Here is a 288,358-nt window from a genome sequence, read left to right as displayed (position 1 = left end):
TTTTTGACAGGGGTGGGCGTTGTTTTGTGTAATGTTTTTTTATTTCAACCACCAACCTCAAAAAGCAATTGTACACTTTACAAGCCAAAACGGTTTTTAATGACAGAGGAGCTGTCCATGGTGCTGATGCAGATTATCAATTTATATATTAAATTCCTTTAAATGAATAGATTCAAATTTAATGTGGAAGAAAGCATACTATATTTTTATTTTTTAAATCATTGTTATCTTTAATAATATTTGTTCATATAAGTGAAACTAAGAATGGTTCACATTCCACAGATTATTTTAACAGTGCACAATTTAAAACTAGCATGATAAGTCTATGTGATTTATAAAAAAAAAAAATGTAAATAGCAACATTAAAATATGAACTAAGGTGTAGCAGAATTTAGGAATTTCTGATGCTTCACAAGGAAGGTACAAGCAGGACATTTCTATATTTGGATTGCCTACTAGGTGCTCTTCTATACATGAATAGTCAAGAATTTGGCATAAAACAATCAGAAGAATTTTTCAGGGACTTAACGTATAGTTTCATAAATGTTTTGTAATATGTATACTATGTGTAAAATATTTTTACAAGTACATACACACATATGAACATATATAGAATACAGATAATTAAATGCCTGAAGGTGTGGCTATATTTTACTAATATAGAAAACAACTATAGGAAAAAAAAACTGGTTTTTTTTTAATTATATGATAGCTGTTTTCTATATCAGTAAAACATAGATTCAACTTCAGGTATTGTACAGAGTGGTTGCAAATGAAATTCATGTTCTTATAACTTCATAATCAGATATATCCAGCCTCCCTCTAAACCGACAAATATGCTTCTTTTCTTTTTTTTTATTTGCTCTTTCTTTTTAAATGTGTCTTGATCTTATGCATATCATCAGACCAGTATGCAGACCTATAATTTAATGTCACAATGTTTTATGTTAAAACATGGAAAAGGTCACTGTATCTCTGGTATGCATCAGGACATTAGCACTGAGTATGAGATAAATTCCAAACTAACAAACAGTGTAGAAGATCTAATCCATGGCCACTGTATTTAGTTGGGCAGGTTTTGCTCTAAATTATATTGGAGTAAATATAGGCCAAATTATATCTACTTAAATGAAGTTACTCCAAACTTGTAACAGTATACATGAGCATAGAGTAGACCTCAACAATTGTTTTCTTCAATTCATACCAAACACAGGCTTTCACTTTGCCTTGAAAGTACCCTGTTCCTGGGACGCCACAGACAAAATGACCATGTCGACATGAAATTTTTACTGTGCAGTAGCTCGTTCCTACTGCACAGTAACATTGCAGGGCATGAACTGTGACACGATGCTACTACACAGTGGAGCTACTGCACAGTAAGCATCACCAGGCAACCATGCAGGGAAGCTACTGTGCAGTAACTGGCACTACTGCACAGTCATTTAGTACTTGGTTATGCAGTAACAACTGAGCAGTCAGTGTTTTCTGTAGATGCACTCGATGAACAACTGTTTGCTGCTTTTAAAGATGTCAGTGATTTGGTCAAGCTTCTGACTGCTGATTACAGGAACATTTCCCAAAAGATTTGGCATCTGTCATTAATGCCTCCTAGTATGGCTGTTTTTACACAAACACACAAGACCTTTATTTTAGATACCCTTGTAAGAGTTGCTTAGCATTTCTTATTTTCAGACAGCAGCTGTTAACTCTACTTTGCTTTTCTCAGAAAACATAAGCAAGCTTGTTTGACTGACATTTTTTCATATACCTAAGGCAGCTGGAGACCATTTAGTGAGTGCCTTAAAAACGACAGGTTTCAGGTTTCAAAATATGTACCTACATTTGTTGGCAGGAGCCTTAAAGGAAAACTAAGTACTATATTGGTGTGGCTGAATGCTAATTACAATTTCTTACAGCACTTTAAATAAAATTTACCATCTGGGTAACATTATAAATGTAAGAAACAAAAGTCTAGAGTCATAATTCTCCTCTTAGTTTTACTAACATTGGTGTATGTTCAATGTTGAACATAGAGTTATTCCTCATGTATACTATAGCTTAAGGAGAAGATCAGGCCTCAGGCATCCCTCTGAGTTAAGAAATGCTGATGGAGTATAGGAAGTTTGTTTTCTATTAAATCTCAGCATGTACAATGAAAATCACTTTAAAAATGTGAAGTCAGTTCATCATTCACCTTATGTAATTTCATTAAGTGCTATATAATTAGGAGTTCAGCAAACTTAAGTATAGGCCTTTTTACTGTCTAACAAGTGTTAGTAACGTTGAGAGCAATTAAGACTTCTTTTCCATAGTCATAGTTTCATGCCCCTTGAGTTTTTTCTTCTTCAGCTGCCCACCACAGTCAAAAAGTGAAGATTTAAGCCTGCTTGTTTTACTTGCACACTAAAATTATTTAATTTTCACTTTACTTCTGTTCTTTAGAACTTCCAATATATTTGCCTCTATGTGGAGGAGAAAATATCACACTACAAACTAGCCAGAAGAAACCACTTTAATATTAGCATTCTGTTGCAGTAATTTCATTTGTTTCATTTACAACCAATTTTCTTGAAAGGGTCCAGTTCAGAAGAGGGAATTTTAATGTAATGAAACAACACATTATGTGGCTAAACAACAATTATATTCATTTTGATTTTCTCAGTAACATAATATTTTCTTGCAAAATCTATTGCTAAATCATATTAGAATAGAAAATGAGTCTTCAGCATTATTAAAGTTAAGTATTCAAATATAGAGCTGCCTCGTAAGCACAAGACCAATAACTATCTTATATGTATGTGTGTGTGTGTGTGTATGCGTATGTATGCATATTATATACAACACACACACATATGTATATCTTATATCTGTATGTATATATATTGACAGGTATATATATTAAAATGGAAAGGTATAAAATATCTTTATATACAGAATATAGATAATGTTCTGTTCTGCACAGATTTATCACTGAATAGCTTTAAAATTGTGGCTAATTTATCATTTTAATAATATCAATCTTGGATGTTACCTACATAAAAAGTTGCTGCATTTCAGCTAGTAGTACAAGGCCTCTTTTGTGGATGTGGTTTATATTACTACAAGGGCACTTCATGCTGCTAGAATTACATAGGTAAAGGAATAATTACATCTTATATTGGAATAACAGATGGGGAGGGGTGTATACACACACACACACACATATATATATACACACTATCTGTTATTCCAATACTATATATACACAGTAACAGTATTTTGCCAAAGGTTGTAATGGTGTAAGTTTCTGTAACCTGGAAAAATATCATCCACAATCAGATAGTTACACTGTGGGTGCATCTACACATGCAATTAATGCAAGACAAAAAACTCTGGAGCTGTTCAAGCTGGATTAATTATTTCCAGGCATAGAGTCTACACATGTACTCAGGACAACAGCAATTTCAGTTGGGGTGGAGTAGCCCCCCAACTGGCTAGACTGGGCATAATTTACAATTCCAGTCACTAGCTACATGTACGTTTCAGCACAGTAAAGTACTCTGCCATAAGATAGTACTGTCCCTGGAACAGATTGTAGTATTAGCCTTTATCTTTTTAAAGCTGAACATTAAATCAGGTGAATATACAAGCACTTTTCATACATAAAACAGTCAGATTCTATTGTCTGTTTCACTCTGCACATTATTACATAAAGCAAGATATTTACAATTATTCATAAAGGAGAGTCCTAAATTCAGGGCAAATACATATAGAAACATACTAAATTCTATGAAGAATTCAGCAAGTAGATATCATATGTTGCAGGTACAAATGTATTATTAAATAAAATATCTGTATTCACTGGATGACAAAAATGTGCTCTCATTTTCATTGTGAACTGATTTATGTGTTAATATACACAACGTACTTAAAAATATAATTATTGTTGCCCATACAAAAATGTGGTTGGGGTACTTTATTTATTTTACTGTGGCACTGTGTGACTGTTCTATGTCTCTGTTTCCAAAACTTTCCATATTTACCATCCCATAGGATGTTCCCCAACAGCAGTACTATATCCAGCATCAATGGGGTCTGCTATACCCTTGCATTTCACCACTGCAGCCCTGAGAAACAGCCAATGGAATGATCAACATCAGAGTGTTGTTCTGACACTAACACATCAACTCACTGCCAGCTCTGGTACTGTTATAACAAACTCATAGTTTCATAGTTTCTAGGGTGGGAAGGGACCTGAGTAGATCATCTAGTCTGACCCCCTGCCATGGAAGGAAAGAGTATTGGGGGCAAACGACCCCAGCAAGGTGCTCATCTAACCTCCTCTTAAAAACCCCCAGGGTAGGAGCCTGCACCACTTCTCTTGGAAGTTGCTTCCAGATCCTAGCCGCTGTGAAGTGGCGCCTCCTGATATCTAACCTAAATCTACCCTCTGCCAGCTTGTGACCATTACTCCTAGTCACTCCTGATAGTGCTTGGGGGAACTATTCTTATCCGCCCACCCTTGTAACCTGTCTAGGTCGGATTGTAACCTATTGCTTCCTTCTAGTGTGCCCACATCTCCCCACATCTTAGTGTCATCAGCAAATTTGAACAGGGTGCTTTTTACCCCCTCGTCCAAGTCACTGATGAAGATGTTGAACAGTGCGGGCCCAAGGACTGAGCCCTGTGGAACCCCACTGCCCACGTCCTTCCAGGTTGAGAAGGACCCATCCACTACCACCCTCTGGGTGTGGCCCTCCAGACAGTTGGTTACCCATTTGACTGTGTGGGTGTCGACACCACAGCCTCCCAGTTTCTTAATGAGAACGGGGTGAGAGACAGTGTCAAAAGCCTTCCAGAAGTCCAGGAAGACTATGTCCACTGCTACCCCTGCATCTAATGATTTAGTGATCTGATCATAAAAGGCCACCAGATTGGTCTGACAGGACCTGCCACTGATGAACCCGTGTTGGTTGCCCCTAAGCATGCAGTCCCTTGCTGGCCCCTCATGGGTGTATGCCAGAATAATTTTCTCAAACAGCTTGCCCAGGAACGAGGTAAGACTAACTGGCCTATAGTTTCCCGGGTCCTCCTTCTTTCCCTTTTTGAAGATGGGAACCATGTTGGCCCTCTTCCAGTCCTCCAGCACCACACCAGAGCACCACGAATGCTTATAAAGCTGTGCCAAGGGTCCTGCAATGACCTTGGCCAATTCCTTTAGTACTCTAGGGTGGAGATCGTCCGGACCAGCTGACTTGAATACGTCCAGTCCCTCCAGAAGCTCCCTAACCAGTTCCTCACTAACCCTTGGCCCAGGTCTGCCTCCCCTGGGACCTGAGGGGGGCCCTGCAGGGAGGTGGCTGTTCTGGTCCCTACTTAGGAAGAAGGAGGCAAAGAAATCGTTAAACATGTTGGCTTTGTCATCTGGTGTGATGACCAAATTTCCCAACACGTCCTGCAGGGGCCCCACATTACCCAGAACCTTCTTTTTACCCCCTATGTATTTAAAGAAGGACTTCTTATTGTCCTTTAATCTGGGAAGCTATTCCTAATTCCATCTCTGCCTTGGCCTTCCTGACTGCCCCCCTACATCCCCAAGCGACTGCAGTATAGTCATCCCTGGTGATGTCCCCTTCTTTCCATTGGGTGTATGCCTCCCTTTTAGCAAGGAGACATTCCCGGATGCTTTTGGTGACCCATGGAGGCTTGTGTGCCCTCCTGCTCCCTTTGATCCTCATTGGGATTACTTTCCTTTGGGCTTGGAGGATCATCTCCTTAAGGAGCGACCACTCTTCTTGGATACCTGGCTCCCCTCCCCTCTGGGACCTCAGCGCTTCCCCAACTATCCTCCTTAGCTCGTTGAAGTTTGCCCTCCTGAAATCTAGGGCTGCTGCCTTACTGCAGGCCTTTGCCACCTTGCGCTGGATGGTGAATTCCAGCAGGCAATGATTACTGTCACTCAGGTGGTCGAGCACCTGCAGCCCCCTCACCAGGTTATCTCCCATGGCCAGCACTAGGTCCAACATTTTCTCAAGATTGCTAATGTTCCTTCTAAGTCTGTTATGGGTCCAGTTACCATGGTCAGTTGTCTGCTGGGTACTTTCCAATGTCTGGTTCTCTTTAACATCTTTATCAATGATGTGGACACTGGTGTCAGAAGTGCATTGGCTAAGTTTGTTGATGACACAACATTTTGGGGCATAGCATCCACACCTGAGGACAGGCTAGTGATCCAGGCTGACTTGGATAAACTTGGTAAGTGGGCAGATACAAACCAATTGTTTAATACTGATAAATGTAAGGTATTACACCTCAGGGAAAAAAACCCTCAGCATACTTATAGGCTTGGCAGTGCTACACTTGGTAGCACCACTGCTGAAAGAAACTTGGGGGTCATGATTGATCACAAGATGAACATGAGACACCAATGCAATGTCACAGCTGGTAAAGCAAACCAAACTCTGGCTTGCATCCATAGATGCTTTTCAAGTAACCTCAGGATGTCATCCTCCTGCTGTACTCAGCCTTGGTGAGGCTACAGCTGGAGTACTGCATCCAATTCTGGGCTCCACAATTCAAGAAGGATGTTGATAAGCTTGAAAGAGTCCAGAGGAGAGCCACACACATGATCAGAGGGCAAGATAATAGGCCTTATGAAGAGAAAGCTGAGAGCCATGGGTATCTTCAGGCTTGAATAGCGCAGGCTCAGGGGGGACCTGGTGGCTGCCTATAAGTATCCAAGGGATGTACATCAGGATCTGGGAGAACATGTGTTCACCAGAGCGCCTCAAGGGTAAACTAGGACCAATGGTCACAGACTCCTCCAAGACTGTTTTAGGCTGGACATAAGAAAAAATGTCTTTACTGTCTCCCAAGAGCTGGAATAGACTCCCTCCAGAAGTGGTGCAGGCACCTACTCTGGACTCATTCAAGAAACATTTATCTTTCTGGGATCCTTTGACCCTAGCTGACTTCCTGCCCCTGGGGCAGGAGGCTGGACTTGATGATCTTTGAGGTCACTTCCAGCCCTAACATCTATTACAGGATCCACAAATGGAACAATTTAGCAATATCCTTGTGGGGCATGTTAATATTTTTAAAATGAATGTCTTACCTCACAATGTACTTATTGTGTAACCAACCCATTGTAAACGCCCAATTTTATTTTGTTAAAATCAACCAAATGTTCACCAGGTTTCTGTGGGAAGAGAATAAAAGGACTTGACTCTCATCAAAAAGATAAAACTACCAATTGAAAAGCAGGGGCTTTCGTTTTCCAAATCTTCAACAATACCTCCTTAGTAAGTCAGGCTTTGTACTGGATGACTGGTATAACTCATAAGTCTCCCGTATGGATGGAAATTGAACAGGGACTTATGTCTCCCTTTCTATTATCAACCATCAGAGGCTCTACTTACCACAATCCTTCTTACTCTCAAACCCCTACAATTTTTGCAGCCTGATACATGTGGAAAAAATTGGCAACTTACTAAAGGTTTATACTTTGTTACATCTTAAGGTCCCTATCTGGGGCAATGTCTTTTTAAAGTAAAGCTCCCACAAACTGATATAGAGAAAGTGGATGTATAAGGATATTGTGCATGTAGAAAAGCTTCTAGCAGGAAATCATATTAAATCCTTTTCTGGGTTATGTGATAATTTTGACCTTCCTAAAACAATTGAATGCCAATATATATGTGGTTGCATCAAATACTAGAAAATTGGTTTGGGCCTGATGCTTTAGATGTAGCTTATTCCCTAGATATATTATTTTTACCTTGAAATCTGCTTCGCATAGAGTGATATCATATGATATCACTCTATGAATATATAATTTCACATAACAGACTCAATGCAAACTATTTAAGACTGTAATGAAATGCAATACTATGGACATCTAGGTATCCAGATGACAGAATCCCAGTGAAATTCAATAATTCACAATAAACAAACATTTAACATTGATTTTAGATTCCATTTTATACAATAAAAATCATTTTTCATCTGCACTGCGCTCTCTCTAAACCTAAACAATTAAACCTACTGCCAATAGATCCATGCTGGCAATCTGGCCCATTGCTGGCAATGCTTAATCACATGTTTTGGTCATCTTTATTATCAATTCTTTTTGGAAAGAAATTATAACTAGATTTAACATGATTTTGAACACATCACTGATAACTTTGGCAAATATTCATGTTTTTGGGTGCATCCCTAAAGAGATCAAACTGAATCCTCACAAGTTGCACTTGTACGCTGGGCATTATTAGTAGCATGCAGGATTATACCACTGAACTGAAAAATGACATGTTCAAAGGTTAACGAGGTGGTACAACTGACTTCTATGGAGAAAGTCAGGTTTAGCTGACTTAAATACTTTGAAAAGTTTAATGTAATTTAGAAAGAATTTTTAGATTATTTTAGTAATTAAAATATTCCTTGCACATTTTTTTCTTCCTCCATCCCTCCTTCTTCTATTGTCTTTTCCCCCTTTATTACTTATTATGACAGACATGTACATAGTTCATAGTAGGGCTGTCAAATGATTACAAAATTTTATTATTAGTTGTGTGATTAAAAAAATTAGTCTCAATCGCAATTTTAATCACAGAGCTATAAATTCAAAATTATGTGCAAAACTCCACAAATTATGCAAAATTATGCAGGTACTTTGTATGGTCGGGTGGTGGGTATGTTGTGTGTGTGGGAATTTATGAAGGTGTGGGGGGCTGCAGTTGTGTGTGTGGGGTTTGGAGCCCAGGGAGAAGGGTCCCCATATGTTCTGGCAGGATGCATGGTACTGTAGGCCAGGAGTAAGGGGAGCCTTTGGTTTGGGAGTGAAAGTCAGACACACAGAGACACACACAGACACAGGCACACAGATACAGGCACACAGGCAATGCCCAGAAGGTAAGATTGTGGAGAGAAAGGGGCATGGAGTGGGGGAAGAGGCGGGGGGGCAGATCGAGGGCCACACAGTGAGGAAGTGAAGCAGGGATAGGGGCTGGGGTGAATGGGGCCCTGGGACTGGGGCAGATCATGAGACAGAGCTGCAGGTGCCTTGTCCAGGCATTGGGGGGGGGGGAGACATGGCTCCCACCACTGCGCACACCCCAAGAGAGGTCTGCATCTGCAACATATGATACCCCCAGGGGAGGCACAGGGGGCATGTGCCCCCTGGATTTGTGCATGGGGAGGAGGTGGGCTGGAGGCTCAGGGCTCTGCACCCTACTGCCATTGTCCTGGGAGCTGGGTGACACCATAATGTGCCTCCCACCACTGGGTGGGCAGGGGATGCACAGTGCAGCCAGCATGTAGCTCCCAGAGTAAAGGCAGCAGGGTACAGATCCCCAGTTTGCAGCCCACAGCCTGCCTTCACCCCATGCTCAAATCTGAGTGACATGTTCCCCCTGTGCCTCCCCCAGGGATGTGCGCAGTGGCAGGATCCAAGCCACCTATAGCTCTGTCCCATGACCTGGCCTAGCCTCAGGATCCCTTTCACCTCAGCCCTTGTCCTTGCCCCACTCCCTCCCTCAGCATGCGGGCCTCAATCTCCCCCCGCCCCCTCTCTCCCACATACCTCTCCTCCACCATGCCCTTTCTCCACCACAAACTTACCTCCTGGGTGGTGCTCTACACACTGCCAGCTGCATTCCTGACCATGTGCAGGCTTCAACTGCTCGTTTGTGTCTGTGTCTGTTCATGCCCCTCCCCCATCATTGCAGCAGCCCGGAGCCCACACCCGGCCTGCCCTGTGGTCCTCTGCATGGTCATCACTGCCCCATGGGGTAGCTTGGAGGAGGCAGTCATGGTAATGGAATGAAGCCCCGGCATGGGCTCCAAAACTATGTGCATGATTAACTTATTAAAAAATGTAGTGTAAACAACGATTAACAGGTTAATTGTGTACATTAACCATGATTAATTGACAGGTCTAGTTCATAGTTAATATATAATTGTTAAAAATATGCATTTAAAATAAATAAAAATGAATATAAAGTACTATTTAGAAGATGACTTTGTAGGAGGTTGTTCATTTTCACAACATGGTCTTTAATTCTTGGGGGCTAACTTGCCTCACAGGACACAGCGTACACCATAAATAATCAAAGAAACAGATATAACAACAGTAAAGGGTTAACTTGTACCCTGCGGTCCTTTTTCAGGCCCTGAGAGAGTACTCTAACTCTATGCTGCACGTCTGCCATGCAGCCTTCTTTCTCTCTCCTAGTTCTGTTTCCTGGGAGCTTTTAACTTAACCTAGGCCAGTCAGTTATCTGCTGGGCCAGTCTTCCTAGGTAAGCCTGCAATCACTTTTTATAGCCTACAGCAAGGCTCCCCAAGACATGAAGCCTGGTGCACACTTAAAATACCAAATATTGATTTCTAAAATAAAATATGATATAAATATAAAAATCAAAAAACAATTCCAATTTTTTTTGCTTTAATAAAGCTATTTTGTTAACTGACCTAGCATATTTTTTAAATTCTATATCAGGAGAAATTTCAGATTTTTCATTTTCTGTTCCAATTCAGTTTTAAAATATATTTCAAAATGTATTTTCCTAAAGACTAGAAATTCTGTATATTGATCACCTCTACAGTACATGTTTAGCTTTGTTATTTTTTCTGTGTAATAATCCCTTCCAGCTCCTGATCCCTCTTGTTATTTTCTGAACTCTATCCAAATTGCCACCTTGTTAGTATGCAGTAACTAGCAGTCCTCCCTTTCCATAACACTTTTCATTATTATTGGTTAATGCGTTACTAAAAACATGGCCAGAAACATAAAATGCACCATTATTGTACCGCACAAAATATGACCTGCTAATTAGAAAATAGTTTATAGAGCTCTTAAAAAATTCTGAGCTACTAACAATCACACGAATAGCACTTTGAATAAGAGGCATGAATCCATGGCATTAATGAAATTTTACATCTAAATAAATACATTTCTTATGTTCTTCACTGCAGAGGTACTGTGCAGTTTTCACTCCTTGTTTGTCAGGTTTCATTATAACATCATATTAGTGCTCTTTCAAACTAAACAGTTGAAATATTTTGGATGCTGCAATTTATACCCTTTTCTTACAGATGCCTGAAGTGATTTGTTTCATTTCTACTTTTCTCCAGGTCTTTCCCTCTTCTGTCACAGACTGCCAATACTTTCTGTTCCAGTTACCTTTTCTTCCTTTTTTCCCCTACAGCTATTCTACATGAATCCTCCTTAGGAGGACTTCAAGTTGTATTTCTATTTGTACTTTGACTCCACTCAGTTCTCCCCACAACTCATTTGTTTCCCTGTTCTCCTTTCCTCTACTCACTAAGCTATGTCCACTGCCATGGCTCACCTGACTTTTTAGTTCTCTCTCACACACACCAAATAATCAACCCTTTTCTCCAAGTGTTCAGTCTACCTAACTGACTCCCCCATTTTACCCACAATCTATTTCATTCTAAATCATATACCAATGTGCAGTCTCAGGTGAGATTTCATTCAGCTAAATTAATTCAGGAGTAAAGCTGTTAATAATGAGATGAACTTTTTGCATTGCATGCACCTCTCAGCTAAGCATATTTACTTTAGAAACAACACAGTGGGAAAGGCTACAGCAGACTAAAGTGAGATACCTATAGCATGTAATCGATCTTAGTAATTGTCCTACATAGTTGTGAATTATGCACCAAATTATTTTCCTTGAAAAGGAAAAGCACCGTAACTAATTTATCACCAATGTCTGAAATTTCCAAATGTCTGCGATATGCCTGGAAAACTCTCACCCTGAAGTAATTATTTCTTCTTTCTCTCTCAAGCTTCCTTCAAATGTTGTGCTCAAGCTGGCAAGAGAGAAAATTCAAAACAAACTGACTGGACAGAGCTGAACAGAGGCACATCAAAATTAAGTAACTCACCCTGGGAAGCCTACCCTGAGTCTGTGTTAGCAGGGATGCACAGAAATTTGTTATGGTTATTGAATGCAACAACTGGGACATAAGCCCTTGATGAAAGCACTTCTAGATATTCTAACTCTTATGTTCCCTCTACTCTTTACAGGTATCACACAATTAATTGGTTAATTGCACAATTACCTTGAAACCAGCTACACATGCAGTGTACCTATGATGCCATAAAAAGCTCCAGCCAGCTATAAAGTTAGACCTCAAAAATGTGTACTAACTTTCATTATAGCTGTTTTCCGTCCAGTTTTAAATTGCACATGTAGCAGCATCTCCCCTGTGGCTGGTAAATTCCCAGGGTACTCTCAGCCCCAGTAGCTGCTGATTCTGGGTCCCAGTGGCATGGATCCCAGCAGCTGCGGTACACGGCTGCCTTGGGGTACATGAAACCCCAGGACTGGGGGAATCTCAGCTGCCATGAGACCCTATGCACTCCTAGGGCTGGGTGACTGAGGGGACTCCCAGAAGTGGGAGCTTGCTTCCTGACAGTGCAGGGGAACCTAGTATCAGGCTCTCCCTGCATGAGCAATAAGGCACAATGGGATCTCATGTACAAATTCATGCATCCTGCCATATATGTATACCTTCACCTGATTATGTAGAGCAGCCCTTAGTGCTACATGGAAATCTGATGGATGGTGGATCCAAACAGGAATGAGCAACACAAACAAGAAAGAGAAGTCTGGCAAAAGTCAGACATGATTTAGAGGAAGGAAAAGGTGATTCAATTTAAGGATGTAAAATAAACACTAGATAATGGAAAGACATGCAATAAGCCTTAACCTGACAGTCTTCTTGGACAGGCTGTTACTACTTCTGGTTACTGGCTGGACTCCAGAACTGCATGAACTAGGGTCTTATGGCTGAGGCTTATCATGGTTTACTGTAGCTCATCGAACATTACCCAGCTTTCAGTCTATCTCTACCTTAGAGATAGACTGAAAGCTAGACTTGGTCCAATTTTCCCACTAGGAAATAAAACAAAAAGCCAAAACCTCTCCAGTGTGCCCTTTCATAAGACCAAACATTTATCCTGTAACTAACCATCTGCTGTAGCACTATTTGTAACATTCTAAAGGTGTGAGTGAATTTCCAAGAGCTTCCACAAAATAATAATAATTAGTGGTATTAATGTTAAAAGTCACTAAAAATGCATCCTCCTTTTCCCTAACTATGGATCAGCTACTTCCAAGACTTGAAAATTACTAGTATTGAATGTTGGACTATTGTAACAACTTCTCCTAGGACAGGCTCAGGTTTAGGGCCTATTTCGTATGCTGATCCATCAGGACAGTAATACCTGCTTTGCACCAGTGAGAAGTGACAGCTTAGCTTTCTAATAGAATGCATCATTAGTTTCTAGCTCTGGTGGTACATGAAATATTTGACGTTAAATTCATGACATGTTGATTTATATGAAAGTAATTCTAGGTCTTTTATAATGGGTTTAAAAATGTCACTTAGTCTCATACATGGTACTAACAACTTGACTTTATGAAAACTAACACTCATAAAAAGTTTACAATTCATAAATGTTTAGTGAATTAAAGAGAGCTAAGTGATAAACTTTCTTTGGATTGGAGCAGGGGTTGGGCAAAATATGGCTTGCAGGCTAGATCCAGCCCACCAGGCACTTTCATCCAGGTCTCAGCGCCCACCAACTAATTGTACCCCACCCAGCCTTTCTGTCTATGAGGGTGCGAGTGAGTTGCCCACATATATACACCCTTGCCAACATATTCTATTGCACCTCACTCCCACCCTCGTGGGTGGAAGGGCCCAGCCTGGCCAGCATGCAGCTTCCAGGTGGGACTGCTGCTGCCACTGCTGGAGCTGCCAGGGGACCTGCTTGGCTTCCACAGCATCCTGCTCACTCTGGGCAACAGGTAGGGAAGTGGCAGGGGTATGGACAGTGGTGGAGTTATAGCAATAATAAAATACTAATCAAGTTATCATGCACCATATTTAAAGCAAAGTACTTAAAACAGAATTTACTCAGTTATCTTGGCAATACCGTTTACACCATAATGACTGTGCAATGGTTAGCAATATACAAAAAATGGATAAATAGCTGTTGGCCTTCCGTGCTGAATACAAAGGTTTATTTAAGTAGAGTAAGAAATATAACACTGAGTACCAATGTCAACAGTGTTGCTCTTCTATGGTTCTTGATTAGTAGAGCAACACCTATTATTATTAACATTGGGCCATGTAGAGAGACTGCCACTATACCCCAGTGCTCTGCTCTCTCCCCTCCCCCGCTACTTTGGGGAGAAAGCAGTTGGATCCCCTATAGCCTGCTCAGAGGCGAACTATCAGAGCCCTGCAGGGACTGGCTTACAAACAGCTCTGTTCCCCATTCTCACTGGAAAGCAACAGGGACAGGACTGCAGTGGTGGCAGGGGATGACTGGGTGGCAAAGGCCAGGCAGTTAGTCCTTGTTGCACCGGGCTGCCTCTGAGTTGGAAACTTCAAAGGGCTGCTCATGCTGAAGCACCAGGAACCAGGACTGTTCCAGCACCAGCAGTCCTTTAAATTTCCCTCTACACACACCAGAGACCACACACTGGAGCTGTCTCCAGTCTGGATCTGCTGTTATTGTGGGCACCAGAGATAGACAAGGCAAGCCTGTCAGGAACTTAGGGGAACAAAAAAAAAAAGTCCTCTAGCATCCCCCTAGCTGGAAAGCTGCCTTTGTGACAACTCTGTTGTGCTCCAGTCAGGGGATGTGTGTGTGGGGCCACCTATAGCACTTGATTTTTTCTAGTGCTGCAAGCTTTACAGTGCTACAGAAATAACATCCATCAAAAGCCTTGGTGTTCAATCCAGCACTTAATAACCTTTTGGATAGGTATGTTCACTATATTTGGATAACTCAAGAGAATATTTAGAATTTCCTTTTTTGTCTGAAAACCATGGATGGGAATCTTTATATACACATACATACAATTTACAGCCTTACATAAAACAAGTTCTTAGAGGTACAAATTCTCATCACTACTTTAACCCAGCTACATTAAATCTGCATTATAATTATATTCAAGAGACAGACTAAAGAGCGTTTGTGGGGAGGCTACTTTTGCTTGGCTTTGTTTTGTTTTTGCAACCTTCCCTTGTTTTCCTTAATAGCAGCTGTAAATCAACTCCTTTGAAGCTTCAGTTGTTCTAGAGAGGTGTCCTGGTCCCCAGACCAATTACTCGCTGGTTTTTCCTTCCTAAAGATAGTAGGAAAACTTGCTTGTTTGTACAGATTGTGTGTTCATCATTAGTCAAGAATAGGTGGAGAACAGGAGATGTAAATCTGTTTGAGAGGTGTTAGTGTCTTTTGCATTATGCATCTTTTGAGGCAGCTTGCCTCCTTGAACACCTTCCTGGCTTAACACAGCAACTAATTAATTATGTTGTGCCATATCATATTAAACCTCATTAGGCCAATGCTGTATGATATCACGGCCAACTATCAACCTATAGAGCTTTTTTTATTCTTTTGTGCTCACATGTATACATACAAACATTAAGTTGTGTTTGTGATGACATTTAGAGTTACACACACACATTTTCTGGATTTAACTAGTAGAAATTCTGTTTTTCTTAGAAGTTACATGTTCACATTGCAAACAGAATCAGCTGACATTAGTAATATTTTATTGGTCTCAGTAGATACATAATGGATTGAGTGAGCATGAAGGAAAAATTATGATACATCCATTCACTGGTCTCTACATAGAAAAATCACCTCTTGTTGGCAATAGTTGTCAGCAACGGATTCCCCTGTCTTCATCTCAACTGGTGTTGAAATGATTCAAATGCTAGTTCAGATGAGAGAACGTTTTGTCTACATCATTCAACAGATTATGAGTGAGACCCAATGGAACAAATTAATGGTTCTGAAAACCATTGTTTCATCCACGATAGTACATCAGCTGTTCTGAACGCCAGATGAAAATGGGAGATGGAACTAAAAAAGAGCTGCAGTTGACAGCTGTCAGCAACAACATGTTATTTTCCTGATGTATCTGGAGTCCAATAAATGATCTCTCCAGATCAGCGTTGAGGAACATTGATAGAACAGAGTCTGGGAATCACTGCCATACCTCACTCTGTAACTTGCTCTATGAATAGACAGAGCAAGGTATTTGTACCTGTCGCATACTTCCTTTCTCTCTCTCTCTCTCACTCTTTCTCAGAAAATCCAAAAGAAAAACAAAACAAAAAACACGGTACTTCATGAATGTACTGTACAATGAGATAAATGAACATGTATTCATTTATAAATAGCCATACAGATCTAAATCCTGGACCGTCTTAATTCACTTTTAAAAGACCCTAGTCACAGACCCATAGGCTGCATCCAGATAAGCATGGATGTTTGGTTCCCTGGGGACAAGTAGTGGCAGCACACCTTGCACTGCAGCTACTTGTCCCTGGGGAATGCCAATGCCATGTGCACTTTGGTGCATGCCAAGTCACCCCAGGTAGGGTAGCATGGCTCTGGGTGGCCCAGCTTCGCTTTTGAGCAGTGTGCACTGCCCATGCACATGCTGCTCTGCTTCTTCTTTCTGTGGGTTTTTTTGACCCCTGGATTTCCAGGGGTCAAAAAAACCTGTGGGGCAAAAAAAAACCCCAGAGCAGCATACATATGAACAGTGCACCCTTGGAGTGCAGAGAACATCTAAATGTGCAGTACGTAGGCCGCAGACGTGTCTGCGGCACCACATACCAGCCACTCTAGTCTGGATGCAGCCATAGGGCATGTCCACACATGTAGGCATGTGAACTTTGAACAGCTCAAATAGCAGCAGCACCGATTTGTGCTGGAGATCTGTGCTTCAGCACATGTGTCTGAACACATGCCTGAACACTTAGGTATAGGGCAACTGACCCTGCCCAGTTCCTAGTATCAGCAAATACGCAAAACAGGGAACTTTTTTTTACATTCTTAGCATGCCTCTTGTGGCATCTCAAATTGCTTTGAGGTGCTGCAAAAGGCACATGCTCACTTGTCTGGACACAGCCATAGAGTATATACTAGCGTAAGAGACCTTAATAACATTTTCTTTCTATATAAATTTCCCCAGAACTGCATTTGCAGATTAATGTGATGGGGTTGGTTTGAAGGAGCGATAAGACAAGGAGAAGGGAATAGAGAGAGAAAGTAGTACATTAAACTAGGGGTCAAACCACCTGGGTTTCACTTTTTCCTAGCCATGCCAAAGATTGGCTGCAGGTATGCCTGCACAACACAGTACGATGTTTCACAGATAGCTCTACAGATGCAGATAGATGTAGATATATATACAATGAACGTAACTGCTCATGTACCAGAGTGTATGGACACAGCATACAGAGATATCTAAAGCTAGGGACCACATGCTCACTCTGGAACTGAAATCATTACCACCCCACTGAACACTAAGCTAGCTTAAGTATCTCTTCACAGGGCTGCCTTTCATCATATTAACAAGTTTGTGTGATCTTGGATAAGTCATTTTTGCTATGTTGCTCAATTTCCCCATTTAAAATACAGAAATAACAAACACCCAATTTTTTTCTGAAAAAGAAAACTATGTTGGAGTCCATAGGTGAAAAGTGTGCTGTAGGTAGTACTTTCATTCTTATTTTTATTTCTAAGAGTGGTATATGAAGACTGAAGTAGTTAAGTAAAACCTGCTAGCAATCTGTAATATTTAAGTTATGATAACTTCTATATTTGTTGGTGTATAAAATGATATTTACAGATAGTTACAAAGAAAACAATTTTTTAAAATTTATCTTATCAATATAAAAGTTTGAATAATGGCTAGACAGCACATTTGTTTTATACAGCCCTCAGCATGGGGAAAAAACTTATGTTGCTATTTCTGTTAATGTATTTGTTTTAGGGAAGCTTGCATTTTTCTTTGCTTTTAGTCTGATTCATGCATTCTCTGAGGCCCTTAATTCTTAATGCAGCACATATTGATATAGTGAGTTAATATTATAACCCATATTGAAATATGCTTCTCTAATGTCATGGGGCTCAACGAACCAACTAAAGGCTTACAATCTTAAAATCAATCAATATCTTAAAGATGTCAAATAACTATGCTAAAAAGAATAATTTAGCTGAAAGGCATGCAGGGAAGTTTGAGGAGGAAGGTTCCACTTTTCTTAAACATTTAGGGACAGGGCCTTAGTCTCATCCACAGAGGTTTAGTCAGTCTAAACTCTGGTTTCCAGAAGCCTACAAAAAAGTTTTCCTCTGTAATAATTTTTAGTTAGATTGGGAATTCTCTTGCAGTTAGGGCTAAAATCCTTCCCTGCCTCCACAACTGTGAAGTGTATCAATAGCAGCAAAAACATAGGGCACCCAATGGTGCAGATGTAATACAGGCAAATGGTATCCATTGATAGCATACAGCAGTGTGCTAAGGGCTTCACTAAGATTAATCTATTAAGTTGACACATTGATGAAAGGATTTGCAGGAACAAACACATCACTAGACAACAATCAAACATTCATGACACTTGCTGGCTAACTTATTACACTGCAAGCACTTTGCTACTGCAAAGAAAAACAACAGTAAAAAGTCTTCTGCAGTGTGGCATTTCTCACAGGCATGTGACATGTTACCTAACACTGGCAGCTTTTTTTCTCTATTGAACATAATTCACAAAAGATCTAGGTACCTGACTCTTACCTACTCCTAATCCATGCTGTTTGCCTATAATGAAAATGATTACATCCTTGTGTTTTAGCAATAAAAGTCACTGAAAATTACAGGTTATCTTTGAAATGTTTGGTGGACTGGAAAGAGATGCATTAACCAGCTGAAATTTCTTTGTTAACAGGAATAAAAAGAGATGGAGAATGCCAATAAGATTAAACCCTCAACTTCTACAGGCTTTCACCTTACAGGTTTGGATTACTTTATTTTTGGAAAAGAGAACAACTAACAGTCTCAATTTTCTTCACCCTTGATGGTTTTTGTATTCTCACTGGAAGAGGGATAGCTAACATCAACACTATAGTTTTCTGAGTATATAATGATATGGGTAGATGTAGCAGTTTAAAACCTTTCTGGCTAGGGACAGACATTACACATAAACTGGTTTAAGTGATTAGAAACTGGTTTAAAACCATAACAGAAGATAAGTTCAGTGCATATAAACCCCTTTCAAAATGGTTGAAACTGGTTTAAGATAACTAGTTGAATGTAGTCAGATAACTAATTGAATCAGACTTAACTGATTTGGGTCAAACCGGTTTATGCAATGCCTGTCCCAGTCCCCTTCCTGGTTTAGGTTAAACCAGAGTTCCCCAGCATCTGAGATCCTTTGCAGTCCTGGGCTGGGCTGGGCTGGACTGGGCTAGGTTGTGCTCTCTGCTCCAGAGAACAGACTGGCCCCATCCCTCTCCTCCCTAGCCAGAACTCAGGGCAGACTGCAGGCACAGCAGGGTCTGCCTGGCTTCCCTTGCTGCTCCCTGCTCAAGCAGGGATTCCCCCACCACTCCTCCTTCCCTTTCATCTCCTACAGCATGGACCCCAGCTCCATGGACCCTAGTCATATGGTATGCTAGCTAAAGCTGAGAGGTGTCTCTGTGTATATATATGACCAATTTCACTGGGACAGGCAAACAGGACAAAGGCAGACAGAACAGTGTCTACTTGGGGCTTTTTAGAGCAAATCAACAAGTCAGCTGGTAATGTCCTTCCGTTCCTTCCTTGGAAAAAAGATGGTTAAGAATAGCTTGAATTAAAGAGAGAGACTTTTGTTTTGGCATCCCTAGTTAAGCTTCGGTTTGTGATTTGATTTGGAGAAGATTCAGCCCGATTCAGAGGCTGAATTTCTGAATCTGAATCAAATTGCTAGAAGCTTAAAACTTTCTGAATCAATTTGGAGCCTCCGAATTGATATGGAAAAGATGTGGAAGTGATTCAGAGATTTGGAAGGTGGTCTTTATGGGGAAACAGAAACTTAGAAGAGGGAGGGGGAGCAGGGAGGGGAGGGGAGGGGGAGCAAGGGGGGAAGGACTAACATCTCTAGCTGGCCAGTAACTGTGATTTCTCCCTGACTGCTGTTCCAGTTACAGTGTCTGGGGGAAGGGACATAGAAACAGCATACAAGCCTCTGTGTGCAGGTTTTTCTGTCTCCTTCCTTATCTGTTTCTGCCTGAGTAACAGCATCTCAAATGTACTGTGGCTATTGGCCTGGCTTCCTAGTCCATGGCCTGCTACTTTTTACTGTTAGAAAGGATTGGATAGGATGTAGCTTAGCTTAACTTAGTTTAGCTTAGCCTCTATCTACTTTACTAACTATCCAATTCATTTATTTTAACTTATATTTGTTCTCTTTTTTTTTTTTTTGCAATACTTTTAAAAAAGAAAGTTCAGTGTTTTCCCTGGCAGTGTGATCCATCACTGTGCAGAGAAGCACACATTACATGCACTCACACATCATAGAAGAAGTCAGATATTCATAGAAGAAGAAGAGATTCAGAATCAGATTATATATAGTTATTAGTTATTAATATTATTATAGTTTCCATACAGACTAAAGACAAACAGAAGTCAGACAGAGATTCAGACTGAGATTAACACATGCAACACAGAACTCAGAGTTCTAGAAGAAGGAGATATATTTTTTTAGGTACAAATTACACCAGAGAAGAACACAAAGTATGCTAGTAGCCACACATTCACATTAATAGCACATCACAGAAGAAGACACCATATATAGTTATTAATAATCAAAGTAGAGTCCAGTGCACGCAACATAGAGGAAATAAAACACACAACACAAAAGGAGTTACACTTCACATTCATAATTCACAGTAAATAAATACATCACAGCCCAAAAGAAGACAGATAGCACACATTTTTTACATAGTTCTTAAGAATTATTAATCAATCAAACCTAATCAATCAAAGAAAAGTCCAGTGTATGCAACACAGAAGAAAGAAAACACACAACACAAAAGAAGTCACACACACACCTTTTGCAGCACAGCACATTAATATGAAGCATGCTGGAAAGGCAGGGGTCAGATCTTCTGGTAGGGGAGGGAGAAGGGGTAGGGAGAGAGCTAGAGCTGTAAGTACCCCGCTCCCAAACATAGACACATCCTCTTCCCAAGCAGCCATGAGACTTCTGCTGCCCGTGTAAGCAAGGAGGTGGCAGCAATACCTGTACCTGCCATCCCTGCACCTGCACCTGCACCTGCACCAGCTCCCCTAACTCAAGAAATAGGCAGCAGCAGCAGAATCACTGTCTCCTCCATCCCAATGTCATCTCCCAGTGTGAGTCTCCCCCTTCCAGAGGAGGAGCTGGAGCTGGAGCTGGAACCAGGGGACCTGAGCACCCTGGCTCAAGCAATTCTGGGGACCGAGGGGGAATCAGAGTTTGTGCTCCACACCCTTCAAAGTTCTCCTAAACTCAGGTCTCCTTCTCTGGAGGAGGTTGAGGTTGTGAAGGTTCAGGCAAGTGGCTCAGCTGAGGCAGCTCCTCCTACTGTTGTGCCTCAGCCTGCTGAGGAGGAGGATAAGGCAGCATCCCCACCCTCAACCCAGAAGCTGGTGAGTAGAGTAGGGTAGCAGCATTTTGAGCTGGTGGATGATCCCAGGTTTGCTATCTGCCAGCACTGCCAAAGGCAGTTGTGCCTGGGCAAAGAGGTGAAACACTTCCCCACCATGGCAATACTGCTGTATCTCAGGAGGCAGCACCCGCTTGCCCTTCTTCCTGCTTAGCCTGGCCCCAGTGTGAGCATGCCCAAAGGGAAGTCCCCTGCTCACTCCAAAGCCCCCGTCCCCACAAAGCAGAGGCAGGCCACCCTGGAACAGTGGGGAAAAGGTGGACAGAAATGGGGGGAGTTGCAAAGGCGAGCAGCATCACCCAGACCATTGGGGAGATACTTGCTCTGGATAGCTAGCCCTTCTCCATAGTTGAGCAGCCAGGGTTCAGGTGGCTTATGGCGCTCATGGCCCCATCTTACCAAGTGCCCACATGCACTACTTTTAGCAGGAGAGTGGTTCCCTCCCTATATGAGGCATGCAGGGAGCACTTGAGGGAGGACCTGCACAAGGCAGGGCCACAGGTAGCCTTGCACTTCACCTATGACATCTGGATCATCTGGGGTGGGGATCATGCCTATCTCTCTCTCACAGGGCACTGGTGTGATCAGTCAGACTATTGGTGGTCCATTGGTGGGCTCTCCTCCAAGCCGAGGTGCTAGATGAGTCCCACACGGCAAGGAAGATCATGGTGGCCATGAACCTCATGGTACAGGGGTGGCTTTTTGGGCAGGCTGAGCTTATCCGCAGGTTCATGATCACTTGCAACAGGGCCAATATGTTTAAGGCTGTCCATGATGCCAACTTTTTTGGCATCCGCTGTGTGGCATACAAGTTCCACCTTATAGTCAAAGACTCCTTGGAGGGTGACAGGGTTGCCAGTGACAGCACCACCACCACTATTCCTATGAGCCATCTGATTTCAAAATGCAGGAAGGTGGCGGGCTACTTCCACCACAGCTTCAAGAGGGGCAAGATTCTGTGAGAGAAATAGGCAGAGCTAAGCATCCCACAGCACAAAATGTGGAAAAACGGTGGAACTCCACATACCTGATGCTCAAAAGGCTGGTGGAACAACACAAGGCCATCCATGAGATGGCCTCGCTTGGGGAGATCGGGATCAGCAGTCCCCTTAACAGAGCTAAGTGGGGTACCATCTGCCAGATCTTGGTGGTCCTCAAGCCCTTCCTCAAGGCCACCAGGGCCCTCAGCACTGGCAATGCCCTCCTTAGCCAGGTGATCCCCATAGTGAGGGAACTTGATAACGAAATGGAGAAGTTCCAGGGGATACTTCCAGGGGAAGTTCCTGTCTGGGGCAGGCTGCTGTCACCAGACATGCATCAGGAGGGCATCAGGAGGGCATCAGGAGATGGATGGATCCCTTGCAGTCAAGTACAGTCCACATGGTGGGCATGTGCGACCTGAGGATGAATGGGAGCATGTGAACTGGTACCACCAAAACCCTCAATCACTGGACACAGGTGCTGGTCAACAAAGTCAGGGAGGCAGAAGGGCTGAGGCGAGGGGCTGCAGAAAAGGGGGATCCATTTTCCCATACCAGAACTCCCAGCACTGGCACCGGCACCAGTACCAGCCAGTCTTTTCCACATCAGCCACTGTCAATGGGGGCCAAGGGCATGGCTTCAATGCTGGGGTCCTAACACACCAGGTCCCAGCCTCAGGCAGGTAGCACTGAGGCTTTGGTGGCTACCTATCTCGCTGAGGATGTGGAGCCACTGGATTGCAACCTGTTAGCCGACCGGGCAAGCCGCAGCCAGATGTGGCAGGATCTGGCCATGGTTGCCCAGCAACACCTGACCTTTCCACCAATCAGTGTTCCAAGTGCAAGGATATTCAGCATTGCTGGGGATGCTGTGACACCCCACCACACCTGCTTGGATCCTGGTTTGGTGGAGCAGTTGGTATTCTTGAAGGTGAACCTCCTGCTGCTGGGGTTTCCCAAGCTCCACCTGCAGACAGACTGAGTGCCCCTCTCCTCATTCCATCTGCACCAATTTCTTTTTTTTTTAAAAAACAGTTAATGTTTCTAGCTCTCAGCTAGAGGGGGCACTCACTAATTACCAGCCAGCAGGGGAAGAACTTGCCCCTGCTGAGTTTGCTCCCCTGTCAGGATGAACTTGGAGGTATAGGCTGGGGCTATGACCACTAAACTGCACCCTGCCAGGGTAGGGAGGCCTGGTGGGACTGCTCGCAGAGTAGTAGCCCCATAAATGCCAGGACCAATGATTCCCTGGTGAAAGGTGGGTAGGAGGTGCAATAACCTCCAGCTAATGCATGCACATACACTGTCCTGGCTGGGGAAAGCACAGACTTGTCACTTCTTTGACAGGTCTGAGGCTTGCTGGTTGCAGTGGAGTTGTGAGGCTCCAGGTAAGCTCAGCTTAGCTGCCTGGGATGCCAGGTTTTAGGTTAGGCTGAGGAATCATCTGCAGTTTGTGTGTCTTATGGTCCTGGATTGAAGTAATAGTAAAGAAGCCAGAGGCTGGCCTGGATGCAATGCAGTCAAGAAAGCCAGTTAGTGACAATGGAAATGGAAGCATTAGGGGGTGAGGGACAGGATGCGGGGTGGGGAGGGAAGGGGGATGTAGCAGCACAGGCAAAAGTGCAGAGGTGCCTGGGGAGTCAGATGTCCAGCAGGTTGCCATGTGTCAGAATTCCACTGCCTAAATTGAGTCCATGAGTTTATGTACCTAGGAGGCTTAAGTAGTGAAGTTCATAGGCCCAGCTGTGAAAAGGGGTTTGTAAATTGTTCCCTCTCAGGATCAGACCTGAGAGACTAGAGGCAGAGTGTTTTTTTGGTGAGGAATGTGCCCCCACAGGTAGTTGGGTATTTTTGTCTTTGATAGATTCTGGTGTGCAGTTTGTGGGGGTACTGGAGATAGTTGGCAAGTTTTGTGTTTTGAGCTGAAGGAAGTTGGCTTCAGTTCTTGTGATGAGGTTAGGAGCTTGTTTCAATTTACAATTTACCCCAACCTTCTTGGGGAAGAGGGGAAATGTGGGGGATATTGAATCCCTAGATGCCCCTCCACTCCTGCTTACCTCTCTACAGTGATTCTCTATTCTCCACTCCCTTCTCCCTCTTGGAAAGATTTCAATTGTTATGTCTATGTACACATTAAGGCTAGGGACAGAAATTACACGTAAAACTGGATAAGTATCAAAAAACAGTTCAAATCTATAACACAACAAAAGTTCATTGCACATAAACCACTTTCAAAATGGCCTAAACCAGTTTAAGATAAGCTTGGATAGATGTAGTATCAGGCATAATGGATATAGGTTAAATTGGTTTGTTGAACTCCTATCCCAGATCCTCTCTAAATTCAAGTTAACTCACAATCCCAGGATGCTTTGCAGATCTCCCACAACCCCGCCCCCCCAGGGTGGGCAGTCCAAACTTGGCCCAAGCTGTCTGCTGCAACTAGGCAGGGAATCATGCTCTGGTGCCCCCCCTGGCTTCTGGCCTAGGCCACAGAAGGCATGTGACTGCAGTTCTGGAATCAAAAGTGAATGTCTGTCCACTAACTGGTTCAATATATGCAGCTGATAAACTGTTTAATTCAAACACTTTTGATTAGATTTTATTAGTATCTCAGCAAATATTTCAAATATATATTGGTGCTGCTTGAAAGCTTCTGAAACGATCAAAAAGAAATACATTTCATTCATTTTGAATGAAAAAGGGGGAAAATATTACCTCACTTTAAGGAGAGGGTAAACCGAAAGACGGCCACCATATTGAAACCACTCCTTAGTGAGGCCAGCATGCACAATAGAAGAATTGTGGGATTTATATTAGGGATCAAAAATGTGGTTCATTTGTGAATTAAGTTAAACATTTAGGCTAAGTACAGACAGTCAAAAAGCCTGAGGCTGAATTAATTCAATCTTCTCATTTTGTCAAAAAATGCTTTTCATAGATTTTTGTAAATGTATATAATTTTGTTTTATTTATAAAAACAATGGAAAACATTTTTAAAAATTAAAGTTTGACCCTTACAGACTGGAAATTTTCACTGCGTTTCAAAACGACCATTTGAAAAAATATTTTATAGAAAAACATTAAGATGATCAAATATAATTTTAAAAAAGAAAAACTTACCTAAAACAGTTTTTTTCAGAATTACATTTTTCAGGAAAAAAGACAGAAATTGCATACTTAATATTCCTTGTGAGAGTCAGAGATACTGTCAAATAGATGTGTCCTGAGAGTTTGATATATATGCATGTTGTTAATAGATTAGCTGACATTTCTTTTTGGACTAAGAATTGCATGTAAAAATGAAAAGTTCAGTTGGCTCAATACTAGTAGACCATTGTGTAACTTTTGGGGGCACATGAGAACAATAAGGATTTGTGTTGTAAAATTCTGGATGCTAGAATTAGAGACAATATATTTAAGACCTTTCAATGGAAAAAATACCAACTCGAACAACTTGTTATTTCCACTCACAACCATTTATGAAAGTTAACATACCCCTTTGTTGTTCTTTTTCAAGAAGCTTGAGCATGCTTCTCCTCTGCAATCTACACTAGATTCTGTAAGTGCATATCTTGAAGTCTGGATACAACTTCCAATGATATCAAAAGGGAGATACTTGCAAGATGATGGCCACATAGACATTAAGGAACAGAAGCTTTAGAAATAATCACAGATTCTTTTGTGCATCTATATTGATTAAATAAAATGGGCTCCAGAATATATTGATACTTTGTGAATTAAATAATTGTCTACTTATACTGTGGCTTATACCCTTATACTCTGGCTACTTACTGCAGAACTCAGTAGATGGATTATCTATATAACATCCATTATATTTTGCATAATTTTCAACCTTAGAATATTCATAATCTTTGGAAAATCTTAGATCTTCAGTCTTAGAATCATGTGTGAAAAGTCCCCAAATGAACTCCGTCGAAATTCCATAGACTTTAAAAAAAAACGTGTGTGGCAAAAAGCACTTTGGCTGGCAATGAAGAAGCATAACATCAGTCCCACACTGATAAATCTTCTAGAAGAACTCTACAACAATAAAAGTAGTAAAGTCCTTCTTGACAACAACGTGGTGGAGTGGTTTACAACATCAATAGGGGTACGCCAAGGCTGTCTTTTCTCACCATGCTTATTTAATTTATACATTAAACAAATTATGTCAGATGCCTTAGAGAACTTCACTGGAACAGTATCAGTTAGAGGATGAGAAAGTAACAATTGTTGTTTTGCTGATCTAATAGCTGGAACTGCAAAAGCAGTTAAGGAAATAACAGAAAGGCTGCATAAGCCTACAAAGAGATATGGAATAGAAATTAGTGCAGAGAGGAGCAAACTAATGATAACATCAGCCAATAGCAATGATGATGCATTAGTAAAACTTGACAATGAGAATTTAGAAAAAGTAACACACTTTACATACCTTGGAGGAACCATCACAGAAGATGCTACATCATAAAAAGAAGTAAAAACAAGAATAGTCACTGCCATTGGACAACTAGCAAAACTGAAGAAAATCTGTACTAGCAGCAACAACACAATGAAGATGAAACTCCACCTACTATATGATGTGGTTACTTCAACAACTCTCTATGTCTGCAAGACCTGGACACTCACTACAGCACTTGAAAAGTGAATAGATTCCTTTGAAATGTGGTGCTTCAGAAGACTTCTATGTATACCTTACACTGCACATAGAACAAATGATTTTGTGAAAGGTGAAATTAGATAAGAAGTCAGCAAATATGAACCATTATTTGAAATCATAAGACAAAAGATCCAGTGGTTTGAACATGTAACAAGAAAGCTTGGCGCCCTTGCCAACACCATCTTGCAGGGTACTGTGAATGGATGAAGAATAGAAAGACCTAGGACAACCTGGACCACCAACATCAAAAACTGGATGGGAATAAAGCTGACTGATTGCACAACGATTGCAAAAGTCTGGAAAGAATGGAGGAAAGTTATTGCTACTTCAAACATTCCCCAGTGGTCCGTGCAGCCTCAGGACTGACTGACACTTGGCTGACATTTGTTTTTATTTCCTGCATATTTTGTTTTATTTGGAGCACAATTCTGAACTTTTGCATCTACTAAATGTCTTTGCAGAATGAAGAAATCTATCTACCCCCCAGTGCTGAGCCGCTGCTGACTTCATTTTATGAGTTTCTACCTCTGAGAGGTGCAAGTAAATCCCAGGCTTTGTTACGTCTGTCTGCCTTTCTAATATATTTGTCTGTGCTGTGAAGAAATATATGAAAATGTCATATAGGAAATGCAAATACTGAAGTCACATCGTCCTGAAGATGACTAGATCTCACTGTTTTTCATGGCATTAAATCATACCGCCTCATTTTTTAGACAAATTTGTGTCCTCTTCTGCTAGAATTTTAGCAGAGGTAGTCAACTGTCCTTTACAGCTTCTGCTGTGCTATGAATATACTATATGATCATCTCCCCTGGAAGCTACAGTGTCCCCAAGCAAGGTTAGTCATCTAGAACAGAAATCTTACGCAGTCCTTGAACAGTATGAAAGAGAAAGCTGTTTTTCAATTCTAAGTTCTGAGTGTCGGAAAAAGTTCTAGACCTCTAGTCTACAACTGAGATCCAAAAGAACTGTGGGATCAGATTCTCTGAAAGGTTATGAAGGAAATATGAAATTGAAAGTGGATAATTTTTTTCCTAGGATCCCAAACTATATATTACAAATATAGAATCTCATCATATAATAAACTTATAAATGTAAAACAAAACACACAGTTCATACATGAGACGTGTCTGTAACAGTTTAGGTATCAGTTATAGTACTCAACAGTCAGAGGAACTACTTACATCTTACATGATCAAAGGCTTTTATCACAAGGAAATAAAGCTGTATTAATGCCCAACATATTTCATTTTAACTAAAATGAAGGGTCCAACTTAAATGGAAAAATCAAGGGAAATTAACATTAAAATCTCCCCTGACAATAGTGAAATGAGAGATCAGAGCCAAGAAACCTACGTTGAAAAGTATTTAAATTTACCAATCTAAGCCCTATCTAAACCAGAAGAAGCTATGGCTCAGCTTGTTGTATTATTACCCTTTAGAAACACTTAGAAAAGCAGTTAAATTTAGGTGGGACAGGGAAAACAGCAGCACATTGCAAACACACAACTCTAGAGAGGTCCTTGCCTAATTCAAAGATAAAGCAGACACGTTTGTGACATCATTTTATACCCTGACACTATCTAGTCTACTGTATCTTTCACTTTCCACATTAAATGTAGGGTTTCCATCTATATTACAAGGAGCAAAATCCTTTTCTGATGCCATAACCACTATTATTTTTGATTTGACAGTCAAACTACCATCCTCATGCTACAATGGTAGCATAGGGCCCATAAATTCTGATATCCTTACTATAACAAAGAGTTGTACATGAGCACTGCATATGTACATTGTACAGTGAATCTATTCAGATCAGGAGTACACAGAGGGCACATCTACATGTTCATTAATGCACTGTAATTACTGGTACTAAACTTAATATGCCATAATCAGCTCTACTGCATATTAGAAGAGGCACACACTTTTTCGTGATGCTAATACACAGTGGACTAATTCTACTATGCGTTAGTACAGGTTTTGACAACCATACTAATGCATTGTAGAATTAGTCTACTGTGCTCATAGCATCTCATATAGCTGTGACCCATCACCAAGGCTGCATACAGATGAGCATGGATGTTTGGTTCCCTGCAGACAACGAGTAGTGCTGCATCTTGTGCTACTGCCAGTTGTTCCTGGGGAATGCTCATGCTACATGCACTCCGGCACGTGGCAGGTAGGATAAAGGAGGCTGGGTTCAGCACTGGGCTGGCCCCAGCAGCCTTATTTGGGGTCCTGGGTGCCTCTCAGGTCTGAAGCAGCAGCAATCCTGATGGTTAGAGCCTAGCTGGCAGCTGTAGCCCCATGTGCTCCATTCTACATTTTTTTTGCACAGGTTGTTTTGACCCCTGGATATTTAGGGGTTAAAAAAACCAAACCCTGTGCTGCTCCCTTGCAGCATGGAGAACAACTGAATGTGCGGTATGTGGCACCGCAGACATGTCTGCAGTGCCATGTACTGCACGGCTACGTTCATCTGGACACAGACCAAGAGGTAAAACAAAATACTACTGTCACACCTTCTGAGAAGAATCCCCAGAGAGTCAAAGGAGCTACTGTTGTGCATAAGGCAAATATGTTTAAGCCCATGTGTTGTTTGGCTAATCTACAACATTGATCTTGATAGATGTATAACAGTAATTCACATTTCTGAGTAGTAGTATCAGTAGAGTTGGAGTGTTATAACCATGATGGCCTAGGAAAAAATACAACAAACATTTTTGGTCATATCCTTTGTGGATTCATTCTATAGTGGGCAGAGATGTTAGATATTAGATATTGACTTAGATTGTACCAGCTTGTTTCTCAGACTAGAAGAGTGTGCCTGAAAGCTTGTCTAACAACTGTCCCGGACGTACAATTGGTCTAACAAAAGATATCACAATATAAACCCCTTCCATTTCCAAAGTATTTTTTTTCTTATGAAGCTCCTTATCCAGTTTAATCCATTAAAAATTACAACCAGACCTGCCTGCTTGAATTCAAAGCAATGCCAATTAAAATGAATAATCAATACACTGAATCTACACTCATCCGCAAAAAAAGAGCTCACAGTAGTAGTAAGTGACTGCTCATATTTAACATGTAATGTTCCTGCATGCTGCATGACAAACTGCACGGTATTTCAAACAAAGCTGAATCTCTGCAATAATATGGGAATGGGCAATTCACTGAAGCATCCTGATGTGCGGGTGCTGGAAACATTTTGCATAAATATTGTGAGATGCTAGCTTATATGTTTACAGAAAATACATAAACATAGGCTTATTATGGAGACAATTGGCTGGGTAAATGAATCATGATGAATCCAGTTAGCATGCTGAAAATGATTACAGAGGATATGGGACTGTAGAAAACACTTGTACAGTTTAATAATGAAAACTAAAAGTCATTATCTTCTCATGAGAAACCTAACCCAAAGATACCTATTGCTTACTAAACAACAATTTGTTTACATTAGTACAGGATACAAGAGGTTCTACACACCAGACACTGGGGTTTTGCCTTCTGATCAGAAAGTATCTTACATTTGTCCAGGAGCTTCCCTACTAGCAAAATGGCTTATTTGTGTCATCCTTGCTATTTCTGTATAAAAATTAAAAGTGAATATAATCTTATGCAAAATTCTGGGCCTTGGCACATCTTTTCTTTCCTGATGTTTATTTTCTCCCCATTGAACAGGACCGCATTGTGCTGGGCCAGTAGCACTCAAGCTTTTGGTTTTGTGGACCAGCATGGGGCTGTTTGACAGGTTGGACTCAGTCCCACACACCAGAATCAGGCCCCATGAGGCCTAGACTGGTCCCTGCATCTATGATTGGACCCTGGAGCCTGGTGCTGCCCCTGCCTGGCTCTGCACACAGGAATTGTGTGCGTGATCTATGCACAGAGCCCAGATGGACATGTGGCAAGAGACTCATGAGGAGTCCTGGAGGCTAGATGACATGACACTGGATGCTGGATTTGGCCTGTGGGCTGAGGCTTGAGCATTCCTGTGCTTAGCCCTTAACAAAACACAGAACAAAAATATGGTTCCTTACACAACTTTGTATGTTAAATATAAAATAAGAAACGTCCCACCACAGGCATAACTGGGCAGTTCTGCATCCTGGGTAGCAATGGCAGAGGACCTGGCAGGAACTGGAGCCAGGTTCCTGGCAGGTGGGCCAGTACTATGCTTACTGCCGTTTCTGTGCACTACCCTCACCAAGCTGGTAATAACTGGCCAGAATGATGGGTGTTTTCAGTAAACTAGTCACTGTTGTGAGTATCAGTATAATAGTAGCACCACAAGACTAAATGGTAGTACAGCCTGTGTTGCAAATACACTGTAAGAAGACTCTGAAGACTTTCCAATTTGTATTATATACCAAACAAGCAAAAATATCAGCTTTCCCCATGAAAACAAGTATTAGATCTCATAATAAAGGTAAAAAAAGAATGAAAATTGTTAATCACCTTATATATAGCAGTTGCTACTGCTCTTGTTGTGGATAAGACAAGGGGTACAAGAAAGCAAGCATTCACATCTTTATTTTGCAAAGTGGAAGCTAAGCACAGAGAGGTTGATTTGTTGAGGAAGTCTATGGCAGAGTGAAGACCCAGGTTTTCTCGAGTCCCAGGACATGCTTCAAACATAAGACAAACAGTATGGTATATGACAGTCTACATTTAGACTTTCAGATATTTGGTGGGAATTTAATTAATTGCTGGAAATGTACATATGGCTTGCCTTAGAGCATGGGGGCACGTTTACATGTGCTCCAACATGGTCTGATTAGAACACATGGGCTGTCGCGTTCTAATCAGAATATTCCAGTATGCTGCAGCGTCTTATGTATTCAGCGTCCCATGTTTCAAAATGGTGGTGGGGGTGCTTTAACTAAAACTTGCTGAATGTCAAGTTCAGTGAACTAAAGCTCATTGAATTAAAATTCCCGCAGTGTTTCATATTCATAATAGCAGTGGGTGCACTCTAACTAAAGCTCATTTGCCAAGCTTTAGTTAAAATGCCCCTGGCTCCATTTTGAAATGTGGGACACTGAATACACAAGATACTGCAGGCATTTTAATTAGAGCAAATCCCCAGAGCCACTCTAATTAAAGTACACTACCCTGAAGCATGTGCATAGGCACCCTGGGTGTTCAACCCCTGGCCTGTGGGTTATATCTGGCCTATGGAGCCATGCAGTCCAGCCTGCAGGTCTCTCCATTGGTCCACAAATTTGGCAGTTGGAGAGCAGTGGAATTAATACTGTTACCTCTCCCCAGCCATCAAATTTCCTAGCTCCGAGCAGTTGGATTGAATCTGGCTGGGTTGGCCCCTCACAGAAGGGTCAGGTCTCATTCCTATGTGGTTGGATTGAAGAAGTCAGGCCATTCCCATGCAGCTGGGAAGAGCCTGGTGGGCTGTTCCTGCATGCTAGATATGAGCAAAGTAGGTCCATTTGTGGGCCCTATGGCCACAGACCAAAAAGTCCAAGCACCACTACTTTAGAGCAAGAATCAGAAAAAACACTTCTACAAATTATGTTTGGTGTTGTTTTCCATGTGCCAAAAGTATCATCATGAAGAGCAAAAAAACCCCCAAACATTTCCTTGGCTAGATGTTTTTGTTCAGTTTTGTTTACTTTCTTTCGTTTGCCAATTGTAACACTGTGGGCCATATACCTATTTTTCAAAACTTTCTGTCATTAACCTATAATAAATTATTAAAAATAAATAATTGTCTTTATCTGATCATGAGAGGTTAGGTTAGTTCTTGAAAAACAGGAGCTCTGGGGTAGTGTCCATCCCACTTTGTTATACAAAGTTTCCATGGCCAAATCCTCTATTGATTGGCCATACAGCATTGGAGTTCCATGGAAAAACAATTGTAAAATAAAAAGACAATTTATCCCATTTCCTCTTGTGCTGCTTTTCTGCAAAATATATATTTTTAAAAGGATGTGTATAATTTAATTACTTTCAGTAGGAAAGGCCCCTTTCATATTACACTTAGGGCACAATTACACTCATGGCACAATTGTAATCACACCTTAAGTTGTGACCCAGCTACACATTCAACCAATTCATGGCTTGATAGAACAAGGAATGTCACAAAGTTATTCCACAAAATATGTGGAATAACTGCATAGCTTGTTCTAATCACTCCACTAATTAAACATGTGGCCCAGTGTTCCCCCGTTGCTGGGAACCCCATCAGCTGACAGGCTCCTAGCCACAGAGATGTACCACCTGCTGCCAGCCCCCCAGTTGACAAGGTTCTCAGTGGAGGCAACATTTCCTACGTTGCCCACACCATGAGCCTTGACAGCTGCAGGGCTTGCAGCAGGGGCTGCTGGGAAAATGCTGACACCACCACAAGCCTCATAAGGTGGCTGACACCACCATGAGTCACAGGAGAGGCAGTGAGAGAACACTGCTACCCCTGCTGTGAGCCCTACACCACCAGTAGCTTCATCGCACTGCCTGCACTGTGAGCCCTGCAGCTGATGAGGTTTGCAGAGAGGGCAGCATAGGTAATGCTGACCCCACTGCAAGCCCCATCAACTGCAGGGCTTGTTGGGCTAGAACTTACTGACCCTCAGAGGTGGGACCGGGACAGAGAGGTTATACAGATTGCACTATGACACACCTGTTTAATTCAAATATCAAACGAAGATTTACTGGCTACACACACAGCTAAACAGCAGTGTTACACACATTAAAGTGAATCTCACATCACTGCAACAATCTTGGGTGGAATTCATAAGAGTTCTTCTCAATCACCTGGCCATGCTGAGGTGAGGTTCCTGGGTTCCTGTGTCTACAATGATCACTGGATGTTTCTGGAGATGCGGTCCAGCAGAGAGATAACTTGTTGTCCTTCACTGGTTTTTTTATGACTTGGTGTGATGTCATCATGCTAGGTGGTTGCTAGGCATCGTTGCTTTCTTATTTTATTTTTCTAAGCAGTTTTATCTTTCTAAGTAATATTTATAGTTAGTCCCCTACTTAGACACCACAAACCTGTTGCCCAAGGTTGGTTTCTTGTTGCTTACCGGGCCTTCTTGACCTGACATTTTCCCTGATTGTTGCTTGTTCTGCTAAGTTTGCTGAGTCAATCTGGGGTTCATCCAGAGGATTCTGGGAATTCTGCCTACACGTGTCAAGTAGCTACAGTGAGCCTGTATTTTCCTTTCTACAGGCTCATAGCCATGGAAGCGAGGGTGTGTGTAGGGGAGGGGGGGTGTAGAGGGGCGGCGGGGGCAGAATCATAAGGTACCTGGTGATGAGATGTGATGGGATCTAATGCATGATTGCAGCTTATGCCATACATGTTTGGCATGGCAGGAGGCCTGATGGTGTAGATCGCGCATTAGATCTCATTTCACTTTTATCTGCATGTTTAGAGGAGCCCAAAGAACAGATTTTTTTTTAAAGGCCACTGCCGCACATCACATGTAGCTGGTTAATTGTGCAATAACTTTAGACCAGCCACATGTGTAAAGTAATTACCATGCCACAGAAATGTCTATTCAGCTATGAAAAGCCAACTAGCTACAAAGTTAGTACTTGAAAATGTGCAACAACTCTATTTATCCAGCTTTAATTTGAACATGTGGCGTGGCCCAATAAGATACCCATGACCAGAACCAAGTCCCTCTGAAAGTAACAAAAGTTTATCTATTGGTTTTCCTATATGTTGATTTGGTCTCAAATGAAGAGGGGCTTTCATGTGCTAATGCGTGTTACTGAGCCATTATTTAGTACTTGCTTTAGAAAGTACTAAATTGTGTTGCAGTAACAGCCATTACTGCGCTGTCCTTGAGGTGCACAGTTATTTTTAGCTGCCAGTCTTCATTTAAGACCAAATCAACCTATAGGAAACAATTAAATAAAATTAAAAAGCAGTAAGAGGGGCATTTCCATTAAATAAGAAAGCATCTGTAATTATATAAGATAACAAGAACATGATATTACCCAGTCCTCTTTAGGAGCAGAGAAGATCACCAGCTGAGATCATTAAGAATTGCTCCTCCACGTAAAATAGGATTTATTTTAAAGTTCCTTCCCAACCTGCCCTTTAGCTTTACAACAGGGGGCATGTCTACATGCAACATTATGTCAGCCATAGCGATGCAATATGGTGATGTAGTTTGTTACTACGGTGACATAACAGTGACGGGCACAAATCATGACACCAACACTACATTGCCATAGCAATGAGTTACCTTGCTATAGTGCATTGCTACAGTGATGTACCTGCTAAAAATAACCATGGGGACAGTGTAGTAACAGCTGTTACTGAGCCATCATTTAGTACTTCCTAAAGCAAGTACTAAATGATGGCACCGTAATAACTGCCATGGGGGCCACGTGTAGATTTGCCCAGGGACACATAATGAGGTTGCATCATTATGTCTCCCTGGGCACAGCTACACATGCCATCCAACATCAGTGTAGTAATGATCTATAGTGAGGTAGCTCATCTGTACAGGAATGCAGCATCGGTGTCACAGTTTATGCCCACCAACACTATGTCACTACAGCGATGAGCTACATCACTGTAGCGAGTCACCACGGTGATGTAATGCCATGCATAGACAAGTCCCCTGTTGTGATTCTAAAGGGCAGGTTGGGAAGGAACTTTAAAATGAATCCTATTTTACATGGAGGAGCAATTCTTAATGATCTTAGCTGGTGAATTTCTCTCCTCCTAAAGAGGACTGAGTAATAACCATGTTGTTTTTATCTTATGTAACTACAGATGCTATTCTTATTTAACAGAAATGTCTCTCTTACTCTGTTTTTTAAATCTTATTAAATTATTTGGTCCAATACCATCCTATGCCAGGGAAGTTCATAGCTCATTTTAGATTAAAACATTTTTGACCATGCTGTGACCTGAAGAAGAAGAATAGTTTATAATAAACTATGATTTGAGTAATAAGAACTTGACTAAATGGAAGGGGAAGAGGAAAAATACTTCTTCCATACATTGTGTTCTAATGTCTCCTACTCAGTCATTTTTTTAATAAATAGGCCTTCAATAATCAACAGACATAAAAGATTGCTGCAGTCACACAGACTGAAGTTCCTGACTTTAGTTGGAAGGGAAGTTTGAGGAAAAAGGTCATTATCTTCATAGGCAGAGAAGCATGGTCAAATCAAAGGCACAAGTATTCTTGTTATAGGGGATTTTATATGTAGAAGAACCTCTGCATATATACTGTACATGGATTATCTTTCTACACCATTGAGGATTCAGTGTGCAAGAGGATCCAATTTACATTTTAAGTACTATTATTAAACCCCTCCAAATGCAAAAGAAGTGAAAGAACAGCAATTGTGACCCTCCTGGCCAAGACTAAATCCAAGGAATACATGAAATCCAAAGAAGAGGTTAAGAGTTCCAATTTTAAATTGCTCTTTTATCTACATTCAGAGCAGGAAGAAAGCTTTGCTGTGATAAAACAGGATATTTTGACAGAGAATATGCTGGTAGTTGTACCATATCCAGCCTAGTAGAATAACACATAATGACCAATACAAGGATAAAAAATAATCTACCAGTTTATTGGGAAAAAAAGTGAAGTTGAAACAGGTTTAATGAAGACAGAAAGCTAGTGCAGAAGTGATTCATAACTAATTCTCTAGTTTTCAGAGTGATGTCACCACACGATTGTATTGCAGATAGCAATTTTTAAACATTGTCTCTGGAATATCTTTTAACATTCTCAAAGAGAAAAGAATGTGCTTGCTATATTCATTCCTGGAATAAGTTAATGTGGTTGTTGTAACACCCTGGAGCGTGCAGTGTTGGAATTCAAATGATAATAGGTCTCCCCAGAAAAGCTGCCACAGCTGTCAGGCCTCTTAAACCAAGAAGTAAAGCGACAACAAGCAATTCTGGGTAATGGTAGACTAGACTGAACTGAACCTAAAAATGTCTGATCTATGGTTCAGATCATAAATCTGGGATACGTTTTGGATCAGAATGCATTCCAGTCAAATAGATTTACCATCCTCTGGTATACATTCAAAACATTCTGCTTCTCTGTCTATTTATACCATGCTGTATATACTGCAATAGCTTTTGACACTGAAAGGAGTAATGGTGTCTAAAGTCAGGTTAAAAACTACAACAAATAGGTAAAAAAAATCATCTAACAGATGAATTTCAAAGCACCAGGCAATACTTAACAGTTCCAGCTCTCCCGAATTGGAGATGATGAACTAAAAGGCCAGTATAGGTCTCTTATAGCTGGGGAACATTTTTCACAGTGAGTGTTTCCAACTCAAGAGCAAAGGATATAGAAAGAGAATTTCCTAACAAAGTAAACTACTCTGGCCTCTAAAAATAAAATGCAGAATGCCCTTCTGCTCCAGACTAATAATTCAGTACAGAGCCATTGTTTAAATTTTTAGGGTTATTTGGGTTTTCTTTAACAACCTTTTCCTCCCCCATTTGTGTAAAAAGCAAGCCTATTTCTCCCTGGATAAAACTGCTAGAATGATCTGTGATGCTGACTTTGGAAGTTTTACATATATGTAACTCTTCCATTACTTTTAATATTTGTATTGCCTCAGTCAGGATTGGGACCTAGTTGTTAGCTTCTCTACAACCAGTTAGATAAAGTCTTGACACAACATACTTTTTAATGAACTAACAGTAGAGAAAGGATGCTAGGGTATAACGGTACAATATCAGCTGCCTATCCTTTGTACCAGGACTTGTGTCTTAGTGTCTCTGAATAATAGGCTAGATATAAAAACATTTTAGACTCATACATCCACCAGGTTCAATACCGGAGTGCTAATTGTTATAAAAATGATTCCATTAAATACATGGTCTGACTTTGAAATGAAGTTGAAGGTTGCCATCAATTTGTATGCATGAAAGAAGTGATTTCACATGTTTCCTTATTAGAAGACAGCTATCTAGCCATGGTTGGCATGTACCTAATTTTCTAATTATGCTTCCACATACAAGTGAACATCAATTGAGAACATGAATTGCATACAGAAGAAGGCATAATATTCTGAAAAGTCAGGGGCCAATTTCCTGTGTATTCTTCATGTTATTGGTAGTAAAGTTTTCCTTTATATAATCATTATGGAATCTTTTTAGCATTTTCTATTTTTGTAGTCATCTTAGACACAGATCACAGCTTTTTACCTACACCAGAGAGAAGCCAAGCAGAAATTAAGCAGAGGAGACGCTTACTCATTTCTTCTTTAATTCATGCTACCTAAATGAGCTACTCAACAAACAACCTGACATCTGTCATGATACCAGGCCAAATACCAGTTCAAGAACAAGGTCAATACCCAACATTAGCATCTATTGGCTTAATTTATAAACATGCATAAGCATATGTGAGGAATCTGAGTGAAGAGACAATCACATACTGAGGTTTTCATTGATTCCTGATGAAATTAACTTTTTGGATGTGAAGAACTGACAGCACAACATTGTTATATTACTCAGCTTGCAAGTGCCAACGTTCTCTAGAAGTGCATTTTTGGTACTGATGCATCTTTTCCATTATAAGCAGTATAACTGTAAAGCAACCAGATGCAGAACACCAACTACATCAGAAAGAAAGATGTTTTAATATCAAATAGTGAGAAGTTGAGATAATGAAATTAAAGACAGTGCTACTAGAAAATGAGAATTCCATTTCTTAAAAAAGATCCAAAGTTCTGACAGTTGTATTTATGCTGTATTGTAATAAACCTGAGACCTTTCAAAAGTTTTCCAGACAAAAAAATACAGTCTTACCCTAGAGTACACAGAAACTCTGTGGTAAGGACTCTCACCCAGAATATGGAAAACAAATATCGAGCTCCCACTCTGATGGACTCAGACCTGGGTTTCCTACATTAGAGACAATTTCATTTTTTAACTTTTCTTTGAGCAATATGAACTTAGATTGTGTTATACTGCATAGGACATACCAGGCCATAAGAATACTATTCCATCCTTACAGAGCAAATTTTCTTTCTACTTTAATAAACTTTTTATGTATTTAGTAATCAAAAACTCAGAAGCCCAGTCTAAAGCCAGCTGAAATCAATGGGAACCTTTTAATTTTAGGATCAGGCCTTGAATGTCCAAGGAAAAGTTGTATATCAGAATTTGGGCTGGAGAGGGAAGCAAATCTCTCTCTCATTCATTATGTTTGCTTCTTAACTTACATTTTTGTTGTTATGTTCAACTTCAGAAAAGAAGTAGAATCTTTCATCTTGACAGCATATTCAGACAAAAATCAATTATCAGTTTATATGTGCTGGTTATACATACCAGTAGAGTGATTTAGCTTGCTGACTTGTATAACTATAGAAAAAAAAGAATGAAACCAAACAAGAACTGAACCAATAAGGATTGAGAATAAAAAGCAACTCAGAAGATCACTTAGAGTGAAAAATCCAACACAAAGACTAATAGACATCTGTTAAAATGTGCTTTAACTATGTGTTGAACTAAACTTCTGATGCTAGTATTATATGGGAATATGTTACATATAAAGGGGGAAGACGTGTAGGTACCTTTAAGACTATTTACATATAAGTTGTTGCATTTCTCCGGGGATTGCAGCAGGGAACAGCAGAACTGTAGGGAAGTTTTATCATTCTGTAAGCTTAACTCCTTAATCTTTTGAGAACAACACAATGTGAGTAGCATGAAAGCTGATTTAGTTTTAAAGTCTGTTGGAAACTAGGAATATAGTGAATCTTCTTCTTTCTTCTTTGCCATCTTTATTTTTGCCCTTGTCATATGCAGTAGTTTCTTTTAATCACTTTTCTTTGTATCAATTTTCCCTTCACTCCAGGCAAGTACAAAGCCTGGAACATCAGAAATACTCCATCATTAAACATATTTTATATGATAGTATATATCCTAATCAATCCTACATTATTTAAAGATTCCAGAACTACTATTTTTGGTATTTCTTTATGAAAATATGGTAAGAAGTATATGGAACAGCAGCAGGTGCATTTTTGCCCCTGTAGCAGTGGAGGGTTTAATACGATCTTTCTGTTGTTTTGTAATATCCTTGGTACATATACAGTGCTCTGTGAAAATACCCCTGAAAGTGTAAACTATGCACTCTGTCAAAGGTCTAATCTTTTAATCACGTTAGTTTACTCCAGGTTTTCTTCTAGTGTATTTAAATAAAAGCATGTCTGATAACCCTTTCTTTGCTATAGTTACCAAAGGTTTATGATCAGTTTCAGCTATCACAGGCTTCCAATGAAGGAATATATGAAATTTCTTACAGCCATATACCAGAGCTAAACTTTCTTTTTTCAATTTGTGCATATAGAAAATCTGAAATAGAGAGTGATTTAATGTGTTTGGTCTGTTCTGCTAAGCCAGGTAGATATTTCCCTACAAAACTGCTCATCCCCCTTAATTTTTGCATTTCTTCCTTATCCAAAGGGTGCACCATGTTTTTTATGGCTTTAACCTTTGCAAAATCAATTCACATGCCTTTCTCAGAGCTTTTCACCCAGACATATAATTTATTTGACCCTGAATTTTATGTTTGTTTGTTCAATTTCAAACCTGCTCTGCAAGCTCTTCCTTAGCCTCAAGTCATGTTCTTCCATAATATTTCCTCCAAACTAAAACATCATCAATATAAACCATAGTTCCATCAAGATCTTCAAAAAATTGTTGCGCCTTTCTATGAAATACTTCAGATGCAGAATGCCATCCAAAAAGAAGCCTACAAAAGCAATACCTTCCGAAGGGCTTATTGAAGGTACGTAGTGCTATTCTTTTCTAGGGGAACTTGCCAAAAACCAGACAAAGTATCCAAATTGGAGAAATATTTAGCTTCTGCCATGTTGAACAAAACCTCTTCCCTGGTGGGAATGGGAAAATACTCCCTTTGGCTGTACCTGTTCATTTGCTTAGGATCCAGACACAATCTCAAGCAACCATCATTTTTTTTTCTATTATGAACTGTGAATGAACCCAAACAGTTGGTTGCTCTACTTTTTATATTATGTCCATATTAACTAATCTAGCTAATTCCTTTTTTAGTTTTTCCCTTAGTACAAAGGGAACATTTCTTGGAGCGTGCATGGTGAGAGTATATGTTTCTCTTAATTCTATCTTGTACTCAGTAGACAGTTTCCCCGTGCACTGAAACACATCATAAAATTCTTCTTCTATGTTCTTGATGTCTAGTCCCTCAGTGAAATCCATTCTCTTTATCAAACCTAGAGTTTTACACATCACAACCAATAATGAGCACTAGCTTTCCTGGGACTGTTACAAACTGAATTTTTACTACATTACCCTTGTGTCTAACATGCAATGCACAAACACCCTTGCTTGCAATCATGCTCCCATTATATGCTCTAAGTCTCACTTTCTTATTCGCATAGTACACAGATATACATCATTTTTTGAATCATGTATTCTGGTATTACATTGACCTGTGCACCTGTATCTAATTTAAAAGTCACCATTAGTCCAGTGGTGTCCAGGGTGATTGTCCAGTCCTCAGAAGAATTACCACCTTCTTGCATTACCTCAGAAGAATTACCTTCTTGCATTGTGCCAATGAGGAATTCTTCCTTTTCCTCACCACATAGAGCATGCACCTGTTGTTTCTGTGTCGTGCATCCTGCTCCTTTCTTCAAACTCTTGAAAAGTGATAGAATCTTTCACATTTATTGCAGTGAGTACCAAATGCAGGACATTGCATGGACCTGTGGTAACCCCCACAGCATCTGCAGCTGGCCATTGTTTCTTCAAGCAATTCTCTTTGGCCTCCACTTGCCAGCTTCATAGTGAGGTCCTCCTGTGTGTATTGTTTGTGTGTTGCCTTAGGTTTTCGTAGTCTTGTACCCCTGTCTAGTTCAGCTTGTTCATTTTTTTCCTTCAGCTTTTGTTATCTCAGGCACTTGGCACGTTGCACTTGGCACATTCTAACTGGCTTTTCCAAATTAGTTCAGGATCCTCTAGCAGTCTTCTCTTATATCCAATAATATTTGACTCTTTTAGGTCTCCAAAGCTGCATGTCTGGCTGAGCAATCTGAGGTCTTTGACAAACTCTATTATCTCACATTCTATCTGCTGTCTCATGTGGAAATTATACCGTTCAAAAGTTTCATTTTGTTTGGGTATACAATATTTCTCAAACTTTTTTACTACTGTGCCATAGCTTTACTGTTCTGCTTCTGAGAGCTGTAGGCTATTATAAAGAGACAGAGCTTTTGGGCATGCTATATTTAAAAAAATACCTTGAGTGAATCTTCCTTCTCTGTAGCTCCACTGGCCATTATATATATGATGATGCTCTACTTAAATTTATTCCAGTTTTCTGCTGCATTGCAGTACAGCTTTAACTCCTCTGGAAGTCTGAGATGCTCCAATTTTTTTTGTCTTTCTTTGTAACCCCACTCCTGGTATCATGTGGTGTTCTCAAAGATGAAGGAGTTAAGCTTATAGAACGAGAAAGCTTGTTTATTCAGAGGACGGTACCCTGCCTACAGTTCTGCTGTTCACTCCTGCAATCCCTGGGAAATGTAACAATTTATACATAAAACTCTTAAAGGTATTCACACGCATGTATAGATAAAACATCTTGATGAAAACTCTGTATCCAGTGTACAAATAAAATGTCCTTATACACTTAGAATCAAAGAAGAAGCTGGGATAGAAATGTTTCAGGAGATAATTTAACTCAGAGTTTTTAGACTTTGGTGCAGCTGAGTCCACACATGTTGCTTGCATTTCATCCATGGCATTATGGGGACAGGGGGAGGGGGCAGCCTCCCCAGGATCTTTTGCCACAGCATAGCTACAGTAGCTGCATGTGACCCCACAGACACTAGTATGTAGACTGTGGTGGCCCCCACAGCCCAGAAGGTAGTGGTATTACCTGCCTCTTGGGCTACGCAGGTGGCACATCAATGCCTAGGTCATTCCTAAATGAGCAGCAGTGTGAAGTTGGTCACTGGGTCCCATAGAGTGTATATTAACTCTCAGTTGGGCAACCATGGTTTAGCTCAAGGAGGGCTAAACCTTTTTGGCAGAAATGCCAGAAATTAGACCCATATCCTCCCTGATTGCCACTCCAGTCCCTCTCAGCAGCCCAATCTGCTGCTGTACTTTTTGTTTCCTGTCTTGTGCTACTTCACCGTACTGCTGCTTTGCCCTCTCTTCCTATCCCTTTCTGCTGCTGTTCTGTTTGTTCTTGTCCCTGATCAGCCATGTTGCACACAGGAGGATGCTGATACCACTTGTGGCACTCATGATGCAGATTGTCCACCCCGATTTAGTTTATCCCCTAGCCCTAATATTTAAACTAAATCTGTCTAGTTTAAGACCATTACTTCTTGTACTAACTCCAGTGGACAGGATGCACAATATTTGGGATCAGGCAGAAAATTCCTCAGATCCTACTCATACAACTGCCAGCAGGTATGAGATCCAAGATTTGCTCCTGCCTACTCCCCATAATAAGATGGTGGGGCACAAGGCAACCTCAGGTTTTAAGACAAAGCTGCTCTCTGGCCAGTCCCCAAGATTATGGAGCAGCCCCAGGTCCTGAACCAGGACCTAGAAAGATCTTCTGTCTGATTTCGGAATTCAGTCAGGGACAGCTCTGTCCCTGACCTGGGGGGCTGTCCCATGGCCAATCCCAACCCTAACCATTCTTTTGATCCCAGTTGCACAATTGCCAGGGGTACCCTCCACTGTTTAGCAGGGGATTATAGCATTGTAGTGCAGGGAGTGAATGAGCTCTCTGTGCTCCAGCAAACTTCTTGTTATGCTCTGAAGCCCTGTGTGTCAGCTGCAGGGCAAAGCAGAAAATGTGCCAGGTGACTGCAGGGCTTCACAGAATGGCTGAGCATGCTACATGTTCTAATGGAAGAGCCATACAAACTAGTCACAAAAATGCTCCACATTAAATGTAGAATATCTTTGTGGCTGATCTGCCATTGTCTGGTACTGTAAATTGCTTGAACATGTACATGTTACAATGTATCACAAAATTAAATGTTAATCATGAAATAAATGTAACATCTACCAGGGACCTATGTTAGCTTCATTGTACCAATGACATACAAAATCAGATGCTAATTGTTTCTCAAAAGCATTCTTTATTAATATTCATTATTCTACCTGAACATATTCCGAATATAGCGGTAGCCTATAGACTTGGTAGTCTGTAAAATAACACTTATCAGTAATATAACATGACACAGTAATATGACATGGCTCAGGTGGCTGAGTGAAATTAAATGTCCATTACCTTAATTTGTCTGTTTGTAATCTCTTGAAGTAAAACTTAATTTGGATTTCCAAAATAAATAAAAAATATATAAAATACAGCACTCCTGTATTATAACCAACCTGTGTCATCCTGTGAGGTCTAAAGGTTGGATACAACACTGAAGTCTTGGAACTATCCATAAGGAAGGATTCACTCATAGTTATAACTATGTTCAACCAACTTGAGATGGCAATATGAATCATTACCCTCCATTGTGATTTAAAACGCAATTATTACATGGGCTCAGCACCCCTCAGTTGGATCTGAATAAATCTATTCATTCTGGCATCCTGAAAAAAATCACTTACGGATCTATATCACATAGAATAGAAATTGCAATCTCTTTACATCTTGTTAAAGAAAAAAAAATCAGCCAGCGCATACACATGGATAAGAATAATTGTTGATTTCTATCCGTCTTACTCTGTGTCTTGTGAGCCACCAGTAGACCAAGGCCAGAAGTATCTTCAGAATATGGCAGAATTCAAGAAAGCATGGAAATTTGTGTCAAATCCTTTCAGAGCATCTGAGAGAGAAGGGGAATCTTGTATGTATGGAGGTCACCTTCCTACCAATGTGCAAAAAGCAAGTTACTCTGTTCTCCATAACACTGTAAACCTATCAAGGATACATAGATTGCATAGATTTCATAGACATTAAGGCTGGAAGGGACCTCAGAAGATCATCGAGTCCAGCCCCCCGTGCAAAGGGCAGGAAGTCAACTGGGGTCATAGGTTCCCAGCAAGATAAGCATCCAATTTGCTCTTGAAGGTGTTCAATGTAGGTGCTTGAACCACCTCTGATGGCAGGATGTTCCAGACCTTGGGGGCTCGGACAGTGAAGAAATTCTTCCTTATGTCCAGCCTGAAACAGTCTCGCAGTAGTTTATAACCATTCAACCTCGTCATCCCTTGGGGCGCTCTGGTGAACAAACATTCCCCCAGATCCTGGTGGTCACCCCTGAAAAACTTATAGGTGGCCACCAGATCACCCCTGAGCCTACGCTTTTCCAGGCTAAAGAGCCCCATGGCTCTCAGCCTGTCATCATAAGGTCTGTTTTCCTGAACTCTGATCATGCTTGTGGCTCTTCTCTGGACTCTCTCAAGCTTCTCCACATCTTTTTTGAATTGTGAAGCCCAAAACTGGACACAGTACTCCAACTGCGGCCTCACTAAGGCTGAATACAAGGGAAGAATGATGTCCTGGGATTTGCTTGAGAAGCATCTATGGGCACAAGCCAGTGTTTTGAACACTTTAGTAGCCACAGCATTGCATTGCAGGCTCATGTTCATATTGTGGTCAATGATGACCCCCAAGTCTCTTTCTTCCATAGTGCTAGCCAGCATAGCACTGCTGAGCCTATAAGGATGCTGGTGGTTTTTCTTCCAAAGGTGGAGAACCTTGCATATCTCTGTGTTAAACACCATCAGGTTCTCGTCTGCCCATTAGTTGAGCCTGTCCAGGTCAGTCTGGATCATCCGCCTGTCTTCTGGCATGGATGCTTCGCCCAAAAGTTTGGTGTCATCATGGGATACCAGATGGAAGGATTTTTTTAAGACAAGATATATGACATCAATCTCTTTTCCCTTGTCCAGGTGATAGGTCACCTGGTTGTAGAAGGAAATGAGATTGGTCAAACAAGACTTACCCGCAACAAACCTGTGCTGGCTATCTCTTAGGATGTTGGTGTCAGCCAGTCCATTAAGGATGGCCTCTTTAATAAACTTTTCTAAGATCTTCCTGGGATAGAAGTCAGGCTGATGGGCCTATAGTTAGCCGGATCTACTTTCCTCCCTTTCTTGAAGATAGTCACCACATTGGCCTTGTTCCAGTCTTCCGGCACTACATCAGAGCGCCAGGAGTTTTCAAAGACCTGTGTCAGGGGTTGGACTATGATGCTCACCAGCTCCTTAAGTACCCTGGGGTGTAGATTGTCAGGGCTGGCTGACTTGAAGGTATCCAGCTTCTCAGCATGTTCCTTCATGAGGTCAGCATTAATTGAGGGCAGAGGATCTCCCTCACCCAGACTTCCCTGTTCCATAGCAGGCATGGGCATCCCATGGGACTGATGGGGTGCAAAGTACCTATTTAATAGGTTGGCTTTTTCCTGGGTGTCAGTTGTCAGTTGCCCCATCGGGTTCAGCAGGGGTCCAATGTTGCTCTTGCTTTTCCTCTGGCTCCCCACATATCTGAAAAAGGATTTTTTATTGTCCTTGATGCTCAAAGCTAGTTGGAGTTCAGTTGCAGCCTTGGCTTTCCTGGCTTGCTCCCGGCAGGACCAGACCAGTGCAGAATAATCCTCCTTGGAGATGAATCCCATCCTCCATCCTTTGTAGGCCTTTCTTTTTAGCCTTAGGAGGTCTTCAAGGTCCCTGGAGAGCCAGGGGGGGCTGCTGTGCCCTCTTGCTGCCTTTCCTCTGAGATGGAATAGACTTAGCTTGTGCATTGAGGATCGCTTCCTTGAGGAGCAACCACTCTTCTTGAACTCCCCTCCCCTGGGGTCATGGTCCCTGACGGCCTGACTGACAAGCCTCCTGAGCTTGTCAAAGTGGGCTTTTCTGAAGTCAAGGATTTCCATGTTGCTAACTGACTTGCCAGCTTTATGGTGGATGGTGAAGGTGATCAGCTCGTGGTCGCTGTCACCCAGCTTCCCATTGATCACTAGGTCGCCGATTAGGTCATCCCCTGTAGCCCATACCAGGTTGAGCAGCGCTTTGCATCTTGTTGGCCCATAGACTTCTTGAGTCAGGTAGAGGTCATCCACGCACAAGAGGAAGCTTTGTGACAGCTTGGATTTTGCTGAGTGATCCTCCCACGAGATGTCCGGGTAATTGAAGGCACCCATGACAACCATGATCCTGGAGCATGCTGCCTCAGCCAGTTCCTGGGTGAACTCCTGGTCAAGCTCAGGACTTTGGGTGGGAGATCTGCAGTAGACTCAAACTGTTGTGTCCCCTGTGCCACATTCCCCATGGATTTTAACCCAGAGGGTCTCCAGTCATCCACCCTGGTCACCAATATCAGCTTGCAGGGACATGTAGCTGTCCTTAACATAGAGAGCTACACCCTCACCCCTTTTATCTACATGATCCCTCCTGTACAGGGTACTGCCATCTATACCTAAGGTCCAGTCAAGAGTGGAGTCCCACCAGGTCTCCATTATCCCAATGATGTCATAATTATTTGCATTGAGCAGGAGGATGAGCTCCTCCTGCTTATTCCTCAAGCTCCTGGCATTTGTGTACAGGCAGGCAAGTGTCCCCTTGGGGGCTCTTGCCTTGCCCACAGATTGTGCCAGGGCTGGGGCAAAGGTGGGCTCCCTTAAGTGCCTTGGCCCACTGGTTTTGCAAGGGTTGCTTAGTGGGCCAGCAGTGGCAGTAGTCCCGCCATTCCCCAGCGGGCTTAGTTTAAAGCCTGGTGGAGCAGGTCAGCCAGTCTGGCTGAGAAGAGCCTCATCCCCAGGGGAGAGAGGTGGAGGCCATCTCTTCCCAGCAGCTCGCTGCCTCTCTCACCAAAGAGTGGGCTGTGGTCATGGAAGCCAAAGCCTTCCTGATGACACCAGCGCCGCAGTCTTTGTTTGACTACGTGGATCCTCCTCTCCCTCCTCAACCCATAACCCAAGACTGGGAGTATCGACGAGAACATGACCTGTGCCCCCAGACCCTTTAGCCCTGCTCCCAAATCCCTGTAGCGCATCATGACCCGGCTGGGAGCACTGCAAGTCATGTCATTGGTGCCCACATGAATAAGAAGCATAGGATAGTGGGCTGTGGGCTGGAGGAGCTTTGGGATTTTCTCTGCAATGTCCCAGATTTGGGTCCCCGGGAAGCAGCAGACTTCCCGGACTAAGGGGTCGGGGCGGTAGATTGCCCCCTCAGTCCCATTCAGGATGGAATCTCCCACAACAAACACCTTACATTTTGTCTTGGGGAGAGCAGGGACAGTTGAGCCTGTGTTGCCTGTGGGAGCTGGCAACTCAGCAGGCTCTGCTGGAGCAGCAAGATGTGTGTACCCATTGCTAAGCTCTGGTGGGACAGGGGCCTTGGTGTGGAAGGCCTTAGGGCCCTTGACCACCTTGGTCTATGCCCCTGACTGGACAGACTGGACAGAGTGGGAGGTCCCAGAGTCCTCCTTTGTCCTGGACGGAGATGGTGGTCCACCCTCCAGCTCCTGGGGGAGAAGGGCCTGGCAGTTGGAGTCAATCTCCTGCTCACAGTCCCTGATGGCACGCAGTCTCTGGACTGTGGCCTGGAGTTCCTCCAGCTGGTGTGCCAGAGACCCCCGCAAAAATCCGACCCCACACAGGGAGGTAGCCATGCTCCTGGACCCCAGAGCCTGAAAAAGGGACAGGCAGCCCCCGCAGCCAAGAGCCAGAGGCTCCGTCTGTGTGGAGCCCAAAACCACGGGCTCCATCTGGGTGGCGGTCTCTGAGGTGCCCGGGGGGAGGAGGGAACAGTGCCCAAAGGGACCCTCGGGGTGCGGCGCATGCCCATTGAAGTCATGCCTCTGGTAGGCTGGTTACGGCTTGGACAGTCTACCTTGGGGGGTTAGCAGGCAGGGACTCATGCTTTCCCATGCACCCTCCTGTGCGAACTCCGCTCTAACTCATGTGCCAGCAGACAAGTGTGCCTGTTTGCACAGCCTGTTCACATGGCTCCCTGGGGGGGCTGGACAAAGTAGGGGCCTGGGTGGGGCTTGATCCGGCCCAGCTTCATGCAGTCGCCTCCTTCCCACCACTGGCCCCGCTTGCCTCCGGCTGGGCTGGGGGCTGCTGGGGGGCTCCATGGCTGCTGGGGGGTGTCTGGGGAGCTTCGGGGGAGCGGTGGGCTTTCACCTGAGCATCTCTCGCCTCTCTGGAACCTAACTGGGGCTTTTTTTGCTGTTGATGGGCCCTTTTAAACTGCACGCATGCGCAGTGGGCCTGCCATCAGGGGAAGCTGCTCTCAGAGAAGAGGAGGCCCTGCCCGGGATTTGGGGGGCCCTGCCCTACTGGTGGGGGACTGGTGAGTACCCCCTCCCACCTTTATCTCTCCCTGGGGGCTGGACCAAGTAGGGGCCTGGGTGGGGCTTGACCCGGCCCGTCTTCACACAGCTGCCTCCTCCCAATCAGAGGGGGATTAACCCCTTCCCACCACGGGCCCTGCTTGCCTCCGGCTGTGCTGGGGGCCAGCGGGGGGCTCTGCAGCTGCTAGGAGGTCTCTGGAGGGCTTCAGGGGAGCAGGGGCATGGTGGGCTTTCACCTGCATGTCTCGCCACTCCGGAGCCTAACTGGGGCTTTTTTTGCTGTTGACGGGCCCTTTTAAACTGTTTAGAAACATTGTTTCTAACTTGATATATCACAGACTATAAGAAGTTTCCCTGTTTCCACTAAAACTTCTATCTTAATGGGGTATCAGAGCATCTCTCTGATATGACTTTATCCTTAACAGTATTGTTTACTATTATATTTGGTTAAAGGAAACACCTTTTCTTCCAAACAACACATCTGTACTGAACTGGCTAATTTCAACTTCTCCAAATAGCTTTAAGTGAATGTTTCTGACTGATCTCTTGAGTGAAATGCTTAGGCAGATGTTGGTCTGAGAATCAATCTTATGACCAGATAGGAAATCCTTCTAGAATAAATTAGATACATTAATGAAGAAAGAACTTGCAATAGCACAAATTTCACTTCTACACACTTGCTTTAGAGAAGTAATTACTTTAGAAATGTTACAAAACCCTATAACTAGTAAAGCTATGTCTATCTTCACTTTTATTTAGATTTTAGCAAGTAAAGCAGGCTTGTAAATGCATCTCCTAGCTTTGGTTTAGCTTTCAGTGTCAGTCCTAATCTCAGATAATTGGTTATTTGGACCATTAGTCATTGGCTATTAAAAAACATTTTTTTCTAAGCTATGGCTTCTTATATTTATCCTACCTTTTATTTTCCAAGATATTAAAAACAAATACTATTTGTGTCTCCTCATAGAGTAGCACATGAAGAAGATATTGGATGTCTACTTAAATATAAATCTAGAAGGACCCAGACTTGTCCCTTTTAATTTTGCACTGACTTGGCTTTATATACGATTCAGGAAAATCCAAACAACTGCGGAATACAAGGCACTGAAACTTCAGTGTTTGCTGAATGATAAGTGAAAATGATTATATAAAAAGGAGACCAAAGTTTTCCTCTCCCCTTCTCTCTCTCCTTCCCACTCCCCCTTTCTGACCTTGCTCAAACCTTTCTGGGAAGAAGCAGGGGCTCCTAAATTTACAAAAATAAATACATAAGTAGATAACAAATAAAAAAAAATCTGAACGAGGACAGATGTAGGAAAGACAGAATTATGAATATCTAGCATACTTGAGTACTATGAAATTTTAATTTTCTATCTAGAAGTTTGTTGTTTCCTTATGTCACATAAGTTTGTTTACCACAGGCCATTTTCTCAGGCGCATAATTATTTTGACTTTAAATATTGTAGCAGTCATTTATTATGAGGCATAGAAGCTGTCTGGAAATGTGACAGCTGTGGCATTGTATTACATTTTTCCAAATCACTTAAGTCTGCTGTTATACAACAAGGTGCATTTTCTTTACTGCAAATATAAATTATCTTCAAACTATGGTACTTGTCTATAAATCTGAAGAATTGTTGAAAACAAGTATAATGTGTGTAAAGCAGGTGAATTTAATGGCCACTAACTTGCCTCCTGAAAACCTCCAGAATAAATTTGTGAATCAAGGACACAAGCAAGCCTTTACTTAGATTCAAACATGAGATCTACAAAACACAAAAGCATTTGGTCTTACATGTAATGGGAACTGTAGTTTAGCATGCTGTTAATATTGCAAAAATCACCTTTCAGGCAATCTTATATTTCCAAGAAGGAAAATTATAAAAACATCCACTAGACTAGTGCTACCTTAACAGTGATGAGCACTTACTTCCACCACAGTCATAGCAACATGAACAAAGATTCAAAGGTAGCAGAATCTGGCCCATGTAAAGTTAACCCCTATCTTGAAATCAGCTGCATGGCTGTCATGTACATCACGAGAACATTATCTAACAAACTTTCCTCACTTTCATCTATGTGAATATATGTCCTTCTTAAATTACACAGTAGGTGCATCTATACATGCCCTTGACTGCACAGTTGGTACTGCACAGTCATTTAGTACATACAGCAAGTACTTAATGACTGTACAGTATCCACTGGTACTGCACAGTCCTGGTGGTACACGGATCATTTTTTGACCTACTGCACAGTAGCTTGTTGTTACTGTGCAGTACCTGCAGCATCATAGTTTGTGCCTGCTGATGCTACGTCACTGTAGCAATGAGCTATCATGACATAGTGTCTCCTGTAGAGGTGCCAAGTATGTATCAATTTACTTGGGAAGCAACTGTTAATAGTATGAGGGGTATAGGGAATTATTTTCCCTTCTTAAAAGTTCTACTGTACACATTTTAGCCTCTTATTAAGATCCCATGTTACCATGCAATAATTACCAAGAAGAGAGGTAGGATAATTCTACCTGTAGTTAACTATACTGTGTGTCCATGCTACACAAAAATATGAAATTAATTAATACTAAAGTTGGATTATTATGTAAAAAAAGAAATAATCAGACTACAGGGTCATCTTGACAAAGTCCAGATGTTGAATTTGTTTCCTTTTTTTGCCTGCTCGTCATTTTCCAGGAATGTTTTGCTGATTAAACAAATTAGGTTGACTTCAGCTTTGTAACAGGGTTTATTGTCTCTCTGTCGCCCTTTTTCCTTCCTGTTTTTTTCCATCCAGTGATACTTGTGGTGAGGAAAATAAACACATAAAATAATTCCTTATATTTGTGCATATATGAGCTCTGTGTGTATTTTGAGTCATGGTTGCTTATTGAGAAAAAAGCAAGGTTTTACTCCTGTTAGCACTGCCCTGCCCAACCAGAGTTAAGGAGGAGCAAACTGAGTCAGCGTCATCAAGAACATTCACAAGCTAAATCCCAATGACACTATCTCTGTTATTGTTGATAATCTTAGATTCAGAAAGAAGATAACCACAATGTTTAAAACTGGCAGTTAGAAAAATAATTAAACAGATCAGTTTGATATGTGTTCAAACTACACGTTAAGATCTTAAGGAACGGCTTCCAGCAGAGCCTTCATCACCTAGTTGCAAAAAACCCTGTGAAGGCTGCTCTTTTTGGGTAACACATTGTGAACTGAACCTCCAGAGGTAAAAACATGAGTGGCTATAGCAGCAGCTCAAATGGTCAACATATGTAGCTGAGGGCTATAATAATTAATTATTCACAGAGAATTAATTCATCAAAAGTTGGACCTGTAATACACACACCTCACTACTAGGTGCACCTGGTAAATACGGGCACATACAGACTTTTATATGAAGACTCTAAGCTAGTAAAACCATGCTAGGCTGTGGGAGTGGGTGGTCCATGTTGGGTGTGTTAACTCTATCCCAGTTTCCCCTCTCTCCATTTTTCTCCTACTGCGATGTATATTGCTTCAGGCTGAAATAATTTTCTGCATCACCCCAGACCTCCCTCTCAAAAGTTATCATCCAACAGAAGCTTTGTTTCACCAGTACATTTTCAACCCTGATTACAAACATTTAGATTTTATATGAGGTCAGTGCATCGGTCATGAGTATGTTTCCCTAATTTGGTTCATTAGGGTGGAACTAATCAGAGATTTGTTAGATGCACTACAAAGCATTGAACAAGTTATGGAAAAATTAGGACTTTTAACACCTGCCTTTAAGTTTTCCAAGAAGAGAAGGATATTCTGGTGTTGCATTAATAAAAGTCATCTTAGCCATTTTCTGATGTTGTTCAATTTTACTTTAGAAAATGTTTTAATTTATTTTAGAAATACTTTGAAGATGCTTAAAGCATGAGCCATCAGAAAAAAATTTAAGCATTCTTATAGAATTCAGCTCATATACTTAAAGCCAGAAAGGATCAGTAGTTCATCTATAATGACTTCCTCCTACATGATACAGGCTATAGAATTTCACCCAACAACCTCCACATTGGGGTCAAGCCCAATGTTTGCTTTGAGAGACTTATTTTATTATGTGCATTATGACTCTGGTGACTATTTTCCAAAGCATACACAGTATATATATATGCATGCATTAATTAATTAATTAAAAGCAATTTAAACATGCCACAGAACATCAGCCAAGAAGTCTTCCAACTTGACCCAATGGGCACATGTAAACTACAAAGGGCCTTTTCATTAGGAACACACAATTGCTAACCCCTGACTTGATAAACTACATTTCCCTTTGATCACCTTACAAATCCCATTTTATCAAAGCTCTTCCTGAAAGACGGGGGAAGGAGTGGAGTGGGGTACTGTTAGAACTTGTGTACCTGGGAAAAAGTGTTATAATGTATTACCAACATAATAAAAGTTAAACTCATACAGTTATAACTTACCTAGATACATATTTTTATTCTAGAACAAAAAAGGGCTTCTTCAATTTAATTTAAACACCATCAAAAGAAGCAAACTGAACTGGGGAGGGGAGGAAAGAAATATATGCTTCTTCTGGATTAAGAGTGTCCAAATGAAGATTTTCACCATTATAACTATATGTTATTAAAAAAGATATCTTAGTCTTTACCAGCTAGCTTTCAGTTATATGCAAATAAGCAACATTTGGGAAATTGGAGTAGATACCAAGATAGTCCCTCTCCATAGGTAAGGGGAAATTTGCAAGGCATTAACTCCTCCTTATTGCCCCAAGTGCATGTTTTTTTCTGTGGCAGATGAAAGCTAACCACAGTACCTGAGCTCTCAGTAAAAGAGGGCTAAAATTTCCAGAAGTTAAGCAAGGAGGGCTTTAATAGATTAAAATCAATTGCTTGAATGTGATAAAGAAATGAGTTGGAAGGCAATGCAGTTCCTGGAATACCGGGGATAATGCCTTGTAATACTTGTTTAATAGTTTTGCATAAAGTCAGACAATTGAGAACTAGGTTTGGAGTTTTCATACAGCTCTCACCAATAAAGACTTCTGATTTAAGTCCTCCCCACACACACATGCACATACACACTGGTAGATAGCCGGGGTATCAAAGATACAGTCCATGGGTTAGATCTGGCCGACTAAGCCATATCATCTGGCCCTTGATGCTGCCTAAGGGCCTCAGAATGGTCCACAGATAGCATACAGGACATGCCAGATGCCCCCTCATCACATGTGGTGCCCACTCCAGCTCACATCCCAGAGCAGTGGAACAGCAGCTATGTCGCTCTGGGGCTATACAGCATAGGCCCTCAGCAGTGGCTCCAGATCATGCATTGCAGAGAAACACAGAGCCCTGGAGCAGCCAGAGCAGGACCTGACCACACACAGTGCCCACTCTGACTGCTCCAGGACATGCACTGGATCTACAATGCAGGACCAGTCTTAGCTCTGGTCTGGCTGGCAGACCAGCCCTGAGCCATTCTTCTGACATGCAGGACTGGATAAGTTTGACACCCCTGATATATAGGTGTTCCATATGTATAAATCCTGAATTTGGGAGATTAATGCTATCATAAAAATCCATGTCTTAAGATAGAGCGGGTTAAATAAAATATTGGAAAAAAAATTGTACTTTATCACAAGGCTTTATAAGACTTTATTCCATCCCCTCCTCTATTTCTTGTGTCCTGTTACTGAAACACCAGGAATGCTCATTACTGAGATTTCAAAAGATCCTAGATTAGCCGAACACTCGAATTTTTAATAAGTTTTCTTAACAAATAACAAGCTAAAAAGACATATCCTGTGAATTTAGTTGACCCTGTGCCTTCAAGCAGAAACAAATAAATGATGCAGTTTAACATAATAATGGGGATGAGAGTAGCAATTGAGCATGCAAGACAGTTTGAATGGTACAATTACTTTTTTGACATATGGATCAGAAATTAATTGAATGCAAAATGTACGCAGGGTCACAGAATCACATTTCAGCTTTGCATTTGGCTGGCTAAAAACAGCTTTGTAAAATACATTTCTTAAAGAATTTGCTTTATTGGTGCCCTCTCCTACATGAGGGTTACTGACATGCAGGTATAGCTTTAATGCATTTCTCCTACACAATCAAGCCTTGGACTCTGGCAAACTGGTCCTGTCTAAGAAGTCTACCTAGAAAAAGAGAGAGCAGGAACACTGAGCACACCACACTGCTCAGTTCCCTTCCTGGGTACAGGTAAAGAATGCCAGTTAAACTCAGATGGTGCATCTACACATGTAATTAGTGTGCCTCAATAAACTCTGGTACAGTTCCCACTGGAGTCAGCTGCTCCTGGGCACAGTGTTTCCATGTGCATGCAAGACCACATCAGTTTGAGCTGGGGCAGAGAAGTACCAGGGTCTAAGTGGCGGTGTTGGGTGTTGTAGGGGCTAGCTGGGGCACGAGAATGCCCAAAGTGTGGAGCCATGTGGCTGACCCTCCAAATCTGCTGCCAGAAACAGACTATTCCTTTCAGATCTTGAACTAGTAAATCTCTCTCCTTTTCAAAATGCTGCCCAGTATTTCTTTTCTGTTTTTCAACCAATTCAAAGTTTGGATATGTTTTGAGAAATTTTATACAGGGGGGAAAGAGGGGAAGGGGCTGAGCATGTGTGTGTACACATGGGTGAAAATCATTCAGCATTTTTCAACCAGTTCATTTTCAGATAGAATCCAGTGCATCAGGAGTTTAAGGGCAAAAGATTGATTTTCTTGGTCATTTGTTTACTGGAGATTAGGAGAAGGTTTTACTTAATTAAGTTTACTTTTTAAATTTCCAGCCCCAAAGAATTAAGATCACAACCTTTCCTGTTCCTGCATTGATATGTGGCTGTTACTGAAGTGTAGCATAATTCAAAAGTAAAACTTTAAGTCATAGGGATAAGAGCAAAGGACAACAAGGACAACGCTCACCTGTACAGGAAATAGAATTTTCTCAGGAACTTATGTAAGATAGCAGAATGAACTTCCTCAGATAGAAACGACAATCACAAACCTCAATGCCCCAAGTACAAGGCACTTCTCTTTGGTCTTGCATTTCCTAGAGACATTTATAATATTATGTGATTATTTAAGCAAAACAAAACAAAACAAAACAGCTCCCTACCACCACCAACCCTACCAAAGGAAACACTCCATTGCATAATCCGCAGATACTTTTCCAAGGAGTTTGCAAACTCTGGTTATGAGTACAGTAAAAGAACCCACAAAAACTGACTAGAACTCAAAGCGATACTTCCTAGTTCCTATTCTTAGTTTGCCGTTCTTTTGGGAAGGGGCAAACCATTAGTGCCTTGCTTTACCAACATAGGAAAGAAGCATTTTGTCAATTAATATTTGTCAGTGAGATCTTTAGCCTTTTACTAAGTATCTAAAATACGTCTGGTTTTCGCATCAAAGCCTATGAACCTTAAAAACAGTTTTATATTTGGTTTACTGGATTGTAATTTTTTTAATATTGAAGTTTCTGTTTGCTAATATCCTTCAGAGTTTAGGGATGATACAAAATATCAAGTAGTCCACAGTCATCCAACCAAAAGTGAGAAAATTAAGAAAATGACCTGTATACAAATACAACTGGTATAAAGGTATAAAGTCTCAAAAGAAAATAAATATTCAAATTAAAATGATAATTTATTCAGGAATAAATGCAGTCATTAAAGACTAAGCAAAATATAACGTTGATTTTTAAAATAACCATTGAGAATGAAAGCATCTTTGGCATTAAGTATTAATGCATCAAAAAGTCTAAAATGGATATTTAAAGCTTCTCTGAGAAAAGCTATGCTGATCAAGCTTTAAGCCTGCAGGTTAGAAAATGGCAGCAACTTTCCTAAAGATCCTGTAGGCCCTATCACAAGTCATACTACTTTGTAAAATACTTTATTTATACTAGTTCATTTCCCTGGAGGCTGCTTCAAGTTTTCTAGGTCAAATCTTTGTAATTTCTAGACCTCCTGAAAAGTACAGATAAGGGCTACAGGGTTCAGACTATTAACATATCATATACATCTCATAGGCACAGATTAGGTGAATTGACTACATGCTACCTTTCTATATTTCTACATGAAGCTTCCTCTCTTTTATCACAAGCAAACAGAAGTGGTGAGAAAAAAAAATCCCATGCATTTGATACCTACAAAATAGCCAATCAGATCTTGTTAAGGCAACATAAAATATTACTTCTTTTAGTCCAAAGTGACAGCATTTTAATGGACTTGCAATTTGTTGCAGATATCCTATATCTTCTATAATAAGATGTTGAAAACGACAGTGTCCAGGTGCTCACTGTCCCTTGGAAAATCGAGTGAAACACAGTGTGCAGCAATACATTCCCCAAGTAAAACACAGAGAAAAAAGAGTGCAAATATAACCTCATTAAATAAGACAGCAAGTCTAAGAGGCATACACGGCTATTAAACAAACTAGATTGGTCCATAATAATAAGAAACATATTTCACATCTGTTGCACAGTACAGGGCTTTTAACAAGTAATAGGCATACCATGCTGGAAAATAGTTGCTATTTTCTATCAGTATATCATTGTCAATGGCTGTACTGTCTCAAAAGAAGCACTTATCTCATACACTTTATTGCTTGATAGCTTGCTGATTGCTTTTACAAAGCAATAAATTGATGGCCTGATTCAGCAGTGACATTAGGTTATGTTCATTTTCGGTGATTGATGCTTTGAATTAGAACTCTTACATTCTCTTCTGTTTGGAAATATGAAATTCCAGACAGGCAACCGTGAAGTCAGAAATAAACAACACAGCTAGTATCCGATGGTGATAGATTTATTCATTTAAATATCTAACAAGTTTTCCCTTTTAATAAGGTTTTCATACTTTATTATTGAATGCTTTCTTTTTTGATTAAAAGGATCTAATCAAATAAGAGGGGGGAAAGAAAAATTTAGCTTCTTGTATTACCATAGTAGAAGGAATGTATAAAGAGGTAAACAATAAGAACATATTAATTATTAAACTTTTAATTAAATAAATTGAATAATTTAGCCACTTCTCTGAGGACTTAAAGTAAAAGGGAATTGCATTATTTTCACTTTTTTTGGCTAAGAATCCCATATGTCATCTCCAGTAACACTTTATTATGTGTCATTTCCAAGCAATACTTCTAGCAACAAGGTAAAAAGCTGCACAAAAGAATAGTAAAGTCTGACTACTTCATCATTTCTCCACTTTAAGAAAATGAAATATGAAGTTGTGTGTGTCCAAACAAAATTCTAAAGAGGTGCTGGCAACACATGAGTTAAGTCTGATCATGCGCAGATAACACTAGCTCATGGAAAATTCCACAGCGTGCCCAGCATCTGCCCCCTGGGTGATCTGTTGGCTTGTCAATCACCGGTGACCTACTTTTCAGCCCTGCGCATGCCCAGTTACAACACAGAGCGCTAACTCACACATGCTCAGTTCAAAAAAGCATGATGTAATCGTACTAGAAAATTCTAATAGTCAAGCAGCCTGATTGGCTAAGGGGCTGCTATATTAGGGAGTAAACCCCCCACCTGGTGGGTTGTGCGGGCATCGTTGAGACAGTGAGAGACCGTGCGCTATCTGTAGCAGAGGCTGCCTTCAGCAGGGACTGCGAGGCAGAGAGCAATTTGGGATTCGATCTCCTGGTTCTCTTCGCAATCTCACACAGCGAATTCATACCTTCGATTTCGTTTTCTCTCGTGTTACCGAACTTATTGGCTTTGACCTCGACCTTGATTTTGATTACCTCTACGGCTTCAACACTGATTCTGGGTTTCACTTACCTGGCATCTGACTGACTTTGGCATCCATTATTGACCAGAATCCAGCTCATCCCTACTTACCTTGATCGTCTCTGCTGCATCACATTCCGGCTCTCGACCTCGGCTTTTCCTTCGACCACCCAGTGTCCATTGGACTGGCGTCACAACCACCTCGTTCTTCTCAATGAGTTACAGTTGTTGTTTGTTTGTATTGTTCGTATTGTTCGTTTAACCCTTTATGAGCTGTTGACCAGTCCTAAGACTAACCAACGGGCAGCCGCACCTAGCTTCGGCTAGACAGCAAGTGCTCGTTGGGGAACCTTGTGGACCAACAGACCCCTCTGTTAGTGTTTGTGTTCGTTCTGTTTATTACAACCTTACGCTGTAACTGAAGCAAGCATCACAACCTACGCCTTCAAAAGCGTAAGTTAAAATAAATCCCTCTTATTTGAAATCGTTCGCTTCTGTGCCTCAGAACTCCACGCCAAAAATCCCACCTGTTCCGTGTCCAATTGCCACCACCCAGCCATCTCACCGTGACCAATACCGTGAGCTTGGCTCGCCAGCTATGGTCAGACAGTGTGCTGAACAGTTTTGAGGGTATGATTAAAAATTTCACAAAAGCCAGGAATTTCACATTTATAGGTCAGTGGGCTATTTTGCTTTCTATGACTATATAGGGACACTGGCCAGTTTAGCTGTCCTGAAATAGCTCCTCTTGTGAACAATAATTCTGGAATTAGAGTATCTACATTGTGAGTTATTTAGGAATAGCTATACTGGCTTAAATGAACACCCTACCTTTCCAGGCAGAATAGCTCTTTCAGCTCCTTCCTGAAGGAAACTAAGAACATTAAGCAGTTGTGTCCAATGTGCTATAGTCATACTGCTATACCCATGCAAACTAAAGCAACTGAACAGGAATATTAAGCAGAGTTGTGCAATATCTTTCAACATTTAAATGGATTTTGAATATTTGCAGTACTGTTTATAGGACTATAGTGGGTTGGGGATTGCTTCGTTCAAACAGCCTTTACAAGCTCAGCACAGTTCTATATTTTCTGGGCATGCTCACCCCTGAGGCAACAGCATACAATATAAATCATAAGTCAGTACACAAACAAATACATAAATGGTTACTTCATGCTTATTCCCTCACTTAGTCTGCTGGTGCTTTTCCTAGAGCCTGAAAGGGATCTTTGGCTGCTTTTAGCCTCATGGCCTCTTCCTCAGAGTCTTCCCTCTCTCCCCCTGCTCCACCTTGCCCTACTGAGATCTTTTCCCAGGCCCTGGGAGCATTTCCTGGCTTGGTGCAGTCACTTATGTAGTAGCTCCCTCTCCCTGCTCTGTTCTCTCCCAACCCCCCACCCAAAGAACTTTTAACTTCCTCTTTCCAGCCAGTTACCTGTATCAGCTTGCCTAGTCCTCCAAGGCAGCCAGCAATCCCTTTTTGACTGCCTGTAGCTGGGCTGTAGTTTCTGGCACAAGCAGTTTGCTACAGCTTGGGATATGCAGCCTGCTTCATTGGACTAGAGCTCCTGAAAGCATGTAGCCTGCTACAAGAATGGTGTAGAATCTTATTTTTCCCATCTCTAGTTTGAGGAAAACAAGAGTCACTTGCCTCATATTGGAGCTGTAATCTTTCAACTGTAGGTTTTTATACTGGCCTTTTAAAATATAAAGTCCCATATAAGTGGTAAATATTTACTACAGGAGAGAAAGCATGATGTGCATCTGTTCACAGAATTATATTTTTGTCAGAAGAGACAAAACAGCTTTTGTAATTTTTCAGAGAAATAAATCAGCTTCTACTCTAGGGTACATTATTTTTACTTTGCAAAGTGAAATCAGTTGTACACGCCAGTCTTTGCAATGGGCCTTTGTGCCATATATACTATGTACAAACAGCTGTACTCTGGTAAGGTACACAAAGTTTTGATTTTTTGAACCATAATCACTGCCTTTTATGTTAGAAGTCACAAAAAGGAGGAGGACAAATCTAATGAGGTCTAAAATTTTGTGAAAATGTACTTGTACTAAATTCTTCCCCTTAATTATAAATAGTAGTTTTCAAAAAAAGGTAATTAAAGATCAGAATACATTTTTACCAAATGGACATCCAGCCTTGTATAATATTTTTGGTTGGAGCACTGAAAAACAAATTAAGAAAATTAGAGGAGTTTATGGCAGCATATCTGACAAAACCAAATAAAACCAAATAATAAAGTTGTTCCCCATCGAGTTTGGAATCCACAATTTATCACTTAAATCTAACATTTGAAAAAAAATAGACCTCTTGTGTTATTAAAAATCTACTGCATGTTATAAGCCTACAACCTTTGAATACTTTATATATGGAATTTCATTAATGACAATAGTCTTTCTGAAATCAATAAGGCAACTCAGATGTGTTAAGCACTTGTGTATTTGCACAATCAGGATCTAAAAATACTACTACATGTTCATAAGCTATTTTTGTGTCAAATTTCTTAGTATATTAAATGCTAAGAGGTGGCACTGTCATGCAGAGAGGCTTTTCCTCTTCAAAATACCTAGTACCTATCAATTAATGTGTTGTATTTAATACTTCTTGGGTCCTCCTCTTTTGTCCTTATAAGTTACCATTATTCAAGACATTAAATGATTTCCTATACTTAATTTTGGGGGTTTGTACTCATCTTAATGTGACAAGATACTTCAAAAACAGCTCAAGTAATAGCACATATAATAATCCTTCACTCAGGATGGAAACAGACATCTCTTATCCTTGCCTTTGTACGCCCATATTTTTTTTTATGCAGACACAAGGTGCAATCAAATAGATGTCCATACCTTGTGTCACACCACAAATGTCCAAATTTGTGGCCATGACAGAAGGTAGTAACAGATATCTGCTGCAATGAGGTAGCATAAATTATTTTCTTTATGGTGGGAAAGCACAGGCATCCTGGGCATGGGCTGGTGGGCTTGAAGAACTAGATCCTGTGCAAGTTGGGAATTCCTATGCAGGATAAGGACTCTCAAACCCTGGGAGAGCGTGACAATTTTCCCCACTTACCCAGATGTGCTTTGAAGATCCCAGGGACACATCTCAGTAAGTGGGGAAACCAACCTTCCCTGCTTACTCAGATGCACCCAGAGATCCTGTGGGCATGTCTTGGTAAGTGAGGAAAGCAAGACAGGTACTGTCAGAGCTTGAGGAGCTCAATCCTGTGTGGGAATCTCTTGGGCATGTAGTACTGAGCCTCTGAAGCCCTGGACAACAGGAGATACATACTCTTCACCTGTTGATGCTGAAGGACAATGAGCAGTGTGTGGATCAGTTGTGATGTGGATCAGTTGTGTCAAGACATCCCAGCTCAGCTGATCCTCTTCATTTGGTAATGTCTATTTCTCTCCTTGGTGAAAGTTACATTCGAGGTTCCAGAATACCTGGCCTACTCTTGCTGCAAGATGACATACATTAACAGGAAGAACGGACAAAAGTGAATAGTATGTGACCCCATTTGTCTTCTAATGAAAGATAAAGATTATGTATAAATGCCATGTAAGCCTAGGCTAAGCCTGGAGGGGGTAAATGGAGAATATTCTTCATTAATATCAAATAATTTGTCCCATTTAATTCTTTTTACATTGCCAAAATCATACATGATAGTTCGGGTCTAAGAAAGCAAGAAACTGCTAAAGAGAATCATGTAGAATGCCTGACAACTCTTTTACCTAACTCTGAGATGCATATCTCTGTGCTAGTGTAGTTCACACTTCCATTTGTGTCATTACATAACATGTAAGACCGGCTGTGGAAAATATACAGGCATACCTTGGAGATATTGCGGATTCGGTTCCAGACCACCGCAATAAAGCGAATATCGCAATAAAGCGAGTCACATGAATTTTTTGGTTTCCCAGTGCATATAAAAGTTATGTTTACACTATACTGTAGTCTATTAAGTCTGCAATAGCATTATGTCTAAAAAAAAAATGTACATACCTTAATTAAAAAATACTTTATTGCTAAAAAATGTGAAGTGAGCAAATGCTGTTGGAAAAATGGCGCCGATAGACTTGCTAGATTCAAGGTTGCCACAAACCTTCAATTTGTAAAAAATGCAGTATCTGCGAAGCACAATAAAGTGAAGCGCAATAAAACGAGGTATGCCTGTATTGCTACTCATATATTACATATAAAATATAAATTAAGTTTCTAACCCCTTCCACTTCCCTTGATAGCAGGCACAACAGTTTTAAAGGGAGCTGTTACACATGGGAATGATGAAAAAGGGAATGGTTCCTTGACAGTCCCTCCAGATTATAGCAAAGGTCCAGAGCACATAGTAAGTCTTTGCATTTGCCTGTTTCACCAGTGGACTACCCATTCTGCACTACTCTGTAGAAGCTGGACAAGGAAGCATTGTAAATGAGGGGAAACAGAGCAAAACCAAAAATAAATATCTAACTTTTTTTAACCTTCCCTATGCTAGCATAGATCACACCTCCATTGATATATCACACATCTTGTGTAAAACTGGATGTGGAAAACATGCTGCTACTTCTTGTAACATTACAAAAAGTAATCATACAGCTGCTCAAGCTATTTGTATTGCTACAACTCCTCAAGTGATGGAAGGAGTTCCCACACCTTACGCTTAGCCTGCCTGTTCCCACCCTGTCCCACCATCTGCCCGTTCTTCCAATCACCTAGGCATGGAGTGGGAAGTGAGCAGGAGATGTGGGGATTAGGGTTAAGACAAAAGAATCCCTCTTCCACTGCAAGAGCCCTGTTGAGAGCTGGGGCTCTGACAGTAACACCACAAGAGGTAGCAGGGGCAAAGGGAAGAGTTCCCTTTGCCCCTTCATCCCTCATGGGGCAAGGGGATGACTTTGGCAGCTACTGCTTTTCAGCAGCTGCCATCTGATCATTGAAAGCCTGCTCCCTACCTTCCCAGGGGGAAGGGCAGATGGTTAGTGATCAGGTTAGGGAGCTTGCCTTTGATTCAGTGATGTAGTTCTTTAGCCAGGGGGCTGCGATGCTCATACATCCCCAAGTACTGCATTTTTGTAGTGCTACAAAGTGCAAAGACACTTTGTAGCACTACAAATGAGCATCTGTCCATACACTAAGTGTACTAAAAGCACATCTAAATGAAACAAAATTAATAAGAAAAGAGCCAATTAGCTGTTATTTTTGGTCATCTGATGGCAAAGACAAAGACAAGAGCATACCTCTTCTAACCTTAACCTCTGAATATAGCTGTCATTTATGAAAAGAAGCTTACCCTCCAAAGCAGGACTTAAAGCACCTTCCTAAGAGCTGGTGATGAAGAGCAACACTAAACAAACTTGAAAATCTCCTCTGGAGCTGGCATGAAAAGAAGAGGAACTGAAACATGATGCATTGTTCAGAAGATCATTGTGCAGGGGGAGTTTCAGCTAAACTAATGACTCTGTCAAGGTGTCAGAAAGAGGAGATGGTGGGTACAGAGAGCAAGGTGAAGAAGTACAATACTGCTTTAAAGTTCTTTGATTTTCTGAGGTAGAGATAGACCCACATCCTCCCCTGCAGCTGAAGAAAGTGCAGCACAATTCAGGAAGGAGTGTAAGGGTGATTTAAATCATCTTTACAGTTTTCTGCTTGAAGGCAGGCTGTGTAGCAGTCTGGTACCCTAATAACATATAATAGGTTAAAGCCTCCTCTTAATTATGCCAGCTATGAGCTGCCCTAGGATGCTACAAAAACACAGAAGAAAGGGGCAAATGTCCATGCTCCAATGAGTCCATGCCCTCCCCCCCCGCATAATGAAGAGAAATCACTGGGAATGACAGGCTTGCACATGGACATGGTAACCTAACATCAGACACCCTGCCTCAGTATAAGACTTTCAAGTGAAAGAGACTTGTCAATAATCATATTGTCCATAAACATTGATAATCTTCATATGACTGCAGGTACTGAAACCAAACTTTGATTGAAATCAAAGCATAGAAAAAGTGTTAAGAGGATTCATCTAAGCAATCCTTTTTCTTTCTCTCTCAGCTTATAAGTGTTCTCCTCATTTGTGTGTCTGCTTCATCCTAATTAGGCTAAAATATATATTATGTTACAGAAATGTAGATGAGTGTGAAAACTGAAGATTAGATGAGTCTTCATTTTATAGATTTGCAAATGGTGCTCAATTTTCTCGAGTCAAAGATGTCTCTTCTAAAAGGATAACTCCTATTTACACAATGGTCTAAGTCAGTGGGGCCTGACCTTTTTCCTCTGTGGGTAAATGAGTGATGCCAGGTCTGTCCATGGGCTGGATCCAGTATGCAGTGCTGTCCTGGTTGGGGCCATATCCAGCCACGCAGAAGTGGCCCAGCTGAGGCCAGCACAGTTACATTGTGGCTTGATCCATCCAGGTGGGAATGGGGCCCGTTCCCTCTGTGTGTGGCTTGGAAATGTGGCAATGAGGGAGTGATGGCAGTGTTAATTGCCACCATTCTCCTACCACAAAATTTCCAAACCTGTGGGGAGACCAAGAGGCCATGTTACGTGGCTCCATGGGTAGGATTGGGTTGAGCACCCCATATCTAGGTAGAAAGAAAAAACAGGAATATTTATAGGAATAAGAGATTTATTTATTTTTTTACATGAATACCTATATTTTTTAGAATTAGGATTAGTAATGTTAAGAAAAGTTTGATTTGGCTGGAAGAGGAAAAGCTGGTTTCCTTTTGTCATGCTTCAGTTAATTAATGAAGGTTAGCTGATTATTTCAGACCTCATCAATGACCTCAGTTATAGATCTAGAGCCCTGCATGTAAATAGGTTCATTTTATTATTTACACACATAAAAATTAATTATAGAAAAGATAGTATTGTAACTTTTCATTCTGTAGAATTGCGCAACCTGCCAAGAGTCTCTTCAGTCCAGAATTTTTTGTCATAGAGAAAGAAAGCATGAAATGGAAATGTGCTAACTTTAAAATCAGCCCCATAAGAACAAAATAAAGAAAAACTAAACTAAACAAATGCAACATTAAATAAACACAGCATTGAGTAGCATCTTTTATATGTATGTACATTTTAATCTATGAAATGCCTAGTTCTATGAAATCTATGAAAACATTTTAATCTACCAATATTCAAATTAAAACAGAATGCCCAAAATGCAGTTGGTACAGATTTCTAGGTTTTGTTTGATTTTGATTGTTAATTTTATGCCCACTGTTCCCCCCAAACTGAGAACAGGACATCAGAAATTCAAATATAAATATTATTTAATATTTAGAAATAATAAAATGTAACACCCAAAACAACAGGTAGTCAATCTACTCATTGTCACAAATACAAGAGATTGTCAAATGAGAAGTACTGTGACTGGATTTTAAAAAAGGGTTGGATACATTTAATTACATCATAGCTTACAAGGTAAAATAATGCTTCCTATAATGAAAGATTATTCAATTAAAAATTGGTATTGTTTATACTAAAAAAACAGATAATTTAAAGTTACCCCAGAAAAGACTTTTGCAGTGCTTATGAATCTGCACAGATGGGAATAAAGATTGTTATATTATTCCTATGTGTAACTGAATGTACAGAAGGAGTCAATGAAAGAAAGCCTATGAGATCCACAACATACAATCAGCCCCAGTTAGCCAACTTTGAAGAGAGGAGCCAGAACAACAAGTAATTTAATGCATGTCTTGAGAATAAAGGCTAAATAAATAGCTCATATCATAATTTGAAGGGAGAAATTATTTTCTGGTGATTTAAAAGTGGCACCTATGTTTTCCAAGAAGATTAGGGGTATGTGCAGATGTTACATCTAGATCAACCTAACTAGGGTTAGGTTGATTAAAATGCTTATTTGAGCAGACATTCAGGGAGGTTAAATCAGGCAAAAAAATAGTGGGTCTGATCTAAATTAGTTCACCCAAATTGGCCAAATCTCCAAAGCAAATCTTAAAGATCTTCAGAAGAGTCGGGAAGACAGATACATTTGAAAGCCAGTACAGCATTCATCTTCCTCACCCAGTACCACTCCACCCCACAAAAAAATCAGCCAATCAAAGCAAATAACTAAGAACCTCCAACTGCTAGATTGTAAAAAAAAAGGTGGGGAAATTGCATTGCTCTAGGTTCGCAGATGTTATGGTTGTAAGGGACCTCAGTAGGTCACTGAGTCCAACCCCTTGCCCCTAATATTCTTCTTACCTGCATGATCATAACTAAACAAGATATCATAATCAATATGTACTCTGGTCATTTCTTGGAATACAAAACATTTCTGAAAAGTAAAAAGACAGAGCAGTCATTTCCTCAGAATAATGAAAGCACATAATATTAATAGTGAGCTAAAAGTTACTGAATTCAAATGATGAGCAATGATTTCCAAGTCCTGTAATAAAGGTTGCTATGTGACTTTGAACATATTATTTGATGTCGTACATGGCGGAAAAGGTTCACCACGTAAGGTGAAACAGAACTGAAAGAAAACTTCAGAGAAAGTAAAGAATGTTTTGGAGACATTGTACCGCTTCCCACTGACACACATCTTGTGCAAGTCAGTAAAACTCATAGATTCTTTCTCATTAATCCAAGAGGCAAATCCAAACAAAATTCACCTTCTTTGCTTAAGAATAAGTATGTGTCCCCACTTCAGCCCAGCAAAATTGTACAGCATTGCACCACTGTCTAGGTCCATGATAGTGTAACAGGGATTTCTTTCTTGTTCTGCTATCATCAATTCTGGCACTCATCTGATTTGGTACAACAATTTCAGTTTTGCTGTGAGATACTGGATGTATCCATCCTTTTGTTACTCCTTTTCCCCATTTTATTGGCAGGAAGAAGGGAAGGAATTTTACAATGCTGCAGTGAGTTCTGGGTTGATATAAGAATGGGTGACTTTCCAATATGACACAGAAAAAATAACAGTGGAATAATCTTGGGTACCTACCTGCCAGACAACCTTGAGATGGGAACCAAAAAGTGGTTGAGACTAGGTTAGCTGGCATCCATAAGCCTACAGGAAAAAAATGAAATGCATAAAAGGAGGAGAAAAGACAGAAAAAACACCCATTCCAAAAAGAAAGAAATTAAATATGAAGGCTGGTAGGAAACAGTGCTGGGACATCTTATTTCTGTCCCCTGGAAAAGAGGTTCAAGATATCCCAGTCAAATTATTTGTACATAGACTGTGATCAAGTCCAAGGAGTGAGAGGTTTGTTTGTTTGTTTGTTTTTAACCAAACCAGTTTGTCACTGTTAACCAAAAGCAAGATAGATCTCTTGATTTTCATTTTTTATGCTTTGTGGTGTTTGTTTTCACAAAGCGGCCTTTATGATTCTTCTGTTTTTCTTTATAAATCCATTTTATTCTATGTATTAATTCTAGGTTACTTATATTGGCTCTGGATTTAGGACCCTGAGGCCTTGTTTGGATTGACTGGGGGGCGGGGGAACAGACCCACCCTCAGACTGACCATGACCTCTCCATTTGATAATAGGCAAATGTATTGATGCACATGATAACAGAAAAGAAGCAATACAAATAATCAAGCAATTCAATATATCTACCAAATCCTAGGGCTGTCATCAGAGTCAAAGTACAGCTGGCCAGGATACAGTCTTTACTCTGAGGCTCTTTCTTAGGTGTCAGATGTCAGCATGGCATGTCAGCAGTCTGGAGTGGGATGCGGAGCTCCCCTGCCCTGCTTCAGTGGGGTGGATGAGACGGGCTGGTTGCATGCCTTCTGTCTATGGTGGCCTTGGGGACCCTTCCCAGGGGACTGGGATGGGGACCCCTCTTGCAGAAAAGGATGGGGAGGTATGAGAGTCTGCAAATCTTGGCTAGAATGGACAAAACCCGTGTTTCAGAACTGAAAAGAACCTGGACATTTAGACATTAAAAAATGACAAGTAACAGGAAGGGAGGTGGGAAAAAGGAAAGAAAGAAAGACAGATTATTTTCAGTTCAGTTGCACACTAACTGAAGAAAAATCAGCTATATAGACAAAGCTACAATAAACACTGGGCCCTTTGAGGAAGATCCAACCCTTTGCCATGAGTCTGCCTAAATTCCTGCCTGCACCTTTGTCCAGCCTGAACCTGTGCATTGCCCCTGCCTATGCCTTGCCTACAGCTTGCCTAGCCTGAACCTGTACTTTTGCCTGGATTCTTGCCTAATATATGCCTGTCTCTGTGCCTAGTACTGTACCTCTCTATTCCCATCCTGGATTGCTCTGTTCCTGAGTACTCCTGTCTCTCACAGGGATCTCCTTATATGATTGACCACTTGATCCCGGTTTCGTTGCAACCTCCAGCCTGAAACTTTGGACTCGGATACCTGGCTTGACCTTGGCACTGTCCAGAATAACCTGTGTTGAAGCATGCCCCCTTGGACTACTGCCTACTCCCCAGTCCACCAAGATTAAAATCCAAACTTTGTGGCTTTGGGCCTCTTGAGCTTTCAGAGGAAATATCTTTATTTTTCTTTTTTTCAAACACCCTTAGGTTTTTTTTTAGAAAAAAGCAGAATCAGACTAAGTAACAAATACTACATCTGTTCCATATTTTTAAGGGGGGAAAAGGGATGGAAAATAAAAAGCTAAGCCCTTCTGTGCCAGAGGTTGCAAATAAAATCAACCAATGAACCAGAAAAGCTTGATCATTGGGAGTTAATTTCAACTTTAGATTTTACTTTGGGTAGTCAATGGTGATGTATCTGGCTACCATTAAGCTGAGTTTTGTTGCCTTAAAGGAAGAAACTTGATTACAGTGGAGCAAGAGTCACCCAAAAGATGTTTATTTTATTATAATGAACAAATACTCAATATCAAGTTAATGATAGAATAAAATCTTATTTATTTAGCAATAAATATTACATGCAAAGCAATAGCACCTTTGTAAGATCCAGAACTTACGTAAGGCATAGCCCGTGATGATGAATGTGTCCCTTGTTCCAACTCTATATCCTGTTTTTCAGTAAGTGTAATAGCTCTCACTCCATAGACCTGAATGTTTTGAACAGATTAGATTAGTTAAATGCCAGCTCTCACTTAGGAACTAAAGGCTGCAGTAGTTGCTATTAAACTATTGATTGGAAAGTTGGAGTAAAATATCAAGGTTTGCAAACACTGTAGTGTGTTTTTTCTCCATTTATCTCAACTTGGGAAATTCAAAGGCTTAGACTTTTCTAGGCATGAAGTTCTGTCTCCTGATGTCTCCTAATTGACATATTTCTAAACATGCTAAGAAGTCAATTTAGGGGAAAAAAAGGCTTAATGGGGGGAGGGGGTTCTAGCTAATTAAACTGAACAATTTAGGGTTATCTTGGTTGGAAGCCTTGCACAAAATTAATTCTTCCAGATTTGCACATACATGCATCTCAACTGGTGCCTGTACAGAAAGAGAAATACTAGATGAAGAATTGCCATGAAGAAACTTGTTACTTCATTTTTTGGGAAAAGAGTGCTAATAAGAACGTTTCACTTTTTCTTCAGTAGTGTTGCTATTTTTTGTTTTTAATATTTGTAAAAAATGTTACCTTAACTGCTCTGAAAAATGTCAGAATGATAGCAGTGGAGGTTGAAATGCTTCTATATTGATCTTATTTATAAGACAATCTAATTGTGCCTTTTTCTGTTTAGAGACATGTTACTGTGGTTTTCTATTCTATTAAGGTTCTTGTGCCACTCACCACAATGGTATTGAGCACCTTCCAGAATTAAATATTCATCCCCTTGTTTAATTTCCTATAAAATGTGGTTCCTCACCATTCCTCTGACCTCCTGGGAAATAAAAATGTGTGTGTAAGGATTTTTAGTGTTCCATTTTGTTTGATCTTGGTGACTTAGCCTGCTAGAGCCTATATTTGAAAGAGGCAAGGTTGATTCCAAATCAGGATATCAATATGCAAACTATTTACAATGAGGTCAAAGGAGATGGGTTTTTACCATGCATCAACGGTGCAATGGCACATTTGCATACGGTTACAGCAATAAGTAGAAGCTATCTTGCAGAAAATTGCTCACTTTCACTGAGAAGTTCTTCCTTTTCTTCAGTCTTTTCAGTAATGGATAAGGCAGCGCAAAATGGAGTCTTTAAAAACTAACTCGTTTAGAAGGCATAAGTATTCATAAGCTACAATGTACTTTTTCAGATGCATGCCTATGATACATTTTTGAATAAGTTAGTTTTTAAAGTGTCATCCTACCTTGTTTTCTCTCTGACTTCAAAATAACATGACTAACTACCTCTCTCTACTGATGGACAAGGGAACTAAGTTTTTAGTTTTCACTTTCTACAGAGTAAGAGCATGCACATGAGCTGATCCCATGAAGCAGCTGGTACATGGTAAAGCCCTGCTCTCAATAAAGTCCTGCAGTAAATAGTTTATAAATGTATGCATCAATAAGGATGTTGGCATAAAGTATCTAGCCTCAAAACAGATGTGAAAGACACTTTTCTGTATCATAAGCAAATGTGAAGCTCAGCCTGTGAACTAGATTTGTAAACACAAATAAAAATGTAAACTTAACTATTTCTAACACACGCATGTACCATGCTGCTTCTTCTTCTTATTATTATTAGTATTTTATGAAGCTGGATCAGACAGACCAGGTCACACTGAGTTATTCTTATTTATTTTTCACAGCCACCTGACATTCATCTTTAAAACAAATTGAAAATGGTAAGAACAGTACCTAGCTCCTCTACATTGTCCTGCCAATATTCCTTAAACCTGACCTCCAGAGACATCTAGGGGTGAAAGGTGTATTTTGTCTCTTCAGTGTCCCTGCTGAGAATACCAACAAGGATTAGTCACTACCTGGTGAACTGCTAATTAATACCAGATAGTAGTTTTGGGGTGTACATACTTGGTCCCATTCCTTTCATATATGCCACGGAGTTGCCCGTTAGAAGGTAATACCTTCTAATCATTGCTGACCTCCACCTGACTGGCAATGTGAATATAAAAGTTGATGTATCACGTAGTTAAAGGAATATTTAAAGAAAATAATAATTCCATACTGTCAAGTTTATCATTAACACAACTACAACATTTAGAGCACTTTTGGTACAAAATTAAAACACAGTGGAGCTTATTAATAGCCACTTTCATTTCTCAGCAAAAATGAATTACCAAAACATTATATGAGGGGCTTCTAAAGCTAAAAACTTAGTTTTACAAAAAGATAATGTTACAGGTTCTCATTAGTAATCAAATGTAGCTAAAGTGTAATTGTTAAAGCACTTGTTTATATTAGGTCTGTTTTTAAGGGGTTTTTTGCTTATAAATAATTAATAAAGCCTAGAAATTCATAAAGGGTTCCCCAGAACCTCCTGTAAGCACATGCAAAGATTAAAATCTCTATTTATATTGAAATATGGATTATATTGAAATTTCTGTCTTGTGCATGCACAAATATAGACAGTACAGTAGCAAACTAAACAATAAACTGTATTCTCTCAAGAGACCACAACAAAATCATTTGTGCCTATCTACATCTCCCAGTCACTACATGAACAACCAGAAGCCTAAGGACTAATCAGAGGATCAATCTCTTAATGTTCATGTTGACCAAGACTGTGATACATTAGTATTCAACATGAGTTTATATGACTTGATTTTTTGCTGGAAGAAAAACTCTGAATGATTTTATGCATTCACTGTTTCTGTTTATAATTTTTGGCGGGTGGAATAAATACACCAGAGTAATACACCTAGATGTTGTTTCCATAAGTCACTGAGAAATAAAAATTATTTAAAATATTTGTGATCTATACTGTATCCAGTGGCTCCATTGTGCTCCTACTGTTACCCTTGTGGCAAGCAGCAGGGGATATTGAGGCCTGTGGGTCCATGGTGGGGAGTCTAGTAGGTTGTTTCATTTATACACTGAAATGAAAATGTTCACAAACAGCATTCAAGCAAAACCATCTTTCAGGCATCATAGATCAAACATCAGTGACCAGTTCCCGTGGAATGATTCTGCCTCAATAATTGATTCTTGCTCAAAATATTACGGCAGAAGGAAAACTCCTTTGCTGCCTACCTCCTCCCAACCCACACCAACCATCCATCTCATTAAGTGGAATAGTTCATTGAACTACAAGGGAGGAAGAGCCCATAGAGTGAGAGAGGAGAGGGGGAAGCATGCTGGAAAACGTAGGGGAAGTTCTTCCCCTTAAAAAGCATCTTTACCACCCAGTGACAAGGCATATTTTTTGTCACACTATTCCCAAGCACAATCTAAGGTAGTATAAATATGTCACTACCATCTGTGAGTGGCCCACCTCCCCTCCCTGCCATTGTAGCATAGTAACTGAATTTTTGCACTGGATTTCATTGGTGTATCTTGAACCTACAGAAAGCACATACAGAACTCTGCAAACCAAGCTCTCTCACCCTCAAGACACACATAGCCACTACCTTTTTTGGCTCTGTCACTAGAGGGATGGGAAGATTCAAAGACTAAGCTGAATCTTATGGGTAGGCTGACAAAAGTCTAGCTACTATTATAGATTATTTGGCAAGAGCCTGTTACAGGGCTTCTTCCCCTGGCTGTGAACCCACTTGAAAAAATACCTGCTAGATGAACATAAACATTTTGGTAGGTCATTTAAAACTTATCCGTGTGTATTTTTTAATCATCTGCATGCCTGAATTAATCATTTTAGCAATACACCACCATGACCACATTGTCTTTCAAGATCAGAACTTGCTCATGCTTTAAGAAAAAAGAATTAGTAACTATGCAATAATACCGTTTCTTTCTATAGTCATTTTATAGAGCTAAGATTTGTATTGACATTCTCTTTTATACTTACATAGCCTATAGATATAGAGCAGTGGGGAATTCTAAATATATTTGAAAACACACTTCCAATCTCAGAGAGATCACTTTGCCCCCTGGCAGACATTATTTCCATCAAACAATGAGTAACGCTGTTCAATGGAAACTGTCATTTCACATTCATATGCCAAGTCCTTCAGAGAAAAAAAGAAAACCATTTTGGGCACTGACAAACATGGGAGAGGGGGAAAAATCGCTTTACCAAAAGAAGCAGCACAGTACTTGGACCCGGCTTCACAATGTCTGTATAGATCGGGTGCTTCAGTGTTGCTTTTTGGTACTTTTATCTAAAGTGGATTCAATCAGCTACTTGGCTAAGTGGCAAAAAAGCCCCACTAAAGCACCTAATCTATATTGACATTGGGCAACTATATAGATGGGTCTACATGATGCAATACCTTTCTGGGCATGTGCTGGGCTTGGCATGGGGACACACAGAGTTTAAAGTAAAGGGCCATTTTGGGGGTGGGTTTTGCCTGCAAGCAGCCTCTGAGACAGCCTTTGTGACAAAATTCTAAGCCTACCACCTCTAAGCCTACTACAGGTGTACAATGAAACCATCCTCATCCTGGGTCACAGCTCACTGCAAGCCCTCAGCTTTTTGCTTCCATTTCCCAGGTGCAGCAAGATCTCAGGCATTAACTTCAGCCATAGCCCTCTCACTGCCAAGCTCTTCCCCCTGTGGCTTGCAGCACCAGAATGACTACCTTGCCTGGCTTGAGGCTTGGGTTAATATGCCTCACAAGCCTCATCTGCTTCTGGTCAGGTGTCATGCTAGTCTTGGCACAGCTGTCTCTCTTTCTTTCTGATGGGCTGATTACTGTTACTACCTTGGTTTCCGTAGCAGTGCCCACAGGTGACTGGTGGGGGGGCACATGCCCCCCTGAGATTGGCCCCGGAAAGTGAGACTTTTTTTGCCGCACAGTCTGGTGGTGTGCTAGAGGGGGGGCACTAAGCCGCAGCACAGAAGTATAGGAGTGGATATGGGACTTTTGGTCCGCCCTTGGGCTCGTCCCTGGGCTGACCCACAAATTATGCCCCCCTCCAGACTCAGGAGGCACCAGTCACCCCCAGCAGTGCCTTTATTGCATAGGCAGGGGTTTGCCCTATGGTACTATTTCTGGGCAGTGAACCCCACAATAGGCACTCACTGCTTACAAGTCCCTGGCAGTCCATTCCCCTGCAGCTGGCCTATAACATGTGGTCTCCACTCCCCTACCTGAAAATATCTCTGCTGTTACTTCTGTTTTCAACAGGAGACTGCAGATCCTTGTTACACATGGGTTTGTCCATATTTGACAGTTGATTCCTTAGGCTATTTTGCTCTTACACAGAACTTTACTGACTTAATTCCAATAGCACTTCTATGAATCAAGCTGTATTTCACCTGCTTTCCAGTTTTGTTTTGTTTTTAAAAATCACCTTGAATCATACAGATTTAGTGACTATCAAATGGCTGTAAAAGGAGCAACGTGTTGGAGCCAATATAAGAACTCAAGGGTTTCTGGCTCCCATCTCTCTGCTCAGTCTAAGCATCTGTCTTACTGACCTAGATTTTCTCTAAATAAAAACCAGGCATGGGTGGTAAAATGAAACATTCCTTATGGTAATAATTTCTAATTAAAATATCCTGTGTCCAAAAAAAAACCTCACAGGCTTCACCAATGCCATTTCAATAGATAACTGAGCTACCATGTCACAAGTCATGTCAAAACTTCTTTCTTTACAATCTGATCAGTATCATTCTTTGACAGCATCATGAAAGCTATCCATATCCAGTGAGAACTTCATAAAAGAAACGAGGCATAAATATATTAAGAAATTCCAAAATAGGAGTATAATTGAAGTTGCAAAGAAGACTGAAATTAATAAATGTTACTCCCTGTAGAGATAGCCTTCCTTATGTTTAAATAACCCGATTAGCCTGAGTGTTTTTGGCAGAAACATATCCAGTTTCATTGGCAGCATTTTTAACAATATATGCAGTACAATGCGTGTGGGGGGGTGTGAGAGAAGAGATCCCAACATTTATAGTACAGTTGCATCTTCACATTCCTATTAGGAATTAACTTTCTTTTCCTACATGCAGTCTTGATGGACTGTGCTGTGCTTGCTCTGAGGAGCATGTAACCCAGGGGCAGGCAATTATTTCAGGCGGAAGGCCACTTGATGAATTTTGGTGAGTTGTTGAGGGATGTATGGGTAGCCCTGCCCCTTCAATTGCCCTACCCCCAGGTTACCATCTTGGAACTGGAAGCCCCGCCCCCTGAACTTTGCCACCGAAAGCCCTGACCCCTGACCTTTGCCACTGGAAGTCCCTCCTCTTGCACAACTTACCAGGTAGCAAGGGGCTGTGACCACTTTAACATCCTGCCCTAGCAGTAGGGTTTCAGGAGTATCAGACCTCCCCCAGAACTTTCCCCCTACCTGTGCCAGCTGGTCCCAACTAAAGGAAGCTCCACCACTGCTTCTGCTGGCCAGTGCCAGCCCAGTTGGGCTCGCCTCATCCCCAGCAGCACCTGGGAAGCTGGCTTCAGCCGCATGCTGCTCTGGATGGGACAGACCCGGCCGGATCTGCACCAGCCAGGAAAAGTGGCATGCAACTGAAGTTGGCTCCTCACATGCTACTAGGGACAGGAGGAGTCAGGCTGGGTCTGCACCGGCCAGCAGAAGCAACGGTGGAGCTGTGTGCCACTTGGGATGGGACAGGATGGGATGGAATGGGACAGGATGCATGGCCTGAGCGACACAGCATGAGGAAAGCCTGCCCAGCAGCCACTTTCCTGAGCTTCAGGGAAGGGCCCTTTCCAGTCCTGTGCAGCAAAGCAGAACCCGGCCCAGACACTGTTTCCCCTCACCAGTGTCACGGGTTCTGACCCAGCCCCCCCGCACCTCTCAAGCTGCAAACATGGTCTGAGCTAGAGGCTGGGTGAAGCCAGCTGGGGCAGGCTGAGGTCAGGGTTGGTTGCCTCACAACCAGAACCCAAGGAAACAGCCTGAAGTACTACAGCTGGTGGCTGGTGCTGCCAGAGGCTTTCGGAGAGGCAGCTGCCATTATGTGGGTTTTGAAGGGGCTCCGCAGGCCAGAGGGAAGTACTTGGCAGGCCAGATCCGGCCTGTGGGCCATCTTTTGCCCACCCCTGATGTAACCTCTACTTCTAACCACCTATTACTATTTTCACATTTACATATTGAAATTATCTACCTACTAAGTATTTTGACTTCTTAGTACACAACGGGATAGTGATGTATTGATAACAGGTTTCCTGTTGCATTCAGGATTAAAATCCTCTGATAAGCATATTGTCCTGCATAAAACAGTCATATTTTTCCTACAAAATCACCCCAAATTCCCTACAAATTGCTGTGTCTGTTCTCAAAACTGGGATCCATGCAGTGCTCCCTCTAAGCTGTGTGGCATGTGCAGCCATGCAGTCGTGTCTGGCAGCGTGACATGTGCATGCCTGAGCAGCTGTGCATGATGCACAACTTAGAGGGAATGCTGGATATATTTATTAAGTAGGCAAGGTGCCCTGCTTTAATTTCTGTTCACAGGGAAGGAGCTGTTGTATTATTGTTCAAGCATCTGAGGCAGTCAATTGACTTAATGGCTCTTTGTTAACTCCAGAGGTGTGAAAGTTCATTTCTCCTTTACAATGGTTTTGCTGTTCCACTAATCAACCTAACCTTTCTTAGGGCAATTTTGCTCTCTTCTATCTGGTCCTGGTCTCTCTTCTCCCATTTCACAGCCTGGGAGACTTCTACCTCTTTTCAAAATCATAGATTCATCCATGCAGACCAGTCTTCAGCAGCAGCTATGGTTTAAACTTTAGTTAAACAGGGAAGGGAGGGTGAAAGCTGAAGATTAGACTCTATCCCAGATCTACGCAGCTATTACTCTGAATAAATAATTGTTTGGTTCCTTCATTCTGACTTTCAGAAACAATATGCATATTTTAGATTCTGAAATACGATGTAAGTGAGAAATACAGTCATTTACTAATAGTGCTATAGGGTTGGACAGATAAAAAGTAAATAGAAAAGGCAGTGAACACTTGAGCACAAGTTCCCCTGCCATTAGTTACATCTGTCCTCTTGTTCAGTGAGGACTGATTTTTTTCACACTCCAGAAAAGCTTGGTAATGTAGACCCTGCAAATGACATATATTTATCATATGGAAAGAAAGCATGGCATTGTAGATAAGATACCAAGAATCAGGAAACTTAAGTTTCATTCCAGAGTCTACCTCTTACCTGCTATTTGGCACTGAGTGAGTTGTTTTGTTTTTCTGTGTCTGTTTCCATTGTCATCTATTTGGCTTGTAATCTCTTCAGGGTTGATCATTTCATACAATGCATTTTTACAATGCCAAGAACAGTTAAGACCTTATGTCAGTCAGCATTAGCAGGTATAGGAAGGAAAGTAGTAAACTTCATAGGATTCAGTCTTGGGAATATATATGGGTTTTGTTCAAAAACATCTTTAATAAATCAAACACTCAAACAGGGGAATGCCAGAATTCAGGTCATCTTATTTTGGTCCCCTTATGCATAAGTATTATGCTAAAGCTTTTAATTATATGACAACATAGTATATTTTTCCTTGGACGCCCTACTTCACTCAGGGTACAAGGTAGTGTGTATACAAGCTTGTTTATTTATTAGAAAGCTGAAAGTGACTCAGATATACTAACAAACCACAAATACTTGGGTTTCTTATTATATACAGCAGTAGATTCAAATTCTTACAAACCAGAATTCTTACAAAACCAAAATATTCCTATGAAAACCTTCAATGAAGTGTCAGCCTAGCATTGTAGGCAGTGTATGTTGAAAGTAGAACATATTCAGAAATTAAGGGCTTTAGCTAACACTACTGGTGTGACTTCTGTATAGTTGTATCCAAATACCTTACAATCTTTGACAGATTTACTACAATTTTACCACAACCTTCCTATGAAATAAGTAGTACTCTTAGCTCCACTTTACAGGTAGGAAACTGAGGCTTAGAGAAGCTAGGTAACCATCTCAAGAGCAGATATTGAAAGCATGTGGCACACCAGAGAATTGACCCTGGGTCCTCCTGCATTCCAGATGATGCCCCTCTAAATCACCAAAAGTGATGCAGAATGACTCCACTCTAATGGTCACAAACATTTAAGCTTCCAGAACCATCAAGTTCTTTCATTGACCCTGAAAAAGATTTCCTAGATTCCTAGCTTAGGTTTGTTCCTATACTCAAGAAGTGACTGAGATCTCCTGCAACCTAGATCTGTTCTGAGATTCCTAACATTCACAATAGCCCCCAACATATTAGGAACTGGCAAATCATGCTTAAAGCCTCCTTGACATTGTATGCATTTTCAGTTCAGTGCAAAGAACAGTACTCTTTCTCAGACAGTAGGAATGGTGACAACCACCTTTAGCATAGTAGCCCAGCAGTTAAAGCATGTGATCAGGAAATGGAAGATCCAAGTTATCGTCTCTCCTCAGCCTGAGGGGACCAAAACTCATATCACCCACTTCACAGAAAACTGTCAATCCAGAATCCTCTTGTACAACAGTGCCCTTATATCTTGGTTACAAATTCAGGTCCCCTCTTTTTTATTGTTTTTCTGGTCCACTTTTAGCTGTCTAGAAGTCCAATTCAACAGAAAGCACCACCCAGGCTAGCCTTGGGGAGACCTGTGCACCATCCTGGGAAGTGTGAGCTGCATGTTCCTATCCTCTAATGCTGAGTAGGGTCTAGATCCCAGATCTCCTACTTCCTAGGCAAGTTTTCTGAGTACTAGACAATTATGCAAAAAGGTTCAAGAGTGATCAACTGTTAAAGAGCTGATATAGGGTGCTGCGTTTTACACGGATCTCCATGCTATCACTGTGATTCAGGCATCCTGGTGAAAGTAGGCACTTTCATTATAGGCACTCTGGATACTGAAATGATGGAGGTATCTAATCTGCATCATGCCTGTGCCTAAGCTCCAAGGAGGGAGAGTTCAGACACACCCTTATGAAGATTATTTCATGCATTGGCTGACTGTAGGTAGCCTTGTATAAAATGCTTTAGTATTAGCTAACTATCTCAACTGATTTATAAAGTTCCAAGGCACCTAATCTAATTTATCTATTTTTTATTGTAAGCAGCCATAAGCCTCTTTGGGGGATGGCAGCATATAAATCTAATGAATAAATAAACAAACAAAATCTGTCTATTTGAATAACGTTCCTGGGGCAAAGTGCCTAAGCACTGCAATACCTTAAGAGCAGACACCTATAAGAATTATTTGGATCTGGCCTACAGCCATTGAATTTTCTCTTATTCTTAGCAGAGAGAATTTAATAATGTAAAAAATACGTAGACAGTATTACAGTGTGATTTGGGGATTTTTCACTCCTGCATTTTTCCTCTTCTCTCAGGATATAGCCTGCTAACTATCTACCAACAAGTATATTTCCTGCCTATTGGATAGATAGATCTTTATTTCAGTTTGTTGACTGACTTGTTCAATGTCAGCTGAATGTCCTTTATCACAAATAATTGTCATCCACTTCACCTTTTAAAGACAGCAAGGAATTTTGGATGCTGATATACTAGAAAGTTCAAGTACTTGCCATTATTATTTTTTTAATAAATACTGAGTTAGAGGTTTCCTCTGACAGCAATAATTTCAATGGCATTATTATTAAATGTACTTCAGAGTAAACCCCATTGACAGGCACTACAAGTTTTCAACAACAGTTTAGCTAAAGCTTGCCACACAGGGATTGTCATTTCTCAGCAAATTAAAAAGTTGTCTCTATCACCTGCAAATGCTCTATCCAAGACTAGACATTTCCAGTTTTATGGAAATATATTGACTTTGTCATCATGTATTCATTCTTAGACTGAGAGAGCTGCAATCTGATCTATTAGAGGGCAGAAAAAAATCCTCTGAATTGGCTGGCATCTGTTATTTTTCAAGCCCCTGTGCTTAGATGAAAAATTTTGAGCAGCTCTCACTGGAGAAGGACATAGAATATATCTATAAGCTTTGTACTTTAACAACAGCCTTTCTCTCCTGTACCAAGGATGTGAAGGCTCCCAAATTCAATTGTAACCCCACTGTTCACAGTTTTGTTGTTAATAGAGGACTTAGTGGGCTTTAGCAAAGTTAGGCTCCTTTTCAGTCTTCAGAGTGAATAGAGTTTTTCAGGGAAAAAGGCATGCTGCTTATATTGACACCCAACATAATACAGACTACAGAAAATCTTATAATGCAGTTTATGACTGTCATGGTTTGAGCTTCAAAACACATTTTCCCTCCCTTACCATAAGGCAAGTACTTATATGCTTATTTTAGATTTTTGTAATATGACTTTTCAATATTATGCAGAATGTCACTAGCAGACAGCAATTAATGACTACAGGCTGCCAATTGTGGCCACAAACAGATATTCATTTCTAGCAATGGGAATTTTCCACCACTAGACATGTTTCCAGCTGAGGGAGCAGTACAGGCATGTAACCCTCCCCATCCCCTTGTTCCTCATACCTTTCCCAGTTTGGGGAAGGCATGGAGAGCAGTGGCTATTCCAGTTCTCCTGTTCCTAAGGGGACTGGAGCAGAGGGCAAAGCCCTCCATCTGCTCCTCAAACCAGGTACCCCAGTATGTGAAGCCAGGCAAGGAAAAAGTAGTGGCTGCTCCTGTGCTCAACTCTTGGTGCCTGTGAGGTGAGTGAACTGAGAAAAGAACCTGCCTGCTCCTCATACTAGAATCCCCACAGTGTGGGGAGTCCCTGGTATGAGTGGGCAGCTGTTCTTCCCCTCTCCTCACCTCCTGGTCTACAGGAGGGGAGGGAACAGCTGCCTACCATGCCTTCTCCAGAACTGGGAGGAGGGCAGAGAAGATGCTCCCCTCTGCCTTACTTAGACTGGGATGACCCTGGTCTCAAAAGGTGCAGGGATTATGTCCTTGCCTGCCACTCAACTCCTCTTGATCCCTGGGAAGAGTCAAGGGGAGGAAAGTATACAGGTATTTATTGTTCCAGACCTCTCCTGGAATTGTCTTCTACTGGATTGGAGATGGGTTATTTTTAGAGGTGCACTGATACATCAGTCCGATATCAGATCAGCACCAATATAAAGAAAATTGCCTATATCATAAATCGGCCTGAAGTAGCCAACAATGTGGCTGATACATGCTCGTACGTGTGCACAGCTGCAGCGCACCATGCAGGCAGTGAGGAGCAGGAGTCTGGCAGCTGGGAGACCTGCATCCAGCTGTTAAGTCTGGTATGGTGGAAGGGGAAGGGAGTGGGAAGGGGGGTAGGGGGCAGATCAACCCCCCCTACCGTGAGGGAGAGATTGGGACTGGGGTAGGTGCTACCCAGCTGGGTGGGCTGGGGTGGGGTAGGCGCAGGCACAGGATGGAACTGTGGCTCATCCGGGGGATGCAGGGAAAGGGGGGCGCGCCGCTGTGCACCGCTCATATGGCAGCTCGTCGCATTGATGCTCCCACCACTTGGTCCCAGCCCACAGCTGCAGCCCACCCTGCCCTGGCCTGCACAGATCTGTGGGCACATGCACCCCCCTGCCCATGCCCTCCCAGATAGATGGAGGGAGCCACCAAATGAGCTGCCAGATGAGCAGTGCACAGCAGCGGAAGCCATACACACTGGACGAGCTGCGGCTCCATCCCGCACCTGCCCCACCCTGCCCTCGCTGAGCAGTGACTACCTCAGCCCCAGCTCCACTCCCCCCCTCACTGCAGTGAGCATTGATCTGCACCCCCACACACCCCTTCCCATCCCCCTTCCCTTCCACCACAGCAGACTTATCAGCTGGACTCAGCTGTGTCAGAAATCAGATTGGCAGTGGCTGATATGTCTCCTTAATAATTGGCTATTGGTATCAGCCTCCAAAATGTCTATCGGTGCACCCCTAGTTATTTTTCTCCTTGAGCTGCCATTTTTGTTGTGAGAGAAACTGAACACCTGTACAGTTCTCATGGGTTCTACAAGAGAGTCACAGTTCTCCTGGTTGAAATGTAATGTCTTGTGCATAGCCTCTGTGCTTTAAATATTGGACAACACTGCAAGGATTTCTGAAGTAAAATACTCCACTTTAGGAATAAGCTATGTTTCACCAAGAATATTTTTAGAAGAGTTAAAATATAAGGTACTGCTATGCAGTAACTCTTGGCAAATATGGACTTCTTACAGATAGAAATTGGAAGAACAAATTAATGAATGCTATTGAAGAAACTGCTTTGTATTATAATGTTTACAGCACTTGAGAGAAGGTTATATATTTTCCTTAGAACTCATGAGGATGTCCTTAAGTATCTTTTTCTATAATGAGATAGCAAAGAGATGATCTTGTTTTTCTTTTTTCAGTTAGAATTTTTGCTGAACAGCCTCTCTTGTTAATGAGGGAGGAGATCAGTTCATATTATTCACTTGTCAAGTACATGTTTTATTTACCACATGAGGGTGGAGGGGTAGTCCTAATTAGTGTGGCTGATTGATACATATTCTATGGTAAAGTTCTGCTCCCATAGAGAAATTGTTGCATAACTATCAAAGAGGCCAACCTGAGCTTTCTAAGAAAAATGGAATGAAGGTGTTCTCCTTGAATACCAAGTAGATTTGGAAGGATACGTCTGTCCATCAGGCTCACAAATGTTTCAAAAGTCACATGTACAAATCCAGAAAGCTAAAAGAAATCACACACAAATATACCATTTGAAACAAATCACATAAACATATCTAGAACGTTGACACTTCACAGAGATCCTAATGTAAGGCTGAATTGGCAAATGTTGATACTTCGCAGGTCTGTTTTGCAAAACATCATATGGAATGCTCTAGAGGATGTGTTATTTTCATATTTTGTTAAATAAAAATTCTATCAATAGTCCTTTCGAAGATGTCAGAAAATTTCCAATTTCACTGGTTTACAGAGGTGAGGAAGCCCAACCATAGAATTTAGTTTCAAGTGGCTACAGAGTACATTGGCCTTTAAGTTTAGGAAAAAATATTTTAATTTCCATCTGGCATCAGTGAGGTGGTGATTGGCAGACTGGAACTGAGGGAAAAGATTCTTTTTCAAAGGGCTTCAGAAAACATGCTAGAATACTGTACTCCTGAGTTCAAGCCCTAACCAGTTCAAGCTAGTGTTATAATATAAATAATCCATGCTGAAAATAAAGGCACACTGTCCTTGACTAACAAAGACCTAAGTAATATGTTATGAATAATAAGTGTAGCACTTTGAGGTCCCAGAGGCAGCCATGATGCCCCTGCACCCATGCCGTACTCTGCCCATAGCATGCCATCCCTTTTATTTCACCCCTCACTCCTTGCTCTTTCTTATGGTTCTAAAAAAATGAGGCTGCCCTCCAGGCCTTCACATAGTTTCATAGTTTCATAGTAGCTAGAGTCGGAAGGGACCTAGGTAGATCATCTAGTCCGACCCCCTGCCTTAGCAGGAAAGAGCACCGGGGTCAGATGACCCCGGCAAGGTGCTCATCTAACTTCCTTTTAAAAATCCCCAGGCTAGGAGCCTGCACCACCTCCCCTGGAAGCTGTTTCCAGGCCCTAGCCGCCCTGACTGTGAAGTAGCGCCTCCTAATATCTAATCTAAACTTACCCTCCGCCAGTTTGTGACCGTTATTCCTGGTCACTCCTGGCAGCACACGGGGGAACAGGGACTCCCCCAATACCTGCTGATCCCCCCTGACCAGTTTGTAGCAGGCCACAAGGTCCCCCCTTAACCTTCTCTTGTGGAGGCTAAACAGGTTCAGGTCCCGTAGCCTCTCCTCATAAGGCCTGCCCTGCTGACCCCTGATCATACGAGTGGCCCTCCTCTGAACTCTTTCCATATTGTCCACGTCCCTCTTGAAGTGCGGCACCCAGAACTGGACGCAGTACTCCAGCTGCGGCCTGACCAGTGCCGCATAGAGGGGGAGGATCACCTCCCTGGACCTGCTCGAGATGCATCTGTGGATGCATGACAGGGTACGGTTGGCCTTCTTGACTGCCTCCCCACACTGCCGGCCCATGTTCATCGTGGAGTCAATGACGACTCCAAGATCCTTTTCCGTCTCCGTGCTGGCAAGAGGGGAGTTCCCCAACCTGTAAGTGTGGTGCCGGTTCTTCCTCCCCATGTGCAACACCTTGCACTTATCAGTGTTAAACCCCATCCTATTCTCATCCGCCCACCGTTGCAACCTGTCAAGGTCAGCTTGTAGCCTATTGCACCCTTCTAGTGCACCCACATCCCCCCACATCTTAGTGTCATCAGCAAACTTGAACAGGGTGCTTTCTACCCCGTCATCCAAGTCACTGATGAAGATGTTGAACAGTGCGGGCCCGAGGACCGAGCCCTGCGGAACCCCACTGCCCACGTCCTTCCAGGTCGAGAAGAACCCATCCACTACCACCCTCTGGGTGCGGCCCTCCAACCAGTTGGCGACCCATTTGACCGTGTGGGCATCGACACCACAGTCTCCCAGCTTTTTGATGAGGACAGGGTGAGAGACAGTGTCGAAAGCCTTCCAGAAGTCCAAAAAGACTACATCCACAGCAACCCCTGCGTCTAATGATTTGGTGACCTGATCGTAAAAGGCCACCAGGTTGGTCTGACAAGACCTGCCACTGATGAACCCATGTTGGTTGCCCCTGAGCATGCATTCCCCCGCAAGGCCCTCCTGGATGTGTGCCAGGATAATTTTTTCAAAGAGCTTACCCGGGATTGAGGTAAGACTAACTGGCCTGTAATTTCCCGGGTCCTCTTTTTTTCCCTTTTTGAAGATAGGGACCACATTGGCCCTCTTCCAGTCCTCCGGCACCTCACCAGAGCACCACAAGTGCTCATAGAGCCGCGCCAGGGGTCCCGCAATGACCTCGGCCAATTCCTGTAGAACCCTAGGGTGAAGATCGTCCGGACCAGCGGACTTGAACACGTCCAGCCTCTCCAGAAGTACCCTAACTAACTCCTCGCTAACCCCTGGCCCAGGCGTGTCTCTCCCAGGGCCCGAGGGGGGCCCAGCAGGGAGGTGGCTGAACTGGTCCCTACTTAGGAAGACAGAGGCAAAGAAATCGTTAAATATGTTAGCTTTGTCATCTGGCGTGATGACTAAGTTGCCCATCGTGTCCTGCAGGGGCCCCACATTACCCGGGACCCTCTTTTTACCCCCTATGTATTTGAAGAAGGACTTCATAGCCCCCAGTTTGACTGAACCTCCCACCCTACTGGTCCTCACTATTCCCCAGGCCCCTGAGCCTTGCTCTAGAACCATGCTGCTTCAAGGTACCTCAAGTCTTAGAGACTAATAGCATGACTCCAGTCCTTCCTTACACCATGTCCCAAGCCTTGGAAATGTTACTGGCATCACTCTATTGGGGCTTCAGCCTCCTCGACCTCCACCAATTTACTCTAGCTAGTCCTTCTAGCTCAAGCCCACTGTATTGGACCTGACTTTGAGGGTCTTGTTTGGCGGTAGCTCTGGTTCAGCCCTTTCGGGCATGAAGCCCCTGGCTCCTGTCTGGTCATACCCCTCTTGTGCACTGGGCCCCTTGCCCCTGTTTGGCTCTGTGGTCACTTTATGCCTGATTGGGACTCAATAATCACTCTAGCCTTGAGCCTGCCCTTACAGTCCCAACCCAAACCACCAGTTTAACTACAACATAAACGTAAGCCATTGGACTATGACATAAAGGGGAAGCATCCTTCTTCCCCTGTAAGAGGGCAAACTGTCTCTCACCTCTAGTGCCAGCATACCTTCTCGCTCTGGGCTATCTTTGAAAGCTCCCTAGGTCTCACTGAGGTTCCACAGTTCCACAGGCAAGAAAGCCATCCATTTAGAAGCCCTGCTGCCAGGATCTCCTCACCCTGTGGCTGCCAGGGACAGACTAGCAGCTAGCCCAAGCCTCAGGCTTATATCTTCCCAGGGTCCTGTCCCCTAGTAGTCAGCAAACTTCATGGGCTGTCTGCAGGTGCCTACTAATTGTCTCCTTGCCCAGTTACACACTGACCTGCAGCTGCTGCACCCTGCCTGGCCTTTTTAATAAAAAAGTTTATTAAAGAGGCCATCCTTAATGGACTGGTCGAGGCCAACATCCTAAGGGATAGCCAGCATGGGTTTGTTGTGGGTAGGTCTTGCTTGACCAATCTCATTTCCTTCTACGACCAGGTGACCTATCACCTGGACAAGGGAGAAGAGATTTATGTCATATATCTTGACTTCAAAAAAGCCTTCGATCTGGTATCCCATGATCACCTCTTGGCGAAACTAGCCAACTGTGCCTCCCCCGACCCCTCACCCCACTGGGCTATTTCTCCTTCAGACCCTCTGTTAGACAAGCCATAACAGATTCCAGTACATGGTTTCTGGAACATGTGCATGAATCCTCCTTTATGTTCCATTTTAACATGCCATTTTTAGAACTTTTAAAGATATTTTTAACATTTTTAGATTTTAGGTGCAAAATCTCCAAATGGCCCCAGTGTTATAAGCCTATTGTTTGACTACCCTTAATGCCAGAGGTCATTTTTTTATGCTGTAATGCATGTAAAAGTACCCTAACTTATGAAAATACAACTGTTTTACAACTACTCTATTTATATATTGCAGCATACAAAAATGGTAAATAAGAATTAAGTAGAGAAGCAGAGAGCCAGGTTTTCAGTCCCCATGATCTCAAACAAATAACTGTTTTTAAGTACTCATTGTAAGACATAAAACTACAATTAGATTTTCGGGAATAATTTCAAATGCTTCACAAAGGCAAAGAAACATACATACTCCAGGAATTGCAAGATGATGATTTAATTCTAGTACTACTGTTACAAATGTTTTTCATAGCAATACCATAATGTAAAGCTACTTAAAGGGGGAGCATTGCACAGCTACTTTCTATAATACAGATATTTTTCAATGTTAAAATCATGTGACGTAAATGATGATTCCTTAGAAATACATACACTTCTCATGATGCTGTTTGGAACACACATTGCATTAAAAATACATTTGTTACTTAATCATAGCTATCATCCTCAATGGATGATGGCTATGCTTGTTTAAACGTAACTGTCTTTCTAAACGACCTTAGTACAAAGAGAACAAACACATCCTTGAACACATGCATACGTTACATACTTCTGGAATTAAGATATCTTAAGGCTTCATTCATTTGATAACTGTTCTACTCTCCAGCCAGAGCCCTGGATGATGTCCTAATGAATGTAGCTCTTTGGAAGAAATATAGTAGCAGTCTGAAAGACCGTAAAATAAAGGACTTTTCTCCTTTTTCGAATAACAGACCCTGTGCCACAGTCTCTGCCAGGCAATTTAGCACAGAACCTGTTATATTAATATTTCTTTTCTATTCATCTAAATCACACACACTTTCAAATAATGCCTGGGAGCATTGTGCAAGTTATTCCTAAACAATAATTACTGAAACTGACACAAAATACTTGATTTGTAGGTAGGATTCTTTCTCAAATGGATCTTGTTAATGGAAATGACTCCTGATTCATGAGTGCAATTTAATGCAAAGCAATTTTACAGAGTGTTAAGTTACTGTCAAAACATAAAAAAAGGAATGACGCCATATTGTGCCTTTTATTAATCAAAAATATCTAGAAAGCTACTTGATTTATTATTTGAAACACAATTTGATAGAAATAAAAACATAATATAAAACATGAAGAATAAGCATTTCAGTATTGGCAAGTAAATACTGATGGCATATATTTCATAGGAAATTAAAGTCTGTAGATAACAACTAAGGGTAATCTAAATATTCTATAGAAGCTCCTGAGTGCTGAAAAGGATATACTTCAGTGACATTTCTGTTCACAAAAAGAAAAAAAAAAGAAAGAGACCCACTTCTACTCTTGATTTTATTGTAAGTAATTGTAACATTTGAAAACATAGCCAAAGCAAGACAAAATAAAACAAAGCGAAGCCAAATAAAACAAAAGAAGAAAATACTGCAATCATCAGTAATGCTGGTCAGGTAAGTCCATGTACTGTGAATTTTCATTCTCGTTTGTCTTTTATGTTATAGGTGCTTTTCTTCTGCCTTACATAGCAGATATTTTAGAAATACCCAGGATGATACCCCTTCTGGAGATGAGAGAGTACTATAATTTTCCAAAGCAGGTCCAAGCACCATGCTGTTTATCATACAATACAGAAAGAGAACATTAAATCATATGCACACAGGTAAAACCTGTGGAAGAACATACACATGATTAAAATTAAGCAAATATCTGGGTCTTTAAAGGATTAGTGTTAAAATGACTAGGAGGGTCTATTATATCACTTCTAAGAATTTCTCTCACACACTGAAACAAATCATGAAAAAGCAATGCCTCAGTGAAATTTTAAAATGAACATATTAGTGGGCTACCTCATATTTGCCTTCTTTGGATGCGTTCTTTTTTTTTTTTTTTGAATAATTGTTTTCCTTTTTTTCTTGCCTGATTCCCCTTTTTTCTCTTCTTCTCCAGTGACTAATAAGAAAAAGTGAAGGAAAAAACTACAAGGAGATAGGAGGAAAAGTAAAATAAACTCCCACCTTTCTCAACCCCCTCCCCACCAAAAAACTTTTGACAATGAAAATGAAAACCAAAAGATTCCCCAATATATATATATATATATATATATATATATATATATATATATAAAATTGCTCTTTCATGATTTCTGAAATGGAATTAAAACAAATGAACAAAAAAGCATTTTTTTATTAGGTTGCTAAAAAAACATGGACCTCATTATGATCACTCTGTTTGAATTTAGCATTAATTTTCTTTAATGTTCAATCTGTATTTACCAATTTAGATTATAATCCTCACATAATCCCCACTATGTGCGAACCACTGGCAGATATTCATTTCGGATCCAGGCAGATCTAGACAGGTTGGAAAAATGGGCAGAACGAAATAGGATGCAGTTCAACAGACAAGTGCAATGTGCTGCACCTGGACAAAAACAACCACCAACACACTTACAGGCTGGGAGATGACCTTCTCAGCAGCACAGCAGTGGAAAGGGAACTTGGAGTCATAGTTGACTCCCAGATGAATGTGGGTCATCAATGTGATGAAGTGATCAACAGGGCTAACCACACTTTATAATGCATTAGCAGGTGCATGCCAACCAGGTCCAGAGAGGTGATGCTTCCCCTCTATGCAGCACTGGGGTACTGCTTCCATTTTTAGTCACTGCACTTGAAGAGGGATGTGGAGAATCCTGAGAGGGTTCAGAGGAGGGCCACGCATGTGGTCAGAGGGAGCTGAAGATGGAAGTCTGTCCCTTTGGCTCCATGAGCGTGTCTTTGTGAGCTGTGTTGAGTAGCTCTTTGATGTGTTGATCAGGTAGAATTCCTTCCCTGGAGGTGTCAGATGGCAGGCAGAGAGGCAAAAAAACCTTCCTTCTTGTTCTGCAATGAAATTTAAAAACCAAAATCAGATACATGCATGGCTGCAGAGTGCTTGAAAACTGGCCAATCGCACAACAAATTAACCCTCATCAAATGAGGGATCAGATGAAGGAGCACCTTAGGAAACTTGTGTTCCCTATAATTAATTTGTGGAGTGATCGGGGATGGGCTGCATCAGCCCATCCCCATGCCTGGTGCTGTCTGCAGGAAGCAAGAGGGGGAGAGGGGATGGGACTTAGCTGTGGGCTGGGGTTTGTCTGGCTTTAGCTGGAGGGCAGGCAGGTAGATTGGAGTCTCCCCCCACCTCATGACTCCTGCTCAGCATCTGCTCCAGCTCAAGCTGGGCAAATCTTAGAAAACACCTCACTCTTCATCCCCTCTTCCCACTGACTTCCTACAGACATCACCAGAGCTCAGGGTAGGGGGCATGGGGCTAGGGGAGTGAGGGCTAGGGGAAAGCAGGCAGGTTCTTGGTCTCCTGTAACTAGGCTTGTTCCCCGACCCTGACCCAAAAGGTAAATGTCTGTTGGGTTGGGGGGTGCTCTAAGTCATGGCACTTTATATAAAACACCATAAGTTAAAATGGGGGCCTGTCAGTGCCCATGGGGACCCCAGAACTGGGGGGGAGGGGGCTTTTTCCAATATTGGAGTTGCGTCATGCTGGGATGTTTACAAATGGTGTGGCTAGCTAGGCTGCACAAGTGGTTTTCGGGTATCTCCAGTGTATGGTGTGATCTTCAGACGGAATTTGAGAACCAAGAAATGCTTGAAGTGTCTGTTCCACCAAAATTAAATACTCACAGCACAAGAATATCTAGATTTTGAATAGCAATTTCATAAGGAAATATAAAAAGATACAAATGACTAAACGGTACAGATAAGGCATATCAAGCTAATTATTACAATTTATAAAATGCACATTTATCTAAAGTCATAACAGATTTATCAGTATTTGAAAGCAATTTAATCTTAAAATTTCTAAGTATTAAAGTCTTTAAAATCCTCTAACAAGTGGCCACCCCATTAGTAGAAGGACCTTTTTACCTAGTTTTAAAAAACTAAAGCTATTAAATAGCACTAACCAAGTACACTTGCAAGTGGGCAATTCAACAAGAACTGTAGTTTAAGACTGAAGAGCAAAAATCCCGAAGTGGACTCCGTTTCTACCCTCTGTTATTTCCCCAAAATACCAAAAACTTCACTAAATAAGGCAAAAAAAAATACATATAGGGTCAAAATCAGATTCTATCTATATATCTATATATATTAGGCCTGTACAAATAGGGAAGTAGTCGATTTGGATTCTGACAGTTCAGAGAACACTGATTTCATTCAGTGATTTGAATCACTATGCCCATTCTATTTGGCCAAATCAGAATCAGAGATTTGGCACTGATTTGGCTCTGATTTGGAGATCTGGATTGGCCAGGGAGAGGCAGGCACTACCCTCCTGCTAGCTGACACCAACCCAGACATAGTGGGGCTCACTGAAACGTGGTGGGACTCAACGCATGACTGGGCGGTGAATATCAAGGGCTATAGGCTGTACAGGATAGGAAGGAAAGGTAGGGACGTGGCATTCTATATTAAGGAGGAATACTCATCCTCGACAATTAACAAAGAATCAGAGGAGGGGCACTCTGAAGTGCTTAGGGTTAGAATACAAGGCAGTCAAGGGGAAAGAGACTTAATGGTGGGGGCCTACTACAGACCTCCCAACCAAGGGGAAGAGCTGAACCAGGAATTCTTAAGTCAGCTCATGGAGGTAGCAAAGTCAAAGGATGTGGTAGTCATGGGGGATTTGAACTGCTTAAGGAGATGATCCTCCAAGCCCAAAGGGCCCAACATGGATCAAAGGGACCAGGAGGGCACAGAAACCCCTATGGCTCACCAAAAGCATCCGGGAGTGTCTCCTAGCAAAAAGGGAGGCGTACACCCAATGGAAAGGAGGGGCCATCACCAGGGATGACTATACTGCAGTTGCTCAGGGATATAGGGAGGCAGTCAGGAAGGCCAAGGCAGAGATGGAACTGAGACTAGCTTCCTGGATTAAGGAAAACAAAAAGTCCTTTTTTAAATACATAGGGGGTAAAAAGAAGGTTCCGGGTAATGTGGGGTCCCTGCAGGACACGTTAGGAAATTTGGTTGTCACACCAGACAACAAAGCCAACATATTTAACGATTTCTTTGCCTCCATTTTCCTAAGCAGGGACTGGAACAGTAACCCCCACTCTGGCCCACCTCAGGCCCCAGGGGAGGCACACCTGGGCCAAGGGTTAGTGAGGGAACTTCTGAGGGGACTGGATGTATTCAAGTCAGCCAGTCCAGACGATCTCCACCCTAGAGTACTGAGGGAATTGGCTGAGGTCATTGCAGGAGCCGTGGCACGGCCTTATGAGCACTCGTGTTGCTCTGGTGTGGTGACAGAGGACTGGAAGAGGGCTAACATGCTTCCCATCTTTAAAAAGGGGAAGAAGGAGGACCCGGGAAACTATAGGCCAGTTAGTCTTACCTCAATCCTGGGCAAGCTTTTTAAGAAAATTATTCTTAAAAATAATGGCCAGCAGGGGAGATCATGCTTAGGGCAACCAACATGGGTTCATTAGCGGCAGGTCCTGTCAGACCAACCTGGTGGCCTTCTATGATCAGATCACCAAATCCTTAGATGCAAGGGTAGCAGTGGACATAGTCTTCCTGGACTTTTGGAAGACCTTCGACACTGTCTCACACCCTGTTCTCATTAAGAAACTGGGGGACTGTGGTGTCAACACCAACACAATCAATTGGGTCGCCAGCTGGCTGGAGGGCCACACCCAGAGAGTGGTGGTGGATGGGTCGTTTTTGACCTGGAGGGATGTGGGCAGTGGGGTTCCACAGGGCTCGGTCCTTGGGTCCGCACTGTTCAACATCTTCATCAGTGACTCAGACAAGGGGGTAAAAAGCACCCTGTTCAAATTTGATGATGACATTAAGATGCGGGGGGATGTGGACATTCTATAAGAGAGGAATAGGCTGCAATTGGACCTAGGCAGGTTACAAGGGTGGGCGGATGAGAATAGGATGGGATTCAACACCGACAAGTGAAAAGTGATGCACCTGAGAAGGAACAACTGGCTCCATACCTACAGGTTGGGGAACTCCCCTCTTGTCAGCACAGAGGCGGAAAAGGATCTTGGAGTCATCATTGACTCCAAGATGAACATGGGCCGGCAGTGTGGGGAAGCAGTCAGGAAGGCCAACCGTACCTTGTCATGCATCCACAAATGCATCTCAAGCAGGTCCAAGGAGGATCCTCCCCCTCTATGCAGCACTGGTCAGGCCGCAGTTGGAGTACTGCATCCAATTCTGGGTGCCGCACTTCAAGAGGGATGTAGACAACATGGAGAGGGTCCAGAGGAGGGCCACTCGCATGATCAGGGGGCATCAGGGCAGGCCTTATGAGAAGAGGCTATGGGACCTGAAGCTGTTCAGTCTCCACAAGAGAAGGCTGAGGGGGGATCTAGTGGCCTGTTACAAAGTAGTCAGAGGGGACCAGCAGGCACTGGGGAAGTCCCTGTTCCCCCGAGCACTGCCAGGAGTGACCAGGAATAACGGTCACAAGCTGGCAGAGGGTAAATTTAGGCTAGATATTAGGAGGCGCTACTTCACGGTCAGGGCGGCTAGGATCTGGAACCAACTTCCAAGAGGAGTGGTGCTGGCTCCTACCCTGGGGATCTTTAAGAGGAGGCTGGATGTACACCTTGCTGGGGTCGTTTTCCCCCAGTACTCTTTCCTGCCATGGCAGGGGGTCGGAGTAGATGATCTACTCAGGTCCCTTCTGACCCTAGAAACTATGAAACTAGGTGGCTGCAGGTTTTCCCATAGCTCCTCCAGCTGTGCTTTGTCTCAGTCCCCTGCTGAGGGTTCGGGATTGAGAGAGTGGTCAAGGGTAAAAAGATAAGAAAGATTTCATAGATTTCATAGACATGAGGGCTGGAAGGGACCTTGAAAGATCATAGAGTCCAGCCTCCCACCCGAAGGGCAGGAAGTCAGCTGGGGTCAGAGCCCAGCAAGATAAGATAAGTATCCAATCTACTCTTGAAAGTGTTCTGTGTAGGTGCTCGAACCACCTCCGATGGCAGGCTGTTCCAAACCTTGGGGGCTCAGACAGTAAAGAAATTCTTCCTTGTGTCCTGCCTCAAACGGTCTTGCAGTAGTTTATAACCGTTCAACCTCGTCATCCCTTGGGTTGCTTTGGTAGATAAACGTTCCCCCAGATCCTGGTGGTCACCCTGATAAACTTATAGGTGGCCATCAGATCACCCCTGAACCTATGCTTTTCCAGGCTAAAGAACCCAATGGCTCTCAGCCTGTCGTTGTAAGGTCTGTTTTCCTGACCTCTGATCATGCACGTGGCTCTTCTCTGGACTCTCTCAAGCTTCTCCACATCCTTTTTGAATTGTGGAGACCAAAATTGGATGCAGTACTCCAGCTAGTGGCCTCACCAAGGCCGAGTACAAGGGGAGAATGACATCCCGGAATTTGCTTGAGAAGTATCTATGGATGCAAGCCAGAGTTTTGCTCACTTTACTAGCTGCAGCATCCCATTGCAGGCTCATGTTCATCTTGTGGTCAATGATGACCCCCAAGTCTCTTTCTTCCATACTACTAGCCAGCGTAGCACTGCTAAGCCTACAAGGGTGCTGCAGGTTTTGCCTCTCAATGTGGAGAAACTTGCATTTTTCACTATTAAACACCAGCAGGTTCTTGTCTGCTCATTTGCTGAGTCTGTGCAGGTCAGCCTGGATCACCTGCCTGTCTTCAGGTGTGGATGCTTTGCCCCAGTGTTTGTTGTCATTGGTGAATTTGGCCAGTCCACTTGTGACTCCAATGTCCACATCGTTAATGAAGATGTTGAACAATATGGGTCCAAGGACAGAGCCTTGGGGGACCCCACTGGTCACAGGGCACCACAACAATAGACTTCTGTCTATTACCACCCTCTGGGTCCGACCACAGAGCCAATTTCCCAGACAGCAGATCATGGTGGACCCAAGGCCACAATTGTCCAGTTTCACCAAGAGGTGATCATGGGATACCAGATCGAAGGCTTTTTTGAGGTCAAGATGTATGACTTAACAAACACACAACTACACAAAAAATAACAAAACAAGGACAGACAATAATAATTTGCATTGGCAACTTATCGGTAGTCCCCTCTGATGCTTGATGTATGACAAGTTTCTCTTCTGCAAAGCTCAGGTGTCCTCAGTCTGTGCTGTCTGAGGGGTACTGGGAAGGACTGGTATTCAGTCCTTGGGCTCCTTGAGATCCACGGGCCCATCAAATCCAGGCCAGCAGCTAATCTTAAATCAGGAGCTTCATTTACAGAGCTGCATCTTGCTTTTAAAGCCAATTTATAACTTTTGAGCTACGCTGATAACTTACCGGCATCCAGATTCTCCCACTAAAAACTTTCCTTAGGACTGACCAATAGCAGTACAAGCCTTGCATTCTTCTGATAAGGTTAATTTTAACTATGCCACAGGGCCTACTTCTACTACAAGGCTTTGTAAAATTTACTAGGTCCTACTACATCTTTGACTTTAATTAGGCTCTTAACAACAACATATAACTTAACATCTGAACAAATGACAGAAAAACACAGTCTAATCTTCTCAGCATTCAGCAAGCACCTTAGGCATAATTTTTAGCTGTCACATGCTTACCTCCCCAGGTGGGGGAGCTGCAGGAGAAGCCCCCATGGCTTCCCTGCCTGGGCCCATCCCGCACCTGGCCCCAGCCTGGTCACAGCACTTAAAAAAAAAAACAAAAAAAAGCCCCATACTCACTGGTTGCAGGAGTGGTGACTGGGGTCTCTAGGCACTTGTGGCAGAGCCTCCCCACGCAGCATGGGGCAGTAAGGGGCATCCTGGATTGCCTCTCCTCCCCCACTACCCAGTACCCACGCAGCAGCTGCCCCATTGCACGTGTGCAGCATGGTTTGGCAGGGTGCTGCACATTGCCTGGGAACTGGGGCTGTTGGGCCTGAGTACTGCCAGGGTCTGGCTGACAGCTGGAGCCACCCTAGTTCCCAGACAGTGTGTGGAGCCCTGCTAAGCCATGCTGCACCTACGCCATGGGGCAGGTGCTGCACAGGTGCCAAGTGGGGGGGGATCCCCACTGCCCCCCACTGCCCCATGCTTCATGGGAAGTCTCTGCCATGAGCCTTCAGATGTCCTGATCACTGATGTCAGAGACAGTGAATGCAGGGCTTGTTATTGATTGATTTTTTTAAGTGCTGGGCAGGTGATGGGGTCCATGGCTCCTCCAGCTATGCCTGTCTCTGCCTCAGCCAGGGGAGCCATGGGGGCTATTTCCTGCTGTCACTTGCCCAGTTGGTGTGGCGGTGGGGCACGATGCAGGCACAGCTTGCTCCCAGTGGCAGCAGGGCATAGGACCCACTCCCAGCGCTGCTGCACCCATATCAGTGCTGGGAGTGAGGACTCTGCCTTTCTGCCACTTGCCAGCTGGTATGTGGGGAGGGTGGGATGCGGGTGTGGCAGTGCTGGAAGCAGGGTCCGTGCCCTGCTTCCATTTGTCCCCTTCTGCCTAGAGTAAGCAGCACCTGCATCCCCCACCCCCGCTTCCCTAGCTGGGCAAGCAGCAGCAGGACAGAGCCCATGCTTCCAGTGCTACCATGCCCACATCCCACGCCCCATCACTCCCCTCTCCAAGTAATGTGCCTCCCTGCCCTGTCTGGGCAGCTTGTTCCATCCCCAATCCCTCCCTCCCCCACACCCCTTCCCTCCCTCCTCCTCCAACCACAACAGACTTGTCAGCTGCCTGTTTAGTCCATGGCCAAATCTCTGAATCAGCTGAATCTTTTCTGACTCAATTGATTTGGAGAGTTTACTTGGTCTCCTGATTCCATTTAGATTCAGAGATTCAGGCCCAATCTCCTCCAAATCAAATCAACTACCAAAGCTTTGCACAGCCCTGATGTGTGTGTGCGTACACGTGCGTGTGTATATATGTATATGCCTATTCTTATTTCCTAAATAAACTTAATCTTGTATAAAATTAACCTTGTGATACAAAAGCACGAACTGTACTTGAGGCAGGCTTGGAACCCTTACCCTAGTTTTGATTCAATCCATCCTTTTTGAGTTTTCTAAGACAGTATACAACTTGTGACTTCCCTGAGCATTTTCTTTGGCTGTTCTTCTTTTAGCCAAACTACAGCCAAGCAAATACAAACAACTCTATACTATCATATCATTAAACATCTTAAGGCCTACAGTGGAGACCTTGGGGTCAGGGACAGGCTCCTTGATCTTTGAGTCCCCAGGCACTGGGGATGTCCACATACTCACATGGGGCACTTTTACATGTGCTCTGGAACTGGGGGAGGGGGGGCAAGGAGGGAGCAGAGCTTTAATTAGAGCAGCTCCAAGATCCACTCTTGTTAAAGTGCCATAGCATCTCACATATTAGCATCCCTGAGCTTCAAACTGGTGGTGGGGGAACATGAACTAAAGCTCATTCAACAAGCTTTAGTTCAAGCACTCCCATCACCATTCTGAAGTGTGGGAATACTGATACACAAGATGTGGGAGGCTGCTGAATTACCATTCAGAAGACTTGATTAATTGAGTTTGCTCCAATGCACTGCAGTACAGCCACCTATTGTTTTTAAAGGCCTGGGGCACAGTAAGCCTGAGATCAGGGAGATATCCCCTGAAGTTAGACTCACAGCACACTCCCTCATTTGTTTCTGGGGATCAGCTGAAGGGCCAGGATCCTAGACCTGATTTTGCCCAAATGGGTAAAGTGTATTTGTGTCCCAGACCCTGGTCCTGCCCCATGCCAGATCCTGACTCTCAACTGAACATCAGGATCTGTCACAGGCCAACCCCAATGTGCCACTTGTTCAACTGAAGGTGTGATACAAACAAGCCCTGGATGTTTCACATTATATGTACAATATTTTTTGTGGCTCATTCAATATTTTTCACACCATAAATTGACTTGAACATGTGTCCAGGTTACTGTTTAAAGTGCCATTAATAGGTTAATGGAATCTTAAATGTAATGTGCCAGGGCTAGTTTTTCAAAGGCTAGGTATATGGTTAAACATCCAAAGCATTAGTCTTGACAAATTACAAACCTCTCCTCCAAAGCATGAGTTCACTAGAGTTCCTTAAAAAAAGGGCTGTCAGACTTCTGCTACAACTGGAACTATATGTTCTATTGCATCAGGTTAAATTCAAGCACTGAAAGCAGGAAGCCTGCCATTCCTATGATTTCAAGGTTCAGGCAGTATGGAGAAAGAAACTAGCTGGTTTATGTATAAAAGGGATGAGCTGGAATGAGTTTGGGACTTGCATGGGAGGGGAAACTGAAGCTAGAAAACAGTATAGGAAAGACACTGGAACTAGCTGGGTAAGGAGACCAAGAGAGTGACTCATGTTTATAACTTCTGATACAGACTTTAATTATATAACCATCCTTTACACAGGACCCCTGAGGCACTGAATGAAACAGTCACAGTATAAAGGAAAACTGTTGTTTATAGAGCATCCTGCCTGATTCATTGCAGTGTTGCCCTGTGGGGTCAGGCCAACTCTCAGGATCTCAATATTGCACTGTTAGACAGGAGGGCGTGATGCAATTGCACATATACAAACACACAAATCAAGTAGGTGCATATACACACACAATACCAACTCAGGAACAGACACATCCAAACTAGCCTAGGCACATGCATGCCTATCACCAATTCAAGCACATACACTATACACCCCAAAAGTTAGACACAAATCAATTGTCCGTACCCGCACACTCAGTACACACAATGACATATATATACACACACACACACACTCACCAGTTCACACATATACAATCCACCTACACATAGGTAAGTTCCTAACTTAGATGGTATGTATGTGTGTGCTTGGAGTACCTGGGATATTTGGGGGAAGGTTAAGGTGAGAGAGAATTAAAGTGTAGGGAGTGAAAGTTGCCAGAACTGGGATTAGAACCAGCGGACTAGAGAGAAGCTGGCTGAGGCTTGGGGTTACTCAAGGTACACTGGGGCTGGAAACTGAGGCAGATGGCTGAGATATTGGGGGGGCACAGATAAGTGGTGGCAAGGAGGAGACAGCCAGGAAAGAGAGAGAGGGGCAGAAACCTGGAAGCTTGGGGCTGGAAACAGGCTGACAGATTAGAGATTGGTGCAGATAAGTGTTAGCAAGGAGGAAACAGTAAGGAAACAAACAAAAACCCAACTCTGGGTTTCAAAATAATAGGTTTATTAAACAGATAACACACTATGCAGCCCCATGAAGTTACTGGTTCTCTCACACACACAGACACAAGCACTCACAATGGCAGCAGGAGAAAGAGGCTCAGTGGAAGGGCTGGAGTCCAGGTAGGGAAGAGAAGCACAGTCCAAGTCCTTGGTTGAAGAGGGGTAGGGGTGATAGCTACCTATCCAGGCTGGAACAGGGTCTTTGTCCAACAGGTGTTGTCCAGAGTGGGGTTACTGGCAGGGCTTCTGGGTGGATAGGTGGTGTGGCATGGTGCTGGTCCAGATGGAGAGGGCATCCCCAGGAGTAAGTCTTCACTACCCCTTTTTATGGGGCAGACTACCTCTGATCTCCTATGGGGACGGCCTGTCCAGGCAATGTCAGTCCTGTTCCAGAGGGCTTCAGGTGTTCTTAATGAGAATGTGCAGCTTGGCACAATGGTGGGTTGCCTCATGTTTTCTTTCTTAAATGCTGAGGGTGGTTCAAAGGGCTGGGTCATTGGTCCAGGTCTTGGTGTTGATAGTTCGGTCATTCAAAGGGACCTACTTTTAGACCTACCACCATTGTCTTTTAAGCACCCTCATTCATCCCCATCCATTCAGGAACCAAGTTACATAGGAGGGGTAGTATGAGTCATAGGTTATACAACTGGGCATGGGGATAGGATGGAGGCTTGACATTACAGGATGGAAACTTGACATGACTTATGCTAACTTACAGATATAGGCCTAAACCAGTAATCACACAATATAAAAGCAATAATCCAAAAAAAAAAAAAATCAATACAGACATCATAATTATCACTTATAATACAGTGGATAGCTATATCAAAATAGCAGGGCACTTATTTGCAGAGGGGAAAGAAATCAAACTTACTACCTAAAATAAAATGTTAAAGCGTATCCTACATCTTAGTTTACTTATAATTATCTATAAGGAACAGAGAAGAGGAAACAAAAAAAACTAATAAGCTGTGGGGGTTGCTACAGCATAAACTAGGTGCCAGGTGAAAGGATGAAGACATTCTCAGGTTTTGGACAGCTGAATGCTGTTCTTCCAAGTGCCTGTACAAGGCTGAACTTAAACTAAATTTTTCACATTTGGTAGCTCAGTGTGTGTCCCTTCCAAGTGCCTATCTGAAGACCCTTGGATCAGATTTGAAAAGGCACCAAGCACTCACACAACAGCTGGTGAAGGATTTTATGACAAAACAAATTTTCATCATAAAAATGTGGATTCATCAAAACTAGAGTTTTGTGGCAACATGAAGCTTTTGACAATTTTTTAACGAACTGCAGTCCAGGTTTTTATAGAAACTAGCCTGCACTCCTGCCAAATCACCTTGTGGACTAATTGAAGGCCAGGCTTCCAAGAAACTCCCAAGAGTTGAAGTTGGGGCAGGAGACTGCTCTGTCTACTTTTAGGGGAAAAAAATGAATGGTGCAGTTTTTCCAGCATGAATAATTATTTAAATTCTCATTCCAAGGGAAACATTTACAATTCTAGTTTTCATTCTAAATTGGAACAAAATCTTTTTGAAAATGTTTGATTTAATCATGGAACAGAAATCTCAGTTTTCAATCAGCTTTTTTCACAGTTCCAAGGAACATATAGATTCATATAGTCATAGATTGTAAGGGACTGGAAGCAACCTCACAAGATCATTAGGCCCAACCCCTCTGCACTAGGCAGGGAAGATAACTGGGGTTAAGTGACTCCAATGAGGAGACTGCCCAGTCTCCTCTTGAAGATTTCTAGGGTAGGTGATTGCACCATCTCTGGAGGGAGCTTGTTCCACAGTCTGGATACCCTAACTGTGAAGAAGTTTTTAGTTTTGTTAAGCCTGAAATGGTCTTCCAGGGGTTTATGGCCATTACCCCTGGTTTTCCCAAAAGGTGCCCTGGTGAACAGTTGTTCACTGAGCCCTTGATGTATTCCCCTGATATTGTGGTAAGGTGCTACCAAGTCCCCTCTCAGCCTTCTCTTTCTTTGACTGAAGATACCCAACTCTCTCAGCCTTTAGCTTGCCTTGCAAGTTTCTGATCATAAGGGTGGATCTTCTCTGGACTCTTTTAAGCTTTTCCATGCCCTTGTTAAAGTGCAGTGCCCAGAACTGGATGCAGTACCCTATCTATGGTCTCACCAATGCTGAGTAAGTGGAAGAATCACTTCCTTGGTTTTGCTTGAGATGCAACAGTTGATGCATGCCAGAGTATTGTTTGCCCTACTGGCTACAGCATAGCACTGATGGCTCATGTTCATACTATGGTCTGTTATTACCCCTAGGTCCCTTCCAGTAGTGGTGCTAGTCAGTTTGGTGCCACCAAGTGTGTAAGTATGCTGGGGATTCTTCATCCCCACATGGAATACTATTATACTTCTCAATGTTGAACTTCTTCTGGTACTGACCCACCCAACTTGCCAGCCTGTCTCGGTCTGCCTGTATCTGCAATCTATTTTCAAGTGTAAGCACACTCTCCCATAACCTGGTGTCATCCGTGAACCTGGGCAGTTAATTCTTCAGCCCCACATCCAAATCATTGATAAAGATGTTGAAAAGCACTTGACCAAAAGTGGACCCCTGAGGGACACCACCGGCCACTTCTGCCAGGATGATACAGATCCATTCATTAGAACTCTCTAGGTCCTACCCTGCTGCCAGTTTTCTACCTACCTAACTATCAAGCAGTTAAGCCCACGATCCTCCAATTTTCCTGTGAGAACATCATGGGATACCAGATCAAAGGCTTTTTGGAAGCCTAGGTATAAGATGTTGACCTTCTGTCTCTTATCCAGGTGGTAAGTTACCTGGTCATGAAAAGAAATAAGACTGGTAAGAGAAGATATGCTCACAACAAAGCCATGCTGGCTATCATTCAAAATCCTACCTTCTGCAAGCATATAAGCCATAGACTCTTTGATGATTTTTTCCAGTATTTTCCCTGGGATAGAAGTTAAGGTAATCGGCCTATAGCTGCCTGGGTCCTCTCTCCTCCCCTTCTTGAAAATGAGCACAGCATTACCCCTCTTCCAGTTGTCAGGGACCTCCCCCAAGCTCCATGAGTTTTGGAAGAGTTTTACCAGAGGTCCCACGATGACTTCTATCAGCTCCTTCAGCACTCTCAGATAAAATTCATCCAGTCTTGCTAACTTATATGTATTTAACTTTTCAAACTGATCATACACCAGCTCAAAGTCAACAGTAGAAAGGCAGTCATTCTCACCATGTCCATTTTGAACCTTACCTAGTATGATTTTGCCCTTAGTCCGGTGAAATACTGAAGCAAAGTAATCATTCAGAAGTTCAGTTTTCTCATGAATGCCAGTAACCAGCTGGCCTGCGTTGTTAAGCAATGGCCCTGCACGTCCATGTGTTTTCCTCCTGTTCCCTACATACCTAAAGACAGACTTCTTATTGTCCTTGATTTCTGTTGCTAGTTTAAATTCAGTCACCACCTTAGCCTTTCTAATCTACTCCCTACAAGTGCAGGCTGTATAGCCCTTCTTGGGGACTGTCTCAAGTTTCCATTGTTTGTATTCCTCTTTCTTCTTTTTCAAGAGGACCATGATGTCCCTATTAAGCCAAGAAGGCTTACCAGACCTTATGCTACCTTTCCTCTGCATGGGAATGGACTTCTTTTGTCCTTCAAGGATTGTGTCCTTGAGGAACAACCACTTTTCATGCACTCCTTTTACCTCCAGTCCCTAGCCCTGCAGTGCTTCTCTTACTATTGCCCTGAGCCTGTTGAAATTAATTTTTTAGAAGTCCAAAACTTCAACCCTGCTACCTGATTTACCTGCCTTGTGATAGACAGTGAACATGATGGTTTTGTGGTCACTGTCACCCAGGATACCCTCTAATAGATCATCTCCTTTGGCCAAGACCAAATCTAGGAGAGCATTAATCTGGTTGACCAGTGCACTTCCTGAGTCAGGTAGAGCTCTTAGATACAGGTCAGGAAGCAACACAACCATTCCAACTTAGCCAAGTGTTCCTCCCAAGAAATGTCTGGGTAATTGAAGTTGCCCATGATGACCATGTCCCATGTACATATAGCCTCTGCCAGTTCTCAAGAGAACTCCAGATTGAGCTCCTCTCCTTGATTTGGTGGTCTGTAGTATACATCTAACATTAGGTCTCTCTTACCATGCTCTCTCCACTGTAGTATGACTCAGATGGTTTTGAGATGTTCTTCTTTGGAGCTGATGGCAACCTCCAGGAGGTGTACTGCTCCCTCACAGAGAGCTACACCACCACCTTTCTTCCCTACTCAGTCCCTTCTGTGCAGGGTATAGTCCTCTATGGCTATGTTCCAATCATATGAGGAGTCCAACCAGGTCTCCATAATCCTGACTAGACCATAATGCCCACTGGACAGTAAGAGGGCTAGCTCTTCCTACTTGTTGCCAATATTCTTGGCATTAGTGTACAGGCACCTGAGTCCTCCAATTGAGATCCTTGATTTCTTGTCATGTTGAGGGAGAACCATTCGCTCAGTTCTTGAAAGAGTGACTCTCCTAGTGTCCCCAGCTTTGGAGCTTTCTTGTGTGCTGGTCCCTGGGCATGCTCCAGTAAGTGTTTCCCCATCCCCCTGCAATCTTAATTTAAAGCCCTATCTAAAAGATCAGCAAGCCTAGCTGAGAACATTGCCATCTATACTTGGACACCCCATATTAATGGATATGTTAATATTTTTGTTCTTCAGTTCCCCACTTTGAAAACATTGCTAATAATACACCATCAACATCACCAACCAGTGGAAATGCACTCCTAGATTTAGTTTTGGCATAGGGAGACAACCTAGTGAGTGATCTGATGATAGAGGATAACCTAGGCGACAGTGGCTACAACACTATCACTTTCACTGTCTGTTGTAGGGCTGGAAAATCTGTCAGTAAAGTACAAACTCTTGACTTTAAAAAAGCTGACTTCAATAAACTAAGGACTTTAGTGAGTAATGCCCTACAGGATCATGAACCACAAGGAAAGAGTGTGGATGAAGAGTTGCCATTCCTCAAGGACATGATCCTCTGTTGGTGGGGCACAAAATATGTTTATACCCATATGCAAAGAGATGGCACAGGGAGGCTTACCAATGATGAAAGCTAGGATTAGGCCCCAAGGAGAACTAGATAAGATTGGCCCACACCAGTAGGGGCAGATTAGAAAGGCAAAGGTGGTGACCAAATTCAGGTTAGCAACCGAAATCAAGGATAATAAGAAGTCCTGCTATAACTATGTAGGCAACAAGAGGAGAAGCAGTGGAAACATGGTGCCACTACCCAGTGCATCTGGACATCTGATCACTGACACCAAGGAGAAAACTTAACTCCTGAATGAGTGCTTTGCATCTGTATTCCACAGTCTAAGAGTAATAGCCTGCTGAATGCAAATATGACACAGAATAGTCACAGTAGGGATGATCACCTACCAACAGTCAATGTAGAGCTGGTAAAAGAACAGCTAGAGAGGCCGGATAGCTAAAAGTCAGAAGGACCAGATGAATTCCATTCAAGAGTGCTGAACAAATTAGCCAAAATCATTGTAGGACCCCAGGGAACCTCTTTGAGAATTCATAGTGCTTAGGAGAGGTCCCAGAAGACTGAAAAAAAGGCAACACTGTGCCCATCTTCAAGGGGAAGAGAAAGGCTGCAGGGAACTCCAGGCCAATCAGCCTGATCCGAATCCCAGGAAAAATCCTTGAAAATTTTCTCAAGGAGTCCAAATGTGTAAGCTAGTAGAAGGCAAAATTCTGAATGACAGCCAGAACAGTTTTGTCATGGGTAGGTCATGTCTGATTTACCTCATTTCCTTCTATGACCAGGTTACTTACCTCTTGGATAAAGGAGATGAGGTCAATGTCATTTATTTGGACATTAGAAAGGCCTTTCACTTGGTGCCCCATGAGGCTCTGAAGGTAAAAGTAGGGAACTAAGGGCTCAATAATTCGATGGTCAGATGGTTGGGAAAATGACTGTGGGGTCAGACCCAGAGAGTACTAATAGATCTGTGTTGACCTAATGGAAGGTAGCCAGGGTGTCCCCCAAGGTTCGGTACTTGGACCAGTGCTTTTCAACATCTTCATCAATGATCTGGATGTAGAGGTGAAAAGCACACTGGGAAAATCTGCCAACAACACTAAGCTCAAGGGAAGTGCAGCCATAAATCAGGGTAGGCTAATGATCCAGGTGGACCTAGACAGTTATATGGGCAGACCAGAACCAGATGCTCTTCAACACTGAGAAATATGAAGTGCTCCATCTGGGGAGGAAAAATCTGCAACAAAGTTACAGGGTTGGTGGGGCTACGCCAGCTAGCACCACATCCAAAAGGGACCTGGGAGTCATAACTGACCATAAAATGAATATGAGTCACTGGTGTGATGCTACAGTTAGAAGACCAAACAATACACTGGCATGCATCTCAAGCAAAATTAAGGAAATTATTTTCCTACTCTACTCGGCATTGGTGAGGCTGCAGCTGGAGCACTACGTCCAGGTCTGGGTGCCACACTTCAAGAAGGATGTGGAGAAGCTTGAGAGAGTCCAGAGAAGAGCCACTCATATGATTAGAGGCCTGAAGATCAAGCCATATTAGTAAAGTCTGATGGATATGGGACTGTTCAGCCTACAAAAGAGAAGACTTTGGGGGGATTTGGTGGCAGCTTACAAATGTATCAGGGGAGAGCATCGGGGGCTAGATGAACAACTATTCACCAAAGCGCCCCAGGGGAAAACCAGGTACAATGGTCATAAACTCCTAGAAGAAGGTTTCAGACTGGATACAAGGAAAAACTTCTTCATGGTTCATGTGACCAGACTCTGGAATACACTCCCAGCAGGGGTGATGGAGGCACCTACCCTGGACATATTCAAAAGGAGATTGGATGCACACCTTGCTGGGCTTATCTGACCCCAGCAGTCTTTTCTGCCTAGAGCAGGGGGGCTGGACCCAACGATCTCCCAAAGCCCCTTTCAGCCCTAAACTTTTGTGAATCTGTGTATATGTGCATGTGAATATTTAATTACAATTTTGTATCAGCAAGCTCCTAAAGCAATGTGTACCACAGAGAGGCACAGGATGAAACTGATAATTCTATTTCCAGGGCAAGGTTTGAATGATATGCAGCAAATATGGCATTAGGCCACAGATTGAAACATAGGCCCTTGATGCATGTTATATCTATTGTACAGGTAACTAGTTAATTGCACAATAAATTTAGATATGCTACATATGCAAAGTAATTATCAAACAATAAAAATGGCCAACTAACCAATGGGCCATGAAGTTGTTGCTTGAAAAGTATATAACATTTTTATAGCTGGTTTCTATCAAGCTTTAATTTGAACATGTGTCATGTCACACAGTGATAAAAGTATGGAATGATTGATTTTAATGAGAACTTTAAATGCTGTACACTAAAAGAAGGAGAAGTCCTATGGGAAAAAAAAGTGATCAAAATGCAGACACACAAAAGATCTGAATACATATGGGCAACTTTACCTCTGGGATTTCCTAAGTTTGTGAAGTCAATCAGTCAAACATTAAGCTTCTTTTAACCTTCTTTTGTGTGTGGGGAAAGCATTCTAAATCAAGGCTCATTTCTATTTCTTTTAAATTACACAGGGCCCCAGCAAGAGATGCACCTAAAAGTGAAGTCCTTTTTCTATACACTGGTCACCTGCCTCCTACTTTGAGAAAGTTTAGATCCAGTTTCAGGTCATTTATACACATGCTCCCGGAGGTGTGCGGGGGGTAGCACTTTAATTACAGTGGCTCTGAGAGCCCGGGCATCATGTATATCAGTGTTCCCACACTAAAAAATGATGGTGGGGGTGCTTTAACTAAAGCTCATTGAATTAACTTTAGTTAAAAGCCCCCACTGCCATTTTTCAGCATGGGGACACTGACACATGTGACAGTGGAGTCTGCTGAAGCACAGTAATTACCACACTCCAGAAGACTCAATTAATCAAGTCTGCTCTAATGCACTGTAATTACAATGCATCAGACCAGCTTCGATGTACGTGAATAGTCACCCTCAGTTTCAAACTTCATAGTTGAGCTCCATTTACTTTTACTTCAACTGGAAAGAAAGAGAAATCGCTTCTTTCTTTTCCTTCTATTAAATCCTAAGGAAGACTGATATAACATGATGACTAGCTAATATGTCTCACATTAAGAAGATTTTTCACTGTACTTTGTACTCTGTAAACAGATATATACCACACATAGCAGAATTCAAAGAAATGCACATTTCGTAAAGACAATGCAAATGCTAAGTAAGGAACAAAGTGCAAGAAAACAATCTGTTTCAGAATGGATAGATTGTTTTGTTGTACAAACTTTTTTTCAAAATAGCATGTTTGAAGCTTTTCCAACTATTTGTTAACACCACAATTGTGCAAAAAAAGGCACTGGTCCAGATTCTTAAACAAATGAGCAGGGTATCTAGAGTAGCATGGAATAGATGACATTTAGTCTGCCAACCTCATTTGAAAAGCTTTTTCACCTTCACTTATAAATTGCTTTTTCAATAATTAGTGACATTCTACAAAAATTAATTAATAGTAGTATTGGACTTTTTTTTTTCTTATAAAAAGGAAAATTTCATTTCCGATCCTCATCTCAAAACTACTTACTCTCTAAACAATCACTCTACAACACATGCATGGCATCAGAGAACCAACCCTCTTTGAAGAGAGTGTATTACAGCTGGTAAATACTTTTAACAAATCACGTATGCAGCACTTTAGTTTTAAAGCACTTTGCAAATGTTGGCTAGTAAATAAGCACAGCTCCTTACATGTGCATAAAGTATTTCCCTCATTTTCCAGGTCCAGCTTAAGGCAAAACTCTGACCATTCCGTAAAAAGAAGTGAAAGGATTGTATATAGCCATAGGTGGATCTAGGATTTTGAAAAGGGAGTGCAGATGGTGTGGTACATCATCGCAAATAGCACAAAACATTTTTCTTCAGTTAGACAGAAACTAGAATATAGTCCTATATTATTCTGTTTAAGATAAAAAACAAAATAAAACAAATCCAACTCTATTGGAATGTGCACTAATTTTCTAGTTCATATGTAAAGTTTTAAAAACACAGAAACCCAGGCAAACAGTCAAAAGAGATTGCTGCATTAGTCCTGTAGTCACTATAATTAAAACTACTACTCTTATTCCGATTTGTAAAAGAAATCTAGCCTTCTTGTGAACCCAATATTTCACTGTCAGTCATTTCTACACCTGAGTTAATACTACCACACCTGAACTGAGGATTTTAGCTAGACCTAAAAACAGTCTGCAGGACTCTGAAATAGAAGACAGACATTACCAGGAATGGCTAACAGGCAGAAAAATCACAGAAAAAGGTAGTTTGAATATTGGAACTTCAAGAATCTTAAAAAGGAGAGAGGGTCATTAACCCCTATGGAGGGAAGAGACATAAGAAGAAATCAGTTAGACTGCAATGAGCCATGAAGTCAATTGACTCTTTAGTGCTGCCTGAAAAGAAATGCTGTTGCCCCTTCTAAGCAGTTGGTTTCAAGTTTGGGAGAAGCACATATTAAAGGGGCGGGGGGGGGTGGAACTGCACCCTCCCCCTCCCCGATCCATCCCTGTATATGACTGATGACAGTTGGATGTGAAGTTAGCAGCATCTCTTCCAGTGGCTGAATTAATTTAACGTGTCTTGTATGCTGCTAAAGAGTACAACTTGGTATCTATAGTAACTTTATGATCTACAGGCAGATGAATTAAAAGAAAGTCTCCTCTAATGGCAAATCAAACCAATGGGATAGTGTAAGGATTGTTTTAGGTAAAGCACAAGTCTTACTTTTCAATTACTTGTTTACATGGGTCTAATATGCTTCGCTATTTATACCCAGGAAAAAGTGCATCTGGCTTTGAGGATGGCTTGGGAGTTGGGGTACATGACGTATAAGGAGAAGCTGAGGACACTGGGCTTATTTAGTCTGCAGAAGAGAAGACAGAGAGGATTTAATAACAGTCTTCAACTACCTGAAGGGAGGTTCGAAAGAGGATGGAGATAGACTGTTCTCAGGGGTAGCAGATGACAGAACAGGGACCAATGGTCTCAAGTTGCAGCAAGGGAAGTTTAGATTAGATATTAGAAAGAATTTTCTCACTAAGAGAGTAGTAAAACACTGGAAGAGGTTACCCAGAGAGGTGGTGGAATCTCCATCCTTGGAGGTTTTTAAGACCCGGCTAGACACAGCTTTGGCTGGATTGATCTAGTTGGAGATGCTCCTAATTTGAGTAGGGCATTGGACTAGATGATCTCCTGAGGTCCCTTCCAACCCTGACTTTCTGTGATTCTATACTTGCATACACTATTACTAAATGACTGAACAGTAACTGGAGTTACTGGGCCCCCAAATGTTTTTTGGTGACACTGTGCAGTAACTGTTACTACTGTGCAGTAGCGTCACATCATGTTTTGTGCTCTGCAATGCTACTGCACAGTAGAAACGAGCGATGCACAGTTAGCGTCTCACGTAGATGCAGCCTATGGGTTGGATTAATTAATAAATAAAGTTAAAAAAAAGAAAGAGAAAGAGATGTAGCTTAATTTATTCATACATTAAGGCCCCTACCCTGTAAGAGAATCTGATACATTTCTGGATAAAAATACAACTTTCTGTAATATACAGAGTAACTCAGGATAGGCATCCTCTTTTCTGGCTGTGGGCTAGAATGATCCACCCCAGATCGGGGGCAGGAAGGTGAGCGCTAAGACTCTACCATCACCACTGCTTGTCTCTACAGCTGCACAGGCAAAGCACCCACATTTAGGGCTTGTCAATTCTCTATCTCCTTCTCCTGGTCACTGAACCTTGTACCAGTAATAGTTGTTTCATCAGATATAATAAAAAAATCAATGAGAAGGACATCATAGTGGTCTGTTTCACTTATATCTATGTGCAACAGTAAAAAAAAAAAAGAAAAAAAAAGTGAGCCACCTCTTCAGGAGAGTACAACACCCAACATATTAATTTATTAATTTCTTCTGAAAATCTAGCCATAAGTGTCACAATGAAAAATGCTGGGATTTGGGGACTTGTAAAAATCTGGCCCAATTATACTACCCATGTAATGTGATTATCCAAGTGAGCATCCAAAGTACTAACTTTGGATCCCCAGTGTTTGCTTGATTTATCTTTTCTGGAAGATTAAGCTAACACATACACATACACGCATACTGAAATATGGTGATTACTTTTCACCAGACTTCCAATCAACTCTAATTTTACTTACTTAAAACAAACAATTCCAACATAAATAACAGAACAGACTAGGTTATTTTCACATTTACCTGAATCCAAAATGACCCTCACCAATAATTACATTCTATAAATGGAAAATTATAAATATTATCATTTCCCAATCATAGCATACAATTACTAGAAGGTCATCTTAAATGTGTCCCCAAACATGGGGAGGAGGAGGCAGGCAGCCTCACCCCCTCACCCTGTTCCCTCAGCACTTTCTTCCTGATGCCTGCAGCCCTTATGCCTGCCACACTAAACCAATTCCCAACCCATGTTGCTGCCCAGTCACCATCCTGCACCGCTGCTGCCCCAAACCCAGGCTTCTGTCTGATCAGCAGCATATGTGGCTGCCCCACCCCTACTGCTGCCTGATCCTGAACCCTAGTGATGGGTTCCTGCCCCACGCATAGAACAATGCAGTGGCAGTGGCAGCCCTGACAGCTCTGGCTCAGGCCTTTGGCCCAGGTACTCGTACTCAAATCGAAGACAGGCCTTGTTTTTCTCCATGCTGAATGTGAGGTGCAGGCATATCTCATCTTGGATTTGAGTAAATACAGTATGTTAATACCATTTTTACTTTCATCAGATTTAACTATGAATTTAAGATGAGCCCCCCCAGTAATTAGATTCTATATATGGAAAATTATAAATATATTCTACTATTCTATGTACAGAATTTAAGTACTGGAAAGTTAAAGTGCCTCACCCACCACCCCCAAAAAAGGAAAGCGGCAGCAGATGGCAGGCAAACTCAACTTTCAGAATACTTAACTATTAGTTGTCTCCCAAAAGTAACCTAAATGAGAAAAGAAAAGCTCATTCACTGAACAGCAGCCAGTAATGGAAATGTAATTTTTGGTTGCAGTGCAGGAAGACACTCACTCTTACCATTTTTAGGCACCTATTGTTATCAAGTGCAATATTATCAGACTACCTTTCACACAAAATTGGGTTCTTTTCCTCAGTTGCTTCCCCCCCCACCCTTGACTACAACAACTAAGGTTTGTTTCCATTCGATTATATATATCATCCATTATAAATAATTCAGAAAATTAATTGCACCTCCCCACACCCCACTCTCCACCCAGCACCATTCCACCTCCAGCCACTTCCCCCAACCCACTCTGTTCCTGGAAGACAAGTGTGACAAGAACGGCATTAATTCTTTAATAGCCTGTATGCACTCTGCCTCCCCCTCCTCCCTTTTACTACATGTATCATAGGCAACCATTGATCCTCTGTATGCATAAGAGATCTGGTCAGGTGCCCAATTAATCCACTTGTGGCTGACAAGCCCAATTCAAGCGTGACACAGCTTGTTACAAGTTTCACAGATCTATGTATTGTCTGAGTTGGTGTCCAAGTTTATAGCATGCTGCTTTCTTCTTTCTCGCTTTGCTTCCATCCTCTGGATCAAAGCAGCTTCATGTTGTGTTGCACCCAGCACCAGATGTTCCTCTCAGATCAGATGGGATTTTATGCACTCCTCCCAGCTTTCTACACTGCTTCATTTTTTTCTTAAACACACATTGTGATATCACTGTAAAGGACAACCCTGCTTTCTAAAACCACCTTGAATCTTGCTGTACAAAATATTCTTGGGGATATGGTCTCCCATTCTCCTGACATGGCCAAGTCATCACAACCTCCTCTTTTTGATAGTGGTTTCTAAGCATGACAGTCCTGCATGCTCAGCACCTCTGGGTTTTGTCTTCCCACTTCATTTTCCAGACCTTATGCAGGCATCTCATGTGGCAGCTATTCAATCTCCTGCTGTGCCTAGCATGTGCAGTCTATGTTTCTGAACCATAAAGCAGGGAAGACAGTATGAAAGTCTGGTAGATTCACATCTTCACCTTAGTTGATAATTTGCTGTTATTCCATGTGTTTATGTAATGATCTGAAATTCTTAGCTGCTTTTCCAATTCTGTTAGTTAGTTCAGTTTGAAAGTCAAGATTCCCACTGATTGTAGAAGACAAGTAAGAAAAGCTGCCAACAATCACACGTGTATACCAAAAGTAAAGGAAAATAAATTGTGTGTTTTTATTGTTCTCTGCTGAAGGCTGTACTGTCTTCATATAAGAAAAAATAGTTTACAGTGGGTGCTACTACCTGAGAAGTTTTGCACAGCACTGGGAGAATGATTAGTAAGCAAATACTCCCAATGTCACATAGGAAATAACAAATATTAGCCCACACAGGTATAATTGAGCACACATTTCACTGAATTGAAGCAGCATAATATTTGGAGCTTTGTGAGGTTGCACCCAAGACATACAGAATTTGTAATCTCACAAAGCTCCAAATATTACTGCTTCAGTTCAGTGAAATATGTACTTAGTTGCCCCTTATTCCCTTTCCCCCCCACAGGCGCCTCCTAATGCACACATTTTTAAACAGCTTTCTGTATCCTGTAAATAAGCATACTGCTACTCCCTCATCTCCCTCCCACAGTAATGGCACAAAATAACCCTTGCAATATTATTTAGTTTCATTATTATACCACATGTCTATGTACAGGATATTTTCAGCAGAACCGTGTGAAATGTTCTTCAGAAAAGTTTGACCAGGTTTTGGTTCTATTTCAAATCTGATGTCAGAGCAGGCTTGCAGATGTTTTTAAAAGGGGATCCAGTGTAACAAGTTATGTAAGGACTGGAAGTGGAGGAAGCTTACATATATGCTCTAAGGAGTCAATGTTGGAGCAAATTGCAAGGGAACGTGTGAGGATGCATGCATTAATTGAAACAGGACAGGGAACAGATATATGTAGAAGAGATTCTTGTGAGCAGAAAGAAACATGAAAGTTTAAGGGTAAGGTCTCTGAGGAAAGTTAAAGCAAGGAGTATACCAAGACAGTAAATGTAGGCCCAAGGGAGAGGGCAAGAGACTGAAGATTTTGGGGAAGGAAAAAGATGGAGGGAAAGCAAAAGAGAATGAGTGTATAATACAGAAAAAACATATTGAGAAGAGATACTGGAAAAAAGAGAAGAAAAGATCAAATACAAATTAAAGGAAAAGAAAAAATGCTGCAAGGAAACATGGGATAAGTCTGTGGCAGACATAATTAGTTATGCTGCCTCTCAACATTTTATTGACTTGTATTTGCCTATAATAATTTGGATCCCAATTTGCAATCTAATCCACCTTCCTGTGGATGTCACTGAAGTTTAGCCCAGGGATAGAGGAGACTTCCCAAATGTATCAGAGACAATTTTTCTGAGCAACTATTTTTATTCTTTTTAACATAATTGTTCATCAATTCCTTACAACAATTATATGCCCCTTAACTTAGTACTATAAGGCATCTTTACATATGCTCCAGGGGTAGAGGGCACTTTAATTAAGGTGCCCTTAGCATCTTGTGTATGCAGTGTCCCGTACTTCAAAATGGTGACGGGATTGCTGAAGCTCATTCAACAAGCTTTAGTTAAAGCACCCCTGCCACCATTTTAAAGCAGGGGTACACTGAATACATGAGATGCCAAGGCTACTGGAGCATGCTAAATTAGCACACTCAAGCAGACTCAGTTAATGGAGTCTGCTCCAACATGCTATACAGTACATGGGAACAGGTATCCCACACCTCTACAAGTACCCATAGTGTCAGTACCAAAAACATTACCAAGAATCACAATGGGGTCACTCCCAAAATCGATGGTCCATCATATACCAATATTTATTGAAGAAATAGGAATGCTTATTTTAATTCAGAACAGTAGTTTATTAAACCATGTAAAGGTCCTTTATTTTCCAGTGCTTGTGTCTGCATGTGCAAATGGGCTTTGCATTGCAAAATATTTGGAAGGACAGTTCTTTTGCATGGAAATACCTGTTCTTGCAGGAAAACAATGTCATACATTCAAAAGAAAGACTTTTGACTTCTAAGAGACATTTATTCTGGGGAGGGTGACAAATGGGGGCCAGTAGAGATCACGTACAGGTTGGTCCAAAGATCTGGGCCTCAAGGACAAGGCCTGGGCTCATGGCCTGCAAGGCCTGCCCACACACTCTAGACAAAAATAACAAAAAACACAAAGAACAAAAACAAGTATGTACATATAGTCAGATATACAGTTCTGCCAGTGGGGACACCCAGGGGGGCCTCAGGACGTCAGCCCGCATGGACAAAGCCCAAGGTCTCAACTCTCTGGATGTGCCTCTGCATCCTGAGCAGTTGGTGGCATCACAGGGCAAGGAGCAGGCGTCCCACCTTGACTCAGCACAGTGCCCCCTTGACAGTCCAATATTCCTCAAAGGTGGACACCATTTGCCAGAGGACTGCATGCTCAAACTCAAGTGAGAGGCGGGCCCTCATCAGCAGATGGAAGAGCTGCAGGGTGTTGTCCATCCTGGTCCCGGAGAGTTGGTTTGCCAGCTCTTCAGGGTGGCCATCTTGGCTTGGACCACCAGGAAGTTGGCCAGGCTGACTGCGGCCTGCTCGGCCACCTGGTACGGGAAGGAGTAGATGTAGGTGTCCTCTGAGAAGTCCCAGCCCAGTGCCCGAAGCAGCACCCCGAGGGTGGCAAAGAGCGGCCACAGCTGGGGACAGTTGAGGAAGGCATGGAAAACATCCTCCTCCAGCACCCCTGGGCAGAAGGGGCAGGCTGCCAAGGCCACCGGGTCCGGGTGGCACACAAAGGTGCCAGTGGCCAGGATGCTGTGCACCAATCTCCACTGGAGGTTGCCGGTCTTCTTGGTGGTGGGTGCCTTGTACAGTGTGAGCCACACTGGGCTCCTGGGCCACACCAGGGGCCACTGCCACACAGTGCTGGGGTGGCCAGCAGCGCCTGGGCATGCCGGATGCACACCGCCCATTCATAGAGTCCCTTCCAGGGCAGTATGCCAAAGGGGAAGCCTGTATTGTTGCTGGGGGGGGCACAGGGAGCCTAAGCAATGTGTTGGGCCAGTCAGCCAGCTCACTGGCCACCACTGGGATGACCTGCAGTGGTGGGAAGGCATCAGCCATGGTGTCCATGGTGGGGAGGGCCTGGTGAGGCTGGAAGTAGCTTCCTAGGGCAGTTGCTGCTTTCATTGGGAGGGCAGCCCTAACGGCCCGCAGAAGCCAGCCCGTGGTGCAGACAGAGCACAGTGCCAGCTGGGCAGCCAGGGCTTTGGCTAACAGCCAGCCCAACTCAGCAGGATCCAGGAGGTGCCCCAGATGTGATGTGCACCTTGATAAGGGCAGCCATGAGGCTGAAAGAGGCTAGACTTGGCATGACATGCTGCAAGGCCAGGTTGTGGACCTGGGGCTCCTGAAACAGTTGTGGGAAATGCAGGCACCTGGCTTGGGGAGAGAGATAGAAGACAGCCCGCCGGGCCCACACCATGCTGTGGTAGAACAGGGGAAGGACTGCTTCATTCAGGAAGGTGAGGTCCAGCACAAACAGCTCCTGGTCAAAGTCAAGGCCCCCCACTTGGTACAGGAACCGGCACACCAGCTGCCACCATGAGAGGTGGTCCTCGGCATACAGGAAGTCACTGGAGGGCTTGCAGGCAGTAGGCAGCCACCCACCCTGCTGGCCAGGTCGATCAGGCCCTGGACCCCCTCAGTGGTGGGCAGGTAAAGGGCAGCTCACGGGAGCCAGTGATGTCAATCCCAGAGGAAGTCTACTAGGAGCCACTGCAGTCTCTTGAGTAGCTCCAATGGAGGGTCTAGCATAGTGCAGCGGTACCACAGGGTCACCACTGCCAGGTTATGGACCTGGCCACGGTAGGAGAGGACAGGCAAGCACCAGTGCTGCAGGCGGGCCTCCACTCCCTCCGCCTTTGTGGGCCACAAAGGTCGGCAGCCTCAGGAACACTCCCAGGGCTTTGAGGCCTTTCTGGTGCCAGGCAGGGCCCCCCAGCAAGTCCAGAGGTGGTTTGCTGGCCCATGTCCTGAGCAGGAGTGTGTCACTCTTGCCCCAGTTGATGCAGGCCAATGCAGCGAGCTCATAGGTGTGTTAGCAGTCCACCAAGGCCCGCACATCCTCCTGGCTGCCCAGGAAGACTGTAACATCATCTGCGTACACCCTTAGCTGGATCAGGGGGCTGGTGGTCAGGCCCAGTGCCGGTGGCAAGGCTAAGCTGGTCAGGTGACATCACAGAGCATGCAGCAGAGGTTCGATGGCCAGGACATACAACATGCCTGAGAGGGGGCAGCCCTGGCATATGGTGCGATGCACCAGGAATGGGGAGCACAGCACGCTGTTCACCTTGAGCAGACTGGAGGTGTCATGGTACAGGACCCCAGAGCACCACAATGAAATGAGGCCCGAAGCCAAAAGCCTCAAAGGTGCCGAGTAGGTACTGATGGTCAACGCAACTGAAGGCCTTCTCCTGGTCCAGGGAGACCAAGCCGACGTCCAGGCTAAAAAGCTCTGCAGCTGTGAGCAGGTCATGCAGCAAAAACAGGTTGTCCTGGATGGTGCTGCCTGGGACACAGTAGCTCTGCTCAGGCCTGATGACAGAGGCCATGATGGTGGGGAGATGGTTCGCCAGCACCTTCACCAGGTTCTTATAGTCGGTGCACAGAAGGGAGACAGGTCACCAGTTCTTAAGGCAGCCAAGGTCCCCCTTCTTGGGCAGCAAGGTGAGCACTGCCTGGAGGTCAGCAGGGTCCCATCGGCAAGGCTCTCATGGAAGACACAGAGGAGGCTGGGCCCAAGGAGGAGCCAGAAGGCTTTGTAAAATTCCATGGGCAGTCCATCAAGGTGCAGGGCCCTGCCAGAGGCAAGCCCCCCCGCCACAGCAGCCTCGAGCTCTGCCAGGGAGAGTTCGCACTCCAGGGCCTCGACCTGTGAAGCGCCAAGGCATGGCAGGTCCTTATGCAGCTGCTGAGCAGCCTCCGGACAAATGGGGTCAGCTGAAAACAAGTCCCGATAGAAGGCAGCAGCATGCTCCTGCACTTCGCCTGGGTCCGTGAACAAGAAAGAAAGAAAGAAAAAGACGACATTTCCTCAAATCAGCAAGACGACTTCTTTTTTTAAATAAAATGTCTTGAACATGTAACAGCTTCACAGCATGCCTAGCTGCAAGCTAAATGGGCTCACCATGCTTAAGAACCTTTGCGAAAAGGGCTGCAAAATGCTTGCACAGGGTGCCCTGGCTTTTCCAGGCAAGAAAGTATGTTGTGCACCATGCATACTTTTTACTGGACCATTTGCACTGTGACCAGAGCCCCTGTTGCAAACTGAGGGCTCTGATTGGATGTGTTTGTGTCACAAAGCAGGCCAAAAAAAGTGGAAAAAAGAGAAGAGTTTCCAAGTCCAGTCTGGAGAGAGAAGGCAGAGATGCAACTCCCCACCCCACCACCACCACCAATAGATTGGGAACTGAAACTTGCTCAGGGAATAGAAACCAGGACAAGGAAGAGCCTGTGTTGCCTCCCGAGAAGCTGATTTCCCCACCAGGTGCAGAGCTGTGCAGCTTCAGGACACAGGTGCCCCGGGAAGTGTGGAAGGGAATGGTCAGCAGAAGCGGGTAGGCTGGCTGGGAGATGGGAGAAGCTGCTGGGTCAGAGACCTGTGGGAGGGAGCCTTGTCTGAGCAAGGACAGTTTGGGGCTGCAGGAACCAAGACCTGCCGGTGGGGAGGGGACCCCCTGTCTATGGGTGTAAGCACTAGGAGGGGAGACAGCCCCAAGGAAGGAGCAGGCTGAGAAGGCACAAACCACACGGAAAGGTGAGGGGACACCTAACCCCATAAAGCTTTCAGTGTGTATTTCAGGAGAAATAAAAGGAAGCCATTGCCTATATCAAAGGACCAGAGGCTTGCCTCACGGCTGCCAGTCTGAAGAAGGGAGTTTAGAGTTCTGGAGCAATAAGAGCCTCATCTCTGTCATCTAGTGGCCGATCATAGCAATAACTGTGTTGCCATTTAATTTTATTGCAATGGGAGTGAATTTTAACTCTAAGGGAAACTGTTTTCAAAAGGTTATAACTAGGTGAATGTAACTGATGAAGCTGTGTAACACAGGGGGACCCTCTCCCCCTTGTGTGTTGGAATTGTTTATTTAATGTTGCATTTGTAGATTATATTTCAGTTGTTGGTTTTATTGCTATCTATCTATCTATCTATCCCTTTTTGTTTAGTCATTGCTTTTCTGTATATAGTTGTGTATATTTGTTTATTGGGCTAAGAGTAAATTCTTGCGGGGTGTGAGGGTGAGAGGCACACGTCTCCATGGGGACATCTCGGTCAGCAGACATGCCTGAGGGGTTTCCCAGGTCTACCGGCACCCGAGGATCCAGAATCCAGCACATCCGGCCTAGCATGCCAGCGTGGGTTACGAACAGAATTATAGTAGGGCTAATTACAACATAAAACCAGGGGCTGCGAAAGCTACATGTTTCCTGGCTCTGGGGAAGTGTGTCTTGGGCCAGAAAATCTGGGAGTCTCCTTCAGCAGCTCAGTAAAATAACATCCTTGTAAATATCACTGCTCATATAAGCAGGAAGATGGAAATGAGTGTCTGTTTCTCAGAGAAGCTATAAGATCCAGGGAGATTCTAGTTCATGGTAGATTTGAAAAAAAAAAAAAGCATGGATCAAAAATGCACATATTGTAAAAAGCAAAACATAAACCCTGCTTTTCAACCAGATCTAGTTACAAGGATCTGAAGGAAATAGAGAAACTCTCTTGCAAAAGGAGTCTCCACTGGCTCTATGCACACCATGATCTAGAACTGAGGTAAACCAAGGAACCCTGGAAGCTCCCACACCATTACTTTCAAGATGCCAAGAGCTGTGCTGGAGTGTGATTTCAGGGCATATGGAGAGGAATTAGAGGTTATTTTCAGAATCAGCCAGGGTATTTAGCTAGTATAGGTTTAAGCTAAAAAGCCCCTGGCTTGTTTACAAAATAAAAATTTAGAGCAGACCCTCTATGAAAGAAACTGGCCAGGAAGTTGGAACGTTTAGACTGGAAGCTAAAAGGTTCTTGTGCATCAAAGGAATGACATTCTGAAATAGTCATCCAATAGAAGTTTTTTCAAGATTGACCTTAATCAGTTTATAGACACATTATATAAGATAGTTTCCTGTAGTAGCAAGGGACCGTACGCAATGACCTGGGAAGCCCTTCTAGTCCTTTATACCAATCTTTAGACAACAGACTTCTGACAAGCCAGAGTGAATGTAGAACATGCCTGACTCACAGCAGCCATGCATCCTGGCCAGAATGCCTGCAAGCCTCTCCCACCTACTTGCTCATGCATGCATGCCCTAAAGCTGGAAGTATGCCAGTGAGGCCATCATCTGGTGCTCCCCAGCACCTGGTCTCAAGCATACCAGAGCAGCCAAGAGCAACTGCAGACTGGACTGTCTTCATAGGCATATTTCTGTATTTGGATTATGCATCTGGGAGCACATAGACAGGGTAGGTCCAGGGATGCTCTGACCAGGATATGCCGTTGTAAGGGTACAGGCATGCCCCAAGTCAAGCAATCTCCAGGCAATCACCAATGTAGTTGCTTCAGCTAAAAGCTGTTGCATGCTGAAAAAGCAATACTTTACTCTCATGGAGATTACCTGAGTTTCAAGGAGAGCTATGTTTAACTGCAAGTTGTAGATTTCCTTAGCTATACTGGGGGGCTTACTCCACTGTAACTGCATTGGATCATCAACTACTGGAATAAAGGTAAACTCCTAACACAAAGAAACCTCTAAAACTCCTATTATTTATCGCTCAAATATTCCTATTGTACACTGCTGTTCTTTTGGGCTTGGTTTTTTGCTTAACTGTTTATATGAATTTCTTACAATTACTAACTCGATGAAAACAAAGTTCCTGCCTTGAATTAATATTCTATTATCCTAAGGAAGTCTCAAAAGAACTTCAAGGCTCTTTTATGATGATTTTACGGGAAAAGGGTATTTTCATTACATTCTATACACTTTCTTTGGTCTGGTTAGAAGAAAAGTAATATTGAAAATAGAACTAAGTTGCTCCCAGAAGTCCCCAGAAATGTTTCCATTGTGCTTTGTACAAATTAAATTTGGTAATCCAGACTGCTGTGGAAATTTTTAAGTGGTATTTAAAGTTTAGCAGAGCCTGGAATAATGTTTTTAATCACTTTTAGTGCAAGAGTGAGTTTTATGGCACTTGTATTAGGAATGTTTTCTATATCACTAAGATGGGGGCTCAGAGGCTACACCTAATTATATATATAACGCAACACTGGCAAAAATGCTTAGTTCAGAGAGGTCAATAGGATCAGTGGTAAAGGAATGTAGCTCCCTCCAAAATAGGAAATGGATCAAAAAGAAAAGGGTAGGACAATGCTCTTGGGGAACTGGAAAGAATTCTTCCTCCTTCCACTGGGTAGCCATGGAGGGGTCCCCAATATGCCAACCTCTTCATGGAGCTACTTGGAAGAAGAATTATTGGAAAACTACACCAAATCTACATTATATTGCATTACATAGATGACATCATCATGTGGACTGAAAACACCTGGCCTTACTTTTGAGTCCTACCACAGATTCAACAGCTATCACCCTTCCATCAAATTCCAATCAACTTTCTAGATATCACAATCTACATCTAGGATGGCACCCTAGGAAACCCCCAAGGAATAGAACAGCAGAGGCTTCCTTTGCCTGAAGAAGGGTGATTGTGCCGGAAAGCTTGCTAAGAACTTTTTTCCAACTACTCAGTTATTCTAATAAAAGATACCTATTTCTAATAAAATAAATAGTTCTAATGGTTCTATTTCTAATAAAAGATATCACATCTACTCAAAGAACCTTGACAGCTTATACATAACTCTGTTTCCTTTGGTGAATGTGTGGTTAGCTCCATTTCCTTTCCTAAATCTGGTGCTGCTGCTTCTTTCCTCCCCTTTACAAACCGCAAGTGTTATCTGTTCCTTCTTAATACCTGTCCTTTAAGTGCATCTATTTTATGGGATCTGGGAGCTACTTGTTGGGAAATTAGTGTTTTTTGTTTCCACACCCATCCATCTGAAATAAGCACCACATATTTGTTGTGTAGTTATGGTAACTCTCTTGCAGTTTTCTGCTGCATTTCTAGACATCTTTAATTCCGCTGGAATTCTGAGATCTGCTTTCTTTTTCCTTTCTTCACACCCTACTCCTCATACCATGTGCTTTTTCTCAAAACAACAAGGATTTAAACTTATAGAATGATAAAGCTTTTTTGTTCAGATAGCCTTCTTAGCCTACTGTTCTGCTGTTCCCTCCGGTTCCCTCCTGCAATCCCCGAGCCAATGTAACAACTTTTCCATAACACCCTTGAAGGTATCCACATAACTTCTACAGTACAGAAACCTAATATAGTACAAGAAAAAAGTCCTATTTTCACATACCATCCTATACATGAACCAATAAGAAGGATCAAACAATACCCTGTACTTTAAAAAGGAAAAGACCTTGACAGAAAGATTCCCCCATGCCTCTACTTCTGGCATTTAGAAAGCCCCTCAACCTCCCTCAGGAAACTCTCTCTGCTGATTAAGAGGCACCTAATGGAAGATAACTATGCTTTAAGAAAAAATGCAAAACCTTGCAACTCATCTCCACTGCCACAACAATCAACACCCTCACAATGAAACTATCAGTATCCTAGAATGTAATTTATGTGATCTAGCGTACCAAAAGTCTTCATGAAAACTTTGTCAATTAAGCTAGATAAAAAGTACACACCAGCATAAATGCTGATAGAGAAAAGACCAAGAATGGAAACACTAGAGCACAGGTAGGAAAACTGATTAATCATCAATTGATTGAATTCACTATCAGGTGAAGGGTGGGAATAGTAACCAGCTGGGCAGATGTGCTAGACTTCAAAAAAGCTGACTTCAGTGTGCTCAGGAAATTAGTTAGTGGGACATTAAAGCTCAAGAGCATTGACAAAATGGGGGGCCAGGATGGGTGGTAAGGAAGTGATCCTTCAGGCGCAGAAGGAGGTAATCCCAGTGCATAGAAAAGGGGGCACAGGGGCCAATAAGCCCTCTTGGATAAACAGGGAAATCCAGGAAAGCTTAAAGGCAAAAAACGGGGGTATACAGGCTGTAGAAGCAGGGAATAGGAGATGTTGTTTACCAGAACACCCCTTGCAATAACCAGAAACAATGACTACAAGCTGATAGAGGGTAGATTTAGGTTGAACACCAGAGAAAACTTCATGGTTAGGGTTACCAGAATCTGGAACGGGCTTCCAAGGGAGGTGGTGCTCTCCCCTACCTTGGGGAACTTCAAGAAGAGACTGGACAAGCACCTGGCTGGGTTCACATGACCCCAGCACTTTTTCCTGCCACATCAGGGGGTCGGACTGAATGATCCATTGAAGTCCTTTGCAACCTTAGCATCTATGAATCTGTGAAAATACCCTCCACAAAAATAACAAAAAACAACAACTCCCTTTTCATCTGACCTCCCAGTCCTTGTACTCAAGAGAAATTTAGGGTGGCATCACATGTTAAAAACACATTCAAGCAGTTTAGCATGTGTTAAGTGCCCTCCTAGCATTGCTAAGTTGTTCTCTTTCAGAAGAGAGTTGTCTCCTAACACATACAAATAGGTCACTACATTCCAATGAGTTGCAACTGCTGCAAGTGAATGTGTAACACCACACTTAGAAAATACCTTATAAAACAAGCCTGGGAACAAAAATTCATTACTTTACTGGAAACTAAGAAACATAGACACTGATACAGACATTGACTTCATAGCCCATTATAATCTATCAGATCCCAAATAATCTCTTTGCTCTCTGTCAGCAGGTCTGCGCAGAGTACCCCCCAAGCCTCTTGATTCTTGCCTGCCAAGACTTGGATCTTAATAGAAATAGGGAGGAAGGGGGTGTTCTTTGAGGCAGTACCCACAGGAAGTACCATGCTGGATTGGGTATAATGCAGGTGCTTTTATTCAGCTCTTTTGTTTCTATTATTTACAGGAACCCCCTTTGGAGGAGGAAGCAGGCCGACAGACTGATCTCGGGGCTCCCTCCTCCCCAAGTCTCCCGGCTGGTCCTGGTCTACTAATACATTCAGTAAGTACCACACAAAGGACTGGTATCCACTGCTAATTATCTCATTAATGGCTCGTTACAGTTGCCGCCTGCGTCTTTCTCTGGCAGCTGGCATGCAGGCTCCGTGGTTCTCCCATGGTCAGGACTTGCCCTCTCGACCCTTGGTGTCTCTCTCTCCTCGGAGGGGAAGAGGGTTCTGGATTCGCCCGGACTCTTTAGGGGTCTGGGCAGGGGTCGTCCCTCCCGCTGCCCTTTCGGATCAACATAGCCTCCCCGATCCTTAATGCTGGCTGCATCTCCAGCCCGCGGCGTGGCTCCGCTTCTCCCCACACTCACCAAAAAGCAGCCCAATTACCCAGTCAGTCATCCATCTTGCATCTGACCTGTCTTCTGGAGTCCCAACCTCATGGCTCTCTCTGGTATCACAGGTCAGAATCCTTTTCGCTTCTTCTCTTGTCTTGGGGTCTCGATTAACCCCGAGCTTGTCCTCTTGTGCCCAAAGGCAATTTCTCCTTCACCTTCTCTCCCTCTTATCCTTCAGGCCTCATTGGTTCTTCATGGGTGGGGCCCACCCCCGAGTTGTAATTGTCTTCAGTTGTCCACGTCCCTTTAGTAACAGGGTCTCAGTCAGGGCCCTGTTACACACATGCACTTAGTAGCCAGCAGCACGGTGGAGAGCAGCTCCTGCAGCTTCCTCCAGGTAAGTGTATGGGGGTGGGGAGGGCACGGGCAATGCAGCAGAGGGGATAGTTGGGGGGGCCACAGGGAATATAGCAGAAAAGGGCATATGCCCCCATCCCCCGATTTCTGCACCCACAGTAGGAATGCAGGGCATGGGGTTACAGCCAGGTTGGACCAGCTCTGAGCAGGAGCCACCTCCATAGCCCAGTGGGTGGGACTCAGCATGGGAGGGAGTGCCACACAGCCATGATCACCAAGGTGTGGCACACCTTGCCCACCCAGCAGCAGCAGGGGGCACAGCTTCACACTGCTGCCCCTCACTGTGGAACTCAAAAGAGATTCACCTCCATGAAGTGCCCATAATTCTAAAGGATTAGACATTAAGAGATATTCCATATGCTTTCAGCTTGATAGTCCAATCATCAGCTGTAATGCTGTCAACTGCTCCGATGAAGTCCACTGAGAAAGTGGTACTGTTGCCTTGCTCACCTACCACATGCATACTGCATTCTTGCAAGCTCTTGTAAAGAAGCATGGTTACATTTCTAGCATATTCTTTTATGTGCTGGACATAATTTTCTGCAATTTAGGGAGGCAGGAACAGAAAAAGGATGATTTCTGACTTCAATCTCCACATACCTTTCTTCCTCAGGCCTTTTAAAAATAATTTTGATTTTTTAAAAATGTCAACAGCAACAGAGCATTATGCACCCTTCAAAAGCTTCGTTCTTAAGTGGGTACCTTGTTGGCTTAGCAAATAACAAATGTTTTGCCCAACTGCTTTGTCCTGGGTCTTTCAGAAATCTGTACGTTTTTGCCCTAGATACCTATCACAGATCCAGTCCATTCCAAAAGTCATTTGCTTTTAAAATGGCATATTTTTTTCTTCAGCTTGCTGTACTTCCCTACTCAGGGTTTTTCTTTTCTCAGTTTACCTCTACATTATGTGTTGTTCAGTGGTCAGAGAAATAGAAAGTGACAAAAACCTGATTCGCTCAGTGTCCAAGTTCTAACCAATCAGTATGGTATGGTATCGGGAATTTTGCTTACACAGCTAACATATCCAGGGGGTCTTGTAAATGCCACTTAAGGTTTAGTTCCCCACAAGAATCATCTAGTGCAGGACTAGCCAACTTCTAAGTTGCTGTAGACCACACTGTCTGTTGCTGTCTTTCCTATGGGCTGCACTGTTGTGCTCCCATGGGGGTCTCAGGAAACAGAAGCTAAAGGAAAGAGAGAGAGCCTGGAAACTCCACAACATAGAGAAGTAGATAATAATGGCAGCAGCTGCAGGAGGAGTAGGCAATGAAGGGAGGCATCAACAGTAGGGAGAAGCAGGGGAATTGTCACCTGGAGTCATAGGGGAGCCAAGGACACAAGGAAGGTGGGAGCCCATAGGCCTCAAGTCAAACACTTATGGGCTGTATATGGTCTGTGGAACACCAGCTGGACACTCTTGATGTACTGTAATCTTGTGTGAGACACAGGCCTAAGGACTGGTTAATTAATTCTTCTTTAAATTGGATGATATATTTTAGAAAAAAATATTCCATCTTAATTTTAAAAATTGCCAGTTAGAGAGAACACATTTCATCAGAACCCATAGTAAATTGTCCCAATGGCTAGATATCTGTAGTTTTTGAAAGCTTACCTCTTTTTTTATCTTGAATTTTCTTCACCTTTCAGCCAACCAGTTTTGTTTCTATCTTTGTCTGAAATATTACAGAGTATTGTTAATGTTTTCTTCTCCTTTGTTCTACAAGAGACTTATAGACTGAGATCAAAATGCTTAACCCTTTAAGTATAATAAAGCCATCGTTCTTAAAACCTTTCACTATAAGGTATGTTTTCCAATCCTTTAAAACTTTCTTATGGAACTTGTCTGAACCAAGCCACTCAGCACATTATACCAGTGCTAAATACACAGGTGGAATAACCTTCTCACTCCTGCTCAAGATTTTTATGCTTATATAGGCATAAGAATCAAAGCAACTTTTTTGGACACATCCTCACACTGAGAGCTCATATTCATCTCATGATACAGCAGAACTCACAAGTGTATTATACTCACTTCTTCAGACGATAGAGACTCCCATGCTACAAGGTAAAGAAGAAAAAATGTAGGTCAGACTCTTAAATTTATATTTGGCCATATTAACATGGCCATATTAACATGCAAATTATTTGATGGAACTCTGCTTTTCAAACAGTTCAGATTGGTGACCTCCCTTATTCACTAGTCATGTCTTTTGGAAACTATCTGTAATAATTTTAATTTTCTCTTCCCTCAGGGTCATTGATAAAACTATAAAACAGCATGAGGCTGAAGGCCAATCTCCATAGGACCCTACTGGCAATGCATCTCTTTGATGATTTAAAAATACATTATGACAGCTGTTTGTCAGCTAGTTTGTAGTTCATTTAGTGTATGACATGCCAATGCGTATCATTCTGATTTCTTACTCAAATATAGTCCCCTACTAATTTAAACACCTTGCAGAAGTCTAATTATAGGACAGCAACATTATTATCTGCATCAGGTAAACCTACAATCTCCTGAAAAAACTTTGGTTCTGTGCTAAAACAGGAAAGAACCTGTTTTTTAATCCTTTCCAACCAGTTTCTACAGCGATAACATTTATTTAGCTATTAAACTCTTTCGATATTTGGTGTGCTAGGGGCTGCAAACAAGAGCCCTAGTCATGCAGTAGGGCACCAAGATGCTACAGTAATACAAATAAATATTCAATACAAAAATATAGAAAGTGATTCATTGGAAGACTGCCCCACTAACCCCAATTTACACAGGGAGCTTTTAAAAACAGCAGGCATTAGTATGGACTCTTATTGATGTGAGAAGCTCAATTTATATTAGAAAGAAATGCGCCTGGATTTTTTCAGTCTTTTGTAAAATATAGAAGTTTAGACTGGACAACCCTTACTCCCAAACAGGTCCTGACTCACAAAAGTAATCTCAAGGGGAAAAAAAATAACCACAACCTGAACCACTTCACACATGTTGAGAAGGACCACTGCCATTAAGTCAAGCTTGCTGTATCTGTCCTTAAGAATCATGCCCTCTCATGCTTTATGCTTCCTATACTTAAGATTTTTGCTTTTAAGAGGAGCAATCACTGATGATATCTTCTATGGAATATTTATAGATTACTTTGCCATGCATCATTTATTGGCATAACAACAGTTTAATTCCTTCAAATCTTTTAATTTACCCCCTAATTCCATGCTCCCCAAAATACTATTGCTGAACAACAATTAAGCTGAAAAATATAGTTCCCTGCAAATCTACTTTTATTGAAATAAGATGTTTATAACAACCCTTATTTTTAATAGCTAGCATTTTTTTGTGGACACTGTGCCTAATCCCTGCTGTAAAACTAATCCTAGTGTTGCATATGCAATAGTATAATAATATTTGTTTCTGTTAGCCCACAGTGCTTTCCTGTGTGCAATAACTTCAGCATTAACTATTTTAATGGCATGGGGAAAAAAGGTACAGAACCCTAAAAATAATGCTTTCAAGTTATCAATGCCACAAGGCGTAGGATACAGCAGGTATATAATGAGTTGTTATCTGCAGTAGTTTTATTTTAGGTAAACCCACATTACTGTTTTTCATAGTAAGCACACCCTTCCTAGAAAAAGCTGTTTTTAAATATTCAACTGGAAAGAACAACGAGATAAATCAGATCATCATCAGTTTTTGGAGGATCTCATTCCCAGCTCCCCCATGCCACACATAGGTGGTCTTTGATAAACAGTTCCCTTGTGTGAATTTTAAAGCAGTCCCTCTCACCCAATGCCATCACTATTTGAGAACCTACATAGAATGCTATGGAAACAACTACATGCCACAACCTGGAAGACGACATTTATAGGAAAAGATGTGTTTACAATAATTGAATTTTGTTGCAAAAGAGTGTTGAGATCCTATCCCAGTAACAAAATTCAGCAGGAAATGGAACTGCAACAGCTTTTATTTTTCTTCCATGTGATGTTAAGCAGACAGAAAACACTAAGACCTACTGATGTTACCTTATTAAGAGGTATAAATGGTCTTCATTCAAGGCATAAACTGACCAAATCATGAAGAAAATTTCCCTATGGAAATATTATTCCCCAATTGTGCATGAGTGCACACACGTATCTTTGGTACTGACTAGTAGTGGGGCAGAATACTGGATCAAATTCACTCTGATCTAATCCAATATTACAATTCCTAGGACCCAATTTTCTACACTTTTCAGAACATCTAGCACCTAAACATCATTTTAAAATGCTGCAGAGGTTTAATATATTCATTTCCTGTATGTCTCTCTAAATAAAACAAACAACCCTATCCACAGAGAGAACAGCAAAAAGATAAATGTAAGAAAGTGCTCACATAAAAGGTTGCTTACTGCAAGTGCATTAATAAAAGCCCTCAAAATAGTATTTCTATAAGGCAAAGTTATTTGAATAAAAATACTAATCTAACCTTTCTCACAAAAAAGCATTGCTATTTCAAAGCCATTTGGCATGCATTCTATTATGCAAATTAAATGTGATGATAATTGTCAATAATATACAATACCAGATTACACAGCCATATTGCCTTCTATTATACTGAAATACAATGCATTTTGCAATATTGTGTACTGCCCCAAGATACATGCCAACCATTTATTAAATTACAGATTGCAATCTTCAGGGAAAGACTAGAGCTTTATTAAGGACAAAGTTTAGTGAAACCATATAATTTACATATCCAACTCATTATCATTACACCACATAATCCACATTTCTTAGCAGGATGGCTTGATTGTTCCACAATTAAAAGCCTGTTAGTTGCATCATTCCCCTACCGGTTTTAATCATACTTCTCATTGTACTGTGCAAGGTACTTTAACTCTATGAGGATGGGTGAACACATAGCCTGGAATAATGTACAATGCAATCAAGTTTTCTGTCCCAGACAGAAAGGCAAAGGAGGCAATACTGCATTGCATTGACTGAGACCTCATACTATATATTCAGTAATGCACATTTTTAATATCCAGTGCATTTGTCCCCATCTAAAACAGGGTAGAAGTTAGCATTAAATCCCCTCCTCCTACAACATATTAACTATATTTTCCAAAATGCCAATCATTTCTCAGATCTGGTACAAACAAAACATCAGCCAGAGGGAACTGTTTGGTTGTCCTTTTAACAAGCTTGATTTATATAGGCCATTTTACATTACCTGAGATAAATCTCATGTGTCCACACACAATCCTCACTTCAGGGTGCCATTTCTTATCCCATAACTATATCAAAAGTACAAAGGAATCCCATATATACCATATTTCTGCCTATGAATTGTTTCAATTAAGGCAATTATTTGAGACCTACATTGAGATCAGATAATAAGATATGTCCTTTAATGGTGAAGGTATAAGGAAGAAACAATACCCTAAAACCAAACTGAGATTGAAGCATAAGTAAGATAACAGGTTAAGCATGATTCTTTTCTTTTCCCACTACGATCCTTTATTTTCACACTTAGAAAATCCAGCTGGCAATTTCTAGCCAAGCTCTACCAAATCCACCCCTTGATCATAAGGCCTTGATTATATCCCAGCTAGATATCTGCAACCAATGTCTCTTGCCTGCCAGACACTTAGCTCACCATCTTCTACCTGTCCAAAATGTTGCTGCCTTGTCTACACAGGCAAAGAATGTGAAATCTTTCCTTTTTCTTTCAGTAAAACTAGTCTGATGGAGGTCCCATTAATAAAGAGGGATGGGGGTTTCTTCAAAAGTTAAAAAAGGACAGTTTCTACACATTGATTGAACTGTTGTATGAAGTGATTTTCACAATGGTGGCTGCTCATTGAAAAAAATACGCATGTGAAAACCTTCAACAATGCTGTCATAACAGCTACTGTTCATTCTGTATTTAACTGTTAGACAGGAACAGGAATTTACAGATAAGAATGTAATAAAAAGTAAAAAGGAGGTGACTTAATTTCACACGGCCCAAGAAGAATTCTCTATACTTTAGAATCAAGTACACAGGTTTAGTTAAGTGTCTGTTGTGCACCCTGAGCATGTTAACTGTATTATAGAAACTGGTCAAACTTTGAACATAAAATTAAAATGTTCCTAACAGCTTAGTGTTACACCCATACAGCCATACTTCTTGAGTTTATTTGAATGCCAAAAAAGAATTGAATGTACTTTAGATATACAGCTGACCTGTTTTTCTGACTTAAATTTAATGTCAAAAGGTTTGCATTTTTTCATTCCTAGTTTTAGTTGAAACCAGATATATACAAGCTCAAAATAAAAGCATGATGCCTTTTAAAAGTTAACCAAGGAAACTTTGCAGTGGATTCTCCAGATCAAGAGTTGATATTTTAGTAAAAAAACATCCACTTTCATTCAAGGAAATTGTATAGCCTGTAGAATAAATGATGTACAGTAAAAGCTCTGTTATTCGGCATCCCCCAGGAATGGGGGATGCCGGTTAATCAAATATGCCAGTTAATCAAATGTGTACTGTCTGGTGCACTCCCCGGCATCAGTGTGTCGGGGGCCAGAGGCAGGCTGCTTTGCCCCACATGGCCACACAGGCTGCTTTGCCTTGGGCCATGAGCTGAAGAAGTGACAAAGAAAAACTCTTCTTGTCCCTGCAACATGTGGCCTGTGAAATGTGTAGCCCAGTGGGGGCTGGGAGGTGGCAGCCTTCCACAGCTGCCTGGCCATGCCACAGTTGGACAGCCTGGCGATGCCCTAATAGCTGTGAAGATGACCCTCATAATTTCTGCCAATAAAGGGCTAACTTTGAATCTGCATGCAGCTAAAAGAATGATAACGTGAAAAATTGTTTGGGTCAAGTAGTGCACTTAAGTGTATTCTATCAAATGAACACACTGTAGGCCATACATACCTCATAGTCAGTGTGCAGCATGAGCCATGGGTAACATAGGCTGCCATAACCTGACCTGAGTATAATCTATGTAGCAATGATGTGAGTTGACATGCACTGTAAGGTACATTAACATAATTCAGGGAAAAGACTGGTGCAGCACCAAAGCATAACCAAATGTGGAAAACCCTGTATTAAGTATGTAATCATGGTTAAGCCATACAACTTTGGATGTCACTGAAACTCTTAGAAAGAGAAACCAAACCAGTGAGAAACTCTAGAAACCTGGCCAGTGGACCTAGTTTCCCTTGAATCCAAGGTATATTGTTAATACCAGTAAGTCTTTGCTGTTGTGTATCCCAGTAAAGTTTTTGAGTTGTAAGTGAAATAGGTCTCACTGGTCATCATCCGTCTCACTGTCAACCCCAGTTAAAACTTGGAGTAAAAACATAACCAAAAACATGAATATAGGACACAAGATTACTATGTTAGTTCTGAGCCCCATATAACTTCCTGTATAAGATATTCTACAAACTGGTGTTGCCATACTTAAAAGGGGGCACCTATGGTAGTGGTTTGGATCTGACTCTTAGGGTTTTTACCCTTTGCTGGCACATGCTCACACTCCAATGTGTGCTTGCGCTAGCATACACACACACACATTTTCTACAAATAACTTTACTGAATTTAATTCTTTTCCATTTTTCTGGAAAACTGGAATTTATGGACAGTTATATTAGTGTCTTTTAAGCTTGCCTTATTATTCTGCTGCCTGTGAATTATTTACAATACAACTTAGTTCTGCTTTATACTGACATCATATTTGATTTGGGCCTTAGCTATGGACCTTTTGGAAACCCAATAATAAAAAAGGCAAATTAAGACAACTAACAGAAAAAGAAAGCTCAAATACATTAATACAACAGATGAAAGCATGAAATACATGAAAGCAAAAAACCAAATGATACAATATGCTTTTTTCATAAAACAGTTTTCCTGTGGGCAATATGCCCTTAGTCTTATCTTGAATCCTGTCTTGCCTTTTTGCTCATTCACCCATCAGGGTCTATTTTTATTATCTGTTGCTATCTAACTTAGATTGCAAGCTCCTTAGGGCAAGGACCTTGTCTTCTTGCATGTCTGTAATGTGCCATGCACACCTCTAGCACTAAATAAATAATAAGGTCTACAGACTCAACTTAGCATCCATATCAATTTGTAGTGAAGGCTCCCTATGTTTTTAGAGAGTGTGAAGCTCATTTCTTTCTCTTAATGGCTGATGCTGGACAAGAATAAATATAAATCCTTATTTCTCAGTGTTTCTGTGGGAGCAAACTGGCTCATTACAGTTCCTGCTGACAGTGACCTTAGGCCAGTCTAGTCAAATCCAACTCTTGGCAGTTAACTTTTTCTTGCAGTCAAATTTGTTGCACAGATTTCTTTAGATAACCATCTTGAGTCTTTACAATCATCTGTTACTAACACAGCTTTAGCTTTGAATAACCAGAAGTTCTCCTTCCAGCAATCTCTGTAGGTCCATAAAGCAGCTAAAAAGGACTGCTCAGAATGAGAAAATAAAACCTGTCAGTTTAAGTCATACTGTTTTCTAACATGCAATTCCATTCCCAAGAGTGAAATAACAACTCTCCTGACTTTGTCAATGTTTCACTTCTTAAGTGGCAACTTTCCCAATTTATTAGAGCAACTTGGTATTTTAAATGAGCTAAAAAGCTTGATAAAAGAAACCATGTTATTCTGTTTATGTCGCTGGAAAAAATACATATTATATAAGTGACATTTCTGTTGTTGATATCAAAGTATTCCCTTATCATTTCTCTAAATACAGAGTTTGAAACATGCAGAGCTACCATGATATCTGCAAGCAAAATAAATGAATACCATGACTTATCACTAGAACACCCAGTACCTTCTGACATTTGGGTGTGTGACAGGTTTGCAGGGGACAAAAAAAAACTTTAAAAAAATAAAAGAAACCACTATCTTCCAATTCTCCAGCTAAAATTAACTGTGTCACATTGGAGTTAATTTGATGTGGCAGCTCTTTCAAACTTTTTCTAAAAGAGGTTATAGTGTCTCAAGTGTCACTCTGATGCATGTACACCGCTTTTGCCTACAAGGTCTAGGCTTACATCTCCTATCACCATAGTCCAGAAATGGTGGGGCTGGGGGGGGTGAAGAGACCTCATGGAAAGTTATACTGGAATCTGCTGAGAGTTGCTCTCTGTGTTAAGTTAAATGCTGTATTCCTTACTCAAGCAATACTCTCAGTAAAGACAATGGAAGCTTTATTAGAAGTATATTAAGTCCAAACTGATTACCCTTTACTTCCATCCAAGACCTGCATAAATTGATTGTATATATGAGAAACTATAAATAAATGTTTGATGGCCTGTTGTAGAACAGCTGATATGCTACTCAGTGCTGTTCAACCACTGGCCCATGAAGTCTGGTGTCACAGGAACAGTGACTGCATTAATTACCACTCCCCTTCTGCCAAATTTCTGGACCCCTGGAAACCCTGTGGGGTGGTCAACATGGCCCCATGCACTAGCTGGCATTAGCACACAGTCAGATCAGTGCACAGGGTCACTCCATGGATGGATCTAGGTGTGCAGGGCCACTCCATAGGCAGATCCAGTCATGTAGGGCCAGGCTAGCACTCATATCACATTTGTGAACTGATGCTACATTGGATCTAGCCCAGGGACCAGCCTGGCACCACTCATCTGGCCCATGGGTCCAGACAGGGTGATCATCACTGCTCTACTTTATACAATCTCTGTGGCAAGTGCAAGGATTAGGCAACATTAACAGTATCCCCCTCCCCAACACATTGGTATGGAAAAGAAACATTAATAAACAGATACTAACACCCCAAAGAAGCAAAGTCTTTTTGTGCACTAGAACTGCAGCTTCATTCTGTGTTCAGGGCTTTTTTATAGTTCCATATCTCAGGTGAGCTGTCATTGCCATTTTCCCTTAATGATTTCCAAAACTGTCATCATAATAAAGTATACAGTCATTCTTTTGATATGTCAGGGTAGACTAGTTGTCAATATTTAAGAAATACTACAAAGAATCATAAAAGCTACCAGATAATATTCTTCAAATAGACTATGGTGCGTCAGATTTTTTTTTCAATAAATTTATGGATTTTTGAAGGGCAAGTTTCTAGGAAAAGCTTAAATTGTGCAATTGCTGAAATGAAAACATGAATACGTTACACATCATGGTAGGTTTTAATGAATGTGTTAGTGTCTGTCATTTCTGAAGAATGGGGCAGCAGGAGTCTGGTCTTAAATCCACAAGTCTCTTGAGGCAAAGAGTACTCAGTAAATTACTAGGCTTCAGCAATTTATTATTTTTGGAACTTACTCCATGGAGTGACAAGATTAAATTATTCAGGTAATATTCCAAAGTTGGATTTTTTCATTAATGCATTTCATGATATAAAAACACTCAGTGACCTATTTATCATACTACTTACCACTTAATACAGTGCAGCTATTGTCACTAACCCTTTTTTCTTAGCTCTAAGAATACTAATTAATGTAAAACTGTAATGTATTAACAGCAATAAACACACATAAGTTAGTAGACATATGTAAAAAGTAGTCAAGTGTGCAGTTGCTAATGATATTTTATTGTGTTTCTCAATCATTACAAGATGACATTTATTGATATAGGAATTACCATATTGGAACAGATGAATGTCCCATCGAGTTTAGCATCCTGTTCCTGAAGGCAGCTAATCCTCGATGCACAAAGGGAAGGGACAACACACCTCAAACTGCTATTTTGGCAGACAGGAGGGCCGAGAGGGTGTTTCTTTTCAGTCACCTAGCAATCCCATGAGTTTTTTTGATTAAAATACATACAGCTTATTATAAGTACTTTTGACAGAACTATGATACCATAAATTTAAAAGGAGTGGGGAGAAAAGCCCAGTCAAAGAAAAAGGGTCTCAGCACAGATGAGAGAATCTCCTGCCAGTGTTACAGTCCACATACATTTCTCACAAGATGTGTATTAGGGCTCACTGAAAATATACATTTCCCAAATGATAAACTTTGGATCAAATGAAATATTTTCATTTTCTGAAAATTTTCAATACATTTAAGCTTTCCATTTTTTTAAGCCAAAACTTTTCTGCAACTGAGAACCATTTGGAGAAAATATCCATTTAATCAACAACGCCTTTTAAAAAAAAAAAAAGGTATAATTAAAAATGGTCCACCAATCTCCGCTCATCAGGGAACAGGTTTCACACCAGGACATGCATGTCTGTTTCAAGTGGGCTACAGTTCACACTAAAATGATAATTTTTAAGTAAACCACCTACACACCCTCAAGAAAAAAAATACTGGATGAATCTTAGCAAAGCCTGCACAATGTATCTGCTCTTTTTAGCTGTTGTGCCTGTCTTTATACATAAAATCCACCTCTTCCTGCAGAGGAGAGTAGCAATTGCTACAGGGAAGAAGGGGAAGGAACATGTAGGTACTTTCTCCTACTGGAACAATAAAAGCAAAATATTAAGATTTTGGGTTAAAAAAAGGGAACAGGAAAAAAAAATGTAAAATGGCATGAAGTACTGTGACCAAAACACTGTTATCTATTTGTAACAGCTCTTTTTAAAGAAGAATTGATGCTACTGAAGATTAAGAATCCAGTCCTACAAACCATTCTATGAGGCTCAAGTTCTATATGCATTCAGAGATCTTTGAATTGAGTAGAATCCTGATTTCATAGGGATATACCCACGTAGGAAAACTTGTAGGATCAGAACATAAGCCTATATGAAGATGGTGTATAGTGTACCCTCAGCAAGTTTGCAGATGACACTAGGCTATGGGGAGTAGTAGATACACTGGAGGGTAGGGCTAGGGTTCAGAGTTACTTAGACAAATTGGAAGAATATTCTTACAAAAGAGTAGTAAAATACTGGAACAGGTGACCGAGAGAAGTGGTGGAATCTACCTCCTTGGAGGTTTTTAAGACCCAGCTAGACACATCTTTGACTGGGATGATCTAGCTGGGGCCAGTCCTGCCTTGAGCAGGCGGTTGGACTAAATGACATTCTGAGGTCCCTTCCAACCTTAATTTTCTGTGATTATTTGATACTATGATATGAAGTCTACATTGTCCAAGTGAACTTGGGTCTGAATTTTACTTATGCAAAGCATTTTCACTCTATCTTTTTAAAAACAAATACATCACTCAAGTATGTTGACACTTAGCCAGAAGTTATACTTTTGTCTGAAATGAAGCATGAAAAATTTTAGCTGAAAAGCAATTTTTTCTCTTCAATTAATTTTTTTTAATAAGCTTACGAGCAAATAAAAACAGAAGAATAACTGTTTCCAACTACTTCGATGTAGCTTCCTCGGCAGTTTGAAGAGGAAGTTTTCTCTTGAACTGCCCCACATTGGAAGGAAGTAATCATTTCAAGATTCATTAAAAGAACTTGCCAGATCCTGAAGTCTGCTAATTACATAAATACAGGTGATTTATATGGAGTACCTTCAGTGAGACTCCACACAGATATTACTGGACATATTCACTTAACTATATGCAGAGTCAGGTTATCAGCATGGGGTCATCATATTTTAGTCCTATTCAATTTCTCATTTTTAAAGCAAAGTACTTAATCTGTCATGTTTAATCTTATAGAAAGTCCATAATGCACTCTCCAAGTCTACATACATCTGTCTCATTATAAGTAAAGGCAAAGAATAAGCATATAATATTTATGCATTTTTAAATGAATAGTCTTTTTTTAAATGGTAAAAAATGTAAGAGGGCTGCTGAGGAATTTAAAAAAAAAATCAAACAAGCCTATCTGTCCTTATGAAAATAATACAGATTTTCATAATTTACATTAGATGCAGATATGTCTCCATATTATAATTACCAGATATAGAAAATCATTCTATTTTTAATAAATATTTAATACACAAGAACTACTTATGCTTTTTAAAAATACATGAAATAAAAAGATTATCTATTAATAGATTATCTATGAAAGGCCAAACCTTAAGTATTGATTTGGCAGCTTCTAGACAGAGCTATATTAAAAAAACCAAAACTATATTTAGCTACTGTCTGATAATGTGTTGCTGCAACCTCATACATAGGGGGATCCAGTAAAACTTTAGCTTGAACCTACACTCTTTAAACTTGCAGTAGGTATGAACAGTAAGAGGTGCTAGTAAAGGTCTGTGGAGATCCAGACAAAAGCCAAAGAAGGAATTTATGCTAAGCTTCACATCTTGATATTTTCTCCTTAAATATGCTAAATATGATGACAAAGTAAAGCATTTAGCTTGGAAGTGGAGTGATGAATCAGAGCCCCAATCTTGCAAATGTTTGTGAAGAGCTTTATGCTTACAAAGAGTTCTAGAGATAGCAATAAGGATATTTGCAGAAGTAAACTCACGTGCTTGAGTATTTGTGATACAGAGCATATGTGATTTTCCTCTTTCCCCAGAACATTTTGGTACAACATACATTCATTTAAAAGGAAATGAAAAGCCAGTTTCACAAATATTTTTAGAAGCGATTTCCAACAGGACATTTACACAGAATCCAGAGAAATCACTCCTTCAGTTGGGTGATATAGAATATTAACAAGGAAATCTTTCAATAGCTGAGTGCTAGTATCCAAGTATTAAAAACAGTTCTGCACTGAACAAATCTAAACAAAACAAGATTTTGGTTAATACATAACTGCATAATAACCATGGAACTCTGAATACCGTGATAATACATCTAGGGTTTACCCAAACACCAAATCAAACCTGCCCCAGTTTTGAGATTATCCACAAAATCAGAATAGATAGCTAAAAATAAATTCACATTTGAGAGCTTAAGAGACCATGGCCATCCAGACAGGCAAAATTTTCTGCTAATGCAAAGTGTATGCTACAGAAATTGAGAAAGCTAGTCCAAGTACCAGAAAATCCAGCAAGCACAGATTACGCATAAAAATGAAAAAAGAAAGATCAAGATAGTGGAAGCATGAATCATTAAAAAGAAAATTCTTTGGGGACAAGTAGTTACATATTGTATAATAAAATTGAAGTTCTAATCATATAAAATATTTTTAAATATAACAACGATCATCAATTTTTCATTATTTCTTAAATACATAAGACTACTTTTGCTTCCATTTTAAACAGAATTGTTTTAACACACTAATTTATGGTTTTATATTTTTAAAGAAATCAATGTCATGACAGATACAAAGTCAAACTGTTGAGCTGATAAGATATAACATTGTCCTTTTGCAGTGAATATCTAACATGTGGCATTAGGGTGGCCATCATAGAGGACAGCCTGGTTGTCCTCTATTGATACAAAACCAGACAACTTTATGTCCTCTATTTTTCTCTTGAAAAATAGAAAAGAGAAAGAGAAAAATAGAGGACATAAAGGCACCAGGTTTTGTATCAATAGAGAACAGAGTAGTAGAAACCAGAATGTCTTCCATGGTGGCAACCCAATATGGCATATAAAATGGACCATAAATGTTTTCTTGTATTATTTACATGGAGACAATTCTCTTTCCTCATATGCTCATACACCAGTGCACTGGGAAACAGGGGAAAGAATAAAAGAGTAAAAGTAAAATGCTAAGAGATATTGAGCAAAGAGTATTTATTGATTAAGAAAGGGAGGAAAAAGACATTTCCATAGATTTAACCTAGTGACTTAACCCCCTAGACTGGGTAGAAACATTCAAAAAGCCCAAGGCAGAATCAAGCTAAGTTCTGCAGTTTTCTGTAACTGGCCTAGTTTAGATTGCTAGTGACTGCTTTGGCATACTACACCAAAATGTTGTGACACAACATGCCAGTCTAAACTTTGTCATAATGTTTAGATTTGTGTGTAGGAAGTGTATACTCATTGACATTCAGAGTTTATCTGCATTTAGCTGAATGGCCTAGCCTTCCATACTATTACTTTGTTTACCCTTATTTTTACATGCATGTGTGATGCTCTTTCTGCCTGCATGCTGAATAATAAAATATTTCCTGGTGTAAGTTAATTTGCTGGAGAGCAATGTAACACTCATTACAACTTGTTCTACCACCGCGATGAGATATATCTGAGGAATCTGCATAAAGGGAATTAAGCCATCCCAAAATAAAACTCCCTTCCCAAAGTTGATTTATTTAAAATTGTTACAGTACAAACATCCCACCCCCTTTTGATCAGTGCAATAAATATTCCCTCTTCACTAGCAGTAAACATGGGGGAAATACAACTTATAAAATTTTACTGAATGTTTGGTGCTTGTTAATTTTTCTTCAGGTAATCCTTATCTATGGACTAATGAGGCTTTAAAATGGATATTGAAGTTGAATAATTGACTACAGAAGATTCAAAGAGCTCTGAAACAGGATGGGACTATTTGCCTGGCTAAGAAGGACAGAATTAGATTACATACACTGAAATAATATTAAAATACATTTGCATTAGTGTTAGATAATAATCAGAAAAAAGTGTAAAGATATACTTAACAAACATTAAAGGCTACTCCTGCAAGTGGATCAATGCATATTAATGTTGGCTCAAATACAGGGCTCTAATGAGAGAGACTATGACAGTACAGGAATAAATGCTCATTTCCACGTGGAGATATTTTGAATGAGCTATTCTGGAAAAACTCTAGGTGTTGACACCTTGATTCCAGAACAAAAATGCCCTTTTCTGTTTAATTAACCCACTAATTCATTAATCCATTCTGAAAATTACTGCATTTTAAGTTTACAGACCACCTTAATTTGAATTCATTTTCAAATGTAGACAAGCCCTGAAAACCTATTTGTCATTTTTTGTAGTGACACAAAAGCAAACAAAAATGGTTGAAGAACATCGTTAAAAGTGCAAGGAACCTTTGAGCTAGCAGTTTGACACATTTCACCTTATAATAGCTGACAGAAACTGTTAGCCTAGTTTCAATAGTTGAAAGTTATTAGAGGATGAACTGTGCATTTTCACTAATCCTACTGCCCCAGTAAAATGATATTTACTTCTTATACTACCTTTCTCCTATTACAAAATATGGGATTATATATTTATACCTTGAGAAAAAAAATTACTACCAGGGACAAAAGGATAGGACACTGGACCGAGAGTCAGGTCACTGGGATTCGCTTTCCCCTATGCTAGTTATCTGTTTCATTACAAGGTGGTTAACTTACACATGCCCCAGGAGCAGTTAAGTATGGATAAATGGTATCTTTCCTTGTAAAATTATGAGAACTAGAGACACAATGGAATATTGTTAACAGTGTATAATACAAATAGATTCAGAAATGATAAAAAATACAGTTCCCTACATTTGGATTTTAAAGGGAAGTTTTTAAATGATACCCCTTAATTCATTAAGCCTAGTATATTCAAAGAATGTGGGAATAGTCTAAAATAAGCTGACTTACATCCATTTTGAGTGCAATTAATCCTTTATATATTAAAAAATGAAAACAGAAAAAAATGAAAAAAGAATGCAATGCTTTCTTGTAATTGGCATAATCGAAAGAAGAAAAGTCATGTGACAAATGAATTATCAGAATTGGAAGTCTTAGGTGAGGGGAAGACGTAGAGACACACCTGTGCCTGCCTGGGTCTTGGGACATGTTCCTCATGTACAGCTGTGAAATGAAGGAATTTCAGTGCAGAAGAGACTTAGTTAGCATAGCAGTCATGACACCCAGTTGATGTTTAGTAGCCTCTTTTCATTTTAAAGCTTCTGGATCATATCCTTCTCTTTATTTTGCTTGTTCTTTTCTCCACCCTTGCATTAGAATTAAATTCTGGCCTCACTTCTCTCCTCTACTGCTCTGAAATTTGCCCAGAGGCAAAAGCAACCAGATGCTCTGTCACATTTTGGGAAAATCAAATGAAATATATTTTTTTCTCCTTGGGAGAAATAAAACTTTCCATGTTTTTTTTTTCTGGGAGAAACTTTCAATTTGTTATCTTTTATCTAATTTGAAATGAAAAACTTTTTTTTCAGAATAGAGAAGCTGCTGGCAGAACAATCCCCTCCTTCCTTCCTAATTTTATCAGTCCCTCTGCCCTTCTCTTTTTTCTGTAACATTTCTGTATGGCAACTTCAGCACCATTTTACCAATATTTGTGCATCTGGGTGTGAATATGTAAGTGCTGGTGGTGGGGGAAAGCAGGGAGGAGTGACAACACTCACCTAATAATATGCAGAAAAACACAGCTCCTTGTAGGAGCCACGACCCCTGAAATACTGTCCTCCATTTGGATTTTCTGCTACACAGAAACATCTTTAAATTGTTATTGGGTACCAAAAGACTCGAAAAACACCTGCTTGGAATATGCATCATTTGCAGGTGTTAGGCAACACATCTTCCAACATATCAACATGGGTCACTTGCTGAGAAAGATCATAAAGTTTCATAACTGAAGAGACTGGAAAGCTATTAAAAGGCAGGGTCATTTTTTACTAGGTGAAACTCAGGTATGATAGTACATGACAGAACAAGGTAATAAAACACTGGAACAAGTTACTCAGAGAGCTTGTGGAATCTTTATCCTTGGAGACCCAGCTAGACAAAGCTTTGGCAGGGATGATCTACTTAGAGATGGCCGTGCTTTGAGCAGGGCAATGAACTGACTAGATGACCTCCTGAGGTCCCTTCCAGCCCCAATTTTCTATTATTTCTGATTTCTTTGAGACTGAGGTTACCTGCCTCTGAATATAAATGGGATCTTTCACATCCCAGCAAAGGGTTACCTATAGGAAAAGCATTATTTTCATGATATTTGTTAGTACTGATTCTCTTTTGGTTTATCCATTAGGTAAAAAGTAATGGTATTTTAAGTACTCTTGTGCCAGGTATGTGTCTGTCCATCTACCATAATAAAACTGCCCAATGCCCAAATGAATGGCATACTGCCAGGGGATTTAAGATAGAGGGCAGTCTGAGAGTCAGAACTAGAGCCATGTATCAGTAACTGGATAGATGCATTACAGGCCCCAAAGCTCAAAAGAGCATATTACATAAAGATTTACGCACTGCAATTAAGGCTAGAGGTCCCATGCCAAGGAATAATTCTGTTTGGATTCTGGATGTTTAAAATACACCAAGCCTAGTGTCTTGGAACCTCACACGGCTGACCAGAACTAAGGGCCAGGTACAGACATTACACTAGTATAAGTGATCAGAAACAATTCATACCCATAACTGAACAGAAGTTTGGTACACATCGAGTGGTTTAAAAATGATGGAACCCAGTCTAAGACATGTCCTGCCACCAAAGGGTAAGTGTGTGTTCTGTTCACTACCAATCTTAACTATGTCACTTATAGTAAAATACATAATTTACATCAATTCTGCCTTGGGCTTTTTGAACATCTGTGCCTAGCCAAGATGACTGACCAGATCTGTAATAAAGGAGACTTCCACAGTGGTCTGTTAGCAGGAGCTGATGAAAGTGCTTAGGCAAGCATGGACTTGAACAGATAGAAGTTCAGAGAAGAGTTGTTCCATTGCATGAAATTATGGAAATGCACTTAATTTTTGTTCCAGCACAACCAATACTTCATTATTCTCCGATAGTGGCTTAATGGTGTTAGAGTGAAAATACTCCCAAACAATCAGGGATTATCACTGCTAATTTTGCACCCAATTCTTACAAATAAACTATGTAGCTATGGCGTGGCTTTTTCACAGTCAGGTGAGTGGGAAACTGGCTCAGGGGATGCACCCAGAAAGTGGTGGTGGATGGGTCGGTTTCTACCTGGAGAGGTGTGGGCAGTGGTGTCCCCCAAGGCTCTGTCCTTAGCCTAGTGCAGTTCAATATCTTCATGAGTGATTTGGATGAGGGTGTAGAAAGCACTCTGTTCAAATTCGCAGATGACACCAAACAATGGGGTATAATAAACACACTAGAGGGTAGGGAGCGAATTCAGGCAGATTTGGATAGACTGGCGAAGTGGGCAAAGCAGAATAGGATGCAATTTAACGAAGATAAGTGCAAGGTGCTGCACCTGAGGATAAAGAAACTCCAATACACTTATAGATTGGGAAGTACCATTCTAAGTAACACAAGTGGAAAAGGATCTTGGAGTCACAGCTGATGCAAAAATGAACATGAATCACCAATGTGACAAGCTAATAAGTAAGGGCAAGTGCACTCTTTCCTGCATTAGTAGGTGCATCACAAGCAGGTCTAGGGAGGTGATACTTCCCCTCTATGCGGCATTGGTGAGGCCACAGCTGGAATACTGCATCCAGTTTTGGGCACCCCACTTCAAGAGGGATGTGGAAAGGGTTCAGAGAAGGGCTGCTCATATGGCTGAAGGCCTGCGGGGAAGATGCTATGAAGACAGATTGAGGGACCTGAATCTCTTCAGCCTCTGCAAGAGAAGGCTGAGAGGTGATCTTGTGGATGACTCATCGGGGAGGTCAGCAGGGAATAGGGGATACTCTGTTTACCAGGGTACCCCTCAGGGTTACTACAAACAATGGCCAGAAGCCAAAGGAGAGCAGATTTAGATTGGATATCGGGAAGAAATTCTTTACAGTGAGGGTTGCCATAGAATTTTTTACTTCGGTAAAATTGCTATTTTAAAAAAAATATATTAACATAATATTTTGAAGCCTGTACTGCCACAGCCACACTCATGTAGGTATGACTATGCAAGCTGAATTTATGGTAGTGGCCACAATGTAAAGATATCAGAAATGGAGGCTTCTATCTCCTCTTACAAGAGCATTTACAGCATGCCTGAGTGCATCACGCTCCAAGATTTCCTTAGTTTTGCCAATATTATGCTATTAATTAGCTGCATTACCCCCTGTAATTCTAGATCATAATCCATTTGCTAGCAATATACCCACACGCATCATCAAATATCTCTTTAAAAAAAAAGGGCTGATTAATGCATACTATGGTGAAGTACATTTGGTTCTAGTTTGCTTCCTATAATCTACTTTGAAAGCTGCCTAAAAATGACCCAGGACTGTAATATAAAAAGTTCCAAAGAAACAGAGAGGTACTGTGATACACAAAAGGTTGCCTACGTCTACACTACCATAAAATTGTTCCAGTAAGAATTCTTGTTTCTTAAAAAATATCTAGATCACTCTAGAGGTTTACAATAAAGAAAGCAGCACCCAGTCACCACTTTCAATGGACATTTATAAAAAACTGTGCTATTAATTTAAAAAAAAAATTCTTGCTGTGGAGATAATGGGGTAGGGAGGAAGAAGTGTGGGACTTGGTCTAACCTAGTGGGTATGAAATTAATTTCTGTCATGGGAAAAGACGAATAAGAGGCCTTTTGATTGTGTAGGATGTTTCGACTGAGGTTCATGAATAATCATGGGTTGTAAATGAACAAGTTTTCTTGGAAGAGGCAATGGAAGAACAAGCAAACAGTAACCTTTTTTGACCACCAGGGAAGGACAACAGGCCCTGGGAATAACCACGAATCTAGAAGAATAGACTAAAGCATCAGATCACCATGTGAAGAACCAGTGCTCCTGTGCAGTAAGAGAAACAAAATCTCTCTAGGATGGAGAAGCAAGCAATGCTGCCAGTAAGGACATTTGTGTAAACTTTACTTTTCCTTTCTAATCTAACAGACCATAAAATACACCATTCTAGCTGACTGATAAGTCTTGGCTTATTTTAGAAAGGCTGTCTGGGAATACAGAAAATCTTCAGATACTTGCTGAGCTTCTGAAGAGTTCAAGTCTTTAGTAATTCAAGTTCTTTGGCACTCACCAGAAAACCCTGGTGTGAAATAGTGGTGCTGAAGCCCAGAGATCCAAACTCTAGGTAGGGAAGGTCATGGCATTAACCCTTTTAAAAAGTGATGGCTTCATTTTTCATACAGGGTTTTTGGGAGCCTTCCAAATGTCAGTGCCTTAACATATGCCTTAGGGAACAGTAACACTCACAATTCAATAACTTTCAAAATAAGAGTAGGAGATATTTTGATCCCTGTGTACATTTGAAACATTATAGGGGTAGTTTAAGAACAAATATTTCAAAGCAAGATACTCAGTTTACTAGGTTATGTGAAAAAAATGTGGCCAGTGTTCATCTCTTCAACACCAAAACACATAAAGGATAAGAGAGGATGAAGACAAATTTAGAAAAGTAAATGTATAAATCTATTCTAGGTTTTACCTGAAACAGTTGTGCCACCCTTCTAAATGTACTTTGGAGTGGTTGGGGGAGCGGCAAATGACCTGGGTTATCTCTTGTCCACTGGTGCTTTGAATGTTTTAAAGGCCAGCTGCATGGTTGATATCATGCTATCATCCAAATAGAAGATAGCATCCAGATTTTAGGTTTTCCAGTGGTGGTTTATGGCCTTAATCCTCTATATAAAAAAATCATGTTTGGAGAATAACTGTCACTTAACAAGCAAGAAGTTATTTGTGGGGATGACAGTTCATTATTGAAAAATTCCATTTCCCGAGTTTCCAGGCAGATACCACCTGTGCAATTGTAGTGATATTCGACAGGCAGAGAAGCTACTGAAGGCCGAGTAAGGGGGCCATCATTTTTGTCATGGTCATGCCAGCATTTCTGTGCTATTTTAAAAGGAGTCCTTTTTCCTCATGGACTTCATGCGTTTTCTTTTTTTTTTCACATTTTGATAGATATGTATTGATTCCATCTTGAAAGCACTTTTCCTTTTACTTACTGAAGACTAGAACTTTAGACTATTCATAAAAAGGTTTTAATGAGCCCCTTCCTGAATAAAGGGCAATCTTTCCACAGATGTTTCTGTTCCCTCAGTTTCTCTGAAAAGTGGAAGCATTTTCTGATTGTAAGTCTGAAATCTCCCACTAATGAGGTATGTTAATTAGTGGCCCATTTAAATACGCAAGTGGGAAAAAAAAGAGAGGGTGGGGGAGGGGGAGGTTTATGCGCAGAGTTATTTCTTTCCCATATTGTGCTCTTCGTTTTGTATTGCAGATACCACTAGCTTTTATTTCTTAGCAATTCTTAGCATAATCACTGCCAGTTGCCACAGTGATCATTGTATCTAAGTACTAAAAATGATAGGTGCAAAAGAAGCAGCTAAATGGAAAGATTTCAAATACAGTTGTTTAAATTAATTATATGCTGGTCTTTGGTCATCTCCGGTATAATAATGAATTTTCTTCTGTTGTAAGAATCATCCCAACGTATAGGTAGAGTCCAAAAATTACGAATTTACTTCACTTAGGAGAACAACTTTCTGGTTGCTCTAAGACAGTGATTCTCAACTGGGGCCCTGCAGCATGCTGGGGTGCCATGAGATTCTTAGTAGTAATCTGCCCAGTAGGATGGCAGGCAAGCTTCCACCCATCTGCTTCTGTGGCCTGAGTGACCAGTCTCCACCTTCGTTCTCTGGTTTTTGCTTCCTGCCTTTGCTCTTAAGGGTGGGAATAGGCAGGAAGGCTGACATGCAACAGGGCAAAATCTGGGCTGCCTATGCCAAAAGAGTGAATCTGGGCTGCTTGTATGGCAGAGATGAGCCAAGATGCCTGGGCTATGTGAAGAGTGGGGGAGGCTGCCCAGGCTGCATATGCAGGGAAAGCTGAGCTGAGCTACCTGATGCATGCACACAGAGGCTAGCGACAGAAGTTACGTATAAACTGGTTTAAGTGATCAGAAATGGGTTTAAACCTGTAATAGAACATAAGTTCATTGCACATAAACCAGTTTCAAAATGGCCAAAATGGGTTAAGATAAACCTGGTTGAATGTAGTATCAGACTTAACTGATTGAGTCAAACCAGTTTATGGAACTTCTGGTTTAAATTAAATCAGAGTCCCCCGGCATCCCAGTATGCTTTTCAGCCTTGGGCTGGGCTGGATTGTATGCTCCAGAGAACAGAGCTGGTCCCTCCCTTCTCTTCCCTAGCCAGAGCTCTGGCTAGAAGAGAAGGAGGTGGAGACTGCAGTCAGGAGACGCAGCATCTGTCTGACTTTGTCTTGCCCCACCCCTTCCTTGCTGCTCAAGCAGGGATCCCCTGCTTTCCCACAGCATGGACCCCAGTAGCACAGACCCCAGCCGACATCCAGTCATGGTCCCGCCACCCCATGCTAGCTAATGCTGAGCATAGGCTTATTAACACGCAGGCCAGCTGCTGCCTGGAGGGTGAGCATGGGGGGGGAGAAGAGACAGCTCAGCATGGATGACACCATTAGCTGGGCCAGGCTAGGTGTGCGCAATGCGGTGGGCTGTGGCTGCTGGGTACCAGATGGAATGTGAGGTCTAACTGCACTGGAACCCTAAGAGCGGCTGGAGCCACTGGAAGGAGGGAGCAGAGCTGGGCGCAACCAGGTCCTGGCCTGGCCAGCCCCAGCCACAATCCTGCACATTTGGTACTGTTGCAGCCAAACTGAGCAGCGAGTACTCTGAGTACTCACAGAGCTTAGTTTATGCTGCACATGCCTGACGGGTAGCAGCTTTGCACCCCCAGCACCACCCAGATGCAGGCTGAAGTTGTGCATGGTCCTGCGTGACCAGTCCCAGACTTTGTCTCCAGTGTGAAGCTGAGTGTGGGGTTAGCAGCAGCTCCTGCTTTAGACTTGCAGGGCAGTGCACCCCGCTTTGGCTTCTGCCCTTACTGTAGGGCAGGGAATGCGTTGGGGGAGGGGCCTGGCCATGGGGAAGGGTGGAGCGGGCCTGGGCCCCAATGAGCAATAATCTGCCTCTCATGCTGAGAGGTGTCCATGTGTGTGTGTCTCCAATTTCACTGGAACAAAGGCAGAAAGAACAGTGTCCACTTAGGGCTTTTTTTGAGCAAATCAACAGATCCACTGGTAATGACCAAGGCTCCTGATAAAAAAATTGCAAATTCTCTGGTTAATTCTCCATAAAAAAAAAATAATAATAACCCTCCCCCCACAGCCCCCTGACCCTGCTTATGCCCCTCACTCCCCCCACAACAGCCCCTCAGCCCTACTGGTAACCCTCACTCACCCTACAGCTCCCCCGGCCCTCCAGCCGTAGTGCCTCTCATTCCACCCCACAACCCTCCAGCCCTACTGGTGCCCCTCATTCCCTCCACAGCCCTCCCGGCCTTGCTTGTGCCCCCCACCCACAGCCCCTGCCCTGCACAGGCCAGCTGCAGGGGGCCCCCAGCTGCCAGAGCTATAGGGCCAGGGACCCAGGTCTGTAGCCCCCTGCCCCTGGCAGAAGGCAGTGGCTGCTGCAGGAGAAAGAGCACAGAGCTCTTTCGCACCTTTGCCCCCCGCCACCTGCCTTCTGAGGGCTCAGGAGGAGGTGGGGCCAGCTCCCTGCCACAGCACACACTCCCAGGAGGCAAGGGGGACCTGTTGCCCCCAGATCTGTGCAGGGGGTGGAGGTGCACCACAGGCTCCCCATCCTGTTGCCGTCCCCCAGGGCCTCCACAGTGCAGCTTGTGCAACCCCGCAAAGCAGAGCACAGTGAGGCCACACAGGAAAGATGCTTGCCTCTGTGAGTTCTGTGCTGACCTGGCAACACTTCCCTTGCTCGCAGGAGTAGCAGTGAGGGGCACAACCCCACAACACCACCTGCGCTACCACATCTGCTGGGAAAGTGTTTGCAGAGCAGCGTGAACCTCACAGGGACAAGCAGCTTTCCTGCATGGCCCTGCTATGCCCTGCCATGCCAGGTTACACGTGCTGTGCAGTGGAGGCCCCAGGGGAGGGCAGCAGGGTAGGAAGCATGAGCCCACGACATGCAGCCACACTGCCCCCACCCCACACACAGATCTGGGGGGTGTGGACCCCACCACCTACTCCCAAACAAGCCACCTACAGCCTTGTCATGCTCTCCGCTGGATTCTGAGGCCTCACATTGTGGCCCTAGGCCCCAAGCCCCACACACTACCCAGCAGGGCAGCAGCCCCAGCCCTGCCAACTACGTCCCTATGGTGGCCTCAATCCCCCACTCCTTTACCTGCAGGAGCTGCTCTCCAGGCTGTCTGGGGCCATGTGCATGTTTATGCACATGGTGCCCCCTATCTAACCACCCTCCTCCTGCTACCTCTCAGCCCCCTTCAGGCTGGAACTGTGCCAGTATGCAGAGGGCTCACTACAAAACTACAAAATCCATGGGTTTCACTACTAAAATGAGAAATCCATGTTTTCCCCAATAAAGGGGGAAACCCATGGTTTACTCCATTTTTCCATGGAAAATGGAAAACCTGGATCCTTGGTAATGACCCTCTGGTCTTCTAAAAATGCTTTGCAAAAAAACTGTTTAACAAGAGCTTGAATTAATGAGAGAGAGGCTTTGTTTTCTTGATGGGCTGACAAGCTTTGTGTTCTGATAAGCTCCCTACATTCTTGCTTTCAGTGTTCAACAGGGGACAGAGAAAGGTGTGAGAAATGACCTGGTTTGTAATGAATGCAGTGCCTGTCAGTTTGCTGCAGACATTTTGAAGAAGCAGGGAGTGGGAGATTGAAATGCTCAGTACAATCAACAGATGCATGAAATCCACACAAGCATTCTTCTCTCTTCCTGCTCTCCTCCTGCCCTTTGCCTCAGAGTACTAGGCCGGGGACAGGGTCTGGCAATACTCTGCACCCCTTGAGCAGTGGAGTGGGGAGGCAAAATCCTGGTGAGGGCTGCTTCCCCTTCCCCTTTGAGGCACACCCTGACTGGGGACTGTGCAGGCCAGGGTAGGGGTTCAAACCCCTCCCTAGTCATAGCGTCCTGCTGGGGCCTGGCCACACCTGCCCTCAGCTCAGCACTGTGGAAGGGAAGGGAGGGTTCGCACTAGTGTCCCCGGGCTTCTAGCCTTAGTCACTGAAGGCATGTGCCTGCATTCCCTGAATCAAAAGTGAATGTCTATCCACTTGTAAATCAGTTCAATCTCTGCAGGTTAAACTAACCTGCAAAGATTGAATAAAATCAGGCTCAGGCTTTTTGAATGTCTGTCCGTAGCCAGCAGGGGGAGCCCTGGGGGCCTGCAGTCTGTATGGCATTGGCTCCTCGCTATTCAGAAGTTGGACAACTCTGCTTTGAAGGGTGCTGTGAGGTGTCAAAAGGTAAGCAGAGGCTCAGACCCATCTCTGCCTGGCCATTCCCTTTCCACTATTGCCAAGTTCCTCTGCAATAATAAACACTGTAATTAATGATTTTTTGATATGGGGTGCTGCTCAAATCACAAAAGTTATGTATTCATGCCTTGAATCTAAAAAAGGTTGAGAACTACTGCCCTAAGATTGTACTTCTGGGTAAATAAGTCACCCTTTGCTTCTTCAAGGAAAAACATTTCCACTTTTAGTCTTATTCACTTATACTTTAGATGAAATGCATGTCTTTGATCTAATAGTACTTATGCACTTCTTAATAGAGTCAGCTGTTCTTTATTATAATCCAATGAGTTTTTTTTCTATTTTAAAACAGTACATATGCACACAGCATATGTTAAAATACATCCAACATTATGCCCAGTTGATTTTGAGCAATATTCAGGTCTCTATGATTAGAGTGGGGTTTATATACAACCAAAGTCTACCAAGTATTCCACCATGATTTGGGACAATTTGCAAACAAAATTGTTCCTGTTAGCACCACTTATCTACTTCAGAATTTCATTTTTGGATACTCAGTTTCTAGTCATATAAGTTCCTTACCACAGAGTTTAAATGCCCATGCTTTCCATCTGTTTTTCCATATTTGATTCCCTTTCCAAAGCAAAGTAAAATATTTAAATACATATTTGATTCTTTATCTACTCATCTTAAAAACAAATATTATTAGTTACTTACTGAGAAAATTTCACTGCTAGATCATTAAAAAAAAAAAAGAAAAACCCTGCAAAAAAGCATGATTGCCATAAACACAATCCATTATAATATTCCATGAGGCAGAATGTTTAAGCACATCATTTTAATTACCACAGAAATGGCAGGTGCTCTCTGGAGAGTTTAAGTGCACATCTTCTAGAGAGCTGTTACTGAAATACGTTAGTGTAGCTTTGACCACACAAAGCTTATTCCCTGAAGTATGTTAGTGTATCTTTGACCACATAAAGCTATCCCCTGAAGTATAAAACAAAAACAGTAGTAGCAATAACATTCACTGTATCGCTGTCAAGTTGAGGTTTGTTATAGATATTAGGTTTTCCAGTTCCATCAAATCAAAAGAAAATACAGTTTTCCAATAATAAAGCAATCAGCTGACAAAATACATGGCTAAATTCTCCTCTCAGTTGCAACTCTGAAATCCCATTCAATTCAACATTGAGACTATAGGGTATAAACTAGGGCTCATTCCTCTGACTGAGGAGAATGTCATTTATTATCTTTCACATCAGCAGAACAGTATTGGGTCCTCAAATCTTACAAAATTTGGGTAGTTAATCATAATTCAAAAAAACAAAGTTAATTTAAAGGTTCATTCTCCTCTACTTGATTAAGAGGGACTGGATTCAGTGCTTCAGTTTTAGCTCATCCTCTGACACTGACTCCTTTACCTTGGGCAAGTCATCTAAATTACCACTTTGTCACAGGTTTCCCAATAATAAAATGGAAACACACTCTCTAAAGTTATGAATACTAATCACAGATTTAACTTTGCATGCTAAAAGCAGAGGTTATGCTTGGCCATAAATCCTGGCACCAGTGCAGCTCAAGAAATTCATTAATATTTTATCTTAAATTTTCAGTACAATTTTGCCAGTAATATTAAATGGAGTAATAACATGGTCCTCATACTTCAAAAAGTACAAGAACTAGAAAAATATTTATTTAGAACAAAAAAGAAAGTGTGACTCTCCCGTGCATACACAAACATGGCATGTCTACATGTGATAGTAATGCAACACAATTAACTTCAGCACAGTTTAGCACCAGGGTTTATTGCCCCTAGGTGCAGCATTTACATGTGTATCTGGGACTGCAGCACGTTGAGCCATGGTGGCATGGCTCCCACTGGCAGGGGGCCCAGGGGGTCAGCCTGCTCTGCTCCCTTCTCCTCCAGCCTCAATGTGCTGTGAAGGGGATGGCTGAGGCATGAGGGCGCTACAGTGTGGGACTAGTCAGCAGGTAGCCCCTACATTATAGCACCCTCATGGCTCAGCCAGCCCTATCACCATCTACATGTGTGTTTCACTGTATATAAGCACTTCGCTGTAGGATAGTATTTGTGGCAGGTGGAGTTAATTAGTTTACTGCGGCCTTAGAGCACTGCACATTTAGATGGTGATGCTTTACTGCAGAGCTAACTAGGCAGTTAATAAAGCAATAAAGCATCTCATGTAAATCGACCCATACACAAGAAAACAACCCCCCACCCCCACCCTGAACTTAAACATTAGTTATATGTTCTCTCTGTGTATCCCATTTTGGTAAAATAAAATATTTAGTTGCACCAAAATTTTACTGAGAAACTTATAAAGAATAGACAACATTAAAATTATGGCTCAAGTTCAAACTAATAGAACCAATACAATGCCAATTACTAATTCATATTGTTATTTGAAAATATAAGTTATTTATTGCAGCTCTTACTGATAACAAATTTTCTACTTCATTTTTTTTCCTAACCATTCAAGCTTTGGTCTATCATATTACAGACAGACTCATCATTGGGAAAATGCGCTTGTACTAAGACAAATATTAAGTGTAAAATTCTCTTCATATCTACTACTGGGAGTTCAATCCATGTAGAGGAAACAAAGTATCAAAGTTCAAATCCACACTGTGGATCTGAAAAGTGAATCCTGCCCTAAGGATATACCAAAAGTAAAACACTCTCTAGCAAAGGTATGAAGCAACACTGGTTAGTGCCCTTACTCTGAAAGCAGAAGAAACACAGGTTAAAGTGAAAACAAGAAGAAGTAGTAGAGAAATGATTGGTCTGCCAATGTCTTTTTCTGCTGCTGCTTCTGATTATTCATTACAAAAGCTAAACTTATTACTGTCGAATAAATGGCACTTTTCAGCTTCAGGACTCTCAATTAGTCCTAAAAATACCTCAGTAAAATCAATAGTTTTTCCACATTTCCCACTAAGGCTTGGAAACAAGAGGAGGTAAGCAGGGTATGTTCAATGGTATTTTACAGGCACACTACAGATGCAATGTAGACCCACACTAAGGTGGAGAGGGGGAATGGAGAGGGTGCAACTTGTATGCCTAGGAAACAGAGGATACAATAGGGAAGCTTATTTAAAACCAACTCTTTCCTATACCTTTTTCTGGTTTCTTGAAGTAGGGTCATTTATTTTGTGATATGGCAGTGAAGTAGAAGTGGAAGCTCATTTTTAGGTGTGCACACAAGACATGCTCACTACAGAATAAATTGGACTTTATTCCACTGTAAAAAACAACATGAACATATGGCACACACAGTACACAGGCACAAATGATGCTACTCTAAGGCAAATTACTCCTCTGAAAACAAGGTAACCATGATCTGCTCATGCATCCATTCCCCATGTCATTTCCATCTTAGGATAGTCATTTCCTCCATCTAAACTGGCTCCCCCACCACCTAGTAGTCAGGCATGCTAAAAGCACCTATCATGATAGGTTTAACATAGACTGTCTCTATGCCTGTTGCTTATCAAACTGGAAAAAATAACTGCATTAAAAAAACTGGGGTAAATTACTCTGTAGTAATTTACTCAGACTACAGCAGTACACAGAAGTGAGAACTGGTTGAAAGGGGAAAAGAATAAAGAAATAAAACCAAACTCAGCAAGTACAAGATACATAGGGAGACAGCTTTCTCTCTGAATGGGAAATTGTGGAACAGGCAGTCATCCACAGACTAGACTGTGTTAAATACAGACTGAATAGGGACTAGAGATTCTTACCCCATTACATAGATTACTTTTTGTGACCCCTTTGTTCCTATGGGTTTACTGCTTGCTTATTCGCCTCTTTCAGCATTTCCCCCCTCCTTTTCTATGTTTGTACTCAAAATATTCTCTCCATTTTATGTATTGCTCTGTGTGTGTCCACTGTCCTTTCACAGCATCTGATGAAGTGAGCCCTAGCTCACGGAAGTTTGTGCCTTTTGTATCTAAATTAGCTAGTCTGCAAGGTCCAAAGCTATTCTGCCTATTCTTCCAACTTAAGGAAATAAATGGTTCCCTTCCAAATTCATCTGGAATCTGTATCACGAAATAGATGCCCTACATCAAGGGCATGTGTCGATGAAACGAGGGCCCTAAATTGAAGCGATGGGTGAAATAAACCCCCCCCCCCCCCCGTTGTGTGCACACTCTGCACTTACCTGCCTCTCCGGTGGTGGGGAGGGGAGGGCAAGCTGCCAGCAGGCAGAGCAGTCCCTGGGCTGCCAGAGTGTTTCCCTCCATGGCAGTGGTGGGCACCCCCGCCCCAGGTGTCACCTGCCCACAGGCACCCAGCTCACGTGGTCCCAGAGGGCACCACAGTCATGCAGGGAAAGACCGAGCCTCTGCGCAGGTCCGGCAGGCAGGCTCTGTGGGGGAGGGGAGGAAATCAGGATTGCTGCTTTTCTTGGTCACAGCCTGCCTTCTTGGGCTGCTGCAGGGATTCCTGCAATGCTGTGGAGCTACACAGAGCCCGGTGCTTTCCTCCACGGCTGTAGGTGAAGCAAACCCAAACTCCTTGAAGGAGTCTGAGTTTGCTGTGCCCCAAGTCATTTAAGGTGAACTTCCGCCAAATTTCCTACAGCTGAAATTAATGCACAAAACACAGCCAACGCATGCAAAGACCGACACCATTAAAGCGGTGCAAAAGCAGTTAGCCTGCTTTAAAGTGTCGTGCATTTTGTCTGGTGCACATGGCCCCAGATCCTACTTCAAGCCAAAGAACACTTGAAAAGAATTAATGAATTTAAAATAGTTTCCTGTTACCGGCACCTTCTCCTGGCTCCCCCGTGTGTATGTTCCAGCCACTTAAATTCTTTTCTTCCTCAGACCAGCAAGGGAATAAGGAAAATAAAGGGGGCACCAAGTAAGTGTATTTTGTACCACCTCACATATCACTTTTAAATCTGTCCCTCTCTTACCTTTTTTAATCCAAGCTCACATAATTCATGACATCTGGTACTTTCACGTCCTGAGAAACACGAAATCTCCAGAGAATCGCATGCACCCATGAACACAAATATTTTTCTTCATGAATTATGCATAGAATACCTTCCCTGACTCCTGTATAAAAGATTTATGAAAGATTGACTGACAAGATAAACTTTCACAAAAAGATCTGTTAGTTTATTAGAGGCAGGATTGAGGTCTCATTGTTTCCACAGGCTCCCCTTTGCTGCATTTTCCTTTTGTTGTAATGCTACTTTCTTCTTTTCAACCTTTTCCTACTAAGCCAAGAGGATAAAGCCAGTCACTTTGAACTAACATTAGTATAGTATAGTCCTATAGCCAACAGACATGTCACCAAATTCCGTAAGGAGCCAGAGCATGATGCCTGTCATGCATTGTATGTAGTCAACTTGGGCTTGGGAAGAATGACATCTCCTAGATCTATTCTAAAATATCGCATTAATATTTTATAACTTCTCTCTGGGGACAAAAAACTAAAGTGAGGCTATTTTATTGAATATTCCCAATGATTTGTAAAAAACAAAGTGAATATGTTGTTGCTCTTCACAACAAGGTCTAGATAAAGCTAGTCGTGCCCCCCCACCATTTTTTTTTTTAAACACACACATCTTTTCAGCATATTTTCACAAGGTTTCATATTTTATACAAAGGTTTCAGTTACAGTTAAATAAATAGGATGGGGAACCACATATACAATACAAAAACAGAGGGGGATTCAGGAGGGAACAATGATATGGTCATATACCTCTGCTCAGAGCTCACAGTGAGTTCTCTGACACCCTCCTTTTCATCATCCTGGTTACACTCCTATCCACAGCTGATAAAGACCAACAAATTTGTGCTAGAGTTCAAAGTTAACAGGGGTAGTAGCTTAACTCTGGAGGAGGGGAGGGCAAAAATAGCTGCTTACATTGACACTGTGGCAGCCAGCACTACCCCGAAAGACACTGCTACCCAGTATACAGCACTGCCTTGCTGTACCTTAGTAGTCTCATCTACAGTGAATTTTAGATCAGGTCTGCAGCATGAAGAAACTATAGATATTTCTGGAGTCCTCCAGAATAGAGGCTAAAGACGAAAATATAACAGCAGATTCTTCCAGCAGCATACTTTAAAATTGTGTCATAAAGAAAAAATGAAAGATGATATTAGTTTGGATAAAAGAAATTATATTTTCAACTACAGATTAAATGAGCAGAAGATATAAAGAGATTTGTTTGAAAATGAACCAAATTTCTTCAAGACAATTATATTAGAAATTCAGAAATTTAACATTCATTTTATAGAAAGTGAAAAGGAAAACTAAAATGTAATCACTTATTTACATTTACAAAAATGCAAATAAAGCTGCTGGCATTAGCAATGCTGTCAGTACAGTATGAGGAAGAAGTAATCTCTGTATTTGATATGATAAAATTGATCAAAAGAAGAATGAAGCAGCAAAAGATTTACAAAACTAAAACTATTGTGTGTATTTATATTCTCTACAGCCTTGTACAACTTTTCTTCAAACATATGTTTAGTGATAAACATCTAGCAGCCATCAAACATAGGATGCATATATTGCACGAAGGAAGAATAAAGCATTATGGACATAACTGAATTTCTAAAGCAATGCCTACTTAGATGCTACTTTTGTGGGTTTGATTTTGTGTACATGCACATACATCTATATTAGTTTTAGTACTTCAGGGAACTACATTTCTTAATGGGAATTAAAATGTCTGCATATGTAAAGTTAAAGGACTTGACGTAAGTTCTTCTTATGGGGAAGATACACTGGTGCAAGTGCCCGAATAAACTATGTAAAACAGAAAGGACAATGAAGTAAACATGTAACATTTAAATAATTATCTCTAAAAGGATGTCTTAATTTAAAAATGAAAAAGCAAACAAACAAGAAAAGTAACAATGTAGCCAATTGGATGTACCACTGGGTATCTCAGTGCTATCAGGATCACTTGTGAACTCAAACAGCTCAGGCCCAAATAATCTCTCATTCTACTTATGTATCTTTGTTTAAAAAAGACCAAAACACTCTTACTTTTTTACGTTGATGGTCACCTCTGGGTCACTCCAAGAATTATTTAGGATGCTTATACACTGCTGAATTTCTCTCCCCGCAGATATCCCAAACATTAAATCCCCCCATGAGACCCTGTCAGCGGTGCCTGTGGGTGATCGCCACTTGCCACACTGCCGCCACTCCACAATGATCTCTGGCCACCACCAACACTGCCAGCGGTGCCTGTGGGTGGTTGCTGACCCTTAGTTGGCATTCACACAGCCCCCTATCCCCACCCCTGCTGCCTCCAGGAACCAAATCCAGTGATTCAGCAGCTTTTGTTGTTTAAAAAAGACCTCATCCATCTTTACTTCCTGGCTTGGTGGCCTGTAGCATGCCTACAATGACATCCCCCAACTGCTGTCCCTTCTGACCTTTACCCTGAGGCTTTCAAGTGACCCATCTTCCACTTCTTGCTGCACTTTCAAGCATGTGCACATTGCCTTTATCTGTAGGGCAACATCTGTAGGGCAATTCCTTTTTTATTTTATTTTTTGCCTGTCCTTCCTGTCATACCCATCTATGGCAGCATTCCAGAACTATTCCAATTATATTACAATTCTGGTTTTGTACTTGTTTTGTTCTTCTATCTTAAGACGAAAATTTTTTTTTCACTTCGAGTAAGATTAGATGAGATTAACTATTTGCATTTTTTTAAATGGTTTTAAGACTATTCCTATGGTTTTAAAATCTTTTCTTTCTAATGCTTTGTTTAAATAATGTTTTTATGTAGTATTTGGAACAAGGTGGTTGGTCACTATTTCATTGCAACAGGAAAGAAATGTAGATGTCTGAAGTCTCAGTTAGACCTTCAAGGTAACAAATGGTTTATACATCAATATAGTTTCATAGTAGCTAGGGGTCAGGAGGGACCTGAACAGATCATCTATCCTGACCCCCTGCCACAGGCAGGAATGAATGCTGAGTTCACAAGACCCCAGGCAGGAGATCATCTAACCTCTTCTTGAATTTGCCCAAGGTAGGGGCAAGGACCACTTTCCTGGGAAGTTCGTTCCAGATTTTGGCCACCCTAACTGTAAAATATTGCCTTCTGATCTCTAACCTAAACCTATCCTCCAACAGCTTATTACCATTGTTCCTTGTCACCCCAGGTGGTGCTGGGGAGAATAGGGCTCTTCCTATGTCCTGATGATCTCCCCTGATGAGTCTGTAGGCAGCCACCAGGTCCCTCCCTCAGCCTCCTCTTGCTGAGGCTGAAGAGTTTCAGGTCCTTCAGTCTCTCCTCATAAGGTCGGTCCTGATGCCCTCTCACCAAGCAGGTGGCCCTCCTCTGAACCCTCTCCAGGCTGGCCACATCCCTTTTGAAGTGTGGCGCCCAGTACTGAATGCAGTACTCCAACTGCGGCCTGACCAATGTCGCATAGAGGGAGAGTATCACCTCTCTGGGCCGGCTTGAGATGCATCTGTGGATGCATGACAAGGTACAGCTGACCTTGCTGGCTGCGGTCTGGCATTGGTGGCTCATGTTCATCTTGAAGTCAATAATGACTCCAAGATCCCATTCCCCCTCTGTGCTTTCAAGAGGGGAACTCCCCAGCCTGTATGTTTACTGTGGATTCCTTCTCCCAAGATGCAGCACCCTGCATTTGCCTATGTTGAACCCCATCCTACTCTTATCTGCCCGCCTTTGTAGTCTGTCTAAATGTAGTTGCAGCCTCTCTCTCCCTTCAAGTGTGTCCACCTTGCACCACATCTTGGTGTCATCAGCAAACTTGGACAGCATGCTTTTCACTCCCTCATCCAAATCACTGATGAAGATGTTAAAGAATATGGGCCCAAGGACCAAGCCCTGGAGTACCTCACTGCTCACATCTCACCAGGTTGAGTATGACCTGTCCACCACTACTCTCTGGGTGCACCCCATCAGCCAATTTTTTTACCCATCCAACTGTGTAGGCATCAATGCCACAGTTGCCTAATTTATTGATGAGAATGGGGTAAGAGACAGTGTCAAAGGCCTTCTTAAAATCTAGAAAGACTATGTCCATGGTAACTCCATGAACCAAGGATTTAGTTACTTGGTCATAAAAGGCAATCAGGTTGGTCAGGCAGGACCTGCCTTTGATGAACCCATGCTGGTTGCCCCTGAGCATGATCTCCCCTGCAGGCCCCCCACAGATGTGCTTCTTGATGATTCTCTCCAAGATCTTCCTGAGCACCGAGGTGAGGCTTACAGGCCTATAGTTACTTGGGTCCTCCTTCCTCCCTTTCTTAAAAATTGGGACCACATTAGCTAGTTTCCAATCCTTCGGCACCTGGCCAGATGACCACAGATGCTCATACAGCCGGGCCAAGGGCTCCGCAATGACCCCTGCCGGCTCCCTCAACACTCTTGGATAGAGGGTATCTGGACCTGCAGATTTAAAAATGTCCAGCCCTTCCAGAAGATCCTAACTACATCTGCTCTGACCCAAGGCCTGAAAGAGCTATTGCCGAGATTGTCCCTACCTCTGGTGAGGCTAGATGTCCCAGTTCCTGTTCAAGAAAACAGAAGCAAAGAAACTGTTAAAAATACCAGCTTTCTCCTCTGGAGTAGTCACAAGATTACCATTTGAGTCTTGCAGGGGCCCTACATTGCCTGGTGCCCGCTTCTTGCTCCCAATGTACTTGAAAAAGGACTTTTTTTGCCCTTAATCCTAGACACTAGCCTGAGTTCCATCTCTGCCTTGGCCTTCCTAATAGCTCTCCTACACTCCCGGGCAGAGGAGGAGTACACCTCCTTGGTGATAACTCCTCCCTTTCACTGGTTGCATGCCTACCCTTTTAGTCCTCAGGCATTCCTGAATGCCTTTCCTGAGCCAAGGGGGTTTCTGAACACTCTAACCCCCTTGCTTCTCTTAGGGACTGTTACCCTTTGGGCTTGGAGGATCATCCCCTTAAGGTATAACCATCCCACATGGACTCCTACCTCCTATACCTTCTGGGCCCTCTGTGCCTCTCCCACTAATCTCTGAAGCTCATTGAAGTTGGCCCTTCTGAAGTCAAGGGCTTTATCCTTGCTGTAAGTCCTTGACACCCTGCGCTGGATAGTGAATTCCAGCAGATGATGATCACAATTGCCCAGGTGGTTAAGGACCTGAAGTCCCCTTACCAGGTCATCCCCAGTGGCCAGGACCAGGTCCAGCAAGGCATTATCCGTAGTGGGGCTGTGCACCTCCAGGATAAAGTGAAGGTCCTGTAATACAGCCACGAACCTACACAAGCGGTCAGACCTGGCTGTTTGCTCCTCCCAGCAAATGTCTGGGTAGTTTAGGTCACCCATGACAATGACATCCCTTGATCTGTCTCCATAAGCTGACCGGAGAATTCCTGGTCCAGCTCTTCCCCCTGGTTGGGTGGTCTGTAGTAGGCACCCACTGTAAGATCCCTTTTGCCACTTCCCCCTTGTAATTAGACCCATAGTGTCTCCACCTGATCCTCCTCTAACCCAAAGCTAATCACTTTGTGAGGTGCTCTTTGACATAGAGCATGACCCCCCCACACATCTTTCCTTTCTGTCCTGTCACTTCTATATAGGGTGTATCCCCGAATGCCCACCTCCCAGTTGTGGATGGGGTCCCACCAGGTTTCTGTGAGCCCTACTAAGTCTGTATTCTTGCTTTCAATCAGAGGGCACAGTTCCTCTTGCTTGTTCCCCATACTAGGAGCATTAGTGTAGAGACACTTGAGGCCTCCTGAGGGTGCACGCGCCTCCCCCCCACCCACAAGACAGTTGTGACCCCCTACTCCCAGGATGTTGTTGTTTACTTGGGCAGCCCTTTCTCTTGTCACCCTGTATGCTGGTGAAGTATCCTCTCTACTCGGAGCAGCCCCTTCCCCCGGCAAAGCTAGTTTAAAGCCTGTCGCATATGCAAGTGTAGCCTGACTTCAACCCTTATCTAAAATTGAAAAGACAGTGAGATTCCTTCCTGAGACAGGTAATGAGTCACAAATTGGCTGGAGAGCTGCACCCAGAGAGTGGTGGTGGATGGTTCTTTTTTGACCTGGAGGGTTGCGGGCAGTGCGGTTCCCCAGGGCTCAGTCCTCGGGCCCACACTGTTCAACATCTTCATCAGTGACTTGGACAAGGGGGTGAAAAGTACCTTGCTCAAATTCATGGATGACACTAAGATGTGGGGAGAAGTGGGCATGCTAGAGGAGATGGACAGGCTGCAACTAGATCTGGACAGGTTACAGGGGTGGGCAGATGAGAATAGGATGGGTTTCAACACTGAGAAGTCCAAAGTATTGCATCTGGGGAGGAAGAACCAGCAGCATACCTGCAGGCTGGGAAACTCCCTTCTTGTCAGCACACAGACAGAAAAGGATCTTGGAGTCATTATTGATTCCAAGATGAACATGGGCAACCAATCTGAGGATATGGTCAAGAAATTTAACCACACCTTGTCATGCATCCACAGATGCATCACGAACAGGTCCAAGGAGGTGATCCTCCCCCTCTATGTGATACAGTTGGAGTGCTGTGACCAGTTCTGGAGACACCGCACTTCAGGAGGGATGTGGCCAGCATTGAGAGGGTCCAGAGGAGGGCCACTTGCATGATTAGGGAGCAGCAGGGTAGGCCCTATGAGGAGATGCTAAGGGACCTGAACCTGTTCAGCCTCCACAAGAGAAGGCTGAGAGGGGATCTGGTGGCCATCTATAAACTGGCCAAGGGGGACCAGCAGGCAATGGGAGAGTCCCTGTTCCCTTGAACACTACCATGAGTAACAAGGAATAACAGCCATAAGTTGACTGAGAGTAGATTCAGGCTAGACATCAGGAGGCACTACTTCACAGTCAGGGCAGCTAGGATCTGGAATCAACTTCCAAGGGAAGTGGTGCTCACTCCTACCCTGGAGGTCTTCAAAAGGCAGCTAGCCAGGGTCATTTGACACCAGCGTTCTTTCCTGCCCATGGCAGGGGGTTGGACTTGATGATTTGTTCAGGTCTCATCTGAACCTACCAACTATGAAACTGAATGGCAAAGAAACTGAAGCCTGAGATAAGTGCTCTAGACACAGAAGAAAGGTGAAAGAGTCATGATGATTCCTGTAACTAAAAATAATCAACAATTCAGACTCTCATAAAAAGTACTCCTATCACCCCAGAACTATGAACAATGGGCATTTGAGAAACTGGGAACCATGTCTATTCTTACTTTAAAAAGTAAAAGTCCGTTCTTCAGTATCAGTAGGACACTGTGGGCTCACCTACATGTGATGCTATGTTGCTGTAGCAATGTGCTCTCTTGGTATAATGCATTGGTACAATGACATAGGGGCTAAAAATAACTGTGCCACCAGCACAGTGCAGTACAGGCTATTACTGCGCCATTTTTTATTACTTCCTTTCCAAAGTACTAAATGATGGTAGAGTAATAAGGGTACTGTAGGGACACATGTAGATGTGCTACTTGTTCAAGCAACCCTTAGTAGTCTAAGGCAATGACTCTCAAGGCACCACGTTGAGAGTTATCAATATATTTCCTTTGGGTTTAAAAGGGATGATACTATTCAATACAGGTTAGAACTCATATTAATCTTCCTAGTACCTCAAACAAGAGAAACAGCCTGCATTGCAAGTGGAAACTACAAGGAAGAGCCTGGAAAACAGATTCTGAATCCCTTTTCAAATTGAAATGTGAGACAAGATCTGGAAGGATTGTAATGGCAATCCTTACGGCACTGAAATCACAGGTGAATAGAATGGGATGAGTATTGAGTCCCATGAAATATTAAATGCAGATTATTGACACCTCCCACCCTTCAAAAATACAAAAAGCATACTGTTCTGGATCTGTCTTTGAACAGAAAAGAGAGCAGTGATGCTACCAAAAAGTGAATCTGGACACAACTTCAGCACAACTTCAGTAAAAGGCTCATTTACAAAAGGACTAAAGGACAATTTTCCCCCTTTGGAAACAAGACCAGTACAAGAAGACAACCCATTTGTTACATCTGATATCCTAAGAGCTTAAAATGACAATGGACAAATTATGACAAATTGAAGGACCAGTAGCTACATTTTACTTATTTCTTTACTCTCTGGATTTGGTTTCTTACATACTGCTGGCAATATAAAGCACTACTCTCACTTGTATCTATAAATACCTGGTTTCAGATGCATGGATCATTGCCCACTAGAAAAACACTGTATCAAACAACATGATGCAGGCAAAAACCCAGCCCAAGTTTGATATTGCAGAACTGGGTGGGGGGGAGAAGGGAGGGAAGAGAACAAAAAAATATACAATATATATTAGTATATCAAATTCAAATAAGAATAAGTCTTAAAAGGAGAGAGCCCATTAGCATACATCACTATTTTATGTTGGGGAAAATGGTAGTTTGACTTCATTTGTTTTGCTTCCTTTCCACTCCAGAAATGCCATGCCCTTTCCTAAAAACTACCAGTACTAACCAACCTGGCTAAGGTACTAAAGAACACCTTCACTCTGAATATTTCATATTTCCTTCACAGTACAACTAAAACAATGTAATCTGTCTCATGGAACCACTCCCACCAGCTTAACAAGTAAAATACTGCAAAATTCTAATCAACCCTAAAAAAGAGACAAATTCAAATCCTAGCTGTCACTTTAAGGACTCGTAAAAGGTTCTTCACTCTATGTCAAAACAAACCAAATTTAATGAAGTCATAATAGCCACTCTATTAAATAAGAGGTTTTCAGCATGTCATCTTTTTCAGATAACTGATCAATAAAAGTAAAACTGCTATTGCTGCTTCACCAGGACCAGCAAAGATCCTTTCTGGACAAGACAACCAAATATATAAATTCAAATAAGAATGAAGCGGAAATCCCAAATCTGTATTCCCAGATTAATCTGGGAAAGCTGCTGAGAAATAAGCAATTGCCCAGAAGCAAAGTAAATGATATACCTAAGCAGCAGATACACGAAAGACTGAGAGTTGCAACAGGATGCATTGTCAGGACTGTTTTAAGCTATACATGCTGTCTAGTTGCCATGTTCAAGCATGGTCAGGGTGGTCCTGAGTGGGTGAGGCTTATTTCCTTGGCAGTGGTCCCAAGTTCAGAAAGGGAAAGTACAGGCGTATCCAGAAATAGTAAACAGGCCTTGAGGAAAATGATAGTACTTAAAGAGATCTGAAAGGATTATAGGAAGATTAAGCAACAGAAAAAAAAAAACCTGAACAGAATCTAGTTAAGGTTTATCCTTTTACTATCTTTAAAGTAGTTCAGTATGATAAATATCTCTAAGTCTCCAAATAAAAATATAGCTAACCATGAATGAGATGTGTAACTTGACCCAATGCCAAAAGTGTATAGGACTGTCTGCAACAGTTCTGCAAGCCATTCTCAACGAGCCCTCAAGTTTTATGGCAGCAGTTGGTTTAACAGTAAGTTATAAAGAAAGACTTGGATTCATAAGTTTTCTTTCTGGAGAATAAGTTAATTCTTTGGTGTTAATCAGTGATTCAAGTATTTACTTTTTGTTACATTTTTAGTTTTAGTTTTTGTATATTGCTTTCAGTGCAGGTATGAAAATGTTAAAAGTTATAGCTGAAGTTTCCAGGTACTATACTTCATATAAAAATACTTTCATTCCCCTAGTTCATTTCCTATTTAGAAAATAAGATGATTATAATACATCTCCTATGAACGGCAATGTAAAAACAGTGGCTTAAGTGGCAGGAATTTCCAGAGCATGATATTGATTTGGAAGCACAAAACCTAGCATGGAATTCAGTCATCAATTACCACTATACTATCTGTCTATGTATTCTGCCATAAAGTGTGTAATTGTAATGAACTAAGTGGTTTATGAAGCCAAAGAATTATTGACTTCTGTAATTCAAAGAAGTGTAATATTTGCTCTGGAAGGCTCAATTGTTACTTTAATGGATAAAATTAAGTCTTAAAAAACAGTCAATATAATGCCCATCAACAACAGTAGAACAGCAATTCCAAAATATTTTGGTCCAGATACCCCACCCCCCTTTCTGAGTCAATTATCAACATTTCTCATGGACTAGCATGCATACCTCATTTGTTAACTGAAAGCCAGTGAGAAGGTGGTGCAATATGCAGACCACTTATGGCACCACAGATTGCCAAGGGTCTGTATACAACAGCTTGGCAACCACCCCAGAAGGAGATGCACTGTTTTTTGAAACCCATCACTTCCTACTAGTCAAAAATGCTACCTTTTTTTTTTTAAATAGTGATTTCACGGTGTTATGTATGTAATTAGTTCTTAGCTACTGAACAATCTTTAAAGCTGACACACAAAAAATCCTAGAAGTTTCCTCACCTCTAGAATTGGGGAGAGGTTTCACTTCCTGCTGGAATACTTTCAAGAATGCCAAAAATATAAATAGGAACATTTTATACAGTCAAGGAAACAACTTAAAAATAATATCAAACATAGTCATAAAATCATAAAGGGCTAGTCAGAGGGCTTAATTTGTGTAGCATACAACTGTTTTTAGAGTGTTCTTTTTCATTCACAGCTCTTCACTGTGGATAGTTTAGATGCTTTGGGCATGTGTAAAAAATATAAAACACTGTTGTAAGAGTTCATTAGGAAATAAGAATGTTTGACCATTATTTCTAGTTATAAATTCATATAGGGCTCTTGTACACATCACAATTTTTGCCCTTTCTTAAGTTCCAGCGGTGTTACTGTTTGCACATAGCAGTTTTCCTGATGCTTTAAAAGTCTTTCTGGTGTGCTAAAGTAAAACTTATATGGATATAGTTTAGTTTGGGTTGCCACAAATTAAAATGCTGTGTCCACAGATTCATTACATGCAAACAGGAATGTACACAAAGTCTTGTAATGAGCCCCTTTATCCACCAGACAGCACTGCACGTTTTTGTAGTTCACTCCTTTGTCCAGCAGATATCACTTCAAATTTCAGTTACTAATGGATGAGGTTAGCTGCCATGTTTGGATAACTGGGTATAAAGTGTTTCTTTGGATGCCAGGTGTTGAATGCCAGATGTTGTGGTCACACCCACGCCCCCAACACTCCTGCCCCTGACTGAAGAAGCCCATTCATAGCTGCTGCTTTTTTTTTTCTTGTGCTGACTGCTGCACCATTTGCAGTTACAGAAGATCATCCTGCAGTCAAACCCATGGCAGCTGGCAGCCCTTAATGGGAATGGCACAGTTACGACATAATCTGCCCCAGGTTCAATCCAGGAATGAACCACTTGTGTTATCTACAGGAAGGCACCATAGACTCTTTCATTTGACTTTCAGTCAGAAGACAGAGCAAATGACACATGACTTGTCATAGCAAAGAGTGCTGCCTTTTTTTCATTTTTTTGTTCTGGCTATTTGTGATTGCACAAGGTCACCTCCCCCCAGTCAGACTGATGGAAGCAGGTGAGATGCCTTTACAGCAACTGGCACCCACCCTCTCCTAGCACCGAGTGCAGTCTGCCTATAGCTACTATGGTCCCTTGCACTGCTGCACCAGTCATGATTTCACAGTCTCACCCCATTCTGCTTGTCCTAACTCACAACCTAGGCACTCCTGGCCCTGGTAGTAAGCCATCACTCCCAACCCATAACCTGCCCCCCCTCCCTTCCAGTGTGCCATACCATTCTGTTGCTGCTTGTGGATTTATTCTTTTTTTTTTTTTTCAGTACTGCAGGTTAAACAACCTACCCTGGTATTTAAAACAGGAAACCCAGGAACAAAAGCCTGGGACCCAGGCCTTATGATGGCCCTGATGCCCACCCACATTGAAAGAAAAGAAGGCAGATGATTTTATTTTACATAATTAACCTTTACGGATTTATTCACCTGAACTTACATAAATAACAAACCATCTATTACAAAAATTTTAAGGTAACCATTTGTAGGAAGTGGTACTCTTCAGCTTTGTAAACCTCAGGCAGTGTGCAATAAATTTCCTTACAAGACCTTGCTTACAAGAACACAGTAATCATAGGCAAACCACATCCAGAAGGAACTGCATTAATTATTACCTTTTATTTGTAAAACTAAAAAATTATTAAAAAATGGAGGCATTATCTTCCATGTCATATTGTTCTGCACTAGAAGGAAGAAGACGGGTTTGGCCAGTCCCATGTTTTCAAAACCACCTGCTTGGCTTCCCCACTACAGGCTTCAAAATACATTTAGAAACTTCCCCATGGAAGATTTCAATGCCTACTTGGCCTGGAAGCAGCATATCCTGGGGGAGGGTTCTGGGACCATGCATCCACTTTGCATGGGGTTCCTGGAAGGCAATTGTAATTTTAAGAAGCAGTTCAAGTTACCACTAACATGGTAACATGTGCCAGCAAGGCACACCCCCCCAGTAGCAAACGTGCCACTTGTGCCATCTTTTGCACCCACCTCCTGCTGCATGGTTAGGTGCTATTAAGAGCCGCAGGGGTGCACATAATTAACAATTAATGATCTGTTAAGCTCAACTTACATAACAACACAACTAACCGTTACACATTATTCAAGGTAACCATTAGCAAGGTAACCTCAGGCGATATGCAACAAGTTTCATTAGAAGACCCTTTTCACAAGACAGCAGTAACCATAGGTATTGTTTATGCTTAACTCAGTAAACAGGTAATGAACAATAATTAGCAATACTCATATAATATTACTGCACATAAACAATTCTATGTTTGTACTTTTCTACATTTGTGAGCTGGACTGCCCTTCTCTCTCCCTTTCTTGTGAATGCCTCATTGGCTAGCCAACACTCGGCCACAAACCTGACATACCTGTCTGGCTACCTCCCACAGGTACTTCCCACAGGTTTTGATGGCAATGACAATACCATCTGTCCAGACATCATTTTCGGGCTTTGTATGTGGTCTGTATTTTTTCAGCAGCAGCATATCAAGCAGAGCTGAGAACAGGAAGGAAGGAATGTGGGGGATTAGTCTGTGCTTTGAGAATCAGATGACAGCATAAAAAACCATCTGCAAAAAAACCCAGGAAGAGCTTGCCTGCCTGCCTACCTAAATTGTTGAAGTTCATACCCCTCACCTATCCTCTATGTCTTCTGTCAGTTGACTGCAATCACTCATCCCCCCTGCCGCCGCACATCACAGCCCAGCCTAATCTCAGGTGACATTTCATATCTCAGATGTCAGGTCTCCATGGTTTAACATACTGATTCTGGAGGATGTCTCTAGTTGCTCCTTTTCTGAGGTCTCATCAGGACAGTTCTAGTGAAGAGGCAGCAGGACTAACAGTCGCACCCACGGTTGGCAATCTCTCAGGAGAGGATGACATCCTGCATACCTCTCGTCTATTTGCTTGGTATTTGAAGTACCCCCATAAATGGTTGGAGGTACTGATAATGAGGCACCTTATACACATGTGTGCCACCCTGCTGAGCTTTTGCTACTGCACATCAGAAAGCAGCTCTCATACTCTTGGACTTTGCCCTGCACTCAACCACCATCTTGTGCCGCCACTGGGCAAGTCTCCTGGAGATATGTAGGTAGATGTGCAAGTTATTAGTTGGGCTGTTGATGATGCTGAACTGGCTTAATACCTCAAAGACCTCTAGCACCCACATCAGGCCCTTAGTTGCTTCATAGGACCAGGCTGACCTAGTTTTACACACCCTGCCTGTCTGTTTTCTTCTCTCCCTGGTCTACTGCCTTCCTTCCTCAGCCTCAGACATCTTGGATCAATAAGATGTACCTCAGCCCTGATGCCCTCAATTTGTAGGTTTCTTATTCAGTTGGTCAGGAACATTTCACCCCCCACAACCCTTGTTTCAGTGCAAAAGGTTTGTATAGCAGACATGCTGGTGCCATCCTGCAAACTTTGTTTCTTTTATCCATACTTTTTTCCAAAAAGGGCATCTAAACTATGTGTTGGTAAAACATATGCCCTATACTTTGGCTTGGCCATACAAATGTACTTTGACCAGACAAATGTATTTGACCTGGTCATACAGAGCCTTCATTCTGTGAAAACGTGAGGTGGTAGGAGAAAAGCATTGAGCAGAGGTCACTGGCACCAAGGTATTGGTCAATGGGTCACAATGTCTGGTGCACTGAGGTTGGTAACAGTTCTTATCATCAAACTGACTCCCCAGAGCCCAGTGATGAGGAAAGGCAGAGGACTGCAATAGTTGCTGACTTTTATGTGTGAAATGTTGCCAAATTTCACAAAGGGTTTTTGTCTCTTGGCACTATAGAGCCAACATCTGTAGGCGGAGGACAGTACAACTACTGGTATAGAACACCTCAAGGTAATACATAAATGCTGTATATAAAAATTATGTTTAACTCAGAAAATATATACAAGTGTCCAGGTTGACTGCTCTATCCAAACAGGATGCTTTCAGGGCTAGGCCTTTCCTTGTCAATATTATCAAGCCACTTCACATTTCAAAAAGGGTAATTATCACCTACTCAGGATGAGCTCCCACTCTTTGTTCTGTACTGCAATGCAGGTAGGGCACAGGCTCAGCTATAATATTCCTGGCTACCTCTTGGACTGAGGCAAGCTGAGTGGAGCTACTGTGCACTTTTCAGCAGCCACTACAGTTTGTGCTGCATCCACCAAAGCTGCCACATCATGCTCTCTCAATGATCTTTTTTTCTGATCAAATGTCAATCAAGCCCTTCATTTCTTCCTGGGTCCACTTGGGGCCATTGTCGATCAATGTATCAGACTCCTGGTCTGTTGGGTTGCATACTGGAATTGCTTTTCTGAGACATCAGAGACTTCTTTCACAATCAATGACTGATTCATTTCTGGGAGATGGGGGCAGGGCGCAAAACCTAAAATAGCAGGTCAAGGGAGGAGAGTAGGGCACAGGACTCTGCAATGCTCAGCTAGCAGTACAAATGTAGCATGGGTTTAATGAAGCCCCATTCCAAAATTGGGTGGGGGTCAAGTACAGACATTTCTTGTGAGTTTGATACCTGCTTTAGATCTTGAGGTGTTAATAGTAGCTCTTGAGACATAGTGCTGTCCATCGCACACCCCTGCTTCAAACCTGGGTTAGTTCAGGGTAGGGCTCTTTTCTGGGGAAATGTTTCTTTCAATGCAGGGTTATTGCAAGTCAGGACTGGGGAAAGGTTAATTTTCAAATCAGGTTTTGAAATATACATAGTTTTGGAACTAACTATAAGATATCTATCTATCTCTATCTCTCTCTCTCTCATAAAATATCAACTAATAAAATACATACATATATAGGTAGTATAGTTTTGGAATCATTTTATTATTTGACTAGTGAATTGCCCATCAAGACTGATGTGGGGGGAGGGCAGGGACGGAATGCCCCCCCATCTACCACCCCATGCCGCTGCCACCTCCCAGGAGTGCGGCTAGGGGGGAAGCATACCCTACTATCCCCTCCATCAGCATCAGAGCCACTGGCCTCACCCCCCTGGCCCTGCTCCTCAGAGGCAGCAAAGCCATGATGGTGAGGACCATCCCTGACATCGTGGTGGCTCTCCACACTCTGGTTGTTTCATTAACCAATCAGAATGCTCTAAGAGCATTATAGGCAGACAGACAGATGGACTAAGCTCTTTATATATAGAAATTATAATATTCATGCTACATCTATGTACAGTCAGAAGAATATTTTCATTAAGAAAATAAAGGAGTCAATTTTACAGAATTATTTCTGGATGTGCTGCGATGCAGCTTCACACCATGCTGTGTGCCCTGCCAGCAGGTCGAGCTGCAAGGTAGTGCAGTGATGAGGCCTATAGCTGGCTATTGCAATCCCAGAATTGGACAGATCACGCCCATGCAGATGTAGCCTGGCCAGATATCCAAGACATCACAGGGCAGTTGCTATAGATGTCACCCTGGAAACCAGCCCAAGAGGCAACTGCAGGGGATGCTGGGTGCCATAGTCTTTAAACAGAAAAAAAAAAAATGGAGGCCAGACAAGGGTTGTGCTCCCCGTTCCCCATGCAGACCATATTTTGGTACCCCGTGGTGCTGGTGATACATACACCATGCATGACCCCCACTGGCACACATTTATTATATCCTCTCCTCACCCCAGCCATGCCCTCCTGCAGGATGGAGGTGGATGAGGAGCAGCAGAGCAGCAGCAGCAGCAAATAGTAAGTTAGCAGCTGAGGGGGTGGGTGTGGCATCTGTTCTTAGTACTTTCCTACTTCGAGATAACTGTCATATTTGTTATAATTGCATTCCAGAAACACAAGCAACAGTGAGGGCGGATGCTGCATGCCAGATCCAGCCCCCAGGATACAAAGTATTCTGAGTTATATATAGGTAATGCCAGAAATATGCCACTGACTTTTTTTGTATCCTGTAGGGGGAAGGGAAAGAAGGTGCTTTTTGAGATCATGGGACAAAAGCAAACTTCGGCTTCTTTGTTTCCCTGTTGAAGACACAGATCAGAAGTAGAAGGCAGTAAACGAAGACTAAAAAAAAAAGTTAACAACAGAGAAGAAAGAACAATGAAGAAATAAATTAGACTAATTAATTGATAAGAAACTGGATTAGAAATAAATAGAGCTAAATAGATAGATGTAGATATGTAAGAAAAATAAAAATAGAGTAGAAATAGAAGGGTATAAATAATATAAATAAGTATATATAGATAGCATAAATAGTATAAACATCTATAAATAGTACAGATAGTGTAAACAGTATTAGTAATATCAATATTATAAATAAATGCAAGTAGTATAAATACTGTACATTATATAAATAGTATAAAAATGTAAATATTTTATATTTTTATACAGGTCCTTAAATGGTTCTCATATTTTATAATATTTTCTAATGCTTTATAATATTCATAATGATGTTATCACAGTTTCTACAATCTTTTAATAATGTTTTGACAATGCTTTTATACTGTCTTGCAATGTTTTTTATGTTTTTAGAATGTTTAAATTTTTACTTATATTTCTTAGATATTACTTTTATATTTATTTTAATTTTACTCCTTTATAGATGATTCTTCTGTTTATTTACCTACTTAATTTATTTACTACATTTTTTTTTTAATCATGGCCTTATCAAAAAATTAATGTTAAAGATTTCAAATAAAGATTTGCCGAGTTTTCTTTCAGAGGTAGAATGGCCTGTGGGAGTTCATATGCTTTAGGAGTGTAGGACTTGGGAGCACCATGTGGGGGCTGGAGGGAGATACAAGAGGCAAGGCACCTATTTGGGCAAGTGGAAGAAGCTGTGCAGCTTGGGCATAGGGAATTAATGTGGAGAGATGGAAGGGGGCTGTGTGGTGTGGCTATGGGTGATGCGTGGTCTGAGGCTGAGGAGAGAAAACAGCATAGGTGGCTGTCTTCTTCTCTCCCTGTTCTGCTGCATAGGCATATTGACATCGGTGAGAGTCCATGCGGTTTGAGAGTGGGTTTGTGGCTGGGTGGGGTGGGCTTGTGACCATGGGTTAGTGTGGGGATCCCTGGCTTCAGTGTGGGGGTGGGGTTCAAGAGTGAGGAGGAAGGGGATTAGTGGTTTAAATGTACCCCCTGCTGTAACTCAGTACCAGAAACATCAGTGGGGTGGATTGGTATGCAGCTCCCCCAATGGAATTTATGGGGAATTGCACACTGGGCTTACTTCGTTGTAAATGATATTACATGCAAACAATGATGAAACGTTCTAAAATAAAACTTTATAAAATTGTATAAACCTGTCTAATTTAATGAGGATTAAATCCCATTATGTGGACAAGTACCCACAATGACCAAAAAGTGAAAATTCTGCAATGTTTTAATGTGTATTTAAAAAGCAATTTTGATAAGGATCATAAAATACAGGTTTATTTTTAAACAAACTCAGTTGCCATGAAAATTAAGCCTCTGGAAGAGAGACTTCAAAAGGAAGAGGGAACTTTTCCAGCATATCTAGGAATCCATTGGCAGATGACCAGTACATACATTTTGTCAGTATTCTGTTTGAAAACCATCTATAAAACACACTTCAGAGTGCTGGCTTATTTTTCAAAGCTGTTCAAGGTTATTTTTGTTTGTTTGTTTTCTTCCTTTAAATTTTCACCCTTTGTGAAGCAACTTTTGACCAAAGCAATAATTGTTTGCTATTCCTTATTTAAAATACTACGGTTGATCACCTCAGTCCCAGGACACATGTTTCTGGTTTCTCAACTGATTAGTGCCAAATTCACAGCTTTACAGTTACCCCCACACACAACCAGTTTGAATACTTGTACTAGTGGATATCTAAACAAGTAGGATCACAGAAAAGTAGCATTTGAAAGGACTTTGCAAGTATTTGAAAGGACTTTGCAAGGACTTCGCAAAGTCCAGCATCTGGATCATGTCTGCAGGAACATATCATTCACATGAATAGCTAGATGCATTCTTTTGCTCACATATATTATTGCAGAAAGGGCAAACTGCAAAAACCTAGGACTATTTCCACTTGTATTTGGACAGATTCTAATAAATATTGTTTTGATATATTAGCTCATTAGGAACATTCTGGATACAAAACCATAAATCTTTAAAACAAGAATGCTTCCTGTGCACGCACATTTTGTTACAGAAAGAATTATAAATAAAAAAAGAAATTAAACTATTTGTGTTAAAGATTTTGTACACCACTCCTCACCATTAGTGGTGCAATTAGAAAGGAAGTGTTTGGCTACACTATTTCTGTGTTACCCTCATTTTCATAGTACCTGACAACCTCAGTCTCATGTACTTAGTTTCATAGCCCAAGACATTGGATAAGTACAGAAGTTTATACTGGTATAAGTGATCCAAAACCAGTCTATACCTGTAACAGAATAGAAGTTTAGTGCACATAGACTGGTTTAAAGATGGCCAAACCCATTCTAAGACAAAACTAGATCAATGAGGTATCAGATTTAAATCAGTTTAGGACAGACTGATCGATCCCCTGTATATCTTCAAATAGGAACTCAAATTAAATTGCTGTCCTCTGGCATTCCAGGCATGTTGGCAGCCCCTGCCAACCCCACCTCGCAGGGAGGTGTGCTACCAGCTGGTCTGAGCTTGGCTGCTTTGGCCAAGCACCCAGCTGGCCCCACCCCTAGGGTCCCCAGAGCCAAGTCAGCATAGCGACTTAGCTGACACTGCAGGGCTGGAGTAGTCAGATGTGCCCAGCAGTCCAGTCCTGTTCCCTGGAGCTATTGCAGCTCGTGGAAGCATGAGGGTCCCTGACTGTACATGAAAGCATTGGGCATTAGAATCCTAAATACCATTTCAAATGTGATGATTTACCTGAGGGGACAAAGAAAGTCTGAAGGGGAAGAAATTAAACCAAAGCCAAAGCTAGTGGCACAACAGATTGTGCAGGACCATTTTTCATCAACCTGTATAAAACAGCCTTTGGTAAGATTCCTACGGTTACACATTTAGATGCTCCAAAAAAATCTCAAGACACTCATGAATACCCACCTGCTGCAGAACAAGGAATGAGCATACATTCCTTTCCCTTCTATTTAGTTCTACAGTGGCTGTGTCTATTTTCAGGAACCCTTCCTCCAGTCATTCCCTGAATGCAAAACTTACTGAGGAACCAGGGAGAAGCAATGAAATACACCCCAAAATGGTTGACAGAATATAAATGCAAGGTCACATACTCTAAGCTAGCAGTGGAAATATGGTAAACCTCTTTAAGTGCCATAGCAGTTGGATATGCTATCACCCCAGACCAGAGCACCAGTGGCACAGCTTCCAAGTAATTAAGTATGGGGGTTCCTGATTTTCCAAGCTGTTGAGAACCCAATGACCCCAAATGAAGCTGGAACTGGTGGAAGCTACAATTGCTGAAAAGCAAGTACGTTAAAAATGAATGTCCGTTCCACTCCATGCCAAATCCCAGCATCCTCAATTGTTTAGCCCATGAAAGATTTATGTGACACTGCTCCTACACAACCAGAACTCTCTTCTATGGTATTTGCTATGTTTGCTGCTCACTATTCAAGCACTTGAACATGATTTCTGGTTGCACCATGTATAGCATTAATTTTACTCTCCAAAGTCTGACTAAGATAGACATAACATTGCAGCTTCAACCTAACTGATATTAAAGCCAGATTCCAAATAGGGAGGACACCTACTGAGCAGTTATTCTGAACATACCTTTACAATGGATGCACTGAAGATATTTATGTTAACCAGATAAACATATGTCTATTGAGATGTGTGGATTGGTTTATGACAGCCAATGGTTGCTGGAAGAAGTGTACTGTTTGTGTAATCACTAGCCACAAAAAGATCTTGCCTTTTAGAGATTTCAGGAGGGTCCAGTCATTGTTGATGTAAGAAGGGATATAAATAGACAGATGGCATGCAAACCACCACACAGTCCTGGATGTCACACCTGTGGCCAATACCAGGATTAGTTCAGACATAAAGCTGGGTGCTTCAAGGCTAAGCTCAGTAGCTAAAATATGGTTTATTGCTGCTAACAAGAAAGATTTGCCAGTTCCTTTCATATGATCCACAATATTCAAGTAAAAAAAAAAAGAAATAGTTCAATAACACAATGCACTATTTTGATACCTTCTGGAATCTAAAGACAGCTCCCTCACATTTTATATTGATTTACCTTTTTTCCACTGAAAAGCTGGAGGTAGCTTTCTTCCCCCTCTGCTCACTGCATAGTATTTCACCAAAATCCATTTTTTTTTTTTGGCTTTGCTGGGAAAAAAAGTATTCAGACATACTGTGTGCTGTACTTTTAACTTCACTCTGTACCAAGAGTACTGAAAACTGCAGCTTATGTTAAGAGACAGAGTAAAACAGCTCACTTGTCTGAATGATGTATTTTCTTCCTTATTGCTGGGCATTGCTGTGAGGTGGATAAAAGATCTTTATTTGGACACATTGAGTACAACTTGCCCAAAGTTAAGCTGCTTTCCTATTTGTGTAAGTTCATTGTTCCTGAAGACATACAGAAGTTCCTCATGTTTCATCCACCTAATAGGTCATAAATTATGATTTTCCGTTTGAGACATCAAAACCGTTCTCGTGTATGCCTTTAAACATGAAATGTTTTTAGACAAGAAAAAATAAGAGGAATGTGCTACAATAGCTGAAATAACAGCAAAGACTGATCTCACAGAGGATAATGATCTTGCAGAGAGATGTAGGTAACACAAATTTCACAGCTATTTCAGCGGTTTACTCTCATTTTCTAACCTGGTGGTAGGGCATTTGTCTAGGAAGTGGGACACCTGGGTTTAACGTCTCTCCAGCTTTGGAAAGGTATCAAACCCAGAGCTTCTATTTCCTATGAGTATATCCTAACCAAGGCTCCCTCTAAGGTGCGCGTGTGCAGCCCCGCACAACTAAAAGCGTGGCCGCGCACAGCCTTTTCAAGGCCATGCACCAGGAGAGGTTGGGGAAGGAGCCTGGTGCAGGCTCCACCAGCTCCGAGGAAGTGCTCCACTCTCCCGCATCAGGGCCAGGGAGCAAAGCACTTCCCCGGAGCCACTAGAGCCCACGCCAGCTGCCTGCCCCAGCCTCCATCCCTGCCTTGCCTCACCTTGGGGAAGAGTTGCTGCCTGCCCCCAGTGAACTTCCACCGGCTCTGGGACACTGCTCTGCTCCCCAGCATGGCCTTGGGGGGTATGTCCCACAGTATCCCAGAGCCAGCGGAGTCTCACTTGGGGCAGGGATGCAGGCTGGGGGCTGGCATGGGCTCTGTCAGCTCCAGGGAAGTGCTCCACTTCCCAGCCCTGATGTGGGGGAGCGGAGCACTTCCCCGGAGCCAGGGAGCCTGCACCAGGCTCTGGCTCCAGCCCCAGCTCCTGGGCTCTGGTCCTCAGCCCCCTTTGGTAAGTGCCCCATGCCGGACCGAGGCAGCACACTCACGGACCACTGCTCCTTAGAGGGAATATTGATCCTAACCACCAGTGACCTCCTGTCTCTCGGGTGACTGTTGAAAAAAATCAGGTACCAACTCCCACTATGTTTTTGGGTGATAGCAAGTATGTTCCCTGTGCTTCATGCTGAATTCAGTGTTGTCACTTGGTTTTAGGCATGATCAGAGCATGCTGATTGGTTCAGGGCCCACAGGGTTCTTAAGTCCAGGGATAACTAGTTTGTGAATCCTTACTGGTCACAGCAGAGGCACAGCAGGGCAGCTCCACATCCAAGATAGCTGTAGTGTGCAGGCCAGCACAAGATGCTACATTTAGCCTCTGCTGTGATGGTAGCTCTTTTTGAAATCCTCCCACCAAGTAGGGTGACCACCTGTCCATAACTGGATGAGACAGTCCCGATATTTAAAGATCAAGTCCTGGTCTTGGGCTGATTGACTCTGGGACAGCATTTGTCTCAGATTCCCCACTATTGTGCAGGGATATGGATTTTCCGTTCACCATGGAAAACTGTAGGAAATGGTAGGTTTCTCCTTGCAGGCGGGCAGAGATCCACCCTGCAAGGGGCTGCTTGGGGCTGGGGAGAGCAGGATATAAGGGGCACCATGTGCATGTATGTGCACACAGACATGCATGTGGCCAGCAACACAGCCCTAGACAGTGGTGGAGAGCAGCTCCCCCAGCTACCTGCAGGTAAGTTGCAGGGGGGGGGGGCAGACTGAGGCCCCCACAGTGAGGGAGAGAGCGGGACAGGGTTGGCAGCTGGGCCTGGAACTGGGGCTGGAGCTGGGACTGGAAGCATTGCCCACCTGTGGCAGTACAGGAACATGCAGCTGCAGGGCCCAGCCAGAAAGCAGGACAGAGCCATGGGTGACATTTTTTTCCACATATATTTCTTACATACATACTGCTGTGGAAAAAGATACAAACTTTGTTTAGGAAAAGCAGAATGAAGGAGGCAAAAAACCCATACCCAAAAAAACTTTCCTTGTAGTAAATAACTGACTAGGAGTAGCTAAAGAGCTCAGCTTCTGCTTACTATTCTGCTTCTTGTGGATCCTGTGCAGTTACTTTACTTCTGAGCAGCAAAAGCTTAAGCATCAGAAATTGTTGTTACCAAATTCCTTCACTCAGAATCTCAATTTTCAGCAGGTTTGTTTTTTTTTTGTTTTGTTTTTTTTGGGGAGAGGGGGTGCACGTCTAGGTGAAAAAAAAATATGATAGTATCCCAAAGCTTCCCTAACTTGGTGAAAGCAGCAAAATCCTGTTTTTGTGCCAAGCTTATTAACTAAAATATTGAAGACCTCAATGTTGCTCAAGGAACACCATCTGGTAGCTTTCCTCCAACCAAATACTCTTCCTTTCAACACTACTCATTGCCATTTCTCCTCTATAGCCCAGTCATTCATGCACCTTCTCCATCTTAAATATTTTTTTTATATGGCACCATAATCAAATGTTGCACCAAAAGAGTGGCTCCCAATCCTGGTACTGTAAGACCCTTCCTGGGACTCTGTGGTGCAGGTGCTGCCTCAGCCAGGTGGAACTGCCCTGTGCACCCCTCTGTACAAGTCCAGTTGGAAGTGGAACTGGAGTGCATGCTCTTCCCATGGCCCTATACAGTCTGTATCCAAATGCTCTACAGTCCAGATGGGACTGTCCCAGATCCCCGTTTCCAAGAGGAACATGTGTGGTCACAGCAGAAAGGGCTGTGGCGAGATCACACCCTCTGGCCACAGACCTTTACACTGCCTAACCAGTAAAGCTAGGCTGAGCTGCAGGTACCTTTGCATCGCCCAGCCAGAGAAACCATGTGTGAGAAAACCAAGGGCAGGTAAAGCTATCTTTCTTCTCTTTGCCTCTACCCCTTCTCCCCTGACCAGTGGCACAGGGGAGTTTTGTCCAGGACATGATATACCCATTATCTATGTCTCTACTTTTGCCTGCTTTACATTCATCAGACCAATACATCCTAATACAGACCAAGCATGTGGTAACACCCCAGTTGAGAATCACTGAGGTAAGGTGAAACAGCATAACGTTGGTTCTCAACAAGTGATGACACCAAATTAAAAAAAAAAAAAAAAAGGTTTGAAGGGGTGCCGTGACTGTAAGGTTGCAAAACATTGCACTAAAATGTAGATGAATGAGATCTACCATATTTGCTTTGTCTAAATACATCAGTTACCTTACAGAAAATATGAATTCTACCATAATACCTTCATTACATACCAAAACCAAACCTCAAATGGTATTACCTGTAATTGGATCAGTGATTACTCTGGTAAAGAAACCTGTTAGCTATATCATCCTGTAATAGTTGAACCCTGTCATTATTAGTAACATTTATTTTCCAGTCAATATCTGGAAAGTTAGTCTACAATAACAACACAATTGCTGGTAGCAAGGTTTGTTTGGACTTCTATTTGAGCAACTATAACCCTGGAGAGATGTTAGATGAGCTTGTAGACAAGTCTGGGAAAGAAGCAGATACACAGTCTCAGCTAAATACCAGCTAAAACAACATGTTTTAACTCCTTTCTGTGCATGAAAACAGTCATTTGAAGGGGAAGTGGACAGAAAAAAAAATTGTGGAGTAAAGAGAAGTTATCATAATAACAAAAGTAAATTGAAATATATAAAATTAGGTCGGTCTGTGTGTCTATATTAGACCATTATAAAGGAAAAAGTGTTGTTACTTCCTGTGAGCATAGAGACATTCACAGAGGAGGTAGGTAAAATCATAATAATCCATAAAAACACTGTCTATGTTTAATCATAAATCATGAAAAATATGGTCCATGAAGGAATTGTGTAGGTTTCTTTTGAGGGCAAAGACTTTGAGGTCAAAGACACAGCAGCTGTACACTGAAAGATTCCCCCACTAGTGATCAGGTGTTTATTCTTTTGTTTTTTTGCTTGGTATGCTTTCTGCTAAAGTTTATTCTACAGTACAGTGGTGATTTAGTTTGATACAGTTTCCGCGAGGGCATTTGGTGCGTTTGATCAGATGCATCACAGACCATGACAGACATGTGGAGGACTCATGGATTCTGATGATACTGTTGTAGGGTGCATTGATTGTGGTAATATATTGGTTTTATACTGTGTCACAGGGTGGAGTCCTAGGAGTGGCCATAAACTCCCCTAGCACTCCCTACCATGCCAATGTGATATAAAATGCACCCTCACAATTTCGCCCACCACGTCTTTGATGTTAACAGTTTAAGGGAGGCTGCCCTTAGTCCTCTATGACACAGTGCCCTGATGTATCCCAGTCTTAGTCCTATCTTGGGTGACTCAGTGCAACCCAGCCTTATGGGCTATACGTAGCTCCAACCACTCCTGTACCATGCCCCAAGCCTCACAGATGTACTGGACGTTATTTGGTTAATTTCCCTTTCCACGCCTCACAGACGCTCTTGAACTTGTCTCACACCTGCCCGCACTGAGGCTTGTCTTGCACCTGCCCGCACTGGGGCTTGCCGCATTTGAGGCTCAGGTGGCTGCAGGCATGCCTGGCCCCCAAATCCCCTCCTTGGGTCTTAAATTTCCTGTGGGGCTCAGGCGGCCTCAGCCTTACTTGGCCCCCAATCCTCTGCACCCCTTCTCAGGGCTGGGGTCAGTGCACCCCTGGATGTTGTGCCCTCTCTGGCACCAGGATCCCCACGCTACCGTGGAGCCCCTATGAGGCCTCCTCCAACCCCTAATAGCCTCACCCGGTCCTCCAGTCAGAAACAACAACAAACAGTAACATAAGCCCCCAAGCTATAACATAAAACTAAACAGTTTGGTCAGAAAAACATTCAGTTCCTACCGGGAAATACTCCAACCTATAGCAGCAACCAGGGGATACTCATGCAGTCAGCTTCTCTCCTCTCTCTGCACTGGCCGAGCTCCTCCTTCCCTGGCCGCCAGAGGGGAACTGCCCTCCTGGCTTCATGCCTGGGCTTAAGAAGGGCCAAGCCCTGCCCCTTTCTGTCAGCTGATTCCACTGGTTGCCCTAGCAACCAGCACCTGTGCTGCCCTGGTGACTGGCAGCTGAGCCTCCCCCTTCTCCTCACTAGGGGTCTCTCCCGAGCCATTTCTGCTTTCAGGCGCAGGGCACTTAAGTGCTCTGTGACATACTGGTATAAATTGTATATAGTTTTTAGTTGGTGTCTTGTTTTGTTTGGTGTGCGTAGATATGCAGGGAGTTTGCTTCTAATAAGAATTGGACAAAAGCTAGAAGATAGCTTGAAAGCCAGGAACAGGGAATATTTAAATATTTATACATATATTTATATATATAAAGCCAGGGTGTGATCTTAGTCAAGTATGGTCTGTAAAGGTATTGACAAACATTCTTTTTAGCTACTTTAAAAAAAGGAGAGAAGCTGCTGCTTGGGAGTGTGCATCAGTTGTTACCATCTAACACAGAAGTGTCAAACACACCCTGTGGAGCTACTCTGTTTAGGTTACCAGGTTACTGGCACACCATTACAAGTTGTGGGGCAAGACAGGCCATAGAATTTGGGGCCCTTTGGCCATGCTGGCCACAGCCATTAGTGGTGAGCTTTGGCTTGCTGTCCTGTCTCCAGACGACACCACTGCTGATGGACCCCTTGCCATGGTGGCCAAACCTTGCCATGGAGGCCAAACCTCTGTGCCTTGAGCTGAATCCAGCCCACAAGGAGCTCCAGGTAAATTTGACACCCTCAATCTAACACCGTTTTACATAATCCTAAAACAATACAAATGCCTAAACTGCTCCATTTTTGACCCTATGTGAAGCAGAATTGAAGCTGGAATAGTTTTGCTACACTTATATCACCACAGATCTATGTACATGCAACAATATTGATGTAACAAAGGATGCCAATATATACTGTTATTAATAGAATTGTTATGTCTGTCTACACCTCAACTGCTTATGAATCTTCTTCTATGTCCCATTGTGGAACGGTATGTTACAACAATGGTATGGAAGTTATGCACTCAGTGGGCACATCTACATGTGTGCTTTATTGTGCAGTACACTAATTTACTGTGCAGTAAAGTATTGCCATCTACACATGCGCAGCAATTGGGGTGTAACAGACTGATTTACTGCACCACCGGGTAGTCTTGTCAGACACAAGCACTATCTGGCGGCAGAGTAAATCACTGTGCTTCAACGCGCATGTAGACGGTGCACCTTGAAGTAGTTTACTGCACAACACGCTACGCTATATATTCAGTTGCACTAATTGTGCATGTAGATACATCCAATGTGGTTTTTCCTTTCTGTATTGTAGGAGGGTGGAATTCAGGTGACTAGTTCAAAGATACATTCTATTCCTACTTTTTTATTCCAGAATTTTATCTGCTTCTTCCACTTCAGGTAAATATTTTCATTTGCATAGAGTTAAGTCATTGTTTTACCTGACAAATAAAATTTGCCAGACCTGAGGAAGTCCATGTTGTGCCCCAAAGCTTGTGCAGCATCTCTCCAACTATACAGGTGACCACTAAAAGGTATTTTCCAACAAATTTTGCTTCTTACATATGCCCTGAACCATGATTTCTACAAACACTATGACTCAAATCCAGTTGCTGGTAGCACTTATTATTTAACATGGGGTTATCAAATAACCCTGTTTTACTGTGCAATGCAGATGGTGGAACAAATTTACAGACACATCCATGGAAGCTAGTTGAAAGCTGAAGAAAAATATAAGTCAGAAAACTTGATGGGAAGTTTGCACATACCATTGATATATACCAGCACTGTAAATCTAAGCATTAAAAATGTGCCAGGCCTCCAAAACCGTAACTCAAACATAATCAAGTTCTTTTTAAGCCAATGATTTAAAAGAATCTTTGGCTTTTTTTTATTTGTTTTTCTTTTTGTTTAATTTTAAGGCTTATGATTTCAGTTTTTTTCTGCAACAATGAAAGCTGGAAACTTATCCAAAAAAAAGATAGATTTCAGTTGAAGTTTAGAGGTTTATATAGAAATTGGGCATCTAAGCACCTTTTTTTTTCTTGTGACACTTAGAAGGTTTTTTTATTTAAAAAAAATGAAAACTAAGATTCACATAAGATCACATGATTCCAGGAGGCAGAACTTCAAAGAGTTGCTCAGAGTCCTGAGAGCTGGCAACAAGAAAATTCTGGAAGGATGTTTGCGTAAGAAATATAAATAAATACAGAAAAAAAGGAGAGAGCAAGAGGGATGAGTGGTTTGCTGACATTCAACTAGACTTTAAGGATTCTTTTTTTCAAAGAGGTAATTGCTATTTACAGGAGTTCTGTGTCATGAACCTATCTTGCCACCCAGCTTAGAAGAGATACTGTACAATACAGCACACCATGAAACCTGGTCTGTCAATGAGTGCATCTTTAGGCTTCCTAAAGTGCAATGCATCATTAAAAATAAATCAAAGCCTGTAAAAGTTGACATATTGTAGATGTTTTCTTCACCACCAGCCCTCCCCCACCTGCTTTAATTGGACATATTTGCTCCATTCATTTCATATCTAAAACTGTCAAACTCTTTCCCTCTGCTTACTACTTTAAGGTTCAAAATTCTAAAAGCTTTGAGCACTTGGAATTTACAAAAACTAAAAAACTTTTATGCAACGCTCCCTCATTAAGTTACAGTTTAGGCTGTAAGTAAAAACATTAGAGTATTGTAATAGAAACCCACATTTTTAAATCCCTGGGAAGTATTAACGTGATTTCATTTTTTTTTTTAATGTAAGGTTTCAGGCACAAGTCAGATATGATATGCATGCAAATCATTTTCCACCTTTTTTCTCAGAGATTTAGCACCTCTCTCTTACTCTCTTATTCTCCTCCCTATCCACTACATATCTAGAATGGACTCAAAAATATCCACCCTTTTTCCCAAAGGGAGACTGATGCTTTGTAACAAGGGCTGTCAACAGAAGACCAGAGACAAGGGTCTCTTTCTGGTTTCTGGCATACCTTCCTGTTATGGTTAAAAGTAGATTCAAAACAAGGAACACAGTTCCACCCACATAAGGGGAGCTCTCTTGCTATTAGCAGAAGGAGCGCTGCATTTTTTTTCCCCTTAACTTGACTCCAGCTTTTTTACCACAGATTGAGATTGTAGAGGAGTTTAAGGGTCCTAAACCCTATCAGTTTCCATATTTTGTAAATGGGAAGTATATCCTCTTTAGCTAAGCATATAGCAAAGAAGGACTTTGTGGGGTGCACATAGAACCCCCTATATAAAAAGTTGAAAATCACTAACCTAAACAAATCAGTACTTCCTGCTACTAATACTGCTACTGCATTCCCCCCCTCCACAGCTCCAGTCCATGTCTCTGCTTAAGAAAAGAGCTTTGAAAAACAAGTATGCTCAGCATTGGCAATGCATTGGGGGAGCATGTGCCCCGCATAGATTTCTGCACTGATGGTGGGGCATGAGGCTGCAACCTAGCCAGACCAAGGGCCTGGCAGCAGAAGGGTGGCAGAGATGCAATTTCTGCACTGACCATGGGGTCAGAGCCAGTGCCCTGCAGCAGCGAAGCAGGAGCAGCATGAAGTTGTGCCTCTCTTCCCACACTGTCAACACTTACATGTCATCAAAAATTCTCAGTGAAAATTCAAACATTTTTTGTAAAAATGAACTGGATAAAGAACCATTTCTCCTTTCAAAAAATTGTTTTTGAAAGTTCAAAGTTTTTTTTCACCTCTAATTCAGTACAGGCATTTGAATTGTGGTCTCCTACTTCTCAGCTCAGTGTCCTACTAGGCTATTTATTTTTCTCATGTTTGATCAGTAATTCCATGCTGAATTTAGAAAAATCTTCCTTGAGGAGAATTTTCCCTTAAGCTGAATTACCCACAAAAAAGTGTTCCACAATTTCATCATTTTCTGATGAAAAATGTTAATTGAAGAATTCCTGACCAGCTCTAAGAAGAAGCTCTACTTAGCATGATTGAATAGCCATTTTTCAGAAGCTAATAATAATTTTGATAAAGTTAGAGAATACACAGAACTGGAAGGGGCCTCATGGGCCATTGAGCACTGTCTTCAGCATTTGCAGGTAATTAATACCCCAGTTAAAACTCTAAGCCCTGAAACCGCTTCTTCAAAACCTCGCAAGCTACTACAAGGCACAACGATGAGAACACCCTATGAGATGCCATAGGTAAAAAAGGAAGGCATTGAGGTCCCCACTACATATTAAATATATTACTCAATTAACTAATTAATCATGCAATAAATTTAGACCATCCACACATGCAAAGTAATTATCACATGATAAAAATGACTAACCAGCTCTAAAGTTAATGCTTGAAAATGTGTAACAACTCTGTAGCTGGTTTCTATCTACCTTTAATTTGAATGTGTAGCAGAGCTTAGGCAAAACAGGGCTCTGGAGCGCAACAGGGATCTGTCACTGCAGCAATAGGAAAAGAGTTGGTTAATGTTTGCTCAGAAAATTCTCTGAAAAAAAGCCCATGCTCCACAATCAGGGCCTCATTACCCATAATTTTGGGCATCTCCTGGAGCTCATAACACCTGGATTGTCTGCACATTAACATCTGAAACTAGTTTTAGGCAGAAAGGTTCTTTGAGTACATGTGATATCTTTTATTAGACCAACTGAGTAGTTGGAAAAAAATTCTTAGCAAGCTTTTGGGCACAGTCACCCTTCTTCAGGCATGCCTGATTTCTCCCACCTCCCACTTTCTCCTCCCCAATGCAGTTGCTTACCTCAGACTCCTCCACACTCCCTCCTGAGCAGAGGGCCGTGCCTGAAGAAGGGAGACTGCACCGGAAACATTGCAAAGAACTTTTTCTAACGACTCAGTTGGTCTAACAAAAGATATCACATTATTTAAAGCATCTTTTTGCTGTCTATTATCCTTAGACCAGCATAGCTACAACCAAAACCCCCAAAACTAGTTTCAAGCATTTGTTATGCAGCTCAATGTCATACCACTTCAGGGCAGGATTATCTCTCATCTGTGTTACCCAGCTCATGTTCCATTAAGATGCTGCCACTCCCTACAGTTGGGCGTCCCAACCTAAAAATTTCCAGTGGCCCACAATGCAGTGTTACTTCCACCACCCGCTGGGGGATGGGGGGACTACTGCCACTGCTGGCCCGCTGAGTGACCCTTGCAAAGCCAGCGGATGAAGGCACTTAAGGGAGCCAAACCCTGCCTCAGCCCTGGCACAATCTGTGGGCAAGGCAAGAGCCCCCAAGGGGACACTTGCCTGCCTGTACACTAATGCCAGGAGCCTGGGGAACAAGCAGGACGAGCTCGTCCTCCTGCTCAGTGCAAAGAAATACGATGTCATTGGGATAACAGAGACCTGGTGGGACTCCACCCTTGACTGGACCACGGGTATAGAGGGCTATACCCTGTACAGGAGGGATCGTGTTGACAAAAGGGGTGGGGGTGTAGCTCTCTATGAAAAGGAAAGCTACATGTCCCTGCAAACTGATGTTGGTGACCGGCATGGACAGCTAGAGACCCTCTGGGTAAATATTTGTGGGGAATACAGCACAGGGGACACAATGGTGGGAGTCTACTACAGACCTCCCACTCAAAGTCCTGAGCTTGACCAGGAGTTCGCCCGGGAACTGACTGAGGCCGCTTGCTCCAGGACCTTGGTTATCATGGGTGACTTCAATTACCCGGACAACTCATGGGAAGATCACTCAGCAAAATCCGAGCAGTTGCAAAGCTTTCTCTCGTGCGTGGATGACCTCTACCTGGCTCAAGAAGTCTATGGGCCAACAAGAGGAAAAGCGCTGCTCGACCTGGTACTGGCTATGGGGGACGACCTAATCGGCGACCTAGTGATCGATGGGAAGCTGGGTGACGGTGACCACGAGCTGATCACCTTCACCATCCGCCATAAAGCTGGCAAGTCAGTCAGCAACACAGAAGTCCTTGACTTCAGAAAAGCCGACTCTGACAAGTTCAAGAGGCTAGTCGGTCAGGCCCTCAGGGACCATGACCCCAGGGTGATGGGAGTTCAAGAAGAGTGGTTGCTCCTCAAGGAAGCGATCCTCAACGCACAAGCTAAATCTATTCCAACATGGAGGAAAGGCAGCAAGAAGGCGCAGCAGCCCCCCCGGCTCTCCAGGGACCTAGTGGACCTCCTGTGGCTTAAAAGGAAAGCCTACAAAGGATGGAGGAGGGGATTCACCTCCAAGGACGATTACTCCACGCTGGTCTGGTCCTGCAGGGAGCAAACCAGGAAAGCCAAGGCTGCAACTGAACCCCAACTAGCTTCAAGCATCAAGGACAACAAAAAGTCCTTTTTCAGATATGTGGGGAGCCGGAGGAAAAGCAAGGGCAACGTTGGACCCCTGCTAAACCAGATGGGGCAACTGACAACTGACGCCCAGGAAAAAAACAACCTATTAAATAGGTACTTTGCATCAGTCTTTCATCAGTCACATGGGATGCCCATGCCTGCTATGGGACAGGGAAATCTGGGTGAGGGGGATCCCCTACCCTCCATAAATGCTGACCTCGTGAAGGAACACCTTGAGAAGCTGGATACCTTCAAGTCAGCCGGCCCTGACAATCTGCACCCCAGGGTACTCAAGGAGCTGGCGAGCGTCCTAGCCCAGCCCCTGGCACGGGTCTTTGAAATCTCCTGGCACTCTGATGTAGTGCCCGAAGACTGGAAGAAGGGCAATGTGGTGCCGATCTTCAAGAAAGGATGGAGAGTGGATCCGGCTAACTACAGGCCCATTAGCCTGACTTCTATCCTGGGGAAGATCTTAGAAAAGTTTATTAAGGAGGCCATCCTTGAGGGACTGGCCCAGACTAACATTCTAAGGGATAGCCAGCACAGTTTTGTTGTGGGTAGGTCTTGTTTGACCAATCTCATTTCCTTCTATGACCAGGTGACCTATCATCTGGACAAGGGAGAAGAGATTGATGTCATATATCTTGACTTCAAAAAAGCTTTTGATCTGGTATCCCATGATCACCTCTTGGCCAAACTGTCCAGTTGTGGCCTTGGCTCCCCCACGATCTGCTGGCTGGGAAATTGGCTCCATGGTCAGACCCAGAGGGTTGTGATTGATGGCAGTCCCTCATTGTGGTGCCCTGTGACCAGTGGGGTCCCTCAAGGCTCTGTCCTGGGACCCATACTGTTCAACATCTTCATTAATGATGTGGACATTGAAGTCAGGAGTGGACTGGCCAAGTTCGCCGATGACACCAAACTTTGGGGCAAAGCATCCACGCCAGAAGATAGGCGGGTGGACAAGCTCAGCAAATGGGCAGACGAGAACCTGATGGTGTTTAACACCGAAAAATGCAAGGTTCTCCACCTTGGGAAGAAAAACCTGCAGCACCCGTATAGGCTCGGCAGTGCTACGTTGGATAGCACTACAGAAGAAAGAGACTTGGGGGTCACCATTGACCACAAGATGAACACAAGCCTGCAATGCGATGCTGCGGCTAATAAAGCGACCAAAACGCTGGCTTGCATCCATAGATGCTTCTCGAGCAAATCCCGGGACGTCATTCTCCCTTTATACTCGGCCTTGGTGAGGCCGCAGCTGGAGTACTGCGTCCAGTTTTGGGCTCCACAATTCAAAAAGGATGTGGAGAAGCTTGAGAGAGTCCAGAGGAGAGCCACGCGCATGATCAGAGATCAGGAAAACAGATCTTATGATGACAGGCTGAGAAACATGGGACTCTTTAGCCTGGAAAAGCGTAGGCTCAGGGGTGATCTGAGGGCCACCTATAAGTTTATCAAGGGTGACCACCAGGATCTGGGGGAACGTTTGTTCACCAGAGCGCCCCAAGGGATGACGAGGTCGAACGGTCACAAACTCCTGCAAGACCTTTTTAGGCTGGACATAAGGAAGAATTTTTTTACTGTCTGAGGCCCCAAGGTCTGGAACAGTCTGCCAGTGGAGGTGGTTCAAGCACCTACATTGAACACCTTCAAGAGTAAATTGGATGCTTATCTTGCTGGGATCCTATGACCCCAGCTGACTTCCTGCCCTTTGGGCAGGGGGCTGGACTCGATGATCTCCCTAATGTCTATGAAATCTATGAAATCTTTAGCAGGGCAGGGCAGCTCTGTACTCTTGGGAAGGGAAGTTTAACCCCCCTCCCTGGCCCCAGATCTCAGCTGGAGTTTGCCTGGTGGGGGGAGTAGACAGCATAGCCCAGCCTAGGGCTAGAAAGTACGCTGGGATGCTGGGATTTAACTTGAACAGGAAGGGGACACAAGTTTCATAAACCAGTTTGACGCAAATCAGCTAATGTCTTTGAAATCTATGAAAACCCCCTGTTCTGTGTCCACAAACTTTCCACTCCCTGAACTCTACTGCCAGGGAGTGGCTCTGGCACCTTCCCCTTCTGCACTATGATCAATTCCTTGACATCTCAGACTCATCTGTACACTGAGAACAGACTGCTGAGAGCTGACTTTCTGCCTATGGGGTCAGGCAGTCCTCCATGGTTGGGGAGGAGCAGATGACACCCTGGGTGTCTGATAGTGTAGGTATGCAGATCCTTAGATATGTGATTGGAAATATTTTTTTTAATATTTGTGCTTAATGGAGGGGTACTGCACAGTGGAGTGATGTTGTGGACCTCTGACAGTCAGCAGTTTGCTTTAAGAATGCATTCCTTAAAGAAATACTTAAGGAGTACTTAAGAAGTATCCAAATATGTTTTATGAATGAATAGATTGCTTTATTTCCTAGAACATCTTGCGTATAAAAGTCTTGAGAGAGAGAGGTATTCTGTGTCATGTAGGGTATATAGTATCAGAGTATGAAAAGCACACTTAGAATAAGAGGAACAGGTGTCAAGAGATAGCTACAAGAAGCTTCTTCCTTTGCTATCAGACAAGTATAATGGTACCAGCTATTCATGCGAAGGTTTGAAAGTATAAGATCTGAGTGTTACACAGGCATTTAACATTGAAATAAATTGGATATAACCCTTTTTGCAAGAATATGGGAGGCATACATGTACAGTAATGAGGTGTAGTAATGAACTGAAAGTTTGCTGTTGTAGTATGGCACTGCAAAAGCAATGCACCAAAGAATATGCAATTAAATAAGCCTACTTGTTATCCATAATACTGTTTAAGCTGTTGCACAGAGAGGTAGTTAGCCAGACAGAAGGAAAGGTAGACCTTCCTTATAGACTAAAGCTGAGATGTATACAGCATATGTTTTCCTAAGCCCAAAGTCACCTCATAAGGTGAAAAGACACACACAGAGCCATATATAAGATGGAGAGAGTCATCTGGCAGGGAAAGAGTGAGGGAAGGGAGAAGGGTAGTGTTGGGAACAATAACATCACAAGGCACCACAAACCATAAATCCACAAGATAATGGGAAAAATTCCCTAGTTTCTGTTTAAACCATACTTAACACAATCCAGTCTGTGGATTATTTCTTTTTCCATGATTTTCTATTCAAGTTGATTTTGATTTTACAGGTTTGCTGCTGTAGAACAACTTCCTGAGGTCCAGGAAGTTTAAAGTGTCTAGCTCTGGGTGCCTTTATGGTCCTGATGTCAGCTCGGTGTTTGTTCAGTTTTATACATAGAGATGGCCCCAGCCAGGGAAGGTAGCTCAGCAGCTCAGTTGGAAATCTGTAGGAGTCCTGGTATCGGTAAGGCTGCTGGTCATTACCTCCTGCTCTCAGAATCTGCTGCCCCCAACTCCTGTTCTCCTGCAGAATTTTCCCCATAGCCCCAATTCTGCTGGTTAAGAAACTGATATGAAGACATGATCTTGGGTTTATGAAAGCTTATCGTCTCACCCGCTCTCCAATTCAGTTAGTTTATAAGGTGCAAATCTATCCTGCCTATTGTCGCAAAACCAGTAACAAGAACTAGAACGCAGATCTACCTGCTACTTAAACCCCAACCAAAATGATCACAAAGTAGATGTCAATATAATTTTGTAACCAGAGCTCCTCCACATCAATTGAATCTATACTACTGTGTTAAAAAGTTCATAATATGGACATTTCTGATTTTTATGAGCTAAAATTAAAAGAATGATTTTTTTTTGCAGAAACTTTGACTATAAAAAGAACTAATTCTCTGTATTTAATTCTTAACTATTTGAAATTTTAAAATACATTTTAAATAAAATTATGAATTTAATACTAATCAAATTGCAATTCTGGAAAGACATTTTTACTGTAACTCATAGATTCATAGACTGTAAGGGCTGGAAGGGACCTCACAAGATCATCAGGTCCAGGCCCCCTGCACTAGGCAGGGAAGGCAACTGGGGTCAGGTGACCCCAGCTCCTCTTGAAGATTTCCAGGGTAGGCGATTGCACTACCTTTGGAGGGAGCTTATTCCACAGTCTGGACCCCACTAACTGTGAAGAAGTTTTTCCTAGTGTTAAGCCTGAAACAATCTTCCAGGAGTTTGTGGTCATTACTCCTAGTTTTCCCCAAGGGTACCCTGGTGAACAGTTGTTCACCAAGCCCTTGGTATACTCCCCTGGTTTAGTGGTAAGCTGCAACCAAGTCCCCTCTCAGCCTTCACTTTTTTAGGCTGAAGAGACCCAAATCCCTCAGCCTTTCCTTGTATGCCTTGCCTTGTAAGTCTCTGATCATATGGGTGGTTCTTCTCTGGACTCTCTCAAGCTTTACCATGCCTTTGTTGAAGTGCAGTGCCTGGAACTGGACACCGTACTCCAGCTGCATTCTCACCAGCACTGAGTAAAGTGGAAGAATCACTTCCTTGGTTTTGCTTAAGATGCACGGATTGATGCATGCCAGAGTATTATTTGCCCTACTAGCTACAGCATCGCACTGATGGCTATGTAACTCACATTACTTAAGGGTATTTTAATAAAGACCATTGCTGACTGATTTTTTTTTTTTATGGTCAGTGTAGCAGTTCAATTAAAGTTAATTGATGTTAACCACCTATATACATATTTTGTTGCTTTTATATTAATTTTATCCAAAATAGAAATATTTGGTCAAAGTTATGCAGTCACCTATGCATCTTTAAATGTTAAGTAATCATCCCAAATTAACTGAATTTATATAGTAATAGAAAAGTTTGAAACTTTTAAGAATTTCAGTTCTTTCCATCTTTAAAACATGTGATGTAAAATAATAATTTATGAAATTTAGCTCATTTTATGCCTGTGACTGCTTTCAGTTTTTCTGACAAAACAATGGTTACTTTAAAAAACAAGAGTAGAACCTCAGACCTAAAACTCGCATTGATTTTTCAAGGCATCAGTATAATGAATATGACAGTAGCATGAAGTCAATGCTAATTAATGTTCAAGTAATTACTGTTGAAGATGGTCAGACTTGAATGGGAAGAGAGTGTAACAGTCCAATTATTAGTCAACAGTGTCAATATGCTCTTCAGATAATAAGACTCAAAGTTGGTTATTGTTCATAATTGAATTGAATGGAGGTGACTTTCTCCTGTACCAGAGCTCTGTTTACCATAGGAGAAAGGGAGGAAAATATTACAGAATCAGTTTCAGCTTCCTGATTCTTGTAGCCAAGGCCACTTAAAACCCACTGACAGGGTGCTCCAACACCTACCACTGGCACATTTAATGTAACTACTTGGTACATATTTATGTAGGGGGGCTGGGAAGTGTCCTGGCAGAACCTTATCTACAATAGAAGGTTCTGCCAGGAAACTTCCCAGCCCTCATACATAAGTCTGAGTAGAAGTAAATGGAGCTGGGCCTTGCTCCTGTCACTCTTAGGAAAATCTCCTGATCAAGGGAATATATTGCCAGGCTCAAACCACTTATTTCCACCTACTGCATGGTAAAAAGAAGCCAGACCTGAGTACAGAATCCAGCTTAGGGAAGTTTTGTTTAGTTTACGATTCAGTATTCTTAAAAATACCCAATCAAACAAAACCCCTTTAAAGCTTTAAACTTTTACCGGAAAAAGTTGGTTAAATAATAAAAATATGTTCGGTAGGTTCACCAAAAAATAATTATAAGATTGGCAAAATACAGCAACATGACAAACGAATGTTTATTTCCAAGACTTACACACTCCCAAACCATAAATATGATTGTACACAGATTGGGAAACAAAGATGTCGAACAACATCTATAGTCACTTTCTACAGGCAATAGAGATATTTTACTTTAAGTCACAATCAGGTTCACTGACAGTAAACCATGGTGACCACAAAATCTTCAGAAATTTTGTTTCAATAAGCTTCACGTAAATAATAAACTTTCTCGTGGCCCACACATTTTCTTCTCTACAACAATTTAATACACAAAAATTATAAGAATTAATACCTTTTACTCCTATATTACTGACTCTGAAATTCTAAAATGAACCATAAACAGAACATGCAAGTATTGTTCTATGGTACACAGCTGGAAGCCGAGTGTTTTCTCCTCAGAAGATTAAAACTTTATTGACCTTACTTTTTGTCAGGTTTCACTAAGGGGATTTTCACCAGGCAAATTTTTAATATTGTACTTGCCAAAATGCATCAACAGACTCTGTAAAGGGTAATCTTAAAACCATGAGGAACATTTAATATTACAGCTAAGACCGTGGCATTTACATTTTAACTTTTGCTTACCTTTAGATTTTCCAGTGTTACAATGGGAAAACTAAATGCAGACAACACAAACAGCCTTGCACAAAAACAGTGAAATGCCATGGACTTTAGAATTAAAGGATTTCACAGAATGATTGACAATACCACCAAAAAATGCTTTAACTTCTGACAGTTTTGAAAATCTTTGAGAAACCTACCCTATAAACGATACCTTCCTCTCTTGGTCTTCCACTTTATTGGGCGGGGGAGGGGGGAAGTTATGGTTTCTTTTCTTTTTTTTTCCCCTTAAGAGGAGATTTTAAAACAGCAAAGTTCTAAATCCTGGCTAATAAACCCCAAGAGGGTGCCCAGATATTCTCTTGGGAGCATCTGGAAAAAGGAGGGGAAGTCAACAGCTGGGTTGCACTGTAAGCAAGAAAGAAGAGAATAAGAACAGATGTTGCCTTTCCTTGTCTTTGTGCTGCCATATTATTTTTTATGGTGCTACAACCAATGTCCATACAGTGACAAACAGTGAACACAATATGGGGACAGACCATCCTCCGGGATCTCACCAGCATGTCTCCTCCATAAACAAGGAAGGTCAGGGTTCCCCACTTATGGAGAAGCACCCCATGCCTCCGCAGTGGGATCCCTGCCAGCTCCCATGCTTCATGCAGAGGAGTGAGTCTGCTCAGGTTCCACCACGGGCCCACAGCCAATGTACTTTGGTTTGGCAACATCCATTTCTATATAATGTTCATGTCTCTGGAGTAGAAGAGGCCAAAGCAAGTGGCCAAATGCTTCCAAAAAAAGACACAGATAAGCACAAAGAAAACAGGAGGGGAACCCAACGCTGTGCCGATAGTGCATTAACCCGTAAAAACTAGACAAGGCAAGGTGGGGTGTAAACTAAACAACCTGATTTTCAGACACTTCTCATTGAAACAACATGAACTTCAAGTGTTTGGAAACCTTGAAAAATCTATTATGAGCCAAAGCATTTTGCTATGGAAATTTCGGCCAATGTCTATACCACTTTTATCATTGATCTGCTAAACTTTCCTTAATCCTGACTTGAAAAAATCATCTCCTGGGGGGAAAAGGTAATATGCTCCTTTATCCCAGGCTGCCAACAACAATTAAAGCCTGTAGTAAGCTATGAATTACCCAGTCACTAAAACCTGGACAGAGACCCATCAAGTCAATTTACCTAGAATGTAGAGCAGCTAGCTATGAGATGGTAACAGTCATTGAAGTTGTGGCTTTCACCTAATGGTAAGGTCTTTTGAGGGAAATGCTATCTTCCCTTCAAGGATATAAAGGAACCTCTAGATGTAAAACACTTGTGAGTCTGCTTCACAGAGGGGAAAGAGTGCAGTATTTCAGGAGACAATGACTGGAATAGGTGACCCCTGGCACTCAGTAACCTCAAGTTCCCAAGAGATATACATCCAATAGCCAAAAGAGAAGCTAGAGACAAAACTACCTGTGTATAAACTGTACAAATTATATTGTTTCCAAAGAAATCAGTGCAGGCTACTGCCTGTTCTCTCTGGCCCACTGTTAATCACCGCATACAGAGTCTGTTCAGATTTTTTCTTCAAGGCACTATTTATTATCTGAACAATCATTAGCAAATGCCAAAATAAAACATTTAGATTCAAATGCAGTAGAAACACTGGATTTATATACTAAAGTGTCTGTATTCTAGCTACTCTTACAAACATCTTGGTGCTGTGTTTATCAAACAGACCCCTCAGAAAAGCAGTACTCCACCAGCAACTTTCTGCCCACTCTCAGCTGCCTTTAATAATACAGCCTAACCACCTGCTTTGAAAGGGCTAGTCTTACCGGTAAAGGGACAAGCTATCATGTTACAGTGTCAACTGACTCTTACCTGGTTATTAAACTTGAGGAAATGTTATGGAGCATCTCCTGAAGTAAGAATAGGTATCATATCTGAGATTGCAATTGAATATAGAGTTGGGAGACAGTCGTGTGTGTATGCTAACATGTATGTGCTGTTCCCTTCCCTGCAGATTTTTCCATTCACTTTTCCATGAAAAGGGATAATTAAAATGTTCTTTTCATTTGCAGTTTCTTTGAAAATGTTGGCTTTTCATTAAAAAAAATAAACACCAAGCCTCTGAACTGGGATAATTGTTTGCTTTTTTTAACAAAACAATTCGAAAAACAATCTTCCAAGGCATTGATAACTTTTTCAAAAGGCTGTTTTAATCTCAGGAAAACAAAGCTTTCCACACGAGGTTTTAAATTCTTTCATAATTGCCCCATGCTGCATACAAAGAAAGCTGTGGTTCATATCTGCTATCACCATGATCAAGAAGAAAGGTGACTAGCAGCAATGGAGTTCACACAGATGAAGAGAGAGTCATCACAGGCAGGGGCTTATAGAGGGTGGAGGTATAGACAGATCTTCCTAATGCTACAATCTTTCTGATACAAAGCACTGCATACATAGAGAAATTGGTAAATACAAAGACCAGCTGGTATATAGGCATAGCATATATACTTATATAGCTAAAAGTGAACTTTCAAACAAGCTTGCTTTTCTTCATACTTTATTTTCAAAGGGTTCTGAAAAATTGAGGGCCAATCCTTCCTCCCAATAGTATGACCTCTGGGCCCTTGTATATGTACTCAGCATTTAGTCACTAAAAATGTTCCTGGTTTAATTTTTCTTTGTTAGTTTAAGATGACTAAGTAAGTAACATGGACATGATCTACCACATAAGGGTTTATTATACTATGGCTAGTAAAAAGTGCTGGAGGTCATGTCAGAACAATTTTACCCTAGTGCCCATTCAGTCCTTCCTTACTGCCAGGCAGCACTTTAGGACAAGAAATGCTTAGCTGCAGCACTTCTGCCACTCTCTTTTCCTGGGGTGCTTGGAGGGCCAAGGCACAAAATCTTTCTGTGCAAAGCTAACCCCCAAGCTCGGGGCATTCAGGTGCCAAACTTTTCCGTGCAAAGTCCCACAGGACTCCCCAAGTGTACACAAGCATCTCCGAAGGCTGGGTGAAGGGCCACCCAGGGTGCTGGGTATGGGGTATCCTTCGGGCTACCCCCAAGTGTTCTCAAAGCATTGCCTCTCCCCTGGCTTTGGGGTCCCAAAGGGCATGACACCCTGCCCCTCACTTTCCCTGGATACAAGTTGCACAGGGCACTCGGGTGCTTTTCTTTGGCCCCAAACCTTTCTGTGCAAAGCCCCACATGTTTTGGCACAAAATTTTTGTGTTCTTACCAGGCAGGTGCCAGAGTGCCTGTTTTTTTTTAACACTAGAAGGAGGCAGGTGGTGGGGGAGGGGTGCCTGGCTCCTTGAGTGCCTATAAATTTGTGGAGCAGTGACTGACTGGGGCACGTGCGCTATAAATTTTTGAAGTGGATGAGAAATGGCAATACACCAGAGGCACAAGGACTCAGCCCTGTGGGACACTTGCTCCTGGGTGACACAGCACCTTTTCCATAAGCGTGCACCCTGCTGCTTGCTGCTCATGTCGAGTGCAGTATTGCCTTTCTGTGCAGGGTGAGGCAGCTTTCTGCGATACTTGAAAGAGGACACCCCAACCTATTTCACAACCAAACAGGATGTTTACGCATAGGTAAGTGAGAACAAATCTTGGCTGTGCCCTGAGGGAGGGTGGCTTGCACTGTTCATGTGTATGGAGTTTAATTGCCGTGAATGAAGTTGCTAGGTATCCAACAGCATCCTGTAGTAGCAGGGCAATTTTCAAGGTGGGAGGGAACCTCCTCACTAACCTTCCTCGCCCCTCAGCTGCCTTTTTCCACCTGCCCCTGCCCCCTACTCGCGTACAGGAGGACTACCCCCATTTCAGGGCTTGGTGGTTTTACAGTACAAATTCTTACGCTCTTAACTTCTCCCGCTCTCCTGTTTCTAGTTCCCGAATGCTATGCTTAATATTATGCTACTACCATCAGGCACAGCAGGCAGAAGAGAAGAACATAAGCCTGGGACAGTTGCCTGACACCACTTCTGTCTCCAGAAAAAAGGATGGTAATGTCACTGCCAGGTGCCTATTCGATACTCTTAATATCCTTTTAGACTCCAAAAAAAGCCTATGGGAATTCACCATTAGTCCCTCTCTCCCTTCCTGCAGAAAAGTCCTCATATTGTGTGAATACATGAACAACTAACCTTGCATTTTAAATAATCCCTTCATAATTTAAAAATTAATATTTTTGTTTCATAGATGAATATGCCAGTATTTACCAAAGAATATCTTCTTTCTCCCTTTTTTGGCCCTGCTTCCAGCCTTCCCTCCTTCGTCCCGCTCCTCCTGCTAAATCAAAGATTTAAAAACGCTAAAAAATTACAAATGGTCTTCATTATCCCATGTGCTTCATTAGTTCATTTCAAGGATCATGTATGTAATGTTCCTTCTGCTTTGTTTGCCTTTTCATATAGCCCAGGTAATTATGCCAAGTAATTATGCTTTCCCCGTGGCTAGTGTCTCCCTCCCAGCACCCCGGTTGGTGCTGGCCTGCATGCCTCCCCTCACTCTTCCTACAGTGCAACTTCCTTAAGAACACCCATTCTAGCCGGTTCCCGTGGGTGCTTTCTCCATGGCAGCAGGCTCCCTTGCAGCACTCCTGGTTGGTGCTGGCCGATGTGCCATCTCTTTTCACTACTGCTACAGTGAAGTTTTCCCAACAACTTGGAACACAACTTGAACCGTCCCTCCAAGCCTCCTAACCACTTGACTACCAGGTATTTATTCTAACACAACATTTACACATACACATATACATACGTACATGCTATTATCATTGTTTTAAAAAGGTCCCCTGCCCAGACTGTCACTCTAGGCCGATGCCTGACTTGGCTCTATTCCACCAAGAAGCTCAGCTTGTGGGCTACATGTGCTGCTTCCCTCCTTCCCTCTTGCCTAAGCTTCACCACTTGTAGACTCATGGCATCACAGCTTGTGATCATGCTCTCTCTCCATTTACAATAGCAACAGTGCTGAACTGAAATACCTAGCCTGTTCCCCCAGGTGCTTTCCCCATGGCAGGGGGCTCCCTCTCAGCACTCCTGATTGGTGTTGGCCTATGTGCCCTCTTCTCTCACTACTGCTACAGTGCAGCTTTTCCAACAACTCCCTCCCTCTTGCCCACTTAGACCCAGCTTGCACTGCGGGAAACTACAAGAAACACTTTCCTCAGGTCTGAAACTTGGTAAATCTCTGCCAAGAAAGGGCCACACTCCTCACTCCCTCTTCCTCTAGCTGCAGATACACACAGACACACACACAGAGGACCCTGCTCCATGCTGAGCTAAAAATGCTCAGTTCTTTCATGGCAAATAGCAGCTTTCTTTCCATTTTCTTGGGTAAAATAAAAACGGGGTTTCCCTAAAAATCAAGATCAAGACTACATGCAGGTTTGAAGAGTGTTAATTGAAAGTAAACTCTGTGGTATTATTTTATTCCTTTCAAAAAAAAAAAGTTTTTCAGCCAACTTTTCACTACCAAATGCATCCCACACATACGCACACATTCTATTTACAAGACCAACAGTGTTGAACTGAAATATAGCCCTGGAGTCAGTTTCAATGCCCAGGATAAAAAGGATTTCATAGATTTCATAGACATTAGGGCTGGAAGGGACCGGCCCCCTGCCCCAGGGGCAGGAAGTCAGCAGGGGTCATAGGATCCCAGGAAGATAAACATCCAAACTTCTCTTGAAGGTGTTCAAAGTTGGTGCTTGAACCACCTCCAGCAGCAGTCTATTCCAGACTTTGAGGGCTTGGACAGTAAAGAAGTTCTTCCTTATGTCCACCCTGAAATGGTCTTGGGGGAGTTTATGATCATTCGACCTTGTCATCCCTTGGGGCGCTCTGGTGAACAGACCTTCCCCCAGATCCTGGTGGTCACCCCTTATAAACTTATAGGTGGCCACCAGATCACCCCTGAGCCTGTGCTTTTCCAGGCTGAAGAGTCCCATAGCTCTCAGCCTCTCACCATAAGGTCTGTTTTCCTGACCTCTGATCATGCACTTGGCTTTTCTCTGGACTCTCTCAAGCTTCTCCACATCCTTTTGAATTGTGGAGCCCAAAACTGGATGCAGTGATCCAGCTAGCAGCCTCACCAAGGCCAAATACAATGGGAGAATGATGTCCTGGGATTTGCTTGAGAAGCATCTATGGATGCAAGCCAGTGTTTTGCTCACTTCAATAGCCACAGCATCGCATTGCAGGCTCATGTTCATCTTGTGGTCAATCATGACCCCCAAGTCCCTTTCGTCCATAGTGCTAGCCAGCATAGCACTGCTGATCCTATAAGCATGCCACGGGTTTTTTTTCCCAAGGTGAAGAACCTTGCATTTTTCAGTGTTAAACACCATCAGGTTCTCATCTGCCCAGTTTCTGAGCCTGTCAAGGTCAGTCTGGATCACCCTACTTTCCTCAGGTGTGGATGCTTTACTCCAAAATTTGATGTAGTCGGCAAGTTTGGCCAGTCTGCTTCTGGCTCCAATGTTCACATCATTAGTGAAGATGTTGAATAATATGAGTCCAAGAACAGAGCCTTGAGGAACCCCACTGGTCACAGTGCACCACGACGATTGACTCCCATCAACCACCACACTCTGGGTCTGACCACGGAGCCAATTCCCCAGCCAGTGGATCATGGCAAACCCGAGGCTGCACTAGGCCAGTTTTGCTAAGAGGTGACCATGAGATACCAGATTGAAGGCTTTTTAAAAATCAAGATATATGACATCAATCTCTTCTCCTTTGTCCAGATGATAGGTCACCTGGTCATAAAAGGAAATAATATTGGGCAAGCAAGACCTACCCGTAACAAACCCATGCCACCTATCCCTCAGGATGCTGCCATCAGCCAGTCTGTTAAGAATGGTTTCTTCGACAATCTTTTCTAAGACCTTCCCCAGAATAGAGATCAGGCTGATGGGCCTGTAGTTTGCCAGATCCACTTTCCTCCCTTTCTTGAAGATAGGCACCACATTGGCCTTCTTCCAATCTTCAGGCACTTCACCAGAGCACCAGGAGTTCTCAAAGATCCATGCCAGGGGCTGAACTATGATGCTTGCCAGGTCCTTGAGTACCCTGGGGTGTAAGCTGTCAGGGCTGGCTGACTTGAAGGTATCCAGCCTCTCAAGGTGTTCCTTCACAAGGTCAGCATTGATGGAGGGTAAGGAATCATCCTCACCCAGGTAATGGGCAGGGGTGCCCCCTTGAGACTGGTGAAAAACCATTGCAAAGTATCCATTTGGCAAGTTGGCTTTTTTCTGGGTATTGGTTGTCAGTTGTCCCATCTTGTTTAGCAAGGGTCCAAAGTTGCCTTTGTTTTTCCTCCGACTCCCCACATATCTAAAAAAGGACTTTTTATTGTCCTTGATACTTGTAGCTAGTTGGCGTTCCATCTCAGCCTTGGCTTTTCTGGTTCGCTCCCTGCAGGTCTGGACCAGTACAGAATATTCCTCCTTGGAGATGGATCCAGTTCTCCATTCTCTGTAGACCTTTCTTTTTAGATGCAGGAGGTCCGCTAGTTCTCTGCAGAGCCAAGGGGGCTGCTGTGCCCTTTTGCTGCCTTTCCTCTGAGACAGAATAGACTTAGCTTGTGCATCCAGGATTGCTCCCTTGAGGAGCAACCACTCACCTTGAACTCCCCTCCCTTTTGGGTTGTGGTCCCTTAGGTCCTCAATGACAAGCCTCCTGAGCTCATCAAAATCAGCTTTCCTGAAGTCAAAGACTTCTGTATTGCTGACTGACTTGCCAGCTTTTCAGTGGATGGTGAAGGTGATCAGCTCATTCTCACTGTCACCCAGCTTCCTTTCGATCATTAGGTCACTAATTAGGTCATCCCTGGCTGCCACTACCAGATCAAGCAGCGCTTTACCTCTTGTCAACCTGTAGACTTCTTGCATCAGATAGAGCTTGTCCACACACATGAAGAAGCTTTGCAACCATTTGGATTTGGCTGAGCGCACTTCCCATGAGATTTCTGGGTAGTAGAAGTCTCCCATGACAACCATGCACCAGGAGCATGTGGCCTCAGCCAATTCCCTGGCAAAATCCTGGTCAAGCTCTTGATTCTGGGTGGGAGGTAGACTTGTGTCCCCTGTGCCATGTTCCTTTAACCCAGAGGGTTTCCAGTCATCCACCCTGGGCACCAATGTCAGCTTGCAGGGATGCATATCTCTCTTTGACATAGACAGCTACACCCCCGACCCTTTTATCCACTCGATTTCTCCTATACAGTGTATAGCCATCTATACCTAGGGCCCAGTCATGGGTGGAGTCCCACCAGGTCTTTGTTATCCTTATGACATCATAATTATTTGTGTTAAGCAGGAGGACAAGTTCCTCCCATTTATTCCCCAAGCTCCTGGCATTTGTGTACAGGCAGGCAAGTGTTCCCTTGGGGGCCCTTATCTTGCCTACAGATCATTCCAGGGCTGGGCTCCCTTAAATGTCTTGGCCTGCTGGCTTTGCAAAGGTTGCTCAGCAGGCTAGCAGTGGTGGTAGTCCCCCCTGAAAGATGACCATTCCTCATGTACTCCTTTATCTAGACTCCTAATTACCTGACTGACAAATCTCTGAGTTTGCAAAAGTCAGCTTTCCCAAAGTTAAGGATTTCTGTTTTACTGAGGGATTTGCCAGCTCTTTGGTGAACTGAGAAGTTGACCAAATAATGGTCATTGTCACCAAGCTCCCCCTTGATCTTCAGATTGCTCACCAGATCCTCCCCTTTGGCCAGGACCAGATCAAGCAATGCCTCTCCCCTAGTTGCCCCATAGACTTTCTGTGTTAGGTAGAGGTCATCAACGCAAGCAAGAAAGCTGTGTGACCTGTCTGATTTGGCTGTCTGCTTATCTTAAGTGATATAAGGGAAGTTGAAGTCCCTCATGACGATTATGCATTGAGAGTGCGTGGCCTCAACCAGTTCCCTATTGAATTCCCAATCAAGTTTTTCCTCTTGGTGGGGAGGTCTATAGTAGATGCTCACAAGTATGTCACCCTTCCTCATGTTCTCCCCGTATTTTGACCCAGAGGGTCTCAAGATAGCCTTCCTGGTTAGAAAACACAATTTGCAGGGAAGTGAACTGATCCTTGATGTAGAGAGAAACACCCCCACCCCTCTTTCCAAGATGGTCTCTCCTGTATAAGGTATAACCCTCCAAAGCAACAGACCAATCATAGGTAGAGTCCCACCAGGTCTCCATTATCCCTACAAGATCCTAGTAATTTTCACATAAAAGAAGAGCCAGTTCCTCTTGCTTGTTTCCCAAGCTCCTGACATTTGTGTATAGGCAGTTGAATCTGCCATGAGAAGCCCCTATGGGGTGAGGTGGGACCTTTCCTTGGGCTGACATCAGAACATGTTGCTTTGGGATGCCCAAGTTATTGGTAATGTGGCTGATATAACCTGGGCTTGAACTATTAATAGACTGTCCATCCCCTGGCAGGCTTAGTTTAAAGCCCAGAGGAGCATCCCCTTGCACCAGCTCGCTTTCTCTTTCACCAAAAAGCAGACTGTGGTCATGGAAGACAAAACCTTCCTGATGACACCAGTGTCACAGTCTTTGGTTCACTACCTTGATCCTCCTCTCCCTCCTCAGCCCATAGCCTGAAACTGGGAGCATCAAGGAAAACACCACCTGTGCCTGCGATTCCCTTAAGCCCTGCTCCCAAATCCCTGTAGCATTTTGTGATCTGGCTGGGATTGTGCCAAGCTATGTCATTTGTGCCCGCATGGATAGGGAGCTTAGGGTAGTGGTCAGTGGGCTGGAAGAGCTCAGGGATCCTCTCCGCAATGTCTCAGAGACAGGCTCCCCAGAAGCAGCAGACTTCCTGGGATAAGGGGTCAGGGTGGCAGATTGCACCCTCAGTCCCCCCTCAGGATGGAGTCTCCCACGACAAAGACTTTGTGTTTTGTCTTAGGGAGAGCGGGGGTGGTAGCTACAATTGAGCCTGTGTTGCCTATGAGATCAGGCACATTGGGAGGCTCTGCTGGGGTTGCAAGAGGTTCACCTGTTGCAAAGCTCCAGCGGGGTGGAGACCTTGGTGCGGCAGGTGTTGGGGACTTTGACCACCCTGGTCCATCCCCTTGGCTGGACAGAATGGGAGGTCCTCATTCCTCTCTTGTCCTGGAGGGAGACCATAGTCTACCCTCTGTCTCCAGGGGGTAAAGGGCCTGGCAGTAGGAGTCAATCTCTTGCTCGCAATCCCTGATGGCACACAGTTTCTGGACAGTGGCCTGGAGCTCCTTTAGCTGGCACACCAGAGACCTCAAAAGGGAGCAGACCTCGCAAGGGGAGGTGGCCATGCTCCCAGACCCCAGAGCCTGAAAGAGTGTCAGGCAGCCCCTGCAGCTGAGAGTCAAAGGCTCCATTTGTGTGGAGCCCAGAACCATGGGCTGGTCTCTGAGGTGCCAGAGGGGGAGACTGCAGACTGCAGGACCCTCAGGTTGCAGCGCATGCCTATCCACATGATGCCACTGGGAGGCCAGCTGCAGCTGGGACTGCCTTCCCTAGGGTGCACAGGCAGGGCCTCAGGCATTCCTGCTGGCCCTCCTGTGCAAACTCCATGCTAACTCACACAGACAAGCACACTTGTTTGCATGGCCTGTTTATGGGGCTCCGATCATGTGACTCCCTGGGGGACTGGGCAAAGTAGGAGCCAGGGCGGGACAAGACCCTCCTCGGCTCCACTCAGCCACCGCTTCTCCACTGCCTGGAGTTAACCCCCTCCCACCATGGGCCCTGCTTACCTCTAGCTGTACTAGGGGTCAGTGGGGTGCTCCACAGCTGCTGGGGGGTCTTTGTGGAGCAGGGGTGCAGCAGGCTTGCACCTGCACATACCTTGCTGCTCCTGGAGTCTGACTGGGTTTTTTTTTTTTGCTTTGGTGGGCCCTTTTAAACTACATGCATGCACAGTGGGCCTGCTGCCAGAACTGTGCTGCTCCCAGGCTAGGGGGGACCCTAACCGGGATTTACCGGACCGTGCCCCACCAGAGCGGGACCAGTAGGTATGCTCTCCCACTCACCTACTCTCTCCCTGGGGGGCTGGCCCAAGTAGGAGCCGGGGTGGGGTGATACCCTCCTTGGCTCCGTTCAGCTGCCTCCTCTCCACTGCCTGGGGTTAACCCCCTCTCACCATGGGCCCCGCTTACCTCTGGCTGTGCTGGGGGTTGGCTGGGTACTCTGCAGCTGCTGGGGGTCACTGGCAGGGCTTCAGGGAGTGGGGGCACAGTGGACTTGCACCCACACATCTCTTGCCACTCCTGGAGCCTGACTCCCAGTGTCTGCTGCCAGTGTGGTAGGTGGGAATAGATGCCTAATGCTTAATAGCCTCCGTCCCTCCAACTTGCCTGTGCTTCACCACTTGTAGACCAATGGCATCCCAGCTTGCATGCACACACACACGGACACATGCACAGCACCCTGTTTCATGCTGGCAAAAAATGGGTGCTAAAAATGCTCAGTATTTTCACTGCAGAGCAGTTTTCTTTTTGGTTTTTTTGCATTAAATCTAAACAAAGGGTTTTCCCTAAAAATCAAAACCAAGATTACATGCAGGTTATTTGAATGTAAACTTTGTGATATAATGTTATTCTTTTCACAAAAAAAAAAGTTTTTCATCCAGTTTTGCACTAGCAAGAGCGTCCCAGCTTCCCTACTCCACAGTGAGCCTTCCAATACAACCAAACACCCACACCTACCCATACACACTCAGCCAATCCTGTTGATTTAGAAATTCAAGCTGGGCAGCTTGCTCTGACTCAACTTCTCCAGATCATAGTGCATTAACATCCCTGGGAGCAGTTGGCAGTTGGCAAGCTCTCTCCCTGCCTGTTGTCTCCTGGCTGGGACTCTTATCTGTGGCAAAAAAACCTCCTCTGGGTTTTTTTTTTGGGGGGGGGGGATATAATATAATATAACAACTTTGTGATTATATATATAAATATATATACACTCTCTCTTTCTCTCTCTCTCTCACTCACACACACACACACACACACACACACACACACACACACACACCACTTGAATACCAACAGCTGCTTCCCCCATGGATGGGGGGACTCTCTCTTAGCACCCCTAGCTGATGCTGGCTAGGAGGGCCTACATGTCTTCTCCTCCCTGGACAGGCCCTCCTATCCTCTTCCCCTTGCTGCTTCCCCCATGTATGTAAAAAACATAACTGTCAATGCTCGGACTTATAAAAATGTAATGCAAAAATGTAAATGTAAAAATGTAACAACAACTCATAGTTTATCTAAAGCCTCAATGGAAACAGTACTACATAAATGTGTATGTAAAACAGAAAGAATCCTATGTCTTCTCTCATTTGTATCGTGTCAAATTGTAAGGAATTTTTGCAGTGGTTGGAGAGCGGTTGTTATTGAGGATCATCAAGATTCCTTAGTTACTGCCCTTGCCCAGGACAGCTGCCTCCAAAGCAGTGTTGGGGGGGCTGCGATCAGCCTACTCCAACTTCCCCTCCCCCCTGCAATCAACACAAATGGCAGCAAGACCTAACACCCCCACTGAGGTGAAGAAAGAAAAAACTGCCCAGGTGCAATGAATTCTTCCCTCTCCCTCACCAATCACCACATATACAGTGGCCAGAATCAAGAGGCTGCACTGCAGGGGAAGCAGGTGGTGGTTACCAGGCTATTGTTGAATCAATTCATCTATTTGCATGTGAATCCTATTACAGTTTGCAGTCATGTCCCCAAACCAGTTTTAGACCTGCTTGTCTTTTCAAGTCACCTGCCACCACAAACCCATCTCCCTTGCCACCCACCCAATGCACCCCCTCCCCTCCATCCTGCATCCCACATACGGAGCTCCCTGAGACCCTGTTATGAATCCATTATACAAGACAACTTTTTTATAGGATGGACTTTATTCAATGAGAAATTAATATGAAATGAAACATTAATGATAAAAAGGATAAATTCACACAATTACAGAGTGCATTCCCCCAACAGAATGGCACCTAAGTGTGCTGCAAGAAAATTTCTGATCACAGCACATCTCCTGCTATTTACCTGTATCTCTAGCCCTTCATGCTCAACTGCTTCTCTGCTGTTTAAGGTTGCAGCTTGTGTCATTTCTCTTAAGTGATCTCTCCAAATGTCACTGCAGACCTTGCCCCTAGTTTCACAGATATTATGCAGGACGCATGCTGCTACTACATAAGGGGTAAAGTTATCAGCATCAACTTCTAGCCTGTAGTTGAATGATCTCCAATGGACTTTCAAGCACCCAAATGTACACACTACGGTCATGCAGCACTTGCTTAGCTGCTTGTTGAACAGCCATTTCTGTGGGTCACTCACTTGCCCCGAAAGTGGCTTCATAAGCCAGGGCAGGAGTGGGTAGACTGCATCAGCTACTTTCATGGGGGCACTGAAACACCCTGGATGACAACCTGCTCCAGTACTGGGGCATATTGGCCTTTGCCCATTATCTCAGGCAGCGGCAAGTTTCAAAACACATTGTGTATGCTTCCTGCCCATCCTGTGTAAATGTTTGTAAATCTGCCTCTGTGGTCCAGACAACTTGCAGAATCACAGAATGATTCTGTTTATGAATTAATGCTTGTCCTGGGACCAGTTTAGGATGGGACTGCATGATGCTGGATATGTGGGGTCAGCAAGCTAACGATGTGGAAAAACATCTCTTTGCTCATTCTGAATGTTTCCAGCCACTGGTCATCATTCCACATTGACATGGCTATTCTCTCTCACCAGTCCAAGCTGCTTTCATGTGCTCCTATCTCTAGACACTTGCCCTAAATGTATGGCCAAGAAACAGCTACAGTCTTTGGCAACCATGCTTTCTGTTTGTTGCAATGCGAGTGCAGCTTCCCCACTTCAGATAACAGCATCCTTCTCATGGCAAGCCTGCGAAGTTGGCTCTTTATGAGTATTAAAATACCAGACCAGAGGTACATCAAGTTGATGAACCCCATCAGTAGAACCATATGTCTGTGATGTGAATGTTCAACAACCATCAAGATTAACCTCTGCTTTCTCCTTAGTCCCTCAGGATTCAAGGAAGACATTGTCTTTAGCAAGATTTTGACCTGTGGAGTGGCCTCTGTCTCACATGTCTGCATAAAGTCACTCTCCTAGATTAGACTAAAACCACTCCTGCCATTTACATGTTAATAGCTACTGAAACCACGTGCTCCCTGCAAGTGAAGGTTGCCTGTATTTCTTGAAAAGAGCTGAAATGTTACCACATACCAAAAATGGTAGCCTGTGTACTTGAACACAGGAACTGTGAACTTTTCCATACAGGAGGCTGGGTGAAAATCTTTTGTGACGCTGGGTGGGGTGATATTGGGAGGCACCCAATAATATGAATGCTAAAGCTGGTGACAGCCAGCTTGGGGCCAGCATAACCAAGGCTAGGGTCTTGTGGCTGAGAGCACTTATCAAATAAATCACCAGTCATTAGGCCTTTACAAAGGCATTAGAGTAAACACCCTACATAATGTAGCATAAATTAGGTATGGGGCACAGAAAGAAGACAGACAGCTTCAAGATGCCTTTGTGCTGCCCAATGTGCTACAGAGGAGAGTCCAGGACAGTGGTAAGTTGGTGGATGGTGCGGTAGCTTGCAAAAGGACAGCAGCGTGGAGTTGAATTTTTGGAATGGGGTAACTGCTCAATGTTATATCCCCTGACAGTTTTTGGAAGGCCTGACAGCAGAGATGCAGCAACACAGACAGAGGAGGACCGGAATCAGTGGGGATTCAGATTCATTACGTAGGTATCTATATAATGGAAAGAATTGTTAAATACAGTTATGTCCGGTGATAACAAAATCCAAGTACTTGGATTTTCATGTTTAGCAACCAGAGACACTACACACTGTACAATACAAATCTCAATTTGTTTTTTTTGGCAGGAGTGAAATCTGGCAGAAAAGCATGATGATGGAGGAAGAAGAAAATCTATCTTTCCTTCCTTCCTTCCATTTTGCACGCACTGGACAAGGCTCACTTGGAGCTGCATGGGGCGATCCTGAGTGCAAGACTCCCTGGCTTCCTATCTCTTTACTTTTCTGACTCCCACCTGTCTAAAGGTCTCTAGCTTCTGTTTATCTCTTTTTCTGATTCTTTTCTTGCATTTTTGCAGCATTTTTTCTCCTTTTTCTCTCCTCTTTGTCCCCTCCCCCCTGTACTTCCAGTTTCTTTGTCTGCAAGTTGCTTCTTTATAGCCTCTTTCTTATTGTCTCTTTTCCTTTCTTTCTTTCTTTTCTGTTTGCTTCTTGCCGGGAGTTATCTTTTCCAATGGCTTGCTCTCCGAGGGGTGCTCTTAATTACCCCCTCTTCCCCCCACCCTTTTTTTGCTGTTTCAACCCCCCACCCCCGCCAGGTTTTTTTTCCTCCGCCCCTTTCCCCCTCCCATGTAGAGTTTTATGGCCACATTCCCAGACACTTATCTTTTTAGTTAGTATAGTTTTTTGGAGGTTTTTTTGCTCAGTTAAAGCTTGAAATTAACCCTGTCCTAGAAGGAATGGCTGCTCCTACACCCAGCAGCTGGCATGAAGATGCCTTTCAGAACCTCCCCATTACCCATGGCTTGAGGGTTCACACCCTTCCCTACATCAGAGTCAAGGTCTGCGTAGAAGTCCTTGCTAGTCTCCTGGGACAGCATAACATACATTACACAGGTTGTGTTAACATGGTCACGTGAAGGTGTTGTCATGTGTATGATTGGTAGAGCAGGGTAAGAATAGTTTATTTATAGTTATGACCATGTGGCCGGCGCTCCGACCACATAACTAGCATGTAAGACACGACATGGAATGTAGCAAAGGTGTCTGTCATGGTGTGATGTGATGAACTCAATGACATGATATTCTTGGTTTGAAAGGGGGTTTTTTTTGTTTTTTTGCTTTGTAAGCAGCCAACCTTTTTGTATCCCTGAACCCCTGATTAAAGTAGTTTAAAAGTCAAAAGTCAAAATCCTTCCTTCCTAAAAGTTACATTATTTGATTAAATTAAGGTATTTGTTTGTTTATATTTGTTAACTTACGTTATTAATTTTTTTTTAATACAATACGGCCTTCTGTGTGCTTGCTGGAACTGAGGAAAATGCAAAGAGGGGTGGAAGAGGAACAGGAAAATAGGGGGAATACAGGGGTGGGGGTCCCCCCCCCAACTCCAGGCAGGAGCGGGGGGGGAAGTTTGGGGCCTCAGTGTAATGCAGCTGAGGCTGATAAAGACAGTCAGAAGTGAGGTGCATACAAAGAGGTGGAACGTGTTTTTGGAAATCTCATTTTTCATTAATCTAATATAACCAATAAAATAATCAGCAAAAATTTGCAAGACTAGCACCTGGCATCCAGTTGAATCAGTGCAGGAGAAATTAGATGAACTTCCATGGATATCCATGGATTTACAAGTGAACCCAAGCAGCACCTGGTGGCACAATAGTTACAAAGCAGGGAAAATTATGTTTTCGGGCATAGGTCAGATCCAAGTTACAAATTTAAAACAATAAAAATAACCCTCATGGAAGAAATTTAGGAGCTAAAAATAAAACATATTGAAGGTGTTTTAAATTACCAGGAAGAAAAAAACCTAAAATGATAAAATCAGCTGATAATGTGGCTATACAGATGCGATTCAGCTAGCTTAATGGCAATTTTTGTCATGTGAACACAGGAAAAGTGTCACATGGTAACAGGAGAGGTGGAATGAGGACAAACTCCCTCTGTAGATAATAAAACCATCTAGACTGAATTCTGCATCTTCAAAACTAATTTATGTTCTGAACATTGCTGGGAGTTGGTAGGTATTACACTTTCGCCAATTTGCACATGGGCACTGCATTTTGGGGTATGGGCACATGGACAAGGCCCTTCAACATAAAGGAAAACAGGTTTTGACTTTACATCAGATGTTCATTAGTAATTACCCCATGCATACACTCACCTGTGCTAAATGAAAGATGGACGCTTGTCATGGGTTAACTTTCATTTACTAAAGGGTAAGAATGTGCACATAGGGATGGCCAGGCCAGAGCATGTGACGAGAAGAAAAGCTTCACCCTTCCTGTATCTCACTTTTTCTTTTTTAATCTGTTCACATCTTCAGAGAGATTAGGTACTGTTGAGCCCACAGTGAACTGATAGAAGAGCTGGGAAGAGAATTTTAGAGTCATAGTTTCCAATTCTTTTGCTCCTTGGACTAGAGGTGGCCAACCTGTGGCATGGGTACTACAAGTAGCTCAGACAGCTTCTGCCTGCAGCGTGTGGCACACAACAGACTGGGGAGGCAACAGGCAGAACAGCAGTAAATATCACAGGGAGCAGAAAGTAGAACATTAGATCAGGCAGGGAGCACAGGGAAGGGCAGAGCTGAGCATCAGATAAGGTAAGGAAAAGAGATTGGAATGGCACTCAGAAGAAGTATGGGCCTAGTGTGGCACACTTGCCAAAAAAGTTGGCCCTGCTGTACTATGCTATAGTTATGGGTGGGCTCACCATACTACCTCCCCCAAAAAACTCTTTCAAGCATGCATGCACATTCTTGATTATGCAAAGTCCCATGAGGCTTGCTGCTGAATAGGAGAGCATGGTGTGCTGCAAGTCCAATCAGTATGCAGCCAAGTGACGCAGCTGCTGTCCAGTCCCCACTCACCCACTACTACGCTGATGAGGAAACCTCAAACTGAGGCTCAAATAAACATTTAAAAGTATATATGCATCTCATCCAAACATTCCGTATCTTTTGAAACCATCCCTTGAAATTTGTATGCTTGTTTTATTAAACAAAATATTCAAACTAATTAAATAATTCCAGGAGATTTGTGGTTTCTCATCCAGGATAAATCTCAAATGTAAAAAGAAACACGACTTGGAGCTGGGATACATCCCATATATTTATTCAGACACTAATATGCAAGTATTAAAATGTATTTTTTGTTTTAAACTTTCTATTGTTTTATCATTTATAGTATAAATTATTTTGAAAGATGAATATATGCATTGGTTATTGCAATTTGTGCTTTATGAACAGTATTTTAAAAGTAGGTTTAATTGTAAGTTGTACTTGCTATAAATAGCAAATTGCAGATCTAACGGCCATTTTGTTCAAAAGGTAAATAACTAGCTAACAGTCTTATCTAAATCAGGACAAGCCAGCCTACTCTGTCAGTTGATGTTAACAGGATTTTATCTTAAGCAAATGACTTCTACTAAAACAAAATATTTTGTAGAGTCTTTAACTTTAACAAAGAAGATGCAAGTATACAATAGGAGTATTGATATGTTATCAGAACTACCACAAAAGCTGCAAGAAAAGTCTCAGAGCTCCTTAAAGCTGCAAACAAATTCTAAGAGCATTTTCTGTAACAAGCATTTTAAAACATTCAAAACATTAAAACAAACACTTGTGAAAAGCATATTTTCATTTAATAGATTTTCATAGACATTAGGGCTGGAAGGGACCTCGGGAGATCATCGAGTCCAGCCCCCTGCCCAAAGGGCAGGAAGTCAGCTGGGGTCATAGGATCCCAGCAAGATAAGCATCCAATATTTACAGAATATAATTCCATCAATCCAAGTTATGTTTCTTCTTGTGGGAGTAACCCTTGGTCATTCCCTAAAATGTTTGAGGCAATGTCTGTTTGTAAGTATTATATATGTAAACATACACCTTAACATAAAAGCTTCCTGATATCCTTATGATGAGAAAAAGATGGGTTGCATTTAAGATACCAAGCATTTCAGTTTACACCTGGTTATTAATGTAAGACACTTTAAATGTAAAGATTATCACTCTTTAACTGGGTATTAATTAGGTACCTGGCAACATTTAAGCAACTTATAAAAGTCAGAAAAAAAGAACAAAATACCAAGTGTCATCTGTCCAAAGACTTAAAAAAAGTGCCTTCTTGAATAGTTATTTTAAAAGGCACTCTAAAATTCAGTTAAAAATATTATTTAGAGAAATAAAGAACTTATATATTGAAATGTAAACAATTCTTATTCAAAACAGAATTTTTATTTCTAGTACCCCTTCATGAAACAACAAGCGAAATCTCAGAAATGGACTGAGTGAAAGAGAGTTAATATTCAATATTTCAAGACTTGTTGAGAATTTCCTGCCACAAAGACAAAAAGCAGTATAGCCAGCATGTTAAGGAGAAACTACAACTCTATTTTTCATAGGTAGAAGCATATCACTTATTTAAAAACTAGAACTGCTCCCTAGAAAATACTGAGACAATGACAGGATTTCAAAAGTTAATTCTGAATGCAGGTAAAGCTTCAAAGAGATGACTTTTTCTTCGATGGAGTTATAGAACAAGGCAACAACCTTTCAGCCTAAAAGAATAAAATCATCAGGACTTGATTCTGCATTAGTGAGATGCCGTCTAACTCCATGATAATACTTAATGTTTTCCTGTAATTCATTTACCAAATTATGGAAATGCTATTGTAATTTAAACAGGCAAGAATTCTAGTGTGCAATATCTTTTATTGGACCAACTCTATGGTTGCTATAGACGTAGGCAAGATTTGGGGTATCACTGTGCTTGAAGGTAACGTAACCCAAGGAAGAGTACTGTGATATCTGAAAGCTTGCTTATGACTATAGCAATCATAGAACTGGTCCAATAAAAGATATCACCCACAAGAATTCTTGCCTCTCATACATATATATCCTGGATTATACTGGTAACAACATCACCTCAACACATTTTAATTGAAGATACTTACATTTTCTCCTGTTAGATACCAAAATGTTTAGACCACTGCGGACCACCCTTCTTTTGCAGACATACCACAAATGAAGACCCAGACCCTCCCCATGCACCACTCTGTCCCTCTTCCCTTGCTGGATCTGCTGCTCTGCTTTCTGCTCCCTGCACTGTCTGCCACATGCCACATAGAAGCTGCCCATGCTACCTGTGGCACTTGTGCCACAGGCTGGCACTCCTGATTTAGACTATGTAATTGCTGATGAGGGAATATAAATTACACTAGAAAACAGAAATATTGAATTTAATTCAGATTTAGAATTCCTTGGGTGTATTTTGTTTGTAATTATTTTAATGCTTTCTTTGGTTTCATAGGATTTAAATAACATTGTGCACATTTGCCTATTTATAAACAGTGTATTCACAATATACCAAACAAATCGACCAACCCATTAATTACAATGTCTGTTTTCAAGACATTTTAATAATCTACAAATGGAACCTGCAATGGACTTTGGAAATAAGGTTCCTTGGTCAGTAGCATAACTATTGGTAGCTGACTGGGGCATAAGCCTCTTAAAAGTCAGTGCAAGTACAGAGCTGCCACCACCGTTGGCCAGCACTGCAGCTACTTCTGTCAGCACAGCCCAGCCCAGCTCAGACCCTTGCTGCCATTATATCATAGAATCATAGAAATAGGATCAGAAGGAACCTTGTAGATCTTCAAGTCCAACCCCTGCCTGGGCAGGAGAAAAAACTGGGCTCAAATGATCCCAACTAGATAGGCATCAAGCCTCCTCTTAAAGACCCCCAGGGTAGGAGCCAGCACCACTTCCCTTGGAAGTTGGTTCCAGATCCTAGCCACCCTGACTGAAGTAGTTCTTACGGATGTCTAATCTAAACCTACTCTCCGACAACTTGTGGCCGTTATTCCTTGTTATGCCAGGAGGTGCTAGGGGAAACAAAGTCTCTCCCAAACCCTTCTCGTCCCCCCTAATGAGTTTATAGATGGTCACCAGGTCCCCTCTCAGCCTTCGCTTATGAAGGCTGAAGAGGTTCAGGTCCCACAGTCTCTTGTTGTAGGGTCTGCCCCTGTTGTCCCCAGATCATGCGGGTGGCCCTCCTCGGGACCCTCTCAATGTTGTCCACATCCTTCCTGAAATGGGGCGCACAGAACTGGACACAGTACTCCAGCTGTGGCCTGACCAGTGTTGCATAGATGGGAAGGATCACCTCCTCGTACCTGCTAGAGATGCAGCTGTGGATGCACGACAAGGTCCGGTTAGCCCTGCCAACCGTGACCTCACATTGTCGGCTCATGTTTGTCATGGAGTCAATAATGACTCCAAGATCCCTTTCTGCCTCCGTGCTGTCAAGAAGGGAGTTTCCCATGTTATAAGTGTGCTGCTGGTTACTACTGCCCAAGTGCAGCACCCTGCACTTGTCTGTATTGAAAGACATCCCGTTTTTGTTAGCCCACCCCTGTAACCTATCCAGGTCTTGCTGCAGTCTTTCCCTCCCTACTAGCATGCTTACCACACCCCACATTTTGGTATCATCAGCGAATTTAAATAGGTTGCTTTTCACCCCATCGTCCAAATCACTGATAATATCTTTGTCCTTCGTCCCCTAAAAGGGTTAGGGACCAGATCTAATTGCATTCTGTTAAAAAGCTATCCACAGAGAGACATACAAAGAAGACTGTAGTTGAAGTAAACTTGCTTGCTGTGTGTGGGTTTTTCTTTTAATATTAAAAGCCTAAGTTAATAGTTGGGGTAAAAGTTGTAAGCTACTTTACTATTCATTCCATCCAGGAAGAGCACATACCAACTGCAGAGGCTTCCTCAGCCTGACGAAGGGTTTATAAACCCAAACTTGCTAAGAATGTTTTTTCCAATGACTTAAGTTGGTCTAATAAAAGACATCAGATTCAACCAAAGAACCTGTTCTGCAAATGCCCTTTCACCAACATGGCTACAACCTACCCCCCTGTATGATAATAGTTGTTATTTTGCTTTATGTTAATTGCTATATCCTCTAAGGCATAACAAAGAATCCCACGAGTCAAGTAGTGGGAGTCAGAATCCCGAATTGCCATTAAGAGGCAATAACTCCTATCCTTTATTTTTCTCTATCTTACATAATATTTGTAGGTATTTAAATTAAATGGTTTGTTATTCCACAATGTGCAATACTTTTGGCCCTTGTCTACACTACAGAATTCTGTTGGGTGGAGCTGTGTCATAAAGGAGCATAAAAAGATCACAAACTGTAGTTAATATAGTTCTGCCAGCAAAACTCCTGGTGTGGACACAACTCTGGCAGCAGAAGGCAGCTTCTGTCATTCAGGGGAGCTGGCGCAGTTCTGGCAACATAAAAATGCCTTCTGTCCGGACAGCTACATCCACAGGATGCCTGGCTGCTGTAGTGTTTTCACTGTAAAGTGGCAGCATCCCCTTGTATAGACATAGCATTTATTACCCTATTGCTTCTTTGCATTGCATAGCAGCTGCACAAAAGGAAAGGTAACAGCCAGGCAATTGTTGCCAAACTATGCAGTCTGAAGGACTTGCACTGGGAGGAAGCTGGAGCCAAGGAATAAAAAAGGGTATAGAATGTGCTAAAGCCATTTTGTGGGAGTGCTGAATGGACAGAGGTCCAAGACAGCTGCTTCCTGAAAGAGGGCAATGCCACCTGAGCTGAGGATGCTATTAAAAACCAATAAATATAAAAAGGGAGTTGCCCACGTGCACTCTGTTACCACACCTGTTCAAGATGCCAGGCATGGACACGTGCCTGGTTACATCAAGATAATATCTAACTTGGGAGGAGACACAAACAAAAACTGAAGTACAGAGTGACAAACTTATCACTCAGCAATTGATCAACAGTAGTAACTCTGATGATTAGGAGGAGCCAAAGCTATGGCAAAACATCATGCACAGACAGATCAACGCGTGAAAACTTGCCAGAACAACGGGAATTGGCAGCATGTTGTGGATTTTTGTTTTTTGGATTCTTTTGAGTAGTAGCAACTATTTCTGCTGCCCCAGTAGTGTTCACATACTACTATTTCATTTTTCCCCCTCAGCTTTTCACTCTTGGACTGTATCACTGCACAACAATCAGAAGTGCAATTACAATGCATATAGGCTTATAAGAACATGCTTAAGAGTACCTACTGAGCTGCAGTCTCCCCTCCCTCCCCCATCATCATTTACATACCCTTGTGCCCAAAGATCCAATCCTTATCTCATAAAGTTGTCCAAATGCCCTATTAAATCCCTAGGCTGTATATATAGCTGATCCTAAAGAACTACATAGAGAATTCTTCTCTGAGATATTTTTATTATAAGATTTAGCCTCTGAAAAACTAAGTATTGAATTACATCAGATAAGTTTCACTGCTTGCTATAAACTGGCAGATAGCTATGCTTGTTCTTTATAAATTCAGACAACCCCATTCCCTAAAATGAGCTTTAAAATGGCTCAATTTTAGTGGACTTTAAATTAATACATATGTAACTATTTATATTGTTATAAAACATTCCTTCTGTGATATTATTTGCAAGCATCTCTTGTACAGCTGTTAATCTAATTCAGCCACAGTGTTTTAGTATGACTATTTCATTCCAAATAGCCAAAAAACACTTAGCTTTTATTATTATTTATTTGTATTAATAAAGTACTTAGGAGCCATTGTCACGGACCAGGGCCCAATTTTGTTAGCAGCTGTACTGTACAGGGTCCTAGAAATCTTACAATTTTTGTAAGAGGAGAGAGAGAGAAAGAGAGCGAGAGAATGCTGCAGTTGCAGGGCGCTCAAGTAAGCAATGAGACAAAGATAATACTGGTCAGCAAGGAAAGAGATGGTCTGAGCAAACCAATAACCTAGCTTTTTTAAGCTATGCATAGGCATCACAGAAAGGAGAGAATAACATATTAGTAGTAGTTATGTTACTTATTATTTACATGTTTATGCTCAGCTTAAGAAAAATCAGGAAGGGGATTCAGGAAATCATGTGCTCTCAGAGACAGGAGTTGGTATATTGATAATGAAGGACAGACATTATGTAGGGTTGATGTTTACATTTGATTAAAAAAAGAGCAAGAGGAAACATGCAAAAGAGGGGTAAGGGACAGGCCAAGGAATGAACTAGGAAAACAGTCTGTGCAGCATTCTGGATAGGTGTGACTGAGATAACAATGTACTTATTGACACTAAAGAAAAAAAATACTGCAGTAATTTCAGACAAAAGGTGCTCTATGGTGGAATATCTGGCAACCTATAAAATTGATAAAATATGTAGTCAATAGGCATGTTATACTAAGGTTAATGTGGCAAAACAATAAGATATTCCTAAGTGTTACAATCAAAAACAATGTTTGGGTTTTTTTCTGTCTGACCCTATCTGAATGCTTGTAGATGTATTGCTTAATACAAAACTACCCTTTTCTCCTTAGCAACACAATAGGGTGTATGTAGATGAAATGGGGGCTCTAAATTGAAGCGGTGGGTTTTAAAAAAACACCACTTCAGTTTAGGGCTGATTAAACCCCCGTGTCATGCACACACCCTGCTGACTTACCTGCCTTTCTGGTGGGGAGGGGGGGAAAGCTGCTGGTGGGCAGAGCAGTCTCTGAGCTGTGGGGAGCCGGAGGGCTGGTGCTTCTCTCCATGGGAAAAGCAACCCACCCCCCACAAGGCAGCACACACCCATAGGCACCTGGCTTGGACAGCTCTGGAAGGTACCGCAGCCACGGAGGGAAGCACCGGGCCCCTGCACAGCTCAGGCAGGCAGGCAGACTCCGGGGGGGGGGGAGGAGATCAGGCTCACTGCTTTTCTTGGGCAGAGCCTGCTTTCCCAGGCTGCTGCTAGGCTGCCTGCAGGGCTTCCTACAGAGCAGCAGATCTGCACAGAGCCCGGTGCTTCACTCTGCGGCCGTAGGCACAGCAAACTAAAACTACTTGAAAGATTTTTAGTTTGCTGCATCCCAAGTTATTTAAGGCATATCATGCTGCTACATCTCCTACAATTTCCTGGAATTAATGCGCGATGCATTGCCGAGGCGTGCAAACACCGACACCATTAAAGTGGTGCAAAAGCATTTAGCCTGCTTTAAAGTGTTGTTCACGCACACCTCTTGTTTCGTCTACACATGGCCATAGAAAGCCTGACAGCAATTTGGGACTGCATCTCTTTAAGCCACAAAAATATGTGGGCGGGATGAATCCAGAGGTAGCAGAATGGGGAAGAGTAGTAACACATATTTTACCACCCTCAAACAATGCCTAAACATCAGATTTTTCAAGGATCTGAGCAAGGAAACATGCCATGTTCCTTTCACTCCCAACAGGTTCTTTCAAAGGTCTAGGCCTGAAGGATGATGATAAAATTGGGCCCTTAACCCAGCACTAGGAGCAGGGATACTCTTAACAAATGGTTTATGAAGGACCTCATTGGTATCTAATATGCACTCTGAAAGCACTCACCTCCCATCTTGCCCTTCCTGCTCTCCGACATTGCATTTGAATATGACTGCACAAAAACAAATTATTTGATAGAAGCTATAATATGGACCAATAACGCATTATTTCACTACCTTTAGTGTCAATATACAGACAGAAGAAGGCTATTTGTCATTAGTGTTGGACTTGTTACATGAATTCCAAATAAATAAGATATACAGTCAGTATAACAAAGCAAATAATAGCTGATGTTTCCTTTAGAAATCTTTTCATTTTCCTAATTATGGAGTTTTTTCATCCAATCACAAATTACAAATGAAACATGAGCAAAATAAATGAGCAACAGAGAAGGCCATATTCAATTTAAGCACTCTGATTTTTCTCTGTATTTTTCAGAGAATGTTACATGCCTGCTTTTCAATATGCCCTTAGTCAAGAGTGGTATCATTTTCCCATTTCAAGTAGAAGAATGGTTGGGCTTCTATGTGCTAGCATTTAAATCCTGGACAAAAACATCTAGTTTCTGTTTCATGCTCCCACTTTACAGATAATAGATTTTGCTTTCCTTCTGGTTTCAACTTATCATAAATGTTACAGTTGTTCCAAAAAACAACAGAGTAGCTCTTTATAATTTTGTATTCCAAAATTATCTTAACCTCATTGCAAAGCTTTCCTGAATCCGTTATCTCACTAATATAAAAATTAGCAAAACTAAAAAACCTACACAATTAAAATAGGAGTTTTATATTTATATTTCATGATGTAGAGACAGAGCTGCATCTGCCCTCCTTGCTTTGTTTACAATTTGTTTATCTATTTAACAGTATTACAGACATTTCTCAGCAGAAATCCAGATATATGTTTTTTTTTTCATTTAAAATTATTTAAGTTTATGTTATGTTGAACTTAAGTGTTAAAGAATTGCATTTGGAAAAGATTTATGAAAACAAAATGCAATATATCATAATCGTAATAGTACTGTTTGACAATACTTGTCAGGCCAGGCCGTTCTTGGTCTGCTATGTGGTACCATGTAACCCAGTACAGCCTGTTCCATGGTTGTGTTGTTGTCAACTAAACTGGCATCCCCACCTGGGCTAGCCTGGATGAGGACGGTGTGGGAACAGACACCCAGCAGGACTAAAATCAAGATCTGTCAAAGGGCATATGAACTCCTTGCAAGCCAGTGGTCATTCATACTTGGAGAGGAGATGGGCATTGCCAGGTTACTCTACCTGAAAATCACAAATGATGCAAAGCATCTCAGCTAACCTAGGAAGGTTGTTTCAGTATCTAAGGTGGCCCTATGGTCACAGCAGCCTCAGGACTGACTTGACATGTCACAATATTGGATTTGCTGCTAATGGAATACATTTCACAAATCTTGATTTCAGCATTTTATAGCCAAAATGTTCAAAAATGTACTTCATTTTGGGAATGAGCAAGATGATTAGTTAGTGTTGTGTCATTTTGGAATAGCTAAGAAATAATACAGAAAATGCTAACAGTCCATTCTGCAAAATTTTGTATTTTATTTTAATTTTACTATTTAGATTTGCATGCAATCCCTAGTCAGGATCAGGACTTTTTCAATAATATCTTTTTCCCATATTTGTCTTTGTTTTTGCTGCAACGTATATGTGACAGCATGATGACGATCATTTCCCTAACATATCTTTTTAATATTCAAAAGCGATGTTAGTGACACTACGGGTGGGGGGAAAGTAGTAATGAAATAATGTAATTTCTTTCTTTCTTTTTTTTAAAATCGCAGTTCAGTTTGTCTACCAACCAGGATACAGGTTCTATCCCTGGCTCTCTCAGTGATCTGCTCTGTAATCTTGATCAAGCCACTTTATCTCTCTCTGTGCTTGTTGCCCAAGCCCTTTGTTTGCACTCCAGTTATATAGTAAACTCATGGACAGAAAATGTCCCTAGTCATGCGTTTCTACAGTGAACAGCATAATGGGACCGCAGTCTCAATTATGGTCCCATAATACAGGCAAGGCTACATCTAGAAAAGGGACATTGACATCACAGTGCTGAGCATTTCAAAGCCTAACCTTTCAAGTACCTTAAGTACAAAGTAGTTAGCTGTGTCAGTCTGAAATTAGACAGGAGACACAGCAATGTGGCACCTTATAGACTAACTCATTCAGAAAGCCATGAGCTTGTGTAGGCTAAAGCCTACATGCAGGCTACATGTTTCTCTGACAAAATAGGCTGTAGCTTTTGAAAGCTCATGCCTCTCTGTATGAGTTAGTCTGTAAGTTGATGCCTGCCTTTTTTAGATACCTTTTCCCCTAACTGAATTCACAACATCTGACTTGGGCACTTCTCTTCTATAATGCATGAAGTAAGTTAGGCAAATGCTATGGTGGGGCAGGATAGCACCTTAGAAATTAACTGATTCAGAGCAGCATAAATGTTGTAGGTAATAGCCTACTTCATCAGTTGTTATAAATGGACTTGCAGAAAATACAAAGGTAGGGGGAGGAGGGCAGGGCTATTGAGAGAGTTGAAGGTGTGTTATAAGTAAATATAGGCTTGTCCCCCAAGGTTAGCTTGAGATGGTCATCATTTCCCAGGAGGGGTTTGAAGAACAATGTGTCCAAAGTGTTCAAGCTGAGGGAAACAGGTGATAACCAGAGGGATTCTGCTGTCCTTGTCACAGAGTTGGTATCATAGCAAGTCAGAGCAGGGTCCAAGTCTTGCTCTGATTTACATAGCTACAGTTTTGGGATTGTATCATGACTGTATGGAGCTATACTTTAGATCCCTAAGGTATGCATCCTGGTCAAAGCAGATATGGTTATAATGCAAAGCTTGGCATCTTGGTAGATGATGGATCTAGTGTGTGTGGGATAAAAGCTGATGGTATGGAGGTATCTGAAGTGTAAAGATTACTGCATTTATAATACAGTCCCAAAACCATAGCCATTCAAATTAACAGGAAGCCCTTTTTCCCCCACCCTTCCCCATGGCACCTCTCCATCAACACACTACCCGATTCCTGTTCACCAAGCCATCAGACCTCCCTACATACCCAGATGCTGGCTGTGTCCTCTCAACACAGACCACTTCATCACTAGACCAAACAATATTGATTATAATATCTGGTGTTCATTCATCTGCTTCTCTAACAATGCCATAATATATACCCTATTACCTAAATTTTGGGCTGAGGCACTTAATGTAGAAGTCAGATACCTAACTTCTGTTTGAGTTCTTACTTGCATCTAACCCATAATGAATAGATAGTTCATTAACCAACTATTAACAATTAAAACTGCTGTATTAGGGGGACACACAAAATATCATCACATAAAAGAGTTCCATCTTATGCTGTTTTCTGCTAAATTTTATATATTTAATATGGATGAAATACCCAGATTTACAGGTGTTTAGCCTGAACAAAGCTCCAGATTCACTCCATCACCTCTCTATTAAAAAAAAACAAAAACAAAAAAAACACATCCAGTTTCCTTAAGAAGTCTAGTTCTGTTTCTCTTTATAACTTGATACTTTCAGTAACTTGCTTTCATTACCAGATAAGGAAGGTTATAGATATATGTGACCAGTGTAATAAGATCAAAACACTGTCATATTCCTTTCACTTCTTATCACTCTGGTTTCATTTTACTGGTGAAGCAGAATCAACACAAAGGTAACAGTCCTAGTCAGTGTCAGTGAACTTAAATTATCTCATTCTCAATCAATGTTATAACAATACATCAATTATTACTGCTGACTGACCGCGTCTTTGTCTATAAACTTCTCACCGATAGTCCTGTACAGCTCTAGTTGCAAGGTAGGTTTCCTTGATTCTTCCCCTAAAATCCCCCTGCTGCCTACATTACATACCCATATATAAAGTCCAATGTGCTAAGATAATAGGGATAGCCTAGAACCAGCGTCCAAAGTTTGGCGGCTATTTTACCGCAGACACTGTGAAACTCCATCTATGAAATGAACTTGAAACAAATCTGTAGTTTCATTTCCTTGTATGAAAACACTCAAAAGCAATGATATCCTTCCAAATGAACATGAGAGAATTTTAAAAGAAGACTTGTAAGGAATACATGTAACGTGTAATAAGGCATGTTGTAATTCATAAAATTCCAATTAAATTAGGGCTTAATTCACTTGTCCCCCACTGGGTTATGTGCATAAAATGTAAAGAAAGGGAAAATATTGTTGGGAAAATGCAGTTCATTCTAGGACTGCAACGTGGTGTTCTCCACAACAAAAGTTTCTTCAGAAAGTGGGCCTGAGCACAGTAGGTGCAGTCTTTCATTGCTGTCTCCATGTTGCATTTGTACTGGTGTACCAAGAGTCAGCTCAGAGTCTCAAGACACATAAGGGTAAAGGCTCTGTTTCAAACCTTCTCTGTACAGTCCTACTTAGCTGACTAAGTGGTGCAGAGGACTTTGTACAGACTGTGTATAACTGGCTTTTTTACCTTTCAAGATCACTGGTTTAAAATAGTTTATTATATGTTAGGAGTGGTTAAATGATATCCAGAAAACTTTTTCCCCAGTGAAAAAAAAATTGCTGTCTCCCCCCCTCCCCCCTCCACACACATGTACAAATACAAATGCAAACACATGCAAATAGCATAGGGGGAAATTCTTAAGATTTAAACACAACGATTTCAAGTCCTAGAAAGACAGGCCTCAACCTGGTAGTCCAAGACAGCAGATCTATTAATACAGCCACCAGGGGGAACATTTATTTCTGGATAGCTGCTACAGCTTTGCAAATCTGCCTGTTCAGGAAGGTACTTGGGGGACCAGCAGAGGACTCAGCATGTTCATTATTAGCTGGGGCAATCAGCAATAACTCTCTCTGATAGAGGGTTGTCTGTTACTGTTCCTTTCAATAAACTGACCATATTTTCTGGACTCTGGCTCTCTGGCATGTTGGTCAAGTTACTGAATAACATAGATAGATTTCCTATGCTGCACAGACATTAGCAATACATATTTATTAGATGTACACTGGCTAGTATATCATATTCTCTACCATTTAATGCATGGCTCATTCTTGAGCTTGGTGATGCTAATGAGGAGTCTGCTTTAACCAGACTCCTGCCCACAGTTTAGTGCCAATAATTTTCATTCACATAACTGCATCAAAAGTAAGCAGGGTAGTGGGGTTCAAATTTTGGGAAGGATATTAGTCTCTGGCAAGAGGAAAAAAAGTAAAGAAGAAACTAAAATATTAGGGACAGCAAATGACACACACAAAATGAACTACTACATAATGAATAACTTACCAGCAAAAAACCTAGGAAACTAGAGTGCTCACACTTTGTTAATGTCCATTCAGCAGGTCCCCTCCCTATGACTTCTACTTGTTGCCAGCCTCCAACATCTCAACACTGATGTGACATATCAAAAACAGCTCTTTCTGTCTGCTAGGATAGCTGCGTAACCCAGAGTGGCAGCAGGACCTGTGTATATAGCAAATAGGTTATATCAGAAGTGTGAGGGAGAAGAGACAGAGAGAGAAATCAGCTGGAAAATGGTTCTGCACAACTTCAGAATATTTTTGCAGTTTATCAGTGAAATCTCTGTAGGAAAAGAAAAAAAATTGTGTTTCTTTTATATATAGAAAGAGGAAAAATGGGATATGAGGATGAGAGAAGAAATACAGGAGAAGTTTCTCTCATTTAATTACTATTGCATTTATATTCAAATATACAGAATGCCATCTATAAGCACGGCTTCATTGTTGTGTGAGATGTGGTGACAGAAATATCACGTGGGCAGAGTTATAGTTCACTTGTTCTGTTGCAGCTCTTAAAGCATAGATCTTATAATAACCAAATTCATGTGATCTATTTTTCAGTAACAGACCTATGCTTAGTTTTCAGTCGGGAAGGAGTTGTACTTCCTGAGCAGTTAGTATAGAGTAATATAAAAGAAAAAAACAGGAAAGAAAAGAAAGCCCATGAGATTAATCAACTAGGGAAAAGTGATGATGTTAATGCTCCTTGACCGGTATTGGTAAACAAATACTGAGAAAAAGGTTGGGTATCCTGTTATTGGACCCAACTCCATCTTATTTCTTCTTGACTGCAGATCATTTACCATTTGTGTCTGCCTCCTTGCTGCTGGTATATCTGTTCTCTGGGAAATCAGGTGCCTGCTGCCAAGATATCCTGCAAGGCTCTCCCACTGTCCAGTTTAGCTAGCTGCTGGACTGCAGACAGAGAGCAGGTGACTGCTCCTGTCTCAGTTCTCTGCAGAGATTACAAAAGGATCCCAGTAGATAAAATTAAAGTATTAATCCCACAGGTGCTATACATGATGTTGATTTACAGATCCCCTAACCATTTTGATTTGCAGAAAATACATCTTGTCATGTTCATACATTTCTCCTCCTGTTTTGTTTCTTTCCATTCCCCAAATACTAAAAACTTAATTAGAAGCTCTTTATAGCATGGGCAGCTATTGAAAACAAATGAAATAAATAATTAAAAACAAATCAGTAATAAATAACAAACTCGATGTTCAGTCCTTGTACACCTTCCCCCCCTCCTTTCAGTCCATCCAAACCCAACTCAATCTGGACTTACTCTAAAGTCTAACACTCTACACGATTCTAATTATACAATTGACAATAGTCAGACCCATAGTTTAAAATAAAATCACTATAAACCAGAAACAACAGTTAGCTTTCTGTATTTTAAAACAAAAATCAGGGCTCACATCATTCAAATTAAAATTGGTATGAGCACAATATAAAAAATAAATGCAAAGAACACTATAAAATGCATTTAAGGGGACATCTATTTTGTCATCCCTGTCAGAAACGGTGTACCAAGTCTGCTGGAGATTATCATCAAATTTTAATGAAGAAAATTTCAACCCCATGGGTTTCCAATAACACCGGAGCTTTTCAATGGAAGAGAGTTGGAAAGACAGAGCATGAATGACAGTCTTGAGGATCCCAGCTCTTAAACATTTTGCACCTTTGTCATTTTTTTCCTGTTCTATAGAAAATTCATAATGTCAAACAGAACGAACACATAAGACATGATTAGACAAAATGACTGTGCTTAAACTGCAGAAATAGACATGTTTTGAATTTTAATTTTTTTTCTACTTTTGAAGTGGAATCCTACATTCTGAGAAAGTGAAAATGATTAATATAATTTTAAGTAAGTGGGTCTTGGCAGCCCTGCAACATTCAGACTTATAGACTTTGGTGAAGTTTATCATCATGGTTATTGTTTTATCTTTATTTATCTGAAGATCAAGCTGATGGCAAGAAAAGGTAGGAACTGAAAATGTGACTTAAACATTGGAGAGCATGATGCTAATTCAAAATAAAATAGCAACCTTTGATTCCATATGCATTTAATGTCAGGTACAACTCTCCCTAAAATCATTAAAGGTGGGATTTTCAAAGGACAGTCAATGGAATTTACATAGCCAAGTCCCTTAGACACCTATGAAAATCCAAATGGAAAGGTTTCCCATCGAATTTAATGGAAATTGGATAAGGCTTCTCTGGATAATCTGTATAAGATGTGCACAGATATGCAACAGACATCAGTTCAAAGACATAAGAAACAGATTTTCTCAGTTTAAAGTGTTGTAAGGATCTGTTTAGAACTACTGTAGAATCAGAGGACACTGGGTCCAGACTGGGATCTGATCTCAGGCAAAGTTCAAATGTTTTGAGGTTGAAGTCTGGTTTACTGTTTTGTCTCTAAGTTGTACCCAGGAGCCTACTAGTGAATATTGATTTCAGCAAGAATAAAAATACTTTTTGACTGGTGGTTTACTACCGGAGAAGCATGGAAAAAAATCATGTCAAGGACTTCTTTGCTAGTATTGAGGAGTGGGTGGAGAAACACAATAATATAATTACAAGAAAAGATGGGATTATTTTTAGAGTAGGAGACTTGGACTCTGACTTTTTGATTCAATTCCTAGCTCTGAAACAGGCTCTCCTGGTAACATGGATGAGACCTACCTTATTGCTTAGAACGTAAGTTTTCAGGATAGATATGCTGTTAGGCCTCATCTCTACATAGGAAAAATGTAACAAGTCCATTAACTTTGTTTCTAATCCTAGTTAGTTAAATCACTAGAAAATGCCTAATTTCATAGGACCAGATACAGATATATCTCATTATCACCCAAAAGGCTCCCCCAATTTTAGGGTCCTATAAAATTAAGCATTTTATAAATCCATGGAAAAATTCATTTATAAAATAATAGGGGGAAATGGTACGTTGAAGAGTCATTTATTCTGAGGAGGAGACAAAGCCAGTAATCTGTGAAGGCAAATTTTACTTACTAGGCCTAAAAGGCAAACTTTCAGAGCAGAAAGTAAGAAAGAGTGAATGTGGGGGTTTTTTTTGGTGAAGTAGGAACAGTCACAGACTGGACATATGGATAAGTAGTCTAAGTTTGGGTTAGGTGAAAAAACTCTTTAGGCAAATTATAAAGTATAAGATAACGCCAAGACTTTTCTCACTATAGCTGCAGCTACAAAAAGTAGCATTTTTATCCTCTACTCTTTTTCAGCCTGTTCCTTTTAATTATTCTGCTTAAAGAAAATTTAAATATACACCATTAGCATACATTTCCAGAAGACAGGGAACAGTAAAAATAGAAAAAGGTGCATCAGTATGATACTGGAACCATAATTCTCTGACATCATGCTAAGGAACTCCTATATAGCATATATTCTTCAATATTCAGAGGAATGCATTGAGTCCTTTGAGGACAGGAGGAAATGCAGATAAGGAATGGAGAAAAATATTTCCGATTATCATTTTTGGACATTCTTTCTGCCACAGGTCTTAATAATTTAGATTTCAAGTATTTTCTTTCAACACCTACTCCTTTCATATTTATTTATTTATTCCCCAGTGCTCATTCAGAAGTGTTTTTCTGTTACTTGTATGCACACTGTAACAGAAAAGCTAACCAAAAACACTTAAGCAACCTCAGTCAAAATACTGACTAAGAAAATCATGGAAAGTTCCCAAGGAAATAATAAGCAAATCTTCATCAGCTCATGGAACATGCAACATACTTGTGCATGATGAAGAGATGTTATTCCTCTCCTAATCATTCTGTGCACAACCGGCTCCAGGGATTAAGTGTCATCCATGAATGTTTTACTTACGTTAAGTGTGATAGATTGGCCAGAGAAGTGGTAGCTCTATACTCAAGATCTTAAAAGGGATGACATTTGTGACCACTCCATTTTGGCTGCCAGCCTGCCACATATTTCTGGATCATTTTTTGAGCATAGAGCTCTTCTGGATAAATAGTACAAAATAATCATATCTTAATGCAAACACCTTCATGTCAAGATGTGGCCCAAACTGCTGAATTTTGTGGCAAAGGTTTGGAGGGATTTACCAGTTGCTACAATACCAAATTCCCTAGTCACCTACCTACTACCGCTTATCTAACAAAGGAAATAGATATTAGCATTGTGCTGTATCACATCTTCCTGGACGGCAAACCAATCCTGGTTTACAGGCAGCCCCCCGAGTCTCAAATGACATCTCTCAAACAACAAGCTACTTAACTCTAAACCTCGCTGAAGCACCAGGCCTTGCAATGGACCCAGATGCCTTCTGTAGCTCAGCACCAATATATACCATGCCATCAAGGACCAAATGACAATATTTATAACAGATGTCAGCAAAGTTTTTGGTGAGTGCCAAAAATATGTCAACCTCAATCCACACCTTGAGTTGGCATGCCAGGGGCAGGTGGCAGGGGAGCCACAAGGGAGCTGTTCCTTATTGGTGGTGGCAAGTGCAAGGCAGTGGAGGGGCCACGGTTGTGCTGCCCTGACCCCTTCCCTACCATGTGCCCTGAGGCATGTGTGCAGCCACTACTGGCCATGGCGCCCAGGCTTCTTGCAGCAGGCAGTGGGCAGGCTGCAAACAGCTGCACTGGTGTCCACAGCCCTGCCAACCCTGGCCCTTCCCCACCACCTGCCTAGAGGCATGTGTCTACCCACCACAGTCACATAGCCTGGCCGACCTCTGGACCCCAGTGCAACTGTTCGCAGCCCCCCGGCTGCCTGCCACAACTGTCCAGGCTCTGGGCAGGTGCAGCATGCATCAGGTAGGCAGCAAACACCTGCACCAGCATCCAGAACTCCAGCATCAGCTCCATGGCAATGGCATGATGGCTGTACACGCACCTTATGGCTCTCTGCTGCAAACAGCCTGGACTCAGTGGCCGGTGGCAGCTACCCAGAGCCAGGGCCAGCTCTGGTGTGCTGAGCAAAATGGCCTCATGTGCCATGCTCTGCCATAAGTATTGGGGGGTGTTAATCCTTATTTTATAACATTCATTCACTTGCAACTCCACTAATGTCATATAAACCATTACCCATTTACAGTGCCCCTCTGCTGTCTACATTAGACAGGGTGAACACTTCATGAAAGAATGAATGAACACAGGTCTGACATGAGGCCTAAAAGAACCAAGGCCTGAGGCAGAACACTTGGACCTCCCTGGACACTCATCTGACCTGAGGGTGGCTGTTCTTAGGCAGCAAACATTTACAAAACTGATTTGAATGGAAAATTGAGGAATAAGGAATTATCCACAGACTAGGTTGTTTTAAGTACGGTTTCAACAAGGACTATGGATTCTTATCCCATTATCTGGATTTGCTTTTGCGACCCCTTTGTTTCTAACAGTTTACTGCTTATTTGCTTGCCTCTCCCACTTCTCTCTCCTCCCCACTTTCTCTCTCTCTCACTCCCTTGTCTCTTATATTCAAATTTTCTCTCCCTCCCTTGTCTCTTGTATTCAAATTTTCTTACCACTGCTTTGTGCATATCCTTTGACAAAGTAAACGTCAACCGACAAAAGTTTATGGTGTGCGCATACACACACGCTCTGGTTAGACTGTAAGGTGCAACTCTATCTTCTAATATATTTCCATACATACACAATCACCCCCTGCAGTATTCCAGGAGTGTTTTATTCCTTTGCCACATAATACATGACCCCAACTCAAAACACAGTCCAATAGAAACTGAAAGTACTCGCATTTCCTGAATTCTGGGGTTCAGCTTACTTAAGGCAATCACGCATACATACTCAAATACATTTGCAAATGCTACATTTCTGGCAGACCTTTGCCAAAAAGCACTGTACAACAAATACACTATACTTAGGTGGTTCTTTGGACAGAATATACAGTACCCAACAGTCAGTCAGTCAGCGTGTGCATAATTGCTGAGCCATGTAATAGCATCCTCGGTGGCCATACGCAGCTGGCATGTGTCACTCACCGCTGAACTTAACAGTGTGTGATGTGGTGTGTGTTTTGCCACAGGTAAAGTCCAGGTTGTCACGAAGACCCTAACGATGGAGGTTGGCGGCACACAATTCTTGCTCTACCCAGAACCTATTCAACAAGGCCCACTGACAGCACGGCAGGTTGAAGTCAGGTGGGTAGACTGTACAATCTGTAATAAGGAACTTGTCTGGTGGTGATGTCAAACTCCATTCCTCATACCAGAGGTTCTCTGCTGTGTGGTATTGATGTGGCAGTTTGGACTGCAGCAGGAACCGCATAACTAGAGGTACACAAAAGGGGCCCTCTCCCAGCCACCATGTTAGCAGGAGTCTTGAAATTGCCCATCCCTTCCACCCTCCTCCCCTCCTCCCCCCCCCAAAAAAAACAAACAAACCCCGCAAAACCAAAAAACTCTACAGAGTCTGTGCCCTGGCAGCAAGAGTAGCCCAGAGTTTACCCATGCCAGGAACTCCAAAACAGTCTCTGGTGGTGACAATGGTGGCAGCTGCTGCTGCATTAACAACAACAGCTGGAGGTGGGTGCAGAACATGCAGCAGTGGGAGCAGCAGCTCAGTCAGGGACTATTTAGGATCTTCCAGTATGGGACTTCTCCTGCTTCTTCCCACCCTCACTCTTGGAAGCATATGCCATGCCATGCCCTTCCCACCCCCAGCCCCAGAGCCATATCCCCCACTTTCCCTTAGTACTTGCCCAGGGTGCCAATTCTGCTTGTTGCGCCTCTGCACACAAACCAATGGAAAGCAGTCTGTTCAGCTGTGACCATTATATAGAAATTTATGCATTGACATAAATAAAGTGTTGTGCAGCTGGAAATGAACTGACTGCCTACACTGTGCTTTCAAGATCAATTTATAAACAGTAGGGAGCAGGCACCTACATTATCATGGATATTCAGGTTGTGTTCATTCTCAACAAGATTTTTTTTCTCCTCTGAGAGAGCTGCTATATTAACTAATAATTAGAACAGCAGAAAGTTGTTTGATAAAGTCTGTAATTCAGAGGCAAATAAGCTCAGCCTAGCTTCCAGCCTCCTTCCTGTTCACCCAAGAGGCTCACATCCTACCTTTCTGCTGCTGACTGACTCTAGAGCCTCGGATTTGGGACAACAACTATACCAACACCAGCATCCTTTTGTGAGCAATACACTCTGAAAAAAGGTATCCTTAAAAGGATGCTAGGGTGTTTGGCAATGGCAAAATCCTCCTATTGGATCTCCTCCCTAATATCCTGCTCTTATGAGCTGAGCAGCACTCAACTGATGGAAACTCACATGAGGAAGGGAATGCTGAAGTGAAGATTCAGATTTGACAGAACTTTGCCTGTAGCATTTAGACAGATATACTGATATAATAGATAAAAACAGAAGCTCTCAGGAAGCTACAAAACTGAAGATTCATCTGTTCTGTATGTTAGGGGAAAAACCCTATTTTGTTCATTAATACGCTACTTAGCTTTTCCATTCGTAGTTGCAGACAAGAGTTTGTCTGTTTTTGAAAACAATTTATAGAGGAAAAAGCATATTCTGAAAAATCAGTGCCCTGTTGTTCCACTTTCATGGTGTACTTCTTTATGGCTTTAAAACACAGACTCAATTTCCAGGGCATTTTTTTTGTTCTTCTTAAGCCTGATTCACAGCTGGATTGAAAATTATCTTATTCTACTTGGGGGGGCGGGGTGCTTCTTTATAGTCAAATAAATTTTAAAAAATTGAATGTAAGCAACAGAACGGAATTAACCTGTTTGCCTCCATTCTGCCCTGTTGCCATCTATGGCTAAAGCACCAGATAATTATCTGTTACTCTGCCCTCGCAAAAATGGAAGGAAGGTTCATGACCCAATAGTGTCATTGGAACTATTTTTACTTCAAACACAGCTCTGATTTCCTGAATTAGAGCTGAGCACACAGAGGGTAGGGGCAAATGCTGCCCCTATACTTGGTAGCACAAAACCTACCTGTCCTTTGGGGTGATAGGAAATCAGTTCAAAGAAGGCATGTTTTGGGCACCACCTTAGAGGGGGTAGCAAAATGGCAGTTCCCCAAGGAGTCTTTAGCCCAAGCATCCCAGCACCAAGATGTGGTATCCAGGTCTGGACAGCGTAGCAGCTGGGGTCACCGAGTCCCCCGATAAGGCTTCCTCTTCCTCTTCCCCTCCCCTGTCCTCCCTCTGCCCCACTCTCCAACACTCACACCCCGCCTTCCCACCCTAAAGCACAGGACAGGGAAATTTTCCAGTGCACAAAACTTATTAAATATGCCTCCACTGAAAGCAATCAAGCAGTGCAATCCAAAGGGGTAGTGCCCCGTGTATAATTCTGTGCACACAGAAACTTTGGGAGGAGCATGCCTTATGAAGAACAATGTCCCTCCAACCCCAAGGCCACCACTATGTATGAGAAGTTCTACAATAATTCAGCATAGGTCATCTGCTTACTGCCCAATATGCCTCTAAGTATCTTGTGGGCAATATAGCAGAACAGAATTATTTGCAAGTTTAACAGTCTCTGACATGGGGAAGCACTGTAGAAATAATAAGTGTAAATGCTAGAGGAGTAAGTTCCTGTAGTAATTCCATAATAACATTACTGCAACAACATTACTGATTTTTTTCCAGTATTGATCTCTTCCTGTGGTCTTCACAGTAGATTTATTTCACTGGAAATGTTGACAATATAGAGCATTTTATTGTGAGTAAACACTGACTAGGAAATTGCCTTTGCAAATGACTTAGACCATTAACAAGTTGCAGGTGAAAACAGAGCTATGCAAATGGGCATCCCTGGAGGTCTTGCAATTGATATATGTAAAAATCAAAACAAGGAAGAGGTGATAAAATATGTTGGCAGGTAATGCTCCAACTGTTATCTTGGGGAGAGTTGGGGGATAGTTTTTGAATCCTGCCCTACATTAATGTCAGAGGAGCTAAGGAAGGCATATCAGAGGCACAACAAAACACATAAAGAAGGGTTAAAAGAGGGAGGCAGAGATAAGAGTAATAAATAGCAATTGAACAGCTTTTAAGAATTCAGAAAAAAAATATTTAGAATTTAGTCATCATACATACACATGGAAAACTCGAAGGCTAAACAATCTCTACTACTATAGAAAATGTTAGTTCAATCTTGATGGCATTCTAAAGCAGGAGGCTGCTTACTGGTAATTAGCTAAAATGATCACACTTAATATCAGAAGGGTTAGCATGTGAATTGAAGCTGACAAGAACATGCTACAAACACCAGACTGGAGACACAGTTGCACGGACATTGCTAAAGCCTGTTCTTCTGAAAATCGAAGAAACTGAAAATCTAAGTGTCTACTAAGATAAATGCTTGTCTAAGTTTACTCAAGTCCACATAGCATATAGCATAGCACGCTGGCAAATGAGTTCCCTAGTGTTTCTGCAAAGGTGCTCTCAGCGCGCACACAGTTGGTCAGAAAACACTGATGAAAGTTTTGCTCCAAAAGAATTTAAAAAAGCAAATCGAAATTGTTGCTTTCTGGCAACTTTAACATTAATAGAAATGTATTCGGTGATCTATTTTCCTTTAGTTGGTTGTTCACCGAGCCCCTGATGTATGTCTCTGATACAGCGGTAAGTCGCAATCAGGTCCCTTCTCAGCCTTCTTTTCTCTAGGCAGAAGAGTCCAAGATCCCTCAGCCTCTCTTCGTATGGCTTGCCATGCAAGTCTCTGATCATACGAGTGGCCCATCTCTGGAACCTCTCAAGCTTTAGCACGTCCTTGTTAAAATGCGGCGCCCAGAACTGTATGCAGTACTCCAGCTGCAACCGCACCAATGTTGAGTAAAGCTGGAGAATCAGTTCTTTTGTTTTACTGGATATGCATCGATTGATGCATGCCAGAGTTTTATTGGCCCTAGCGGCTACTACATCACATTGCCAGCTCATATTCATGCTGGGATTTATTGTTACCCACAGATCCCTTTCATTTGTAGTGCTGATCAGGTTAGCACTGCCCAGCCTGTAGGTGTGGTAGGGGTTGTTCCTTCCCAGATGCAGCACTTTGCATTTCTCTAAGGAATGCAATGTAGCAGCCTTCACTGACTGGCAAAAATTAATACCACATTTTAGAGGAAGACACAAAAAAGGAGCATGTCAATAAAAGAGACCTATTACAGCCAGGCATAGCCATTACACCTTACTCTTATAAGCGATCGGAAACTGGTTTATACACTTAACAGAATGTGTATTCTGTTCCACACTGATCTAAAATACAGTGCCTACAGAAAACCGTGTAATTTAGATCAACTCCACCTTGGGCTTTTTGAATGTCTGTACCTAGCCTAGGACTTTAAGTTTAAAGCTGGACAAAACTGTCAAGGTTTTTTTTGTTTGTTTGAAGGGGGAAAAGGGGAATTACAAATGAATGAAGATTTAGGTCAACAAAAATATTTTGTAAATGGACACCATCTTTGGAAAATTGTTTCTGGCAAAAAAAAAAAAAAATCATAGAAGTAGGGTCGGAAGGGACCTTGTAGATCTTCAAGTCTGACCCCCAGCCTGGGCGGGAGAAAAACTGGACTCAAATGAGTCCAGCCAGGTAGGCAGCAAGCCTCTTCTTAAAGACCCCCCCAGGGTAGGAGCCAGCACCACTTCCCTAGGAAGTTGGTTCCAGCTCCTAGCTGCCCTAACTGTGAAGTAGTTCTTGCAGATGTCTAGTCTAAACCTACTCTCAAATAATTTGTGTCCATTATTCCTTGTTATGCCAGGGGGCGCTAGGGGAAACAGTGTCTCCCCCAAACCCTTCTGGTCCCCCCTAGTGAGTTTATAGACAGTCACCAGGTCCCCCCTCGGCCTTCTCTTGTGAAGGCTGAACAGGTTTAGGTCCTGCAGTCTTTCATTGTAGGGTCTGCCCTGTTGTCTCCGGATCATGTGGGCGGCCCTCCTCCGGACCCTTTCAATGTTGTCCACATCCCTCCTGAAGTGGGGCGCACAGAACTGGACACAGTACTCCAGCTGTGGCCTGACCAGCGTCGCATAGATGGGGAGGATCACCTCCCTGGCTCTACTTGAGATACACCTGTGGATGCACGACAAGGTCCGGTTAGCCCTGCCAACTGTGACCTCGCATTGTCGGCCCATGTTCATCTTGAAGTCAATAATGACTCTAAGATCCCTTTCTGCCTCCGTGCTCTCAAGAAGGGAGTTTCCCCATCTTATAAGTGTGCTGCTGGTTTCTACTGCCTAAGTGCAGCACCCTGCACTTGTCAGTTTTGAAACGCATCCTGTTTATGTCAGCCCACTCCTGTAACCTATCCAGATCAAAAGTAATACAAAAATAATAAGCCTTTTGATATGATATACTGAATTTTCCTTTTGAAATGAAGAGTCATTTGCCAATTTATTTCATTTTAAATGTTTAAAAATACAAGTTAAAATGGAATTTTTTTATACCCTTTTTTTTTTTTTCCTCTTATGACTTTAAATTTGGACACCAAAATGAAAAATCAGTTATTCATGCAGTTGTACAGGTCCAAATTCATCTAAATTACACAATGCTGTTTGTGTGAAAAAGATGGGAAATGTTAAAAGAAAAAGTTTTAAAAAACCCTTGGACCTGCTTCCCTCTTGCCTGGTTTGTTCTCTTTTGAAATGCTACATTCACTTCAAAATATTCCCTCTTTCCATCTGCAAAGTCCTCTCACCTCCCCAATAATTCCTGCTTTGTAAAGCTTAGATCAACCATACAGACAATAGAGGCAGTTTTGTTATTTAGATGCATGTCAAGCAACTCCGGTAATAAAATGATGACAACAGCTACTTTCATAAATACTTGGATAAGGAGTTCATGGACAAGCCAAAGGCTAGAAATTGGTCATGAAATAAGCACATCTAGTAACAATGAGAACAATGAATGTGTTCATAAAAATCAAGACCTGTTTGTGGAAAAACTACAAACGTAGAAAAAAGAGCAGAAATAGCCAAACAAATAAGACGATGGGAATTATTTGTCTGGCTGCTTTACCAACTCTCACCTGTACGTTCTTCTCCTGAAAGTGTCAGTTGTCTCCTGCTAAAGAAGCTCATCAGCAGTCTGCCAACATAAGCACCTGTAACAGCACCAGACCTATTCACAGAGCTCCAAAGAAGGCTGGCTTCTCTGCTAGATCATTCATGGGGTCACATTTCTATATCACGGTGCCCAAGTAGGAAGAGGGGAGCCCTTCTTTTCAATGAACACCACTGCCTTTATTTAATATGAGTCTTAGTTTAAATTTGGTGCTCACAAAAGTGAAGGAATGACTGTGCTGGCAGCCTGCAGGCATCATTTAAGAAGATGAAGTGTGAGCTTATTTGCATCACTGAAAATGAACATTCCTACTGCTACTAGGCACCTCCTACTCCAGTCCCTTAATCAGAAGTAACCCAAGGATCCCAAATTGTCTGCCTTTTTTACAGGCAGAGACAAATGCTCATTAGGGTGAGAGAGACCAAACTGAATTTCCCACCTGTGACCTAATTACAGCTTGGATTTACTGTGCGTCATCTGAGCTGCCACTTGAAGTGATTTGCACTGGCCTATGAGTCATAACACTGCCAATGGGAAGAACTAGAGAGGGATGGGAATGTTATGATGACTTAGCACCTGTGAAGAGCAAGAAGGTTTTCAGTCAAACTACAGAACCATCAATCACTGATGGAGCCTGGGGCTCAAAGTGAAAGAAAGCGTACTGATGACTCAGTGGCTTGGCAGCATGCCACACTATCAGCCAAATGCTGAGTCAGGTTCACAAAGAATTCGCACAGAAGCAATATCAACCCCCCACCAACTGCCTCCCACTCAGTCATTTCACAGCAATTAGGAATCAGAGCAGGGGGCATATTACACCCAGCAGCCACAAAGGAAATAAAAAGATAAAAAAGCAATAGAGCATACACAAGGAGAAACATACTTCTCAGCTGTGCTTGATTAAGAGGCACTGTACATCTCCCATTCACACACAGCCTTGCCTCCATCACGCATAGTTCTGCTGCTGTCTCATCAGTATTACTACAAAGCATTAACACCAAAAATGCTGAAACAGAAAGCCAAAGAGTTAGAAAATTATATGGCGTCATTACGAAGAAACAGATTCTCTTTCTCATTTCAAATCTTATCCTCTGCCATTTTTTCAGCTAACAGTGGCTGATTTTAAAGTGTGTAATACTTAGGTTGCATTTGCAGTAGGGAATTCAGATGAAATAACAGCCTATGCAGGAGCCCTAGTGTAATAAATGCTGTGGCATCTTCTGGCACCATATATATCAATGACTCCGATATGTAAGTAGGGTGACTGTATGTCTCATTTGAGCTAGGACAGTCCCGGATTTCAGAGGCCAGTCCCAGCTGGCTGGTGAGAATTAAAAAGTGTCCCAGAAACACGGGGGCATGGGGCACAGTCCAGCAGGGAGGCAGGGTGGCACAACATACCAGGCACATGAGCAGGCAGGCAGGCAAGCACGCCTGCCTGGCCACCTAGTACACCACAATGCCCCACCGAGTGCTGCTGACTTGCGAGAGAGGGATGTGGGGCCAGTCCCCCAGATGTCCCAGAGTACCTTATAGTCAACCTACATAAAAGACAAAACCGTAGTGCTTGGCATGCTGAGCACTATGAAGACAGAGAGAGAGAAAAAAGAAAAGAAATCCCTCATATTATGGAAGGTCAGGATATTTCACTGAGGACTAGGCATCCAAAGCCAAAACTGGCTTAGAAATAGACTTCTGATGAGATTGTCAGACATGAGAGACAAGAGGATTTCAAGCCCACACCAATTAACTGAGTAAAATGCCTATTCAATAATGAAAGTAACAAGGGAAAAACAAAAGGCCAAACAAGAACAAAAGGAGTTGATGAAAACCAGCTGAAAAAATGGTAACCCAAAGATAGTATTTAAACATTCAAGAAAGGATGAAAACACGCTATCAAGGAATATAAACTAATTACCAAATGTAAAATGGCAAAACATGGAACAGAAGAGAAAAATGTGAGTGTGTGTACTTTCACACATAAGTATATATGTGTGTATATATATATATAAATAAAATCTCTGCTGTGAATATGATTGAAAATACAAACAAAGTAAATTCTGGTTTGGCTCTTGTAGCAGCTCAAAATTTACCTGGTACAAAGATGCCTTAAATGCAACTTTTTTCTAATCCCTGCTTGTTATGTTTTTCCAGGGAAATTTAAAGACTGAAAGCAGCAAAGAGCCTGGTTTGTTCTTAGCCCCTGTTCTTGTCCCTTTTTGATTCCAGAGTGGAATGGGTGTGTTATTTGTGTAATAGAATTTGGGCCACTTTTGAATTTTACTATAGATTTTCATATGTCTTCTGGAGTCCCGGGGTTTGGAGGACTGCACACCTTGTCACATCTGTCCATCATAGCACAGACATGCTTAGCTGAATTATTTGCAGGTGATTAAACGTTAACTTCTCTTCTGTATAATCAGTCTCATCACTGAAGAGGATTTTGTAGCTGTTAATGGAAAAGCTTTCAAGTGATAGATGGGAATGAATATAAAACAAGGGCAAGAAGGGTGAAGTACTGTCATTTAATCAGCATGTAAATTCCATCTTCCACTGTTCTCTAATGCTACCTTAGCTTGATTTGTTAGCATTGTGGCCAGCTCATTATTCCAGTGCTAACTGGAACACATACCCCTATTTGTGCCTGTTGAAAAATGCCTAAACTCTTTCTTTCTGCAGTGCATCAGCAATATGCCTGACAGTGTGCATACACATCCATTTTTTACAGGCTTTCCCACTGGCCAATTGTAGCAGCTACAATATTTCTTTTAAAAACACATTTTTAGCAATGGGAAATAAGGAGGGTCTATAAAGCCCCATGCATGGCGGAAATATAGACTGGATGTCATATGTTCTGCAATAAACTGTGCCTAAATTATTTTGCGAGGTTCCTGATCTGTACTGTACTTTAGTACAGTGGTTCTCAAACTCCTATAGAGACTCGAGGAACTCCTCCATAATTTCTCTGCCCTACATTAAAAAATTGATTTCACTCATTTCTTGACTACAGAAAAATAGCATCCTTCAGTTCCAAAGAACTCAGAAAGGCTACAACAGGTCAACATGTATTTAACACTATGGATTCCTATTTGAAACCTCTGGGTTTCTCTTGTGCCTCATACTGGTAGTTTGTATCCCCGACTGAGCTAATATTGTACAGCACCCTGTGTCACTCTTAAGGGATTGCATGGCACCCCAGTTGAGAATCACTACTTTAGTATATGAAGCTGGTGATTTTGTGATTGATTCAGATAATTTAAAAAAAAAGATTGAAGTTAAATGTGACAGCAAACAAAGCAAGCTGTCCAGTGCTTCTTGTATTAGTTATACAGATACGTATTTATGCTACCTTCTATACTACCAAATTTAAATTGCACTGTAGAATTTTGTACTGATGTGAATATTAAAGGTGCTAGAAGTTCTAATATCCAAGTAGACTGGTAGTAGACAGTTAAGCCTGATATGTACTACATAGTGGGCATGTCTACACATGCTGTTAATGTGCTGTAAGCTTACTGCACAGTAAAGTACTGCACAGTAAGCTTTCCCTGGGAGCCCATCTACATGTGTGCCTGTCAGGAGCAAAATTGCTTCTGGTGGGAGCAATTCAGTGTAGGGTTATTCCTACCCTGCTCTGCCCCACTACAGCAGCCAGGAAGACCTCCAGGGGGTGCTGGGGTCAGACCTGGGGGGTAGGTGGAACTGTCCCACCTCTGGAGCAGCTATTTCCAAGCCCATGCCCCAGATCATCAAATCAGCATGTGGCAGGCCAGTAGGGGGTGCTCCTGCATTTAGCCACCCACCTCACTGCACCCAACCACCTTCTAGGCTCTGAGTGCCTCCTTGGGGGTGTCTCATGTCTGGCCAACCCCCTTCCTGGAGCACACCTGCTAGCCTGGGGTAAAAACTGCCACCACCCAGGGATGGGCTTTTTCTGGCTTTGTGCGACCTGGGAAACACAGACCTAGTAGCCCTTGAGGGTACTTGACTCCCTTCAAGCACTTGGGGGTGCTTCTCTCAGTCGGAAGCACAAGTAGTGGTCTCCCTTAGTCAGCAGAACCAAGGGGACCCCAAGACAGGCATAATCTAGACCCACACCCAATAAGTCTCCCACACTAGGTACAAAGGAGAACTTGATTGGTTACAGGGGTAGGGTTTCAATAGGGTACAGGGTAGAGCAATATCAGAGAAATCCCATAAAGCAAACTGGCATGGCTGGGTAGCCTTTGATCACACATCTGAGTTACTGCAAGCTATATATCTAGTTAGATCTCAGGTAGCTTACTCACAAGTATCATCCAGAGGTAGGTGGAGAGTCCTTCTGGAGGCAGGCAGTTCCTTGATTATGAGTTTTGAGAAAGCACGAGTTTCAGATGGTTCAGCTCTTCTCTCTCTCTGACTGTTCCTCATGTCTGTTGTCCCTTCCTGCTGAGCAGTCCTTAACTTATATAGGCCTTATGACCTCATTTACCTGGTCCAATGGAGGCCAGCATCTGTTGGCTGTCAGCCAACCAATCTGAAATGCATCACTAGTTGCTGGGCAGACTGGCAGTTCCTAGCTCCCCAGGGAGTCCAAGCCGCTCACCCAGGTATGTGTTGCTAGTCACGTAGGCAGAGGGAACAGGTTTCCCCCTTCCCTCAGGAATGTATCCAGCTCAGGTTACCTAAAGAGATAGGGTAAGGTGTGTATCCTCTTCTGGGCCCATCCTAACCAAATTGTCACAAAGCAGAGTTTTTGGGGAGAAACAGAGGTGGCCTTTTGCCACACAGGGGATGGGGCTAGAAAAGTATCCCCTCCCTAATAGCTGCTTCCCAGCCCAATGCCCTGGATCTTTCAGTGTGGGGCGTAGGGCTGGGAAACAGTTGTGAGGTAAGGGACATTTTCCAAGTCCTGTGTAGATTTGCTGATCTGGGGCACAGGGCTGGGAAACAGCTGCTGGAAGGGAACAAACAGTTCCTGTGTCCCCTGCTGTCTGGGCTGACTGGGAGCAATTTGCTCCCTTTCAGCTGTCTGCATGAGTGGTAATGCACAGTAGCTTATGCACAGTTCATTTATTACCTGTATTTTACAAGCAGTAGAAAACTGCACATTAGCCTAATTTACTGTATAGTATCTGTTGTGCACAGTTACATGGTGACACCTTACTTCACAAGAGATTCATCTACTATGCAGCAAAGCGTCTCATGTAGACATGCCTATTTTCCCCCATCATACTGCCTTGTGGAAACAGAATAACACTGTTAACACAGAATAACTCACAGACTAAAAGACGTTTTCTTCCACTATCCAGAAACCTACAGGAACCTGTCCACACCCTCTGCTGGCCTTTCTGGCCTCTTTAACAAGTATACTTTGCCAGAGTCCATGTAGTACCCTGCAAGTACAGCTGATGGAACAGAATTATGGAAAAGTGCCAGAAGTCATGAGTCTGTGTCTGGTAGTAGTGTAACTAAGCGGGTGACTGGGGCAGCTGCCCTGGGCACTTTTGTAGGGGTGTACAAAAGTATCCACTGCTGCCAGGGTTGTGACACCCTGCTAAAACTGACATGGAAGCAGTGGGTGCTTCCCTGTGTATTGCAGCTATCCCAGGCATGGAGCTTCTATACTATGCCACTGCCCCTGGCAGCTTCAGGTAGCAGCTGTTTTCTGCCACCAGAACTTCTGAAAACTGAAGTCTTCTAGTATAGGCAGGGTCTTAAGAGATGATCAGAAATATATATGAGGTGTTAAGGTAGGGAGAAATCCAGGCACTAGCACACATGCAAGTATTAGAATTATTTTCACAGGTACAACTCAAGTGACAGGTGCAATAAAAACAAATGTTGACACATGATCTTGTCAATGCCCTAATCTTGTCCTGTTTTTCCTTTTGGAGTAACTCTTATCCCAATAAGGCAACATACTACAAGTAGATCTCCTGTAACAGCAGAGCTATTTTCCCTTCACCATCTCTTCTGAAGCACACGCAAGTAGTTTATTGACCTCACCAGAAAGTTTTTGGCCTCTCTCTGAGAATCCCAATAGTTTCCATTTATGAGGTTTCCTTTGTGTCATTCCATCATTCATACAACCAAATCATTCACACAAACGATCAAAAATTATCAAAGTTGCTATCAGGCATTTGATCACACTATTCTGAAAACATATATTGACTCATTCTGTTCTGAACTAATGACCTAGAGCAGTGGTTCCCAACGCAGTGCCCCGGGCACCATGGATAAAACTTCAAAAGAATACAAAGTAAAGGGAAGCTGCATTTTGAAGTTGCAGATCTAATTAAATTTTAAGAAATGGATGAGATGATTGAATTGATCTAAATTCAAAACTTTAATATTCATATTGGTGCCCCCTGCTTTTTCTTTTAAATTTGAATGTGCCCTTGGGCACATAAACATTGGGAACCCCTGACCTAGAGCCTAGAAGCTTATTATCCAAAATTATCTGCCCCAAATATGCCAGACAGTTAAATTAAAAGACTAACTAGGAGGAAATTATAACCTGAGATTGTAAGATTCACCTGCATTTTATATTTGACTGGTCTGTCTTTGGATCAGCACATTAAAACAGCTAAACCCTCCTTCACAATGGCTGTCTATTTCAAGTATTAACAAAGTACTTATCATTGTAAAAATCTCAAGACCTACAGTAAAATCATAGCTGTTTTTCTTTACACTGTTGTGCTAGAAGAGGTTATTCAGTAAGTATATCCTCCCCTGTACTGGTACAAGGAGATTTCATAGTTCAGTTACAGACATTCCACTTTTACCAGTATAAGTGATTGGAAACTGGTTTAGACCCAGAACAGAAGTCTGGTGCACAAAACTGGTCTCTACCTGTAACAGAACAAAAGTTTAGCACACATGGGCTGGTTTAAAAATGGCAGAAACCAGTCTAAGATTTGCCCCCGGGGCATCCCACACCCTGCCACCAAAGGGTGAATGTGTGTTCAGTTTACTACCAATCTAAACTATACCACTTACAGAAAATCAATTAGACATCGGGGGGAGCAATGTTTTTGGGAGGAGTGACAAAAACATCCAAACTTTGACTTGTAAGATGTTAGCATACCAGGGGCAGATGGCAGGGGAGCTGCAATAGGCCTTGTTGTGGCAGCACAGCCCCAGCCTTCCCCACCCAGAGGCTCATGTGCTCCTGCCACCAGCAATGAGCCAGGCCCAGGCTCTGCAGACCTTGGTGTCTGCCATGGCTGGCCTGGGCTCTGAGCAGGACCCTGCCACCTACCAAGGAGCTGGTGCTGCTTTCAGCAGGTGGCCAGGAGGCTTCAAGCAGCTGTACCGAGGCCTATGGAGCCGAGGCATGTGCCTGGAGGTGCAAGTGCACGTCCAGGACCATGGAGGAGGAGCTGTGAGGTGCCTGATCCTTGTTGTGATAGTGTAGTCCTACCCTCTTCCCTGCTGTCCACCAGAGGGATGCATGCATAGCAAAATGCCTTTACAAGCCAGGTTCTGGCATCCATGCTGGGGGGTTCTGGCATCCATGCTGAGGGTTTCTGACCCCTTAGATTAATTCCACCTTGGAGTTTTTGAATGTCTATACCTAGCTATATACTACCATTTTATGCCTTTTTTTCTTAGATTTTCTTGGTAAATAAAGTATAAGTCCAGGCCTTGAATCCATTTTTCACTGTTTCTTACCCAATTTTCTTGCTTGGGTGAGCAATGTCAATTTAATAGTTTGTCACACAGGGTCAGTGACTCAGCAGGATTACAAACAGGATTTCCCTTATTCCTTGTGCTTTTCTGCTGTAACCTGTGAGGTCACTGCATAGCAGAAGAGATCCTGTTGTCAGAAAAGGTGACTAGAAGCCAGTAGATCTACATGTAAATTATATTCATAATATTGCCACTGAGCATAACAGATTTAGCACATAATGAAGCCATTAGTGTTTAGTTTAAATTGTATGAGTAATTTGGAAAAGGAGAGCACAGGGGCAGCAACTTTTTTCCTTTCTTGTATGTGCAGCAACAAAGCAGGCTTTTTACGAACAAAGGAGATGCTACTTTGTTCTGTAGCACACCAGGCACACAAGGCAACATGAGTGTGCTGCCAGAACCAGACAATACAATCATGTAATAACAAGAGCTTTTTTTCCCCCCTTTACACAGTTTTTAATTCTTCTTGGAGAGAAAAAAAACTTACCCTTACATTGTCAAAGAAGAAGGAGTCTTGTCTTTCTATCTGCTTTCCCACAGTCTGTTGCATCATGAACAGGATTGGGTTCCCACTGCTATTATCTGCTGCCCTTTTAATTTACTTGCAAACTAAGTTAGCCTACAATACAACTCATTAGCATGCATACAGAACCCTGCAACAAGGGTCATAGTTTGGAACCCAGTGGTCAGTAGTATGACTGGCACAAGACTGGCAGCTCTTTGGCCTGAATGATTGGATGAGTGGAAGACTGTCATGAGTGGCGTGATTGAAAGAGTTAAACAGGCTGAAGAGCTACGTTAGTCTGTGTGTTTGTGTGTTGCTGCTGGTGTGTGACAGAGTGTCCTTGCAGGGAATGCAAACTTTTTGTGTTTAATGTGTTTGGGCCTACTTTACTTGCTTGTTGTTGTTGCAAGTTGTTGAAATTTGACTGTGTTGCATTTGACTGAGACAGCAGCAGTTGTCAGAGGTGCAGTCCCTAACAGTGACCCCTCATGTGAGTCATACTGGCAAATCAAGAAACGGCCTTTTAGAATTTAATGGTAAAGTATCACCCCTCCCTTGTTTAAGGACTGAGCCTCAAGGCAGAGGAAAGTCCCAGTGGGAGTGAGGTATTTTGCTGCTGAACTCAGAAGGACCCTGAGTTCAGAGTGTTGGTATACTATAAGCAGGCAAGGTTCTTTGGGTAGATGTGATATCTTTTATTAGACCAACAGAGTAGTTGGAAAAAAAAATTTTCCCAAGCTTTTGGGCATGGTGACTGCACCTGAAAGCTTACAAAAAACTTTTTTCCAACTACTCAGTTGGTCGAATAAAAGATATCACATCTACACAAAGAGCCTTGCCTGCCTATGTCCTTAGACCAACACAGATACAACGAAAAACCTGGGAAGCTATAAGATAATTCATGCCCATGACAACTGGCAACAGTGTCACAAGACAAAAGTCAGAGCTCCTCTTCGGTCCTTAAACCGTTTCTTTCTCAACTTGTGTACATAGTCCTGTAATTGCCACTGTATTTTATAGTATGAATCACTTTTCATACTTACCTGTTGTTGTTTTGTATCTTCTCAGTTTGTTTAATATAGTACAGTTGTAGAATAGTTCATGAGTCTGTGGTTTTTCTTGGTAGTAACTAATTAATATTCAGCTAACTGGAACTGGACCATAAGTTAATAGCATCAGAATAGGCCCCCACCAATCAAAGACAGCATTTTCATAATTCGTCTAATTGAGCTCACTCTCCCAAGAAGACGTCTTGGAAATGTATTATTAAGAGTTACCCAAAGTTCTAGTTAAAAAAGGAAAACAAACAAACAAAAACATATTACTCTGATATATTAATATTGAGAAACTATAATATCCTGTCAATACAGAAAGCCTAATAAGAAAAACAAGATGGTATGGAAGCAAATAGATACATAATTTTAATCCATTTGATAGTGAACAGGTGGATAGATGGCAGTAATGCAACTTGCAGTCTATTAATTTTGTGAAATGGACAAATTAAGCAACTAGGCTTAACACGACTACAAAATATCTTAGCACACCAGTCAATGAGTATGTAGAAGACGAGTAATAGTCAGGTGTAACACACTTCCTGTTATTCTTTTTGTAGTTATAAGTGATTCATGACACACAGAAGACAGACATTTTAGTATTCTACAATACTTTGCAAAGAAACTAAAATATTGAATCTATTTCCTGTCAGTGGTAAAAATGTTACTTAAATATTAATGATCATTTCAGTGGGAATGTAAAATTAGAGTTTAGAAATATGCCATCTAATCAGCTAACAGCTCTTTTAATGTACATGAAAAGAAGGATTTAAAAATAGAGACTCTTTATACTTAGAATTTGTTTTAAAAAAAACTCAGAAAAATGTCTACACCCAAGTCAAAGTATTGTATTAAAATATAGTGTTGGATGGATGTTGTAGCAAGAGGCAAGGATTTCTGTGAGTGATATGCCTTTCATTGGAATAACTGTATGGTTGGGATGGAGTCAGACAATTCAGTACACCTGAAAAAGGATGCCACTGCATCAGAAAGCTCAACTAAGTCTATCCAATGATGCAGCTAGTCCAATAAAAGAAATCACCTACAAAAATCCTTGCTTCTTGCATATATAACTATATTATTTTAATTCAGATTATTAAAACAAACAAAATCAAACTAATTACTACGTAGGAATGATCATTCAGATCTCCACAAATGGGAAAATAGTTTTATTTAATAGAACATAGTGGCTGTTGGTGGCCATTTTCGTGGTAGGAAAGCTATCCCTAAGTAGCTAAGGCAAATCCAATGGACAACAGGCCAGGCAAGACAAATGCTTTGCATTTTAATCTGCATCCAAGCTGTGATTTAGCAAAGCATTGAGGGACATTCTTGTTTAATTCCAAAAATAACATAAACAAGTTCCATTGAAGTTAATAATATAAATATTTTGCTGAATCAAAACCTCCTTTAGGAGTCAGTTTCAGAGATAATACTAGAATAATAGAAAAGTATGTTAATGGCAGCCTTTGTTGCCTAACAAATGTTTTGTTGTATTCGATGTCACTTGCAGTTTTTCCAGTGCCTGTCTTCATTCTTGAAGAATCATAAATATGTACACTGTGACAGTTGGATTCAGATAAGAACTCATTTTGTACAGTAGTATAACTATTGGATGATGAAAGTCCAAAGGGATAAAAGACAGCAGGCTCATTTTTGTATCCCTCATTTAGTTTCTCTTACACAAAAGGTTAGATAATGTAGGCCAGTCCTGAAACACTCATTAAATATCCTTGTTGATGTCAGCAGTGAAGACAGCTTCATAATGGGGCCTTATATCATATTGATAATATTTGGACTTTATGGACCCCACTAGAGATAGCAAAAAAAAAAAAAAAGACAATAGATATTTTTTCAATGGAGGGAAAGTGTGTGCGTCTGTCTCTATACATGCAAACACGCATTTGTGGGACATGGTTTTGGTTTGGGCAGCTTACTTTAAGCTACCTAAACCTAAACTATGAGCAGCATGTATGGGCATTCAAGCTGCCAAAAGCAGTATAGGCAGCCTCTAAGGTAAGTAACTCAGAGAAGAAGGAGCTGGTGGGGACTGGTCGGTCTGCAGGGAGAAGTACAGAGGGCCTGTCAAGTCCAGGGAGATTGGTGAGTCTGGGGGTGGTTGCTCCATCAGAGTGCAGGAGAGAGTTGGGATGGGGGTTGGGGTGGTAAAAATAGACCAGTCAGGGCCAGGGGATAGAACCAGCACAGTCCTTGGGGCTGTATTGTGAATGTGTGTAGTGTAGCAGGCTAGTATGTGGTGGTCCTGTGCTGAGCCACTCACCTCACTGAACTCAACCACCTTTAGGCTCTGAGTGCCTCCCTGGGGGTACTTCATTTCTGGCTGGTCCTCTTCCTGGAGCACACCCCCAAGGGGTAATGCCACCACCACCCAGGATCTGGACTGATCTTTCCCCTGGGAAATACAGGCCTCGTAGTTCTTGAGGTACTCGACCCACTGCAAGAACTTGGGGTGCTTCCCTCAGTCTGAAGCACAAACAGTGGTCTCCCTTAGTCAGCTGGACCAAGTGGACCCCAAAACATAATCTAGACCCTCTCCTAATAAGTCTCCCATGCTAGGTACACAGTAGAATTCTATTGGTTACAAGGAGTAGGTTTGGAATAGGGTACAGGATAGAGAAATATCATAGAAAATCTTTAGATCAAACAGTGGCATGGTAGCCTTTGATCACGCATTTGAGTTACTGCAAGCTATATATCTAGTTAGATCTCAAGTAGCTTATTTACAAGTATCATCCAGAGGAAGGTGAAGATTCCCCCTGGAAGCAAGCAGATCATTGAATATGAGTGTCGAGAGAGAGAGCAAGTTTCAGATAGTGCAGCTTCTCTGAGAGTCCTCATGATGGCTGCCACCCCTCCTCCTGTGTGTGAGGCCAGTCACGTAGGTAGAGGTTCCTGAGGCCAGTCATGTAGGCAGAGGTTCCACGTAGGCTGAGTTCCCCTCCCCAGCACTACAATGGGGCTGAGAAAGAGAACTGAGCCCAGCTGAGCTGAGTTCCCCTCCCCAGCACTACGCTCAGGCTACAGCTCTGTTCCCTTCCCCAGCCTCACTGTAGTGCTGGGGAGGGGAACTCAGCTAAGCCAGGCTCAGTTCCCTTTCCCTGTACTGCAATTGACTTTACGCAGCCCAGCCACGGAAGGCGGGGAGAGCCAGGGCTGCGCTTCCTGCTGGGCTGAGCCACATAGAGCTGTGGAGCCGCTGGGAGCATAGCTCTGGTTCTCCCCTGTCTCCCACCACCTAGCTGCTTCGAAACTCGAAACATTTTGATACTTTCAAAACATTTTGATTAGCCTTGTTTTGTTTCAAGGCCCTTTATTTCAGTTCAATTTTGTTGTTTTGAGCTTGAAATAAGTTGAAACAGTGTCTAAATGAAACAGCCGGCGAAATATTGCACATCCCTAAAGAGCACCTTTCTGGTTTTGTTTGCAGCACATCAGTTGATACACCCCAGAATTCTAATTTGCCCTGCTGACTCATATTCATCTTCTGGTCTATTGTTACCCCCAGGTCCCTTTCAGATGCAATGCCAGCCAGTGGACCACCATCCATTGTATAGTTGTGGTGAAGGTTTTTCCTACCCAGATGAAGGACCTGGCATTTGCCCCTATTGAACCTCATCTGATTGCATTCAGCCCATAGGATCAGTTTGTTGAGGTCATCATGTATCCTTACTTGATCTTCAGCTGTGCCCACATTTCCCCACAGCTTGGTGTTATCTATAATCATTGCACTTTCCACCCCCTTGTCCAAGTCATTGATAAAGACGTTAAAGAGCACGGGTCCAAGCACTGATCCTTGGGGGACACCACTGGAGATGGCCCTCTAGGATGAAGCCATCCCATTGATTACAACTCTCTGGGATCAGCTTCTGAGCCAATTGCCAACCCACCTCACTATAAACTGGTCTGGGCCAGTACCCTCCAACTTAATTGAAAAGATCTCATGGGAAACAGTATCAAAGGCCTTGCTGAAGTCTAAGTAAATGATGTCTACCCCGTGTCCCTTGTCCAGCTGGTTAGTTACTTGGTCATAAAAGGACACCATGTTTGTTAGGCATGACCTACCCTTGATAAAGCCATGCTAGTTGCTTCTTAATACCCCACCAGTTACAAGCTTGTAGTCGATGGCCTGCTTGACAATTTTTCCAATGATTTTTCCCAGGACCAAGGTCAGACTGACCAGTCTGTAGTTTGCAGGGTCGCCCCTCTTCCAGTCATTCAGGACCACACCCAAGTGCCACAACTCTTTGAGCAGCTTTGCCAGAGGCCCTTCTATGAGCTCAACTAGTTCTTTCAGGATTCTCAGATGGAGGTCATCTGGCCCAGCAAACTTGAACACGTCCAAAGGTTCTAAGAATACTGTCACCTGTCCAGGACTGATTTAATGTGGACTGTTGTCTCACATTTCCTGGACCCCTGGATAGGTGAACAGCTCCTGTCTGATAAAGATGGTAAGAAAGATATGAGAGGAAGAACATAAAGTAATAAAGTACAGTGGAGAAAAATAATGCCTTTGTTATAAACAAGTAGGGTATTGGGGGAGTGGGGGCTGTTTGTTTTTTTTAACAGGGACATTTATGGTCATTTCTTAACCTGAATGTCACTAGTACATATTGTAGAGCTTGGGTCACCTCTTGGCTGGTGCCTTACCCCCTGCCAACATCAGGGTGGGACCTGGACTTAGCACCACTATGTGTTCTGGTTGCTGTTCCTGCTCATCCACCACGACTTGATCTTCTTTTCTTGGGAGGCAGCTCTTAGCAGGTGGCTTGTGAGATCCACGCCCTGGTTTTTTTTTGTTTGTTTGTTTGTTTTTTTATAGGTTCCAGCCTCCCCTCAACCCCGCCCCTGACTTTACCACATTGGCAGCCTGGGATCTTTGTTACAGATGATCTCTTCTCATCTGGAAGTCCCGCATATGTGCATATGAGACCACCCTAGCAACTGGCTCCTTGTAGGCTGTCCCATGGCTATGAACTTAGGTCACTACAGCTGAACTTGCCTCAATCCTGAGAAGCCAGCAATCTCACAAGGAAAACCCATACATGAACTTTAATGAAAATCAATCAGCATCTGCTGTTGCGGGCTCTGGGTTGTCATCCCCAGGCCCAACGCCCCTGGCTTGGTGCCTCAAATGCTTCCTCTTCAATAAGCTGTGATCAGTGGGCTCTTAACCCCAAAGCATCACTGTGGACCTTCCGATAGGTCATCACCCCTGCCCACCTCGGCCCCATCTGACCTGAGGCTGGGTCTGGCCCGGTCACTCCTGATGTCCTTCTGGCCATCCATCTTAGCAGCCCTGGTCTACTTTCTGCTGTATGTGGCCACTCTGATGCTGCCACCCCATGCTGCTGTGCTGCCAACCACTCTTCTGCCCAGCTCCCCTCCAGGCTTCTGCCCCTCCTCCAGGGTTCCTCCATGGAGTGCCTCTACCACATCACATGTCCCGCTCCTGCCAGCCTTTGTAACATGTGCTGCTCTCCCACTTTGCTTGGTGGCATTCTGCAATCCCTTTCCTGGGGGCGTCTTCTCCAGATGTCTCCTCCCACAGGGTATGCTTTCTGCTGTTTGTATTTTCCCACAGTGTCCCCTCACTGCTCAGCTTTCTTTCCTTGACTCCTCCACTGGATGCTCTGCTGCCCACCTTTTCACAGTCCTACTTTCCTGCTGAGTCCCACCCCTTCTCCCAGTTGATTCACAGGCTTATGCTACTGTGAAAACAGTGCGCCAGAGCCTCCCATCCATGTGCCTACCCGCAGCTGCAGTTCATCAGCTCTCTTATGACGAGTGATGGGGAAAATTGAGGTGGGTTGTCTCACACTGAAATATCTACTTCATAGAATATTTGGCAGGTTTTCCAGTTTAAAGGTAAGAATAAGTTTGGGACTTTTTAAAATAAAATTCATATGTCTATTAGGTAAGCAAATATTCAAGACCCAATAACTGTTGGAGAGCCATTCTTCATCTGGCATGCACATTCAATAAACGTTTTATGCAATGGTTAATTATATATTGTGAAATGTACATGCATTCACAGTACAGCATGTACAAAGTTGTTTGAACCTTGTGTGATTTCTTTTATAGGCAAACGTGAACAAATTAAGAAACGAATAAGGAGCATCACTCATGATAAAATTAAGAAAAGTAAAATAGAACAAAATGATTATAAAATTAAGAAAAGTAAAATAGAACAAAATGATTATAAAAGTATGTTATTATTTTGATAAGAACATTTGAATGATGAGTGAAAAAACTGGCTGACTTTTTGACACAAACGTTCTTTAGAATCACATACTTCATATAATATACTTATATATTATATAATATATAATAAACACTACAAACACTGATACCACATACCCCAACTACCAGTATATAAATGTAACTATAAATTAACAAATACATTATTCCTTACAAAAAAGAAGCTATCCATCATATATTAAAATTCCAAAGCCATAAAATGTATGCCATGTCATCATTATGCTTTATCTGAATTAAAATAATCCACGATTCTGTATGTTAATTGACCCCATAATAAAGAGATGGAAAAACAAGCATTATGTTTTCCAAGAATGCACCTTAGATCTAAAATGTATCCTTTTCCACTGAGCTGAATATGTTGATATGTGCAGAATACTGGAGTGGGGAGTCATACTTTTCTTATTGCATGATAGGCCTGTGCTACATTAATGTGATTGTATTAGTTTGTTTTGAGGGTGTTCAGCGCTGACACACTGGGTTTTTAGTATTTCAAACAGAATGAAAGCCAATTGACCTAGGTGATCAAAAAATATTAAAGAGAAATAAATATTTTGACTGAAAGGCTGCAGATGTTAAAAAAAAAAAGTGTGGCACTTTGTTTTAAACTTCGCATGTTCCTGCACTGAGCCAAGTATGTGCCCAGCTGAAGCAGAGCCTGAGTTGTAACCCGGCTCTGCAGTGTCTGTATAGATCAGACACTTTAGTGAGGCTTTTTTGGTGCTTTTATGTAATAAATGATTGAATCAACTTTAGCAAAAAGTGTCAAAAGCCCTGCTGAAGTACCAGATTTTTATAGACGCTGCAGAGCTGGGTCAAAGTAATGTGCTGCTTCTTCCAGTAAAGCACTTTTTTTTTAAAAAACATCTGCAGGAAACCAAAATAATTAGTGAACAGAAAACTAGATGATGATACACTTAAAATGTATTTGTATGTACAGTAAAATAATTTTAGGAAAAAATATTGAAATCTTGGTTTAAGTGATATCCTGGATTGAAAGCTGACCTCAATGGAGCCAGTATTCTATCCTTTTAAAAAAAAATCTGGACTGTACATTTTGTTGTACAAATAATTATCTATCATCATGGAACTTTTCTAAATTGCACTGCTTTTTAAGATATGAAAATGCATGGGTTACTTAGTTATAATTGGCAGGTAGTGGAAATAAATCATATTCTTTTTTTACCTTAGGATATTGTCCTTGAAATAAGATGAAACAGAAGGGTCATACAAGACTGTCATTGGTTAAAGCCAGCATGTTGTAGAAGTAGTTTGACTTTACAGGGTTTTTTTCTGTCTTGCAATGGTAATTGATTCATAAACCATCAAATATTATGTAATGATTTTAATGTGAAGGAGGAATAACATTTTTTAAACAAAAATTAACTTGTTATTTATATCAATCTCCAACTCAAAAGGGTTAATTTAATTTCTGAAATTAGAATATCTAGAAATAGGAGAGAGATTTTTTTGATCAAGTTTTGCAATTTGACAATGAAATATAAAGAGCTTGATTTTGGTTTGATTTAAAAAAAAAAAAGAGAGACTTATCTTACTGGGTCATGGCAATGTAAATCTGTTACCCAGTGCAACTTACATTTTAGATGTAATTTAGAAGGTCAAAATCTGTGCCAATACACTTTAGGGTCTATTAAAAACATACAAAATAGAAAAACTTAGATTGTACTTTCAGATTTTCTAGCACAATTGTAATATGTTGTTTTCTTGAATCACCAAGTCAAAGTTACAGGAGACAGGTTTTTGTTCATGCTGGAGACAAAGAAAAATCCTATACACAGATCGTGGGTGACTACGAAAGGGTTTGTTTGTTTTCTTTAGCATATGAAAAAAGCACAGAGCCAAATTCTAAAAAGAATAAAAATCTGAACATTTTCAAAACTAAGGATGAATCAGAAGAGGAGAGACTAAGACGACAAAGAGAAAAACCAGTCAGCAGTCAAATGATGTGACAGACCCAGAGGCAAATTTGAAGTTGTCAGTACTACTGCCCATTGAGATTGCCTTTGGGTCTGTCAGAGACCACAGCTGGAAGAATATCTTCCACTGTTTTACTTTAAGGTCCTTTAAAAGCCATCTGAGAATGAAGAGTGGTAAAGAGGTAGTGGGGTAATTTAAATAGTACTCCTATAATTCTCTACACTAGAGAACTCTATTTTAAAATATTTTTAATAGAATATTATTGCCAGGATTTTAATAGTCTTTCTGGGGAGTATGTGTGGGGGGGTGCTTTTATAAATTAGTTCATGTTTAAAAGGCAATGTATGTAAAAGAATAATCCTAAACCTCTTCTGTAAAAGGATTATTTGTTATTTTTTCCATTTTACATGAATGTTGCTAGCACTGTCAGTTTGAATATAGCAACAGCGACTTCAAGTAAGCTGCTTTTACACTTGTTCAATGCTTAATTTAAGCTACATGAGTAAAGTTAAAAAAATTGTTCAATTTTTTTTTTGCTGATTCAAAGAACTGCACTCAGGGGTGAGGTCAGAATTATATTCAGTACATCTGTAGTGCACAAGCAATTTATAATGGACCATAGCCTACATAACCTCTATTGTTTAAGCTCCCATAACTTCAATGAGAAGTTACTAGAATAAAGGTGCAGTATTTGGAGAATATGGCACAACTTTTGAATTTTGATTTGATGAACTCTCTGCCTGTGTGTGTTATGGGTGTCTTGCTGTAATCCTCTATTATGTATTTTGTGTTAAGAAGAGGGGAAGTGACACCTGGATGTCTGCCTCATTATATAAGACTATCCTTAATTATAAATAGCCACACAGGCCCTCCTTTAAACAAAACAATGGAGTTGCTAAATCCTAAATAAAGGGGCAGAGGGCGTTTTTGTTTTTCATCTAAACTTGAGAGGGGTAGCAACCACACAATATACCATCTGATGGGCAACCTTAGTCACTTGTTCTGGGGTTGAGTCTGACCACAAAAGTTGTATGCTGAAGTGACTGGAATATTCATAACAACATCTGCTCAGGACATCTCTCTTTTTCTCTGTCTCACTGAACAAACCAGGAGGAAGAGGTTGTGCTAAAGGAGTAAAGGCCAGAAGGAAAGGCCTAGAATCCTGAAAGAACTGGACAATGGAGAAATGGTGAGGAGGTGGGGACAGAAAAAAGCATGCAAGTATTTTATATTTTTCATGATTCTACCTGTCTCCTATAATAAAGGCAAGAGTGATTAGTTTAAAATCCACTAGAGACTCTTGCATTACCTTCCAGTATCAAGAGTTACTCAAAAGTATAATCATAAATCAGGCTACAAAGGAAGGTAGAGCTCTGAGAAAAGTTTACTTAAGCACTGGGGAGTCTTAGAGAGGTAGGTGACATTTCCAGTATTGGACTTAAATGCCTTGAATCTCACAAAGTTCTCTCTGTATAGGATTAGGGCAAAAACAATTATTTCTGCTGGCATGGTTTGTTTCATTCTCCATGCTGGATGCTTTATCCTTTCTGGGAAGGTCTACTGGGAAGGTCCACACAGAGTACTTGGTACATGAACATGACAGTCAGGTGAAGAGTCAATTCCCAAATCTTCAGTTAACTTTGTGGATGACTAATGAAATCTCTGTGCCTCATTTACACTGCTTGTGAAAAATAAACAGGTATAACAATATCTTTTGTGAAATGCTTTTAGACCTAAAAATGGAAAATAATGTACTTCAGGTACTACACAGAAATTCAGCACTCAAAATGTCAGTCACAGTCATTTGTTAAAGTAGTTAAAACTAGGTTTGGGTGTCTATCAAATGAAGTTCAGTCAATTGACCAGTCAAATATCAGTGAAGAATTGTAAAAATTGTCAATAGAGTCATATAATACACTGCAAAGCACAAATTTCCCATGAAGAAATGTGTCAAAAACAATTAAAAAATCATATGCTTCTCAAGAAAACTGCAAAAAAATATATTCCCCATAAAATTGCAATAATCTTTGACCAATCAAAAATATGCAGTCAATTGACCAGTCAATTGACAATATTTGACTGGTCAATTGACTGGCTTGCCAACCCTCATCAAAACTGAGATTAACTCGTGGTGGGAAGGGGTTAACTTCTCACCCCCTGGGATGAGGCGGCTGCATGGAGCCAGGCCGGGTCAAGCCCCCGCCCAGGCCCCTACTTGGCCCAGCCCCCCAGGGGGAGAGAAGAGAAGGAGTGGGGTACTCACCAGTCCCCCTCCTGTAGGGCAGGGCCCCCCAAATCCTGGGCAGGGCCCTCCTGGCCTGAGAAACCAGCGTTCCCCGATGGCAGGCCCACTGCACATGCGCACAGTTTAAAAGGGCCCACCAAAGAGGGAAAAATAAATAAATAAATAAAAGCTCAGTTAGGCTCCAGAGCGGTGAGAGCCTCGCGGGTGAAGCCCGCTGTGCCCCCGCTCCCCCGAAGCCCCCCAGACACCCCTTCAGCAGCCGCAGAGCCCCCTGCCAACCCCCAGCACAGCCGGAGGTAAGCGGGCTTATGGTGGGAAGGGGTTAACTCCTCGCTCCCTGGGACGAGGCGGCTGCGTGGAGCCCGGCCGGGTCAAGCCCTGGCCCAGGCCCCTACTTGGCCCAGCCCTGCAGGGAGCCACACAACCGGAGCCACGTGAACAGGCTGCGTAAACAGGCGCTTGAGTTAGCATGGACTTCACGCAGGAGAGGGCGTGGGAGGGCACGAGACCCTGCCTGAGACCCCCCCAGAGTAGTCAGCCCCAGCCGTAGCCAGCCTACCAGAGGCATGACACAGATGGGCACGCGCCACACCCTGAGGGTCCCCTCGGGCTCTGCGGCCCCCCCGTTGGGCACCTCAGAGACGGCCACCCAGACGGAGCCCACGGTTCTGGGCTTCACGCAGACGGAGCACCTGGCTCTTGGCTGTGGGGGCTGCCTGTCCCTTTTTCAGGCTCTGGGGCCCGGAAGTATGGCCACCTCCCCTTGCGGGGTCTGCTGGGGTCTCTGGTGTGCCAGCTGGAGGAGCTCCAGGCCACAGTCCAGAGACTGCGTGCCATCAGGGACTGTGAGCAGGAGATAGACTCCTACTGCCAGGCCCTTCTCCTCCGGGAGCCGCAGGGTAGAGCACCGTCTCCCTCCAGGACTAAGGAGGACTCTGGGACCTCCCGCTCTGCCCAGTCAGGGGCATGGACCAAGGTGGTCAAGGGCCCTAAGGCTCGCCGCACCAAGGCCCCTCCCTCGCCAGAGCTTAGCAACAGGTTCGCACCTCTTGCAGCCCCAGCAGAGCCTGCTCAGTTGCCAGCTCCCGCAGGCAACCCAGGCTCAACCACAGCTACTGCCCCCGCTCTCCCCAAGACAAAGTGAAAGGTGTTTGTTGTGGGATACTCCATCCTGTGGGGAACTGAAGGGGCAATCTGCCGCCCCGACCCCTTAGCCCAGGAAGTCTGCTGCTTCCCAGGGGCCCACATCTCAGACATTGCAGAGAGGATCTCACAGCTCCTCCGGCCCACAGACCACTACCCCATGCTCCTTATTCATGTGGGCACCAATGACACGGTTCGGAGCACCCCCAGCCAGGTCATGAGGCGCTACAGGGATTTGGGAGCAGGGCTTAGTGGTCTGGGAGCTCAGGTGGTGTTTTCATCGATTCTCCCAGTCTCGGGCTATGGGCTGAGGAGGGAGGGGAGGATCCACGCAGTGAACCAAAGACTGCGGAGCTGGTGTCATTGGGAAGGCTTTGGCTTCCATGACCACAGCCCGCTCTTTGGCGAGAGAGGCAGTGAGCTGCTGGGAAGAGATGGCCTCCACCTCTCCCCCGTGGGGAGGAGGCTCTTCTCAGCCAGGCTGGCTGACCTGCTCCATCGGGCTTTAAACTAAGCCTGCTGGGGGATGGGGGGACTACTGCCACTGGTGGCCCGCTGAGCAACCCTTGCAAAGCCAGCAGACCGAGGCACTTAAGGGAGCCCACCCCTGCCCCAGCCCTGGCACAATCTGTGGGCAAGGCAAGAGCCCCCAAGGGCACACTTGCCTGCCTGTACACTAATGCCAGGAGCCTGGGCAACAAGCAAGAGGAGCTCATCCTCCTGCTCAGTGCAAAGAATTATGACATCATTGGGATAACGGAGACCTGGTGGGACTCCACCCATGACTGGACCACGGGTATAGAGGGCTATACCCTGTACAGGAGGGATCGTAATGACAAAAGGGGAGGGGGTGTAGCTCTCTATGTGAAAGAAAGCTACATGTCCCTGCAGGCTGATGTTGGCGACCAGCATAGCAAGCTAGAGACCCTCTGGGTAAAAATTCCTGGGGAATACGGCACAGGGGACACAACGGTGGGAGTCTACTACAGACCTCCCACTCAAAGTCCCGAGCTTGACCAGGAGTTCGCCTGGGAACTGACTGAGGCCGCTTGCTCCAGGACCTTGGTTATCATGGGTGACTTCAGTTACCCGGACATCTCGTGGGAAGATCACTCAGCAAAATCCGAGCAGTTGCAAAGCTTTCTCTCGTGCGTGGATGACTTCTACCTGACTCAAGAAGTCTATGGGTCAACGAGAGGCAAAGTGCTGCTTGACCTGGTACTGGCTACGGGGGATGACCTAATCAGCGACCTAGTGATCGATGGGAAGCTGGGTGACAGTGACCATGAGCTGATCACCTTCACGATCCGCCGTAAAGCTGGCAAGTCAGTCAGCAACACAGAAGTCCTTGACTTCAGAAAAGCCGACTTTGACAAGCTCAAGAGGCTTGTTGGTCAGGCCCTTAGGGACCATGACCCCAGGGAGATGGGAGTTCAAGAAGAGTGGTTGCTCCTCAAGGAAGCGATCCTCAATGCACAAGCTAAATCTATTCCAACACGGAGGAAAGGCAGCAAGAAGGCACAGCAGCCCTCCTGGCTCTCCAGGGACCTAGCGGACCTCCTGTGGCAAAAAAGGAAAGCCTACAAAGGATGGAAGAGGGGATTCACCTCCAAGGACGATTATTCTGTGCTGGTCCGGTCCTGCAGGGAGCAAACCAGGAAAGCCAAGGCTGCAACTGAACTCCAACTAGCTTCAAGCATCAAGGACAACAAAAAGTCCTTTTTCAGATATGTGGGGAGCCGGAGGAAAAGCAAGGGCAATGTTGGACCCCTTCTAAACCAGATGGGGCAACTGGCAACTGATGCCCAGGAAAAAGCCAACCTATTAAATAGGTACTTTGCATCAGTCTTTCATCAGTCCCATGGGACGCCCATGCCTGCTATGGGACGGGGAGATCCGGGTGATGGGAATCCCTTACCCTCCATAAATGCTGACCTCATGAAGGAACAGCTTGAGAAGCTGGATACCTTCAAGTCAGCCGGCCCTGACAACCTGCACCCCAGGGTACTCAAGGAGCTGGCGAGCGTCCTAGCCCAGCCCCTGGCACGGATCTTTGAAAACTCCTGGCACTCTGGTGTAGTGCCCGAAGACTGGAAGAAGGCCAATGTGGTGCCAATCTTCAAGAAATGGAGGAAAGTGGATCTCCCATTAGCCTGACTTCTATCATGGGAAAGATCTTAGAAAAGTTTATTAAGGAGGCCATCCTTGATGGACTGGCCCAGGTTAACATCCTAAGGGATAGCCAGCATGGGTTTGTTGCGGGTAGGTCTTGTTTGACCAATCTCATTTCCTTCTATGACCAGGTGACCTATCACCTGGGTGAGGGAGAAGAGATTGATGTAATATATCTTGACTTCAAAAAAGCTTTTGATCTGGTATCCCATGATCACCTCTTGGCCAAACTGGCCAGTTGTGGCCTTTGCTTCACCATGATCCACTGGCTGGGAAACTGGCTCCGTGGTCAGACCCAGAGGATTGTAATTGATGGCAGTCAGTCATCATGGTGCCCTGTGACCAGTGGGGTCCCTCAAGGCTCTGTCCTGGGACCCATCCTGTTCAACATCTTCATTAATGATGTGGACATTGGAGTCAGGAGTGGACTGTCCAAGTTTGCCGATGACACCAAACTTTGGGGCAAAACATCCACGCCAGAAGATAGGCAGGTGATCCAGGCTGACCTGGACAAGCTCAGCAAATGGGCAGACGAGAACCTGATGGTGTTTAACACCGAAAAATGCAAGGTTCTCCACCTTGGGAGGAAAAACCTGCAGCTTCCTTATAGGCTCAGCAGTGCTACGTTGGATAGCACTACAGAAGAAAGAGACTTGGGGGTCATCATTGACCACAAGATGAACATGAGCCTGCAATGCGATGCTGTGGCTAATAAAGCGACCAAAACGCTGGCTTGCATCCATAGATACTTCTCGAACAAATCCCGGGACGTCATTCTCCCCTCGTATTCGGTCTTGGTGAGGCTGCAGCTGGAGTACTGCGTCCAGTTTTGGGCTCCACAATTCAAAAAGGATGTGGAGAAGCTTGAGAGAGTCCAGAGGAGAGCCACGCACATAATCAGAGGTCAGGAAAACAGATCTTACGATGATAGGCTGAGAGACATGGGACTCTTTAGCCGGAAAAGCGCTGGCTCAGGGATGATTTGATGGCCACCTATAAGTTTATCAGGGGTGACCACCAGGATCTGGGGGAACGTTTGTTCACCAGAGCACCCCAAGGGATGATGAGGTCGAATGGTCACAAACTCCTGCAAGACCATTTCAGTCTGGACATAAGGAAGAATTTCTTTACTGTCCGAGTCCCCAAGGTCTGGAACAGTCTGCCAGCGGAGGTGGTTCAAGCACCTACAATGAACTCCTTCAAGAGTAAATTGGATGCTTATCTTGCTGGGATCCTATGACCCCAGCTGACTTCCTGCCCTTTGGGCAGGGGGCTGGACTCGATGATCTCCTGAGGTCCCTTCCAGCCCTCATGTCTATGAAATCTATGAACTCACCCCAAATCTCCAAGGGCATTTTTACATGTGCTCCGGTGTCAGGGTTGGGGGCTCTAATTAAATCGCCCACAGCATCATGTGTATTCAGCATCCAGCACCTCAAAATGGTGGTGGGGGCACTTTATCTAAAGTTTGTTCAATGGCCCATGTAGAGGTGTCCCAAAAGACCCAGTCCATCAGGGGAACTTTTCAGTCCCATGCATTTAAAACTCCTTTTCATAGGTACCCATAGGTAACTCTAGTTGGAAGGCCCACTGGCAGCTCTTCTTCCTTCTTTTTGAAGGTTTGGGGGTTTTTGATTTTTTCTCAATAGGATATTCTAAAAATCACCAAGGCTAAGTAAAGCAGTGTGAAGCTGTCCTGGGAGATTCTGAGAGTGGCAACAGGGCTCTCAGGGCTTCTCAACATTGTGGACTTTACAGAATCAAGTGCATGGGGCTATCTTTGTGGGTAGCCTCACAGCCTCATTTTTTTAACTTGGCTTTACAATGAGCAGGAGTGGGTAGATCAGTCTTATTAGTGGATGGTGGTCCTGGGTTTGAAGAGAGGGAGTGTGAATATACTCTTAAGTTTCACTTGGCTCAGTACTGACCACACACAACAGATGGCTGTCTCCACTGAACACCCTTAATCCCAATCCCCAAATGCAGTTGAGCCAAAAGCTGGAAGCTCTGCTGAACTTTAGGAGCAAAGTCAAATCTGCCTCCTACCTCACCTTTCCTTGAACTGTATTTGGAATTCACCAATAGTCACAAGCTAACTGAGGAAAAAATTAGGTTGGACATAAGAAAAAAACTTGTTTCTGTAATTCTTACCAGATTTGGAACATACTCCCAGCAGAGGTGATGCAATTACCATCCTTGGATGTGTTCAAGATGAGGCTGGATAAGTACCTTGTTTAGCTCATTTGAGCCCAATAACATCTTGTCCATGGCAGGGGACTGGACTTAATGATCCTGTAGGTGCCTTCCAGTCCTTTGATTCTATGATTAATTGATTTGGGTCAAACCAGTTTATGAAACTTCTGTCCCAGACCCCTAGCATTCCAGCATGCTTTCCAGCCCTGGGCTGGGCTGGTCTGTCTGCTCTACAGAGCAGGGTTGGCATCTCCCCTCTGCTCCCTAGCTGGGGCTGGTTCACTGGCCTCACTGGCTGGCTCACTGCACCCCACCTGCCGCCCCCATGGAACCCTGACTGGCCTCTAAGGCCAGAGATGTGGGTTAAGATCACCTTTCCCAGAGTACAAAGCTGCACTGCCCTGCTGGCCTACTTAGTGCTGACTGTGACCTTGAACTACAAATCCCAGAGGCTCCTGGAAGTAGGAAGAAGAAGAAGGGACAAGTAACCCCATAGAGTCCAGCTGCTCTGATGTTGGACTGCATCTCTCAGAGACCTCAGGGGCAGCAGGAAGAGTAAGTGAACATACAGCCCAGCCTGTGTTTATAGTTTTCAGTTTATAATTTTTCAGAGAAATAACTATTCTTGTTCAAGCTTTTATTAATTCAATGCTACTACCTCCCCCCACCTTGCCCCACCCAACCAGAGCACAGCTTCGGGCCTGGCCATTCTCCCTCAGCTCTATCAGGGAAGGGGAGAAAGCACTGGAGTGCCTGGCAGGCATGCTCTAGCACCTCCTTCAGCCTCCCCCAACCTGGCTTCTGGCTTGAGCCACTGTAGGCACATGGCTGCATTGCCTGAATCAAAAGTGAATGTGTGTTTATTTGCTTATCAGTTCAAATACTGCAGCTTAGACTAACCAGCAAAGACTGAATCAATTCAGCTTCAGGCTTCTTGGCTGTCTGTACCTAACCATAGGAAATCTATGAGCAGCAATCATGCAATTTATAAAAAATTGTGTTTCCAACTTCCAGTCTTCTATATACCACTTACTGCCTTTACTGTCCCTAATTAGACCTAAACATGGAGAAATGAGAGTAATTATTGTTCCTCACACTGAGCCTTTGAAAAAAGCATATAGTAGTGGTTAAGGTAGCTGATGCAGAAGCTGCAAGGGAAACTTGAAGCCTAGATGTGGCTAAGACTGGTTGAAATTGAGTCTAAGGGGATTCTTAAATACCAATGCAAGCATACCCTGTATTCAGGAAGGCTGGTGAGTGGAGTCCTCCACTGGGAGAATCATGTAGGCAAGCACACATGTTCTTTCAGTTTATAAAAAGAATGAAGATTGTTGGGAGGTTAAGAGTTACAATTCACTGAAAAGTGTTTCAGTTCGGAAGGAGGTTGGAAGAATAAAAAATACACTGATTGCCTTGATAAATATGAATGGCTGTAGACAGTAATAAATATTCTAACATAACAGATTATGCCATTATGCAGACTGAATTTAGTTGCACCTGTGCAATTCCACTGAAGCCAGAGGTAGAAGTTAAGCCTATTTTATTCAATGGTAATTAGTAATAACTGTAGGATGTGCTGTTGGGAGGTAGAAGTATAAGCAGGAAAGACTATAGTTTAACATCTTGCTCAAAGTGATGTAAAAATCGTGGTTCGTTTCTCGGGAGGAGGAAAAAAACCTTCAGCTACAGACACACTCTATTAGCAACACAAAAGGTATATATTTGCAAATAGGGTCAGAGAGAGAGACAAAAGATCAAACACTCTGCCCCCGGGCACAATCATTAGCAGGCTTTTATCCCCTCTCTCCTGACCACGTGTGCAGAAGGAGGAACTTTTACAACTCATTTCCGGTTCATACAAACATATATGTAAACATGTCGCTTCATACGTCCCATGTGCATTATAATTAACTACTTAAGTATGCGGGGCGGATAGGCTTAATATGCATTAGGTTATCACGCGTGCGTAGAAGGGATCCAAGGTTACTCAAGGTTCAACCTGAAGGCTGAAATGGCAATTGCTCTTATCTTAGCCTAAGAATGTGGGGGTCATGAAAGAAAGTGTGATTTAGTGTAACAAAGAGATAGTAAATTTGCAGAACAAAGAGAGAGTGATACCTTAGTACAAAGGGCCTTTGGTGGTTTTCGCTTCAATTTCCAACCCCCCCCTTCCCTCTCCCATTAAGGAGACAAGGAGGGCTAGCAGCTGTGTTTTTTCTAAATCTGCTATTGATAATGCATTTTTAATAATATTTCTAACAAAAGGATGAAAGGTGGCAGTTACAGCAGTTGGTTATCATCAACTTCTGATGAGATTATCATAAGATCATCCCAGATTTTCAACTTTCCAAAAGGTTCAAGGTCTGGAAAATGATTAAATGATAATGAATGTGTAGTTTAGATCACAGTATCCAGTATTTTGGGGATGTATTTCCTTTCATGTACTTCCCCAAAAGTACAAATTCATTTTGGAACTAAATAAGGAACGAATTTTAGAATAAACTATACCTAAATTTCACTTGTTTGTCTAGATTTCACTTACACTTGTTCACAAGGACAAGTGCAAACTCCTGCACTTAGGACAGAACAATCCCATGCCTCAGTACAGGCTGGAGGCTGACTGGCTGGGCAACAGCTCTGCAGAAAAGGACCTAGGGTTACAGTGGACAATAAACTGAATATGAACCAACAGTGCCATTGTTACAGAGAAGCTGCATTGGCAGGAGTGTTACCAGCAGGTTAAGGGAAATGATTATTCCCCTCTATTCAACACTGGTGAAGCCACTGTTGTCTGAAGTACTGTGTTCAGTTTTGGGGCCCCCACTACAGAAAGAATGTGGGCAAATTGGAGAGAGTCCAGTGAAGGGAAACAAAAATGATGAGGGGGCTGAAGGACATGACTTATAAGAAAAGACTGAGGAAACCAGTCTTATTTAGTCTACAAAAGAGGAGACTGAGAAGGTATTTAATAGCAGTCTTCAACTACCTAGACTGTTTAAAGTGGTGGCAGATGACAGAACAAGAAGCAACAGTTTCAAGTTGTAGCAAGGGAAGCTTAGGTTAGATACTAAGAATAATTTTCTCACTAGGGGGGTAGTAAAACACTGGAACAGGATACCCAGAGAAGTGGTAGACTCTCCATCCTTGGACGTTTTTAAGACCTGGCTACACAAAGCTTTGCCTGAGATGATCTAGTTGGGGCTGGTCCTGCTCTGAGCAGGGGGTTAGACTACATGACCTCCTCAGGTCCCTTCCAACCCTAATTTTCTATGATTCTAAATTTTCAATTTGCATTGAAACTGATGAGGTGATCATTACAGGTGACTGTCGGACAAGTATATGTACAGAACTGCAACTTGTTATATTCAATAATAAGTGTCCCAATTCTCCATTAGCTTCACTGACAAATGGGCAAGTTCAGTAGAAGAGTAAGTCCCCTGCTCTGCTCAGTCATGACAAGGGAGAAACCTTTCTGGCTTTACTGTTAAATGGTCACTTTGTTCCCCACAGCATCAGCAGAGATACTCTACATATCTTTCTACTTCAGAAGGAAAGCACTTGTAATTGGAACAAGTTGAAGACCTGCAACATTCATCCATTCCACTCTGTTTGAAGTCAAAAGCTGGCCTGTAGATGGGACTGATTTCCAAAACCTTTGTTGTCATGACTAGCTGATATGAGTAGATGCGTTTATCCATTGTTTTTTTCTACCATAATAAGGACTGAATCTCTAACACATTGCAAGTGTGAAGCCAGGCACCTTTAAGGGACAATGACACAGTATTTTCATTATTTAAAGAAACAGAGGCAAAAAGTAAATAACTGTGTAAAATTTATCTGGTTTGAAAATAGAATTCAAGTCTATAACCCAAAGCAAATCTAATGAATGTTCTTGGATTTTTTATTTTACCAAGATAATATTTTATCTTTTCCAGAATAGAAAATTTACATAGATACACAATGTCAAAAGCCATACGTCTTTAGTCACTTGGTATTAAGACAAAATTAACAGTAAGGCTCATATACAGCATGAAGTTAATATCCCCACAGACATTTTAACACAGCTGGTGTATGTGTGATTCAATTGAAAGGTATAATGATTGAAAGATAATAGTTTAAAATTAGTCTGCCTTGCCACTAAACTGATGGAAATTTAAAATTCAGTTTATTGCACATATGTCTCTTTCTCCGCATTGCAGCATTTTTAAAAACTAGGCAAACAATTCAATGATACAAGTGCTTTTCTCAGACACCTTCAAATGGCAAAAAAGAATGTGAACTAGAAACTGTATAACATATGCTAGAAGAAGCTACAAGAAGGCATAGTATTACCTGTATAACCTTTTGACTGATACCCCAGATTTAGTTTTATAAGCTATAAATGCACAAACGTAAATATCTTGGGCACTAAATAAAGACACAGTAACTATGTCTATTAAGTATCTCACTTTTTCATTTTCTTTCTTTTGCATAATTTACAGATACTAAGAAATTTTTAGAAGAGAAATTGTGGTAGTGTCTGCAACCTTTTTGTAGCAAATCTGGGCAATGAAAATAGTTTTATTTCTTAGAGCTTTATGGCATAATAATAAACTGCCACAATGTATTATCTACAGACTACAATGGGCTGAGAAGGAATTTATCATAGTATTTTATTAACTAGCATCTGTTCAACAGTGCCATCGCTACCATGCTCTTTTAAATAATGTACTTGTGCACTGTTAGATCAACCCATTTCAAACTTTGATGCAACTTGAATAATACCAAAACAATCAATAGAAATCGTACAGGTTTTGTAGCACAGCACACTAAAATGCACACTAATGTCCTGATAAGTTAAAGAATGAAAAAGAAAGAAAACTGAGAACAGAAAAGAAAATGTAGTTCAAACCCATAGTATTTAGGTTAGGGCTCAGTCCAAGCTGCTACATGGTCAGCATTTTTGCAACCAAAGCCTGAGTGAGGCATTCAAAAATTATATCCACTCCTATCCTTACATTTGTATGTTTAAAGAGCCATTGTTTCACTTCAGCCAAATTTAAACAGTAGGGAATTTGCTCCCTAGCTGAAAAGTTTGGTGGTACATTGCAATATGACACTAGTAATTAATTTTGTTCCAATTCCTGCAGGCAGAGCTGAAATGAAACCTGATATTATCACTTATCATGATTCAAGTTCTTTTGATTTTTTAAAAATTAGAATAGCTTCATATATGTACTAAGCAAAATTCTACTCAAATGTCAATGCCCTAAATTCTTTTGTTTATTTAGTTGCAAAAGATATTCTTGTCTTTATTTAACCATTGCCTTTATACTGTTCCACGCAAGGAACATTGTATTTAATGTCTGAAGTGAAGTGACCCTTACCTATTTTACTTTCCATAGAGTACTACAATACTGGCCAAAGAATCTCTGTCAAAACTGATGGATAACAACAATCATTTTATGGTTGGAAGCACATGTATTTTACCAAATGCATGGGATTTATGGCCACATAGATTATATTTAAGAGTGTTTAGGCCTTAGTTATATGAAGCTTAATTGCAGGCATTCATTTGTTCCATTGTAATTATCATATAGCTGAAAAAACCCGACTATCTTAAAAGGAAAGCAAGTGTATCTTTAGATAAAAATTACTTCTGACCATTGTAAGTTTGCTATAATATTGGATCACCCATAGGACTAGTAATATGTGGAATTGACTGAATACCTTAATTTATTCATGGGCACCCTTCAAATACATAATGTTTTCTTTTCAGTCATGTCCACTTCCATTTGTGTTTCTGGTACAAATATTACTGGGAAAAAAATCAAAGTATGAACCCTATGAAAATTTCCACAAGCCTCTCTTTTAGAAGTGCTTATCCAACAAATAAGAAAGCAGAAACAGCATCCTATGACTTATCTGAAGGTACAATAATGCAACTTAAATAGCAAGAGTCAAATATGGAATGAAAGCTAACAGATCAATAGGTACAAGTTGACTTTACAAATATATATATACATCTTGATTTTGTAATTTTTAAAAATAAAATTAGATCTGCTTAAGCAACCCACAAACCTCTAAAAGAGACTATGGCCAGATTTAGACATTACACTTGTACTGGTATAAATGATCAGAAACCAGCCTATACCCATAAAAGAAGTTTGGTACACATACAGCCCCTACACAAGAAGTTCATATTAATTAGCAGTGCACTAAATGTTGAAGGTCTACATGTGTGCTCCTGTTAGGCTGGAGTAAATTATTTATGGGTAAATACAAGTACCGGTAAATACAAGCACTATCCTGCTGCAGAGTAAAAATCTCCTCAACAGCGTATGCTGTCCCAGGTGGCCAAGGTATGAGGGTGCTTCAGTGTGGGGACTGCCTGATGGCAAGCCCCACACTGAAGCACTCTCTTGCCCCAGCCAGCCCCTTTACAACACACTGAGATGAGGGGAGCAGACCTGGGCTGGCAAGCTGACCCTCCCTACTCCCCAATCCCCTGCCAGCTGGGGTTGCTCTGACCTGGCTCAACATGCTGCACATTAATACAGTACACCAGCTCATATGGCATGCCTGGGAGCAATAAACTCCAGAGTTTATTCAAGCACATCAATTGCATGTGTACAGGCAACCATAGACTGGTTAAAAAATGGCAGAACCTGGTTCAAGATCTGCCTCTCCTACCCAGGCAAAGGGTGAGTGTGTCTTCTGTTTGCTACTGATTTAAACTATATCACTAAAAAAAAAAACCCCAACATTTATAACTTACGTCAGTTCTGCCTCAGGCTTCTTGAATGTCTGTACCTAGCCTAAATGTTTTTAGATAAATTAGTTTCTGCAAATATTCACTCTTCTCCATTAACAGGCTTTTGTCTCTAGTCCCAATGAAAATCTCATTTAGGGCCTCAATGTTACATCTTGACATATATAGAGGTTTCTGCAACAAACTGAACTCTGTGAGCTCAGCAGTATCTCTGTTCAGTAACCTGCAGGGTTGGGATCCTTGCCTTTCATTATTTCCTGAAACGTTTTGTCATCTAATTTTGTTCAATGTGAAAATACGTGGAGGTTCTCCATTCATTTCTTGGTAAGTATCCATGACATACAACCATTACCTTGCACTGGAACCGATACACACTGACAGGAGAGGGAAAGAACAGAATGAACATGGGAAATGGCTTAACTTTTGACCGTAAGGTGCATCGTTCCTGATTGGACTAGAAATGAACAAGCCTTATGAAAGGTCTTCTGTCTTCTAGCTTTTCAATACATCACATGAAATAGACATGAAAGAAAGCTCAAAATCTTAAAAGACCTTCTTTAAAGTCATATACAAAAATGGGAGGAAAAATTGCAAACTGGATAAGAAAATAAGAATCTACCAAATCGTTATTCTCAAGGTGATATCCAAGCAGAACAAACCAGCCCATCTGTACCTTTATTTCTGACAGACCAATGGCAGCTCAGTGCTGTGTTAGCCTGAGGAGTTTGCCAAGAAGCCAGATGTCACCATCACAAAAAATAATTCTTCCACAGCTTGATCTCAGTTCTCTGTTTAAAGTCCAAATCAGGTGAACTTGTACCAGTACAAGAATGGAAAATTATTATTCCCCACAACATGTGTGTGTTTTCACCCACCCCACTCTGAAAAAGGTCTTACACTGTAATATTGAAAGTGCTTAAGAATTTCATAAAGAACCTATACTGATACATTGATTTCTGTTGCCCCTTTTGTTTTTAGGATATTATTTATGTAAAAAAAAAGTGGGGGGGGGGGAGAGGAGGTTGGTTTGGGAATTGTTTTGATTGTTAAAATGTGATGTTGAACTAAGTGCCTGTATTTCAAGGAAACATCCAACAGTAGAGTAGAGAGTTGGAAAATTGCATATGAGCTATAAATACAGCATAGGTTTATATAATAGAAAAATCTAGCTGAGATGTTGATTAATCTCATAAAAGATTATTTGTTTAATGCCATATGTTTGCACAGCATTTTAGCTGCTCAGAATGTTACAGAAAGAATAGGAGACATTCCATTATTTTATTTATAAATCTCAATAAAAGAAGTTTAGCTTATCTCTTACTATGTATATAAAGTATATATCAAAGAAACATGCACTTTTCAACTGAAAATCTAGTACACATACAAATACATTCTATTGACAAATAATAAACTTCTTTATAAGCTAGATACTAAGTCTGACAATTTCCCTCCTCCCTCCATGTTATATTTTCCCTACATTTTTCTGTCTTTTTATTTTTAAGATTCTGAGCTTCAGCTTCAGTATTAGTAATCTTATTAATCTTTTAAACTTTCACAGGCTTTAAGTGCAAAAACAACATATGGCTGTGAAACAGAACACCTCTGGAGATTTTATACTCCTCCAACAGCACATAAGACTTTATGTTGTATTAATTCTTATTCATTGCTTGTCTGTGTTTTAACCCTGCAAGCATTAAGGTATCAGCCTAATTCATTATGTTTTATTCCATAACATCTGCACATCATGGATGGTATTCATGGAAAATTAAAATATCCTTTCACAAGGGCAGTCCAGGAGTGCTATCTTTATTAACAGGACTGTTACAATGATGAATAGCCAGATACACAACTGTGTCTTTGGATGAAACATTTAGAGACTTTGCAAGGCCAATGTGCTGCAATTTGTACATAATGTTGCACATTCTGAGTCATGGTCATGGCTCCTGATACCTCAGAGGAAAAACTGTGATTATACTCAAGAGTTTAAGAATCTCAAGCCCCAATCTAACAATTCCTTGAGCAGATTCTTCTTGTTTACAATATAAAATTACAAAATGTGATTATTGAATCACAGTTTTATCTAAAAAATGTAGGTTGCATGGCTAAGATACAGACTTAATGACAGGCATGTGTTATAACCTCCTCTCCAACCCAAGGTTGACTGGCCACAAAATAAATCCTGTCCATTCATCCCACTTGAGAGGGTTAGCTAGGGACCAACAGGACTTTGTTACACGTTAAGTTTAGGCAGCTCAGGGAGCTCTTAATTCCTGGACTGTTTACACATTAAGACATGAAAACTAGTTTTAAGTACCCTTTGGGCATAAAATTTTGCAACTCTACAACAGTTTAGCACTAATCCATGTTAGCCAGCTTGTGTTCCACAAATGTTTGGCCACTCCCCAGAGAAAAGCAACCCAAGTTTCAGCCCTCCAGCATCCCGGGATGCAGTGTCCCTTCCTGTTCTGTGTAGGCAACCTGTTCCGTAGCTCTTAGTCAGGCTCCTGCTCACCAGCCTTCCAGCTGCAAGTCAGAGCTGTGCAGGTCAGGGACAGAAGGTTTTTAGCCTGAATGTGTAAGTACTCTAAACTCAAACTAACACTCAGACTGATCAACACTGAGAAGCAAACAGTTAGGAAGGGAAGGTAGGTCAGAAATAGCTCAAACAGTTTGTACCAAATCAGAGCTACTGCCACCACCATACCACTCACAGGATGTCTCAAGTGAGTCAGCCTGAGTGTCAAAAACCAGGGCAGCAGGCTAGCCAAATTGCCATCAGCTGACCCTAGTTGCCTGATTTGGCCTAGTTGCCAGTGACCTAATTTCCCCCAACTGATTCATGTGACCTGTTAAGTGTAGCTCCTTGCTTTTAAATAGAAACCATTTCAGGGTCCACTAGGCTAGTCAATTCATCTGGATTCTTGACTCCCTGTTTCTGTGCCCTGACTCCTGTTTCCCAGCTTCCAAGGTGATTACCTATGTCTGGTCCTCTAACGGCTCCTATATACATGCATGGAGACTGCTCTGATGCATGGGAAATCTAGTGCAGTGGAGCAGACTTAATAGAGGTTGCTGGAGCACAGAAACTGACATGCTCTCACAGCCCTCTGAGTCGCGTGTATCAGTGTCCCAGCATGTCTCTGCACTGCAAACAATGGTGGTGGGGTGCTTTAAAATAATACATATTCAATGAGCTTTAGTTCATAGCACCCCACTACCATTCTTTCAGCGTGAGGACACTGATACATGTGATGTGCGGGCACTCTTAATTAGCATAGCTGCTAATAAAAGTGCCTGGCGCTGCATCCTACACCACACATAAAAATGCCCTTAGAGTTCAGGCTCTTGACTCATATGTTCCTGATCCCATGACTCACAGCTATAGTTTGAAACTTTGCTTCCCTGACCTTGCTGGTTCCTGATCTGCTGGACTATGACATTTAAGGGCACGCCCCAACTGCCTATGTACTCATTATGCCCTGATACTGAATGGGGCACTGAACCGTACTCAGGGCTGCTCCAAGATCACTAATCTGCTTAACTGCTAGTTTCTAAGGCACCCAACCAGGAACAAATAGTTAAACAGTCAAAAGTTTAGCAAATACAGTTTCAGTTATCCTCCTTTTTGTGTATACATTATAATAGTCTTGCCTAACGTGTCATGGCAAGCTTGTGCCGGAACCAATGCTAGACCAAGGTCTTAACTATAAGAGAACATTCTTTTTTTCCCCCCTACAATCTCCATCCTTTTTCATACTATACATTATGTTCATTGAATGAAGCTAAGACGGAACAAAAATATAGGATGGAGAATAATTAAAGAGCTCTCTACTAGGTAGCTCCACAAAACCCTTTCTTGCCGAGGCTGCCAGTGGATAAACTAAAAACTGTGTATTTCCTAGGTATCCTAACTATACCATCTTCCTCAGAAAGTGTCATAATCTTTTGTGACAGTCTGTTCTGTTTAATAGCCTAGTAGGAGTTTTCATTGCAATGGATATTTTTTCTCTGCCGATGTCACAGAAGCCAATACAGATTCTACAATTTCTTGCCACTGACCTGTAGTATGGAAAATATGAAATCTCTCTTAAAGAAGCACTGAGAAAAGAGGTACAGAAATAAAATAAGGAACTACAAGCAGTTGTATCATTTAGCAGAGAGCACGCTTCTCTCTGAATGAGTTCTGAATCAATGTCAGGCATGAAAGCTCTCTGAAAAGCACATTGCCAAAACACATTTTTTTGAGAAAATTCTGTTACCTAAAACAAACAGAACACAGTTTGAATTTGGTCCCAGTTTATGAGGGATCTTTTTATTTTTTAAGTTCCATTAAGGCTAGGGAGCTTTGCTCAAATTTTGTATATTCCTTAGCATATAATGAAGTTTTCAGGCTACATCGTCAGGGCAAGTGCTAAATAGAGAGGGGGCTGGGGAAGAACGTCTGAACCAAAAGACATTAGCACAGGACTAAATTCTAACACTGGAAAAGAAACTAACTACAGCAAAAACTTTATTATCCAGCACCCATGAGGAATGGGGGATGCGGGATAACCAAATATGCTGCTTACCTTAGAGGCCCAATGTTCAGGCCACCACACTTCCCACTGCATCACTGTGCCGGGGGACAGGGAGGGGGGCCCCAGGTATGCTGGGGACAGGCTGCTTTCTCCAAGGCCGTGGGGGCTCAGCAAAACTGGAAGTGCCACGGTGGGCCCTTCTGGTTTCACTTTTGCTGCGTCGACTTGCATGCCGGTTTGTAAGGTGTTGGATAATGTGGCTTTTGCTATAAATATTTAAAATGTCAATAAAGTGCTTAGGTCAACTCTACATATAAGATCTTTATTGACCTACATATAAGAACTCTACATGTAAATTGCATTTAGTGACCATATTGGGAAAGAAATCAGGCTGGTCACTAATGACTTGTTCTTGGTGAAGTTATCTGAAGCAGGAGTGAAATGAAACCAACATAATGGTAAATGAGCATTTTTTAAATTTTCGTTCTTTTGTTGAAGTATATTATAATAAAATCATCCATGTACAGTTGATTTGCTACTTTACCTGATCTCTCTAGAGATCATAGGGGGAAGGGGCAACACAGCAGAAAATATACCTTTTCCATAAATACCTGTCATTAAAAATCAAAACAAACTAAATTAATTTTGTTCAGAGTCATTTCAGCCTTTAGCAGATGTATTCTGTAAACAAATTTTTTGGCCTTATGAATAAAGATTAGCACTTTTCTGTACAACACTGTTGAAGAGAACATTATTCTACAGTAAATGAAAATAAATTCAACAGTGGGACTATTTAAAACAAAATTGCTTGTATTCATTGGCTAAATTTTCAAAGCACCACATAGGAGGGATTCACACAAATACTGTTACTGAGGAAGTTTTACAAAGTTGCACATTTATCCCTATTTTTAGGCTGAAGATAATTTCTAACGTCTGTAAGGAAAGAGATATAAAGAACCAAGAGAAAATTAAGTGAAAACTATTAATTAAGGGTTTTCTAAGTTAAAAAATTAGATATGTATATCCTACCATATAGTTGGTATATATATCCTGAGCTATGAATTTGTAACAGCACAAGCAATGAACAGTAAGGCCTGAATATCTGCACTGAGAAAGAAAGCATTCGGAAAAATGATAAGGAGCAACAGAATGGTATCATTTAGTAGAGAATATGCTTCACTTTGGATGAATTCTGAATCAATGTTCAGTCATGGTAATGGGGGAAACCATGATGTTAGAAGAGCAGACTTGCAGGCCAACTATAGCCAGTCTGCCAGGATATAAGCAGAAAAGTGGTTTTATGATTAAAATAATGGAATTATGGTTATCTTGCTGGCAGCCTATGGGTCACATGCTACCCATGGAGAGCTTATTTGTGGTCCCACACAGTCACCTCTTCCTCCATCATTATGGCTGCAACTGGGGTCTTGAACTTCTTCTTCCTCCTCTGGCTTCTACTTCCTGTCTTCAACCCAGGGGCCAGGACAGGGTGGGACAGTGTGGAGCCCCACAGCAAAACCCAAAGGGGCAGAGAACCCCATGGCTGAGCACCTAAGGCTCCCATACATGTGATGCAGCCAGGAGGGTGCCGGTATAGTATGTGGCCTGCAGAGTGGGGGTGGTCCCTTACCACTTAGAAGTTGGACAACCCTGATTAAAATCCTTCCTCTTGAGATAATTTTAACCACATTTTAGAGTATACTGCCCTTTTTCTGCACTTTTGTAAGGTTTTATTCCCTTTCTCCTACATGAAAATTAGTGGCGCTTAATTTTCCTGGATGTTCCTGGATGAAAAATAGCTGGTGGAAGCTAAACCTAGGTAAGAAAAAATGTTATTAATGATAGAGAAACTTAAATCCACACCTTCGGTTGAAAAAAACTGCCAAAGGAACATCCAAATATCTTTCACCTCTAATTATCATTTATTTATTGCTATGAGTTTCTCAAGTATGAGCTATTAGGCAGCATCTTCCATTTACAGCTTAGTGAAAGGGAAGGCTTTATCATATGGGATGGCAATTTGGCCAGAATGATCCCAGTATTCATGATTTCAAGTCTTGACTATTCTCATGCACTGTACCTGGGAAAGAGGTCGGGAGCGCTGAAAAAGTTCAAGCTTGTTCAAAATATTACTTTTTATCTTGTTCAATTCATGAACAGAAGGAAGCTACTCCAGACACTATGCTGACTTCATGTAGTCAAACAAGTTTCAGGGCTTTATTATCAAAGGCTTGGATGGACTAGGTCCAGGCACTTACAATCTAACTCTTTATAATCAGGAAGTTCAACAACTAATGCACTTTTCAGGATGAATGACATTGCCAATTACAGGGAATGAGAGTACGAAAAGAAGCACTTTCTTAGCAACTAGGTCAAGCCCCCCTAGTTTATATCTTTCCCAAGGACATTAAAGAAATCTTGTAAATTACTATTAGGTTTTAAAGCTATTGGTATACTCATTCTCTCCTGTCCAAGGGAAGAAGAGAGAGAACTACATAACACTAATACATGTGGCTGAGTCACACAGTTCTGTAGACCGATCAAATGCTACATAACATTGGGTCATGTGGGGTGGGGGGGAAATAAATCACTTACAGTCTTGTATATGGAAAGCCAAAGACAATATGCCACTGCAGTCAAAACTATGTGCATGCCAGTGCTGCAAATACCATACATATGAATGTGACCTGCAGGACCATGCACAATGTTTGTGAAGCTGAACTTCATATTTATATAGAGAGTAGATCCTGGACCCTAATCCATACTTTATCCAATTCTTCCATCTTGCAAGCATCCCATCACACTGGTTTGTTGGTATTGAACTACTATGAAACAGATTCTGATATGTAACAAGGTTCTAGTTTCTGTTAAGCTTATTTTTTAAAGGGCTTCCAGGGTGAAAGGAGTGCTAATCTGTATGGGGTATTTTGTACCTGAATACTTTTATGGATTGCATTGGGTAAAGAATGATTTAGTTACTGAAGTGAATATCAATTTAAATGCAGTTCTCTCCGTTTACTCATTTGGGGACATGGGATGATGCCATTTTATTGACCAGTGTAGATGGCTTACTGCTTTTATATCCTCATAAAACCTTCTTGGCATAGCTGTGGCTTCCTATTTCTTTGCCCAAGTAAACAACAAGAAGTGCTTAACAACATGATACTGTATTATATTCACAAACGTTGACAAGGAAAACCTTTAGAGAAATGCAGCCAACTACTAACTAAAAAGTAAATTGTTTTGGTAGTTTTGTTGCTGTGATGGTTCAGGAAATATGCAGGATGAAGAGTTCTTGTGGGTGATCCATTTTAATTACACCAATTGCATGGTTGGGATAGACACAGGCAAGCTTTTGGGTGTCATAGTAACTTCCTGAGACTAGACAAAAGTATAAGATGCATAAACAACTGATCTATATCCACAAACTAAGGGTATTTATTAATGGATCCATGTCAGAATAATAGGAGGTTCCGAGTGGAGTCTCACAGCAGTCTGTCCTGTACATGGTGCTGTTCGGTGTGCTTATTATTTATTTGGATGCTGCAGTTTCTTGAGCACATCTGCACACTACATGACATTGGGAAAGTCTGTGAACATACTGGTGAACAGGTGTACAATTCAGAAGGACCCTGACAGATTGGAGGAAGTTCACTGTTGACAAATACAAGGTACTACACCTTGGGAAGGTACTACACCTTGAAGAATAATCAAAAACACAATTACAAAATTTGTGACAACTGGTTGGATAGTACTAAAGAAAAGGATCTGGAAGTCTTGTTAGACCACAGTTTCAACATGTGCCTGTAGTCTGGTGCAGCCACAAAAAAGTCAAATGAAGTTTGATTTGCATCAATAAAAGCATTAGGTGCAAGACATAAGAGGTTACAGTACCTCTACTTGGCACGAATTAGACCTCATCTAGAGTATTGTGTACAGTTTTTAGCTCTACATTAAAAAACAAACAAACATGGAGACGTTAGAGAGTCCAGAGTTAGGCAACAAAAAATGATAAAAAGCTTGGGTGTCAAGCCATATGAGGAGAGGTTGAAGGAAGCAGGCACATTAACCTTGCTGGGGAAAAAAAAACAACAACATTTAAGGTGGGACTTGATACCAGTCTTCAGATATTTGAAAGGCTGGCATAAAGAGGAGGGAAAATACCTTTTCTCTCTAACTGAAGAGAGAAGGATGCAGATCAATAGCTGAAAGTTGCAGAAAAGTTTAGATTATATATCCAAAAGAAATATTCTTTATTGTTAAAACAGTGAGGCAGTGGAATAGACAGCTTTGGGATGTTGTGGAAACTTCATCATTAGCAATGTTCAAGATGAGGCTCTAGATGAGACCGAACCAGTGCTGAGTAAAGAGGTGCTATAACCTCTTGTGTCTTGCACCTAATGGTCCTATTGATGCAGCCCCAAACTGCATGTCCCTCCCTTCCCCTCCCCTTTTTCACCAATTCCCCATCCTGCAGCAGCCAATTGTGGTATGCCCTGCTGTCCATGCTGTCCCAGGAACAAGAGGAGCTATTGTCCCATTTCAGTCAGGCTGCATGGAGAATGGGCTCAGTGCAGGATAGCAGTCAGTGGCAGTGGCAATGGCTGGAGGGTGGGTTCCTGCCTACTCTTGGAAGGGCAGAAAAGCCACACACGCACACACCACTGTTACTGTCCCAAGCTCAGCCCAGCCCCCACACAGCATGGCTGGACACCAGCAGTGACAGGTGGGTGGCAGGAATGCTCCCGTGTTCGGGACTTTAAACGTTCTCAGCTGCTGTTTCTCCTGCATATTTTAACCAGACTTCTCAAGCATATTTTAACAAGCCTTACAGCAGCAAAACATTGGCCACCACTGTGCCTCTGCTTTACCTGTGGCAGGTTATAGTGCTATGCTTTTTTGTTTGTGTGTTAGGTTTGTGTATGTAATTTTGGTAATAAGTTAGAGAAGGATTCACTTGGGATGGTTTAGATAGGGATGATAATGCCTCAGGTATGGCATGGAACTAGATGACCTCCAAGTAACATTTTTCTTACTACTGGAACCCTGAAAACCCTCTACAGCCATAACTTAACACATGTGAATGGCTGCAGAGAGCTTTTTAAATGGCTGAGCATGTGAAAAATTAACCCTGGTAAACGAAGTATTAGATTAACATGCTTTAAAGCAGAGAGGAAGGGGGAAACGAAGAGGGCAGCCAGCACAGAGTTGCTAAGCTGGGATGAGGGAATGGAACAGAGCCCCCTTTGCCACACAGGCCTCCCCATCTGCTTATCCCAGGAGGGCAACAGATCTCCATTCCACCCTGCCCTCCCCCTCAGCTCTGGCCATTCAAAAGCAGCCAATGGCCACTTTCAAGAGACCCAGGGGCAGGAAGCCTCCCCTCATTTCATGGACCTGGTCTAGCTCCCCCAATACCTCAGCAGGGATAGCTGGGGGGCTGTAAGGTGAGGGGGGTTCCTTTCCCCTACCCTCTTCCCAGGCCTCTTGACAGTGGCAGCAGAGAGCTGCTAGCTACTTTTGAATGGCCAGAGCTTGGGGGAGCAGGGGTTGGAACAGAGCCCCCTCATCTCACAGGCCTGGTTCAGCTCTTCCCAATACCCCAGATGTGGTAGGTGGGGAAGCCTGTGAGGTGAGTGCGCTCCATTCCACTTTGCTTCCCTCTGCCCCTCCCCCAGCTCTGACCATTCAAAAGCAACTGCAGCTCTGTGCTGGCTGCTCCCTCCCCTTCCACCTCCCATTGACCACTGAGGGGTGGGAATGTGAGGGAGAGGTGCAGTTCGGCAGCCTCCTTGGAAATCCAGTCTTCCAAGTTTTCAGGAGTCACTTCTTCAGAAAGATCCATAAGAACATCTCTATCTATAAGAGCATCTCACATACCACAGCCATAAATCATCCAATGGAAAATATTGTCCCTCCTGTACTCTTCCTGTGGGAGACAAAGCAACCATCAACATGGAATCCTCAGTAAATCTTTCTATCATAAGAAAAGCATGCAGATATCCCTGTGTGCATGTGTATGTTTTCCAGGTTTAGAATGCATATCCATTTAAAGTCCAGGAAGTATAATCAGAACATCAGATGAGATTTCTGTTTCATGCTTTTTCAGTTGTTATGCTGATCTCCCTTTCTAGATATATCACAGGATATTTCTATGACTGCACCTCCACTAGACAGTATAGATATCACACAATTAACTAGTTATTTGCACAATTACCTTGAGACCAGCTATATGTCCAAAGTATATACCATGCCATAAAAAACTCCAACCAGCCATAATATGCTAGACCTAAAAAATGTGTACTAACTTTACAGCCAGCTGGTTGCCACTGAACTTTAATTTGCAGGTGTACCAGGGTCCCCACTGTGGCTGTGAGCACCATCAGCTGGAGCTAAAAGAAAGCTCGTGAGGTTCAATAAGGACAAGCGCAAAGACTGCACTTAAAAATGGAACAGTCCCATGCACCGATACTGACTGGATAAGCAGCAGCTCTGCAGAGGAGGACAACAGTGGACAACAAGGTGAATATTAGCCAAGTGTGCTCTTGTTGCAAAGGACTAAGGACAGGCATTACATATTAATCAATTTAAATTATCAGAAATTGGTTTAAACCTATAATAGAACAGAAGTTCAGTGCACATAAACCAGTTTGAAAATGGCTAAAACCAGGTTGAGATAAACCTGGTTGAATGTAGTATTAACCGATTTGGGTCAAATCAGTTCATGCAATGTCTATCCCAGGCCCTTTTCTGGTTTAAGCTAAACCATACACCCCCAGCACCCCAGAATGCTCTCTGGGCTGGGTGGGGCTCTCTGCTCCACAGCAGGGCAGGCCCTTCCCCTCTGCTCCCTGGCTAGAGCTCCCCACCTCTCCTTCACCACTTCCTGCTAAGCAGGAATCCCCACCCTGCTCTCTGTCTTTCTAAGGAGGTGTCTATGTATTAGATACAAGACCACATACTGGGTATGGTCTGTGCTGAATCAACAGCCAGAAGCAACAAACAGCTGGTAATGTCCCTCTGTTGTTTTCTTAATTGGGTGATAAACACTGTTATCAATTCCCTGATGGGCTAATCACAGCATCCTGATAGAGACTGGCCATGCCCCCCTCAACTCTATCAGGAGGTGTGGAATGAAGGGAGGGCTGCTCTAGCACCCCCCAGCTTCTAGCCTGAGCCACTGCAGGCATGTGCCTGCATTTCTGGGATGTCTGTCTGTTTACAAAACTGATTTAGCCTAGCCAGGTTAGACTAACCTGCAAAGATTGAATCAATTGAAACTCAGGCTCAGGCTTTTGGATGTCTGTCCCCAGCCCAGAAGGCTAATGGCATACTGGGCTGTATTAGTAGGAGCATTGCCAGCAGATCGAGGGAAGTAATCATTTCCTTGTATTTGGCACTGGTGAGGCCACATGTGGAGTACTGTGTCCAGTTTTGGGCCCTTCCACCGTGGAACGAATGTGGAAAAATTAGAGGGTGTCCAGAGGAGGGCAACAAAAATAGTTAGGCAGCTGGGACACATGACTTCTGAGGAGAGGCTGAGAAAACTGGCCTTATTTAGTCTGGAGAAGAGAAGAGTGAGAGGGGATTTAATAGCATCCTTCAACTACCTGAAGGGTCATTCCAAAGAGGATAGAGCTAGATTGTTCCCATTGGTGGGAGATAACAGAACAAGAAGCAGTGGTATGCAGTTGCAGCAAAGGAAGCTTAAGGTATCAGGAAACAAACACTTTCTCAGAAAGAGGGTAGTAAAGCACTGGAACAGGCTACCCAGAGAGGCTGTGGACTCTCCATCCTTGGAAGTTGTTAAGACTCGACTAGACAAAGCCTTGGCTAGGATGATCTAGTTGGGGATGCTCCTGCTTTGAGCAACGGGTAGAACTAGATGACCTCCTAACGTCCCTTTGAATCCTAATTTTCTATGATTCTGAGATGCAATGAAGAGGCTGAGGTCAAAGCCCAAGCAGGGTCAGCCACAGGTTGTCAGATTTAGGCAGGGCACAAAAACAAGGAAGTAGCTAAGCAATTATTTCCTTTTCACTCTGCCTTCCTTCATCAGCTGTGGCCTGGTAAAAGGCTAAGCTGGTACTTGGTCCCCAAGTCCCAGGATTGGGGGTCTGGATTCCATCCTGACACTCTATATCTACTGTTAACAGTGGGCCCATCCACATGTGGCCATACAGTGCCATTGTTACTGCACTGTCATGTGGTACTTTCTTTAGGCGGGAGATTTCTCATTTATTGCCATGATACTAAAGGCATAATACACGGCTCTGAACCACTCCTACACCATGTCCCATGCTTCATAGATGGCATCCAGTTCCACTATCATTCACCTGGCCCCTAAGCTAGGCTGCACTTGGCCTCTGGCCCAAACTTGGCCTCAGGCATCCTCAGACATACCTTGGCCACATGCCTCCTCACTGTGGCCTCAACTCTGACTGGCCTATGCAAAAGTCCTTCAGGCCTCCCACACACCCTACTCTACACATCCTCCAGCTGCCATTACTCTGGCCAGCCTATGTGCAGTCCTTCAGGCCCCCATAGACCCTACTCTGTGTAGCATTTGGCTTTCATTCTGCCCCCTCAGTGGGGCCACTACTCTGCTCCCTCAATGAGGCTTCTGGGCCTTATGCCACTTCGGCCTCAGGTCTGTCAACATGCCTGGACTCAAGCTGCATAAGGCTTTGCCTTATGTTTTTCTGTTAGGGTGCACTCCCCTATTCTTTCCCCTCCATGGGGTACCCACAAGGCAGCAGGGGCTGAGGCTTTCATCCAGGTGATGTTACCCCTTCAGCTTCTCAGTTGCAACTGGCAGCCCTTTTCCTTAAGTCTGGTCTTATACTGAGACTGCCTAGCCCTCTTCCAATCAGGTGGCCTCCTGGTTACCACATGACCACCTGATTGACTCTGCTGTCACAGCCCTTAAAAAGTGACAGGTACCCAAAGATGCTCTACCACAAATACCAGAAAGAAAGTAGACCTATGAATACATTAGAAAGAAGAATCAATGACAGAACATAAAAAAATTAAAAATAATTTATATGATTAGACAAGTATGAAGTAATTAAAACTGTAGCTGCATTCTTATGGACCAAAATAACATGGAAAGAATCCTTGGAAAATATATATAGTTACAAGCAGTTCATATAGTAATTAAGGAAAACAGTTAATAAAATTACCAAATAAAGAAAAACTAAGAAAAGATTGGGAAAACCTACATTTGTCCAGTGCCTAAGACAAGTCCAAATTTACTATGCTCTTTCAATTCTAATGTTATATAAGTGTTAAATAATAAGCTTGGCAGTTATTGTCAAGAAAGCTTTATTGCTTAATACAATCATAGAAAACAAATTAACAGTGGAAATCATCTGCAAGAACTTAGGACCTGATTCTACAAGTTGTTGCATATAAGCATACTCTTTTAACTTTGTTCACAGTCACACAGGAATGCATGAAGTAGCTTTTACAAAGAAACTATTAGCAAGAATGATGTAGAGCAATAGGCTGTTTAAAAATAGTGAATACAATAGTTCTAAAGAATAAGTCTTGCCAGTGGAAGGAAGACTATTTCCAGTACAACTATAAAATGAGTATGTGAAAGTAATGCAGCAGATGCTATGTACTTACACTTCAAAGAATTGTTTGATATAAAACCAACTAAAATCTTTTGTGAAAACTTAAATTTAAAATTGCCTGAGCGGAAGTACCCTCAGGGGGACTGAAAACTAGCTGGAAACACAGGAACAATGAAGAATGATAAATGGCTGGGTAAGCAGCAGTCTGCCACAAAGGTCAATGTTAGGCCTCATTCCAGGTACATTTTATTTTTGAATTAGTCATTTTAAATTAGACAATCCAAAGTAAATTTTCTATTTACATCAGAATCTCTCATGAACCATAAGACATGATTTAAAAGGTGTATATGGATGAAGTGTGCCAGAGTGATTTAGGAGACTAAGTTCCTTGAAAAAAAATCAGTGAAACATAGGAAACTAAGTCCTTCAGGGACTATTGAAAGTTTACCCTAAATATAACTGAGAGTCATGAAAGATGTGACTAGGTGAAAATTTCACCCTTTTAAATAATATTTTTCATGGAATGTTAAAATTAGAATGCTATTAATAACTCAAGTTTAACAGTATTTCAAATCACCAGAGGTTGTGCTTTATCAGTGCTTATCCACAAAATAATCTGTTAACTGTAGGATATGTGGCAGTTCTTTTAAATGCTGAGAATGTCCTGGAGTAAGGTCTTCTCCGGCTTAATCTCCATTTACTTAAAGGGTCATTATTATGTATAGCTGCTGCTTACATGTTATGCTTGTACCACCCAAAACAGTACATGCTCACAAAAAGGTCAAGTAAGGACAGTAAGAACAGACACATATAAACAGACCTTCTATTATTACAAAGGTAGGTGGCAGCCCTCCAATTTTACACAGGTAAAGGTCTCAGGATTAATACTGAATGAGGATTTCAGGAGCAACATAAGAAATAAATTGAGAAACTATACAGGAAAATCTAAGCTAATATCTACAAGGAAAAGGAATTCCAAGTATAGATATTTAGTAAGATAGAGAAAAAAAATCATTAAGGAAAATGCTCTGATTCATTAATTAATGAATATGCAGGAACCTCTATATTGGATACAATAAAATACCTCTTTTGAATACTGCAATGAAACAACTATGACCTTTTTCCTTTTTCAGCCACCTCATCACATAATCTGTCTTTAAACTAAGAGAAACAAAGAGCAAACCAGTCAGAATGCAATGGAATCAACTCAGACTAATACACTGCAAACAGATCAGCAGCACTGTATGCATACAGAACACAGTCTAATAAAATACACTTGTTTGAGGAACAGATAAATGAGATAGAACAGACAAAAATACATCTTTCAAAAAGGCATTTTTTTCTGGCAGAAGCAGCTTGTTCAATCTTTCAAAGGGGAATCTCAGCAGCCTATTGCCTGCTTCAACCTTTTTTTTTATTTTTTTTATTTTTTAGGTATTTATTTGATGTTTGCATTCACTGAAGTTTCACTGAAAGAGAATCTGTTCAGAACTACACTGCATGATTACAGATTTTTAGCAAACTGTTTTCTCATTTAGCAAAAATGGGAAGCAGCCACTAATACCCAAAGGACCTACAACCAGAAGGGCCCCCGAGGCAAGAACAGCTTCAGTTTCTGTGTGTAGGGAGGCTCCAGTGACTTTTGACTCAGTTTTAAGGACAAAGAAAAAGTCCATTGAATTCAGTTATTTACTAAAAGAAAATTTTAGCCCCTGAAGACTCCACCCAAGACAGAACTATGTACTTCCTTGGATCTAATGCAAAGAGACCTCTTTACTGCTGCAGATCTCAAATGATGTAAAATTGATGGGAAAAAAAGGAGAATTTGTTAGTGTTTCACGATTTGTCCTGAAAGATCTAAGAAATGACAAATAAAGGGATTAATAATCAATGAAAAATACTCAGAGCTTCATGATGTGATATGTTGCATTGTTATATCTGAGCCATGTTGAAGATGGAAGATTCAATACAGAATATCAGAAGAAAGCTGCAGAATGGAAAACACGAAGGCACTTCTGAATGGATGTCTTTGTGCTGCAGGCTGTTCACATGGCCAAGCTAGGACTTGCATTTCTGTACAGTCATTGGTTTTAAAGATTCTACTGACTGTAATAAATACAGAAAAAAAGATCTGATTGAACACTTCCTGGTACCCTGTGTAAGGTGAGTGTAAATTGTTACTCTTCAGATTTGGTACCCTTCTGTACTGATGCTGTGGGCAGCCTGAATCCTGTGAACAGCTCAAGGCTTGGCAACAGTAATATCTGCAACTCACAGGCCCATATTTTTCATTTTGAGCTAGATCAGGCCTTATGCAACTGAATAAAGGAGTAAGGTTCTCTCCACATTTGTATTTGACTTCCTTTGGCCAAGTCTAGAACTTGCATACAAATCTGCTGTGCAGTGCAGCCCTATCCCTTAAAATACTCATTTCCCCTTTGAATAATTGGAAGGAAAAGAGGAGGAGAGGGAGGGCAGGGACAGCTTTTGTGCTTTACCTTCCTCATTTTCTGACCCAACCCAACAGCCTTAATTTTCAAGGCTTGCAATACTAGTACTTTGCACCAGGATGAGATAGATAATTTAACTGTTTTTTTCCATCTACAATTGTTGCTCATGATACTTTTCTCCTTTGGGAGGTCTTTCATTCAGTTTCTTGATGGCAATAGATAGATCTTCCGATGGGTCTACTCCCTCAAAAAGAAGCAGCTCTATAGATTCTATTTTGCTGTTTACTAGGGAAACTGGGACAGGGTACAAAAAGAATAGTGAGGCCACATTTTGGGAAGCTCAGATCTGGCAGCAGCAGTCTGCTCAGAAGCACAGGAACACACACTCAAACACACTGTAGGTGTGCCTCCCCTCCCACCCCTGAGTGTACACATGAGTTTTCCCAGGGACAAACAGCAGCAGCACATGGTTGTGCTGCTGCTATTTGTCCCCAGGGAATGCACCTGCACACATGCTCTGATGCATGGCAAACTGCTGTGGGTAGGGGAGGGGAGGCTAGGGTCAGCAGCCTTACCTCTAGGGCCCTGAGGGCCTCCCAGAGCTGCAGCGACAGTGATTGGGGTATACAAAGCCTGGGCAGCAGCTGATGTGTGGCTCTGGCCAGCCAGATTCCCATTTCAGGCAGCGCACACTGCAGCCATGCATGCCACACAGCTTTTTTTTTTTTTTTTAAGAGGGGTTTTTTGGGGCTTTTTTAGATACCAAGATTTTCTGGCACCCTGGAGGTCTATTTTCATGCTGCTACAGTTCAGGCACATTGAAGCACTCTGGAGAGAGGGGTGGAGCAAAATGAAGATCACCTGTTTCATGATCACATTGTGCTAGTAGAGAAATTGAGTAGATACTATTTATATATACTATAATAGCATTTTCCTTTTCTCAGTTCCATTCTTTTCACAATAAGAGTAACAGTAACACAGCTGCACAGGCATTATTTTAAGGAAAAACTGTCCTTCCTTGCATGAGGAAGGGTTACTGTGTTTCTGAAATTTAATAAAAACGTAGAAAAGCATGAAGAAGACACATACTTATACCTCCCATCACAGCTATTAAAGATTACAAGTCACTAGTGTTTCTAAAGGAGCCTTGCTTGCTCCTTTCACCTGCTAGAATGTTTTAATTACATTGCCCCACAGTATATACTCAGACAATTTGCATTAAGAAACATGAACCTTATCTATTTCATCTAGGCATTAGACTCAGTCCCTCAAATCATTTTATCTTAATTATTAATAGATGAAAAAGGACTTGTCCAACATAATTTCTGTCAAAACAATTTTAGACCAATGTTTTAACATGAGCTCTAAGGAAACTGTCATGACATTCTGAGCATTGATTTAAAGAAGAAAAAAAAAGTCTTCTAAATGACCTTTTCATACTCATAACTCCCGCCTGCAACTCCAGTGTTCTCAAAGTTCACAAGCCTTAATAGAAATCAGCAGTGAAATATTTTTGGTAAAACCTCAAGAAAATACTTTTTAAAACGCTAAAACCTTACTTGCTATTAATAAGTTGTGATGATGATAATGATGACAATTCTAAAATTCTCAAATGCCCTTACTAGAAGTATTTGATTTGACATCAGCTTTCTTTATTGAGATAAATGCATATACATATAAAAACTCTCTCTCTCTCTCTCTCTATATAGACATATCCATACATATTAATGACAATCTTGATTTCTAAATTGAAATGCCTTAGTTCTTCATTCTCATTTAGTAGTTGACAAAAGAGACAAAAACTGCATGCAGATGTTCAAATGAACTGAGGGAATTCTCCCAGGCTTGTTCTCCCAGTAGAAAACCTTATTCACAGATTCTGGAAGAGGAATTTGATTGCTGAAACCCTGAAAAGCAGAGACCTTGTGAGCTAACAGTGTAGACCCAGGGGAGCTGTGCACACTTTCAGCAGGCTCTGCAGGCTCCCTCAGTCTTCCTGCAGACAGAGGGCAGCCCTGATTAGCTGACCCAGACTGCTCAGGGTCTGCCTGTGTCTCCCTGCAGCACAATGTGGGAATTGGAAAAGAGGCATGTTCTGCTAGCTGCTCAGTTGGAGCTGCACAGTCCATCAAGTCACACACTGGGAGAAATTTTTATGGGAGTAATTTAATTCTTGTTGTTCCCAGGTTATTTCCCCCTCCTGCCCCAGAGCAGCCATTTTTGCTTTGGTAGAAAAGTCTGGAATGTCTATATCCCTGCTTTCTCCTGGGAGAGCAGTAACTCTCCCAGATAAAACTGCATGCCTGTACATGGCTGAAGGAAACACATAACTTACCAAGTGGGCAACTGATTTCTAGTATGGGCATGTGTAATGTTTCTATCAATCCTCCTCGGCAAAATCCAAGTGAACACCACATAGTTTTCCAAAACCTCACTGCTGGGGGACTTATGCCCCACCCAATTAATATGGTCTTATAGCTCAATGATTAGCTTGAAAAAAGATAGCCCAGAACATGTTAAAAGGAAAATTCAAGCCAGATTCACAGAGACTTAGGAATTGTAATGCTCAGGGCTGCCAGTCCCAACCTCTTGGCACCTAACTCCAGGAACTGCTGCTGATTAATTTTGTATTGAAGAAGCATTGGACAAGGTGAGTGAACAATGATGGAAGCAGATATGAAATCCTCATATTTTGCCTTATACAAGGATGAACTTCATTCCCACCTGCTTGCCTTCCCTCTAGCCCCAGGGATTTTGTATTTTTGGAAAGGAGAGATGTGGATATGGATTTCTTCACAGTGAAAAGAGCCTAGGATCCAGTTATCCCACTTCCTTGTAAGGGCTCCAACTATTAGTATATTAGGCAAAAAGTAGACACTGGTCAGTTTAGTGCCTATTCTCTGGAGTAGAGACTGGGCATTCTGCACTACAAGCAGACCAATAGGTCCAATAAAACAGTCTCAGTCATGTGTCTCCTTCTATAGAAGCTCCCATCACCTGCATGTCGGGGTAACTGAACACCGAGTGAATTGGGCCCCAAGGTCACAGTGGGCCGGGGTGGCAATTGGAATACAAACAGGTGGGATTCAAAGGGGTCTGTTGGCCCACGGGGTTCACTAGCGAGCCCTTGCTTTCTACCCCCTGAGGGATAGGTGCGGCTGCCCACTAGCTAGTCCCAGGGCT

The 288,358-nt window shown here is 42.3% G+C and overlaps 1 long non-coding RNA gene across 1 annotated transcript; it reads right to left on the bottom strand.

Moving 5' to 3' along the window:
• Positions 1–89,746: 89,746 nt before the first annotated feature.
• On the bottom strand, positions 89,747–241,083 carry LOC149869032 (uncharacterized). The gene is made up of 4 exons (XR_016441057.1): positions 240,971–241,083; positions 126,815–126,840; positions 126,395–126,455; positions 89,747–90,502 (listed from the first exon to the last, which is right to left on the bottom strand). It is a non-coding gene; the product is annotated as an uncharacterized LOC149869032 (long non-coding RNA).
• Between the last annotated feature and the right edge of the window lie 47,275 nt (positions 241,084–288,358).

Source organism: Crocodylus siamensis, chromosome 3, assembly GCF_052110815.1.
Source record: "Crocodylus siamensis isolate JL-2025a chromosome 3, ASM5211081v1, whole genome shotgun sequence".
NCBI classification, from domain to species: Eukaryota; Metazoa; Chordata; order Crocodylia; family Crocodylidae; genus Crocodylus; species Crocodylus siamensis.
Note: the sequence above shows the minus strand (reverse complement) of the source record. Positions and strands in the feature narration are given on the sequence as shown.